The sequence below is a fragment of the Amphibalanus amphitrite genome, unplaced genomic scaffold (genome assembly GCF_019059575.1).
Source record: "Amphibalanus amphitrite isolate SeventyFive unplaced genomic scaffold, NRLGWU_Aamphi_draft 000271F_arrow, whole genome shotgun sequence".
Taxonomy (NCBI): Eukaryota; Metazoa; Arthropoda; class Thecostraca; order Balanomorpha; family Balanidae; genus Amphibalanus; species Amphibalanus amphitrite.
The window spans coordinates 133,763-422,120 of NW_024881766.1; the positions used below are offsets into that span (position 1 = coordinate 133,763).

The window sequence follows — 288,358 nt, forward strand, 5'->3', positions numbered from 1 at the left end:
AGCACCCCCAGGTCACGAAGTTGGTCGAAAGAGGTCATGTCGCATATCATTCGATTCGGCAGACCTTCCTGAGTCCATTGGTGCCTTTCCCGACTCGGTAGCACAATTTGATCAAGAGTTATTGACGAAAAACTAATTTGACCTTGATGACGTCATAAATGACGTCACGCAAGGTCAACATTGCAAAAGTGACGCATCTAACCTTGCAAGGAGTGCATCAAATCACGATTCTGTGTGCTTGAGATAGTTGGAGATCGTTCCCGGCGCCAGAATCGCAGTTTGAATTTTTCCCCATTGACTTATAATGGTGAGGTCACGAAAATGACCTGACCTCATATGACCTTTAGGAAAAATCCGAGATATACAAGTTGTGGGACTCATAATGGATACTAGATCCTGCAAGTTTCATTTCCCTGTGACATCTCCTCTGGCAGTGAGGGCGTTGCGAAGTTGCGACATCTGAAGACCGTGCAGAGGTTCACTTATGACGTCATAGGTCAGTGACCTGACCTGACCCAAAAATGCGGTTGGTGTCAAAAGATCCGGCTTGGATCAAAGGTCAGGTATGCCAAGTTTCAGCTCTCTATCGCCAGCGTGTTCGGAGCTATCGCGAAAAAACCCTATGGGGGGGGGCGGCACCCGCCCCCCCCCCTCGGCCGGCGAGGGCTAGCTCGATCAGGGGCGAAACGGCAAGGGGGTCCAACGGACCCCCCCCCCCCCCCCTCCCCCTATACGTTCGCGGCTGGAAAGACACCAATAGGGCGAGGGTTAAGATTAGTGTGTTACCCCCTCACATTGCCCCACCAGACATTGATCAACATACGTATACGTGTTGGGCGTTTGATTGAGTGGGGGGCGGGGGGGGAGGGTTAAACACGAGTTGGGTCACGGGCCAGCTGCCATTTGACAATTTGCTTCTTGGCGCTCTCAGCTGAGCCCTGAAATTCACAAAACTCTGGCTTTTTCCCGTAGCCATGAACAATTGTTGAACAAATTATTTAATGTTTCTCGTTAAATCCATGTAAGACTTCTAATGAAAACGTATTGCAGAGAAGGTAATTTTGTGAGTTCACGTTTTCACTGGGGGGGCAAATGTTGGCCACTGGGGGGGGGGGGGCAATCCGCTCGACTGGGGAGGCAATTGCCCCCCCCCCCCCCAGTTAACATGTTAGACGAGGCCCTGACTTCAAAAATGCCAGGACAGCTCTTGCTGAATAGAAAATATATGTAGCGTTTTTACAAAACTGCAATTTTCAAAAAAGGCCTTGCGTTTTTTTTAATCAGCTCACCGTCAGCATTCGAATGGTATATGTAATCGAATAATATATATATAATAATAATAATATGTATATCGAATGGTAATGGTATATTCGAACATATGTTACAGGGAGTATGCGATTTCAGTTAGTTTGCAACGACCCTAGGGTGGTTGTAACCTCCCTGAACGATCAGTTTGTTTGCAACGACCCTAGGGACGTTACAAAATTACTGCTCGTTCCGGGACGTTGTAACGAAACTAGGGTCGTTGCAACCTCCCTAGTTAGTATGCAACGAACCTAGGGTTGTTACAAAATAACTAGGGAGTTTAAGAAATCATCGAGTCTCGTTTCACAGGGGGCACATGGGGGGTGGTTGCCACTCCCCCAGGTAGTCTTTCTGCTCTGCACTCAACATTTTTAGAGCTAGAAGCCTGATTTTTGGTATAGCTGCTCCTCTATCCTTTCTTGATGTTCACTAAAAATTTCAAGTTTTTGTTATTTTTGGTTTCGGAGATATGACCTTGTTTTTCAGGTCAAGTCATGACCCAAATGGCCAATTCTCAACATCTTGCGTTGGCTATGGGCCTTGTGGGCTTTTGACACCCTGATTTCGGCCTTTTTTGCCAGTCTTACCTCCCACCTATCATGGAGCATGTTGTTGCTGAAAATGAAATAATAGCAGCTAGACACGTCAACAAAATAAGGGTGTTTGAATCGAAATGGGGGGCATTGAAAAACATTTTACAACACGAGTAGTCAGCTCGTGTAGTCACAAGCTTACCATCCAGTGCCAAGTTGTGCGTAAGGAGATGCGCAGCGCACGCAGCTGCCGGCGGGCCGGGGCCGGACGAAACGCGCCGCCAATTGCCCGATTTGTAGGTACAATGGCTCTTATCACGGTAATCAGTGCTCTGGCTGGCGGGGCGTGGCCCGTTGGCGACCCTGCCGGCGCGGGCGGGGACCGGCGGACCGGCGAGCTCGCGCGGTGGCGTGCGCGGGCGGTGCGGGCCTCTGCTGGCGCTGCCGGTGGCGGGGGCTGGTTCCGGCGGGGGGCGTGGCCGGCGGGCGACGTGGTGAGCGCCGTTTCCGCGCGTCGGGCTCCTCGGTCTTCGGTGTCTTACCTACCCTATACATAGGATACTCTATCGTTGCTGCCGTCGCGCCGCTGCCGCTGCCGCTGCTCGCTGTCGCCGTGGGCGCCGTTGTGACCGGCCTCACCGGTTTGAGCATCATGAAGTGCGCTTGCGTACGTGCTGCTGCTGCTGTTTGTTTGTGTGTCTGTTAATAAAAAAAATCAGCCACCGCTCCTAAGACCCATCCGGGCCAACCCGGGACCGGCCTCTTCGACTGGGGCCGGTCGGCCGGCCGGGCGTGCGGGGCGCCGGCCCTACAAGTCGACGGCTCGCACGCCCGGCCGGTGGATAGGGGGCGCCGCCCGCGATACCCCTTCGCCGGGCGGCGCGGGCGGTGGCTGACGGCCCGCCGCGTTTCTTAAGTCTATGAAAAGACACCGGGGCAGCTTGGCCAGGCGGGCCACACCACGAAGTCGGGAAAATCAGAAGTCGGGAAAATCGGGACCTGTTAACCCGCGCCCTGGTGGGGTCTGTTTATAACGCGACCTGGTGGGGGGGGGGCTATTTTTTGCCCCCCCTCGTATCTCCGAAACTACTGGACGGATCCGCAAAATTCAAACGGCGTTCGAAAGGCCTGTCAAATTTGTCGAAGGAAACCAAATTTCATTGACCTCGGGGTCACCGATGACGTCACAGGTCAGGTCAAAGATGAAATGTTTCACCGTTCACGGGTCATCTAGGGAATGCGCTATAACACCGAAGAAAACGCATTTTGTCGAGAATCAGCGATAGGGCGTCAGTTGCCTAGTACATATATTGCTATAAGAGGTCACTGACATTACCAGGTCAGGTCACAGGTCAGGTCACCAAGGGTCACAGGTCAGGTCACATGAACCTAACTTTAGGTACTAAGGTTGTGCGATGCATGTTTTATGGCCAATTTTTCATTTCCAACTCAATGGTGTTGGTTATAAGACTATCAGGTACGGCTTAGGTCACTTTCTGGTGGAGGTCAGGTCAAGGTCAGGTCAAAAAAGGTCAAATTTCAAGGTTGATATTTTTGCATAAAATGGGTATTGATTCGATGCAGCTCGTCACGGGGAGTCTAATGGTGGTCTTTGTTTTGCGCTACGAGGTCTAGAATTGCAAAAAATTGAGTTTGAAAATTTGACGTCATCAATTTTGAACAGTTTTTTCGCTGTAACTTGGCCAAAAAAAGAGGTATCGATCTCAAATTTGGTATGTAGATAGAAGGCGGTAAGGACTATCACATATATTCCGGTTTTTTCGAAATTCAAAAAACTTTTTGGATTTTTCGGCTATTATAATCAAAAAATCTATTTTTTGATTTTTGGGGGTCAAAATCAAAAAATTTTAAAAATATGAGATAGCAGTTTTGTAGCCCTGTCAATTCTACAGCTTTTATGTCCTTATCGTTTTTCTGTATTTGCAAAGCTATAGGCCTGACAGCTCTTCCCGCGAAACCCTTTTTTGGGTCGAAAACGGCAGAACATGACGTCACTCTGACGTCATTTCCGGCCAACCTATCATAGCCTTTGGAAAAATTTTTGGTCATAATGTGTAAAATTGATGTCCGGGAGGGTACTGAAAGTTTGGTGACGATCGGCGCAGCGGTTCTGGAGATATATCAAAAAGTCTGGAGGGGGGGCAAAAAATAGCCCCCCCCCCACCAGGGCGCGGGTTAAAACTTTGGAGAGTTAGCTTGTTACAAGGTTTTTCGGTGCGCTGATCACGAATTTCATGTAAGCTTTGATCACCGATGATCTCTTGATGTTTTTGGGTCAGGTCGGGTCAGGTCAGGTCAGGTCAACCAGTAGGCGTCTTGCTAGCTGTCCGTAGTAGGTGTCAACCACCACTGACAGCCTCGTGACATGGTACGAAGGCGCCAAAATTACGTCTTAAATGTTCAAATGGGTGCTAAATTCGAAATCAGCTCCAAAAACTAGCCTAAAGAATATATGAACCCAGAAGAAGTGAACTAAGGTCATCAAAGGTCAATGACCTTGACCTGACCTTCACGTGACCTTGACACCCATTATAATGCATGGGACCATTATCATTTCACATGTTTGAACGTTAAAGGGACCCTCCCACCTTCAAAAAAGTTAATGAATTGGCATGAAAGTGATGTCGCTCGGTTCAGGAAGAGCGAAAACGAATATCTACCAAATTTCATCGAAAAATATTCACCGGTTTTCAAGACATTAGACTTTTACTATTGTTTACTTTCTGGGATCTCCGCTGTTCCTAGCGACTTTATTTGAAAGTGCGGCATTTGTTGCGCGCAAAGCAGCATATACCACCGCGTGCTACCAAACGTTTTAGTAAAAGATTTAAAAATCGTTAGACCTCCGCTGACGTCACAAATTCTAAGGGGGCATACCAATGCATTAGCCCCTTAGAATCCGAAAACTGCAAGTTTGAAATTCCATATCTCCGAATTAAAGCATTTTTCGATGTTGTGAGTGCCCAAACCGGTATTTTCAGGCCATGGCCACCAATTTGGCTATCTCAACTCAAAACTAATGTTAAGGTGGGAGGGTCCCTTTAACAATCACAAAAAGACTGGAAACGAGCGGATAATAACCGTTTTTACGAAGGGCTTCCTGGCAAATGCCCATCTAAGAACAAATCTGCACCAAATGTGCACCTAATCTGCACAAAATGTGTACTAGATGGCCGTCGTGAAATACTCCTGAGCTGAATGTTCAAATTTTGTTCTTCTTTTCTTTTTAAATGAACTAGATTGAACAAGATTTTCAATGGACAAGATTGCTGACGGCCCTCATGTGAAACGAGACTCGATGAATTCTTAAACTCCCTAGTTATTTTGTAACAACCCTAGGTTCGTTGCATACTAACTAGGGAGGTTGCAACGACCCTAGTTTCGTTACAACGTCCCGGAACGAGCAGTAATTTTGTAACGTCCCTAGGGTCGTTGCAAACAAACTGATCGTTCAGGGAGGTTACAACCACCCTAGGGTCGTTGCAAACTAACTGAAATCGCATACTCACTGTAACATATATTTCGTTTCTTTTGAGCAAGAAATGACCTTCCGCCGAACCGTGTGAGAGCAGCGAGGTCTGAGGCTGTCACCTCGGCGCCGCGGGCAGCGTCGGCCGGCCGCCGCCTGCCCTGTCCTCTCCGGTGTGGACGGAGACGAACATCGGACATAGGAGCGTCCCCGGCGGCCGTTTGTCCCAGTTGTGGGGCCATGCCGGCGCGTCGGACGGCACGGAGGGGAGTCGGGTCGTAGTCATGTGACTGCACGGTGGTGTGTAAGGTCGATCGACGAATACAAGGTGCATTGGAGACTACAGTTCAGTTGACCACGTGACCTCGAGCGACCCTGCACAACGGACTGGGGAGAGGAGAAGGACAGGGTTGGGGGCTCAGCGGCCGCCGCAGAAACGGACACTCACATATAGGGTAGGGACAGTCGGCAGAGACAGTCCCACCGGTCCCACTCATGGGGTAGGGACAGTCGACAGAGACAGTCCCACCGGTCCCACTCCTGGGGTAGGGACAGTCGGCAGAGACAGTCCCACCGGTCCCACTCATTGGGTAGGGACAGTCGACAGAGACAGTCCCACCGGTCCCACTAATGGGTTGGGGACAGTCGGGAGAGACAGTCCCACCGGTCCCACTCAAGGGGTAGGGAGTCAGGGACAGTCGGCAGAAACAGTCCCACCGGTCCCACTCCTGGGGTAGGGACAGTCGGGAGAGACAGTCCCACCGGTCCCACTCATGGGGTAGGGACAGTCGGCAGAGACAGTCCCACCGGTCCCACTCCTGGGGTAGGGACAGTCGGCAGGGACAGTCCCATCGGTGCCGCCCTCAGAGGCTGATGGGCGACTCCCACCACGAGTTCCCGATTGGTGATGGGACCGGTGGACGACTCCCACCACGAGTCCCCGGTGGGTGATGGGACCGGTGGGCGACTACCACCACGAGTCCCCGGTGGGTGATGGGACCGGTGGGCGACTCCCACCACGAGTCCCCGGTGGGTGATGGGACCGGTGGGCGGCTCCCACCACGAGTCCCCGGTGGGTGATGGGACCGGTGGGCGACTCCCACCACGAGTCCCCGGTGGGTGATGGGACCGGTGGGCGACTCCCACCACCAGTCCCCGGTGGGTGATGGGACCGTCGGTGACCCGGCGGGCCGACGGTTGTTCCCGCTGCCCTCTGCTACCGCCGGCCGACAGCCAGCCGGCAGCTCTCTTGTGGCGGCCGTCGGCGCCGCTCAGTGACCCACGGGGCCGGCGCTGAGGTGCCGCGGCGCGCCGCCCCCCCAGCTACCCAGTGGCGGCCCGTGGACACGCGGCTGGTGCCGCACCGCCCCGCCGCGCCCCACCTGGGCCGTGACCTGGCCGGCGGCGGCGGTGGCGGCGGCGGCGGCGCGCCGGACGGTCACCAGTAGAGCTGCGACAGAGTCTCGGACCGACCGGACCGTGCAGCGAGCAGCGAGCCGTGCAGCCGCGCCGAGGGGCGGGCCGGGCGGCCGAGCCGGTCCGCACCTCTGACCAGTCGGAGGGGCCGGCGGTACGTCCGGTCCGCACCTCTGACCAGTCGGAGGGGCGGGCCGTACGTCCGGTCCGCACCTCTGCCCAGTCGGAGGGGCGGGCGGTACGTCCGGTCCGCACCTCTGACCAGTCGGAGGGGCGGGCCGTACGTCCGGTCCGCACCTCTGACCAGTCGGAGGGGCGGGCGGTACGTCCGGTCCGCACCTCTGACCAGTCGGAGGGCGGGCGGTACGTCCGGTCCGCACCTCTGTCCAGTCGGAGGGGCGGGCGGTACGTCCGGTCCGCACCTCTGCCCAGTCGGAGGGGCGGGCGGTACGTCCGGTCCGCACCTCTGCCCAGTCGGAGGGGCGGGCGGTACGTCCGGTCCGCACCTCTGCCCAGTCGGAGGGGCGGGCCGTACGTCCGGTCCGCACCTCTGCCCAGTCGGAGGGGCGGGCGGTACGTCCGGTCCGCACCTCTGCCCAGTCGGAGGGGCGGGCGGTACGTCCGGTCCGCACCTCTGCCCAGTCGGAGGGGCGGGCCGTACGTCCGGTCCGCACCTCTGCCCAGTCGGAGGGGCGGGCGGTACGTCCGGTCCGCACCTCTGCCCAGTCGGAGGGGCGGGCGGTACGTCCGGTCCGCACCTCTGCCCAGTGGCCACTGCAGTGGGTGCCGTGTATGGCCCCAGAACACGCCACGGTTGTCTCCCGAGCCGTGTGTGTCTCCGAGTCGGTAGTGTGTCCAGCCGGTGTTGGACAAGTGCCGCTGGCCGGCCGTGGCGGCTGGAATGGAGGGCCGGGCACGGGCCGGCCGGCTCATCCGCCGGCGGTGGGAGGCCCGGTGTCAGCTGTGGGTCACTGACCAGCACCGAACACTGCAGTTGTGAGGGGACGGGTGCAGGCCATACAACACACACAGAACTGCAACAGGGAACTACTCACATGACACCAGTCAGAGTGGCCAAAACACATGTGTAATGTGCAGCAATCTCAGAAAAGGTATATGTGTGGTCTGATACCACGTAGTTATCCTGATCTTGGATCCGATGGGATCCTAGATCCAGCCAAATGGCTCGAGACGGCAGCTGATTTACCCGAGGCGGCTCTCAGACCTGATCCCAAATGACGGCGGGTAAAACGGTGTGTCGTATACAGGTTATCGTCCGCCCGGCACCGGGGAAGGCGGTGAAATACGGCGAGTGGCGATCCAGCCAGTCAGTGTGTGGCCGCCGGTTAACGGTGAACTGCCACGCTGGGCCCGTATAGATATATACGACACCTGTTGATGGTGTGCACGGAACAGAAGGACCAGGCCTCGACGGCCGACGGTGTGCTCTGGAGCCGGGACCGCAGCTCGGCAGGTCACAGCAGCGGCGGCACAGCGGCGCAGAAACACCCCCCCCCCCTCTGGTGGAGCCAAACTGTACTCAGGTCATCAGGACAGTAGCACAGATGATGAGGTAAGCTCAGAAGGTAGCTGTTTTCCAGGACAAAGACTGGACATGTGTAAAATGTATTAGTCAAAGCGCAGCCGATTATCAGTAGCATGGCCAAGTGATACCTAAAATCTAAAAAACCGTTCCGGAGTCGGAGTCAAGGCAGCTTGATTGACACGGACTCCGACTCCGACTCCCAGTCGGTCGGTAGCCCAATTACCCCCCTGTACGAAGCAGAGGACACAAAACATGGCGGCGCGCTCCCGGGCCGTGACGGCGTGCTTCCGTGAACCGAGTCGGACAGACGCGAGGACACTCGTTATGACCGGTGCCGTAAGAGCTCTACACAATTCAGTAGCATCCAGCTGACTATATCCGACCGTTGGATAGCCGGCTATACCATACCCAGGTTTACATCATCCACAATCCCCGACCGGTAATTACCCACTACATCGCATCACTTCACCCAATTACCCACAATACTCGCCCGGTAACTAATTGCCCCAGGCTACAGATGGTACAGCTGAAGCGTCTCCTCTCGTGTATATAGTAGACATGTGTTTGACGTCTCGAGTCTCGGCGTGCGCCGCGCTCCGCCGGTGGAGAGCGGGGCGGCTGACGGACCAATCAGCTGACTGACCAATCAGCTGACGGACCAATCAGCTGACGGACCAATCAGCTGACTGACCAATGGTCAGCTGACTGACCAATGGTCAGCTGACTGACCAATCAGCTGACGGACCAATCAGCTGACGGACCAATCAGCTGACTGACCAATCAGCTGACGGACCAATCAGCTGACGGACCAATGGTCAGCTGACTGATCAATGGTCAGCTGACGGACCAATGGTCAGCTGACGGACCGGTCACCGCCCCGGGCCGGGTGACGGCCGCCGGCCGGGACCGGAGCGGGCGGGCGCGGCGCGGCCGGCCGCCATCTGAACTGGCACCGCGTGTATACTGCCAGCTCGGACGGCAGCTAGCCAGTAGTCGAGTAGAGCTGTCCGTGTGGGACGTGTCACAACACGCTCAGCACGGCGCTCAGCACCGCCGAGCCGAGGTGCAGCCAGACCCGGGGGGAGCGGTCACGTGACCGAGCCGTCCGACTCCACCGGGGGACGGTCACGTGACCGAGGCCGGCCGTGCCGCCGGGACCAGGCGCGGTGAACCGAGTCGGACGGTCAGAGACGTGTGTTCTACATACAGAAAAGCATAATGCTACGATCGGTAGTCTCTCCAGCACATCACTTTTCACTGTCCAATTACCCAAAACACCCACCCGGTAATTACCCACTACATCACATCTCCCGTCCAATTACCCACAATACCCGCCCGGTAATTACCCACTACATCACGTCCGTGTGCTACTACTACATCTACACTACTACTACACCTTTTTGCGTTGTTCGATGGCCAATCGTCATAACCGTTTCGGCATCAGTTTGAACAAGCGTCATTCAGCATAACCCATCGGCGACGTGCATCACTGTTTGACGGTCGGCAAAACAGGCTGGACTCCATTTAATTATTCTGCATAACTCTTTGTCATTGAGCACAATGTTCGTCATAGGCAAAACACTTTGTCAGATTGTCATAATGCTTCGACATTTCACAAAATGGTTAGTCGATGTGCAAAATTCATCGGTACTGTGCGTAAACAATGACTGTTTATTTAAAACTTTCGTCAATGATCAAAATGTCAATGATGTAGTGCTTATCTAGCCATATTCAATGTTTAACGTTAACCCGCGCCCTGATGGGGGGGGGCCATTTTGGCCCCCCCCCTGTGGTTTTTCTTAAATAGCGAGAAAACGGCGGCGCGCAGCGCCGCCAAATTTTGGGTACCTTACCGGACATCAATTTGACACCTTCACACAAAATTTCAAGTCACAGGTCACCTCAGGTCAGGAGTTATTGAGGTCAAACTGAGGTCATGTTCGAGTAAAAATGAGCAAAAAACATGACATCTTGAAACGCTCACCAATTCTACAGTTCACAAGCAATTTTAAAGTTCTTTATGTGGTTGTGTAGAGAAAAAACGGCGCTACAAAACTGCTATCTCGGATTTTTGAAATTTTTGGATTTTGACCCCCAAAAATCAAAAAAATTGATTTTTTTAGAAAAACTCAAAAAATTTCCAAAAATTTTTCGAATTTCGAAAAAACCGGAATATATGTGATAGTCCCTGCGCTCTTCGATATACATACCAAATTTTAGATCGATATATCTTTTTTTGGCCAAGTTATAGCGAAAAAACTGTTAAAAATTGATGACGTCAAATTTTTGAACTCAATTTTTAGCAATTCTAGACCTCGTAGCGCAAAACGGAGACCACCATTGAACTCCCCGTGACGAGCTGCATCGAATCGATACCCATTTTATGCAAAAATATCAACTTTGAAATTTGACCTAATTTGACCTGACCTTGACCTGACCTTGACCTGACCTTGACCAAAACATGACCTAAGCTGGCCCTAAAGTCTGTCTGACCCACATAATCGCATTTGTCATGTAAAATGGACCATAAAACATGTATCACACGACACTTTCATATTGTGACCCCCCAGTGACCTGACCTCTGTGACCTGACCTGGTATCAGTGACCTCAAATAGCAAAATATGTGTTTGAAGAACATTTCCCCATCGATGATTTTCAATGAAATGCATTTTACACGATTTTACAACGCATTTCTTGAAATGCCTGTAAACGGTGAAAATTCGACCTTTGACCTGACCTGTGACGTCATCGGTTTGACCGAGGTCAATGAAATTGGGTCACAAGGTAGTTCCTTGTTGGGGCTATCCAACACCGTTTACCGCTTGTCGCTATGTTGCGTGGTTCTCGAGATCTGAGGGGGGGGGGCAAAATGGCCCCCCCCCCATCAGACCGCGTTGCTCGGCAGACCCCATCTGGGCGCGGGTTAATCACGCATTCAGGGATGAGGCTTATGACAGTTCCAGCGCAATTTGCAACCATTGCAACCAACCATTGAATTCCGAAAAAGGCAGTTATGCCATAGCTACGAGGAGACTGCCGGCGCCATACCGAGTAGGCATGTAGGTTCTTGAGCGTCGGACTCCTAAACGCTTCGATACAAACCACGAAGTCGGCCGTCATCATCGCGTCACTGCCCGTGCGATGTCATGGGACAACGCTTCGGGCGGCCGCGCCGGTCGGACTCGCGAGGGAATGGCTGACAGATGGCAAGCCGGGCCCTGCCGGCCGGACACCTTAGTTTGAGGCGGGGCTGACTTATCCAGCCTGTTGCCTGTTCCTTGGTATTTGAGGCGGGGTTAACTTATCCAGCCTGTTGCTCTGTTGCCTGTCCATTTATCAATCAGCCGATAACATGTCAGCTATACGTCCATCTACATTGTACCTATGGCGCTCATGAACGCTACCGATTTTTATGTGGATCAATGGTCTACGAGTTTCGCCACCTATGCCTCGCACCAGGGGCGTCGACGCGTAAGGAAAACTGGTCCGACTTTTTCTCGGGGGGCCCCCACCCGTGGGGGCCCCCAGGGGGCCCCCGTGGCCACAGCAGGGGCCCCTGGCAGGGGCTCCCGTGGCCGCAGCAGGGCCCCCCGAGAGCCCCAACAGGGCCCCCCGCGGCCGCAGAAGGGGACCCCGCGGGCCGCAGCAGGGCCCCGCGGTGTCTAGCAGGGCCCCAGAGGCGCAGCAGGGCCCCCGCGGTCTCTAGCAGGGCCCCCGAGCCGCAGTAGGGCCCCCGCGGTCTGCAGCAGGGGCCCCCGCGAGCCACAGCAGGGCACCGCCTAGTCGAAAAAGTGGTCCGACTAGTCGGAAAAGTCGGACCGGTGTCGACGCCCCTGCCTCGCACTGCACTGTATAAACGCGGTCATGTTTATACTTCTCTGTAAAGGGGCGATCTGTTTTTAGTTTTGACGAAATGTTATGAGGAATGCCGAAATTAGCATGGGGATGTTTTGGTGAACGACGAAGAGATATTAACGAATGACGAAGCATTTATCCAAATCGTCAAAGGTTTTGCCGGAACTCAATCAGTTATGGCGAATAGCGAAGGTAATACCAACTGACGAACTGTGGAGTGGGATCAGCATTCCGTTTTGCCCATATGCCGAAGGTTTTGCCGGAATGCCTCTCACTGGCGCCACCTATGTGCTGATCGGACGAATGGCTTTTGCTGATTGGCCATCGAACAACGCAAAAAGGTGTACTACAACTAGATCACTACACTAGAGCGGACACCGGGGCCGTGTGCCGGCTGACCGGCGCCGCTCTCAGTGCCGGCTGGTGCAGCACACACGGCAGCAGTCAGCTGGCGGCCCCGGCCGACTGGCTCGGCCTCTCTGCAGTCAGCTCATCACTGCACGGTCGGTAGTGCAGCGCATCAATACTACCACTTCAACACTCTGACCCAACGGCCTTCCTGGCTCTTCAGCTGACGGTACAGCTCCTCTGTGGACAGAGCAGAGACACGTCTGAGGTGGACACGTGACACACAGACAGACACACAGACAGCGGTACAGCCATGTCCACACACCGCCGGACAGTGACGTCACACACACAGGACAGACGGCTGACGTGACGTCACCGTCGGCCGTGGTGGCCGTGACGCGTCACGTCACCGTCCGTGACGTGGCCTGCGGCGGTGGTCGAGTGTGTGTGTTTGAGAGGCCGGTGGCGCCGTGCAGCGTCTGTTGTGAGGGACTGACTGGTCAGAGGCGCGGCGCGCGGCGCCCTCTCACCTACCGGGGACACGGAGATTGATGGTACGGGGCTGGCCATCACTATCCCGGCCCAGGTCCGCCTCCTTCAGGGCGGTCAGCACGGCCCGGCCGGTCTCTGCCGTGCAGTGAAGGTACAGAACACCCAGCTGCCGACACGACTTCACCAGTCTGTAACAGAGCAGAGCAGCAGAGCCGTCACACACAAACACAGCGGCACCAGCCGGCCGGACGTACGAGTCAGTGTTAGTGTGTCAGTATTTCAGTGTCGGTGTGTTGGTGTCAGTGACAATGCGTTAGTGTCAGTGTGTCAGTGTCAGTGTGTCAGTGTCAGTGTGTCAGTGTCAGTGTGTCAGTGTCAGTGTGTCAGTGTCAGTGTGTCAGTGTCAGTGTGTCAGTGTCAGTGTGTCAGTGTTAGTGTGTCAGTGTCAGTGTGTCAGTTTCAGTGTGTCAGTGTCAGTGTGTCAGTGTCAGTGTGTTAGTGTCAGTGTGTCAATGTCAGTGTGTTAGTGTCAGTGTCAGTATGTCAGTGTGTCAGTGTCAGTGTGTCAGTGTCAGTGTGTCAGTGTCAGTGTGTCAGTGTCAGTGTGTCAGTGTCGGTGTGTCAGTGTCTGACAGGACAGCCCTCGCCAGTGTCTGCTGACTGACCTGGTGACCGCTGCTGCTGTGAAGGCCGTCTCTGCCGGCCGCTGGAGGTCCCCCAGTGTAAGGTACCACAGCCCGGGGCAGCCGCTGAGACTGTCCAGCACGGCGTCAGGGACGCCGCCGGACAGGGTGAGACTGAGCAGCCCACGGCACCTGGTGAGGGGCTCCAGGCTCACGGTGTCAGGGATGCCACCGGACAGGGTGAGATGCTCCAGCCAACGGCACCTGGTGAGGGGCTCCAGGCTGCCGGTCGTGAGATCAGGACAGTCTGAAAAACACACAGACACACATACAGACAGGATCAGTCGGCAGAAATATATGTAAATATACGGAAAAAACGAATCAGCTATGAATTCGCATGGTTTTATGGACACAGACGATGATATAACAATGGTAATATATGATATGCAATCAGTTCAACCAATGCATTGAGCTGCATTGAACATTGCATTACAATCATTATGTGTACGTTCAACTAAGTCTAAACGAATATGTCACCGATTCCCTTCCCTCACTGATTCACACCATGTTGGAGCTCAATTAGCTTCATTATTTCACAAATCACATTGGCTATGCATCCAGAGGCGGATCCAGCTCAGAGTTTTTTGGGGGGGGGGGGGGGCAAACCATAACAATTTATCGATTCTTTCCATGCATCGTCCTTAGGCGTAATGTTAAAAGTATGCCGTTGGGGGGGGGGGGGGCAAATGCCCATTTTGCCCCCCCCCCCTGGATCCGCCACTGTATGCATCACACCTGTCTCCATTAGGTGCGACACCGGCACACCGTTACTCGATGTCCGCCATTCGCTGATCTCGTATATCAGCGGCCTGTCCGTGCTGCCGCTGCTCACCGTATATCTCCAGTCGGTTGACCGTCCGTCCCAGTTCAGCCAGGTGACTGATGGTGTCGGCAGTCACCCCCTGGAGCGACACTGACAGACGACCCAACGGGTCCCGTCCCGGCCACCTCGGCTCCGTCACCTCCGGCCCTGTCGGACAGAGCTGTGTCAGCTGACTGCAGTCGGACAGAGCTGCCGCCAGCTCCCCGGTGCACCACTGACACCAGAGTGTCAGACACTGACACAGCCAGCACTGACACAGCCGAGCGGCCGCACAGCAATTGTTAGCAGCAGCAGTCATATGTAGAATGTGAATATGAACATAATAAATATATGCGATAAGTATAGCGTAATACAGTAGTCTATGCAACTACTTATACTACTCTCATTGGTTTGCACTATGTCTGTATAATCATCCCTCATTGTAAATACTTGCACACTTATTGAAACAATGCCTGCATTCCCGTGCTGGCCGCCTTCGATCGTGGCGCCACCTATACTCTGTATAACCGTGTATAACACGACTGACAGGCCGCCAGGGCCGCGGCCAGTCAGTCCCGTCAGTCTGCTCAGACTCGTCAGTCGTCGTCAGCGAGATATCTATGTAGTCAGTTAGTGTCAGTTGTCGATCAGGCGTGCGTTCGACATCCGGAAAATGAGGGATAATTATCCGGGATCACCGGTAATAATTTGGCATTGCAAGGACTATTGATGCAATAAGTCATATTTTTATATTGCTTTTGCTTCAGTCATGGCTCTTTTACTCATTGGCATGTCCGTTGTGCACGGTGTCAGCCTAAAACACCGAATGATCCCGTTGATCTCGGAAAATTATCCCTGATTTTCCGGATGCCGAATTCGCACTAATACTCAATACGTTTGTTCGGAAATTTGCTGCTTGTGACAATGCAACTATCGCTAGTACCTCAACTTTTAAATCACCCCGTGACGTTACACTAACCCGCGCCGTGCTGGGGGGGGCGTTTTTACGCCCCCCCCCTCAGGTTTTTCGCGAATATCTCAAAAACGGCGGCGCGCAGCGCCGCCGTTTTTGGTACACGTGTTCCTACATCATTTCCGCACATGTTGTGAAAATTTCAGACCTAGGCCGTTCAAGGTCAGGTCACCAGGTCACGTCAAGTGACCTTACCTCAGAAAAAGTTCAAAGGCTCGCTATAGCTACACCGACTGAACGATCACTTTGAAACTTTCAGCGATTGATATGAGTAACAGTATGTATAAAATGTATATCTCGGATTTTTGATATCTGTGACCTAAGGTCAGGTCAATTTTGCGACCTCTCCATTATAAGTCAATGGGAGAAAATTGAAATGCGCCTCTTTTGGACGAATATCGTTCAAAACGCTCTCAAACATCGGTTCATAGGTAAACATGACACACTGAATAGGAAAAATGCACCAGTGACCCCTCTGTGTGCCCCTGAGGTCATCTCAGGTCATGATTGGTCGCCAGCAGTTTTTTGGCTATAACTTTTGATAGAGACGTGCTAGAGCGGTGAAAACACGTCAGATGTGTTCAGCTCGACGATACGGATCGACTGATATGCAACATGACCCTTTTCGGTCAGGTCATGACCTTGACCTGAGGTCAAATTTTCAAAATGACCTTTCAAGGTCAACGAATAGTTCATTCGACGCGTCTCGACGAGAGGAACACGATGCTGGCAAAAGTAATGTCATGGCGCTTATGAGTCAAAAGTTATTGACGAAAAAACGTTTTTCGTAAAAACGGCTATTTTTGGAGTTTTTGCCCTCTGGAGGCTAAACCGTTGACCTGAGGTCAAATCTGAGAACATTACTCAGAAAGGTCTGTAAAAGGGCTATCGAATGCGCTTTTCCGCGGCGCTGTAGCTCTATCGGTTCCCGAGATAGCCGTTGGCAGTTTCCAAAATGTTGAAATAGTCAACATTTTACCTTTGGTGACCTCTGGTGACCTGACCTTTGACCTGACCCAAAAAATGACCGAAGTGTTTTCGTCCTTATTTTTGACGCTCTTTCGATTGCCGCTTACCGCGTGTCGCTACGTGGCCCAGGAGCCGAGTTAGACGGGGGGGCGTGAAAACGCCCCCCCCCAGCACTCGGCGGAAAGTTCAGGCCACCAGCACGGCGCGGGCTAATATTCCACACATATGCCACAAGCATGAACACTATCGAAGGGCGTGCATTGAACCCCTTCCCCCTCTCACCACAATACGAGACGAGTAATATACACGATTAACGATGAAACTTGCTAGTTGAGGCTGATTGGTTCGTCCATTTGCCGTCTCCCCTGTTCATTTGCATATACCAGCATTACATGTGTGATCTGCGGTATCTCACCTCTGACATTGAGACACCAGAGGCCCTCCGGCAGCTGCCCCCTCAGTAGCGGGAGGTCGGCGGCGGTGACTGATAGATCCTGCAGCCCACGGCACCTGGTGAGGGGCTCCAGGCTGCCGGCCGTGTGATCAGTACAATCTGGAAAACACACAGACACACATACAGACAGGATCAGTTAGCTGTAATACATGTCGATATATGACAAAACGAAAAAAAACACCTAATAATTCACATGGTTTTATGGACACAGTAGACAATGGTAAAACAGTGCTATTATATGATACATGCAATGTTAAAACCCGCGCCCCGTAGGGGGGGGCCGAAACGGCCCCCCCCTGTCCTTTTCGGTCGATATCTCCTAATCGGCTAGAGATATCGCCACCAAACTTTCAGCACCCCTCCGGGCATCAATTTTACACATTGTGACCAAGAATTTTTCCAGAGGCTATGATAGGTTGGCCACAAATGACGTCAGAATGACGTCATGTTCTGTCATTTTCGACCGAAAAGAGACCTTCGCGAGAAGACCCGTCAGGCCTACAGCTTTGACGATATAGAAAAATGATCAGGACATAAAAGGTGTAGAATTGACAGGGCTAAAAAACTGCTATCTCGGATTTTTGAATTTTTTGAGTTTTGACCCCCAAAAATCAAAAAAACTTTTTTTTTTGATATATTAGCCGAAAAATTCAAAAAGTTTTTTGAGTTTCGAAAAAACCAGAATATATGTGATAGTACCTCCCGTCTTCTATCTACATACCAAATTTCAGATCGATACCTCGATTTTTGGCCAAGTTATAGCGAAAAAACTGTTCAAAAATGATGACGTCAAATTTTCAAACTCAATTTTGGGCAATAGGGTTGGGACCTATCTGCATGCTCTGTATGTTTTGGTAAAATAAAAAAGCTCAGAATTTTTAATGATTTAATTTAAAATCACTTTGTTAAAAAAATGCCTAGTTAGTTCAGAAATTAATAATTTGTGGCTGAAAACAACTTGCTTCTGATTGGTCGGGCTAATCATGACGTCACATGTAGGTATATAACTGTCTGTATATTTGGCGCAGTTGAGACATACATTTTCTATGTATTTTCCTATGGTAAATCGGAGTGATTGGTCGTTTTTTTCAGTGTCTCTTTATTTTGCGCTGGTATTGCGTGGCTAAGAAGTTTTTATCAAGAATGGCATATACTAAAATGTTCCTTTAATAATGGAGCTTCAATATCTGTGAGTTTTATTGGCAAGCGAAAACTGATTTCGCTGTTATTTTATCTGGAAATTACTCATTTTTTTAGGTCAATATTCAAAATATTTTACGAGAACAAGTTGGCACTTTTCTTGATTTTTGCACTCAAATCGCGTGCGATTCAACTGTATTGGAACTTGCAAAGAAGCTTGGTGATTAATTAACTGAGTTGTTATGGCACTGTTTGCAAAGCATAGATAATGAAACTCTGCCAAAGACTTAGCTACATAGCAATGCCTCAAGTAATACGCAGGAGGGACAGAATTCAGAGTCCGATCGAGAAGAATCGGTGCAAATGCTACGAAGACCAGGCAGCTCTGATACAATAGCTAGTCGTCTCACTACTCTCACTCCATTAGAGCAGCTGATTCCTGACAGCACCGACTCGGATGCAAAGATGGAGCTCATCTTCCAAGCCAGAAACCAGTTCTTTGATGGAAGATGTGATGCTGCCTCTGTCTCTGCTTTGTTGGCCACTTTGGACGGGGCGGAGCTCCGCTCCTTGCGTGAGCGGTTATTCGCCTGTCATCCAGAAATAGTTCCTTCGTTTGCTGGCCGTTCCCTGATTAGGTGCAATACGGGGAGCTGTAATCAGGGAAGTAACTTTCCATATGAAAGGGGTGCAGGTGCACCCCCGTCCCCCATCCACTAGAAGTGCACCCCCATAGGCTAAGCGGCGCCCCACACGCCGCCCCACACGATTAGCTCTAGAGCAGATGGCGAGGGTGATTTCCCGGCTACATTCCATCTCGGCGTCGTGATGCTTGTGGGCTTGGAAAGCGTCCAGTCGTATGTAGGGTAGTGTAGGGGTAGGGTTGAGTTCAATAAGGTCCTTACATTTGAAAGGTTTGAACAACCCGCAATCAGCACAACATACCACAAGTTAAAAAACTACCAAACTCCGCCCAACTAATATTAACCCGCGCCCTGGTGGGGTCTGTTTATAACGCGACCTGGTGGGGGGGGGGGCTATTTTTTGCCCCCCCCCCCCTCGTATCTCCGAAACTACTGGACGGATCCGCAAAATTCAAACGGCGTTCGAAAGGCCTGTCAAATTTGTCTCAGGAAACCAAATTTCATTGACCTCGGGGTCACCGATGACGTCACAGGTCAGGTCAAAGATGAAATGTTTCTCCGGTCACGGGTGTTTTAGGGAATGCGCTATAACACCGAGGAAAACGCATTTTGTCGAGAATCAGCGGTAGGGCGTCAGTTGCCTAGTAGATATGTTGCTATTAGAGGTCACTGGCAATACCAGGTCAGGTCACAGGTCAGGTCACCAAGGGTCACAGGTCAGGTCACATGAGCCCAACTTTACTAAGGTTGTGTGATACATGTTTTATGGCCAATTTTTCATTTCCAACTCAATGGTATTGGTTATAAGACTATCAGGTACGGCTAAGGTCACTTTCTGGTGAAGTTCAGGTCAAGGTCAGGTCAAGGTCAGGCCAAAAAAGGTCAAATTTTACAGTTGATAGTTTTGCATAAAATGGGTAATGATTCGATGCAGCTCGTCACGGGGAGTCTAATGGTGGTCTTTGTTTTGCGCTACGGGGTCTAGAATTGCTAAAAATTGAGTTTGAAAATTTGACGTCATCAATTTTGAACAGTTTTTTCGCTATAACTTCGCCAAAAAAAGAGGTATCAATCTCAAATTTGGTATGTGGATGAAGGCGGTAAGGACTATCACATATATTCCGGTTTTTGCGAAATTCAAAAAACGTTTTTGGATTTTTCGGTAATTATATCCAAAAAATCTATTTTTTGATTTTTAGGGGTCAAAATCCAAAAATTTCAAAAATCCGAGATAGCAGTTTTGTAGCCCTGTCCAATCTACAGCTTTTATGTTATTATCATTTTTCTGTATTTGCAAAGCTATAGGCCTGACAGCTCTTCCCGCGAAACCCTTTTTTGGGTCGAAAACGGCAGAACATGACGTCACTCTGACGTCATTTCCGGCCAACCTATCATAGCCATTGGAAAAAATTTTGGTCACAATGTGTAAAATTGATGCCCGGGAGGGTACTGAAAGTTTGGTGACGATCGGCGCAGCGGTTCTGGAGATATATCGAAAAGTCTGGAGGGGGGGGGGGGCAAAAAATAGCCCCCCCCCACCAGGTCACGGGTTAATAAACATTACAGCCAAACTAATGGCCTAAATAAAAATATATATCAAATCCTAACAGTTATCGCGGGTGATGGCGCCATGAGTTGCTATTATCCAAAACAGATGCAAATAAACATGTTTGTATGTCCTATGTATGTTTGTTTTAAAAACGTTGCAGCGGCGCTGGGAACTGCAGTCTTAGATCTGGGTATGTTTGGCATCTGCAACTCTTCATATACACATTAACCCTATTTCGGACGGGGAGGTCTTTCAGGATTTTCTTGTACAATTGCCAAACGCCGCGAGACATTCAGCTCATATTTGGTGACTTTTCCTAAATGCTCATTGCGCACATCTCAGCAAAAAAAAAAAAAAAAAAATGCTTGGTCAGGTCAGGTCAGGTAACCAGAGCGGGTTTGTTGACCCCACCTCAGAAAAGTTTGCAAACACGTCAGAGCTTGAGTTTTTCACGAAGTTATTTCCTCTCATCAAGTCTTCAAAACAGTACCTGCAGTATGTGTCGTTTGTATATCTCAGAATTTTTGATCTGTGACCTGAGGTTAGGTCAGAGTCGTGACCTTTACATTGCAAGCCTATGGAAAAGTATTGAAATGCGACCAGCACCTCGAGTGAACGAGTCAAAACCACCCAATTCTTTAAGAATTATGACAAACTATCTTATCTGTAATGATCCAGGTGCCATTTACTGACAGGGACACCGGAGAGGGTTATCTGAGCCGAGATCATGTGAGGTGCTATCTACCATACATCAATGCTCACAATGCTTACAATATTGACAATGCTTTTGCTTACAACATTTACAATACTTACGATGAGACCAGCAAGCACTCTGCCGTTACAGTTCTAACTTCTGTTTCGAAAACCGACGTTACACACATTCGCTGCCAGCATAACATGTATTGTTTGACAGTAACAAAATACAATTGACATCTGAACCCCAAACGGACCGCCATCCACTCAAATTTTATAACCCTGACCGGTCACGGGGCGAATGGAGGTCATCTCCTGGGCATTACACTCAGCCCTTGCACAAAATATCTCACCTCACAGTGATCATTACAACAATAGCACCGACTTGATAGTGGATTTCAAAGTACTTGCATCAGCTCTTCCTGCTATTGCAGACGATCATCTCCTCAGGGTAATGTTGTTCGGGACATGAACGAAGATCGTTTTCGGAGTTTCATAAGTGCTACTGCAACAGCCTGGCACAAAACAGGACTTGTACGCTCTTCTCTGCACTTTGCCCTTCAGTATATCACAAAAGAATTGTTTAGAATCCATCTTACGCTTCTTTCACAGTCTCCCTTGCCACCGTAGGGCGTAGATAGATTGCTGTTGCTGGTAAGTTACGGCACGGTAGATAGAAATTACCTCGGTTCTCAACGCCTTAAGTTATTTTCATAAAAAAGAACAAATAAATTATCAATAAGATGACAGGAATGTAAACATTTTAATCGTAAAGTAGTCCAAATATTGGAATGAGCTTTTGCTTTTCAGCATCCTCCGATTCATCATCTTTATCATTTGAAAATTCGAGGTACATAAAATGTTTATCACGCGCTCAATGTTAAGTGGGAATATAGTACACGGCAGACACATCAATTTTTGACACTGAACATTTCATCCGTAAATGTTTTAGCATAATTTAGGGGAGAGTGGGGCAATGGCGGACGGTGGGTAATGCCGGCCACCCATCTCTAGTGAGTACTTTGTCCATCACTAATCAGCTGATGTTGTTTACATTTCAGTTGAGCGCCATTCTAGCACGTGGTGCAAGTTTGTCACGGTAGCTCCATTATTTTTATTTTTATAGCGTTAAATGTGTTTTTCGTATCTGATTTTTAATTTTTGTTGCATCTATTTGCTGACTGTGAAATGTGTTAACGCATTTTCAGAAGCGCTGCTTTGCAATGACCTTCAATTAAGCCTTTCTTAGGCGACTGCTGGATGTGAGGCGTTTGCGGCGCAATGCCTTTGACTGCTGCCTGCTTTCTTAAAATAAAGCTGACCTCGGGGTAATACCGGACACGTGTCCGGAATGACTCCACGCGATTTTGTTTGCGACTTCTGTCGTTAAAGCTCAACGTTTCGGATTGCTGTGTTTACGGCTGTATTAGTTTGCTTGCTGTGTTTACGGTTGTGTTAGCCCGCGCCGGGCCGGGGGGGGTGTTTGAACACCCCCCCCCTGCGGTTTTTCGCAGATATCTCAAAAACGGCGGCGCGGAGCGCCGCCGTTTTTGGCACACCTGTTCGTGCATCTTTTCCGCACATGTTGTGAAAATTTCAGACCCAGGTCACCTTAGGTCAGGTCACCAGGTCACGCCAAGTGACCTCACCTCAGAAAAAATAAGAATGCTCGTCATAGCTACACCGATTGATCGATTGCCTTGAAACTTTCAGCGATTGATTAGAGCAACAATATCTATAAAATGTATATCTCGGAATTTTGATATCGGTGACCTAAGGTCAGGTCAATTTTGCGACCTCTCCATTATAAGTCAATGGGAGAAAATTGAAAAGCGTCTGTTTTGCACGAACGTTATTCTAGACACTCTCAAACATCGAGATGTAGGTAAAATGGACACATTGAACCGGAAAATGGCAACTCTGACCCCTCGTTATGTCCCCGAGGTCATCTCAGGTCACGAACAGAATCTAACAGTTTTTCGCTAATAACTTCTGATAGAGACGTGCTAGAGCGCTGAAAACGCCTTAGATGTGTTCGGCTCGACGTTGCGGATCGACTGATATGCAACATGACCTTTTCCGGTCAGGTCATGACCTTGACCTGAGGTCAAATTTTCAAGTTGACCTTTCAAGGTCAAAATATAGTTCATTCGACGCGTCTCGACGAGAGAAACACGATGGTAATAAAAGTAATGTCATGACTCTTTTGAGTCAAAAGTTATTGTCGAAAAAACGTTTTTCGTAAAAACGGCTATTTTTGGAGTTTTTGCCCCCTGGAGGCTAAACCGTTGACCTGAGGTCAAATCTGAGAACATTACTCAGAAAGGTCTGTAAAAGGGCTATCGAATGCGCTTTACCTCGGCGCTGTAGCTCTATCGGTTCCCGAGATAGCCGTTGGCAGTTTCCAAAATGTTGAAATAGCGGACATTTGACCTTTGGTGACCTCTGGTGACCTGACCTTTGACCTGACCCAAAAAAATGACCGAAGTGTTTTCGTCCTTATTTTGGACGTTCTTTCGATTGCCGCTTACCGCGTGTCGCTACGTGGCCCAGGAGCCGAGTTAGAAGGGGGGGTGTTCAGACACACCCCCCCCCCCCCCGGCCCGGCGCGGAATCTCAGAGCACCGGCCCGGCGCGGGTTAGTTTGCTGTTCTGTTGGCGCCGCGCTGTTGTGTTGCAGCGAGTGCAGTTTTGCGTTGCAGTGCAGTGTACTGTTAACTGCTGAATACAGTTGTCGTTTCTTAATTCTCACTTAAATTTCCATCGAAAGAACGGTTGAAGGATGAATACCAGTGACGATATTTCGACTTTTGTGCTATTGCACTTAGTGGCCGGCATTACCCCTCGCTTTTTTGCACCTCCATTTTTCACCACATTTTTGCGTAGGCTCTGAATCTGTCATCAGTGATCTGAGATACTAAAACTGGGTGCTATCTGAAAGCCTATTCCTTTGGCTATAACCACAGTCAAAATCACCATAAAATAGCTTCAAATAGCTAAGCTATTGAGCAAAATGCTTATGGTGTCGCCATTGCCCCACTCTCCCCTAAAGTTAAAAACAGCGCAAATGGCAGAGTGAAACAAACAACATCTTTCACCCATTGATATAACATGTAATCTGTGGTGCGCCAGATGCGCCATTATTTGTCAACCGCAGAAGGTGACATGTGACGTAACAGCATCAAGAGCATCTTTCTTCAAGAACTTTTCAAAACAAGTTTCCTATCTTTCTTCCCCCATTTCTCTCAGCATATTGATTTTATGAGGCAATGGTATGCACCATAAATTCTGTGAAAATAGTTTGATCATTTTCATGCATTCTTAAAAAATCGAGTTCCCAACCCCATTGTAGACCTCGTAGAGCAAAACAAAGACCACCATTAGACTCCCCGTGACGAGCTGCATCGAATCAATACCCATTTTATGTACCCATTTATACCCATTTCAACTTTGAAATTTGACCTAATTTGACCTGACCTTGACCTGACCTTCACCAAAACGTGACCTGGGCTGGCCCCAAAGGCTGCCTAACCCACATAATCGCATTTGTCATGTAAAATGGACCATAAAACATGTATCATACGACACTTTCATATTGTGACCCCCGGTGACCTGACCTCACTGTGACCTGACCTGGTATCAGTAACCTCAGATAGCAAAGTATGTGTTTGACTAACAATGTACCATCGATGGTTTTCAATAAATTACCAATTTACTCGATTTCACAACACATTTCTTGCAATGCCTGTGAACGGTGAAAATCTGACCTTTGACCCGACCTGTGACGTCATCGGTTTGACCTAGGTCAATGAAATTTGGTCACAAGGTAGTTCCCGGGTAGGGCTATCGAACGCCGTTTGAATTTTGAAAATCGGCCGGTAACTTTCCGAGATCTTAGGGGGGGCCGAAACGCCCCCCCCCCCTTACGGGTGGTAGGGTCCGCCGGTAGCCCTACGGGGCGCGGGTTAAGCAAATGCATTGAGCTTCGTTGAACAGTGCAACACAATTGTTATGAGTATGATCAACTAACTCTGAACGAATATGTCACTGAGTGAACAGTCCTCCATTTTGGAGCTCAATTGGCTTCATTATTTCGCAAGGCACATTGGCTATGTATCACTTCTGTCTCCATAAGGTCCGACAATGGCACACCGTTACTCGGTGTCCGCCATTCGCTGAGCCCGTATATCAGCGGCCTGTCCGTGCTGCCGCTGCTCACCGTATATCTCCAGTCGTCTGACCGTCCGTCCCAGGTCAGCCAGGTGACTGATGGTGTCGGCAGCCACCCCCTGGAGCGACACTGACAGACCACCACGCCACGGGCACCGTCCCGGCCACCTCGGCCCCGTCACCTCCGGCCCTGTCGGACAGAGCTGTGTCAGCTGACTGCAGTCGGACAGAGCTGCCGCCAGCTCCTCGCTGCACCACTGACACCAGAGTGTCAGACACTGACACAGCCAGCACTGACACAGCTGAACGGCCGCACAGCAATTTTTAGCACCAGCAGTTATATATTATGTAGAATGTGAATATGAACATAATATGTACCGGGTGGCCCAGAAAAAACGTTCCCAACTTTAAATAAATATTTCTCAGAAAGTGATATTGATACAACATTGAAACTTCGAATAGTCATTGCGGCACACATTTTCAGTAAATGATGTGATTTTCATGGTGTCCGGTAAATTACTTTTTAAACGGTTCGTGTTTCAAGTATGCCATGTAAAAATTACTTTTTTGCTCCGATGTTTAAAAAATGTGAGTGAACGGGTCACTTTCACCCCGCGGCACCGCGGCCTAGAGCCATGCCCATGACTTCTACTGGCAGCTAGTCTCATTGATGGTTCGGGTCTCAAGATGCCACATTCCCTCAGGCAACCACGATGGCTCTGTGCCAGCGGCATCGGAAGAAGTTTCCAGTTTTCTAACCATCTTGTGGCTCAAATGCTTTCCTGGCTGACATTCCTGGGAGAAGGTAGCTTTTCAACCAGTTTTTTTTTTGTCATCTGTTGGCAATGATGTTTTTCATAAGCTTTTCTGTGGTCTTCTGTCACAGTTACCAGTCTGCTTTAGTTTGTTTTCCTTATCCGGTCGATTTACTGTTTGATCTACTGAAAGGAGGGTAATCAGCAGTAATCCATGCACCGTGCCACTCCTGCTCGAAACATGATTTGGTGTTGAAACGAATGGCATCCATGAGCACCATTTTGGCTCAGTATTTGAATATTTGGCACATAAGTGAGACAAAAATATTTAAAATAAGAACATACGTGTTAGTTTCATTCACGTGCTCTATTTTTTATTCTTTTTTATAACATGGAACGTCTAACCCAATCATCACTACCGTTTGACATCGGCAAAAAAAGCAAAAACGTCTTGTTTAATTCATCTCACGATTCCCAGCTTGAAAATGATGGTATAGTGTTATGATTTGGCATACCAATGCGCAAAGAAATGACGCAAACTTGATGAAAATTTAGGCTCGTTATTTGTACTCGAATTTGATATATAGGCCTCCAAAGTTTGGAAAGTTTTTTTCTGGGCCACCCGGTATATGCGATAAGTATATACATACATATTTGCGGGGCCGCGGTCGCACTCGTCTGTTGCTGCCGCCGCCGCCGCGGGGCCGCGACAGCGCTCGTCTCACGCTGCCGCTGCCACTGGGCCGCGGCCGCGCTCGTCTTCTGTCGCTGCCGCTGCCACTGGGCCGCGGCCGCGCTCGTCTTCTGTCGCTGCCGCTGCCACTGGGCCGCGGCCGCGTTCGTCTTCTGTCGCTGCCACGTTTGTCTGTGCTGCTGCTCCGAGCCGCGGCCGCGCTCGTCTGCGCCGCTGCTCTGAGCCGTTGCTGCGCCCGTCTGCGCTGCTGTGCTCGTCGCGCTGCTGCTCTGAGCCGCTGTGGCACTCGTCTGTGCTGCTGCTCCGAGCCGCTGCTGCGCTCGTCTGCGCTGCTGCTCCGAGCCGTTGCCGCGCTCGTCTGCGCCGCTGCTTTGAGCCGTTGCCGCGCTCGTCTGCGCCGCTGCTCTGAGCCGCTGTTGCGCTCGTCTGTTGCTGCCGCTGCCGCTGCGGGGCCGCGGTCGCACTCGTCTGTTGCTGCCGCCGCCGCCGCGGGGCCGCGACAGCGCTCGTCTCACGCTGCCGCTGCCACTGGGCCGCGGCCGCGCTCGTCTTCTGTCGCTGCCGCTGCCACTGGGCCGCGGCCGCGCTCGTCTTCTGTCGCTGCCGCTGCCACTGGGCCGCGGCCGCGTTCGTCTTCTGTCGCTGCCACGTTTGTCTGTGCTGCTGCTCCGAGCCGCGGCCGCGCTCGTCTGTGCTGCTGCTCCGAGCCGCTGCTGCGCTCGTCTGCGCTGCTGCTCCGAGCCGTTGCCGCGCTCGTCTGCGCCGCTGCTTTGAGCCGTTGCCGCGCTCGTCTGCGCCGCTGCTCTGAGCCGCTGTTGCGCTCGTCTGTTGCTGCCGCTGCCGCTGCGGGGCCGCGGTCGCACTCGTCTGTTGCTGCCGCCGCCGCCGCGGGGCCGCGACAGCGCTCGTCTCACGCTGCCGCTGCCACTGGGCCGCGGCCGCGCTCGTCTTCTGTCGCTGCCGCTGCCACTGGGCCGCGGCCGCGCTCGTCTTCTGTCGCTGCCGCTGCCACTGGGCCGCGGCCGCGTTCGTCTTCTGTCGCTGCCACGTTTGTCTGTGCTGCTGCTCCGAGCCGCGGCCGCGCTCGTCTGCGCCGCTGCTCTGAGCCGTTGCTGCGCCCGTCTGCGCTGCTGTGCTCGTCGCGCTGCTGCTCTGAGCCGCTGTGGCACTCGTCTGTGCTGCTGCTCCGAGCCGCTGCTGCGCTCGTCTGCGCTGCTGCTCCGAGCCGTTGCCGCGCTCGTCTGCGCCGCTGCTTTGAGCCGTTGCCGCGCTCGTCTGCGCCGCTGCTCTGAGCCGCTGTTGCGCTCGTCTGTTGCTGCCGCTGCCGCTGCGGGGCCGCGGTCGCACTCGTCTGTTGCTGCCGCCGCCGCCGCGGGGCCGCGACAGCGCTCGTCTCACGCTGCCGCTGCCACTGGGCCGCGGCCGCGCTCGTCTTCTGTCGCTGCCGCTGCCACTGGGCCGCGGCCGCGCTCGTCTTCTGTCGCTGCCGCTGCCACTGGGCCGCGGCCGCGTTCGTCTTCTGTCGCTGCCGCTGCCACTGGGCCGCGGCCGCGCTCGTCTTCTGCCGCTGCCGCTGCCACTGGGCCGCGGCCGCGCTCGTCTTCTGTCGCTGCCGCTGCCACTGGGCCGCGGCCGCGCTCGTCTTCTGCCGCTGCCGCTGCCACTGGGCCGCGGCCGCGCTATTCTGCGGTGCTGTCGTCCTAGACTGAGGCGTAAGGTCCTCTATCTTCTCATGGTAGGTGTGGGCCGGTTGGTACTGTGATTTGTTATGAAACCGGAGCAATCAGATATTTCTGAGTTGAAGTCACCTGTAGGTAGCGCGATGAACCCGCAATTTGCATCAATCAGTTTGCCCTCATTTGATGGACTAAGTAGTGTGTAGCGATTCCTCGACGACTTTGACCGTTTTAGCCGTCTTCAAGGGTGGGATGATGCCAAAAAACTGGATGTTTTCCCGCTATGTCTTAGGGGCATCGCACGGGACGCGTTTGATTCCCTGAGGGACGACCAGAGGGCCACTTTTGCTGAGGTCACTGCTGGTCTACGGGCCAGCTTTTCGAGTCGTAGCTCTGTTGATCACCATGTGGCCCTCCGATCTCTCCAGTTTGACCCGTCTGGATCGCTAGACGCGTTCGTGATAGAGTTTAAAAAGCTAGTTGCCCTCGCCTTTCCCGGTCAGCCGTCAGAGGGGCTGCTGTACAATCACTTTTTGTCTTCTCTCCCCGATGACCTGTGTGCCGCTATCATTGCCGATGGTATCTGCACATTTGATGGAGCGGTCACGAAGGTTAGGAATATGTGTAGCGCCGCGAAACGTACTAATGCAGGGGCTCGAACAGAACCGGTTCGCCAGCTGGCAGCCACTGCTGAGGATTCGTTAGTGGCCCGTCTCGAGCGAAGGATAGCTGAGCTTGAGGCGAAGGTCGAGGCGCGAGGAAGACCCTCCCGCCAGAGTTCAGGGTGTTTTGCTTGCGGAGATTCGGACCATTTTCGCGCACGTTGTGAACATAAAAATGCTGTTTGCTCAAAGTGTGGGAGACGTGGGCATTTAGCTTTGGTTTGTGGCAGATATCCGGGAAACTACCAAGGGTCTCCCCGGGGGGCAACGGGGGGACCGGGACAGACTCAGCGGCCCTGAAGGGTGGGGATAAGGGTGCACCAGACAAATGGGTCCCTTTGGAACCGGATATGACTTTTGAAGCCACATTGGCTGGCGTTCGATGCAAATGTTTGCTCGACACGGGAAGCAGTATAAGCATCATTAGTCAGTCCGTGCTCGATCTGTTGCCTCGTGCTCCTCGACTGCGTCGGACATCGGTTCGGGCAAAGACCGAGTCCAGAGAGGACCTGCCGCTGGTGGGTCAAGTCTCTTTATGTTTCCATATCGGTGGTAGGCCAGTTAATTTCAATGTTTTTGTGTCAAATCACATCGATGTGCCTTGTCTATTGGGTTTGGACTTTCTCCAGGTGTGCCCCTGCGTGGTTGATCTGAGAGGCAGCAGGCTCATCTTGGCGCCGGCTGAATCGGTCCGTTCCGTCTCAGCGGAGGCGGTGTCTGTGGGACGTTTGGTGATGTCGTCGAGCATCAGCGTCCCTCCGGGACGGGAGGCAGTATTTGCAGCCTGCATTCCCAACTGCGAGTACGTAGGACCCGCAATTGTTGAGCCGTCGCTCGAGATTTGTGGGTTGGAGATTGTGCCAGCTGTAGTTGAGGTAGAGGGGAGTTCTGTGCCGTTTGTTGTCCGCAATATAACTGCGGAACATATCAGCATTCCCAAGCGTGCAGAGATTGGACAGCTGGAGGTAGGTTTCGTGGAGCAGCGAGAGCCGGAACTTCTTGAGTCTGTCCAACAGCGTCAGAGATCGGGTCAGATGTTTACGTTTGCCGAGTCTCTCTCGGAGGAACAGCGAGCGAGGGCTCAGGCGGTGCTCGGTAATTACTCTTCCATGTTTGATGGGCACCTGGGTCACACCACGGTTGTGTCGCATTCTATCGACACTGGGAATCATCCCCCGGTGAGCCAGCCGGCTCGACGGTTGCCTCCTCATCTGCGTGATGAGGTCAGAGCCCAGATTGACGATTTGGTCCAGCAGGGCGTCCTCGAGGAGACAGACGGCGGAGGCTGGGCCTCGCCCATTTGTCTTGTGAGGAAAAAGTCAGGGAAATATAGGATGTGCGCCGATTTGCGACGACTGAACGCTGTTACCCGTCCGTCGTCATATCCAGTTCCGAGAGTCGATGATACACTCGATGTGCTTTCTGGGTCAAAGATGTGGTGTGTTCTTGATCTGAACAGCGCATATTTCCAAATCAGCATTGACGAACAGGACAGAGACAAAACGACGATAGTTACCCCGTTCGGTTCTCATAGATTTATTCGCATGCCGTTCGGCTGTCGGTCGGCGCCATCAACGTGTGCCAGATTGTTGGACGTTGTGTTGGGCGACCTGCGCCCGGCCACTTGTGTCAATTATTTTGATGACGTCATTGTGCACGGCTCCGATTTCGATGATGTGTTAAAAAAGCTTGATGCCGTGCTTGGTCGTCTCTACCAGGCTGGTCTCACACTGAATCCGGAGAAGTGTGAGCTCTTCCGGACTCGAGTATCGTTCCTCGGCCATGTGCTGACGCCTGAGGGGCTTTCGGCGGATCCAGCGAAGGTCCAGCAGGTGGCGCAGTGGCCTGTTCCAAGAACGCCAAAGGAGCTGAGCAGTTTCCTGGGCCTTGCGTCATTTTTCCGAAAATATGTCAGGTCGTTCGCAGAGATAGCGGCACCGCTATTCTCGCTGACTGCGAAGGATGTGCCTTTTCGCTGGTCGGACGAGGCCCAAACAGCATTCGACAGCTTGAAAGCGGCTGTTGTCAGTGCGCCCATTGTTGCACTACCCAGGTTTGGGTCGGGGGCCGGCATCTTCACTCTCGATTGTGATTGCTCTGACCATGGAGCAGGAGCCGTTCTACTCCAGGAGCAGGACGGGGTGGAGAGAGTCATTGCATTTGCGAGCCGAAAGCTTTCAAAATCTCAGCGCAATTACAGTACGACACGCAAAGAGCTCCTCGCGTGCGTATTGTTTGTGCAACATTTTCGGTATTATCTGCTCGGCAGGAAGTTCCGTTTGAGGACGGATCACGCCAGCCTGCAATGGATCATGAACTTCAAACAGCCTACAGGCATGATCGCCCGATGGCTGGAAATTCTTGCAGAATTTGACTTCGACATTATCTACCGTCCTGGGGCTCAGAACGCTGTGGCCGATTCCCTGAGCCGTCGGCCTTCAGACAGGATGGATGTGGCGACTCAGGTTCCTGAGAGTGCAGCCGATGTCGTCCACCGGGTCGGGACGAGTGTCTTTCCACCCGGTAGTAAGGATGCGGCCACCCAGACGGCAGGCGATGGAGCTGACGTTGCCGCCAGGATTGACCCACCCCGTGTTTCCTCTGATTTGTCTCGGCCTGATGTGCTGGTTGGTCCAACGGACGGATCCAGTGGTGGATCCAATCGTTCCTCTCAAGTGTCTCAGACTGACGTGCTGGTTGGTCCAGCTGACGGATCCCGTGGGGGGTCCAGACGCTCTTCTGTGCCTCAGACTGATGTGCTGGCTGGTCCGGCTGACTGGTCGAGTGGGGAGTCCAGTCGCTCCTCTAAAGTGGCTCAGACTGATGTGCCGGGCGGTCCAGCTGACGGGTCGGACTCGCTCTTGCTGTCTCCGCGGTCCGCTGGAACCGCTCAGGCTGGTGATATCCTGGTCAATCAGGTGACCGCCGAGTCCTGGTCTATTGGTTACCTCCGTCAGGAGCAGGACAGGGACTCTGGTATCAGGGAGGTCGCTCAACACCTGTCGCTAGGCAAGAAGCCTCGCAGAGCGGAGGTGTCTGAGCTGGCCCGGGGTCTGTATCAGCAGTGGTCCCGGCTGCAACTTATTGACGGTGTGTTGTACCGCATGTACAAGCAGCGTGCCGGAGAACGAGAGAGATTGCAGCTTGTTGTACCACAACAACTCATTCCGGGCGTGCTCATGTCGCTGCATTCCGGACCGGCCGGAGGACACTTTGGTCCTGAAAAGTTACTCGAGCAGGCTCGAGTTCGGTTCTGGTGGCCTCAAATGGCGACCGAGGTGGAAGTGTTCTGCAGAAAGTGCGGACGGTGTTGTTCGCACAGCGGACCTGCCCCGAAACCTCGCGCCCGAATGGGAGAGCTGTTCTCGGATGAGCCCTTTGACACAATATCCATAGACTTCTTGACGGGCCTCCCGGCCACCGAGCGTGAGAATAAACACTTACTTGTTGTTTGTGATCATTTTACCCGCTGGTGCGAGGTCTACCCACTTCCGAACATGAGGGCTTCTACAGTAGCGACTACTTTGGTAGACGAGTTTATTTCCCGATTTGGCTGCCCCAGGCGGCTGCATTCAGACTGTGCCGCAAACTTCGTGGGTTCCGTGCTCACGGAAACCTGCCGGCTTCTTGGTATAGAGAGATCGAAGATATCTCCTTACCATCCTGAGGGCAACGCAAAAGTGGAGAGATTGATGCGAACTATCATCTCCATGCTGGGGCGCTACTTGGATGAGAACCATGCAGAGTGGGACATCCATTTACCACTGCTCATGCTGGGATACCGATCTCAAATTCACACTTCACTCGGGTATTCGCCGTTTTTCCTTGTTTTCGGCCGGGAGCCACGCCTCCCCGCTGAGGTGAATGTAGAGCTCCCGCCCCATCGCAGAGCCGGGAATGTCGTTGAATACGTGGATTCACTGTGCGACAGTCTGCGTATTTCCCGGCAGTTTGGGATCGCGGCGTCCAACAGGCGTCATGAGCGGAACAAGAAGGCTTTCGAGAAAAAAATTAAGCGAGTTTAACTTCCAGCCGGGCGACGGAGTTTATGTTTACAAGAATATTGTGCCGAAGGGGCAATATTACAAATTTGTGCGCCCTTGGAAACCGGGCACAGTGCTGAAAAAGATCGGCGATGTCAATTACCGGGTTAAGGTTCGTGGGACAGGGAAGTCGATTTTGGTCCATCATAATCGGCTGAAACCCGATTCAGCGGCTTCATTCGGCGATTCAGGGAGCCCCCAGGTAGCTGACTATGCTGGACAGCAGAGGGGCTCCACTCGCGATGCTGTCCCGGAGGGCACCGTGCCGACTCCTCAGATGACTCTGGGCGACGCTGCCAGGACTGATGACGTGCCGTTGGTCGGTGGCGCATCGGCGGTGGCGCCTTCCCTGGTCCGTGACGCTGCCGTTTCTGGTCCGTCCAACTCTGTTGAGATGGGGTCTGACCTGGCTGCGTCGCCGGTTGACGTTTTCGGCGGGCCCAACAGAGCGTCCCAGGGGACCAGAGTCGGGCTTGAGTTGGCTGAATCCAGTGTTGGGCGTGCTGCGCCATCTGTGGTATCTGAGGACGGACCCAGAGAGCCCAGCGTGGGACCAGAGGATGATGACTCGGACGTGACCTCCGGGGTGGTTGCAGTGACTTCCCTAGGGGAGAGCGGTGAACCGGGTCCCGTGGAAGGTGCCAGGGAGCGCGGTGAACCGGGTAACGGGGAGAGTCCCGGGGAGAGTGGGGAATCGGGTACCAGGGAGGGTCCCAGGAGATCGGAGAGGAGACGAGCTCCCCCAGATTTCTTTGTTCCCGGTTAGTGATTTATCAGATTATTTAGGGTGTAGCGCGCATTTTGTGTCTGATTGTTATGTGCGAGGTTACACTTGATTTTTGTACAGCACCCATTGCGTGTGTTCGATGTGCTGCATTGGTATCATGTGGGTTTTGTTGTGATATGACTGTGACTGTGGCGTGTGGCTTGCCTTGTTTCACCGGTATATGCTGCCTTACTTTGCGGGGAGTGATGTAGTCGGAGACTGTTGTCGGCTCGCGGAACGGTCCTGCCGCGCCGTCGTGCTGCCGGCCGCGTGATCATCGGCGCGCAGAACGGGCCTTCACGGCGTGGGGTGACCGCTGTGTGTCTGGCGCGAGGTGATTGGTCGGCGTTGGGTCACGGGACCGATCTGACCTCGGTCCGACCCATCGATGACTCGGGATGCTTGGACTGACGTTTGCCTGGTGCGGAGCCAATACAACGACGAGCGAATCGCCATCTTTCTGAGAGAGAAGCACGACTACATATGCATAATACAGTAGTCTATGAAACTACTTATACTACTCTTATTGGTTGCACTACTCGTATGTCTATAATCATCCCTCATTGGAAATAACTGCTCAAGTGTTTACTAATTGTAGCAATGCCCATGCATTCCCTGCTGGCCGCCTTCGATCGTGGCGCCACCTATACTCTGTATAACCGCCGCTCCAGGGCCGCCGCCAGTCAGTCTCGCCAGTCTGCTCAGACTCGTCGTCAGTACGCTGTCTATGTAGTCTGTCAGTGTCAGTCGTCAACCCAGACTAATTACTTTTGTTCGGAAATTTGCTGCTTGTGACAATGCAACTATCGCTAGTACCTCAACTTTTAAATCACCCCGTGACGTTACACTAATATTCCAGGCATATGCCACAAGCATGGACACTATCGAAGGGTGTGCATTGAACCCCTTCCCCCCTCTCACCACATTACGAGACGAGTAATATACACGATTAACGATGAAACTTGCTAGTTGAGGCTGATCAGTTCGTCCATTTGCCGTATCCCCTGTTCATTTGCATATACCGGCATTACATGTGTGATCTGCGGTACCTCACCTCTGACATTGAGGCGACTGAGACCCTCCGGCAGCTGCCCCCTCAGTCGCGGGAGGTCGGCGGCGGTGACTGATAGATCCTGCAGCCCACGGCACCTGGTGAGGGGCTCCAGGCTGCCGGCCGTGTGATCAGTACAATCTGGAAAACACGCAGACACATACAGACAGGATCAGTTAGCTGTAATACATGTCGATATATGACAAAACGAAAAAACACCTAATAATTCACATGGTTTTATGGACACAGTAGACAATGGTAAAACAGTGCTATTATATGATATATGCAATGTTAAGCAAATGCATTGAACTTCACTGAACAGTGCAACACAATTGTTATGAGTATGATCAACTAACTCTGAACGAATATGTCACTGAGTGAACAGTCCTCCATTTTGGAGCTCAATTGACTTCATTATTTCTCAAAGCACATTGGCTATGTATCACACCTATCTCCATGAGGTCCGACACCGGCACACCGTTACTCGGTGTCCGCCATCCGCTGAGTTCGTATATCAGCGGCCTGTCCGTGCTGCCGCTGCTCACCGTATATATACAGTCGTGTGACCGTCCGTCCCAGGTCAGCCAGGTGACTGATGGTGACGGCAGTCACCCCCTGGAGCGACACTGACAGACCACGAGCCAACGGGTTCCATTCCGGCCACCTCGGCTCCGTCACCTCCGGCCCTGTCGGACAGAGCTGTGTCAGCTGACTGCAGTCGGACAGAGCTGCCGCCAGCTCCCCGCTGCACCACTGACACCAGAGTGTCAGACACTGACACAGCCAGCACTGACACAGCCGAGCGGCCGCACAGCAATTTTTTAGCACCAGCAGTCATATGTAGAATGTGAATATGAACATAATAAATATATGCGATAAGTATATGCATAATACAGTAGTCTATGAAACTACTTATGCTACTCTCATTGGTTGCACAATGTCTATAATCATCCCTCATTGGAAATAACTGCTCAAGTGCTTACTAATTGTAGCAATGCCCATGCATTCCCTGCTGGCCGCCTTCGATCGTGGCGCCACCTATACTCTGTATAACCGCCGCGCCAGGGCCGCGGCCAGTCAGTCCCGTCAGTCTGCTCAGACTCGTCGTCAGCGAGCTCTCTATTAGTCAGTCAGTGTCAGTTGTCGATCAGGCGTGCGTTCGACATCCGGAAAATGAGGGATAATTATCCGGGATCACCGGTAATAATTTGGTATTGAGAGGACTATCGATGCAATAAGTCATATTTTTATATTGCTTTTGCTTCAGTAATGGCTCTTTTACTCATTGGCATGTGCGTTGTGCACGGTGTCAGCCTAAAACACCGAATGATCCCGTTGATCCAGGAAAATTATCCCTGATTTTCCGGATGCCGAATTCGCACTAATACTCAATATGTTTGTTCGGAAATTTGCTGCTTGTAACAATGCAACTATCGCTAGTAGGTACCTCAACTTTTAAATCACCCCGTGACGTTACACTAATATTCCACGCATATGCCACAAGCATGGACACTATCGAAGGGCATCCATTGAACCCCTTCCCCCTCTCACCACAATACGAGACGAGTAATATACACGATTAACGATGAAACTTGCTAGTTGAGGCTGATCAGTTCGTCCATTTGCCGTCTCCCCTGTTCATTTGCATATACCGGCATTTTATGTGTGATTTGCGGTATCTCACCTCTGACATTTAGGCGCCAGAGGCCCTCCGGCAGCTGCCCAATCAGTCGCGGGAGGTCGGCAGCGGTGACTGATAGGTCCTGCAGCCCACGGCACCTGGTGAGGGGCTCCAGGCTGCCGGTCGTGTGATCAGTACAATCTGGAAAACACGCAGACACACATACAGACAGGATCAGTTGGCTGTAATACATGTCGATATATGACAAAACGAAACAACACCTAATAATTCACATGGTTTCATGGACACAGTAGACAATGGTAAAACAGTGCTATTATATGATATATGCAATGTTAAGCAAATGCATTGAACTTCATTGAACAGTGCAACACAATTGTTATGAGTATGATCAACTAACTCTGAACGAATATGTCACTGAGTGAACAGTCCTCCTCTATTTTGTTTGGAGCTCATTTAGCTTCATTTTATCGCAAAGCACATTGGCTATGTATCACACCTGTCTCCATGAGGTGCGACAACGGCACACCGTTACTCGGTGTCCGCCATTCGCTGATCTCGTATATCAGCGGCCTGTCCGTGCTGCCGCTGCTCACCGTATATCTCCAGTCGTGTGACCGTCCGTCCCAGGTCAGCCAGGTGACTGATGGTGTCGGCAGCCACCCCCTGGAGCGACACTGACAGACCACCCCTGCACGGGGACCGTACCGGCCACCTCGGCTTCGTCACCTCCGGCCCTGTCGGACAGAGCTGTGTCAGCTGACTGCAGTCGGACAGAGCGGCCGCCAGCTCCCCGCTGCACCACTGACACCAGAGTGTCAGACACTGACACAACCAGTACTGACACAGCCGAGCGGCTGCACAACGATATTTTTACCAACAGCATACATACGTAAATATTCAAATATGAGCAGCATAAGTATTATCTACGATTTTTGCAAGGCACATTGGCTTAGGCACTAGGCAGCCAGTCAAGGTATAGTAACGGATCAGGTTGGTAAACTACCTAAATATATGGTTCGCAGTGGTTGCAATCTAACTATTTCAAATTACAATAATTGCTACAATAATATTTCATGCATGCACTTGATGCTCACACTATATGCAAATGCATGCATTGCATCACTCTAACAATACTATATAACACAAACAAGGCTGTAAGATGTTGGCTGAATTTGATCGGTTCGTCCATTTGCCGTCTCCCTGTCCATTTGTTTATCTATATGCATTGTCCATTATACCGGCAATACATGCATGATCCGTGGTATCTCACCTCTGACATTGAGGCGCTCGAGGCCCTCCGGCAGCTGCTCCCTCAGTAGCGGGAGGTCGGCGGCGGAGACTGACAGCCGCTCCACAGTCTCCCGTGAGCTCCGCAGCTCCGTCAGCTCGCTGTCACCGACTCCGGCCGGAAGGATAATAGTGTTTGGGCCCACCCTGATGATGGCACCACGAAGTTGACTTGGAATAGTAGTAACTTGTGCTGGAAAGGTGATTGAACCAATGTCAGGCATTTGTCTAGGTCAAACATCGTACACTTACCTACAGGTGTAAAAAACACAAAGTGAAAACTGTTTGTGGCTACAATGCTGTGATAATTCCGTGTCTGAGTAAATATGTATGTACTTTATCAAAACGATGTGAATTTCATAAGTTACGGCGACTTTCCGTAACATAATATTCAACAAATAAAATGATAATGGGTCTTTGACATATAAAACAAAATCACCACTAATTAGTCCATTATATTCCGAACTAGGCATATTTTCATGATGTCAATTGATCAATATGACATCATGATGAGTTTTTGAAACCTTTTCACATAAGTATTTTGTTCAGCACTTATGTGTAGCTAATTATAACAATTTTGTATCGTTATAAAATTTGTAGCGTAAATATTACGTCCAATAGAGGCCCAAATCATTGACCATCACCATTCACCACACGGCACACGACTTGTCATCCTACAGCTTGCCATGGCTTATGGCTTCCGTCTTACCTTAGGATGAGGCAGCATTACCTGCAATACATGTAATATGTGTTGTATCCAGTTATTCTTGGTTTGATTTAGGCTTCAGATTTTCAGGGATAAACTGCTTCTCCACGTTATTTATGAACATTTGCTAGAAAAAAGCAGTTCCTTAGAGCAAAAATAACAAGCAAGGAGCGTTGCCGCCGGCCAGTTTTCCTGTTCTTCGTGTCCCTGTGTCGCCCCCTGACCCGTTCAGGAGCGCCCGGCAGCGCCACCTGCACCTGACTGACCAGTCCGGCAGCGTTTGGGGTCGCCGCGCAGTGCGCACCGCCGACAATCAGCTGACGCGGCCGGCAGCGCGTCTCAAGGTCACTGGAGGTCAGCCGGGCCGCGGCCCGCCGGGTGGCCGTGACGTCACAGCCAGCGAACGCTGAGCGCCGGAACAGCTACTGTTGTTTATCCCTTCCTAGCCATTCATATATGAGTAACTTCCACCGCTGCTCACCATCTGTGACTAGTAGGGTAATCCGTGACCCCAGCTCCGTGGCCAGGTGACTGATGGTGTCGGCAGCCACCCCTTGAAGAGATACCGACAGACCACTCCCGTACCATCCCGGCCACCTCGGCTTCGTCACCTCCGGCCCTGTCAGACAGAGCTGTGTCAGCTGACTGCAGTCGGACGGAGCTGCTGCCGGGTCGGGAGGCGGCTGACACTGTGGTGTCAAACCCTGACACAGACGACACTGACAAAGCCAGGTTCGAGCCTCACTGTTGGACAGTAATTGAACATAGTGCACAATGCATGCACTACGCTTATACATGCATCAGTTGATTAATACAGTTCACTACATACAGGTCATACAGGTTCAGTACATACAGGTCATATTCGTTTGCAAGAGTATAAAGTAGGTATCTACAATACAGTGGCTAATATTGGTGTAGCATGTAGGTAGCATGGCACACATATGTCCGCTGAACGTATATCACTGAAACTGTTACTTTATGTACCATGTAAGTACCTACCACCATTCACAAGTAATAGTACGCGTTTCCTAAACTATTTCTCACCGGCAACGTATAGCGTCCTCAGTGACGTCGGCAGCAGCCGCAGCCACCGCCCCGTTCCGAAGGACGGGACCCTGACGGTCAGCTCCTCCAAGCGAGGAAGACTCTGCAGGAGCGCCGTCAGCTGGTCCTCGCCAAGGGCTGACGGAGCGTCGAACGTCGTCACGGTCCTTAGCGCCTCTCTCAGCACTGTGGTATCACTGTCTGCCGATGACTGCGGCTCCGTCTGTACCGTGACGTCATGAAACGCTTTTGTAATTTTACTGGAAAGACAAGAAAAAGTACATATATCAAAATGCAAAAGAAGCTCACAACTTTAGTTGGCTCCTTTGATGATACGATATGCATTTACATATCGTCGTCAGCAAAAGTATGTTGCCAAATCTATTCGGTTGTATGTAATCGTTCAGAGTTGATTTGATACGACTCTGAACGATTTGATACGACCGATTAGATTTTGTGACACGATTGTTGATGAAGACATGTAAATACGTGCGGGATATGATGTCCCGAACTGGCCAACTTTATGCAGGACGGCTGTCGAAAACTGGAACAATACGATCGAGACTAAACGGCTGACTTGCAAAAAATGGTACGAATTCAAGGCATGTTTCTTTGATTGGGCGGAAATTACAATTACAAGCTACTCGACCTTCAAAGACCTACTGTGAACGCCAGACCCCTTGAGGCCCTAGTTTTTCGCGATTATGTTTAAATGCGTGGAAGAATTTCAACCAAGTTCAGGACATGGCCGTTTCAAGACCTGCCGAAACTTTTACAATTTAGATATTTTATCGCCATTTCAATATTTCAGGCACTTCTCATTGACTCGTAATGTTAAATTTCGAGCAATATTTTCACCCGGTGTGTAGAGGCTATCACCAGTCAGTCTGTGATACGTTATGACGTCACAGCTACGTAGCAGTCACAGCCTCTGTGGTCTTGGCCTGCGGCGGTTTCGGGCCGGCGCGCGGTCACTCTCGCTGTGGCGGGGAGCAGGGATGGTCGAGCGGTGGCGAAAGCCGGCGGAGTTGTGCGATAACGTCTTGGCTGACAGTGCCCAAAGAGCGACATGATGACTGAGGAGCCATAAATGCTCTATGCGCATTGCTTGTACAATAGTGATATGTTCGCTGATATTTGTTTTATTTTTTTTATAAGCTGCAAATGACGGGCAGATGGCATATACCTGACATAAGGTTAGGAAATATTCACCAGTGTATTTAAAGCCTATGGCGTTGCAGATAATGCGATAATGGGATGTCGGATGTCACCAAGTAGCTGCCGATTTGTACATCGCTATGCAGCCATCGAACAACGCAATAATAAGTTAATTGCCTTCGCTTCACATCATAAGGCTCGCTCGTATTTCAAACAGATATCCTACATCGAAAATCGTATTTGTTAGGAATCGTTAACGTTTGTTCGAAGCACGTGTGAGTAGTGGGTTGAGGAGTGATGGTCATCTTGGTCCTATATTACAAAAGTCAACAAGAGCCTAACATTTACTTGACCGTCTGCTGCAATTGATTCATAGCACGTGAAGCGTCAGCGAAATTCATAGTCCTTTACATATGGCAGCCCGGTGTCGTTTGTACAGAGGTCGCTGATGGGCACGGGTCAATGCCGCAATCGTGGGCGGAGCCTAATGTCATATGACGTATGAAAGCCTCTATCCAGGATGGAAAAACAGTTAACATTACGAGTCAATGACAAGTGCCACAAATATTTAAGTGACAACAAAATGTATTTGAAGAAAAAGTTTCGGCAGGTCTTGAAACAGCTCCTTCCTTAATATGGTTGAAATTATTCCACGCATTTAAAAAAATCGCGAAAATTAGGGTCTCAAGGGGTTAACAGTAACAGTAACGTTAACAGTAGTGGTGGTTTATTTCTTACACCTTCTACAAAGAACGTTTACTTTTCACCATGACAGCTCTCCGAAATCTCTCAGCCCCCACAGCCACCCCTGCTGCCTCCCAGTCTCACCCCTGGGGACGGCCGGATGGCGCCGCTCGCCGGCGGACCTCCTGCCGCAGATCCTCCACCACGGTCTGGCGAGTGGTCCGCTCTTCGATAACTGCCTGCTCCAGGCGGACCATCGCATCGTGAAGTGCGGCGTTCTCCCCCTTGAGCTTCTGCGTGTCCGAATGGTCCTTCGCCACTACCTCACTCAGAATGGTCACCTTTTCACGAAGGGGGGCCACCACTCCACGAAGGGCGGACATCTCTTCACGAAGGGCAGCCACCACTTCACGAAGGGCGGACACCTCCCGGCGAAGGGCGGCCAGGTCTTCACTCACAGCTGTCATCTCCATCTGGAACGCAGAATTACAGTTTTTTACGTTTCTACTCATCATAAATCAGTGGCCTAGTACGTAGCGTTACGTCGTACGCATTACGACATTTCGTGCAGCGTCGTGTCTAATCACGTCACAAAACGACATGTCATTACGTATTACGACATGTTTTGTAATGCAACCCGTATTGTTGCATATTAGGCAGGCAAGCTTGGCAGTCAGGCAGACAGGTCTTATGCAGGTAACCAATATAGAAATTGACTATCGTTACTAGTTTTTCGCAAAAAAAAAGAGATAATAAAAAAACGTTATCACTTCGAAAGTCTACCCCTGGCCAGGCCGTTTTCATAACGCGGACGGTGAGGGGCCGGTTCGACCTTTGGCGATTAGCTCCTGACCTAATGCACTTAGAAACACCAGATGTATAGGGTAAGTGAACTCATACATCTCGCCCCTGTTCAAATCTAGTGACTGACACAGTCACACAGACAGTTACACAGACAGTCACACAGACAGTCACACAGACAGTCACACAGACAGTCACACAGTCACACAGACAGTCACACAGATAGTCACACAGACAGTCACACAGACAGTAACACAGACAGTCACACAGACAGTCACACATACAGTCACACAGCAGGACCTCGGCTAAGGAATTTCGACTGGGCAGATGGGGACAAACCAGACTCCAGAATTTCAGATACCTACCACCTAATATACACCGTATAAGCGGACCTTTACACCACGCGTAACATACATATTATATATACTGTAGGAAAAGGTATACCAAAATCCTGCCTAATCAGTTAAGGCATCCGTAAACATGTCTACACAAACTTCTACCAAAGGTTTCGAGGCCAGCGTAGGGCGCTCATAAGACGAAGTCGAGCCCCCGGAGGCTAGCAATATGGCCCTTTAGAGTCCGCTTTGGGACCCTAAATGGCCAAATGTTGACGTGGGGCCCAAAGAAGCCAGTGCGTAGCTCTTTTAGACCAGCGTGGGGCAATATAAGGACAGTGTGGTCCCTGTGGGGTCCTCTAAGACCAGCGGCGTGGGGTCTTCTGAGGTCAAATTGGGGCCCTCTGAGAACAGCTTGGGGCTATCTGAGGACAATGCGGGCCTTCTTAGGCAACGTGGAGCCCTCTGTCTTCTGAATTCTAAGGCTGGCGCTGGGACATCAGAGGCCATCTCGATGGCCTCGATGGTCAGACTGTAGCCCTTATGCATGTTTAACCCTCGCCGGACCTATTGGTTTTCTACATACGCGCCGGCCGAGGGGGGGGGGGGGCGGGTACGACCCCCCTCGCCGTTTCGCCCTTGGTGGAGCTAGCGCGTCGCGGAAAAAACGAGCGTGTGCGCCGTTACAAGACGCAGAGATTAGTACCCAATTTTAAGGTCCTAGGTCAACCGGTGACCTCTGAGGTCAGGTCAAGTGCCCCAGGGTACGGTTCGGTTTTTGGTGAATAACTTCGCAAAAAACGGCCGCAGAGCCGCGATTTTGGCAGCATCGTGTTCGCCTCGCTCAGGCGCGTCGAATGGTATACTTTTTGTTCGGGTCAGGTCAACTTAGGGTGTTGACCTCAGGTCAAGGTCAGGTCAGCACCCCCAGGTCACGAAGTTGGTCGAAAGAGGTCATGTCGCATATCATTCGATTCGGCAGGTCTTCCTGAATCCATTGGTGGCTTTCTCGACTCGCTAGCTCAATTTGATCGGGAGTTATTGACGAAAAACTAATATGACCTTGATGACGTCATAAATGACGTCACGGAAGGTCAACATTGCAAAAGTGACGCATCTGACCTTGCAAAGAATGCATCAAATCACGATTCTGTGTGCTTGAGATAGTTGGAGATCGTTCCCGGCGCCAGAATAGCAGTTTTCATTTTTCCCCATTGACTTATAATGGTGAGGTCACGAAAATGACCTGACCTCATATGACCTTTAGGAAAAATCCGAGATATACAAGTTGTGAGACACATAATGGATACTAGATCCTGCAAGTTTCATTTCCCTGTGACATCTCCTCTGGCAGTGAGGGCGTTGCGAAGTTGCGACATCTGAAGACCGTGCAGAGGTTCACTTATGACGTCATAGGTCAGTGACCTGACCTGACCCAAAAATGCAGTTGGTGTCAAAAGATGCGGCTTGGATCAAAGGTCAGGTATGCCAAGTTTCAGCTCTCTATCGCCAGCGTGTTCGGAGCTATCGCGAAAAAACCCTACGGGGGGCGGCACCCCCCCTTGGCCGGCGAGGGTTAAGCCCTCTGAGGTCGAGACGGACCCCTAGATGCCGGCATGACCTCTCAGAGGCCGGTACAGGCTTACTAAAACCGGCATGGGCTCCTTGAGAGCGGAGGGGGCCTTTAGAGGCTTACTAAAGGGCTCTCATGAGCCATCGTGGGCTTTGTGAGGTCAGCATAGGCCTTCAGTGAGGCCATTGTGGGTGTAGAGTCCGTGCCCACCAGAGACCTGTGTTAGCTGCCTGCCAAGCACCAACTGACCCGTCCGGCCTGGGAACTGACCCGGCCAGCCAGGGAACTGACCCGGTCGGCAGTCACAACATCACGTGACCACAGTAGGGCGGGCTGCCACTGGCCGCAGTGCAGACAGCGCGGACGCCAGTTGATACAGCCCAGACACCAGTTTTGTCAGATATCGTCACCAATTTTTCAGGACACTTCCGGGTATTCATTTTACACATTGTGACCAAACAGTTCCTAAACGCTATGATAGGCTGGCCACAAATGACGTAAGAAAGACGTCATGTCCTGCCATTTTCGACAAAAAAAGGTTTCGCGGTAAGAGAATTCAATTTTCAGGCCTACAGTTTTGAAGACACAAAGAAAGTTTCTTTTTGTAAATAAAAGGTGCAAAATTAATAGAACTATAAACCTGTTATCTCATACTTTTGCAAAATTTGGATTTTGACCCCTTAGAATAAAGGATGGATAAAATAGCAAAAAAATATTCCACAGGGCTTTCAAAGTTCGAATAAAAAAGAAATAAATATTATAGTCCCTGTCGTCTTCTATCCACGTACCAAATTTGAGATATATACCTCTCTTTTTAGCTAAGTTATAGCGGAAAAACTGTTCTTAAATTATAATGATAATTTATAATTTAAACATGATTTCCAAAACACACTTTTAGCAATTCTGACCGCGTAGCGCAAAACAAAGACCACGATTAGACTTCCCGTGACGAGCTGCATCGAATCAATACTTATTTTATAAAACATCAACTTTAAAATTTGACCTAGTTTGACCTGAACTTGACCTGACCTTCACCAGAACGTACAGAACGTGGGCTAAAACTGGCCTCAAAGGTTGCGTAACCCACATAATCACATTTGTCAGGTAAAATGGACCATTAAACATTTATTACACGACACTTTCATATTGTGATCCTCAGTGACCTGACCTCTGTTACCTGACATGGTATCAGTGACCTCAAATAGCAAAATATGTGTTTCACGAGCAATTCGTGCGCGCCAACGGGGTGCGGGCTAACAAAAGGATCCGTTTTTTTTAATTCAGGGGTTTATTTCAAAAATCACTTTTTTATTTTGGGGTTCAAAATAAAAACAATTATATAAAAGAAAAGATAGCAGTTTTGCACCGCTGCTTGTTTTATATCTTTTTGTTTTTTAACTTGCGCCCCAGTGGCGGTGTCAGCCAATTTCGCCCTAGTGGGGGGGAGGGGGGCATATGTTACCACCCATCTCTAACTCAAAAACTAAGAGGGCTAGAAAGACGCGGCAAAAAGCAGTCGATAGCTCTCGATGCGTACGCTTGAAAGTATTTTTTGGTCATTTTTTCATCTTAAAGCAATATTGGGGTCACCAGAGGTCATCAAAGGTCAAAATTTGCGCATTGTCATTATATTTTTCAGAAAACATGTCATTATCTCAGGAACTATGATAGCTAGAAAAACGCTGGGAAAAACAACCGATAGCTTTTGAGCTCTTCTTTTGATAAGGTCTTCATCAAAAATGACATCAAGTCAACGGTTTAGCCTCCAGAGAGCAAAAACTCTAAAAATAGCTGTTTCTACGAAGTGTTTTTCGACAATCACTTTTGACTTAAAAAAGTTAGGACATTTCTATTGCCAGAATTGTGTTCTTCTCGCCGAGACGCGTCGAATGAACTATAATTTGACCTTGAAAGATCAACTTCAAAATTTGACCTCAGGTCCCCAGCCAGCAATTCGCTTGGGCTGAACTGTGGCAAGCGTCGGGCAGCTTGGGCTTAGCTTGGGTTTGCCCACTTTGATCAAAACCAATGTATTTTTTACTAGGGCTGAGCTGGGGCATGCATCAGCTATGCCCACGTGCGGATAGCAGTAGCTCAGCCCGACATCTGCCCGCGCATCCAAAACAGGCTTAACTTGGGCGGAGCGCGGGCTGATCAAGCTGGCTGTGTCCTTCGGCTAACTGGAGTAAAGCCGGAGCTTAGCCATACTTGTTCGGCTGTTCGCGCATGCGCAGTTCTGCGCCAATCATGTGCAGCGTTTGTGACAGTCTGTGCGCTGTGCGACGAAACGACACACCGGTGTTGGGGCATTTGGTGGTTGATGTTTGGGCGCGTGTGACAGCGCGAAGAAGGGATAGTGCTCACCGCTCTTATCAAGTGGACTGGCATGGAGTTTTACGGTAGGTAAGTGTATTGACAGGGTGCGCTTGATCGTATGTAAACGTCATGATTTTGACTGAGTTTGACGCCATCAAACATGAAGCTGAATAGCTGTTCAGCCTGGCGACTTATACCCTCGCTCAGAAAAGCTGCATTCCGTGCCTTTATATCTTTGTGAAATACCAGCACTTCTGACCCAGGAAAATGAAATACAAAACACAAATATTTATCTATTTTTCACCGAGCACGCTCATTCTCTGTCCGCATTTAAAATCAAATGAACATTTTATACGGATCAATGCAAAGTGTTTTACAGTGTTAATGCATCAATAAGTTATTTTCAAGCAAACATGCAATGTAAATTAAACCAATTAATCTCTTTTTCAGGTACGTACCATTAGAGCAAATGGTTCAAAAAAATGGAATAGTTATACAAACCAGGACCGGGTGGACGGGTGGACGCCGCAGTTGCCCTCGCCAAGTGGTTTAGCGGAAACTGCCTGCTTATAATTAAGTAGGTATACCTACATATACGGAAACTGCGCCGAAAGCTGGCCGACCACCTAGTGTAGATGTGTGTGTGTGTGTGTGTGTGTGTGGAGGAGCCAGACGCCTCCAAAGCTCCCATTCACCAGAGTGAAGTTCCTTATAAACGATTGTTTGCTTATTGCTTTATGTCTTATGAGCGATTACTTGCTGTCCTTACTTTATGCTTTCAGTTGAGTGTTTAACCAAGTATTATGAACGGGGAGGGAGGCTAGCGGGCCTTGTGATTGTTTTATAGTTTTGATGGCGTTTTTCATGACTCATGCCATATTACTGCTGCAGTTTGCAGTCCACTGTTTCATGTATTTGTGTTTCATTTGACGTGTCTGTAGTCGTTTGAAATATACATTAAATCAAAGTCAACCACTACTTTCCTTTTGCAATGCTCGAGCCTCGATGACCGGTTAACAGAGCATATGAGTGACCGTAACAATTTTAAATATGCATTGAAACCGCACAACCTGCTGAAAGTGCATTGGCTGCTCCTTGCTACTTGATCCAGTGTGAAGCAAAAGCAAGATGAAGTCAAGTCGAGACTTGAGAAAACAGGAGCCATCACTCCAGCCGAACCCGAGCAAAGCCACAGCAGTTTGCAATGTATAAACCCCATTCACTTCTATGGCTTAAGTCGGGATAGACAGGGCACACAGAGTGGGCTTGCCGGAGTTCAGCCCGCTCGGGCCCAGAGTAATCTCCATTATATAAATGGATTCACTGCTCGGGCTTAAATCGGGCTATCGCCAATCGTCGCTCAACTAGGGCTAAACTACGGCTGTCCGGAGCTCGCAGAGCGGGCATACCTCCGGCAGAGCATGGGCTTTAGTCGGCGTATTTGTGTCATACGCCGACTTTAGCCCAAGCCCTAGCCGACTTTAGCCCGACTAAAAATCTCGGGCAATCCGCACTTGAGCCTGCTTGGGCCCGGATCAAAATTGCTGGCTGGGTCAAGGTCATGACCTGACCGGAAAAGGTCATGTCGCACATCAGTCGATGCGTCTAAACAAGACAAGCACAATGAGACCAACCCCAGCATTCTATCTCTTTCCAATCGCGAGTTATTGACAAAAATTTGTTTGAAACCTCAAATGACCTCGGATGACCTTTCTAGAAGTTATCAGCAAAAAAGACACCTTGGTCGTCACGGGTGGGCCAAATCATTGTGATTCTGAAATATTTGGATTGTTCCTATGCGTACACACGGATCTAGAGGCATTTTCGTTTTTCTCCATTGACTTATAATGGCAAGGTCACGCCACTTACCTGACCACGCATATGAAAAATCCGAGATATACAAATTGTAGGCACCTATAACATCATGCAATCCACCAAGTTTAAAACCTCTCTGACAAACACTGCAGGCTGGACATGATTGCAAACTTTTTTTAGGCTTGGTCAGTTAACTTGACCTGGTGACCTGACCTGACATGACCTGGAGTCAAAAATTTTACACCTTGTCTTAAATTGATGTGCAAAAAGCTACCCCGAGCGGCGTGGCGCTACGCGCCGCGGTTTTTTATTCACACGCAAAAAACTCCCCCCCCCCCCCCACTGGGGCGAAGGTTTTTCTCTAGATAGATTTTTATCTCTCTTCAAAACGTTGGGTTTGACAGCTCTTCTCACCAAACCTCTTTTGGGTCGGAAATGCCTGAACATGACGTCACTCTGACGTCATTTACGGCTAACCTATCATAGGCTGTGGAAAAAAGGTCACAATGTGTAAAATCGATTTACAAGAGGGTACTGAAATTTTCGCGACGATCGGCGCATTAGTTTGAGAGATAATGCGAAACGACTGGAAGTGGGGGGGGGGGCAAAAATACCCCCCACCAGGGTGCGGGCTAAAAAGTTTCCACTGGGTACCCTAAAGTAAAGGTAACCTCAGGATTGTGGATACGCCGCTGGATGTTCTCTACGATATTAGACTAAGAGCAGTGTAAACACGGGCGACAAAATATGAAAAGGAATTAGGATCGATTGACTTTCACATCGGGTTTGACAGCTTGGATAATATTTATTTGAAGCGCATTATAGGTATTCACTCCAACAGGATGGGCAAAATCTCGTCACTGCAGGGGCAACTGGCAGCCACTGCGGGACATTTGCCCCTTCCCCAGTAGCGCGGAACAGCTTCAATTAAGGTGGGGGGGGGGCATTGCCGACTTTTGGTCCCATTCTGTCCATGCAACGCCCATAGGGCTTATGTTAAAATGCCGCAATCAAGTTGGCACGGTTCCCCGGTGCTCCCCTCCCCTCCCCGTTCCGCCACCTATGCCCTCTTCCCCGTTACTTCATCTAAGCACAGACATCCAAACACTCAGACGGGTACCTAGCACACAGAGAAAACACACAAAGACTCACAGAATCACATACACACCGTTACACAAACACATATAGTCTGACAATAGACAGAGACGCACAAAACACACTCAAACAACAGACACAGGGACACACAGATCCCCCCCCCCCCACACACACACACAGGTCGGCCCGGCTCACCTGATATTCGCCGCCTCCGCCGTGGTCGGCTCCGGTGGACAGAGCTCAGTACCGTCCACACACTGTTGGACCACCCGCTCTGTCCACTGACCCGGCCGGTGGACGCAGTGCAGCTCGTGCGGCTCCGGCTCCTCCGTCGGCCTTTGTTCCTGTCTGGAACTGCGTCGGACATCAACACCGCGAGTCGGTGTGTCGGCAGAATCGATCGTGTTCAGTGAGTCGGCGGCGCGGTGTCCTGGCCTGATGACGTCAGTGGGGGGTCACCAGGGTTACAGGGACAACACGGGCCGCCGGTCGATGTGCAGTCCCCCCACCCCTTCCCTTCCCTTCCTCAGTACCCGGGACAACTCTGCAACTCGGCAAAACACAACATAGTGACGACTGACGAGCAGGCATGAACGGTTGAAAAACAAAACCGATGATAGGCGTAAATGGGTAATGGTGAGCGGTGGCGCAAAAGGACCGCTCGATTTGCATAGGCCGCGAACAAAGGGTCGCCGCCGCCGCCGCCGCCGCCGCGGAGTCGCGGTGTCGCGGCCTGCAGCCGGCAGCGGCCCCTCCCCGTCGGAGCAGCGGAGGAGGGTGCGTGCCGCGGGGAGGGGAGCCGGCGGCGGGGGAGGGCGCCGGCACCTGCCGACCACCTGGTGACCCGCGGCGCCCCGGCGCCCTCCAGCCAGGCGTGACCGCGCCGCCGGCGCCCTCCCCGCCCTTGACCCGACATAGACCCACCGCCGCCAGCGCGAGCCGACGGTGACCATTGTGACGCACATTGGGCGGGGCGTGCGCCGCGCTCGCCCCCAGTGCGCCGCATTCGTGCTCAGCCGTCCGTGAAATCCCATTTGGCGCATTGTGCGAGCGGGAGACGCGTGCGGCGCCGGTGAGAACAGGTGGAAAGGTTTCCCGGCGGTTGGGTCACAGCGCGCCGGTCAGCGGGCGGCCGCGGGCCGGGACGACAACCGAGGTGCTTCGGCGGCCCGCCGACAACGTTGACAAATCGTGTTTTGTATTTTACACTCGCACAAGGTCACACGGGTCGCCTGTGCGACACTGTGCGAAATTTGCTCTCAACGAGAATAAAGTGAGTCGGTGACAAACAAAAATCGGCACGAAGCACCGTACCGGAACTTATGGCCATTTAGCACGGTATGTCAGTTGACCCGCGGACCATGTAAAAGGCACAGTGGGTGGCGACATTCCTTCTTCCACTGGTCGTTTGCCGCTGGCACTGTCAGGGAGCCGACCAAGGTAACTACCGCCCCCTCTCGATAAACTGCAGGAATTGAGCTGCTGCTCACACCTCGGTACAAACCGAGAGACAATGGCGCCGCGTCTTCCGTGGGTGAAAAACGACATTTTTCTGACTTTGAAAATTGCAGCCTGCATTTTGAAAAAAATGCATTTGCATTTGAGCCTGCAGTGAAGTATGCAAAAGTCAAATAAATATGTGACTCCTCAATCAAAAATGAATTTATCGGTGCTTTTGATAAAGCTTTTTTAGATTTACACCGAAAGAGTAGTACCTTGCTTAAAATACTCGTGCTTCTACCTCATGCTGCTTGTCACGGAAAATTTATTTTCTACCGTGGATCTGGTAAAGCACTAATGGCTCTGTCAACCACCACCACCGGTAAGCCAACAAGGCTTGTGGTAGGTTATCATCACTGTAAGACATCATTAGCCGCGTTTACATAGGGCTAGTTGCCAGATAGTGGAATTTCCACTAACAGAGGGTTCCCGAGAAATACGCCATGGCCAATATCCTGGACGCAATTCGGTGTGCAGACGAAAATATGCATGTGAGTGCTAGAAATTCGTAAATTACATTATTTCATTGACTTTTTTTGTTAAAATCACGTGATGACAAGCTCAGCAAATCTATTCATGGTGGCTTACGTGGCAAATTGGCTTTCCTTTGTGGGATAATGCCATTTTCATTAGCTCTACTTTGATTAGCGTATGACAGGTGTTCGTGTAAAATAAGCAATTTTACCTATTTCCTTCATCAGTTTGGTAGCTGAAACAGCTACCAATTTACTTCCACTATGACAGTTTCCAGTAACATATGCTACTGATTGGCTAATATTAGCCAATCAGATCTCTGGAGTTCCCCGCAGTGCGTTACAACTATGACGCGGCAAAGACATATTTGGACATATCATTTCTATATTGATATGCCTATCTACATTGCGTTGGCCTTGTGTGGATGTCGTCAAGAGAAATATTTTTGCCTAAGGTCTGTGAGACGCTAGTCGCTACTCTTCTATACGTTATAATACCCTTTTTCAATATGAATACGGTGCCGTGTTCTGACTGCAGACTCCTGGTAAGTTTGTGAAGGTCTCACGGAAGGGTCGAGAGCGCTCTTTCGCTTTTCGATCCAGCAGGCAACAGCAATGATTTTTGTAAGGGAGTATCAGTGGAAGTCACAAATTTATTTAAAAGTTGGTAAAGTTGTTTTGGTTTAAAAGTTGGTGCATTTGCCTTGTCAAGGGTATGGAACCTCAATATATTGCTTAGTCATATTTCCAGGATGTTGATAGGTATGCTTGGAAAAAGATGTTTTGATAATGTCGAGAAATGTAGCAAGGACCTTCCCATCTTCAAATCAGTTGCTCCCTACAGTTTCATGATTTTAAGGTGTGCATGAAATAATGAGAAAAGGTAAAAACAAAAATATGAACAAAATTTTTGTTAATTCATGATGCATGATAGAAAAATAATTTTCTGTCGTTGATTAAAGCAAGGCTTGCGACTGAACCATAATGATAATGTGCATTGACTGCTGCGCAGTGTCCCAAAATTTGTAGATGTGGGTGGGAAACGACATCGAAATGCAAAAAAGCATTTTCCACTCTCACATCCAGTTTTCAAGCCCAATTTTCCACTCCCAATTCCACCGAGAAGGAGCAATTGCGGGAATGGTTGTTTTACATCTGTCACAATTGTAGATAGATTAATGTTTTTGACCATTTTCCCACTATTTTTGGGCCTTACCTGACCGACAATTTTTCACTCATCGTTTTTTTTTTGTCAGCAATTTTCCCCTCTGACACCCAAGCAAAAATAGGATTTTGGTACATTGCCAATGTCCCAAAATTTGTCGATTTGGGTGGGAAACGACATCCAAATTAAATTCATTTTTCACTCTTACCACCAATATTTAAGAATAATTGTCCACTCCCAACCAAGAAAACTTAGGATTATTTACCAGGAGCAGTTGTGTGGATGCCAGGTTTAGCATCAAACATTCTACACCCTGGAATAAAATACATGTTTTTGTTGTTTCTCACTCCTTTTAGATCTCATCGAATCAGCAGTTTTCTACCTCCCCCCATTTTGGTGGGTATTTTTCCCCTCTGACACCCATGACAAAACTCAATTTTGGGACACTGCTACGCCGGACGCCGGTGAGACCATCTTGCGCCGAAATTCGGTGCAAGCGATTTTGCGCCGAAATTTCTGAGTGATTTGCGCCAAAAATTAGGTGCCCACTGCTATTGCTTAACGACGCTTGGCGACGTTCAACAAGGTTTTCCATGCCTATCTCTACGCCGAAGGGTGAGGTCTCACCTGGGCGGCCGTTCCTCCGCTGAGTAGACTCAGGGCGGCTCGCCAGTTCGAGCACGCAACGACCGGGGCGGGGACGTCTCGCCCCGCAACCTCTCCAGAGCTGCCCACGGGGCGAATCTGCTGCTAGATTGACCAGCGTACCACATAAATTCTCGGTGGTGAGCAGCCTTAACGCCTAAAGAGACCCTCCCACCTTCAAAAAAGCTAATGAATTGGCATAAAAGTGATGTCCAATGGATGAGAGTGAGCAAAAAGGAATATCTACTGGTGTACATCAGTTTCCATCGAAAAATATTCACTGTTTTTTATAGATATTACACTTATTATTTATTTCCCGGGGCCTACGCTGTTCATACGAAGTCTTTGGGAAACCGTTATTTGGTATTTTAAAAGTGCGACCGATGTTGCGCGCAAAGCAGCATATACCACCACTGCTTCTTGATGATGTTAGGATGTACAAAACTATGGTCCTTTTAAAGAAGATAATGTATTTTACTTGACGAGAATGCTGCAAAAATTCCTCTAATAATTATAACCAGTAATTACTTCTATGATATACGTATGAAGGTACCTATTTTGCAACTGTGTCAAAGCACAAAAGAACAGCATTCTGACAGCTCACTGTGTTATGTGTAAATGGCAAGTTTGGTTAAACTTGGTCAGTGCTGAACTTGGATTTTAATTGCTAATTGTTTTGTCATTTCAGAGTGTTAATGGAAACAGACGATACTGAGCTGGGGCTGGATGCAGGAGGCGACGGACGCTGTGGTGTGCTGGGCAAAATAGTCCAAGATGCTGGTAGCGGGTGAAATACGCAGCTGCTCGTCGTCTCCTAGAGCGCCGCGGACGCCGTGGACTGCGCCATCAAAGTCGACGGAAAGTCGGTTCCAGCAGCCGACCGTCTCAAACTACTCGGAGCCACCCCCTCAACCTGCTCCTTCACTTCGGGGCCCATTGCCGCAGTCTCCGCTCCCGAGTGCTCCCCGGATCCAGCAGCTTCGCAAGCTGACAGCGCGGGGCTGGGGACTAGAGGAACGACAGCTCTGCGCTGTAGCGTCTGGATACGTCCGTGGAGTGCTGGTGCACGCGGCCGCCACCTGGCTCCTGGTGACGCCACAATCCCACGTGGAACTCCTCCAGAGGGAGATGCGGGCGGTGACCTGTATATCACCGGCTGCCCCTTGTTTACCCCAGCCCACGCAGTGATGGCGGAGGCCGGACTGATTGATGCCGGTGCCCGCTGGCCGCCCGGCGAGACGTGCTGGTAGCGAAGCTCTTCGCCAAGGCGCACGCGCTCCCCGAGGGCAAGCCCTCAGGACTATCGCGGAAGATGGGCCGCCCAGCCGACTGAAGTCGGTGACGGGCTGGCGTGGGGAAGGGCACGAAACCTGGCGAGCGGCTGGGATAATCTCTGATTCATGCTCGTGTCGCCAGTCGCGAGTGACATCTGTGTGCTGCGCGCGCGTCCAAGATGGCGGGCGGCGATGAGGCGCAGTCGGCCGCCGCCGCCGAGAAGCCGTCTGAGATGGAGCTGCTTCGGGGCATGCTGCAGCAGCAATTGGAGCTGGCTGCAGCGGCAGCGCGACGTGAGGACCGGATGGCCGCGCTGATGGAGCGGGTGCTTCCCGGCCCGACGGCCGTGCAGGACGCCACGGCACCCGCCCAGGCAGCCGCGGGGCCCGATTCCGGCGCCCGGCCGCGTGCACGCATGCCCGCCGCCGGCACGCCCACGCCCCGGCTGGCGGCTACCGCTACCCTCAAGGAGTTTGAGGCCTGGAAAGAGAAGTTCTCCGGCTACTGCCTCCTCACCGGCGTCCACGATCTCACCGAGGCTGAGCAGCGGGCCGCCCTGCTCGCTGTTCTCGACGACGACTGGGCCCGCGTGGTCCGGTTTGGCCTGCCCATCCCGGCCGAGGCGTCCATGGCCGATGTAATCACCGCCATGCACGCCCACCTTCGGCGGCAGCGGAACGTGGTGATCGACCGCTGCGAGTTTAACATGCGGATGCTGGAGCCAGGCGAGTCAGTGGACGATTTTATCTGCGCCCTGAAGGAGATAGCGTCCTGCTGCGATTTTTGCCCGAACTGCACCGATGATAGGTTCCGAGACCATCTGGTGGTGGGCACCAGTGATGACGAGGCCAGACGCCGCATGCTGGAACTGCCCGATCTGACCTTCCAGATGGCCGCCGACCTGTGCCGGGCGTCCGAGAGCGCCCGTCTCAACAGCTCGGCGATCCGTGGCCCGGGCAAGCCGTCTCTGCGCCGGCTCTCCGAGTACCGGCGACAACGCGGTCGGCCGAGCGGCGCGGACTCGCGCCCGGCCGACCAGACCCGGCGGTGTGACCGCTGCGGTGCCGCGCAGCACACGGACGGTCGTGCCTGCCCCGCCCTGGTTCGCACCTGCCACCGATGCCACGAACGGGACCACTTTTCCTCGGTCTGCCGGCATGGCGCGGGCACTGAAGAGCGGCGCCGGCAGACGCCTAGTTCCGAGCGCAGCCACCAGGGACAGGACTGGCGCCACCGTAGCGCGAGCAGCAGCCGCCAGGGGAGGGGCCGGCGCCACCGTAGCGCAATCAGCCGCCGCCGTGTCAGCACGGCTGCCGACGCGTCGCACCGGCAGGTTTCGGTGCTGGCAGCGAGTGCAACCACGAGAGACACGGGGAACCGGCAGCAGTCAGCGCCGCCGGCAGCCCGGACGCCGGGCGCGCGCCTCAACAGTGTGACGGCCCACCGGTCGCCGCAGGTCTGGCTACAGCTGCACCTACCAAACGGAGTCAGGCGGTCGACCGTATGGACGCCCGACACCGGCGCCGGGATATCAGCCCTCTCACTGCAACAAGCCGAGTCCATGGGAGTGAGCAGAGCGGACCTCACGCCCTCCACGGCTGTGCTGTGGGCCGCCGACAGCCGCCGGCTGGACTGTGTGGGCACGTGCGCCCTCACCCTGCAGCTCGGTGACGTCATACAGACCGTGCAGGTGTCCGTTCTGCGAGCACTGCACTCACCACTGCTGTCGTGGCACGATTGTATCGGCCTGGGAATTCTACCGGCGAGCTTTCCCCGGCAGATTTGCCAGCGCGGCTCGGCAGCCGAGACTGGGACGGACGGTGGGGCACCGGAGCCGCCGCCGCCCGGCGAGCCGCCTGAGGCCCCCGCCGCCGGCAGACAGCCCGCACTACGGCGCTGCAGCGGCACGACGGCGGCACCTGAGGAGACCCGGGACCTAAGCCGCGTCTCTGCCGCCGACCGGCCGGCCGCCAGCTCGGCCGGCGCCGACCCGACCGGGCGGGCGCCGCCGCCCGGCCCTACGCGCGCGCCGCCGCCCGGCCGCGCGCACGGCCCGGCCGCCGGTGGCACCCCCTCCGCACGGCAGCGGCGGGCAGATTTCGACAAATTGAAAGCCGAGTTCCCGAGGGTCTTCGATACGAAGTCGACCCTGCGGAAGATGACGGGGGAGCCGATGAAGATCGAGCTGACGGACGACGCCGTCCCTCACGCTGTGACCACCGCCCGGAATATCCCGTTCTGTTGGCGAGAGGACGTGCGACTGCAACTCGACGAGCTGATGGAAAAGGACATCATCGAGCCGGTGGAGCACCCCACAGACTGGTGTCATCGATCGTTCCTGTGGCCAAGGGGTCGTCAGACGGCACAGTGTCCGGCTGTCGGCTGACCGTGGACTTCACGAAACTGAACCGGTTCGTGAAGCGACCGACGTACCCGGTCCGCTCGCCTCAAGACGCAGTCGCCTTCGTCTCACCCGGCGCTGCGTACTTCACCAAGCTGGACAGCAAGGCGGGGTACCACCAGGTCCCCATCCGGCCAGAAGACAGAGACCTGACGTGTTTTATCACGCCGTGGGGCCGCTACCGGTACCTGAGTGCTCCAATGGGAATCGTCAGCTCTGGCGACGTGTACAACCAGCGCGGTGACGCCGCGCTCGGCGACATCCCGCGCACGTGTAAGGTCGTGGACGACGTCCTGGCCTATGACGCTGACTACGCCGCCCACCTGCAGCACGTGCGGCAGATTCTGCTGAGGTGTGACCAGCACGGTATCACACTCAACCCGGACAAATGTCAGTTCGCGGAAGACGAGGTCGAATTCTGCGGCTTTCGCATCAATTCGGCTGGCTATACCGCCGACGGCAAGAAAGTCCGTGCCATCCAGGCCTTCCCCAGGCCGGGCAACATCACCGACCTACGGTCGTTCCTCGGCCTGGTGACCCAGCTCGGCGCCTTCTCCCCAGAGGTCGCCGCCGCCGCCTAGCCGCTGAGACAGCTGCTGCGGCCGCGGAACGCGTGGCTGTGGACGCCAGCGCACGAGCAGGCGTTCAGCGCGGTGAAGATGGCACTCACGTCGCCTCCCGTGCTCGACTTCTTCGACCCTCGCCGCCGCACAGTCCTGAGACTGACGCCGCTCGCTCCGGCGGCCTGGGCTACTGCCTGCTGCAGCAAGACGCCGCAGGCCGGTGGCGACTGATCCAGTGCGGCTCACGCTTCCTATCGGACGCCGAGTCGCGGTACGCCGTGATCGAGTTGGAGCTGCTGGCCCTGGCCTGGGCCTGCAAGAAATGCAGCATCTATCTCGGCGGGATGCAGCGGTTTGAAGTCCTGACCGATCACCGGCCGCTCATCCCGATCCTCAACAGTAAGAGCCTTGCGGAGATCGAAAATCCGCGGCTCCAGCGGCTACGAGAACGGCTGGCGCCGTTCAACCTGCTCGCCACCTGGCGGCAAGGCAAGCTGCACGCCATCCCGGACGCGCTGTCGCGCGCGCCGGTGGATGACCCGACGCCTGAGGACGAGGAAGCCGAGAGGGACGCCAGCCATCAGCTCGCCAGCGTGCTCTCACGGCTGGCCACCGACGGGGCGGACGACAGTCCCAGCCCGTTCAAAGACGCGGCGCTGACAGAGGTGCGCGCCGCCGCCGCCGCCGATCCGGAGCTCATCACACTCACTGACCTGATCCTGAACGGGTTTCCAGAGCACCGGTCACAGCTGGACCCGCGCCTCCGACCGTACTGGGGAGTTCGGGACCGGCTGGCCGTGGATGACGGCCTGGTGGTGTGCGGCCAGCGGCTCGTGATACCGCCCAGTCTGCGGCGCGCCACGCTCGAGCGCCTGCACGCCAGTCACCAGGGCGTCGAGCGCACCAAACGCCGCGCGCGGCAGGTAGTCTACTGGCCGTTCCTGGACAGTGACATTGCGAACCATGTCGGAGCGTGCCCGGCCTGCCAGCAGTACCTGCCCAGTCAGCAGAAGGAGCCGCTGATGCCGGAAAAGACGCCATCACGAGTGTTTGAGGCTGTCTCCGCTGACTTCTTCGCCTGGGCCGGCCGCACGTTCCTGGTATACGCGGACCGGCTGTCCGGGTGGCCGTTTGTGTCGCACGTGGCCGGCGAGGCGACTGCCAGAGACCTGGTCTGCAGCCTGCGCCAGATGTCCGCGGCCACCGGCGTGCCCACCACCCTCCGGACAGACGGTGGACCCCAGTTCACCGCCCGGCTCACCCGAGAGTTTCTGCGCCGCTGGGGAGTGGAGCACCAGATCTCCACACCGCACTACCCTCAGTCTAATGGGCACGCCGAGTCGGCGGTCAAGGCCCCCAAACGGCTCATCCAGAAGGCGACCAGCAGCGGTGAGCTCGACACGGACGCCTACGCTCAGGGGCTGCTGGAGCTGCGCAACACGCCGCGCGCCGACGGCCGCTCTCCGGCTCAGGTCCTATTCGGCCACCCGCTGAGATCGGCAGTGCCGGCGCACCACCGGTCCTTCGCCGACTGCTGGCAGCGGACGGCGGACGACTGTGACGCCAGGGCCGCCGCGCAGCAACAGGAAACAGCCGAGCGGTACGACACGACAGCCCGCCAGCACAGCGCGCTCACCATGGGTCAGCGTGTGCTCGTCCAAGACCCGCGGTCGGGGCTGTGGGACCGCGTCGGCGTCATCACGGCGGTCGGACAGCGGCGCGACTACCTGGTCCGACTGCCCAGTGGCCGAGTCTACTGGCGGAACCAGCGCCATCTGCGACCCCAGAGATCTCTCATCTCGGAGGGCGCCGCCACACCTGCACCCGGGCGCCGGCAGCAGCTCGCTCCGAGCTCGGCACCCGACGGCACGGAGGAGACCGCCGCCGCTGCGCCGGCGGGCGGACAGCCGGCACCACCGGTACTGCGGAACAGCGCCGACGACCCCAGCTCAGTGCGCCGTGGGACGCGCCGCCGTCGCCGTCCGGCCCGACTGACCGTGCGCTGGGCGGACCAGACGTACGACTGAGTTCGTGCGTCCACACTGTGTGTGGTGTACATTTTTGTTTATGTGTTAGGCCGTAGACGCAATGCGTATCTTGTACCGACGCATGCGTCTTGAGGGGGGGGGGGGTGTTGTGATGGGGCACGTTTTCCTTTCCCTTCATTTGGTCTCACCCCCCGGTCATATGGAAGCACATAAAAAATAAACAGTTCCATGGTCGCCGCCATCGTGTTTCGGTCGTCCTGTGTCGCTCCAGGGATATCGCCGTGTTAATCGCCACTACCGACCATAACAGAACTGACGCATCGGCGGAAGCGGGAGTCCGCAGCGGAGAAGCCTTCGTGGAGTGTACACGGGTGTGGGAAATGAATGCTAAGTGTATCCAAATTGAAGGCACTGCTCTCGAATGATATAAATACTGAACAGCTTTGGATTGTTTATATTCCAAATGTTTACTTTCAGGACAAGTACTCCTTGTCATTCGGTCGTCAACTCCTCTCTCCGACCCCGGCTTAGCGCAGGCACGTATAACCTAGAATTTGGCCGAGGGGGGGGGGGAGCGGAGGAATCCCGTAGAGAGAGCCTCCTACCTACAGAGGGCCCTCTACCCGAGGAGTCAGAGGGGTCCTAGTGGTCAGACACAGACACTAGCGGTTATTCACAGGAGGCCCCATGCAGTAAATTGAAGGACCCTAGGTGGCAGGTGAGTCGGAGAGCCTTGATTGTCCTGAGTCCTGACGTGATTTTTTGGGGGATTCCCATGAATTTCGTTCGTCTCCGACGTGATTTTGGCCAACGTGGGCCTTCTGCCAGCATGGGCCCTGAAAACCCCTAGGGGGAGGCGCACCCCGTCCGTCCCCCCTTGGGTACGTCCCCGGTCGGTCCAGCGACTCCACACGCGCCTACCGACACACAAGAAACTCTTGCCAGTATGTTTGCTTCTGACGCAATCATGACAGAATTACGCTCTATTGATATGCATGCTGCCATTGCTTTGGAGTCGGTGTTTTGAATTTCTGCGTTTTTTTTTTTTGATCGGCTCCACTCTCCAGACAGCTGGCTCAGCCTGATCGACCAGAGCAATGCGACACCTATACCAACTTGATACCAACCTACTTGGCGGGACGTGCATAAAGTTGCATTATATTCACATTCAGATTCGCGTGCACATTCGCGGACCCCTCAGATTTGGCTCAAAATTGCACAGCTTATAGATATTGAGCTCCTGATTGCGAAAATCATGTCTTTATTTCACGCCGTCAAGTGGTTCTCAAAATATTCACATTTGTATTACTGCTAACATATTCTGGACCGTAACCCTTATTGGAAAAATCGGACCCCTCCAAATATTTCAAAGACTCCTGAGTTGATGTAAACATAAGCGCTGATCCCGAAAAAATAATTTGCACTTAACGCCGTCCCATAGTTTTCTCAGGATGAGCATCTAAAGTTCAAGGTCGTTCAAGGTCATGTACCTTTTCTCACCTTTTGACGCTATTTGACACGTGACAGCTTTATATTTATGATGGACATTCGCACTTCCTCCTACAAAGACAATATACTGAAATCCAAGGGGCGTTGCTGTACCAAAATGTAAAAAAAGCGTCAAAACCTCTTTCATACAGGTAACAGTTAAATACAAGGGATATTCGAATTTGCCACACATAAAGCAAATTTGTCGGACATGGTCGGACCCCTCCGATATTGTTCAAAATCTCAGGAATGATGCTCCTTGACCTCCTGAACATGAAAATGGTACTCCCTTTGAACGCCGTCAAGAACTTTTCCAGATATACGCATCCATGCACATTCAAATTACATAGGTGTTGCAAATGGACGTTCGGCGGACCCCTCCGATTTCGTTCAAAATCTCAGGAATGATGCTCCTTGACCTCCTGAACATGAAAATGGCACTCCCTTTAAACGCCGTCAAGAACTTTTCCAGATATACGCATCCATGCACATTCAAATTGCATAGGTGTTGCATATGCACGTTCGGCGGACCCCTCCGATTCCGTTCAAAATCTCAGGAATGATGCTCCTTGACCTCCTGAACATGAAAATGGCACTCCCTTTGAACGCCGTCGAGAACTTTTCCAGATATACGCATCCATGCACATTCAAATTGCATAGGTGTTGCATATGCACGTTCGGCGGACCCCTCCGATTTCGTTCAAAATCTCAGGAATGATGCTCCTTGACCTCCTGAGCATGAAAATAGTACTCCCTTTGAACGCCGTCAAGAACTTTTCCAGATATACGCATCCATGCACATTCAAATTGCATAGGTGATGCATATGCACGTTCGGCGGACCCCTCCGATTTCGTTCAAAATCTCAGGAATGATGCTCCTTGATCTCCTGAACATGAAAATGGTACTCCCTTTGAACGCCGTCAAGAACTTTTCCAGATATGCGCATCAATGCACATTCAAATTGGATAGGTGTTGCATATGCACGTTCGGTGGAACCCTCCGATTTCGTTCAAAATCTCAGGAATGATGCTCCTTGACCTCCTGAACATGAAAATGGTACTCCCTTTGAACGCCGTCAAGAACTTTTCCAGATATACGCATCCATGCACATTCAAATTGCATAGGTGTTGCATATGCACGTTCGGCGGACCCCTCCGATTTCGTTCAAAATCTCAGGAATGATGCTCCTTGACCTCCTGAACATGAAAATGGCATTCCCTTTGAACGCCGTCAAGAACTTTTCCAGATATACGCATCCATGCACATTCAAATTGCATGGGTGTTGCATATGCACGTTCGGCGGACCCCTCCGATTCCGTTCAAAATCTCAGGAATGATGCTCCTTGACCTCCTGAACATGAAAATGGCACTCCTTTTGAACGCCGTCAAGAACTTTTCCAGATATACGCATCCATGCACATTCAAATTGCATAGGTGTTGCATATGCACGTTCGGCGGACCCCTCCGATTTCGTTCAAAATCTCAGGAATGATGCTCCTTGACCTCCTGAACATGAAAATAGTACTCCCTTTGAACGCCGTCAAGAACTTTTCGTGATATACGCATCCATGCACATTCAACTTGCATAGGTGTTGCATATGCACGTTCGGCGGACCCCTCCGATTTCGTTCAAAATTTCAAGAATGATGCTCCTTGACCTCCTGAACATGAAAATGGTACTCCCTTTGAACGCCGTCAAGAACTTTTCCAGATATGCGCATCAATGCACATTCAAATTGCATAGGTGTTGCATATGCACGTTCGGCGGACCCCTCCGATTTCGTTCAAAATTTCAGAAATGATGCTCCTTGACCTCCTGAACATGAAAATGGTACTCCCTTTGAACGCCGTTAAGAACTTTTCCAGATATCCGCATCCATGCACATTCAAATTGCATAGGTGTTGCATATGGACGTTCGGCGGACCCCTCCGATTTCGTTCAAAATTTCAGGAATGATGCTCCTTGACCTCCTGAACATAAAAATGGCACTCCCTTTGAACGCCGTCAAGAACTTTTCCAGATTTACGCATCCATGCACATTCAAATTGCATAGGTGATGCATATGCACGTTCGGCGGACCCCTCCGCTTTCGTTCAAAATCTCAGGAATGGTGCTCCTTGACTTCCTGAACATGAAAATAGTACTCCCTTTGAACGCCGTCAACAACTTTTCTAGGTATACGCATCCAAGCACATTCAAATTGCAATTTGAATGTGCATGAATGCGTATGTCTGGAAAAGTTCTTGACGGCGTTCAAAGGGAGTACCATTTTCATGTTCAGGAGGTCAAGGAGCATCATTCCTGAGATTTTGAACGAAATCGGGGGGGGGTCCACCGAACGTGCATATGCAACACCTATGCAATTTGAATGTGCATAGATGCGCATATATGGAAAAGTTCTTGACGGCGTTCAAAAGGAGTACCATTTTCATGTTCAGGAGGTCAAGGAGCATCATTACTGAGATTTTGAACGAAATCGGAGGGGTCCGCCGAGCGTGCATATGCAACACCTATGCAATTTGAATGTGCATGGATGCGCATATCTGGAAAAGTTCTTGACGGCGTTCAAAGGGAGTACCATTTTCATGTTCAGGAGATCAAGGAGCATCATTCCTGAGATTTTGAACGAAATCGGAGGGGTCCGCCGAACGTCCATATGCATCACCTATGCAATTTGAATGTGCATGGATGCGTATATCTGGAAAAGTTCTTGACGGCGTTCAAAGGGAGTACCATTTTCATGTTCAGGAGGTCAAAGAGCATCATTCCTGAGATTTTGAACGAAATCGGAGGGGTCCGCCTAACGTGCATATGCAACACCTATGCAATTTGAATGTGCATGGATGCGTATATCTGGAAAAGTTCTGGACGGCGTTCAAAGGGAGTGCCATTTTCATGTTCAGGAGGTCAAGGAGCATCATTCCTGAGATTTTGAACGAAATCGGAGGGGTCCGCCGAACGTCCATATGCAACACCTATGTAATTTGAATGTGCATGGATGCGTATATCTAGAAAAGTTCTTGACGGCGTTCAAAGGGAGTGCCATTTTCATGTTCAGGAGGTCAAGGAGCATCATTCCTGAGATTTTGAACGAAATCGGAGGGGTCCGCCGAACGTGCATATGCAACACCTATGCAATTTGAATGTGCATGGATGCGTATATCTGGAAAAGTTCTTGACGGCGTTCAAAGGGAGTACCATTTTCATGTTCAGGAGGTCAAGGAGCATCATTCCTGAGATTTTGAACGAAATTAGAGGGGTCCGCCGAACGTGCATATGCAACACCTATGCAATTTGAATGTGCATTGATGCGCATATCTCGAAAAGTTCTTGACGGCGTTCAAAGGGAGTACTATTTTCATGTTCAGGAGATCAAGGAGCATCATTCCTGAGATTTTGAACGAAATCGGAGGGGTCCGCCGAACGTGCATATGCATCACCTATGCAATTTGAATGTGCGTGGATGCGTATATCTGGAGAAGTTCTTGACGGCGTTCAAAGGGAGTACTATTTTCATGTTCAGGACGTCAAGGAGCATCATTCCTGAGATTTTGAACGAAATCGGAGGGGTCCGCCGAACGTGCATATGCAACACCTATGCAATTTGAATGTGCATGGATGCGTATATCTGGAAAAGTTCTTGACGGCGTTCAAAGGGAGTGCCATTTTCATGTTCAGGAGGTCAAGGAGCATCATTCCTGAGATTTTGAACGAAATCGGAGGGGTCCGCCGAACGTCCATATGCAACACCTATGTAATTTGAATGTGCATGGATGCGTATATCTAGAAAAGTTCTTGACGGCGTTCAAAGGGAGTGCCATTTTCATGTTCAGGAGGTCAAGGAGCATCATTCCTGAGATTTTGAACGAAATCGGAGGGGTCCGCCGAACGTGCATATGCAACACCTATGCAATTTGAATGTGCATGGATGCGTATATCTGGAAAAGTTCTTGACGGCGTTCAAAGGGAGTACCATTTTCATGTTCAGGAGGTCAAGGAGCATCATTCCTGAGATTTTGAACGAAATTAGAGGGGTCCGCCGAACGTGCATATGCAACACCTATGCAATTTGAATGTGCATTGATGCGCATATCTCGAAAAGTTCTTGACGGCGTTCAAAGGGAGTACTATTTTCATGTTCAGGAGATCAAGGAGCATCATTCCTGAGATTTTGAACGAAATCGGAGGGGTCCGCCGAACGTGCATATGCATCACCTATGCAATTTGAATGTGCGTGCCGATGCGTATATCTGGAGAAGTTCTTGACGGCGTTCAAAGGGAGTACTATTTTCATGTTCAGGACGTCAAGGAGCATCATTCCTGAGATTTTGAACGAAATCGGAGGGGTCCGCCGAACGTGCATATGCAACACCTATGCAATTTGAATGTGCATGGATGCGTATATCTGGAAAAGTTCTTGACGGCGTTCAAAGGGAGTGCCATTTTCATGTTCAGGAGGTCAAGGAGCATCATTCCTGAGATTTTGAACGGAATCGGAGGGGTCCGCCGAACGTGCATAGGCAACACCTATGCAATTTGAATGTGCATGGATGCGTATATCTGGAAAAGTTCTTGACGGCGTTCAAAGGGAGTGCCATTTTCATGTTCAGGAGGTCAAGGAGCATCATTCCTGAGATTTTGAACGAAATCGGAGGGGTCCGCCGCACGTCCATATGCAACACCTATGTAATTTGAATGTGCATGGATGCGTATATCTGGAGAAGTTCTTGACGGCGTTCAAAGGGAGTACTATTTTCATGTTCAGGACGTCAAGGAGCATCATTCCTGAGATTTTGAACGAAATCGGAGGGGTCCGCCGAACGTGCATATGCAACACCTATGCAATTTGAATGTGCATGGATGCGTATATCTGGAAAAGTTCTTGACGGCGTTCAAAGGGAGTGCCATTTTCATGTTCAGGAGGTCAAGGAGCATCATTCCTGAGATTTTGAACGGAATCGGAGGGGTCCGCCGAACGTGCATAGGCAACACTTATGCAATTTGAATGTGCATGGATGCGTATATCTGGAAAAGTTCTTGACGGCGTTCAAAGGGAGTGCCATTTTCATGTTCAGGAGGTCAAGGAGCATTATTCCTGAGATTTTGAACGAAATCGGAGGGGTCCGCCGCACGTCCATATGCAACACCTATGTAATTTGAATGTGCATGGATGCGTTTATCTGGAAAAGTTCTTGACGGCGTTCAAAGGGAGTACCATTTTCATGTTCAGGAGGTCAAGGAGCATCATTCCTGAGATTTTGAACGAAATCGGAGGGGTCCGACCATGTCCGAGAAATTTGCTTTATGTGTGGCAAATTCGAATATCCCTTGTATTTAACTGTTAGCTGTATGAAAGAGGTTTTGACGCTTTTTTTACATTTTGGTACAGCAACGCCCCTTTGATTTCAGTATATTGCTTTTGTAGGAGGTAGTGCGAATATCCATCATAAATATAAAGCTGTCACGTGTCAAATAGCGATAAAAGGTGAGAAAAGGTACATGACCTTGAACGACCTTGAACTTTAGATGCTCATCCTGAGAAAACTATGGGACGGCGTTAAGTACAAATTAGTTTTTTGGGATCAGCGCTTATGTTTACATCAACTCAGGAGTTTTTGAAAAATTTGGAGGGGTCCGATTTTTCCAATAAGGGTTACGGTCCAGAATATGTTAGCAGTAATACAAATGTGAATATTTTGAGAACCACTTGACGGCGTGAAATAAAAACATGATTTTCGCAATCAGGAGCTCAAAATCTATAAGCTGTGCAATTTTGAGCCAAATCTGAGGGGTCCGCGAATGTGCACGCGAATCTGAATGTGAATATAATGCAACTTTATGCACGTCTTGGCGGGGTGGTGAATTCATGAAGTGCGAATGCGAAACATGGCAATAGATGGCGGAACAAACAGCATGGGGAAGGCCGGGACACGCATTGAGGAATGAAATCCGTCACTTCCCAGATTTCGAACGCATCCTTAGAGTGCATTACTTTATGTGCTTGCGTTCGGTCTTGAGATTTCTCAGCAGATGTCGCCAACAGCAGAGAGATTAATCTAGAATGTCTCGTTATCGGAAAAATATGGTAGCTATACGCCAAATGGTTTTTGCGTATAGCTACCATATTACTTCCGATATGACTGTTGACATTACTGCGGATATGACCGAGCAGTGCATTGGCAATATGCCAAGGGCAGTAACATGCCGTCAGTCACGTCAGTCATCGGCCTTGGCTATCTGTAAGAATCTTGGCAGGAATCTTGGCCTTTTCTTGGACCCATAGCCTCGGCCTTCTACCAATCATATCGCCGAATTCGCAGGCAGTGAGAGACAAATACGGCGTGCCGAAGACATATTGGGTGTCTCAAAATCACTGAGAACTCTATAGCTCAAAATTTAAGCCCTGCACGTTTTTAGATCTACCCCGTTGAGTGGCATTCTTGTGAAAATTATGTAAATATGTTTATCAGAATAAGGGAGAAGTGTAGGGGGCGGCGGGTGAGGTGCAGAAGAAGAATAAGAAGAAGTTGTACCTATCCAGTAACTTTATCTTGATTTGTGGACTAGACGAAGACTAGATTTTGATGAAGAAATTGAAATCGATAAACTTGAACTGCAGTCTGCAGGTAAGGTGTTGGTTTGTCATGCCGATTGTCTTGAAACCCTTTCCTTTTAATCTTTCAATTAAAATCATCAACTCCTATTCAAACCACCAAAGAGCCGGCAGATCTCACTCAGTCTAAATTTTCGTTCAGAGGCCAGTTTTACTTTACCCGATTTACCAACAAAAATAGCTGCCTGGAATTTTTCTCCTTATATATCCATTCCACGTAGGTACCACATACAGAGAGTAAACGTGATTGGCATGTATGTAAGCAGGAAGGGCTTCACCATTTATGCTCCATATGTGAATTAGCCTTTAGGCAAAATAATCCGGCAGGTGGCTATTTTCTGTTTGTAAAACTGGCCTCAGATGGAGTGGTATCATTTGATTAACCATCACACGATCAGGCATCAACAAAGTTTGTGGTTTTAGAATCTTGAAAACTTTCTTGGGAGTGGCACTTAGTAGACATCCATTTGAGATTCTGCTAGAGCAATAGCATCGTGCTCAAGCCAGCCAAATTTTAGACTGCCAACACAAGAAAAAATGCTTGGTTAATCAGATTTCAGGCATCAAAATATTAGTGGTGGTAATAATCATGACCATATATTGGCATGACATCATTTTTTGATTTGTTGTGGTACACTTTGTTGTGTATTGAGGCTTGAAGATGCTCAACTAGATGATATTTTTGATGCGTGTGTTGATTAAGACTGAAGTCCAATGAAAATAAAAAGCAGAAATTATCCTGACCTTACCTTCCCTATTAACCTCCAACCTCCAACCTGTCAGCCTACAAACCACCTGTCAGCCTACAGACTTCATCTACACGCAGGTTTAACATTTTATGATAAAGTAAAAAATGCTCAGCTTGTAATCCAATACCTTTCAAAACCAATTGGCCTTTTTGGCCTTGCGAATGGTTAACGGAGAGAGAGAGAGAGTTTCCTAACTCTTATCATGTAAAAGCTGCTTTGAGAAAATAGCACTGTGTTTTATCCTGGCTTCATGACTCTCTAACGCTCTTTCAAACACATGCTTGTTTTCTGACAATTGGTGATACAGAGAGGGTCTGCATTAATGTCCAAATATGGTCATTTAGGATCAATTTTTGGTGCCCTCGTTTTATATTATTCCAGCAGCCTTAGTCTGCCCAACTGACATGCGCTGAATTTGTCGCATGTGACGTTACACCTGACGTGCGCCGAAATTTTAGGTGGAACCCTGCCACTACGCCAAACATAAGTTATGGAATGATCACTGCTCAGTTTCGCAGGTTCACCAGAACAGCGTCATGGGTGCACAATGACCACCGTAGTGCCCGTAAACCCTAATAAACAAACAAGCAAACATCAGTTGCGCACTTTATGCCAATTTTCACAATTTTGATTGTCTATTGATATTGTTTGGTCATTTCAGGACTCGTGGCGCTGCTCGCCTCCTCGCCAATGCGAACGCGTTCTCTGAGGACAACCCGCCCAAGGCTAGCATGACGAAGCCACGCCACCGCGCCGGCTATAGACTCACGGCCTGAAGCGAGTTTGGGCGCGACGGCTGGCGAGCCAAGGCGGCGGAAAGTCGTCTGGCGGAGCTCCCGTCTGAGGCGAGCTTGATCTGGTCAGACAGCTCCGCCACCGATGGTGTGCTAGATGGAGGAGGAGGGGCCACCCCCCCCCCCCCCCCTGAACCGCGACATCCGGGAGGTGCGTGTCGCGGCAGGCGCCCTCTGCTCTAGCACGCGCGGCGAGCTATTCGCCCTAAGAGCGGTGTTGGAGGAGCTGTTGACCAAGACTGGTCGCGACACCTCTCTTCCGATAATTATCGTCTGTACCGACTCGATGGCGGCGCTGGCCCTCCTGCGGAGCGGCGCGGCGGCCCAGAGAGCCCCTCTGGCCGCAGACATATGGGGGCTGCTGGCAGCGCTCACCGAGGGGCCAGCCAGTGATAATGCAGTGGGTTCCTGCACACTGCGGGCTTCCGGGCAACGAGCGGATGGACGCCCTCGCGCGTGAGGCTGGCGCCCTATCCCAACGGTAGCGCCGTCCGCCGATCGACTTGGGCAGCACTATCTGCAAGGCAGGCGCGCGCGACGCTGCGCGCGCCTGGCGGCGGAGCTGGCAGGACGGATGACCCTGGCTGCCGCCGTGAGAACCATCCAGAACCGTACGGCTATGCTGCGGCAGCGGCTGAAAGGAACGCAACAACAATAACTACAACAGCAGCTGCTAATGAAAGGGGAAATCATGGAGCCGGATGACCCGGCACATGGCGCTCAGCCAGCTGAGAATGAGAGCAGCTATCAAATCGCCAGCAGGGTGCTGCGGCTGGTAACTGACGACCTTGGTAGAGAGAGCGCCTCCGCTGATACGGATGAAACTACCCCCTCTCGGGTTTGTTTGACGCCGTCTCCGTCGACTCTTTCGCCTGGGCCGGCTGGCGACCGCGCTACATTTCTTGGGCAGTGACTCGTAACTGTGTTCACCAAACTTTTAAAACTCCCCACGTTAGCATCTTTAAAGAATGTTTTCCTTGTACACTGCTGCAATGTCTTATGTAGGCATGTTGTACAGTCTAAACGAGTGTGGAATGCTTTGTTGTGCTTGTTCTGTATTTCGTTTGCTATTTATCACGGTGACTATAATTTATTTTGACCAACCCTTGCCTTGTTACAATTGTAGTGGATGGTTTCTGAACTGCTGTTTGCATTATAGATGTTGCTAGTGCGTAGACGCCAAATATTACTTTATATCTATTGACGCGCCAGATAAAGGAGGTGAAGTATTCCTCTGATCTATACCTACGGAATTCCTTTATGTGTGTTTTGTAATCGATATTGGCGGTTTTCTTATGTGATGCGGTGTAGAGCGTGGCTGAGGAAGGCGATGTTTAAAGTTGCTAGTTATTTTTCAATACATCTTTGATCGGACTGTCGTGCTTGCTGTAGGTCGGACTTCCGTTCTTGACGGTGATTGGACGCACGTGCCGGTAGTTCACAACAATGCGGCTTTCGATTATACGAGTAGTAGGATAGATTTAGATGCATTTAAAGTGTTTGTATACGTAGTCCTGAGTTTCGAGATATTATCCTTGCGGGCTTCTTGCCAACAGATTGTCCACTTCTGTGTCCAGTAGGTACTCATCCCACTCACGAGGCTCAGTTGTGTTTGCCAGCCCCTATACGGAAACATTGGCCAGATAACTGACTACTACTGAAATTTTAAGAAGCGTGGGCAGTAGGGCATAACGAACGGTCCTCAGCTTCAGTAGCCGCGGAGGGGGGGGGGGGGGGGCACCGCCGACTTTTGGTCCCATTCTTTCCATGCGGGCCAAAATCAAAGGGGGGCACGGTGCCCCGGTGCCCTCCCCGTTCCGTCGCCTATCCTCAGGTTATTTCTGACCTGACAGGCTCAGGGAGGATTGCTCTTTGCTGTTTTTCTCCGATGAACCCTCTTGCTGCACACTGGCTGATCCAAAGGATGGAGGGGACGGGGGGGGGGGTGCAGACGCATGAAAAAAGAAGACAATGTTCTTTCCCTAGCGCACGAAATCAATTCTTAAATGAAAATTAAACGAATAAGCTTCCGTTAAGAAGCCCCCGTTCCGTATCTTCCGTTCCATTCCACGACTCGCACCCGGTGACTTGCTGCAGTAGCGTCATCTATACCTCGCCCTTACTGCCGGGAAGGCCGCGAGTTGCGACATCTATACTATGTATAGGCCTGAAGTATTCATCCGCCACGATGTATTTATTTTTGTCAATCGGTTTGGTCCTTCTGGCCGGATAGGTCGTCAGAATTATCTGAAGGTGCCTGAAATGTCTCGTTAGTGGAAAAAATGTCTCGTTAGTGGAATTCCACTATCTGGCAACTAGCCCTATGTAAACGCGGCTATTGACTGCCACCAATCAGGGTGCAGTCACATTGATCTGTAAAGAGCTGCTGACGGGCCCCGGTAGCTCTGTTTGCTATACACTTCGTCAGGCGTGTGACACATTCATGGCAGCTGGGACCTGACCGATAAACTGTGGCAAACGGTGGCGTGCAGATTTTTACCGTGAAACCCACCAAACCCACTCTTTCTCTGGATATGCAGACATTAACCCGCGCCGTGCTGGTGGCCTGAACTTTCCGCCGAGTGCTGGGGGGGGGCGTTTTCACGCCCCCCCGTCTAACTCGGCTCCTGGGCCACGTAGCGACACGCGGTAAGCGGCAATCGAAAGAGTGTCAAAAATAAGGACGAAAACACTTCGGTCATTTTTTGGGTCAGGTCAAAGGTCAGGTCACCAGAGGTCACCAAAGGTAAAATGTTGACTATTTCAACATTTTGGAAACTGCCAACGGCTATCTCGGGAACCGATAGAGCTACAGCGCCGCGGAAAAGCGCATTCGATAGCCCTTTTACAGACCTTTCTGAGTATTGTTCTCAGATTTGACCTCAGGTCAACGGTTTAGCCTCCAGAAGGCAAAAACTCCAAAAATAGCCGTTTTTACGAAAAACGTTTTTTCGTCAATAACTTTTGACTCATAAGCGCCATGACATTACTTTTGCCAGCATCGTGTTCCTCTCGTCGAGACGCGTCGAATGAACTATTTGTTGACCTTGAAAGGTCATTTTGAAAATTTGACCTCAGGTCAAGGTCATGACCTGACCGAAAAGGGTCATGTTGCATATCAGTCGATCCGTATCGTCGAGCTGAACACATCTGACGTGTTTTCACCGCTCTAGCACGTCTCTATCAAAAGTTATAGCCAAAAAACTGCTGGCGACCGTTCATGACCTGAGATGACCTCAGGGGCACACAGAGGGGTCACAGGTGCATTTTTCCTATTCAGTGTGTCATGTTTACCTATGAACCGATGTTTGAGAGCGTTTTGAACGATATTCGTCCAAAAGAGGCGCATTTCAATTTTCTCCCATTGACTTATAATGGAGAGGTCGCAAAATTGACCTGACCTTAGGTCACAGATATCAAAAATCCGAGATATACATTTTATACATACTGTTACTCATATCAATCGCTGAAAGTTCCAAAGTGATCGTTCAGTCGGTGTAGCTATAGCGAGCCTTTGAACTTTTTCTGAGGTAAGGTCACTTGCCGTGACCTGGTGACCTGACCTTGAACGGCCTAGGTCTGAAATTTTCACAACATGTGCGGAAATGATGTAGGAACACGTGTACCAAAAACGGCGGCGCTGCGCGCCGCCGTTTTTTAGATATTCGCGAAAAACCTGAGGGGGGGGGCGTAAAAACGCCCCCCCCCCCAGCACGGCGCGGGTTAAAAATCCGACAAATAGTTGCGAAAAGGAAATCGAAAGTCAGGTGCAATTCAGCGCATAACGCCTTAATTCCGCTGCATGTTGCTCCACTACCGTCCACCACACGGCAGTTTGTTGGTAGCTCTCAGTGCTCCGCCCGTCTGTGCCCACTGCACGTGTAGCTGACCACGTGTGCTGCGCCCCCACGGCCGGTGCGGCAGGCGGCCCCTTTGTGCGCCCGCCGGTGTGACGGCCTCCCTCCGGCCCGGAGCAGGCCGGTCAGCTCTGGCGTCACGGCCTGTGACGACCGTCACCGCGGCGGCAGGGGAGCGTCACGGCCCGGCGCCCGGGCCGGTGAATCGGGCCACCCGGCGCCGCCAGACGGGCGGGAGCGCGGGGCAATTACCCACTGCCCACCGCCGCGGGCCCACGATACAGGCCAGTGATAGAGTCGCTGCACCAGTCACACCGGGAGCCATCACTGCCATCAAAACCATCAACACCAGCTCCATGATCAACCCTGGCCGTCAGCCGGCAACAGCCCGACGTTGTTTGACGAAGACCGGCTCAATTCAGTGCCGTCAAACCCGGCGGGGTCAATTAGTCAGCGACAGCGCTGTCAGATTTCTGAATAAGATTTCAATACTCCGATCATCTCATGACTGATGACATGCTGTGAACCGAGACGCATGTAAGCCACCGCGAGGAAAAATAGGCCACACCACGGGAAGGAAACGCTCTAAGCACTGTATACCACACGCAACTCAAGTTGGGCGCCAGTAGTTCGGTCAGGTCTCTCTTACACCCCGAGGGCAGGACTGGGAACAGAGACGGGCGCGGGAGCCTCAGGGATCGCTCGGCCGGGGGCGTCGGGAGCGGCCAGCAGGACAGCCGGCCGGCCGGCGCCCCCCCCCCCCCCCCCCCACACAGCCCATGTCACACCGCTGATGGAGTGACTACCGACTCAGCCGCCGCCGCCGCCGCCCCGGGCGCGGCCAGTAGGACAGTCAGCCGGCCGGCCGGCGGCCCCCACACAGCCCATGTCACACCGCTGATGGAGTGACTACCGACTCAGCCGCCGCCGCCGCCGCCCCGGGCGCGGCCAGTAGGACAGTCAGCCGGCCGGCGCCCCCCACACAGCCCATGTCACACCGCTGATGGAGTGACTACCGACTCAGCCGCCGCCGCCGCCGCCCCGGGCGCGGCCAGTAGGACAGTCAGCCGGCCGGCCGGCGCCCCCCACACAGCCCATGTCACACCGCTGATGGAGTGACTACCGACTCAGCCGCCGCCGCCGCCGCCCCGGGCGCGCTCATTACTGTTCATTAATAAAGCCTAATTAACCCGCGCCCCACTGGGGGGGGGGGGCTATTTATAGCCCCCTCCCGTTTTTCTGCAATAACTTTCAAACCCCTTGACGTATCGACGCCAAACTTTCAGTACCTTCGGTTGCATCAATTTGACACCTTGTGTCAAAATTTAAACTTCGTAGCTACCATAGGTCGGCCGGAAATGACGTCAGAGTGACGTCATGTTCGGCCGATTTCGACGCAAAACATTAAACCACGGCAATCGTTCCCAAGGGCTCAGTTTTTAAGCTAGATCCAATTTCTTTGCATGAGAGGACTCAGAATGGACTGCGCTATCAAACTGCTATCTCGGATTTTCAAAATTTTGAAAATTTTGAAAACTTCATATAATGAAATTCAAAATTTACATTTTTACATTTTTTTCAAAAAGTTTTTGACTTTTCGAAAAAACCGGAATATATGTGATAGAACACGTTTTTTTTATTTTTTTTCCAAATCATATTTATTACATCATAAACGGATGACACAAACAGACAACACAAAGCAAGCAGGACACGTCAATCATGATATTAATGTCCGCGGTGTTATGTGCGGCCCGCCCGGCCAGGCCGGGACGGCGCCATTGGCTATGACCGTCCCGGCCCCGGGGAGATCTATTGGTTACCTCCCCGTCCGGGGAGAGCTGTGGGATACCTCCCCGGAGCTCCGGACGGGCCGCCGCCCCCGCCCGCGCCGCCCCGCGTCGCACGTGCAACGGGGCGGCGCCCCTGTCACCGGCCGGGCCTGCGACGCGCCAGCTCGTTTGAGCGGCGCGCCGCAGGCCCGGCCGGCCAACCGGCCCTGCGACACTGCTAGGGCCGGTCGACGGGTTGTCCCGGATGGGTTAGGGGCGGGGGCGCTCTCCCAGGGATCTAACTGCCGTCAGTACACACAACCCACCAACATGGTTAAATCCTGTCTTTGTGTACGATACTCAAGAGTATACTATACTCACTGGTGAAAAATTGCGTTTACAGCCGGGTTTCCGTCCTCATCAAGCACTCCTTCCCATTTCTTTCTAAAGTTTTCGGCTGTCAGCGTTGTATAGTATTTTGTGATATACTCCTCTTTCTTGAAGTACTGTAATATCTCATACTTCACCCCCTCTATGCTTAACCTCTTTCGTGGCTCTCTAAGTTTACGCGATATAATATGTTGTTTCACAAGCAAAACTAGTAGATTGGTCACTGGTGTCCCTTTTGGGTATCCAAATATCACAGTGTTGCACGTCACGAAATCGTCACTAAGGCCTAATATTTGTTTGAGGTTCGACAACACTACTGACCATATTGGGTGTACGTCTTGGCAATAAAACAGGAAATGTTGAAGTGTTTCTTGTATTTTACAAATCGGGCAGAGTGGGTTTTCGGTAGCTTGACGAGTGTATAGAAATTTTGACGTCGGAATGAATCTATGAACCACTCTAAATTGAAGTGACTGCAGTCGCGTCGATGATGTACATTTGTATGGCAGGTCATAAATTTTGCTCCAGTTGTCAAATCTATATCCCTCCCTTTCCCATCTTATTTCTGCGGCGGGTCTAGCCTTTTCAATAAAGCAACGATATATATCTCGGGCCTTGAGCAATCGTATGTATATTTCCTTCCCATTTATAATTGCTTGAGTACCATGGTCCCTTCTTGCATTGGGCCTCTCTTCAAGCCCCTCCTCATTCCTTATAAGTTGCTTCCACGCCCCTGGTATAGCAGCAAGGAGTCCTTGGTAAGTTAGGGGATTGACTTGTGCCTGAGGGTACTTCTCTCGCAATTCGTCATAGGACAAAAAACAACCATTCAGTTTTGTTATGTCTCCAATGCAGTTCACACCAGCTCTGTATAGAGACTTGTAGAATACTGGTACACTGTCAACAATTATATCATCATTATGCCATATGATAACCTTTCTAACGTCACTCCCTGTAGAATTTCTCATCTCATTTATCTTCTGAAAATCGATTATTGCGCTTTGGTAAAATAGTGGGATATTCCACCTTCGTAAAGCCCAGTTACTACTTCTTGTTTGGAATATATTATTGATATCAAACTCCCCTATCCTAGCTTGCAACAAACGTCTCCAAGTGCTACCATGTGATGTGAATATCCGTTTAACCCATGTTACGCGCAAGGCCCTTACTAGCGCCTCTACACAAGGAGCATTAAGACCGCCTAGACTTATTTCTTGCCACATCACTTTTTTTGCTACCTTTGGTGGCCTGCCTCTCCACAGGAAACGCATTATGTGTGATTGAATCGTGATCAAATCCTTTTTCTCTATCATGTAAGAACTGGCGACGTAAATAATCTGCGATATCAATAATGATTTAGCCACCGTAATGCGTCCTTTCAGGGTAATGTCTCGTTGATTCCAAGCATTAGTGATTTTCTCCATATTTCCTATAACCTTGTCTATGTTCATCCTGTAGCAATTATTTTGCGAGCTGAAATAAATGCCGAGCATTTTCACCTTATCGACTGCCTTTATTTGCTTGACTGACTCGTTTCTATGACTGAATGCTCCTATCCACATCAGTTTTGTCTTTTGTACGTTTATTTCTAATCCACTTGCATCTTTGAATTCCTGCAAAATTGTTAGACACTTCTCCAATGACCTTTCGTCTCTTAAAAATAAGGTCATATCATCCGCATACAGGCTTACCTTGACCTCAACTTTATTAATAAAGATTCCTTTTACCTCTTGACATCTTCTTATCTTGTTGGCCAACAATTCGATGGCCAAAAGAAATAACATTCCGCTGATTGGTGAACCCTGAAATGTCCCTCGCTCACATGGGAACCATTCAGATATATAGCCATCGTTCATCACGCTCATCTGGGAACCTTGGTACAAGGTTTTTATCCAATCGCAGAAATTCTCACCGAAGTTGAATGCTTTCAAGGCGTACAGGATAAACTCCCGTTCTACCGTATCAAACGTGTTGCGAAAGTCTACTGTAAGGCAGATACCTCCCTGTTTTTCTTCATTGCAGTGTGCAATGATGTCAGATACAAGTCTTAAGTTCTCCCCTATGAACCGACCCTTCACAAAACCTGTTTGGTCGGGATGAATGATTTTGCTTAAACGAACGCCCAATCTTAATGCCAGAACTTTGGCGACGATTTTGTACAAAACGTCGACCAAACAAATAGGTCTTTTGTTCCTTAGTTGTGTCTGATCGCCGTTTTTTGGAATCAAATGTATTATTCCTCTTACATGATTAACAAAAAACTCCTTCTTTTTATACACTTCTTCTACATAGTTGACTACCAATCCTCCTATGAGATCCCAAAAGCAAATATAAAATTCAGCGGTGAATCCGGTTACCCCTGGAGCTTTATTATTTGCCATTCCCTTTAAAGCGGTTAAGCATTCTTCCTCAGATATTGGAGTCTCACATAACATTTTTTCTTCTTCTGTAAGCCTCGGATCAATGTCTCCTAACTTAAAAACGTCCATTTTATCTGTCTGCACACCTCTTGTCTTATACATGTTTTTATAGAAATCGGCACAATAACTGAGAATTTCTTTCTTATCACTCAGTAGTCTCCCATCATCTGACTCGAGGACTACTATCGACTTCTGGCTCGATCTCCTCTTACTTAAATTCAAAAAATATGCTGACGGCTTTTCTCCCTGTTCTATCCATTTCGCACCCGACGCAATTATCGCTAGTTCGCCTTTTCTTTGCTTGATATGCTCTAATCTTTCCTTTGTTTCTTCATAGTTCTGCACTACGTTAGGGTCGTCTGTGCCTAAGTCTTGTTCTAAATTTCTAAGACTTTCTGTTAATTCTTTCTCTTCCGCATACTGTCGCCTTTTAATCGCTACATTCCTCTTTATGGCTATGATTCTACATTTGCTTAACAGGATTTCAAGTTTTGTACCTATATTAATCTCTCCATCATATGGACTACTCCGTCTAATGCATCTATCTATCTCCTCCCTTATCTCACACCTAAACTTCTCCTCGTCTAATAAGCTGTTCTTAAATCTCCAAATGCCGGGTCCTCTCACCGTCTTTCTGGTATCTATCTCCGCAAATACAAAGCTGTGGTCACTTAATATTCCAGGGTCTATTCGAACACTCGTTTGTTTACCATTAAACATGCTCTTACTCATAAATATGTAATCCAATCTGCATTGCTGCAATGGCGAACTTTTCCTCCAAGTGTATTTTCTTTTCGCAGGATATCGCTGCCGCCAAGCATCTATTAATTCGAATTCCTCAATAATAGCTCCTAGTTTGTTACTTGCGCGCGTAGGTTGGAAGGAGGAACTTGTGTCCCGAGCGTCTAATTTGATGTTCATATCCCCGCATATAACCAGGTGGTGATTTGGTATCATGCGCAGCTGACCTTCCAGCCTGTTCAGGAATCTGCATTTTTCCTCCATTCTGTTAGCGGACGGTGCATAAATCCCTACAAGCATGAACTCGCGTGTATCAGAATTGACCTCGAGGATAAGCAACCTCCCTTCTTCTCCACAATATAACATTTTAACATCAAAACAATGGTTTGGGGGGAAAAGAAAGGCCACGCCTCCTGCGCTTTCTCTGCCATGACTAAAGTAAACATCTCCGCCCCATTCTAGCGCCCAGGTTTTTTCATCTGACGTTGAGCTATGCGTTTCTTGTAATGATATAATACTCTTCGGATAGTTAATGTGCAAGTGCCGAAATATTGCACGACGTTTCTTCCTTGCCCTTATTCCTCTAGCATTGAACGTGACGATCGAATTCATCGATTAATATTACGGATAGGTATGGACGTATCATGATTTCGCGACTGTGCACACTGCTCATTTGGACACCCTTCTCTCGATATTGACAGCCTCTCTAAACGTGAATCCTGTGCATGTGAAGATGCGGCTACCCAGTACATTTTTTCCTGTATAGATATCACCTGCGTAGCAATTTTCTCTCGTTCTACAATATCATACATCACGAAAAAATAACAAAATAAATAAATAACTAAATAAACAAATAAAAGTAAAAAGCTTTATGAACGGACGCTTCAGCCGGATGCCGGCGGCAAAGCGAGTGGTGTTGAGACACGAGTGAAATAAAACTGGATTAAACAGTACACATGCCTACAAACCTAAACATTAAACAATAAACATGCAACAAACCGGCAATGACATCCCTCCATCTCAAGCAACATGTACGCACGTATGTCTTCTGGACTACATTACCGTGCTCCGCAGGAAGCCAGCCCGTACCTTATAACCCTCTGTTTAAGGTGACGGCGGACGTCATCACCCCAACGTAAGTTCGACATTCGCATCTCAAACGGCATCCCCACCGCACGCATCACAGCTGACGCGTCACGTCGCACATACTCCCCAACCCGCCGCCCTCTCCTCCCTCACCCCCCGGTGAGGGCGCGGGAATACACGTCCCAACAGCCAGTTGCCGGGTCAGCCGCCAACCTGTGAGCGATGGCAATATTTGCCCTCTCTCTGAGATTCGACGGGACTCATGTAGGACTCTTCTTGTCTGTCACTCGGGTCGGGTTACTGAACTACCGGGAGTCCCAGCTGCCCCATCTTGTCCAATGAGTCTTTTTTATTTATTTATTTATTTCACATTACAGACATGTCCGTGGAAACACGGCTATTCTATGTCCAAGTCGTTGTGCATATACAAATCGAATGGGATATGACAACAGTCACCGCAATCATTCACACATTCACCCTCATCACGTGTGCTAACTAGGACAGCTAAGTGGCTCGCTCGCGGTCAAACAAATGCTCCCTCAGTGCCGGCTTGAATCGAGCCTGACTGAGAGCGCGCAGGTCCGCCGGCAGCTCGTTGTACCCTGACACCGCAGAGTACAGAAAACGGCGACGTCCGGACTCTGACCTGACAGTGGGGGTCACAAGCATGTCATTGTACCTGGTATCCCGCCCGTGTACACTCTGCCGGGTGACTAGACAGGTGGCGAACTGCTGCGGCTCTGACGTGGCCAGCATTTTGTTCACCAGCACGATGGATTGGTACCTGAACAAGCTCTCGGTGTTAAGCCAGCCGAGTTCGTTGATAACATCGCTCACCCGATCATACTTCCTACGGCCTGAGACGACTCGTGCAGCAAACCTAACCAGCTTTTGAAGTCGTTTGCGCTGGGTTACATTGCTGGCACCGTAAACGGACAGACAGTACCTAATAATCGACAAGACGAGCCCCTGCACCAACGTTACCATGACTGTCGCTGGGAGACTGTGTCTACTGTGACTCAGGCCACACAAGGTACCGGTGCACCGCCGCACCACGTCACTGGTATGCGTCACAAACGACATGTCACTGTCAAACCATACTCCCAGGTTCTTGACAGTGTCAGAGCTGGTGATGGTGGAGCCGCAGAAGTTGATGGTAATGGGAGGCAGACGACGAGTCATCTCCGGCGTGCCGAGGACGATCAGCTGAGTTTTGGCAGCGTTTAACTTGAGGCCGTTCTTGCCATACCAGTTCGACAGAACTGATAGACTGCCTTCCAGTGACCGTTTCAGCTGAACGATGTCTCTCGGCTGTCCGGAAACGTACAGTTGGACGTCGTCCGCGTAGGCGATGATGCCGGTGGAGTTGTCGGTGTAGAGCGGCAGGTCATTAGCATACAGTCCACTTTTTCTGGGGCACCGAACTCACGCCACTTAAAGAACACCTGTCCCCCGTGATAGAACGCGTTATTATGACTAACTCTAGCAAGTTTTAGCTAAATATCTTCAAAAATGGCCAAATTATACGCATTATTGCAAAAAATTCACAATTATTAATTTTTCAAATCAATTTTTCAGCACGTATTTGACATCGTACGCCAATATAAATAGCACCATCGTGTTCCTGAGCTCAAAATGCATCCAATAGACACCTTTTTTGTTGAAAAATTTTAACTTCAAAATTTGACCTTTTTTGACCTGAAAGTGACCTGACCCTAAGCTAAATTCGACTCAAAATGACCTCGAATGACACAGACGACATCAAATCCGAAATCTTTGGCCTAAATGGACCATAAAACATGTGTCACGTGACCGAGGCATGATATAATATTTTCGTGACCTGTGATGACCTGACCTTGACCTGAAAATCAAAGTACAAGTTTGGTACCCTCAGGGTATCTAGAACATCTGTTCACGAGTGTGTGAACCAAAAATGAGCCTGATCGGACTTGTAAGACGGCGGCCAGAGCCCAAAACGTGAACAAGCCAAAATGCTAATAATTTTTACTTTGACCTGACCTGTGACGTCATCGGTGACCTCGAGGTCAAAGAAATTAGGTTTCGTTCGACAGTTTTTCCGGGGCTATCAGACGCCGTTTGAATTTTGACGATCGGCCCAGTAGTTTCGGAGTTAGGAGGGGGGGCTATGAATAGCCCCCCCCCCCCCAGTAGGGCGTGTTATACGCAGACCCCAGTGGGGCGCGGGTTAATGTCCTCCTCGTCTGCCTATTGGTGGGCAGCTGCGGAATTTAGTATCGGCCTTCTGTTCTCTGTAATTACGGTGACGATAAACAGCGAACGATGGAGAGAGAGCAGGGGCTCCGATGAACTCGTATATCGCCTCCGAGAGGGCCGTTCCATCCCGCCCGAGCCACGCCGGCCCTCACCCAGTCGACCGGTCGTAACCCACTCCAAAGCACCTTCCCAACTCCTTCAAACACCCTCTCCCCGTGCTGAAGGAGCCCCGTCGCTGAGCGGCAGGGGGACGCCGCTAAGGTCATCCATCAAGACGGCAGCCAGGTGGGTATATCGGCCGCGGGCCGGGACGAGGGGCCGACTGACGTCTTTTTGTTGGCGGGCGGGCCGGCGCGGTCGGCCCCAGTGAAAGCAGGGCCGGACGGGTCGGGGTGACTTGGTGCAGTTGACGTCATGTAGAGTGGTTCACCTCGTCAATCAGAGCCGCGAGTGGAGAAGCGCCGACTTGGAGTGCTCGGACACCGGCGGAGTTTGTGAGGGATTTTGGATCTGAATCTGAAGGAAGGAGAGTGAATGTCCGGTGCCTTATTGGTTGTGGAAGGTTCGGAGCATGCTACGGCATTTGTTGGAATGGAGTCAGGAATAAATAGCATTGTTAGCTAAAGTGTGAGTGCAAACAGAAGACCAAAAGAGACAAGACATGGCGACGTCATTTCGAAAATTTTCTTGACCTGAACTTCGAAACAGCAACAGCACAACACAAGCAACACCCACATTTGGCCATCGATTCTACTCACTCGTGGCAGGACGTTGAAGACGAAGCTTCTAGGGTACCCTCGTCTGAAAGGTAGTGGACGGCCCTCCTCGTTCAGCCGCCACCTCGGCCCAGAGACGGCGGTCTGAGGAAGCGTCCTCACCCGAGCGCCGTGACCACTGGAAGCGCTCGTCGCCGACGCCAGTCCCACTATCTCCTCCAGTTCCGGACCCTCGGACAGTAGAGGCGATGGCACAGCGCGTTAGGCGGCAAAATCGCCCCTAGGCGCAACTCCGCAACAAGAGGACACTGACGCACGTCGGTCGCTGCGCGGGGACCACATCCTGGGCCGCTATCTGCAGCGGAGGGGCTGAAAACATGTCAGCCCGGACGGACGGCGCCTCGGCCCCGCACCAGTGTCTCCCGGGCAGACACACTGAAAAACAATTTGAACACCGTTAACTGGGTAAGTGGTTATTCTGCATACCAGAGTTTTTATATACCCAATAATGGGTGTTCAGGGAGCGTTTGACACCTTTAACCGTGTATGACAGGCTTCATGACACTGTAATAAGTGTCACAGCACACATTTAAAAGTGTCTGACACTCATCATACACTGCAAAAACACCCCACCCCGTTTTTAAATTGTTTCAGTGCAATATACGATAATACTAAACAATGTTTCATGGCTGCGACAACTGAGTTACATGCAAAACAGCTATCGCAACGCGACCCAAATCGTAGCCACATGAGACTCAAGAAAGGCACGAAAACTCGCCAATTAGGACCTCAAATGCTTTCATTTTGACTGTCTATATCACAGAACGGATATTACACACAGGACGGCCGGAGCAGCCAAATGTGGTGAGGGAAACGACTAAGGAAACCGCCGTCTCCGGGATGCACTCAGATAGATCTCTAACGATTTGAATGAAATCGTTCCTTTCAAAGACTGAGTCAAGTTTTGAAGTTACACTGAAAAAATTCCTGTGGGGAATTTTTGGGGTATCGGACACCGTTATGACACCCGTGAGGGTGTACGTTCTGCTAACATATATCTCAAAGATCTTTATATAACTCCTAATAAACATTCTAAGGGTGTATTTGGAGTGTCAGATACCCCAAAAACACCAATGCAAAGTGTCAACTTCATTATAAAAGGGAGTTTGTGAGGTGTACAAAACTAAGCCAACACCTTTAAGAGTGTCAGTTTGATATTTGACACCTACATAATGCCAGCATTACTCCCCACAATAATTTTACAGGTATCTGGAAGGTGTAGAAAAATCCCATTTACATATTTCAACAGTGTTTTAGGGGTGATAAACACCGTTCATATTACCATCGTACTCCCTTGACGACTTTTTGAGGAATATCCCTCGCCCTGGCAGGGCATTTTTCATAACACGGCTTGGCAGGGGGGGGGGGGTCGATGCGACCCCCGTTCTGGCTCGCGATTGGCTCCTATGGCATCTAGAAACACCAAATTTGGTAGGTAGGTGGGCCCCCTAGAGTTCTCGCCCCTGTGCAAATTTGGTTGCTCTTGGTCAATATTTACGGGGTTTTGGGGGGTATAAATGTTAAAATTTCGCTAAAAACAGGTCAAAAGTTTTTCGCCTATAACTTTAGATTTAATTAAGATAGAGCAAAAAGAAAAGCACCAGTGAACTCAGCACGTCACGGCGCGTCAAATGATGTACTTTGAACCTTGCTTAATTGTACTTAAAGTTTTTCTTAGTTTTTAAGTAAACTTTAATTAATTAAGTTAAAGTTAACCAAATTGCATCATATCGCATATCATTCGATTTGGCTGATCAGCAGGAACACAATGACACCATTTTTTAAGCTCTAGCGTCATTATGTGCCAAGTAATTGGCAAAAACGTCATTTGACCTCAGTTGACCTCATTTGACCTGACCCATGGATAAGTAGAAGAGTATAAGAATTTTCTGTTCAACTTGGCGATGCTTCAATCAGACCGTCTTCAACGGTGAAAGTGCTGGGGATGGATGTAGACGCAGGGCTGACTTTTGAGAAGCATGTGTCTGGCACAGTCAGACGCTGCTATGCCACACTCGGAGGCCTATCAAAAATGGCTGGCAAATTGCCGGAGTCTGTAAAGAAAATGATTGTAGAAATGCTCATCTTTCCACATCTCGCCTACTGCTCTACTGTATGGGCTGGTTGCAACGCCACCCAGCGCCATCAGCTACAGAAAGTGGTAAACCACTGTGCGCAGGTGGTGAAGGGGGCGAGGAGACGCGACCATGTCACGCCGTTGTTAGCGAAACTGGAGTGGCCGTCACTCGACAACCTTGTGGCCGAGCGCGACGCATCGCAAATGCACTACTTGCTCAATAACGACCAAGCGCCAACCGGCCTCACGGCCCAAATCGCACACCGCAGTGACGTCTCCACCAGGGACACGAGGGGCTCTCTAGCCGGCTCGCTGCAGATCCCTCGAGTGCGCAGTGAACACGCACGGAAGTCGTTCTTTTGTCGTGCTGTCTCACTCTGGAACCGCGCTCCTGCGGAAGTGAGAGAGTCCCGCTCTGCCAGAGTCTGTCGGAGAAGGGCGAGAAAGTGGCTGACGACATCCACCTAAATAGGACACTGATACTTTTTTTAAATGGTGTTGATAACTTTTAGGCGTGTTTCATGTGTATTTTAATATTTTTAGTGTAGGGTGCAATCTTACTTTTATGCTGCATATTTTACTTTTAATAGGTACCTGATTTTATGTAAACCTGACACTTGTTCCGAAAAGCCATCGAATGTGGACGAACATAAGAATACATGATGATGATGATGAAGTACACCAAACAAAGAAGCACCAAGTGACCTGCTGTTAAGTACTGTGGTTTTAAAGCACAAAAGTGATAGAACGAAGCGGATATCTCCAGTATTTTCCGAATTTAGTATTATCCCTTAGGCTTAACATTACGACGTAATGACCTCTAACTGACCTCAGGTCAGTGACCTAAAAAAACCGAACCATATGTTATACAACTCGGTGAACTTAGCACATCCTGAAAGTTTGAAGGAAATCAGTCAAAAACTGTGAGTTGGACAGCTGCAAAAAGAAAATTGAAATTTGACCATAACCTTGTACCGCTTTTTCTGACCTGGTGACTTGACCCAAAGTCACCCGGACCTGAAATTTTCAGGTCATATGTAAAAAGGCTGGCCCATAGGCTGTGCCAAATTTGGCGGCGCTGCGCGCCGCCGTTTTTACGCGATCTTCGAAAAACCTTAGGGGGTCGCATCGACCCCCCTGCCAGGGCGAGGGATATGCTAGGTGTAAATCGCTTGATAAAACCCATGAAGGGTGTCAAAAGATAATGGTAAAACACTTGAACGAACATCTGCAGTGTCAGACACCCCTGAAACACCTCAAATAGTGTACGTTCTGCTGATACGGACACCTTAACCATCGCCGGCACAGGCCATTTTGCGTCATTCGACGGCACAAGGGGGGTTGGTACGACCCCCCCTCGCGTTTGGCCCCTGATCGAGCTAGAGCTTCGCGAAAAAAACGAGCGTGTTGCCGGTCACGAGACGAAGCCGATGATACCCAATTTGAAGGTCCTAGGTCATCGGGTGACCTTCCAGGTCAGGTCAATGACCCGAAAACCGGGAAAATCGGGACCTGTTAGAAAGTCGTAAATTGTGGCTGCTATGTGGTTTTCCGGGGTGCTGATCACGAATATTGTGTTAGTTTTGATCAGAGATGATGTCTTTAACCCTCGCCCGCACATGCCATTTTCCCATCCTAGAACGCACATGGGGGGGGGGGTGGTTGCCACCCCCCCTGCGCCATTTCGTTCCTGTTGGAGATAGAGCTTAGCAGTAAGACCAAAAAGATTCTTTGGGAAGAGACGAATCCAATGATACCCAGTTTTACCTTCTCAGGTCAGTCATTGACCTTCCAGGTCAGGTCAAACTAAAAAATGTTGCTGTTTTGGGTCACCGTTGGATATCAAGTGCGCTGCTTATCAAATACCGATGACGATGCTGTTTTCTGGTGCCAAGCCAGCTAGAACCTCTTTGTCACACTATCCGACCAGAATTTTGCTGCTGAGGTCATTTCAGGTCAAGTTAGGTCAAGGTCAATTATATGTGTTTGTATGTCTGTGTGTGTCTGTGTGTATACTGATGTGTGCACCGATTGTTTTTGGGTCCATATCACATGAAATCATGATCTGAGAAGCTTTTACCAAAAATGCAGTCAAAAAAACTTCACAAAAAGTAAATTCAGCTTGCCTAAAACGCAATTATCTTAGATGACCTAAGTGACCTTGACCCTGACCTTGACCCCTGTACGTCGTCGAACAACATGTTCCATGATAGGTGGGAGGTAAGACTGGCAAAAAAGGCCGAAATCAGAGTGTCAAAAGCTCACAAGGCCCATGGCAAACGCAAGATGTTGAGAATTGGCCATTTGGGTCATGACATGACCTGAAAAACAAGGTCATATCTCCGAAACCAAAAATCACAGCAACTTGAAATTTTCAGTGGACATCAAGAAAGGATAGACGAGCAGCTATACGAAAAATCAGCCTTCTAGCTCTCTAGCTCAAAAAATGTTGAGTGCAGAGCAGAAAGACTGCCTGGGGGGGTGGCAACCACCCCCCCCCCCCCATGTGCGGGCGAGGGTTAAGCATTTAGACCAGGTCGGGTCAGGTCAGGTCAGGTCAACCGGTAGGGGTTGTGACGGGTATTCGTAATACGTCTCAACCGCCTCTGACAGCTTCGTAACATGTTACGAAGGCACCAAAATTACTTCGTAAATGTTCAAATGGTTGCCAAATTTGAATTCAGCTCCAAAAACTAGCCTAGAAACATGCAAAACTCGAAAAAAGTGAGCCGAGGTCACCCGAGGTCACCAAAGGTCAATGACCTGACCTGGCCTTCAGGTGACCTTGACACCCACCCTAATGTATGGGAGCGACATCAAATCACATGTTTGAACGCTTGAAACCACAAAAAGCTTGCAAACGCGCGGCTAATGTTAGCCGACATACGCCGAATCGCGATTCCGGCCAAACATGGTCTCGGAAAAGAGGTCACAGGTCAAAGGTCATTATGGTCAGGGTCATGAAATTTTCAGGGTGGGTGTAAAATTAATCAATGCGAGGGTACTGAAAGTTTCGTTGCGATCGGCCGCTTTTTACGCGAGTTATTCGCGAAAAACCTCAGGGGGGTTGCATCAACCCCCCTACGGGGGGGTTGCATCAACCCCCCCCCCCTGTGCCGGCGAGGGTTAAGAGTTCCTTAGGATAATATATCGAGGATATTGGGGGTGTTAGACTCCCCATGGATATTCCGGCTCGATGAATGACACCTACAGGGTGAGCTATAAAGATTTACCCATCGAAAATTTCACTTTGTTTCAAGGCGCGCTGACATAGCTATGTCACCTTTTATATTCATATAACAACTTCATCTCCTGACTAATAAATATATTCTGTTTCTGTATGCTCGTATTCTTCTTGTTACGCGCCCGAGACGCGAGAGCACTATGGCACGCGGCCGCCGCACCGTCGTTTCAATTATTTTTCTCGATCAACCACGCTATAACAATGCTGCGCCGTATGTCATTTCCGGTGTTTCAGGGACTAGGTAGAGTAGGGTTTTCAGGATATTATAGTTTGCGAAGCCCGTGGGGCTGAAGTCGGGGATAAATTGTGCCCAGCATTCTTTAGAACAAGGAGTGTTCAGCAGCCAACACCCAGTGGTGATTCCTGAATTTCAGGAGCGGCGGATGTGCGTTAAGACGACCTCGCATTTCAGGAGCGTAGCAGAGACAGTGGACGAGCATATACAAAATGAGCTACACTGTCAGGATTGGAGACAAATTTGCGACATATATGCAAAAGATGGCATACTTACGCTAACCCGTTTGCAAATAAAGTGAAATTTTCGATGGGTAAATCTTTATGGCTCACCCTGTATGTAACTTGTCCGCAGTATCCACAAAATTTACGGGTATCTGGAAGGTGCATGGAAAGATTCCGAAACAAAATCTATTTTTTTATAGTGGCAGTGTCTCGGGGATGACTAACACCGTTCGTATTCTTTTGGTACTTCATGTAGTTATAAATGTTATTGTTTAGCTGGGACAGAGACATTCTAGCATAAAAATATTCAAAACACCAGCTTCGTTTATTAGTTACGGGAGCTTTCGAAAGACGTTCGTCTTTCTTCGTCAGCCTGTCTTAAAAGCATTTAACACGCGCACCGACGGGGGGGGCGGATATCCGCCCCCTTGAGGTTTTTTGCGAGTAGCGGGACCATCTCGTCCACGACATGTCATATCCCGGCCCCACCCCGTGCCGTGCTGCCACCACACCACCGAACGCCACTGACCAGCCCTAAGGTGTCGGTGGGTGTGCCTCTTTTCTACGGCCATTTTCCAGCGGCCGGCCGGAGCCAGTCGCGGGAGGCGCTGCTGATTGGTCCGTGCGTAACGCGAGAGCCGCAGAGGCGTCTGCTGATTGGTCTGTGCGTGGCGCGCGTGCCGCAGAGGCGTCTGCTGATTGGTCTGTGCGTGGCGCGCGTGCCGCAGAGGCGTCTGCTGATTGGTCTGTGCGTGGCGCGCGAGCCGCAGAGGCGTCTGCTGATTGGTCTGTGCGTGGCGCGAGAGCTGCAGTGGCGTCTGCTGGTTGGCTTCGGCTGCGCCGTCTTCTGGCCGCCTTCGCCGCGTCCCCCTCACCGCCCCCTCCGGCCGAGACGGGTCGGTCTGGCGAGAGGTTCGGAGCGGTGTGTCCATGTGGAGTGAATGCACTGCTAGCCACTGCAGCTGTTTGGTGTCCGGCTGCCGGAATAAAGTGTCGGAGCGGCGACAGAGGAGTGACGGCAGCTGTTTGTGGTGGATTCTGACGGAGCTGACCACCGGCACAATAAGACTGCAGCGGCACCAGCCACGGGGAGGGGGCTGCAGCTGGGAGTGTCACCGGACCGCTCTCCGTGCCGGCAGCTGACACTGACCGGGGGCCGGTCTGACACTGGCAGGGGCTGCGGTGTCAGTGTGTCAGTTCAGCTGACAGTCGGAGCACCAGCAGCTGGACACAGCTGACACTGTATATATATAGACCACTGTCACTCGGACACTGACACGGACTGGGACGGCACGACGGTGTGAGGCCACACTGGCCTCCAACACGGCCTCCAACAGCCACCCGGCTGTGGGCACGGACACACCGGCTGCAGCCAGTAACGCTCGCCGCTGTGCTGGAGCCGCCCGCTGGCCACAGCAGCGACGGGGGCTGACAATCGTCCCGCACTGCAACGGAAAGGCCACACGACGGCAACGGGGGTGACTGCTGTGGTGGGATTTTCCGATAAATACGGGAATGGTTGTGAGCTCGGTGTTATTTTGTGTGTATTTGACGAGAGGTGACCGGTTGATTTGGTGAGCGCGTTGATGGACAGGCGAGGGTGATTAGTTGATTTAGTGAGTGCGTTGATGGACAGGCGAGGGTGATAAGTTGATTTTGTGAGTGCGTTGATGGACAGGCGAGGGTGATTAGTTGACAGCGAGACAAGTCCGCTGCTGGATGTGCTGTGACAGTGTGTCGGTGCTTGTTGTCGGTGTCTGGTGGTGCAGCTGGCGGCGGCCCGCTGCCATACGGGAGCGGTCGGTGGGCAGGCCGCTCGGCGGCTCGTCCAGCCGGTAGTTGGTGTCAGTTCTCTGAGGCCGGTGGGTCAGAGCCGGTGAGCCCGGTCAGGGCACGGCCGGAGCACGGCCACGGCCCCGGCGGCGGCACGGCGTGCTTGTCAGTGGGCCGGCCGTGACCTGGCGGTGACCGGTCGGTCTGTCTGCCGACCGACCACCGGTCGAGCCCCGACCGACCACTGGGACGGCACCGGTGGATGATCAGGGGGCGGGCGGGACATTTGAGACCATTGAGCTATGGAAGACCATCGTTATTCGTTCGTGACTGCTGATTACATAGTTCAGAGCGTATGTTCTGTATGTTTCTCGATAAACAGGGGTGTGTGTTGTATGTGAGTGAGTGGTCAGTACGGGGAGGCCGGCTGGCCGGCGGCCGATGGCACGCCGCCGCCGGCCCGGCCTGACCAGTGTAGCGTACTGGGAGCAGCGAGGTCTGAGGCTGTCACCTCGGCGCCGCGGGCAGCGTCGGCCGCACTCAAAACTTTTTTACTATCTCCTGGAGGGTTCATTTTCATCAAACCAGCAAGATAAGAGTATATTGAAAGGGTAACTCTTTGCTACCATTATGTGCATAGTAACGGTACGTGGTTAATATGACCTTATGCGCCAGCGAAGAGTATTATTACCATGTAAATATCAATATTACTCTCGCGATCCAGAACGTCACGAAAACTCTTTCCTTCTGGGTATCGTGACTCGTGTACAGATAGTCGTTTCATGCGTGGATCTTGTTTACCCTCGTGAAGATGATATTTGAAATGGAATCACTCAGCCAATCAGAAACGAGATCGGCCGTTTGCGGTTTGAAGGCCGCGCGCATCTGTCAGTTTTCGGCCGTTGGTCTCCGAGAGAGGATGTGAGCAGTGTCGGTGCCGCGCGGCGTGGCCGTTGGTGATTGTGCTTGCGTGTTGTTCATCACCTATAGAGCCTCTGTGGACATTTTATTGTAAGTACCGATGTGCTAGAGCATTGCATGCCGTTGAGTGGTGCTAATTTGACCTGGTTAACAGGACCCCGTGCACGGCCACGTGGCCTAGGTTGTGAGTACGTACATTAATTTTGTTGTGATGCTACAAGTTTATGCATTTTGTTGGTGACTTTGAAAAAGCCTTGCACTGTAATGATCCAGTCTCATTATGTCACGCAGATGGGCGACCACCCAGGAACGCCGTCGCTCTCTTCAAATATTGTGCGCTGTGCCTTATCCAATATGAGGGCGCTGAATGTCTTGTATTCACATTCAAAGTGCATTCAAGTTGTATCGTGGTGTTTATTTATCGTTTGTGCATTGCTAAACGCTTCGTATAAATTCGTATGGATAAGTGAAGAGTCTCACAATGTTAATGGCTGGTGTTCCCCTCGTATTTTTTGTACGGAAGCCAAATATACATTGTTGCTCTTGAAGCATGTTTTTTTAGTTGGTGAGCTCCGGTTAACAGAAGCTTCGTGAAGCTTCTGAAGCAAGCGTCTGTGAGTCTGTTACCATCCTCTGGGGGGTTTACACTAAAGGAAAGAGTAAACATTACCATGTGACAAAGGGTAGGCCAGAAGAATGTACTCTCTGTAGGAGGGTAAAGCACAGAGTAGATGATGCGTTACTCCCTAGAAAAGGGTTCCGTTTAAGATTTACCCTTTCAAAGAGTGTAACCCAAAAAATGTTATACTCTAGACAAGAGTAAATCAAAAAAGTTTACCATTCAGGAGATGGTAAAAAACGTCTGTGTGTCATGTTACCCCTCCCTGGCGAGTTTACTCTTCATGAAAGAGTAAAATTTACCATCTGGAAGGTGGTAAAAAACGTCTGTGTGTCAAGCTACCATGCTATGGCGGGTTTACCCTTCAGGAAATGGTAAAAAAGTTTTCAGTGCGGCCGCCGCCTGCCCTCTCCTCTCCGGTGTGGACGGAGACGAACATCGGACATAGGAGCGTCCCCGGCGGCCGTTTGTCCCAGTTGTGGGGCCATGCCGGCGCGTCGGACGGCACGGAGGGGAGTCGAGTCGTAGTCATGTGACTGCACGGTGGTGTGTGTAAGGTCGATCGACGAATAAAAGGTGCATTGGAGAAGACACCCAGTTGACCACGTGACCTCGAGCGACCCTGCACAGCGGACTGGGGAGAGGAGAAGGACAGGGTTGGGGGCTCAGCGGCCGCCGCAGAAACGGACACTCACATATAGGGTAGGGACAGTCGGCAGAGACAGTCCCACCGGTCCCACTCATGGGGTTGGGACAGTCGGCAGAGACAGTCCCACCGGTCCCACTCATGGGGTTGGGACAGTCGGCAGAGACAGTCCCACCGGTCCCACTCATGGGGTAGGGACAGTCGGCAGAGACAGTCCCACCGGTCCCACTCATGGGGTAGGGACAGTCGGCAGAGACAGTCCCACCGTTCCCACTCATGGGGTGGGGACAGTCGGCAGAGACAGTCCCACCGGTCCCACTCATGGGGTAGGGACAGTCGGCAGAGACAGTCCCACCGGTCCCACTCATGGGGTAGGGACAGTCGGCAGAGACAGTCCCACCGGTCCCACTCATGGGGTAGGGACAGTCGGCAGAGACAGTCCCACCGGTCCCGCTCATGGGGTAGGGACAGTCGGCAGAGACAGTCCCACCGGTCCCACTCCATGGGGTAGGGACAGTCGGCAGAGACAGTCCCACCGGTCCCACTCATGGGGTAGGGACAGTCGGCAGAGACAGTCCCACCGTCCCACTCATGGGGTGGGGACAGTCGGCAGAGACAGTCCCACCGGTCCCACTCATGGGGTAGGGACAGTCGGCAGAGACAGTCCCACCGGTCCCACTCATGGGGTAGGGACAGTCGGCAGAGACAGTCCCACCGGTCCCACTCATGGGGTAGGGACAGTCGGCAGAGACAGTCCCACCGGTCCCGCTCATGGGGTAGGGACAGTCGGCAGAGACAGTCCCACCGGTCCCACTCCATGGGGTAGGGACAGTCGGCAGAGACAGTCCCACCGGTCCCACTCATGGGGTAGGGACAGTCGGCAGAGACAGTCCCACTCATGGGGTAGGGACAGTCGGCAGAGACAGTCCCACTCATGGGGTAGGGACAGTCGGCAGAGACAGTCCCACTCATGGGGTAGGGACAGTCGGCAGGGACAGTCCCACCGGTCCCACTCATGGGGTAGGGACAGTCGGCAGAGACAGTCCCACCGGTCCCACTCATGGGGTAGGGACAGTCGGCAGAGACAGTCCCACCGGTCCCACTCATGGGGTAGGGACAATCGGCAGAGACAGTCCCACCGGTCCCACTCATGAGGTAGGGACAGTCGACAGAGACAGTCCCACCGGTCCCACTCATGGGGTAGGGACAGTCGGCACAGACAGTCCCACCGGTCCCACTCATGGGGTAGGGACAGTCGGCACAGACAGTCCCACCGGTCCCACTCATGGGGTAGGGACAGTCGGCACAGACAGTCCCACCGATCCCACTCATGGGGTAGGGACAGTCGGCAGAGACAGTCCCACCGGTCCCACTCCTGGGGTAGGAACAGTCGGCAGAGACAGTCCCACCGGTCCCATTCATGGGGTAGGGACATTCGGCAAAGACAGTCCCACCGGTCCCACTCATGGGGTAGGGACAGTCGACAGAAACAGTCCCACCGGTCCCACTCCTGGGGTAGGGACAGTCGACAGAGACAGTCCCACCGTCCCACTCATGGGGTGGGTACAGTCGGCAGAGACTGTCCCACCGGTCCCACTCATGGGGTAGGGACAGTCGGCAGAGACAGTCCCACCGGTCCCACTCATGGGGTAGGGACAGTCGGCAGAGACAGTCCCACCGGTCCCACTCATGGGGTAGGAACAGTCGGCAGAGACAGTCCCACCGGTCCCATTCATGGGGTAGGGACATTCGGCAAAGACAGTCCCACCGGTCCCACTCATGGGTGGGGACAGTCGGCAGAGACAGTCCCACCGGTCCCACTCATGGGGTAGGGACAGTCGACAGAGACAGTCCCACCGTCCCACTCATGGGGTGGGTACAGTCGGCAGAGACTGTCCCACCGGTCCCACTCATGGGGTAGGGACAGTCGGCAGAGACAGTCCCACCGGTCCCACTCATGGGGTAGGGACAGTCGGCAGAGACAGTCCCACCGGTCCCACTCAAGGGGTAGGGACAGTCGGCAGAAACAGTCCCACCGGTCCCACTCATGGGGTAGGGACAGTCGGCAGAGACAGTTCCACCGGTCCCACTCATGGGGTAGGGACAGTCGGCAGAGACAGTCCCACCGGTGCGCGCCGCTCAGTGTCCCAGAGGGTGCGTCGCTGAGGTGCCGCGGCGCGCCGCAGCCCCGGCTCGGGCCGGCCAGCACCGCTCAGGTGACTGACGGCGGTCAGCCCAGCCGGCAGCGAGTCGCCGGGACCGGCAGCTCGGCCACCGGCTGCAGTCCGGGCCGCCGACAGACGAGCGGCCACGGCCGGCGGCACCGCACCAGTCGGCAGACAGCTCTGCAGCCGCGCCGCACCGCTGTATGGCCGGGACGGGGGGACTTGGTGCTGATTATAATACCAAATGAGTCGAGTAGTTCTGAGTTTCTGACCTTCACTCATCACCTGTTTCGCTGTAGCTCGAGTGGATATGGCCGGGCAGAAGCCGGGGACCGTGCATGTCCGTGTCGAGGTGTCTCCGCGTATGTCCGTGTCTCCGTGTCGAGGTGCCTCCGTGTCTGTCCGTGTCTCCGTGTATGTCCGTGTGTGTGTCACTGCATGAGTGTCACTGCAGCGTGTACGGCCGCTGTACGGTCCGTATATGACGGGTACGGAGACGGTGTACGGAGACTGCCGCTCCGCTCCGCCGGGGCGGACTGTCTGTGACCGCGCGGAGCGGGGCGGAAAATGACGGCTCACAGCGGAGCGGGGCGGAAAATGACGGTTCACAGCGGAGCGGGGCGGAAAATGACGGCTCACAGCGGAGCGGGGCGGAAAATGACGGTTCACAGCGGAGCGGGCGGAAATGACGGTTCACAGCGGAGCGGGGCGGAAAATGACGGTTCACAGCGGGGCGGAAAATGACGGTTCACAGCGGAGCGGGGCGGAAAATGACGGTTCACAGCGGAGCGGGGCGGAAAATGACGGTTCACAGCGGAGCGGGGCGGAAAATGACGGTTCAGAGCGGAGCGGGGCGGAAAATGACGGTTCACAGCGGGGCGGGGCGGAAAATGACGGCTCACAGCGGAGCGGGGCGGACGGTGCAGCCGGACAAACACTCGGCACACTGCTCATTGGTTTATTGAAGGCTACATATATGGTACAGCTCAAGCAACTCCTCCCGTGTATGTATAGAAGACAGAGAGTAGAACAGACACCCGCTTGCCGGAGCGGCCGGGCGGGCGCGGCTGTGAGCCGCCGTCTCAACTGACACCGCCTATACAGCTCGGACGGCCTATCCAGTAGTGTATTGATATATACCTGTCCGTGTGAGTGTCACAACACGCATCCAGTACACTCAACATGGCGCGCTGTGCACTAGAGATGTCAATCGGATACCAACGTTTTGGTATACCGATACCAAACCGATACCAACTTGGTACTTGGTATTTCAATCCTAATGTGTTTGGTATTTTGTTGGTATCATGAACCCTCACTAATGTATAAGAGGCTAATAAATCGGTAAAAAGTTAGTATTTCCCTCATTTTCCCAAGTTGGTTTGGTTTCGGCATTTTCCCGGGATTTTCGTTGGTATTTAGTTAGGTATCGGTATTCTGATTTTCTGTAATTGACATCACTATTGTGCACCTCGGTGCCGGTGAGACAGCGTCCCCGTCCGACTGACCGCCGAGCCGAGCCGACCCGGCACGGCGGTCACGTGACCGAGCCGACCGACCCGGCACGGCGGTCACGTGACCGAGCCGGCCGACCCGGCACGGCGGTCACGTGACCGAGCCGCCCGATTCCACCGGGGGACGGTCACGTGACCGAGGCCGGCCGTGCTGCCGGGACCAGGCACGGTGAACCGAGTCGGACCGTCAGAGACGTGTGTTCTACATACAGAATAGCGTAATGACATGATCGGTAGTCTCTCCAGCACATCACTTTTCACTATCCAATTACCCACAATACCCGCCCGGTAATTACCCACTACATCACATCTCCCGTCCAATTACCCATAACACCCACCCGGCAATTACCCACTACATCACTTTTCACTGTCCAATTACCCACAATACCCGCCCGGTAATTACCCACTAGGTCACATGATCACATCCCGTCCAATTACCCACAATACCCGCCCGGCAATTACCCACTACATCACATCTCCGGTTCAATTACCCACAATACCCACCCGGTAATTACCCACTAGATCACATCTTCCGTCCAATTACCCACAATACCCGCCCGGTAATTACCCACCACATCACATCCGTGTGCTACTACTACATCTACACTACTACTACTACAACTAGATCACTACACTAGAGCGGACACCGGGGCCGTGTGCCGGCTGACCGGCGCCGCTCTCAGTGCCGGCTGGTGCAGCACACACGGCAGCAGTCAGCTGGCGGCCCCGGCCGACTGGCTCGGCCTCTCTGCAGTCAGCTCATCACTGCACGGTCGGGAGTGCAGCGCATCAATCAGCACCACTCCCACACTCTGACCCCATCGCCTCCCTGGCTCCCCAGCTGACGGTACAGCTCCCCTGTGGACAGAGCAGAGACACGTCTGAGGTGGACACGTCACACACAGACAGACACACAGACAGCGGTACAGCCATGTCCACACACCGCCGGACAGTGACGTCACACACAGGACAGACGGCTGACGTGACGTCACCGTCGGCCGTGGTGGCCGTGACGCGACACGTCACCGTCCGTGACGTGGCCTGCGGCGGTGGTCGAGTGTGTGTGTGTCTGAGAGGCCGGTGGCGCCGTGCAGCGTCTGTTGTGAGGGACTGACTGGTCAGAGGCGCGGCGCGCGGCGCCCTCTCACCTACCGGGGACCCAGAGATAGATGGTACGGGGCTCGCCATCACTGTCCCGGCCCAGGTCCGCCTCCTTCAGGGCGGTCAGCACGGCCCGGCCGGTGTCCGCCGTGCAGTGAAGGTACAGCGACCACAGCTTCCGACACGACTTCACCAGTCTGTAACAGAGCAGAGCAGCAGAGCCGTCACACACAAACACAGCGGCACCAGCCGGCCGGACGTACGAGTCAGTGTCAGTGTCAGTATTTCAGTGTCGGTGTGTTGGTGTCAGTGACAATGCGTCAGTGTCAGTGTGTCAGTGTCAGTGTGTCCGTGTCAGTGTGTCAGTGTCAGTGTGTCAGTGTCAGTGTGTCAGTGTCAGTGTATCAGTGTCAGTGTGTCAGTGTCAGTGTGCCAGTGTGTCAGTGTCAGTATGTCAGTGTGGGTGTATCAGTGCCAGTGTGTCAATGTCAGTGTGTCAGTGTCAGTGTCAGTGTATGCGTGTCAGTGTCAGTGCAGTGTCAGTGCAGTGTCAGTGTGTCAATGTCAGTGTCTGACAGGACCCGCCTCGCCAGTGTCTGCTGACTGACCTGGTGTACGCTGCTGCTGTGAAGGCCGTCTCTGCCGGCCGCTGGAGGTCCCCCAGTGTGAGGGTCTGCAGCCCGGGGCAGCCGCTGAGACTGTCCAGCACGCCGTCAGGGACGCCGCCGGACAGGGTGAGACTGAGCAGCTTAGGGCACCTGGTGAGGGGCTCCAGACTCACGGCGTCAGGGACGCCGCCGGACAGGGTGAGAACCCACAGCCCAGGGTACCTGGTGAGGGGCTCCAGGCTCACGGCGTCAGTGACGCCGCCGGACAGGGTGAGACGCTCCAGCTTAGGGAACCTGGTGAGGGGCTCCAGACTGCCGGTCGTGAGATCAGGACAGTCTGGAAAACACACAGACACACATACAGACAGGATCAGTCGGTAGAAATACATGTCAATATAGAAAAGAACGAAACAGTTATGAATTCGCATGGTGTTATGGGCACAGTAGACGATGATATAACAGTGGTACTAAATGATATGCAATCAGTTCAGCCAATGCACTGAACTGCATTGAACATTGAATTACAATCATTATGTGTATGTTCAAATAACTATGAACGGATATGTCACTGACTGAAGTTGAACAGTCATCCTCCATTTTGGAGCTCAATTGACTTCATTATTTCTCAAAGCACATTGGCTATGTATCACACCTGTCTCCATGAGGTGCGACAACGGCACACCGTTACTCGGTGTCCGCCATTTGCTGAGCCCGTATATCAGCGGCCTGTCCGTGCTGCCGCTGCTCACCGTATATCTCCAGTTGTGTGACCGTCCGTCCCAGGTCAGTGAGGTGCCTGATGGTGTCGGCAGCCACCCCCTGGAGCGACACTGACAGATCACTCCCGTACCATTCCGGCCACCTCCGCTCCGTCACCTCCGGCCCTGTCGGACAGAGCTGTGCAGTGGCGTATCCAAGGGGGGGGGTCCTGGGGGTCCTAGGACCCCCCCCTGGAGCCTAGACAAAAAGTTTTTTATTATAACACGGAAAAAATGAAATGACTTCAAGGGCCCTTTTGACCACTTCCCAATTAATTCGCAGAAAAGTATTGTAGAACTCTTTTAGGGACCCTTTGAGGACTAACATTATTAGAGGACACCTTTAGGCCAATGAGGGACCTTGTGAAGTAAACAGAGGGCCCTTTCAGGTACACAGAGAGCCCTCTCAGGCACACAGAGGGCCCTCTCAGGCTCACAAAGGGCCCTCAGGCAAACAGATTGCCCTCTCAAACACACATAGGGCCCACTCAGGTACACAGAGGGCCCTCTCAGGCAAACAGAGGGCCCTCTCAGGCTCACAAAGCGCCCTCTCAGGCACACAGAAGGCCCTCTCAGGCTCACAAAGGGCCCTCTCAGGCAAACAGAGGTCCCTCTCAAACACACATAGGGCCCTCTCAGGCACACGGAGGGCCCTCTCAGGCAAACAGAGGGCCCTCTCAGGTACACAGAGGGCCCTCTCAGGCACAAAGAGGGTCCTCTCAGGTACACAGAGGGCCCTCTCACCCTAGTGAAAAAATCCTTAAGGACAGTCCTATGCATTTCTTAAGGACGATCCTTAACAAAATCCTTGTACGAAATTGATACACAATCCTTAAGGATTTTGTTAGAAATTCCTTAAGGATTCTGCGGAAAATCCGTAAGGATTTTTAGCTAAATCCTTAAGGATCTCTAGCAATGTCTTTAAGGACATTGGTAATAATCTTTAAGGACTTTGTGGCTTTTCCTTAAAGATTTGTAGCAAAATCTTTAAGGATCTTGGCGACAATCCTCAAGGATTTTGAGGCTCTTCCTTAATGAGCGATATATAAATCCGTAAGGATCAAACCCTAGCAAACACATTTGTACGGTCTCTGGTGGTATATTTTTTACTTAAAACAAGCACATTTAGCCATTTTTCATTGCCAGGAATGGAGCAGCCGCCAACCACAGGCGGCCGGGTATACATATATGGAGCTCTAGGCATTCGCAGGTTGCAGCTGAGGCTCCGAGAAATATAAACCGAGGACTTCCGAAAAACATATTTACATGAAGATAAGTCTACACTTTTTCGAGTCAGCCACGCTTCAGATATTATCACGTCACACGTCCTCGGCCGCCGCTCCTCCGCCATCCACATACTACACATCTTGAGCGGTTGAGTCGCCCGTCGCCTGTCCAGTCTTGCATCCTGCGTTCCTGTAACAAGGCGGATATTCCTATGTAATAACAGTAATATACTGATCAACAATACCTACTCAAAGGCTCACGAATTCTACTCTTAGGCTTAGACTGCAGTCCCAGCCAAAGAATATTGGTGAGCCTTTGAGTAAATTCAGTTCAGTCATTTCCAGCTTAGATGCCTGTGTATGTTCATTTAGCAATGCAATATGCACCTACGTCCTACTACCCTGAATCCATTCTATTATACATATTTACCTGGGCCTCGTTCCAAGGCATGACGCTAAAAGACGCTACCGGTAGTACTTTCATTTGCCGCAGCCAAATGAATGACGACGACGATCGCCATTAATTGAAGTGAACGTTTCAGCGCCGGTTTTTGTATCTATCAATGCAATAACTAGGATCAATTATCTCATTGATACACAGCATGGCAGAGACTTACATGGCCCGAAGAGGAGACGGCAGACGGCACAACACACTCAACAGACTCGTCCGCATCCCGCGAGCGGCAGCGGCACAATGCGACAGGGGGACGCGCGGTCTCCCCTCTTGCCGGAGGCGAGGATCAGACCGCCCGCTGCCGCCCGTACAGTCTTTGAAACGGTCAGCGGTCGCTAAATTCCAGTCGGTACGGTCTCTGAAAGAGCACAGCGCAAACACTGTGGCACCGGTGGCACTAAGGCCACACGATACATGCATACTGTGGCACTTGGTTGAGATACCAATAGGTACTTTTTATCAGAACTATTCGTCTATCCGATTTGGAGTCTGGGTGAACCCAGCGTGGACATTTAGGTGACCATCCCAGCTGAATATTAATTCTGAGTTAAGATAGCCAAATTGTTATCCCTGGCTCACAATCACCGGTTTTGGCACTCGCAATATCGAGAAATGCCATAAATCGAAAATATTTAATTTCAAAGTTCAGCACAAAAGTGGGGGCAAGCTGCTCCCACTGCCCCCCTCGCCTCCCGGTTCCCGCGCCTATGATGATAGCGAACGCTGCTTTGGTCCGTCACAAAGTTTTTACATGCCGTATATGTCATATGGCTAATAAATTATCGGATACGGAGCACGGAATAATAGTAGGGATGATTCAATCACTCCATAATGATTGACGTACTGGCTGCATCGGCTATCCTGAAGGATTAAGCGACACTAGCAAGTAGCAATTTCCTTACGGAATACTGAGCGATCCTTAAGGATACCAAACATCGCCCTAAAATCCTTACGGATCGGCGAATGCGTCCTTAAGGATTCAAGAGGGTCCGTAGAGTCCTTAAGGATTTCATATCTGATCCTTATGGGTCCTTATGGATCCTTAAGGATTGTGGGGATTTTGGCGAAATCCTTAAGGACTTTTTCACTAGGGCAGGCAAACAGAGGGCCCTCTCAAACACACATAGGGCCCACTCAGGTACACAGAGGGCCCTCTCAGGCAAACAGAAGGACCTCTCAGGTACACAGAGGGCCCTGTCAGGCACACAGAGGGCCCTCTCAGGCACACAGAGGGCGCTCTCAGGCAAACAGAGGGCCCTTTCAGGTACACAGAGAGCCCTTGCAGGCAAACAGAGGGCCCTCTCAGGTACACAGAGAGCCCTCCCAGGTACAAAAAGGGCCCTCTCAGGCACACAGAGGGCCCTCTCAGGCTCACAAAGCGCCCTCTCAGGCACACATAGGGCTCTCAGGCACACGGAGGGCCCTCTCAGGCAAACAGAGGGCCCTCTCAGGTATGGCCCTCCAGCAAAAGAGTGGTTACTGGTTGGTTAGCCTATGTGCTTTTGGTGTAATAACTTTGAATGACAGTGATGCTCCTGTAAAATGACTCAATAGAAATGAGAGGAGGGTTCGTGCACACACTTCGGCAATGGTTTTCAACAGCCATTAGACGTATTCATTAATGCAGATCGCTTATTGTGATGTTGGCAACCAACCACTAAATACCTGGAGGATCGTACACAGAGGGCCCTCTCAGGCACAAAGAAGGTCCTCTCAGGGACAAAGAAGGTCCTCTCAGGCACAGAGGGCCCTCTCAGGCACACAGAGGGCCCTCTCAGGGTCACAAAGCGCCCTCTCAGGCACACATAGGGCCCTCTCAGGCACACGGAGGGCCCTCTGTGGTACGAGGGTCAATTTCAGGTCACAAGGTATCCTATGAGGCCACCAGACGGCCCTCTTAGATCAAAGATGGTCCCTGGATGTCACCAGAGGGCCCTCTGAGGTGAACAAAGGGCCCTCTCAGCCATCTCAGAGGGCCCTCTGAGATCGAAGAGATCAAAGAGATCAAAGAGGGCCCTCTAAGGCGAATGGAGGGCCTTCAAAGGCCACAAAGTGCCCTCTGAGGCACTGGGGGGCCTTCTGAGGTGATATGAGGCTATGTCAGACCACCATGAGCCCTATGAGGTCATCAGGGCCTCTGAGATCAAAGAGGGTCCTTGGAAGTCATCGGAGGACCCCTTGAGGCCTCTTGAGGCGAACAAAGGCCAGAGGGCCCATTAGACACCACAAAAAGTAAAAAAGATCCCTCTGAGGTCAAAGACAGCTCTCTGAGATGTAATAGGGCCATTTAAGGCCTCCGAAGGCTCTCTGATGCCACAGAGAGGCGCCCTCTGATGCCAAAATAGGGTCATCTGAAGTCTGAAGCCACCAGAGGGTCCTCTGAGGCGAACAGAGGGCCCTCACATCCACCTCAAAGAGGGCACTCTGAAAATCAACTGGCCCTCGGAGTCAGTGACCCAAAATTGTATTTTGGCTTGGGTGTCAGAGGGGGAAATAGGTAACTCAAAAGGGGGATAAGAGTGGACAAATGTCAGTCACAGGGCAGTCGGAGCCCTCTGAGAAGGCCACTTGAGCCTTACAACAGAGGGCCCTCTGAGGTGATATGAAGGCTATGTCAGGCCTGAGGCCACTATGGGCTCTATGAGGTCATCAGGCACTATGAGGAAAAAGCTGGCCCTCTGAGGCGAACAGAGGGCCCTTGGACAATTAGAGGACTTTTTAGGCCAACTAGGGGCCTTATGAGGCCAACAAAGGGCCCTTTGGGACACAAACAGGGCCTCTCAGGCACCCGGAGTTACCTGTTTTCTAAGGCCAACAGGGGGTCACCTTAGATTATATGACTTATGAGGGCTATTTTAGGCCACCATGGGCCTCCTGTATTAGACCAACATACGGCCACCTGAAGTAAAAGAGGACCTTTTGAGGTAAAAAACGGCCCCTGGAGAGAAAACAGAGGGCCCTTTCATGTACCCAGAAGGCCCATGGGGGCCATTAGAGGGCCCTTTGAGGCCAGTGATGGTCTTTGTTCTGGTTTGGGCCTCGCCTGCCGGGCCGCCCCGTACCGGTTCGTACCGGCTCGATGTGACCGGGTGCTGGGTCACCCCACCCTGGTACGATGTGGGCGCCTGTCATTGGTCGGTGGCTGGGTGGCGTGATCAGGCCACACCACCCGAGTTATGTGTCAGTGTGTGATGGGTCGGCCGATATGTAGCGAGGTGATGTGTGTGCTGGATCGGAGAGAGAGGGCAGTCTGGTTTTGGTCAGTGATAGTGCAATACACCTCCACAGCTCAGCCGGCTTGTGAACTCTACATGGCGCAGCCGACATCTACGGACCTGCTGCAAGTAAGCTGAGGTGTTGCCACCGGTGCCTATCCAGCTGGCCGGCGACGCATGCCGTACAACTTACGCTCCAAGTGCAAGATGGACGGCTCTGACGACCAAGACAGCAGTTCGGCACCACCGTGGCTGGCTCAGCTCCAGCAGCAGCTACAACAGCAGCTTCAACAACAGCACGAACAACATCAGCAAGACATCGAGCTTCTCCGCAAGGAACTACAAGAACACCGTCTGACGGCAACAACGGCACCTGACAAGAAGCCAATAGCTGCAGCGGTAGATCCTGCGGCTCTCGCTGGACCGACAACGGACGGCGCTGTGGAATCGGCGAATCCTGTTACTTCACCACAGGCGGCTGGAGAGCTGGCAACGACACGACCGTCTACTGCAACCGGTGCTGTAGCATCTCCTGCTTCAGCTTCTGCGCCGTTTCATACAGACAGCGGGGCCAGGCGGCCACCGGTATCTCCTCCAGTGAAGCTGTCGTCGTCTGCCACTCTCCGTGAGTTTCGCCTCTGGAGGTCATCCTGGAATGACTACTACCGCTTGGGGAGCATCTTTACTCTTAGTCAAGAGGACCAGCTCGCCTACCTGCGAGCGTGCTTCACTGAAGACATGCGTGCCGCCAGTCTGCACGCCGTCGGGATCTGCCCGCACTCGGACAACGTGAGCTCATCGCTGGACAAGATCGAGCAGTATCTGCGGCTTCAGCACAACGTCGCCATCGACCGGGTAAAGTTTGAAGAACGACACCAAGAAGAGGGAGAGTCATTCGACTCGTTCCTGATCGCGATCAAGGAGCTAGCAGCCGACGCCGAGCTGTGCTCCTCCTGCATGGACGACCGCATCACAACGCGCATCATGTCCGGGATACGCGACAAGGATACACGTCGAAAGCTGCTGTCACTCCGGCCATTCCCGTCGCTGCTGTGCGCAATCGACATCTGTCGATCGGAGGAGGCCTCTCAAGCCAACAACCAGCTTCTGCAGGACATCACTCAAGGCCATCAGTCGCATCAGAGCGTCTTCCGGGTGTCATCACGCCAGAATCAGCGGAGCCCATCACGAGAACGGCCATGTGAGGGCTGCGGCGGCACTGGCCATCCCAGGAGGTCATGTCCTGCTGCAAATCTCACCTGCTACTCCTGCGGCACCAAGGGCCATCTGGCGGCGGTATGCCGCAAACGGCAGCAGGCTCACCAGCCACCAGAGGCACAGCGATCTCGGAGCAGAAACCGGCACTCGAACCAAGTCTCCATTCCACAAGTCGTGGTCGGCAGTCTGCACAAGACTCAGCAGGCACCGAAGATTGCTGTTCAGCTTCGGCGTGCTGACGGCACCCTCCTTGGTACTGTCGATGCCACGCCTGACTCAGGCGCAGAGATCTCTGTGATGAGTGCTGAGCTGGCGCGCCAGCTCGGTGTGCGGCAGGAAGATCTGTCGCCACCGCCGAGTATCCAGATCTCCGCTGCCAACCTGCAACCCATGCGCTGCACTGGCACCTTCGAGGTCTTCATCAGCCTTCAAGACAGGCTGATCCGAGACACTGTGTACGTCTTCACGGAATCTCGCGGCATGCTGTTGGCCTGGTACACCGCCAAGTCTCTGGCCATCCTACCAGACCACTACCCCCAGCCTGGAAGTCAGCGACCTGCTATTGACAGCATCGTCACGACCGGTTCAGATGGAGAAGGGAGGACGTCGCCAACGGATCCGAAGTCTGCTGTTCGGCAGCATGGCAAGCTGCGACAAGAGCTTGTCAAGGAATACCGTGATGTCTTCACGGCGGACGGCAAGAACTCACTCCAACCGATGTCCGGTGAATCAATGGTCATCCACGTCACTGAGGAAGTCACGCCGTTTGCGGTCCGCACGGCTCGGCAGGTTCCCTTCGCCTGGGGGGACGAGGTCAAAACGCAGCTGGACCAGATGGTTCTGCAAGGCATCATAGCACCACTCGGCGCAGAACCTACAGATTGGTGTCATCCTCTCGTGCTGGTTGCCAAGGACACTGGTGTACGCATCTGCATAGACCTCACCAAGCTGAACAAGTTTGTCAAGCGGCCTCTACATCCCCTCATCACGCCTCGTGAAGCCATCTCACAGGTACCCACGGATGCGAGGTTCTTCTCAACACTGGACGCGAAGTCTGGATACTGGCAGCTGCCTCTGCATCCTGAGAGCCAGCATCTGACGACCTTCATAACTCCCTGGGGCCGCTACAAGTTTCTCAGAGCTCCGATGGGCCTGATCTCGACTGGTGATGAGTATTGCCGACGGGGTGACATCGCTCTTCAGGGACTCAACAACTTCGTCAAAGTCGTCGACGACATCCTGGTGTATAGCAAGACCCTGGAAGAGCACGAGCGTCATATCCGAGCTCTTCTTGACCGCTGTCGGGAGCACAGCATCACCCTCAATGAGAAGAAGTTCTTCTGCGCCGTGGAAGAGGTGTCTTTCTGCGGCTTCACGCTGTCACTTGCTGGGAAGCAAGTCCAGCCAGGCAAGGTCTCTGCCATCACCGAGTTCCCGCCGCCTACCAACATCACGGAGCTGCGATCCTTCATGGGCCTCGTCCAGCAGCTCGGCGACTTCTCCAAAGAGATCTCCTCGACAGCCGAGCCTCTGCGTGGTCTACTGAAGCCAAGCAACAGTTTCATCTGGACTCCAGACCATCAGGCCGCATTCGACGCGATGAAAGCGGCTCTGGCAGCGCCACCTGTGCTGGCGCACTTCGACCCATCTCTGCCTACGATGCTGCAGACAGATGCGGCAAGACGGAAAGGCCTCGGATACGCCCTGCTTCAGCGCCACGGTAACCACTGGCGTCTGGTGCAATGCGGATCTCGTTTCCTTTCGGACACGGAAACCCGATACGCCATGGTGGAGCTGGAGCTGCTGGCGATCGTCTGGGCGCTGAAGAAGTGTCACATCTTCTTACGCGGCCTCCCACACTTCGAAGTCCTCGTGGATCATCGGCCACTCCTGCCGATACTGAACGATTTCACTCTCGACACCATTGAGAACTCCCGCCTACAGAGACTGAAGGAGAAGACGTCGCTCTTCAACTTCACCGCCAAGTGGATCCGTGGGAAGGAGCACGTCATCCCAGACGCGCTCTCTCGCGCTCCTGTCGATGAGCCCACCGCTGACGACGATCAACTGGTCCAGGAGGTGGAATATCATGTCCGCCGGGTATCAGTCAGCACCATTCAAGAGATCACTGTTCTGCAAGGTGAAACTCATCTGCCTGACCCGCGTCTGGAGAAGCTCACTGAAGTCGCCAGTTCTGACAGCGAGTACCAACTCCTTCTGCGCGCTGTCACGGATGGCTTCCCTGTCTCCAAGGAGCAGCTTCCTCAGCCTCTCCGTCCTTTCTTGAGTGTCCGTCATGAGTTATCCACACACAGTGGCCTTATCCTCAAGGGATGTTGCATCGTCATCCCTGCGGCTTCACGGAAGGCCACCCTGGAGGCTCTTCACGCTTCCCACCAAGGCGTCGATAGAACCAAACGCAGAGCTCGTCAAACCGTTTGGTGGCCAGGCATCAACAGCGACATCACCAACACGGTTGGAGCGTGCGACGCCTGCCAGGAGCGCCGACCGAGTCTACCTCCGGAACCGATAGTGCTGGAACCACCACCATCAAGAATCTTCGAGGATCTGTCGTCCGACATCTTCACACTCTCTGGAAGAGACTTCCTGGTCTGTGTGGACAGACTCTCCAACTGGCCAGTGATCTTCCAGTTCCCACGAGGAGACACAACCAGTCGGCAGGTCATCCAAGCTCTGCGAGAGGTGTTCGTCACACTCGGCGTACCAGTACGGCTTCGCACAGACGGTGGCCCTCAATTCAAGAGCAGAGAAATCGCCGCCTTCCTCAAGCGGTGGGGCGTGGTCCACGTCTTCTCCACGCCATACTACGCCCAGTCTAACGGGCATGCTGAAGCTGCGGTGAAGACCATCAAGCACCTCATCGCCAAAACGACGACCAACGGCTCCGTCGACGATGAGCGGCTGCATCAGGGACTGTTGGAGCTGCGGAACACCCCTGGCGCCAGTGGCCGCTCTCCAGCACAGATCGTCTTTGGCCATCCAATCCGCTCCTGGGTTCCAGCTCATCGCAGTGCGTTCGCCCCGGAGTGGCAACTGCGCGCCGACGACTGCGATGCCAGGGCTGCGCGGGATCGTCTTCAACGCGAGCAGCACTACAACTCCTCGGCTCGCAGCCTTCCACCCCTCAAGATCGGAGCCGATGTCCGACTTCAGGATCCCATCAGCAAGCGATGGGATAAAGTTGGTGTCATCATCGGCGTGGGCTACAAGCGAGACTACCACGTCAAGCTTCCCAGCGGAAGAGTACTATGGAGGAACAGGCGTTTCCTCCGCTCTGCAGACAGGCCGTCTGCAACTGACAAGTCGTCACCCGAATCTACGGACCCTGACCCATCTGACGTTCCTGAACGTCGGGTCCGGTTCCAGCTGCCCCCTGCAAGGCTGAGGCGCAGCTCACGTCAACGACATCGTCCGGACAGGCTCGGCTACAGCGACTAGAACTTCTTGCAAGAAGTTCTTCAGGGGGAGGGAGATGTTCTGGTTTGGGCCTCGCCTGCCGGGCCGCCCCGTACCGGTCCGTACCGGCTCGATGTGACCGGGTGCTGGGTCACCCCACCCTGGTACGATGTGGGCGCCTGTCATTGGTCGGTGGCTGGGTGGCGTGATCAGGCCACACCACCCGAGTTATGTGTCAGTGTGTGATGGGTCGGCCGATATGTAGCGAGGTGATGTGTGTGCTGGATCGGAGAGAGAGGGCAGTCTGGTTTTGGTCAGTGATAGTGCAATACACCTCCACAGCTCAGCCGGCTTGTGAACTCTACAGTCTTCAGAGGGCAGAGGCCATTAGAAGGTCCCTCTGAGGGTAACAGAGGGTCCTTAAGACGACCAGAGGCCCCCCGTGAAAATGCAGGTGTCACAAGGCCCGGTTTGCATCAAAGGTCAGGTAGCTATGCCCAGTTTTGGCTCTCTGTTGCCGACGTGTTCCTAGCTGTCGCAAAAAAACGATGTGGTGGCACCCACGCCCCCCTCGGCCGGTCAGGGTCCTTCTAACTAGGGATGCGGAGCCGTGGAAATTTCAGACGGCTCCGGCTACGGCTCCGGAGAAAATAAATTCGGATCCGGCTCCGGCTCCGGGTGAAATGTCACGGCGGCTCCGGCTCCGGCTCCGAGTAAAATGGTCCGGCTCCGGTGGCTCCGGCTCCAGTACTCAGTACATCCTTTATACAATTAAATACGGGTGGAAGAGAAAAGATGAAGCAATTCACGTTGCTTCTGTATTTGCATAACAAGGCTATTTTGAATACCACATGTTTTACTGCCTACTGTCAAACCGAACTAGGTCAATATTTTTCCTCTTCAAAAAAAGCAGCCGGAGTCGCCGCCTTTTTGACGGCTCCGGCTCCGGCTCCGGGCTATATTGTTTCACGGCTCGGGCAAAATATGCCGGCTCCGGCGGCTCCGGCTCCATCTCCGACTCCGCACCCCTGCTTCTAACTTGGCTTCTGAACCACGTACCAATACGCCAAAGGCAGCGTTTGAAGAGACGCAAACAATAATGAAGAAATTACAATGGTCATTTTAGATCAGGTCAAAGGTTAGTTCACATAGGTCATCCAATGATTGAATGGTGTGAAACGTTTTTTTGAGCATGATTATGATTATAATGGAAATCAGATGGAATAGGAACCTTTTGCTCATAACTAATGTAAGCTGAACATTCCACTGAAGAAGGTCCAGCACCGAAAATATATTTTGGATTTGTTTTTGGCTTACATTAGTTATGAGCAAAAGGTTACTATTCCATCTGATTTCCATTAGGTCATCCAAGGTCAAATTTCACCAATTTTCAGGTCCAATTTCGACAATTTTCAACAAACCACCGCATGACTCGGAAATGAATAGAGCTACAGTGCCGGGGAAAAGCGCAGTTAATAGATCTTTTAACACCCCTTTCGCCGTTTCCATCCTCAGGACATTCAAATCCTTCTCCTCCATGCCGCAACCCCTGATCCGGGCTGGACCTGGACGGGCAACTTTATTCCATGCGGGTGGCTCCCATTGGAGCGCACTGCGGCTCCTAAGGAAGCACACTCGTAACCGGTTGCAGTGAGCACTTGGGGGGGGGGGGGGCGGTCGGCCTGTCCTGTTGGACAGGCTCAGCCCCGGTGACTCACCAAGGTGCCCGCCCAGACTAATGTCTCCCTCATTTCCTATCATCCTTCCGGCGCTGAAATGGTCTCGTCAGACCGAAAGGGCCTGGGCCCTACCCAACAAAAGAAACAAAGCTCTTTTAACGCTCTTTCTGTAAACTGTGCTCATATTTGACCTAGGCCTGTTAATTCTACACTTTTTATGTCGGAACATTTTTATGTTTCTACAGCTCTGTAGGCCTGACACCTCTTCCCGCGAAACCTTTTTTGGGTCAAAAATGGCAGAACATGACGTCATTCTGACGTCATTTGCGGCCAACCTATCATAGCCTCTGGAAAAAAAATGGTCTCAATATGTAAAATGGATGCCCGGAGAGGTCCTGAAAGTTTGGTGGCGATATCTGCAGTCATTTAGAGATAGCTACCTACGGAAGAGGACAGGGTGCCGTTTCGCCCCCCCCCCCTACGGGGCGCGGGTTAACGCCCTTTCAACTCAGGCTACAAGGGCCCTTTTGCCACTTAACCCGCGTCCCACTAGGGTCTGCGTATAACACGCGCTACTGGGGGGGGGGGGCTCTTCATAGCCCCTCTCCTAACTCCGAAACTACTGGGCTGATCGTCAAAATTCAAACGGCGTCTGATAGCCCCGGAGTAACTGTCGAGCGAAACCTAATTTCATTGACCTCGAGGTCACCGATGACGTCACAGGTCAGGTCAAAGTAAAAATTATTAGCATTTTGGCTTGTTCACGTTTTGGGCTCTGGCTGCCGACTTACAAGTCAGATCAGGCTCATTTTTGGTTCACACACTCGTGAACAGATGCTCTAGATACCCTGAGGGTACCAAACTTGTACATTGATTTTCAGGTCAAGGTCAGGTCATCACAGGTCACAAACATATTAGGATATCATGCGTCGGTCACGTGACACATGTTTTATGGTTCATTTAGGCCAAAGATTTCGAATTTAATGTCGTCTGTCATTCTAGGTCATTTTGAGTCTTAGATCAGGTCACTTTCAGGTCAAAAAAGGTCAAATTTTGAAGTTAAAATTTTTTTTAACAAAAAAGGTCTTTATTGGATGCAGTTTGAGCTCAGGAACACGACGGTGCTATTTATATTGGCGTACGATGTCAAATACTTGCTGAAAAAATTGATTTGAAAAATTAATAATTATGAATTTTTTGCAATAATGCGTATCACTGGGCCATTTTTGAAGATATTTAGCTAAAACTTGCTAGAGTTAGTCATAATAATGCGTTCTATCACATGTATTCCGTTTTTTTTCGAAAAGTCAAAAACTTTTTGAAAAAAATGTAAAAATATAAAATTTGAATCTAATTATATAAAATTGTCAAAATTTTGAAAATTTCGAAAATCCGAGATAGCAGTTTGATAGCGCAGTCTATTCTGAGTCCTCTCATGCAAAGAAATTGGATCTAGCTTAAAAACGTAGCTCTTGGGAGCGATTGCCGTGGTTCAATGTTTTGCGTCGAAATCGGCCGAACATGACGTCACTCTGACGTCATTTCCGGCCGACCTGTGGTAGCTACGAAATTCAAATTTTGGTACAAGGTGTCAAATTGATGCAGCCAAAGGTATTGAAAGTTTGGCGTTGATACGTCAAGCGGTTTGGAAGTTATTGCAGAAAAACGGGAGGGGGCTATGAATAGCCCCCCCCCCCGTGGGGCGCGGGTTAAAGGGACCTCCCACCTTAAAAAAAAGTTTATGAATTGGCATGAAAGTGATGTCGCTCGGTTCAGAAAGAGCGAAAACGAATATCTACCAAATTTCACCGAAAAATATTCACCGGTTTTCAAGATATTAGACTTTTACTTTTGTTTACTTTTTGGGATCTCCGCTGTTCCTAGCGACTTTATTTAAAAGTGCGGCATTTGTTGCGCGCAACGCAGCATATACCACCGCGTGCTACAAAACGTTTTAGTCAAACATTTAACGGACGTTCGAAAGCCTGATGACGTCATCAGATTCCCGTAATGGTTAAGAGATAGGGACCACGCTGGTCCCACCCTGCAAGTAAAGGGAAGAAATTTCTTGAACACCATAAAGCTGCGGGGGTTGCGACCAGGATAAATGGTGGTTTCTGAGCCTGGCCGCAAACTTGGCTATCTCAACTCAAAACTAATGTTAACCCTATTAGTGGCAGGCTCCTGGTATACCCCTATTAGTGGCAGGGGGGGGGGGGCTGTTTACGACCCCCCCTTGATATCTCGAGATCTAACGGGCCGATTTTCAAAACTCAAACGGCATTCGATTTCGCTCAACGTGATCTACATTTCTAAAAAATAAAAATTAAAATATGTCAACAGGGGGGGTAGAGGGGGGTAAAAACGGGCAAATTGCAGATACATTTTAGACTGTTTATCACGGCCAGGTTTCTGAACCAATCCTAACGCAACTTTTGCCGATCGATAGAGAATGAACCAGGAATTCACATGGATCCTAAAAATATGCATTTTCAAAAATCATAGGCGGATACAGATCATTGAGATTGGGGGTACACAAAAAGTATAGTAAATAAGGTTTTTGTTGGTACTGTTTCTAAAAAGGGTGGTAATGGTCTTGTTATGTTACAATTTTCTTATGAGAGAACGACTACAATTGTATTGGTCATGCATAGGCGGTGTCAGGGCTCCTATGTTGGGAGGTAAAACATAACCCCCCTTTTTGGACGCCTGGATCCGCCTATTATAGCAAAAACGTGTCAAAAGAGGATGCACAATAACTGTATATGTTACCACATGTATACCTTTCATTCACTGTTCGTAAAACTGGTGCAGCATCGTGATCTTCGCCCAAATGACTCGCTTCACGAATAGGACCCCCAATTCCCAGTGCTCTGGAGCCGCCCCTGGTAAAGTTATGAACTTGAAATTTTCAGGGAATAAGCCCAATTTAGTTTTAGGAAAAGTCAGAAAATTTCAGCATCGTAGCTTCAGCGGTTTCGGAGATATTCCCGAAAAACCTGAGGGGTGGATAAAAACAACCCCCCCTGCCACTAATAGGGTTAAGGTGGGAGGGTCCCTTTAAGGGCCCTTTCAACCCAGTCAGTCAAGGGCCCTTTTGACTGCGGACCCCCCCCCCCCTGAGAGAAATCCTAGATACGCTACTGGAGCTGTGTCAGCTGACTGCAGTCGGACAGAGCAGCTGCCAGTTCCCCGCTGCACTACTGACACCGGAGTGTGCACTGACACAGCCGAGCGGCCGCACAACACTTTTTTAGCATCAGCAGTTGCAGTCATATGTAGAATGTAAATATGAACATTATAAGTATATGCGATAAGTATATGCGTGATACAGTAGTCTATGAAACTACTTTATACATGCAACTTCCAGTGGTTGCGCTGTAATCATTCCTCATTGGAACAACTGCTAACTAATTGTAACAATGCCTGCATTCCCGTGCTGGCCGACTTTGATCGTGGCGCCACCTATACTCTGTATAACCGCCGCGCCAGAGCCGCGGCCAGTCAGTCCCGTCAGTCTGCTCAGACTCGTCGTCAGCGAGCTATCTATATAGTCAGTCAGTGTCAGTCGTCGATTAATGCTCAATGCGTTTGTTCGGAAATTTGCTGCTTGTGACAATGCAACTATCGCTAGTACCTCAACTTTTAAATCACCCCGTGACGTTACACTTATATTCCACGCATATGCCACAAGCATGAACACTATCGAAGGGCATGCATTGAACCCCTTCCCCCTCTCACCACAATACGAGACGAGTAATATACACGATTAACGATGAAACTTGCTAGTTGAGGCTGATTGGTTCGTCCATTTATCTGGACCTGCTGACATCTGACTGGTCCGACATGCTCAACGCCGAGGACGTCAACACCGCCTACGATGCCTTCCTGCGAACGCTAAACGCTGCTGTCGACAACCACTGCCCCCTGAAGCGCGTCCGTTTCAGACACCGTGAGTGTCCCTGGCTCACCCTCAGCGAGGACCTGCTGGAGCTGCAGCAGCAGAGGGACGCGGCTCGTAGAGAGTGGGACGCCCAGCGGACCGCTGACGCGCGGAAGCGGTACATCTCGCTCCGCAGGAGGTTCAGGGCGGGCCTGGCGAGGGCGCGATCAGAGTTCTTCGCGGCCAGGAGGCCTGCCAAGGACATGTGGAAGGACCTGAGGTCGTACGCCATCAGCAGCACTAAGACCAGCACAAGTGACATCAACCTGGACGCAGCGTCAGCAGACCAATTCAACAAGTACTTTGAGGGAGTCGGCCGCGGTTCGCGGAGGAGCTGGCCGCGCTGCCGGGCGACCCTGCGCCGCCGCGGCCACCGGCTGTCGTCAGCGCTGGATTCCGCGTGCGGCCGGTCACGCTGCCGGAGCTCGGCCTCGCCCTGCGCCGGATGTCGAACTCTGCAGCTGTGGGATGTGACGGCATCTCTCTTAACATCATCCGGCGATGTTTTGCCATTTTAGCACCTCACATTTTACATGTTGTGAACATGTCCATCGTGACAGGGCTGGTCCCGGCGGACTGGAAGCGCGCGAATGTAGTACCCATTTACAAATCTGGAGACGCAGCACAGCCTAGTAATTTTAGACCAATAAGCGTCCTAAGTGTGGTAGGAAAACTGGCCGAAAAAGTTGTGAGTTTACAGCTATTGGACTACCTGAGTGTCACCCATGCGATGTCGCCCAACCAGTATGCCTACCGCCCGGGCCACTCAACAGAGGACGCTGTCGTGGACGTTGTCAGCGCCATCTCAGACAACCGAGACAGAGGGCACGTGACTGTCATCACCTCATGCGACATGTCCAAGGCATTTGACTGTGTGGACCGTCAGGCGCTTCTCAGGAAGCTGGAATGGTATGGGGTGTCGTCACACTGGTTCATCGACTATTTTAGCGGTAGGATGCAATGTGTCAGAGGCAGCTCGATGGAGCATGTAGATTTCGGCGTGATCCAGGGTAGCATTTTAGGACCGATCATGTTCAACGTGCTAACAAATGATCTGTATGCTCACCTCTCTGACCAGTGCAAGGCGGTGTCGTATGCTGACGACACCGTCATCCTGCACAGTGCGCCTCCATCAGATGAGGGACTGACAGCGCTCAAAGCCAGTGTGGAAGGCGATTTGGCCAGCCTCGCCACCTGGTTCAAAAACAACGAGCTCAAATTCAACCCGAGCAAAACTGAAATGTCATTATTTGGAACCCTTCCGGTCACCAAAAAAGCTTCAAATTTCAGTGTGAACTTCGGAAACGTCTCTTTGACACCAGCAGGACAGATTCGATTTTTGGGAGTCCTGCTTGATCAAAATCTGACCATGGAGAAGCATGTAGCTGCGGTCGTGCGGCGCTGCTTCGGCATATTGGTCACCTTGAAAAAGCTGAGTCAAACTCTGCCAAAAGCAACCCTCAAAACACTCGTACAGGCGCTCGTCTTCCCTCATCTGGTGTATTGCTTACCGGCCTGGGCTCCCCCCCACGGTAGCGATGCGCCAACGTATCGACAGGGTCATAAGCTTCGCCGCCCGGGTTGTGTCGGGAAAACGCAAACACGACCACATCTCGGAAACGCGCCGGCAGCTCGGCTGGCTGTCATTTGAGCAGGTAGTTCGAGAGAGGGATTGTCTCCTCGTTCACCGACTGCTGAACAGTGAACAGGCCCCCGCAACCCTCAAATCACTGGTCCAGCATCGGGCTGACGTCTCAGAGCGAGAGACCCGCGCGTCAGGCAGCGCAGTCCTCCACACTCGCCGCTGTAGGCTGGAAGCAACTCGCCGTTCCGTGCCGGTCCGGCCGATCCGGGAGTGGAACGAGCTCCCTGCTGAGCTGCGCCGTGTGACGGGCAGGAGGGCGTTCACGAGCGGTGTCACGGCCTTCCTCGTCTCTCCGCCGTAGACGGCGAGCTGCCACTCGTGCCAACACTTATATTTTTATCTGTCTAGCGCTGAGCGATGCCTTTAATCTTTATAGCTTTTACCTGGAGCCCGAGGTATTTTAACACTAGTGTTTTTGACAGTGTGCACTCATTTGCTTTTCTCGTGACCATTGACCATGTCTGTGGATGATTGTGACAATGTATGACTCTGTGGGAGTAAGAGCCAACTGCATGTTGGAACCCACAACGATCCGCAATACATACATACATACATACATACATACATTTGCCGTCTTCCCTGTTCATTTGCATATACCGGCATTGGTAACCGGACAAAAGATCGTAAAGCAGCAGATCGTATGGCAGAAGATCGTAGGAAGTTGATCGTATGCAAAAGATCGTGATGGATAAAGATCGTACGGTATAAAGCTCGTATGGACAAAAGATCGTATCCGCTAAAGATCGTCAAGGCAAATGATCGTATGCCAAAAATCGTATGGGATAAAGACCGTACGGCATAATGATCGTATGGACAAAAGATCGTATGCGCAAAAGATCGTCAGCGAAAAAGATCGCATACCAAAAGATCGTATGGGATAAAGATCGTACAGTATAATGCTCGTATGGATAAAAGATCGTATTAGCAAAAGATCGTCAAGGAAAATGATCGTACGAGATAAAGATGGCACAGTAAAGATATGTTATTCGCATGGTGCACCCCAACTCCAGCGCATACAAAGCTTATGAATTTCTGTGTTCGCGACGTAAGTGGCCGTCTTAACCCGCGCCCTGGTGGGGCGCGGGTTAACCCGCGCCGTGCTGGTGGTTTGAGTTTTCCGTCGAGTGCTGGGGGGGGGGGGGGGGCGTGCTAACTAGGTTCCTGGGCCAAGTAGAGACACGCGGTAAGCGGCACTCGCAGAAAGAAAACCTTGGTCATTTTTAGGTCAGGTCAAGGGTCAGGTCACCAGAGGTCATCAAAGGTCAAATTTTACCCATTTCAACAATTTTCAAAACACCCGACGGCTAACTCGAGAACCAATAGAGCTACAGGGCCGCAGAAAAGCGCATTCGATGGCTCTTTTAACCCGCGCACCGACGGGGGTCCGCGCCAACTTCGTACCGACGGGGGGGGGGGGGGGGGCGGATGACCGCCCCCACCTGAGATCTCGAGATCGAAGCAAGATAGCGACAAGCGGTAAACGGCATCGGATACGCACGGTCATGTTCTACAATTTTTACAAAGGTCATTTTCAGGTCAGGTCAAAGATGACGTCACAGGGGTAAAAAAGTCAAAATGGCGGCGCTAGATATAGAGTTTTTCTCAAATAACTTTCGAATTATTCAAGCATAGGTGTCGATTTGTATACTTTTGGGGGTGCCCGGGCACCCCCAATGCTGAGTTGGGCACCCCCCAAGGGGCTCTGGGCACCCCCAACCAAAGTTGGTACTGGCATCACTGTTACGATTCTTTGAACGCATTGTTTTCTCTAATTCATAGGCGCGGGAACGGGGGGGGGGGCAGTGGGAAGTTGGGGACAGTTTACCCCCTCCCCCAACTCTAGGGCCCTGGGTGCGGTGCCCCCACAGATTTCAGACGGAATATATCGCACTTTTTTTGCCAATGTTTTCTTTTTTGATGAAAACGCCAAGGGATGAAAAAAGTGGCCTAAAACCGGTGAGAAAACTAGATTTGGGTATACCCTAGGTTGATTTCAATTATAGTGTGCCCCCCCCCCTTCTCCAGTCTGAAAGTAGTTCCCGCGCCCCTGCTCTGATAACAGTACATCAGAATGCGTTGTAAAAAATGAAAACAATTTTTCGCTTTATTTATACCAGACAGCAGCATTTGGTAGCCAGCGACGCATTCGTGCCGCGTCAATGGGTTTTCGGTTCCGGACGTCCTGAGACCTGAAGTTTTGCTTTGAGTGGCGAGATATTCTTTTGGTCCGAAATATCATGGTTTAACCTGCGCACCAACGGGGATCCGCGTTCCGCGCCAACTTCACACCGACGGGGGGAGGATACCTGCTCCCCGTGATATCAAGCGAACCAAGCAAGATAGAAACAAGCGGTAAATGGCATGGGATACAAACGGACAAAGTCTACAATTTTTACTGAGGTCATTTTCAGGTCAGGTAATAAATGACGTCACCGGGGTAAGCAAGTCAAAATAGCGGCGCTTAAGGTACACAGTTTTTTCACGAATAACGATTGAAGTACCAATGTCTGTCATACCCACACCCAGTGGCTGATTGCTTTGAAAATTTCACCGATTGATAAGGCCAACAGTTTGTACAAAATGTATATCTCGAAACTTCGATACCGGTGACCTAAGGTCAGGTCAATTTTGCCACATCCCCATTACCTATAGGCTATAAGTCCATGGGATAATTCTTCGGAATGCTTGAGACGACGCATTAACCCTATTCCTGGCGGGGGGGGGGGTCTCAGGAGCCCCCCTGAGGTTTTTTGGTTATTTCTCCCAAACGCGTTGAGCTAGGAAGCTCAAATTTTCTGACTTTTCCTAAAAGGCTTCTACGCAACATGTCTGAAAATTTTGAGTTGATCTGACCTCAGGTCAGGTCACCAGAGGCGGTTTGGTGACCCTACCTCAGAAAAGTTTGCAATCACGCCAGAGCTAGAGTTTTTGACCGATCAATTTCTTCTCTTCAGGGTTTAGTTAGGGTACCAGTATGTGCAATTTGTATATCTCGGAATTTTGATATCGGTGACCTAAGGTCAGGTCTATTTCGCGACCTCCCCATTATAAGTCAATGGGGGAAAAATCAACTCCCTGTTTTTACCACTAAAACGGGTCGGAATGGCCCCATATACCATACATGACTTCATATACGATCAACCTTCACTACCTTGAGGTCTGTTTTGCTGTTGGGCAGCTGTGAGGTCATGTGACGTCATCAAAGGTCACCAAAGGTTTTTGGCCAATAACTCCGTACAGGAACAAGATACAGACGCGTGGATGGTCTCATTGTGTTCAGCTCGTCAAGACGCATCGAATGACATACATGATGACCTCGAGGTCACGTGACCTGAGGTCAACCTTTGACCTTGACCTTTCGAGGTCAACATATATATCATTCGATGCGGATTGACGAGTGGATCACGATGATGCCCTTAGTTTGTTCCTATCTTGACTTATTCGAAAGTTATTCGAGAAAAACTCTCTCCATATCTAGCGCCGCCATTTTGACTTTTTCGACCCCTGTGACGTCATCTTTGACCTGACCTGAAAATGACCTTTGTAAAAATTGTAGATCTTGGCCGTGTGTATCCGATGCCGTTTACCGCTTGTCGCTATCTTGCTTCGTTCTCGAGATCTCAGGGGGGGGCCGAATCGGCCCCCCCCCCGCCAGTTTCTTGTCCCGGCGGAGCCCGCCAGGAATAGGGCTAAATCGCCACGCCATATGTGGAAGGCTTTTGGTGTCAATACATACATACATACATACATACATACATACATACATACATACATACATACATACATACATACATTAGTATCACGGATGTTAGTTGTCGGACTTTCGTTCCCGTCTTGAGTTGAGATGTTAGTCTCAAAACATTTCGGCCAGTTACTTCTCCGGCCGTCGTCAGTTGTTCTTTGGTCCATAGAAAGACCTTGGGTGTTGGTGGCGTTGCGCCGTACGCGTCATACCTTATCGAAAGCTCCTGTGGTCAGCGGGAAATGATCTAGGGTTGCCCCGGTGATAGGCGGCAGTTGTAACCAATACTCCACCGCTCGAGGCAGACATAGCGGCCAGACAAACGAACATCTCACCTCAAGACGGGTACGAAAGTCCGATATCTATCATCAGTGTCAATGGAAGGAAATTAAAATGCGTTTTTTTCTGGACGGACGACATTCTGAACACTTCCAAACACCTATTAACAGTTCAACATGACACACTGAACTGGAAAATGACACCCGACGTGAAAATGACGTGACCCTTCCTTATATCCCTGAGGTCATCTCAGTTCACAAAAGGGAGCCAACAGTTTTTCGTTAATAACTTCTGGTAGGCGCATGCTAGAGCGATGATCGACTGAACGGATCGACTGACATGCAACATAACCTTTTCCGGTCAGGTCTTGACCTTGACCCGGGGTTAAATTTCAAAATGAAATTTCAAGGTCAAACTATAGTTTATTCGACGCGTCTTGATAAGAAGAACATGATGGCTGGCAAAATAAATGTCATGACTTTCTCGAGTAAAAAGCTATGGCAGAAAAAAAAACTTTTTCATAAGTGGCTATAACTGGAGTTTTTGCCCTCTGGAGAGTTTATGCTAAGCCGATGACCTGAGGTCAAATCTGAGGACTACTTTGGCGAAAGAGTGTTGAAAGAGCTATCGAATGCTATCGAAGCCATCGAAAATTGATCAACACGAGGGCACTACTGAAAGTTTCGTCGTGATCGGGCGCTTTCTACGCGAGTTATTCGCGAAAAACCGGGGGGGGGTCCGTTCGACCCCCCCCCCCCCCCAATGTATACGGGTGAGGGTTAAAGCTCTGGGCACCCCCAACCATTTTCACAAATCGACACCCCTGTATTCAAGATAGGAACAAACAAAGGGCATCATCGTGATCCTCTCGTCAATCCGCCTCGAATGATATTTATGTTGACCTCGAAAGGTCGAGGTCAAAGGTTGACCTCAGGTCACGTGACCTCGAGGTCATCATGTATACCATTCGATGCGTCTTGACGAGCTGAACACAATGAGACCATCCGCGCGGCTGTATCTTGTTCCTGTACGGAGTTATTGGCCAAAACCCTTTGGTGACCTTTGATGACGTCACATGACCTTACAGCTGCCCAACAGCAAAACAGACCTCAAGGTAGTGAAGGTTGATCGTATATGAAGTCATGTATGGCATATGGGGCCATTCCGAGCAATTTTAGTGGTAAAAACAGGGAGTTGATTTTTCCCCCATTGACTTATAATGGGGAGGTCGCGAAATTGACCTGACCTTAGGTCACCGATATCAAAATTCCGAGATATACAAATTGTAGCTATTAAAGGGACAGTATCATCGAAAAAAAAAATCCATGTATGGAGCTGATTTTTTTTACTATCATTTCTTATTTTTCTGAATCAGAAAAAAAAACATAGTTTGAGGACCGAACTCGGTGAAAAATATTGCAACCACATTTCATTTTCATGATTCATTTTCATGAGCGAACCACCACTATACAAGCATGGCCGCCAGTTTGGAAGCATGCAAAATTACTACAGAACTGGCGCAGATAATACATTATTGACGCTACGCTTACGCGGTCGTTCTTCTGATTGAGTTGTCCTTAGGGAGAGGTAGCCTTAGGTATTGCCTATAAAAATATCGCGTGACAATTGGAGGGAGTGACAATTGGACGTGACAGTTGACAATGGGAGAAAATATCACGTGACAATCACGTGATAAACGTCATACATTGCAGGGAGATTGTGATTCAAGCTGGAGGAATTCCTTTGTTGAGCCGCTAGAATCCGAAGGAAACAGCGGAAATTGCCTACGACTATTTAATGAATTTAACGGTGATGAATAAGTGCGAAAAACGTTTTGGCTTTATAAAATTTGATGAAATGACCAGGGTAAAAGTTTTATTACTGGCGGTCAATTCAAAACGGCGCAAACATTTAAACAGTGAAGATAGTGAAGAACGATTCAAAGTGTGGTACACCTTTCGTACTCAAGCGGCGATAGCGGGATAACGGTGTGGAGCTTCGAGGATCGGTCTTCAGTCCCCGGACCAGAAAGGTGGGGCCTATGCAATGTCAAATTTCATCAAAATGGTGATACTGTCCCTTTAACCCGCGCCCTGCTGGGGGGGGGGGGTGTTTGAACACCCCCCCCCCCCTTGTGGTTTTTCGCAAATATCTCAAAAACGGCGGCGCGGAGCGCCGCCGTTTTTGGTACACCTTATCATACATCAATTCTACACATGTTGTCAAAATTTCAGACCAAGGTCATTCAAGGTCAGGTCACCAGGTCACTTGAAGCGACCTCACCTCATAAAAAGTTTCAATGTCTGTCATAGCTACACCGAGTGACCGATCGCTTTGAAACTTTCAGCGATTGCTAAGGGCAATAGCATGTACAAAATGTATATCTCAGAATTTTGATATCGATGACCTAAGGTCAGGTCAATTTTGCGACCTCCCCATTATAAGTCAATGGGAGAAAATTGAAATGCGCCTCTTTTGGACGAAAGACATTATAAACACTTCCAAACACTGAATTGCAAGTGGTTTAGACACACTGTACATGAAAATGGTGTCCGTGACCCCTGTTTATGCCCTGAGGTCATCTTAGGTCACGAATGGTATCTAACAGTTTTTCGCAAATAACTTTTGATAGAGGCATGCTAGAGCGATGAAAACGCCTTAGATGTGTTCAGCTCAACGATACGGATCGACTGATATGCAACATGACCCTTTCCGGTCAGGCCATGACCTTGACCTGAGGTCAAATTTTCAAGTTGACCTTTCAAAGTCAAGTTATAGTTCATTCGATGCGTCTTGACGAGAGGAACACGATGCCGGTAAAAGTAAGCTCGTACAAGGCTTGGGTCAAAAGTTATTGCAGAAAAACTGTTTCCGAAAAAATCGGCTATTTTTGCAGTTTTTGCCCCCTGCAGGCAAAACCGTTGACGTTAGGTCAAATCTGAGAACATTACTCAGAAAGGGCGTTAATAGGGCTATCGAATGCGCTTTTCCGCGGCGCTGTAGCTCTATTGGTTCCCGAGTTATGCGTTGGCTTCTTGGAAATTGTCGACATTCGACCTGGAAATCGGCGAAATTTTGCCTTCAATGACCTCTGGTGACCTGACCTTTGACCTGACCAAAAAATTGACCGAAGTGATTTCCTCATTATTTTTGGCGCTCTTTCAAACGCCGCCTTCTGCGTATCGCTACGTGGCCCAGGAGCCGAGTTAGAAGGGGGGGGGGTGTTCAAACACCCCCCCCCCCCCCAGCAGGGCGTGGAAATCCAGGACCCCCAGCAGGGCGCGGGTTAATGACCTTATAACCTCCTGCGACTTTCAAAGGCCTCCGACATCTACTGTAGCTCTGGCACGGTGACCAAGTTGCAAAAAAGTGACTTGAGGTTGGGTCATTCAAGGTGACCTGGTGACCTGACCTTAACCCTCGCCGGCACAGGCCATTTTGAGTCCTTCGACGGCACAAGGGGGGGGGTTGGTACGACCCCCCCCCCTCGCGTTTGGCCCCTGATTGAGCTAGAGCTTCGCGGAAAAAACGAGCGTGTTGCCCGTCACGAGAGGAAGCCGATGGTACCCAATTTTAAGGTCCTAGGTCATCGGGTGACCTTCCAGGTCAGGTCAATGACCCGAAAACCGGGAAAATCGGGACCTGTTAGAAAGTCGTAACGTGTGGCTGCTATGTGGTTTTCCGGGGTGCTGATCACGAATATCGTGTTAGTTTTCATCAGAGATGATGTCTTTAAGCATTTAGACCAGGTCAGGTCAGGTCAGGTCAGGTCAACCGGTAGGGGTTGTGACGGGTATTCGTAATACGTGTCAACCGCCTCGGATAGCTTCGTAACATGTTACGAAGGCACCAAAACTACTTCGTAAATGTTCAAATGGTTGCTAAATTCGAATTCAGCTCCAAAAACTAGCCTAGAAACATGTAAAACTCGAAAAAGTGAACCGAGGTCACCCGAGGTCACCAAAGGTCAATGACCTGACCTGACCTTCAGGTGACCTTGACACCCACCCTAATGCATGGGAGCAACATCAAATCACATGTTTGAACGTTTGAAACCACGAAAAGCTTGCAAACGCGCGGCTAATGCGAGCCGACATGCGCCGAACCACGATTTCGGCCAAACATGGTCACAGAAAAGAGGTCACAGGTCAAAGGTCATTGGGGTCAGGGTCATTAAATTTTCAGGGTAGGTGTAAAATTGATCAATGCGAGGGTACAGAAAGTTTCGTCGCGATCGGCCGATTTTTACGCGAGTTATTCGCGAAAAACCTTAGGGGGGTTGCATCAACCCCCCCCCCCCTGTGCCGGCGAGGGTTAAAAGTTAGGAGGTTCAAACTTGCACACCATGTGTAAAATTAATGAGGGAATAGTCGTACCAAATTTCACGGCGCTACGCGCCGCGGTTTTCCCGCTATTTGCGAAAAACCTCAGGGAGGGGGGGCGGATATCCGCCCCCCCCCGTCGGTGCGCGTGTTAACCCTCGCCCGTAAACGGTGTTTTGCCACCTTCGCCCATGCAGGGGGGGGGGTGGGGTGCTGCAACCCCCCCTGGCGTTTGAAAACGGAGCGTCGTAGAGCTTAGCGGAAAAGACCAACAGATTGCTCTCAACGAGATCTCGCGATTGGTTGTATATTTTTTGGTCCTAGGTCAACATTTGAACTACTTATGACCAGTCAAAGGTCAAATTTTCGGAAAAATCTAACGTTTTCAGAGTTCCGCGCCGATTGCGGCAAAACGGTAAGAGATATCGACTTGAAACCTTCACTGTCGTGATCCCTGATCAATTCTCCATCGTTTGGTGTGTATTGCGATGTCATAGCTCTAAAAATGATGCGTTGGGAGCATCGGAAGTCTGCAAGGTCATTTGTGCATTGGGTCACGTCAGGCGTGTGACGTCACTGACCTGACCCTGACCCAAAATGAACTACAAGAAACAACCGACGATGCCTGAAATGGATAGCAAATTCGAATTCAGGGTGTCGTGATTTGTGCCTAGCGCCGTTTAGTTTGTTACGCGCTCAGCGGTAGCGGTCAGCCGACCGGCGAGCGGCCGGCGCGGTGGGTGCACGCGTACGGGTCGTGGGCCGTGTGCTGTGTCTATGGCCCGGGGCGGTGACCCGAGCTTATGTCAGGGCCGGCCAGGTAGCGCCGGCCAGTTGATCTCTGGACCTCCTCGCGAGCGGGTACGGTACTGATACCTCCCCGGTCTGTGAGGCAAGGGCCGGTTGTATCAACTCGGGCTCCGGGCGGAATCGGTTTAGCTACCGGTCCACTGCACCCCGGTGTCGGTGAAATTAAACACTGGCAAATAACTTAACCCTCGCGGGCCCGGGGGGGGCGTTTTTTCGCCCCCCCCCCTGGCGAATATTTGCGATAACTCCCGAACGCTTAGGGATAAGAAGGCGAAACTTTCAGTACCTTTTCTCCCATCAATTTGACATCTTCTGAAGTAAAAAATTTGGACCTACCCCCTTGATGACGTCACAAGGTCCATTTTTCTAGACCCCTGAACGGCAAAAATCGGCGTCACAGACGCAAACTTCAAATAGCTGCTAAAAATAGAGTTTTAGAGATAAAGACAAATTACGAGCACGGCTGTGTAGCGTTTGACCTAAAGAAAAATCGAAAAATAGTTTTGGTGACCTGAGGTCAGAGGTCAGGTCAACGACCCCGAAATGTGGTTTTAGTTTTTCGCAAATAACTTCGACAAAAATGGTCCTAGAGCTACGGCAGTGGTACCATCGCATTCGCCTTGTCAAGCCGCGTCGAATGATATATATTTTGTTCGGAAAAGGTCAAGTTTCATGTTGACCTCATGTGACCTCGAATGACCTCTGGTTGACCTTGACACATGAAAGGTTGTTTATGATGGATTTGTACCCGCTGATCACGAATCTGGCATCTATTTTCCTCTAAGCCTTCATTTAGACCTCCCGGATGGCAAAATTGTCTTATTTATTATTACTAACTTGAATCAGTGAAATAGCCTCTAGCAGGGATACTCTTCTGTGACCTTGACCTTTGAGCAGCCTTGTATCGTAAGATGAACCACAAATAGGGAACTGATAAGCCTCAAAACATTTCAAAACATCTTGGAAGTTAGCACGCAAGATGTGCGAAAAAGTGCCAAGTTTGAGGTCAATTTTGAGCGTGACCTTGACCTTGACCTTTGATTTGGAGCACATTTTCAGAATCCTCAGATTCTCTTCTTTCGTTTGACACCCAATTTTGCCGGTTTGATGCAGCCTGACGTCCTCTAGAAGGCTTACTTTGAGATCATTACACATGTGCCGGTTTTGGCCTTTGACCTTGACCTCTGACCTTGAAAATTGACCTGAGGTCAAAAATTTTAGGTGCATTAGAATCGTCTCGTAAGGACCTTTCGTTTGGTATCGCTTTTGTTTCCGTAGCTCCCTTATTTACGGAGTTAGACAGGGGGGGGGGCGAAAAACGCCCCCCCCCCCGGGCTGCGGTGGTTGGGATTACCCAGAGGTCAAAAAAACTTCCTACTCGCTTACATTGTAGGCGACAGAAGCTGACAGGCACCAGAGACATTTGGTGACAAAGTCACGAAAATGGTGAACACACTGCATCGCATTTGTTGACGGCGTTTTCGCACACTGCTAGCGAACAGACTAACCAGCCAATCCGCGGCGAGAATAACCCTGAGCGAACCAATCGGATGCTGGTGACACGAGGGGACAACGCTGAGCTGACGCCCCAGCCGCCAGGGAGCCTTCACTGTGGATTTTGTAGGCCCCAGGAGCCAACGCATCAAAGATTTTGAGCGGGCCTTTTCGGCGCACATCTATGAGAGGTATGCTGTGATCATGAACACGTAGCAAAACAGGAGTGGACTCTCGCGAGTAGCGCGTGCTTGTCCAATTTTCAACAAGTTTGAATGCTTTCAAAAAAGGGACTGGCGCCGTGATGAAAGCTGAGTTGTTGTATTGTGGTTATGAAGGGCAGGACATAACACTGGAGGTAAGGAATCTTGGGGTGTCTAATTTTGCTGGTTTAGGTCAAGGTACTTGTAAGCTGGATCAACAACGCTAGCCCGGTGGGGATCAAAAGCAAGGCTGTGTGGATTTGTTGCCTGATTTTGAAACACTTGCCAAAGTTGTCAATGAATAGATGTTTTTACTGTTAATGTTGATACAAATTTCATTTTATTTTAATCTTTTCAGCCCTAGAAGAGCAGGAATTTCAATTTTCATTAGCTGGTAAAAGTAGGTATACCAGTCCAAGGACTCCGAAAAAAATGTTGTAGGTTGGTATGTAGGTTGTAAGCTGGGAGGTTGTAGGCTGGTAGGTTTTCTGTTTTGTGTTGGTATGTTGTAGGTAGGTTGTAGGTTAGTAGTTATGTAAGTTTGGTTCAGGCTTAATTGTTTTTCCTTCATTCTGACTTCTACTCTTTTACTCTTGCATAAAGTGTTTAAGAACTCTGAATGAAAGAAAAACATTATCATTACCTAACCTGATCTTACTTTCTACCCTACCACCATACCACTTATTACCTACCAGCCTACAGCCTATCTACCTTCTACCTACCTGTACCTACAAGCTACAACTTCCCTACCTTAAACCTGCCAACCGACCAGCTCCGAAGCATACAACCCACCTACCTAGCACCTACACGGTCCTACACCTATTTTATTTTGACTTATTGTATACTATTAACAAAAATCTAATGATTAGAATTTTGGTTCAACAATATTAGTGGCCTTGATGTGGAAAAGGAACGTTTTGCAACATGTTGCATAGGTAGGTATATTGTATTAGGGGAAGGTGGGGTAAGACGGACCAGCTAAGGTTTGAGGCCGCATATCTTGCTACACTGCTCTCGTAATTCATATTATTTATAGTCTTCGGAATGCTCGATCCTTCCTCTGTTGATATGTGTAAAGACTAAATTTCAAATTAAAGACATCTAGGTGGTGGATGCTCTTAAAGAGGGACATGTCAAAAACTCAGACAAGAAAAAACGTGGGGTAAGACGGACCACCCAGCAGTGCCTGCTATCCGTTCATGTGTGTTACACTTCTGCTCTGTACTCTTGTAAGAAAAAGTAACCAGAATGGTAAAATAACAAAATGAGCCTTTATTCTTTACTCATGTGTGATGGAAGTGCAGCTAAAAGCTGGGAACATGTGTGTTGATTGTCGTTTGGCATGAATGCATGCTAACTGAGCACTTGCATGCATGGCTCACATGCAACAAAGACTCCTTCCTGAAAAATTAGCTTACTTAAACTTGTGTCAATGTTTTGGAAAAGAACTTTCCATATGCGGGGTACAATGGACCACCACAGGGTAAGATGGACCACAGTGGTCCGTCTTGCCCCAAATCTAAATTCTGTCATTATCGTGACGTATATGTCAAATAGCCCAACATTGCAAAACCTTGCCTTTCCTAAAGTGTGACTATAACTAAGTTCATAACTTTGTTCTTCACAGATAAGTGCAAAATAGAAACTAATCATGCAAGAAAGGCGCCGTAATTGAATCACCCGTAGACCTCTTATATTAGATCGGTTTGACGAAAAACAACATTTTTCTCAATAACTCAAAAGCTATGCATCCTAGCAGCATGAGCTCAAGGTGGCCATTGTTACGAAGGAAAACAAACATAGTGAGTGCATAAAGCAGTAGATACCAGCAGCGGTTCAGCCGGGAGGGCTGGTGGTCCGTCTTGCCCCGCTGGGCCGTCTTACCCCACCTTCCCCTATACATAGGCACGGCACCTATTATTTGTTATGTCATAACAGGTGTGAAATCTCACCATATAGAACACAAATCTAAATGTATTATGGAAAAATGTAAAATAGAATGTAAGCAATTCTTAAATGCATCTGCACAAGATTAGTTACACATGTATTCAGTGTCCCAAAGTTGAGTTTTGGCTGGGGTGTCAGAGGGGCATATTATCCACCAAAAAGGGGTAGAAGGTGGAAACTGCTGGTTAGAATAGATACAAAAAGAGTGAGAAAAGATCAATAGCCTTTATTTTTATCCATGAGTATCTATTATGATCATAAACCAACTCCAAGTATCCACACAACTCAGTCCACCATACCTGTCCACCTGTTTAAGTCCACCACACCTGAACTGCCTTTTGAGGTAACAAGGTGTTCTTGGCTGAGAGTGGTTAATTGCTCTTAGAAATTGGTGGTGAGAGTGGCAAATGAATCTCAGTATTTCCCACCCAAATCAACAAATTTTGGGACACTGTAATAATACATTATCCAGGTTTTAACATTGGCGACACTAACATTAACACTGGCCTGATAAAGCCTAGATTTTTTTCCCAATTTTATCACCCTAGTGCAACACTTATCCGGCCTCTGGGGGCAGGGGACACAAAGGGGGTTGAAAAAATTTTGTAGGTGACACAAATTAAGTTTTTTTGACCTCTGGGATTACCCCCCGGGCCCGGCCGGGTTAAACTATCAATGTCCCCACTTGAATATTACGTTGTATTGATCTCGATGTAAGGTCCGCTGGTTTAGTTTGCCTCGTTTGGGTCGCTTCAATTAGGCATAGTGTGAGCCTCGTCATATCTGTTTGCTCAGTTGTATGCAATACAGATCCACTTGAGTTAATTTCTTGCTATTTGAAAATCAAGGTAAATCGTTCGGTTGGTGTCGTCACCATCGTTCTGATCGAAAGACGTAAATGTAACAAATACAGTCCACTTTTATCAGTAATCACAACACAGGGCATCAAAATACCCCAAAAAGGCATACAAGTCCAAGAAGTCATTACAGGTCAACCGAGGTCACTGACCTTACCTTGACCTTTAATAACCTTCAAAAGGTCAACGGACATTGTGCCAATGTCAAATCAGCCAGTTGTGATTCTGAAACAATCCATCAGTGTGTCAGGTCAGTCGGCATTTATACCAATGTGAAGCAATCTCCAATTTAGCGTAAATCTGGCCGGAGGTTGTTCCCTTTATGACGTCATAACTCCGTGACCTGACATGACCTTGACAAAAAAAAATACCAAAAGTTGCGCAAAGGATGCCCCAGGGGGTACTGAAAATTTGAGCAGGCTATCTGAAACGGTTCGGCGTGTAGCTAAGAAAAACCCCTGGTTTGCACCAACCCCCCCCCCCCCCTACATGGGCGAGGGTTAAGGCCCTTTCTGAATATTGTCTTCAGATTGGACCTCAATTCAACGGTTTAGCCTCCAGAGGGCAAACACTAAGAAAAACTTGTTTACGATTTTTTTCTGTAATACGTTTTGACTCGAGAGAGTTGCGTCATTTTGCCAGCATCGTGTTTCTCTTCTCGAGACGCGTTGAATAAACTATTATTTGACCTTGAAAGGTCATTTTGAAAATTTGACATCTGGGCCTCGTTTCATAAAAGGAATTACTTACGGCGTTCCGTCAATTATGCCAGATTTGGCGTATTTGATGCCAATTCGGTTTCATAAAGTCGGAGACCGGAGTAATTCACGCCATCGAAAGTACGGAGCTTCATTTACGGCAAATGCTCGATTCCGGACCAATTGATGCCATTTGGGTTTCATAAAACGACGTAATTAACGCCAAATATTTTATCAAGCTCTTGATATCAGTGGTGTAAACTACGCACAAAAATGTTGCGTGATTTTGAATTAATGTGAAGATTCGAAGCTAATTTTTAATATATTTTATAATGTTGATCCCGATGAGGAAGAAAGAACAGCCAGAATGAGAAAAAGAAACTGCAAATCTTCTTTACCAGTCGCTTTTTGTGGCCACTATCGGAATTTTGTTTATTCGCCGCGCCGCGCCACTTTCGTAGTTAGGCACTTCTGCTTAGCTGGCTTTCTGCTGTTTTTGATATATTGTTTTAATAAAGGATGGTCATCAATATCAATTTTGTTTATTCATACATAATTTTTAAGATTTAAATTCAACATAATTGTTTTATAAATTATCGTAAAAAATAAGTGTTGACATGAAATTGTAATTTGTAGGACGCTTGATAAATTACGGTTACTACGCAAATGTGCTTAGTTACGGAGGTGTAAACAATTCCAGTTGTGGCTTTGTGAAACGGATTTATTTGCGCTCCGTAGTTTGAAAGGGTGTGAATTACGGAAAGGTGTAGGTTACGGCAGAGTTTTATGAAACGAGGCCCTGGTCAAGGTCATGACCTGACCGGAAAGGGTTATATGTTGCATATCAATCAATCCGTATCGTCGAGCTTAACACATCTGATGCGATTCGACCGCCCTAGTACGTCTCTCAAAAGTTATAGCTACAAAACTGCTGGGGGCCTTTGATGACCTGAGATGACTTCAGAGGCAAAAAGATGGGTCATGGGTGCAATTTTCCGATTCAGTGTGTTAGGTGCAGAAAAGATGTATCAAAAGGTGTGCCAACCACGTTTTTGAGATATTCGCGAAAATCCTGAGGAGGGGACGTAAAATGCCTCCCCCCCCCTAAGTACGGCGCGGGCTAAGCTCGACCATACATTGATCTTGTGTTAGAGCTTAAATGGCTCAACGACACCTAACTGTTAAATATTCAGCAACTGTGTGCTGTGAAAAAGAATAGATTCAGACCAGCCTGAAGAAATGTCCACAATCGCAATGTTTACTCGCGCAGTTCACAGACCACCAAAAGACTAAATCAGATAAGACTAATTGAAATTCAAAGTCAAACCTGCTTCCATCCCTTTAGGCTCCTGGAATTCCACGCCCTGCTGAGGGGGGGGGGGGGTGTTTAAACACCCACCCTCTAAATCGGCTCCAGGGTTTTCCGGAGTTTTTGTTAGTTCGATAACTTCTTTAATGCGCTGTAGCTCGTGGACCAGCACACAAAGGGGCCCATGAGGCGATCCTAAGAGCCCTGCGGAACCCTTCTGAGTCGAAATATGTTCAGTGTGGACCCTGACGGCCAACTGGAGCCACAGATCCCCTCGGGCTCGTGTTAGGGACATTCGAGACCGGTGTGGGCCCTCAGAGGCGCCGGTGAGAGCCCTCACGGTCGCCGTTATGGGGGCTCTCGGAGAAATTGGCGTGGGACCATTACAGGCGGGTGTGGGGCCCCTAGCCCTATTCCTGGCGGGCTCCGCCGGAACAAGAAACTGGCGGGGGGGGGGGGGCGATTCGGCCCCCCTTCAGATCACAAAAACTACACATCGCAGCGACAAACGGCGAACGGCGTTTGATAGGTCGTTTAAAGATCTACAACTTTTACATAAAACATTTTCAGGTCAGGTCAATATTGAGGTCACCAGAGGTCATCAACGATAAAATGTTTTGGAATTAATTACCTATATAACTTTTAAACTAAGAAACATAGAGACATAAAACCAATACATTTTTTGTTGCTCTCTTCAAGGCGATGCGAAATAAGTATGTGATGACCTTCACAGGTCAATTTGAAATTTGACCTGACGTCAAGGTCAGGTCATTCATCAATGAGGTTGTGGGGTATGGTCATGCTGCATACCAAACGACGCGCCTTGACCAGGCGAGCAGTTTGGTACCACTTGCAAGTCTTTAGCACCATCATGTCGTGATTTATTGACAGTAAAATGATTTATGACGTCATAGGATCTCAGATGACCTTTGCCGGTGCCCCTGTCAATTAGCGGCACCAGGATCATCACCGATGAGATAATCTTCCATAATACTGAAAGAATTGGGTGGTTTTGACTCGTTTACACGAAGCAGGAGGCGTTTCAATATTTTCCCATAGGCTTGCAATGTAAAGGTCACGAGTCTGACACCTGACCTCAGGTCACAGATATGAAAATTCTGAGATATACAAATTGCACATACTGGTACCCTAACTAAAGCCTGAAGAGAAGAAATTGATCGGTCAAAAACTCTAGCTCTGGCGTGATTGCAAACTTTTCTGAGGTAGGGTCACCAAACCGCCTCTGGTGACCTGACCTGAGGTCAGATCAACTCAAAATTTTCAGACATGTTGCGAAGAAGCCTTTTAGGAAAAGTCAGAAAATTTGAGCTTCCTAGCTCACCGCGTTTGGGAGAAATAACCAAAAAACCTCAGGGGGGCTCCTGAGCCCCCCCCCCCGCCAGGAATAGGGCTAGGGCCTAGAGCCTGTCCCTGGTAGGCTGGTAAGGGCCCTTAGAGGCCAGTTCAGTAATGGATGCTCGTCTCTTTAGTCGGTCCCACAATTTTCGTAGTTCTAAATTTGTTAACGAAAAACCTTTTTTGTCAATAACGGTCATATTTCCATTACTTGACCCTCCTCTGGACATCGGGAGCCTAAGCCATTGACCAGAGGTGAATTCTAATGAACATTATCAAAAGAACAGTTCAAAAGCTGCCGGTTGCGTTCTTGCGCGGCTTCCTACATATTATATTTTCTGAGATAACAACACGTTATACGAGCAGCCTAATGGTTACATAATATTTTAACTTAGTGAAGTGTGGCAGGAACCGAAGCCGGAGCCGCCGTGAAATTTTGCACAGAGTCGAAATCGGAACCGAAGCTTCCAAAACTTTTGATCAAATGCTTTACGATCTTTTGCTTTCGATTGTTTTTTTCGTATTTTTTTTTGCGACTTACGCTCTTTATCCTACAATCATTTACCTACAAGATTATTCTATACGAGTATTTACTTTACTAACTTTTGTCGCACGATACTTTACCTACACCATACAATCTTTATCTTACGATTATTTTTCTAGGATCTTTTTAAATACGATCATTTGCTTTACGATCTTTTGCTTACGATCTTTAGTCGTACGATCTTTTTCAACATACGATTTTTATCTTACGATCATTTTTCTACGATCTTTTTCATACGATCATTTGCTTTACGATCTTTTCCGACGATCATTCGTCGTAAGATCTTTTCCGACATACGATCTTTATCTTACGATCATTTTCCTACGATCTTTTTCCATACGATCAATTGCTTTACGATCTTTTGTTTACGATCTTAAGTCGTACGATCTTTTGCGACATACGATTTTTATCATACGATCATCTTCCTACGATCTTTTTCCATACGATCTTTTGTCTTACGATCTTTTGTCACGTAATCACCGGCATTACGTGTGTAATCTGCGGTATTTTACCTCTGACATTGAGGAAGCTCAGACCCTCCGGCAGCTGTCCCCTCAGTAGTGGGAGGTCGGCGGCGGTGACTGACAGCCGCTGCAGCCCACGGCACCTGGTGAGGGGCTCCAGGCTGCCGGCCGTGAGATCAGGACAGTCTGGAAAAGACACAGACACACATACAGATAGGATCAGTTGGCTGTAATACATGTGGATACCTATATGACAAAACGAAACAACACCTAATAATTCACATGGTTTTATGGACACAGTCGACAATGGTAAAACAGTGTTATTATATGATATATGCTGGCAATCAGTTAACCCGGCCGGGCCCGGGGGGTAATCCCAACCACCGCAGCCCGGGGGAGGCGTTTTTCGCCCCCCCCCCTGTCTTACTCTGTAAATAAGGGAGCTACGGAAACAAAAGCGATACCAAACGAAAGGTTCTTACGAGACGATTCTAAAGCACCTAAAATTTTTGACCTCAGGTCAATTTTCAAGGTCAGAGGTCAAGGTCAAAGGCAAAAACCGGCACATGTGTAGTGATCTCAAAGTAAGCCTTCTAGAGGATGGCAGGATGCATCAAACCGGCAACATTGGGTATCAAACGAAAGAAGAGAATCTGAGGATTCCGAATATGTGCTCAAAATCAAAGGTCAAGGTCAAGGTCACGCTCACAATTGACCTCAAACTTTGCACTTTTTCGTACATCTGGCGTGCTAACTTCCAAGACGTTTTGAAATGTTTGGAGGCTTATCAGTTCCCTATTTGTGGTTCATCTTACGATACAAGGCTGCTCAAAGGTCAAGGTCACAGAAGAGTATCCTTGCTAGAGGCTATTTCAGTAATTCAAGTTAGTAATAATAAATAAGACAATTTTGCCATCCGGAAGCTCTAAATGAAGGCTTAGAGGAAAATGGATGCCAGATTCGTGATCAGCGGGTACAAATCCCTCATAAACGACCTTTCATGTGTCAAGGTCAACCAAAGGTCATTCGAGGTCACATGAGGTCAACATAAAATTTGACCTTTTCCAAACAAAATATACATCATTCGACGCGGCTTGACGCGGCGAATGCGATGGTACCACTGCCGTAGCTCTAGGAACATTTTTGTCGAAGTTATTTGCGAAAAACTAAAACCACATTTCGGGGTCGTTGACCTGACCTCTGACCTCAGGTCACCAAAACTATTTTTCTATTTTTCTCTAGGTCAAACGCTACACAACCGTGCTCGTAATTTGTCTTTATCTCTAAAACTCTATTCTTAGCAGCTATTTGAAGTTCGCGTCTGTGACGCCGAAGTTTGCATTGCAGGGGTCTAGAAAAATCGACCTTGTGACGTCATCAAGGGGACTAGGTCAAAAATTTTTACTTCAGAAGATGTCAAATTGATGGGAGAAAAGGTACTGAAAGTTTCGCTTGCCTATCCCTAAGCGTTCGGGAGCTATCGCAAATATTCGCCAGGGGGGGGGGGCGAAAAACGCCCCCCCCCCCCGGGCGCGTATTCGCCAATAGTATTACACGAATCGGCGCACCAACTAGCGACATCTCTAGTGCGACGTCATAGCCATCCGACGTGACAATCATGCATTGAGGCCAGATTTGAGTTGAGACTTTTTTAATTGTATATGGCAATTCAATTGACGGTGTGTCGTCGTAGCCGAGTGGTTAGAGTCTCGGTGTGATGAGCGAAAGGGCGATGGATCGATTCCTGCTTTAGCGGTTTTTTTTTCTAAGAAGTCGGTTTTAGACACGCATTTTTGGCCCCTAGGCCTTAAGTTCGCACGCCAATATCGTACGCCCAATAAATCTATGACAAGTATTCATCTGATTAAGGAATAAGTTGCAAAAGAACTGCAGTTGCAGTCTGTACCTGAAATACCAATTGTGTTACGGTACTGTCGATACTGTCGATCCCCTGGTGGCAGAAATGTTAAAGTTATAGTTAAGGCATAGCTCCTATAGATGACGCCTTTGACGGCTGGAAACTGATAATCTCGTCCCCTGATTACGCTAACAGCTATGCCCAACTTTTTTGTGCATGGTGATTCTTACATGAAAACTATCTAATTGCATGCTAACCAGCGTGCGATTTTTTGCTTAGTTTTCGCTACTTTTAGGTACTTTACCTTGCCAAGTGCCACCTACTTTCAAAAGGTCAGCGCCACCCCTGTCATATCCAGCAGGAGCTGCGTGCTCGGTGCTATCACCCATTGGCAGTGAGAAATATTGATCAATGGTCATCGCCCAGCACCATTTGTCTTTCCATTGGCTACGTTCGCATAGTATGCACTATGCATCAGTGATGTCAATTGTCAATCACAGAAAATCAGAACACCGATACCAAACCAAATTCAAACAAAAACCATTGGAAAATACCGAAACCGAACCAATCGGTTTGACTGCAAATATTTCTCTTAGGTATGCAACATATTCATTTGAAGAATGCTTACCTCTGATTTCTTAGGTGCACGCCGTTGCAAATGTATCCAAAAAAACGCACAAAGACAGATAACACGAAAATTGATGTCGCCGAGTGGATTCGAACCATCTACCTACATATCACGATTCCGATACTCTAACCACTGCGCCACGGCGGCGACACGTACGACGGAGTTTAAATGTCGTTAATTTAAAACTTAGCTTCAATAGACTCCACCAAGGGCGAGGACCGAACGGATGACGCCACGCTGACGTCACTCAAGAGGCACGCTATTGGTCGGGCCGATTCGTGTAATACTATTGGCGAATACGCCCCCCGGGCCCGCAAGGGTTAAGCAAATGCATTAAACTTCATTTAACAGTGCAACACAATTGTTATGAGTATGATCAACTAACTCTGAAGGAATATGTCACTGATTGAACAGTCCTCCTCCATTTTTGAGCTCAGTCTGCTTCATTATTTCACAAAGCACATTGGCTATGTACCAGTAAAACGCCTTTTGGGCGAAGAACGAGCGAGCAAGATAGTGAGCCCTGCACGTGCGGAAGGGCGAGAGGGTGCTTCCAACGGGCTTGCGCAAAGCACCCTTCTAACTGGTCGCTAGCGGTGTGCCAACTTTGAACGCAATCGGCCCAGCCGTTCCTGAGATCTGGAAGCGGCATTCTGCACGTGCGCACGTGCAAACGGGGTCCAAAATGACTTTTGCACGGCACCCTACTAACTGGTCCCCAACCGTGTACCAAATTTGAGCGCAATCGGCCCAGCCGTTCTCGAGATCTGGAAACGCCCCCTGCACGTGCGCACGTGCAGTAGCACCCTAACCGCAGCACATGGGAATGCATTGCCTGGTGGGTGCCTACCTGTATGCCAAGTTTCAGCGTAATCGCCCCAGTAAATACCGAGTTACTGATATGGGAACAAATTTGGCACCTCTTATTGTTGTATTTTGCACGTGCACTGGGGGTGACCCACATGCATCGAGAGTATCCTATTTTGGGTAGATGGGATGCTGCTACCCTACAAAAATTACCGCAAGTCAATCGCCCAAGCGGCTGCTGAGATATGAGCCTCTCAAAATCACTACTTTTGCAAAACAGCTTGAACACCCTTGACTTTTCACGTGGCACGTGCCACGACGGTCACTGAGATGTATCAAAAGTAGTCAATTACGGGGTAGAAGGGATGGGCTACCCAACAAAAAAGACCGCAGTTCAATCGGTCCAGCGGTTGCTGAGATATAGGCCTCTCAAAAGCGTTACAGGCCGGGCCGGGCCTGGCCGCTCATGCTGAGATTTTTCCGTTATATTGAAAAGACTCACTTCGCTCGCTGCGCTCGCTCGCTCGTAATCACACCTGTCTCCATGAGGTGCGACAACGGCACACCGTTACTCGGTGTCCGCCATTCGCTGAGCTGGTATATCAGCGGCCTGTCCGTGCTGCCGCTGCTCACCGTATATCTCCAGTACTGTGACCGTCCGTCCCAGGTCAGCCAGGTGACTGATGGTGTCGGCAGCCACCCCCAGGAGCGACACTGACAGAACACCATCCTCGTCCCATCCCGGCCAGCTCGGCTCCGTCACCTCCGGCCCTGTCGTACAGAGCTGTGTCAGCTGACTGGAGTCGGACAGAGCTGCCGCCAGCTCCCTGCTGCACCACTGACACCAGAATGTCAGACACTGACACAGCCAGCACAGACACAGCGAGAGGCTTGAGAGCGATATTTAGCACCACCTATCATTATGCAAATGTGTGAATATTAACCCGCGCGGGGCTGGGGTCTCCAGCCGAACGCGCGGGGCTGGGGGGGGGTAAATTTTACCCCCCCTGTTATCTCCCGAACTAATGGTCCGATTTGGAAAATTCAAACGCCAATCGAAAGCTCTCATCACGAACTACTAAAAACATGTACTTAATTTAAAGTTTGAGGTCAAGGTCAAGGTCAGGTCAAGGGTACAAATTGCAAGTTTCTACAGTATCGGCCTTGCACCGTAGTTGCCGAAGAATGGAGTCATGGACTGAGACTGATCGCCCAAAACGTGTTCTTAGGCTACCAAGACAATATTAGTTGCATACAATATCATTCAGAGGTCAAGGTCAAGGTCAGGTCAGGTCAGGTCAGGTCACCAAAAAACAAAATATAGAAAAGGGCATGTGCGACACATGTTTTATGGGTCATTTTACTCATAGAATTCAATAGGCACACTCAATAAGTGATATGGACCACCTCTGGATAAATTTCAGGTCGAGGTCAGGTCAAGGTCAGGTCAAGTGAGGTCAAATTTTGAAGTTGGTTGTTGAGGCCTAAAAAGGTGTCTATCTGATGCAGTTTTTCACGGCGAATCGAATGGTGCTATTTTTGTTTCCGTACGAGGTCTAGAACTTCCAAAAAAGTCATTTTTCAAAAATTTTGTGTGTCGTGACGTCATAAAATTTTGAATAACTCCCACATTTTTGAACCGATTCTTCTAAAATTTGGTATGTAGGTGCACATAGACCACTTCTCTGACATATATTCCGGTTTTTTCGATAGACTCAAAATTTTGGATTTTATAATGATTTTCCCAAAAAAATCAGTTTTTTGAAAAAATTTAGGCCAAAATCCAAAATTTTTAAAAAAACCGAGATAGCCATTTGATAGACAAAGTAAAATTACGTATAACCTTTTTTGTTACGTCTTGATTCCTTTAAAAATGAAGATGTTAGCGGCGTTTGAACTTTTGCCGTTTTTGAGGCGAAAATGGCGAACATGACGTCACTAAAACGTCAATTTCTCAAACATTTTCCGACGGATTTCGCTCAAATTTTCAGGGAAGGTGTCAAATTGATGTAAGAAAAGGTACTGAAAGTTTGGCGGCGCTGCGCGCCGCCGTTTTTGAGATATCGCAAAAATTCGCGAGGGGGGGTAAAATTTACCCCCCCCCCCAGCCCCGCGCGGGTTAACAACATAAGTAACTGCGACATTCCCTCAGCTCAGCACATGCGTTATAAACAGTAAAGGTATAAGGGTAAAATCAAATGGGCAGTTTAACGAATTACACTACTCGAAGCAGTTGCAAGGTAAAATTAGCCCTCATCTATATGATTGTTAACCCGCGAGTTGCTGGGGGGGGGCGTTAAACGCTCCCACTTTTTTCGCCGGGACATAGCATAAAAACGGCGCGCCGCAGGCGCGCCAAATTTTGGGTACCTGTAGAGAATCGATTGAAGATTATTGTGAAAAAGTTTAAAAAAAATCGGTCGGAAAATTTTTGAGATATGGAGGTTTTAGTAATGTCATAATTTCTGAGTTTTCGACCAAAAACGGCACATGTTCAAAAAATCATATAAAATCACAGAATAGACATACAGACATACCGTAAACCTTATTAGACTGCCAATGCCATGAGCAATCAAATGGCTATCTTCGATTATTGATAACAGTTCCGAATTTTACAAAATCTTGAACTGAATCTCGGCAATTTCTCGTGACTACTTCACGACCATGATACATGCATTTCTTGAATTGATTTTTTTTAGCCAAACACGTACACATATGATAAAATAAATGTCACCATCGTGTTCTACGCCCCGAAGTACCCATAAAACATGTGTCACAGGCTGCGAATATCAGTTTTGATTTTCGGGGATATGTGCCTACCCGGTTGACCTGACCTTGACCCTGACCTATGCTTGACTGACCCCTACATGGAGCTGACACTCTTGTAGGCCTTATATGATGGATTGTGCACCGTTTTGACAGAGTTTATAACGAGAGGCGCCCATTGCGAAGTCCCGAAGTCCATGCTACTGAAAGCCCGATTTCAGGTGTTTGACCTGACCTTGACCCGACCTGTGACCTCAAAATTTAACTTTAAAGTACTCATCTGAAGCGTCTCGTCGCGTTCTTTCGTTTGCCGCCTCGTGCGTTTCGCTGTGCCTATTGGTTCTCGAGTTATCGGCTGGGGGCGTTTAACGCCCCCCCCCCCCCCACAGCAAACGGTGGGTGGCGAAATACCCCAGCAACTGCCGGGTTAATATACCTATTAGGCGAAAGTGGGGTAAGACGGTCAGGGTAGGTAAGACGGGCACCCCTTCTGCACACCAAACCAATAGCGCTACGAGCGAGAAAAATTAGCCCACGCCCTGGTGGGGTCTGTTTAAAACGCGACCTGGTGGGAGGGGCTATTTTTTGCCCCCCCCCCCCCTCGTATCTCCGAAACTACTGGACGGATCGGCAAAATTAACCCGGCCGGGCCCGGGGGGTAATCCCAACCACCGCAGCCCGGGGGGGGCGTTTTTCGCCCCCCCCTGTCTAACTCCGTAAATAAGGGAGCTACGGAAACAAAAGCGATACCAAACGAAAGGTCCTTACGAGACGATTCTGAAGCACCTAAAATTTTTGACCTCAGGTCAATTTTCAAGGTCAGAGGTCAAGGTCAAAGGCAAAAACCGGCACATGTGTAGTGATCTCAAAGTAAGCCTTCTAGAAGACGGCATCAAACCGGCAAAATTGGGTGTCAAACGAAAGAAGAGAATCTGAGTATTCTGAAAATGTGCTCAAAGTGACGTTACGGTCCAAGGCGGACATGAGGACAGGTGGCGCCGCCGCCACTCGCATAGCGGCGGGAATGTGAACTAACCTGTTTACCATAAGGCCGCTGTGCTAACGGCCGCTGCGGGCGCCGTTTCGGGCTAGTTTTGACTTTGTACCGCAATTAATGGTTTATTTATAATAAAAAATGTACTAGCGAGAGTCGTGCCGGAATCAGAATTCAATGTTCTACAAAACTAAGCCATTTTCATTGTGATCACGTCATCGACTTCACCGCCCAACCCAATAAAGCAGAAATATGTCGTGTCACCGGTGATTACATGCAAAAATTCTTTGGCATGTAGCATAAAAACCAGAACACCTTTGACTGCAGCGACTATGCGGTACTACAGAAAATTGTATGGCCTACCTAATGGTGCCCATTACTTAATAATTAAGCTGAGTATTTCGTCGCCTAACTCTTGTAAAACCGTATGTCCGCTTGTCTATGGAGTTTGGACCGTAACGAAAGGTCAAGGTCAAGGTCACGCTAAAAATTGACCTCAAACTTGGCACTTTTTCGCACATCTTGCGTGCTAACTTCCAAGATGTTTTGAAATGTTTTGAGGCTTATCAGTTCCCTATTTGTGGTTCATCTTACGATACAAGGCTGCTCAGAGGTCAAGGTCACTGAAGAGTATCCCTGCTAGAGGCTATTTCACTAATTCAAGTTAGTAATAATAAATAAGACAATTTTGCCATCCGGAGGCTCTAAATGAAGGCTTAGAGGAAAATAGATGCCAGATTAGTGATCAGCGGGTACAAATCCATCATAAACGACCTTTCATGTGTCAAGGTCAACCAGAGGTCATTCGAGGTCACATGAGGTCAACATAAAACTTGACCTTTTCCGAACAAAATATATATCATTCGACGCGGCTTGACAAGGCGAATGCGATGGTACCACTGCCGTAGCTCTAGGACCACTTTTGTCGAAGTTATTTGCGAAAAACTAAAACCACATTTCGGGGTCGTTGACCTGACCTCTGACCTCAGGTCACCAAAACTATTTTTCTATTTTTCTCTAGGTCAAACGCTGCACAACCGTGCTCGTAAGTTGTCTTTATCTCTAAAACTCTATTTTTAGCAGCTATTTGAAGTTTGCGTCTGTGACGCCGAAGTTTGCCGTGCAGGGGTCTAGAAAAATGGGCCTTGTGACGTCATCAAGGGGGCTAGGTCCAAATTTTTTACTTCAGAAGATGTCAAATTTATGGGAGAAAAGGTACTGAAAGTTTCGCTTTCCTATCCCTAAGCGTTCGGGAGCTATCGCAAATATTCGCCAGGGGGGGGGGGAAACGCCCCCCCCCCGGGCCCGCGAGGGTTAAAAACGGCGTTCGAAAGGCCTGTCAAATTTGTCGAGGGAAAATAAATTTCATTGATCTCGGGGTCACTGATGACGTCAGAGGTAAGGTCAAAGATGAAATCACCGTTCACGGGTCTTCTAGGGAATGCGCTATAACACCGAGGAAAACGCATTTTGTCGAGAATCACCGATAGGGCGTCCGTTGCGTAGTACACATAATGCTATTAGAGGTCACTGACCAAACCAGGTCAGGTCACAGGTCAGGTCACCAAAGGTCACAGGTCAGGTCACATGAACCAATTTTAGGTACTAAGGTTGTGCGATGCATGTTTTATGGCCAATTTTTCATTTCCAACTCAATGGTGTTGGTTATAAGACTATCAGGTACGGCTTAGGTCACTTTGTGGTGAAGATCAGGTCAAGGTCAGGTCAAGGTAAGGTCAAAAAAGGTCAAATTTTGAAGTTGACAGTTTTTCAAAAAGGGGTATTGATTCGATGCAGCTCGTCGCGGGGAGTCTAATGGTGGTCTTTGTTTTGCGCTACGGGGTCTAGAATTGCTGAAAATTGAGTTTGAAAATTTGACGTCAACAATTTTGAACAGTTTTTCCGCTATAACTTCGCCAAAAAAGAGGTATCAATCTCAAGTTTAGGTTGTGGGTAGAAGGTGATAAGTACTATCACATATATTCCGGTTTTTGCGAAATCTAAAAAACTTTTTTGATTTTTCGGCTATTCTATTCAAAAATATATGCTTTGATTTTTAGGGATCAATATCAAAAAATTTCAAAAATCCGAGATGACAGTTTTGTAGCCCTGTCAATTCTAAAGCTTTTATGTCTTTATCATTTTTCCTGTGTTTGCAAAGCTATAGGCCTGACAGCTCTTCCCGCGAAACCCTTTTTTTGGGTCGAAAACGGCATAACATGACGTCACTCTGACGTCATTTGCGGCCTACCTATCATAGCCTTTGGAAAATGTTTAGTCACAATGTGTAAAATTGATGTCCGGGAGGGTACTGAAAGTGTGGTGACGATCGGCGCAGCGGTTCTGGAGATATATCGAAAAGTCTGGAGGGGGGGGGGGGCAAAAAATACCCCCCCCCCCACCAGGTCGCGGGCTAGGACCAGAATTGCCTTTCCCACTACACACCACCATTGAAGTCTGGTGAATTTGTGTTCAGTCGATAATCTTTTATTTTGTTTAATGTTAGGCATGACACGACATTCATGTATTAAATTCAGACCGGTTTTGAATCACAAGATTCATCTTCAGTGACAAAACTCTTTTCAAATTGATACAGGACACATATTCAAACACACTTTTGATCATAAAATATATCGCACACACACATGCAATAGTTCGAGTTCAGCTTCGAATTAGAAAACTGCCTAATGCAATCAAAAGTACAATGACGTACACAACGAAACAGCTACATAAAAGTACACAGTTAAGCAGTGATACGTAGTGGATACGCCGAGGACATGTCGTTGATTTGCGGCCTCAGACGATGAATATACAACGATTCCAGAATTCTTAAATCAGGGAATGTACTGCTTCTACTCAAAATTTGAAAGTCGTCTATCCCTAGTGATGATTGACATGACAAGGCATGGTCTCTGATGGATGATGCTGAGGGAGATGACAGTAGTTGACCTGTACGATGTGACTTGCCTAAGTGCTGAGCTACTCTGGTGTACAAGCGTTGGTAAGTGGAGCCAACGTATGACGCCTGGCATGAGGCGCAACTATATTTGTAAACCACACCAGAGATGCTCGACTTGGGCAATCTATCCTTGTAGCGAAACATAGATCCTATGGTTAATCTGTTACGTAATACTATTTTTGGGTTCAAATATGGGTAAAACTTGCTGAGAACTTCTAGAACTTCTTTTTGCATTTTAATGGACTGTTCCCCAAAGTATGGGAGCACTAAGTATTTCTCGAGTTTGTTGACACTGACAGAGCTTTTTATTTCCTCAAAGCGCTTCTTCAGGAAGTCGCCGACAGTTCGTTTTACAAGTTGTTTTGGAAAACCATTGTTGCAGAAAAAGGACGTTAAAAACTTTACTTCACTGTCGAAGAGTAGGTAGTTTGAACTTATTTTGAAGGCACGGTAAATCGCTGAATTCACTATGGCTCTCTTCACAATCATGGGGATGAAGCTAAAGAAACTGGTCCCGAGGCCAGTGAAAGACTGCTTTCTGTACACTGATGTCTCAAATCTGGACCCTACGCGTTTCACTTGAACGTCTAAGAACGATAAACTGTTATTAACTTCCGTTTCTTTTGTGAACCTCATATTTGGGTGCTGAAGATTCAGGTAAGTGAGAAACTTGTCGGCATGGGAGGGATGCTGAAAAATAGCGAAGCAGTCATCTACATATCTCTTAAAATATACTGGACGAAAATCAGATGGGCAGTTTTATATCCAGTTCTTTTCATGATGACAAAGAAATGCATTTGCAAAGGTAGGACCTAACGGCAGGCCCATGCCAACGCCGTCTATCTGTTTGTACAATTTCCGGTCGAAAATGAAGTAAGAATTCAGAACCGATACTTCAAGCATAGAACGGAAACAGTCTTTTGCAATACCCGCAATGGATGTGGCATTCTGAAACAATGAGCTGATACAAATGTCGATAGTCTCCTTGACGGGGATGTTCGTAAACAGGTTCTCAACATCAAAACTAGCCATGTACATGTTGTCTTTGGCCTTAAGTTGGCGTACGGTTCTCCAGGGTATTAGTCGTTGGTCGCTCGGCGGGCGGGAGGGCAACCAGTTCCGCCCCTGTATCGCGTGACCCCTTGCTCCGCCCAGTTACGCACGAGCGTACTCCACGCCGCGTAGTAGCGTGGGGAGGGGAGGGTTAGAATGGTGGCATGTGTAGAGGCTAGAACCGGTTTCCACCGCCATGCCACCGCCCAGCGACTTAGAGCGGGGTCAGTGACCAGGGCGCAAGGAAAGGTCAGAGGTCGGCTATAACGTAGAGCTTTGTGTCTCCCTCCCCTCCGCGTGTAACGACCGCACGACAGCGGCCGGCCGCCGATCAGGCTTGACATGTCAAGGTCACCCGCAGTCAACGGGCTCAGAGGGTTGGTCGAGTGCGCGTCCGTGGCTGACGACAGTCTCGACCATGTGCTATGGTGCCGATAGACTAGCGTGCGTAAGAAGTTTTTGTTCAGTGCATATGGCTGCTGGGGTGTGTCATCTTGATATGATGCTTTGTAACGTCTATGATACCCACGCTTAAAACCTCGCTGGCAGTGGCCGAGAGGGGGGAGGCGGATGCCGCCTCCACATATTTATTTTTGTTGATAGCTGCGAGAGCTGAAATTTAGCAAGCCTTTGATTCAAGCTGAAACCTTTGATTCAAGCTGAATTGTTATGACAGCAGCTGTATTTTCACCCTCGCCCATATTGGTGTTTTGCCAGCGTCTATCGTTAAGGGGGGAGGAGGGTCCGTTGGACCCCTTTGCCGTTCAACCCCTGATCGAGCTAGAGCTTCGCGGAAAAAGTGCGTGTTGCCCGTGACGAGAGGAGGCCGATGATACCCAATTTTAATGTCGTAGGTCATTGGTTGACAGGTCAAAAGTCTAAGTTGACAAAGTTGTCAAAGTTGACAGTTCAACAACTCAAAAGTCGGGGAATCGGGACCTGTCAGAGCTTCGTAAAGTGAAGCTGTTATAGGGTTTTGCGGGGTGCTGATCACGAATTTCAAGTTAGTTTTGATCACAGATGATGTTTTCGTGCATTTAGGCAAGGTCAGGTCAGGTCAGGTCACATGTTACGAGGGAACCAAAACTACTTCTTAACCCTATTCCTGGCGGGGGGGGCCTCAGGAGCCCCCCCCCCCTGAGGTTTTTTGGTTATATCTCCCAAACGCGTTGAGCTAGGAAGCTCAAATTTTCTGACTTTTCCTAGAAGGCTTCTACGCAATATGTCTGAAAATTTTGAGTTGATCTGACCTCAGGTCAGGTCACCAGAGGCGGTTTGGTGACGCTACCTCAGAAAAGTTTGCAATCACGCCAGAGCTAGAGTTTTTGACCGATCAATTTCTTCTCTTCAGGGTTTAGTTAGGGTACCAGTATGTGCAATTTGTATATCTCGGAATTTTGATATCGGTGACCTAAGGTCAGGTCAATTTCGCGACCTCCCCATTATAAGTCAATGGGGGAAAAATCAACTCCCTGTTTTTACCACTAAAACGGGTCGGAATGGCCCCATATACCATACATGACTTCATATACGATCAACCTTCACAACCTTGAGGTCTGTTTTGCTGTTGGGCAGCTGTGAGGTCATGTGACGTCATCAAAGGTCACCAAAGGTTTTTGGCCAATAACTCCGTACAGGAACAAGATACAGACGCGTGGATGTTCTCATTGTGTTCAGCTCGTCAAGACGCATCGAATGATATACATGATGACCTCGAGGTCACGTGACCTGAGGTCAACCTTTGACCTTGACCTTTCGAGGTCAACATATATATCATTCGATGCGGATTGACGAGAGGATCACGATGATGCCCTTAGTTTGTTCCTATCTTGACTAATTCGAAAGTTATTCGAGAAAAACTCTCTCCATATCTAGTGCCGCCATTTTGACTTTTTCGACCCCTGTGACGTCATCTTTGACCTGACCTGAAAATGACCTTAGTAAAAATTGTAGATCTTGGCCGTGCGTATCCGATGCCGTTTACCGCTTGTCGCTATCTTGCTTTGTTCTCGAGATCTCAGGGGGGGCCGAATCGGCCCCCCCCGCCAGTTTCTTGTCCCGGCGGAGCCCGCCAGGAATAGGGTTAACCCGCGCCGGGCCGGTGCTCTGAGATTCCGCGCCGGGCCGGGGGTGTCTGAACACCCCCCCCCCTTCTAACTCGGCTCCTGGGCCACGTAGCGATACGCGGTAAGCGGCAATCGAAAGAACGTCCAAAATAAGGACGAAAACACTTCAGTCATTTTTTGGGTCAGGTCAAAGGTCAGGTCACCAGAGGTCACCAAAGGTAAAATGTTGAATATTTCAAAATTTTGGAAAGTGCCAGCGGCTATCTCGGGAACCGATAGAGCTACAGCGCCGCGGAAAAGCGCATTCGATAGCCCTTTTACCGACCTTTCTGAGAAATGTTCTCAGATTTGACCTCAGGTCAACGGTTTAGCCTCCAGAGGGCAAAAACTCCAAAAATAACCGTTTTTACGAAAAACGTTTTTCGGCAATAACTTTTGACTCAAAAGAGCCACGACATTACTTTTGCCACCATCGTGTTCCTCTCGTCAAGGCGCGTCGAATGAACTATAATTTGACCTTGAAAGGTCAACTTGAAAAGTTGACCTCAGGTCAAGGTCATGACCTGACCGGAAAAGGTCATGTTGCATATCAGTCGATCCGCAACGTCGAGCCGAACACATCTAAGGCGTTTTCAGCGCTCTAGCACGTCTCTATCAGAAGTTGTTAGCGAAAAACTGTTAGATTCTGTTCGTGACCTGAGATGACCTCGGGGACATAACGAGGGGTCACAGTTACCATTTTCCGGTTCAGTGTGTCCATTCTACCTACATTTCGATGTTTGAGAGTGTCTAGAATAGAGTTCGTGCAAAACAGACGCTTTTCAATTTTCTCCCATTGACTTATAATGGAGAGGTCGCAAAATTGACCTGACCTTAGGTCACCGATATCAAAATTCCGAGATATACATTTTATAGATAATGTTGCTCTAATCAATCGCTGAAAGTTTCAAGGCAATCGATCAATCGGTGTAGCTATGACGAGCATTCTTATTTTTTCTGAGGTGAGGTCACTTGGCGTGACCTGGTGACCTGACCTAAGGTGACCTGGGTCTGAAATTTTCACAACATGTGCGGAAAAGATGCACGAACAGGTGTGCCGAAAGCCTGTTTTTGAGATATCTGCGAAAAACCGCAGGGGGGGGGTGTTGAAACACCCCCCGGCCCGGCGCGGGTTAAATGTTCAAACGGTTTCTAAATGCGAAATCAACTCCAAAATCTACCCCAGAAACATGTAGAACTCGAAAGAGTGAACAAAGGTCATCAAAGGTCAGTGACCTGACTGACCTTCACGTGACCTTGATACCCACTAGAATCCATGGGATCAACATCCTTTCACATGTTTGATCGCTTAAAGCCACAAAAAGACAATAAAACGCGCTCTACTCGAAATACGCCAAAACGCGATTCCGGCCAAACATGGTCTCGGAAAACAGGTCACAAGTCAAATGTCTTTCGAGCCAGGGTCATACAAATTATAGGGTAGGCGTAATATTGATTAACTCGAGGGTACTGAAATTTTCGCCGTAATCAGCCGCTTTTTGCGCGAGTTATTTGCGAAAAACTGAGGGTAGGAGGTCTGTTCGACACCCTCCTACAAGTGCGAAGGATAAAGGGACTATCCCACCTTCTAAAATGTTGTTAAAACCAGTTAAATTGTGCCCGACTTTATAGATTGGATGACCAGGAGCACGGTTCTGGCATTTATTTTTCATTAAACATCTTAGGCTTCCCATATTCCAAACACAAATTTTCAAATATGTGACGTCACAGCCCAAAATTACCTCCTTCCCCAGGCCACATTACTGTCATGAAGCTGATTCTTTTTACTCTGTAGGCACCACAACAAAGTTCAGACCAAGTTTTAAGCGATTTTCAATGAACAAACCCATTTAAATCGGAATGACTAAACGAGGTGACGTCACACTAACGGTCGCTCCATGTTGAAGATAGGGCCTTGTACAAGGCCCATTTTCAAATGAAGGGAACGAATTTCTTCAACACCAAGAGGCCGCGGGGGTTGCAACCTAGATAGATAGTGGTTTCTGAACCTCGCCGCAAACTTGGCTATCTCAACTCAAACCCCATGTTAAAGGTGGGATAGTCCCTTTAAGGTCAGGCCGTTGACCAATGACGTCAAAAGTGAACCTCTGTAAGGTCCCAAAATGTCGCGACGTCGCAGCACCCTTCATGCCAGGGGACTTTTCAACGGGGAATGAAGCTTATATGATCTAATACTATCTTCCAGAGGCCTCACAACTTGTATGTAGCTATCTCGTATTTTTCTTAAGAGTCACCTGAAGTCCTGAAGTCAGGTCGGTCACGCAATCTCACGATTATTAGTCAATTGGGAAATATGAAAGCTGTTATTTTGGCGCCGGGAGCCATCTAAAGCTGTCGCAAGCGCATCAATTCGCGATTTTATACAATCTTAGCAAGCCCCAGCATTCACTTTTCCATTCTTAAAGGTAGACTGCCACCTTTTTTCCACAAAACGGTTTTCACTAGAGCTGAGCCACCTATGTCCCAGACTGAAGTCGGTTTTCCGAAATTCGAACCCGTTTGCGAGAAATCGGAAACCAAAGTTCAGTTTGATGCCATTTTTTTAGTCCAGGAAAACCGACATCTCTACTGTTTATCGATAACTTTGAAACATTAATTTTCTTATCTTTTGGTAAATATATGTCAAAACTTTGATTGTTTCGAGATCAGAGAAGAATTTTGGAGTGTCAAAATAAAAGTTAAACTTATATATTCAGTAGTTCATTTTTTCCAAAAAAGTGTGGGAAATGGGGTTTAACATGGGCCATTCCCATTCCAAATGAGCCATGATTTTTAAATGTTTTACGAACTTAAATGCAAAATAAATTAAACATGGCCAATTTCTTATGAAATCATATATTAGTAAATCATAAAATACCTTACTTTTTCAAATAAAATGTAATAATCTTATGACCTTGAAGTCTAGTGATGTGTAAACATTGTCGCTAGACATTAACCGATCGATAATTGTATGATAATCGACAATTTTTTTCGCGATTCACGTGATGATACTTTGTCAGGTGAATTATAAAATTTTGTTTTGTCCAGGGAATAAATCATAGGCCGATCTGAGAAAACTTTTTGAAGGTGGCAGTCTTCCTTTAAAGTTAGGCGACTTCATTTATGACGTCACTAAGGTCACAGGAGTTTTCACCAAAAAGTATCGATCAAATTGAGCCAGCGAGTCGTGAAGCCACCAGTGGACTTGTGAGGACCTACCGAATCGAAGAAGCGATATGACCTCCTTGAACCAGCCTCGTGGCCTGAGTGGCTCTGCCCTGACATGACCTGAGGTGAACACCTTAAATTGACCTCATCAAAAACAAAGCGTATACTATTCGACGCGCTTGAGCATGCAAAACTCGATGGTGCCATTGTCTTGGCTCTGTAACCACTTACGGTAAAGTTGTTTACCAAAAACCGATCCCGCGACTTGGCCAGCACTTATACTGACCTCAGAGTTAATCGGTTGACCTGAGACATTCAACTCGGATACCAGTTGCTGCATCTCATGCGACGCACCCGCTCAGTTTCATCCGCAAGGCGCTAGCTCAATTAGGGGCAAAAAGACGGCGAGGGGTCGTAATCGCCCCCCCCCCCCTCGGCCGGGGTATATGCAGAAAACCCAAAATTCCGTTGAGGATTAAGCACTGAAGTGATATATTATGATGCGAGAAGGTATAGTTCAAAACAAGTATGCACACAAGGGGATGTGAATAAAACTGTGTTTGAGGTAGGGGAAGGTGGGGTAAGACGGACCAGCTAAGGTTTGAGGCCGCATATCTTGCTACACTGCTCTCGTAATTCATATTATTTATAGTCTTCGGAATGCTCAATCCTTCCTCTGTTGATATGTGTAAAGACTAAATTTCAAATTAAAGACATCTAGGTGGTGGATGCTCTTAAAGAGGGAAATGTCAAAAACTCAGACAAGAAAAAACGTGGGGTAAGACGGACCACCCAGCAGTGCCTGCTATCCGTTCATGTGTGTTACACTTCTGCTCTGTACTCTTGTAAGAAAAAGTAACCAGAATGGTAAAATAACAAAATGAGCCTTTATTCTTTACTCATGTGTGATGGAAGTGCTGGGAACATGTGTGTTGATTGTCGTTTGGCATGAATGCATGCTAACTGAGCACTTGCATGCATGGCTCACATGCAACAAAGACTCCTTCCTGAAAAATTAGCTTACTTAAACTTGTGTCAATGTTTTGGAAAAGAACTTTCCATATGCAGGGTACAATGGACCACCACAGGGGGCATTCCACGATAGATCGACCAAAATTTTATCAGATTTACACCCGACCATTTTTGATTTTGATGAAATCTTGTCTACAAGGTTCTCTTATGCCCTGAAGTCAATGGTGACAACGCCAGACCCCTACGGTCAGCGGTTTAGGAGATATAGCCCCGGGCATTTTGACGAGGTCACTCTGCAGAGTGATTTTTGAAGTGCTATATCTCCTAAAGGAATGAAGGAAATGCATTAAACCTTTGCATCGTTCTGATCGTGGTGAAATGGGCAATTAATTGGCCATCTCGGATTTTCAAAAAAATGATTTTGATTTTTAGCTGTGACGTCATCAATTTTTAAACTTTCTGGCTACCCCCCTAGTACATTAAAATTTGCCATTACTTTTGCTCAGAAATAAAGTTCCGTCAATTTCCTTTCTACTGGGAAAAAACAAAAATGGTAATCTTTCTACAAATATTTTATTTTATTTTTTGAAAATCGCACTACAAACTCTGATTTACAGAATCGGGTTATTAAGCAATATAAGACACATCTGCGAGGACCAGTTACTTCCAAAAAGAGGTTATCTGGGTTTCGGCATATAATATTCTTCTCTTTAACTTCACTTTTGATAACAAAAAAAGAACTTTAACCCTCGCCGGCCGAGGGGGGGCGGGTGCCGCCCCCCCCCCATAGGGTTTTTTCGCGATAGCTCCGAACACGCTGGCGATAGAGAGCTGAAACTTGGCATACCTGACCTTTGATCCAAGCCGGATCTTTTGACACCAACCGCATTTTCGGCTCAGGTCAGGTCACTGACCTATGACGTCATAAGTGAACCTCTGCACGGTCTTCAGATGTCGCAACTTCGCAACGCCCTCACTGCCAGAGGAGATGTCACAGGGAAATGAAACTTGCAGGATCTAGTATCCATTATGAGTCCCACAACTTGTATATCTCGGATTTTTCCTAAAGGTCATATGAGGTCAGGTCATTTTCGTGACCTCACCATTATAAGTCAATGGGGAAAAATGAAAACTGCTATTCTGGCGCCGGGAACGATCTCCAACTATCTCAAGCACACAGAATCGTGATTTGATGCACTCCTTGCAAGGTTAGTTGCGTCACTTTTGCAATGTTGACCTTGCGTGACGTCATTTATGACGTCATCAAGGTCAAATTAGTTTTTCGTCAATAACTCTTGATCACATTGAGCTAGCGAGTCGGGAAAGGCACCAATGGACTCAGGAAGGCCTGCCGAATCGAATGATATGCGACATGACCTCTTTCGACCAACTTCGTGACCTGGGGGTGCTGACCTGACCTTGACCTGAGGTCAACACCCCAAGTTGACCTGACCCGGACAAAAAGTATATCATTCGACGCGCCTGAGCGAGGCGAACACGATGCTGCCAAAATCGGCGCTCTGCGGCCGTTTTTTGCGAAGTTATTCACCAAAAACTGAACCGTACCCTGGGGCACTTGACCTGACCTCAGAGGTCACCGGTTGACCTAGGACCTTAAAATCGGGTACCAATCTCTGCGTCTCGTAACGGCGCACACGCTCGTTTTTTTCCGCGACGCGCTAGCTCCACCAGGGGCGAAACGGCGAGGGGGGGGGGGTCGTACCCGCCCCCCCCCCCCTCGGCCGGCGCGTATGTAGAAAACCAATAGGTCCGGCGAGGGTTAACATTACTTGCACAGGAGTCAATATAATGGCAAAATTATACATACTTTTGAGCTGCCACAGCTGCCTTGTTTATCAACGTAGCTCAAATGACCAACCGACAGTCGATTTGCAAAGCATATTTACGAACCGACTAATTATAAACGAACAAATAATTGGTAGTTTCAGGAAGGCAAAAGGTGGTGTAATGTGACTAGGTATTTCATCAGCGAATCATCATTTTCAACGCTGGATGCAATAAAAGCCATAAACAACGGAGTGCATTTCTATTGCAGTTGCAATAACAGACGGCAAAGCACCAAGACAGGAACGAGATCACGGCCACACAAACACACTTTTTACTTGGAACGTTTCGTCCGAGCATGCATGCTCACGACACGACCCTCATCCGTTGAGAGTTCGTGAACTCTAAGAGATGATACAGTCACAGGTGTAAATCTATGGTAGCGCTGCGTTCCTCTGATTGCAACAGCTTTAGCGAAGCGGGCCTTGAGCATCTGCCTCTTTTCCGCCACTCGGACACTAGGAACGAAAATGAATCGGATAGCTGACCGAAATTGACCAACCAGGTAGCTGTGCAGTGCTTCCACATCCAAAATTTGGTCACTGTAAGGCCGCCTGAGGCTCTCCTGGTACGCTGCTCGCTTAACAGTACCGCCAATGCCATCGCAAGCACCCTTCCCGTGCGAGGTCGCAAAAAAATTCCATTCACACTTCACACCAATGCTTTGCAAATCGACTGTCGGTTGGTCATTTGAGCTACGTTGATAAACAAGGCAGCTGTGGCAGCTCAAAAGTATGTATAATTTTGTCATTATATTGACTCCTGTGCAAGTAATATTAAAGTTCTTTTTTTGTTATCAAAAGTGAAGTTAAAGAGAAGAATATTATATGCCGAAACCCAGATAACCTCTTTTTGGAAGTAACTGGTCCTCGCAGATGTGTCTTATATTGCTTAATAACCCGATTCTGTAAATCAGAGTTTGTAGTGCGATTTTCAAAAAATAAAATAAAATATTTGTAGAAAGATTACCATTTTTGTTTTTTCCCAGTAGAAAGGACATTGACGGAACTTTATTTCTGAGCAAAAATAATGGCAAATTTTAATGTACTAGGGGGGTAGCCAGAAAGTTTAAAAATTGATGACGTCACAGCTAAAAATCAAAATCATTTTTTTGAAAATCCGAGATGGCCAATTAATTGCCCATTTCACCACGATCACAACGATGCAAAGGTTTAATGCATTTCCTTCATTCCTTTAGGAGATATAGCACTTCAAAAATCACTCTGCAGAGTGACCTCGTCAAAATGCCCGGGGCTATATCTCCTAAACCGCTGACCGTAGGGGTCTGGCGTTGTCACCATTGACTTCAGGGCATAAGAGAACCCTGTAGACAAGATTTCATCAAAATCAAAAATGGTCGGGTGTTAGGCCTTGGTCGATCTATCGTGGAATGCCCCACAGGGTAAGATGGACCACAGTGGTCCGTCTTGCCCCAAATCTAAATTCTGTCATTATCATGACGTATATGTCAAATAGCCCAACATTGCAAAACCTTGCCTTTCCTAAAGTGTGACTATAACTAAGTTCATAACTTTGTTCTTCACAGATAAGTGCAAAATAGAAACTAATCATGCAAGAAAGGCGCCGTAATTGAATCACCCGTAGACCTCTTATATTAGATCGGTTTGACGAAAAACAACATTTTTCTCAATAACTCAAAAGCTATGCATCCTAGCAGCATGAGCTCAAGGTGGCCATTGTTACGAAGGAAAACAAACATAGTGAGTGCATAAAGCAGTAGATACCAGCAGCGGTTCAGCCGGGAGGGCTGGTGGTCCGTCTTGCCCCGCTGGGCCGTCTTACCCCACCTTCCCCTATGCCTTTTTTCTTATACATTCGATTTGCTTTAGTTATTGGTAAGAACAGATACAACCAAGAAGAGCGCCCCTGAAGAAAAAGTGGCGCACCGGCCGGGTGCGATTTTAAGGTCAGGTCAGTCGGGGACCTCTAAGTTCGGATCAAGCGCTGCATGTTAGGGGTAAAAAAAAATGGGGGCAAAAAAGCATCCCGATTTTGGCAGCATCGTCATGCTTTGTCACGGCACTAATCCACCCCTCGGCCGAAATGCTATTTCCTTTTGTATGAGTTCTGGCATAATCCCGCACATTATGCTGCATGTTGTTTGCGATGAAAAATGCATGTTTAGCTACGTTCTACGCAGTACGCACTAACCTAACCCACCATCCCATCATCCACCACTAGCCACCATCCCGTTCTGTGCTCCCTTCACCCCACACGAATCAGCCGAGACACTAGTCAGTCGGGCTAGCGCTATCCTATGTTCCCTTCCTGACTGCACAGCGCTAAAACCCAGAGTCGAGACTTCCCGAGCGCGACCTCTGACCCCACGCGGTCCGAAGGGTCGGCCGATGCCTGAGGGCGCGCCGCGCGCCGGCCACCCGGATAGCCTCTGCCGAGTCTCCCTTTCATACACCGTTTACTACGCACTCGATTCATTCATGATTCTGTGTTTCTGCGTTCCTCTCGTTAGATGGCTCTACTGATGTCATAGGCGACCCCAGGAAGATTGCGGCCAGAATACCCCAAACGGCAGAAAATGAGGTTTTTGGTAAATATCTCGGAAAGTATTTGGCATACAACGATGCAATTTCACAGTCTCGTGGTAAATGTGCATACACATAATTCGGGTTGATACTTATGCATTTGAACATTATATAGGACCAGATATGTTCGAAAAAGCAAAACCAACAAGACTTTTACTGGAGAACCGTACATCGTTGGCAAACTCATAGCTGTTCTTTATGGTAAAGTCATTTACTGTCAGTGGTGAGAGAATGGGAACTAGGTACTTGGCCAGCTTAAAAGTAGGTGTACCACAGGCAGAAAAAATAGGACGTAATGGAACAAGAAGCTTGTGCACCTTTGGGAGACCATACAAAATGCCCGGGACGGAGCCCGATGCAAAAAGACTGGAGTATACTTCTTTTGAAATCATTCCTAACTTTTTCATTCTATCTAGTAGTCTGTTAACCTTATCCTCAACCTGCAACATGACTTTGTGGAGAGAGTTAGGCTGCAGTGCTGGACATTCTGTCGAATCATTCACAAGTCTGTGCGATATATTTTATGATCAAAAGTGTGTTTGAATATGTGTCCTGTATCAATTTGAAAAGAGTTTTGTCACTGAAGATGAATCTTGTGATTCGAAACCGGTCTGAATTTAACCCGGCAGGCGGTGGGCCTACCAGCCACCTTCCACGCGGTGGGGGGGGCACTTTTTGCCCCCCCCCGTATCTCCGAAACTACTGGACGGATCCGGAAAATTCAAACGGCGTTCGATAGCCCTGTCAAATTTGTCGAAGGAAACCAAATTTCATTGACCTCGGGGTCACCGATGACGTCACAGGTCAGGTCAAAGATAAAATGTTTCACCGTTCACAGGGCTTCTAGGGAAAGCGCTATCCCAGCCAGCAATTCGCTTGGGCTGAACTGTGGCAAGCGTCGGGCAGCTTGGGCTTAGCTTGGGTTTGCCCACTTTGATCAAAACCAATGTATTTTTTACTAGGGCTGAGCTGGGGCATGCCGCAGCTATGCCCACGTGCGGATAGCAGTAGCTCAGCCCGACATCTGCCCGCGCATCCAAAACAGGCTTAACTTGGGCGGAGCGCGGGCTGATCAAGCTGGCCGTGTCCTTCGGCTAACTGGAGTAAAGCCGGAGCTTAGCCATACTTGTTCGGCTGTTCGCGCATACGCAGTTCTGCGCCAATCATGTGCAGCGTTTGTGACAGTCTGTGCGCTGTGCGACGAGACGACACACCGGTGTTGGGGCATTGGTGGTTGATGTTTGGGCGCGTGTGACAGCGCGAAGAAGGGATAGTGCTCACTGCTCTTATCAAGTGGACTGGCATGGAGTTTTACAGTAGGTAAGTGTATTGAATGGTGCGCTTGATCGTATGTAAACGTCATGATTTTGACTGAGTTTGACGCCATCAAACATGAAGCTGAATAGCTGTTCAGCCTGGCGACTTATACCCTCGCTCAGAAAAGCTGCATTCCGTGCCTTTATATCTTTTTGAAATACCAGCACTTCTGACCCAGGAAAATGAAATATAAAACACAAATATTTATCTACTTATCACCGAGCACGCTCATTCTCTGTCCGCATTTAAAATCAAATGAACATTTTATACGGATCAATGAGAAGTGTTTTTACAGTATTAATGCATCAATAAGTTATTTTTCAAGCAAACATGCAATGTAAATTAAACCAATTAATCTCTTTTTCAGGTACGTACCATTAGAGCAAATGGTTCCAAAAATGGAATAGTTATACAAACCAGGACCGGGTGGACGCCGCAGTCGCCCTCGCCAAGTGGTTTAGCGGAAACTGCCTGCTTATAATTAAGTAGGTATACCTACATATACGGAAACTGCGCCGAAAGCTGGCCGACCACCTACTGCAGATGTGTGTGCATGTGGAGGAGCCAGACGCCTCCAAAGCTCCCATTCACCAGAGTGAAGTTCCTTATAAACGATTGTTTGCTTATTGCTTTATGTCTTATGAGCGATTACTTGCTGTCCTTACTTTATGCTTTCAGTTGAGTGTTTAACCAAGTATTATGAACGGGGAGGGAGGCTAGCGGGCCTTGTGATTGTTTTATAGTTTTGATGGCGTTTTTTCATGACTCATGCCATGTTACTGCTGCAGTTTGCAGTCCACTGTTTCATGTATTTGTGTTTCATTTGACTTGTCTGTAGTCGTTTGAAATATACATTCAGTCAAAGTCAACCACTACTTTCCTTTTGCAATGCTCGAGCCTCGATGACCGGTTAACAGAGCATATGAGTGACCGTAACAATTTTAAATATGCATTGAAACCGCACAACCTGCGGAAAGTGCATTGGCTGCTCCTTGCTACTTGATCCAGTGTGAAGCAAAAGCAAGATGAAGTCAAGTCGAGACTTGAGAAAACAGGAGCCATCACTCGAGCCGAACCCGAGCAAAGCCACAGCAGTTTGCAATGTATAAACTCCATTCACTTCTATGGCTTAAGTCGGGATAGACAGGGCACACAGAGTGGGCTTGCCGGAGTTCAGCCCGCTCGGGCCCAGAGTAATCTCCATTATATAAATGGATTCACTGCTCGGGCTTAAATCGGGCTAACGCCAATTGTCGCTCAACTAGGGCTAAACTACGGCTGTCCGGAGGTCGCAGAGCGGGCATACCTCCGGCAGAGCATGGGCTTTAGTCGGCGTATTTGTGTCATACGCCGACTTTAGCCCAAGCCCTAGCCGTTTTTAGCCCGACTAAAAATCTCGGGCAATCCGCACTTGAGCCTGCTTGGGCCCGGAGCAAAATTGCTGGCTGGGATAACACCGAGTACCTAAAACGCATTTTGTCGAAAATCAGCGATAAGCGTCAGTTGTCTAGTACATATGTTGCTATTAGAGGTCACTGGTCATATCAGGTCAGGTCACAAGTCAGGTCACCAAAGGTCACCAAGGGTCACCACATGAGCCCAACTTTACTAAGGTTATGTGATGCATGTTTTATGGCCAGTTTTTCATTTCCAACTCAATGGTGTTGGTTATAAGACCATCAGGTACGGTTTAGGTCACTTTCTGGTGGAGGTCAGGTCAAGGTCAGGTCAAAAAAGGTCAAATTTCAAAGTTGATATTTTTGCATAAAATGGGTATCGATTCGATGCAGCTCGTCACGGGGAGTCTAATGGTGGTCTTTGTTTTGCGCTACCCCAGCCAGCAATTCGCTTGGGCTGAACTGTGGCAAACGTCGGGCAGCTTGGGCTTAGCTTGGGTTTGCCCACTTTGATCAAAACCAATGCATTTTTTACTAGGGCTGAGCTGGGGCATGCCGCAGCTATGCCCACGTGCGGATAGCAGTAGCTCAGCCCGACATCTGCCCGCGCATCCAAAACAGGCTTAACTTGGGCGGAGCGCGGGCTGATCAAGCTGGCTGTGTCCTTCGGCTAACTGGAGTAAAGCCGGAGCTTAGCCATACTTGTTCGGCCGTTCGCGCATGCGCAGTTCTGCGCCAATCATGTGCAGCGTTTGTGACAGTCTGTGCGCTGTGCGACGAAACGACACACCGGTGTTGAGGCATTTGGTGGTTGATGTTTGGGCGCGTGTGACAGCGCGAAGAAGGGATAGTGCTCACTGCTCTTATCAAGTGGTCTGGCGTGGAGTTTTACGGTAGGTAAGTGTATTGAATGGTGCGCTTGATCGTATGTAAGCGTCATGATTTTGACTGAGTTTCACGCCATCAAACATGAATCTGAATAGCTGTTCAGCCTGGCGACTTATACCCTCGCTCAGAAAAGCCGCATTCCGTGCCTTTATATCTTTGTGAAATACCAGCACTTCTGAACCAGGAAAATGAAATACAAACACAAATATTTATCTACTTATCACCGAGCACGCTCATTCTCTGTCCGCGTTGAAAATCGAATGACCATTTTATACGGATCAATGAGAAGTGCTTTTACAGTATTGATGCAACAATAAGTTATTTTTCAAGCAAACATGCAATGTAAATTAAACCAATTAATCTCTTTTTCAGGTACGTACCATTAGAGTAAATGGCTCCAAAAAATGGAATAGTTATACAAACCAGGACCGGGTGGACGCCGCAGTCGCCCTCGCCAAGTGGTTTAGCGGAAACTGCCTGCTTATAATTAAGTAGGTATATCTACGGAAATACGGTATACCTACAGAGATACGGCAACTGCGCCGAAAGTTGGCCGACCACCTACTGCAGATGTGTGTGTGTGTGTGTGTGTGGAGGAGCCAGACGCCTCCAAAGCTCCCATTCACCAGAGTAAAGTTCCTTATAAACGATTGTTTGCTAATTGCTTTATGTCTTATGAGCGATTACTTGCTGTCCTTACTTTGTGCTTTCGGTTGAGTGTTCAACCAAGTATTATGAACGGGGAGGGAGGCTAGCGGGCCTTTGATTGTTTTATAGTTTTGATGGCGCTTTTCATGACTCATGCCATATTATTGCTGCAGTTTGCAGTCCACTGTTTCATGTATTTGTGTTTCATTTGAGTGTCTGTAGTCGTTTGAAATATACATTCAATCAGTCAACCACTACTTTCCTTTCGCAATGCTCGATGACCGGTTAACAGAGCATATATGTAAGTGACCGTAACAATTTCAAATATGCATTGAAACCGCACAACCTGCTGAAAAGCGCATTGGCTGCTCCTTGCTACTTGATCCAGTGTGAAGCAAAAGCAAGATGAAGTCAAGTCGAGACTTGAGAAAACAGGAGCCGTCACTCGAGCCGAACCCGAGCAAAGCCACAGCAGTTTACAATGTATAAACCCCATTCACTTCTATGGCTTAAGTCGGGATAGACAGGGGCACACAGAGTGGGCTTGCCGGAGTTCAGCCCGCTCGGGCCCAGAGTAATCTCCATTATATAAATGGATTCACTGCTCGGGCTTAAATCGGGCTAATGCCAATCGTCGCTCAACTAGGGCTAAACTACGGCTGTCCGGAGCTCGCAGGGCGGGCATACCTCCGGCAGAGCATGGGCTTAAGTCGGCGTTTTTGTGTCATACGCCGACTTTAGCCCAAGCCCTAGCCGACTTTAGCCCGACTAAAAATCTCGGGCAATCCGCACTTGAGCCTGCTTGGGCCCGGAGCAAAATTGCTGGCTGGGACGAGGTCTAGAATTGCTAAAAATTGAGTTTGAAAATTTGACGTCATCAATTTTGAACAGTTTTTTCGCTATAACTTGGCCAAAAAACGAGGTATCGATCTTAAATTTGGTATGTAGATAGAAGGCGGTAGGTACTATCACATATATTCCGTTTTTTCGAAATTCAAAAAACTTTTTGGATTTTTTAGCTATTATATTCAAAAAATATATTTTTGATTTTTGGGGGTCAAAATCAAAAAAATTCGAAAAACCGAAATAGCAGTTTTGTAGCCCTTTTAATTCCACACCTTTTATGTAAAAACATTTTTCTGTATCTCTAAAGCTGTAGGCCTGACAGCTCTTCCCGCGAAACCTTTTTTTTGGTCGAAAATGACAAAAATGACGTCACTCTGACGTCATTAGCGGCCAACCTATCATAGCCTTTGGGAAAATTTTTGGTCACCATGTGCGCTAGCTGCTCCCGGGAGGGTACTGAAAGTTTGGTTGTCGATCGGCGCAGCGGTTCTCGAGATATATTGAAAAAAGTAAAGGGGGGCAAAAAAATGCCCCCCCCCCCCCCACCGCCTGGAAGGTTAATACATGAATGTCGTGTCATGCCTAACATTAAACTTTATATTACTTTTGATTCCATCAAAAGAAAGACTTTATGATATCTTTTATTTTGATTACGGAGCGAGCGAAGCGAGCGGAGTCTTACGTAGAATAACGGAAATTTCTGAGTATGAGCGGCCGGCGTGGTCACGATTCTGCGACGCTTATATCTCAGCAGCCACTTGACCGATTTACACGTCGTAATTTTTGTAGGGTAGCTTCATTCCTTCTACCAAGTATTGGACTATTCCCGATGCATGTGGGTGACCCCTTATGCACGTGCCACGTGCAAAACGAAGAAGTGTCACTTTTGTAATTGTTGCAATATCTCGGTAACTACTTGGCCGATTGCGCTGAAAGTTGGTATGTAGGTAGGCACCCACTAGGCACTGCATATCCATGTACCAGAGTTGGGGTGCTGCTGCACGTGCGCACGTGCACGGGGGTCGTTTCCAGATCTCGAGAACGGCTGGACCGATGGCGCTCAAATTTGGTACACAGTTAGGGACCAGTTAGTAGGGTGCCGTGCACAAGTCAGTTTGGACCCATTTTGCACGTGCGCACGTGCAGGGTGCCGCTTCCAGATCTCGAGAACGGCTGGGCCGATTGTGCTCAAATTTGGCACATCGCTAGAGACCGGTTAGTAGGGTGCCGTGCACAAGTCAGCTGGAAGTACCCCCTCGAAATTTCGCACGTGCAAGGGCTCTCGCTCGCTCCGTTAGTCGCCCCAAAAGGCGTTATACTGGTTTCTTTAAAACACTCATTTCATTGAAAACATCCAAAATGTATTGTGCACGGATTTGTGTGCAGCACTTTAGAGTTAAAAACTCGCAATCACTTGTCGTACACTCATATGCCACCAGTGTTCATTTACCGCGGATTTGCTTTGTCTGCATCAAATTGTCGACAGAGAAAATCGTGCTGAACTTCTGACATTTAGTTTGTGGTAAGACGGGCAACTATGAATCCAATGGGTCTGTAATGGTGAAAATATTTTTGTTGCTGTAGGAAAAAAGAAGCATTTCTAATAAGAATATGTGCGATTCCGATACGCACAGACATGTTAGCAATATTCCTTCGGCACAGTTTATTCTCGAATAATGAATGTGAAAAACGGTTCTACATGGCTTCTGAACTAGGGCCTATATAGCACGAATCTCGCATACGAGGGCAGCGCTTTTCGAGGAGCGCTGTGGCCCGAAGGTTTGGACTTTGAATTGTGAAAAACGCCCGCCCGCCGCAAAACGCAAACACCGCAAAACGCGCAAAACGCACGCCCGAAACGCCAACGCAAAGGTCGCAAAAAAATAAACAAACGCCCGCATGCCGCAAACCGCAAATAAAAAAAAACGCCGCAAAACAATAAAACCGCCCGCATCGCACGCCCGCTAACCGCCAACCGAAAACGCCTAAAAATCGCCCGCCCGCCGCCAAAAGCAAACACCGCAAAAAACGAAAAAGCGGCCGCCAACCGCAAACAAATTTAACACCGCAAGCGACGCAAAAAAAAAGAAAACCGCCCGCATCAACCGCCCGCCCACCCGCCGCCAAAGACAAACACCGCAAAAAACGCCCGCCCGCCGCAAAACGTAAACACCGCAAAACGTGCAAAACGCACGCCCGAAACGCCAACGCAAACGGCGAAACAAATCGCCCGACCGCCGCAAACCACACAAATAAAACGCCGAAACGCCGAAAAAATAAAACCGCCCGCACCGCACCGACGCTAACTGCTAATCGAAAACGACTAAAGTCGCCCGCCAGCCGCCAAACGCAAACACCGCAAATAAGCGCCCGGCCGCAGCAACATAATAATTTATCAACGGCTGGCATACCGTTAGGTTGGTCATTTTCGCAAATCAAAAAGATATCTGCAAAAATCTCCTAGATGACAGCGCCCGAGTAAAAAACGGATGGCACGTGCGTGTTCCTCGCCCCCAACTTCCTTCAGGTCAATCGTCATTTGGGTCACCTAACGCATTAACGACCGGCTGGGTGGAATGAACATTGCGCCAAGAAACGTAAGTATATTGTCAACAAGAATCCCCAGAATGGTGGATCCCAAAAGTTTGAAACTACCACTTTGACCCACTGGACGACACCTTAAACAGTTGCCGACCGGATGACACCGATTTTTTTGGTCACCCACGCCATAGTATGCATCATGGGTGCGCCGAAATGACCCAAAGTCCAAATTTCCGGTGTGTAGGGTCATTTTCAACGGCACGTGGCACGTGGTTCTGGACTTTTCCGGTCACTTTGCGACATACCCATGGGTAGTACACCGAATGGTGGTTGATCCGCATGGAAGAAAATGGGGGGTCGTTTGGATCGTTTTCGAGCAATCTGCCGTGGAACGCATTTTTTCATTTTGCCCATTGGCTTAACCCGCGCCCTGGTGGGGTCTGTTTATAACGCGACCTGGTGGGGGGGGGGGCTATTTTTTGCCCCCCCTCGTACCAGCATCTGCGATGCTGGGCTCCGCATCGCGGGACCGCAGGTTGTTTGAGCAAGCACCTCTGTAACGCCGCAAAAACGCCACCCGCCAAACGAGAGGATGAGCCTTGCACGTGCAGACCGGAGTGGGCGTGCTAAAACTGACGTGCACGGCACACTATTCGCCCGTCTAGAGCGGTGTGCAAAATTTGGGTGCAATCGGCCCGGCCGTTTTCGAGATCTTGAAGCGGCACCCTGCACGTGCGCACGTGCAAGCTGGGTCCCAACTGACTTGTGCACGGCACTCTATTCGCCGGTCTCTAGCGGTGTACCAAATTTAATCGCATTCGGCCCAGCTGTTTCCAAGATCTGGAAACGACCCCTACACGTGCGCACGTGCAGTTGTACCCCAACCGTGGCACATGAAAATACATACTTACTGACTTGTGCACGGCACCCTACTAACCAGTCTCTACATAGTGGTATGCCAAATTTGAGCACAGTCGGTCCAGCCGTTCTTGAGATATGGAAGCGTCAGCCTGCACGTGCGCACGTGCAAACTGGGCCCCATCTGACTTGTGCACGGCACCCTACTCGCCGATCCCTAACGGTGTGCCAAGTTTGATCACAATCGGCCCAGCCGTTCTCGAGATCTGGAAGCGTCACCCTGCCCGTGCGCACGTGCAGCGGCACCCCAACCGTGACACATGGAAATGCATTGCACGGCGGGTGCCTACATCCATGCCAAGTATCAGTGCAATCGGCAAACTAACTACAGAGTTATTAGACTTGTTACCGAACTGACACCTCTTCGTTTTGCACGTGGCACGTGCATTAGGGGTCACCCATACGTATCGAGGGTAGCACACTACGTGTGAGAAAGGAAGAAGCTATCCCACGCAAAAGACCGCAAGTGAATCGGTCAAGCGGTTGTGGAGATATAAGCTTTGCAAAGGCGCCCCCAGGGCGGCCGACTGCCAATAATTAGCAATAATCAGCGTCGCGTCCGCACATGGGAGGTGTCCCCTTCACCTGTTCGTATACTCTAATGTGGTTGGGTTCAAGTCACAGTCGAGCCCTGATTTTTTACAGCTTTTCTTAAAAACGGCACATCGTGCAGTGACGTCCTATGCATCAGTGGAAAGAGCATCAAAAGTTGTATATTATATTAACTTTTCACCTATATATCTTACTAAAGATAAAAGTTATAGAGGAATAAAGACGCTCCCATTGACTTTCCATGTTAAAAATTTTCATTTTCCAACGAACTTTATTAGAAAAAACGATTTCTGCCAGCTTAACGAAGCATACCAGCATGTACTACGCTCTTTCCTGTACAAGCTATAAGAGTTTGGGCAAATTCTATCTCTAAAATTTTGTACAATGAACGAATGAAAATGTCTCTGCAAAGTCTCGGCATCGCCGTCCATTGACTTAACATGGGACACAGCAAAATTCCAACTTTGATCTCGTGCAAAGACACGTTCCGAGATTCTGAGGGGTATACAGCGCACACTGGCGTGTACCCAAACGTGTTTGCCATAAAATGCTGGGAGAACTGACACCTCTTCGTTTTGCACGTGGCACGTGCATTAGGGGTCACCCATACGCATCGAGAATAGCACACTACGTGTAAGAAAGGAAGAAGCTATCCCACACAAAAGACCGCAAGTGAATCGGTCAAGCGGTTGTGGAGATATAAGCTTTGCAAAGGCGCCCCCAGGGCGACCGACTGCCAATAATTAGCAATAATCAGCGTCGCGTCCGCACATGGGAGGTGTCCCCTTCACCTGTTCGTATACTCTAATGTGGTTGGGTTCAAGTCACAGTCGAGCCCTGATTTTTTACAGCTTTTCTTAAAAACGGCACACCGTGCAGTGACGTTCTATACATCAGTGGAAAGAGCATCAAAAGTTGTATATTATATTAACTTTTCACCTATATATATATTACTAACGATAAAAGTTATAGAGGAATAAAGACGCACCCATTGACTTTCCATGTTAAAAATTTTCATTTTCAAACGAACTTTATTAGAAAAAACGATTTCTGCCAGCTTAACGAAGCATACCAGCATGTACTATGCTCCTTTCTCTACAAGATATAAGAGTTTGGGCGAAATCTATCTCTAAAATTTTGTAAAAAGATCGAATGAAAATGTCTCTGCAAAGTCTCGACATCGCCGTCCATTGACTTAACATGGGACACAGCAAAATTCCAACTTTGACCTCGTGCAAAGACACGTTCCGAGATTCTGAGGGGTATACAGCGCACACTGACGTGTACCCAAACGTGTTTGCTATAAAATGCTGGGAAGAAAACCACCTCTTCCTTGGCTCGTTTTTCCGCTATTGGCGATCGCGCAAAAAGTGTCCAAAACCCCGTTCACTTAACATGGGGAAAATGGAATCGCACGTGCCACGCGCAAACGAATTCTTAGCGAGTAGTGACCGGTGCCATCAGGTAGATCGCCTCCGGGAGCCCATACCCTGAAATTTTTACGAAGATTGAGCGATTCGTTTAGGCCAGACTCAAGATGTCTCGATTCGCTGCCAGACTTGCAAAACATAGCCCGGAGAACGACCGCTCCGGTTGTTTTTCAATAGAAAAACACAATTCTAACGAATAGTGTTTGTCTTTTCAAACAACCTGCGGTTATCTCCGAAATTACTGGACGGATCCGCAAAATTCAAACGGCGTTCGAAAGGCCTGTCAAATTTGTCGAGGGAAACCAAATTTTATTGACCTTGGGGTCACTGATGACGTCACAGGTCAGGTCAAAGATGAAATGTTTCACCGTTCACGGGTCTTCTAGGGAATGCGCTATAACACCGAGGAAAACGCATTTTGTCGGGAATCAGCGATAGGGCGTCAGTTGCCTAGTAGATATGTTGCTGTTAGAGGTCACTGGTCATACCAGGTCAGGTCACAGGTCAGGTCACCAAAGGTCACCAAGGGTCACCACATGAACCCAACTTTACTAAGGTTATGCGATGCATGTTTTATGGCCAGTTTTTCATTTCCAACTCAATGGTGTTGGTTATAAGACCAACAGGTACGGTTTAGGTCACTTTCTGGTGGAGGTCAGGTCAAGGTCAGGTCAAAAAAGGTCAAATTTCAAAGTTGATATTTTTGCATAACATGGGTATTGATTCGATGCAGCTCGTCACGGGGAGTCTAATGGTGGTCTTTGTTTTGCGCTACGAGGTCTAGAATTGCTGAAAATTGAGTTTGAAATTTGACGTCATCAATTTTGAACAGTTTTTTCGCTATAACTTGGCCAAAAAAAGAGGTATCGATCTCAAATTTGGTATGTAGATAGAAGGCGGTAAGGACTATCACATATATTCCGGTTTTTTCGAAATTCAAAAAACTTTTTGGATTTTTTTGGATATTATATTCAAAAAATCTATTTTTTGATTTTTGGGGGTCAAAATCCAAACATTTCAAAAATCCGAGATGGCAGTTTTGTAGCCCTGTCTATTCTACAGCTTTTATGTCTGTATCATTTTTCTGTATTTGCAAAGCTATAGGCCTGACAGCTCTTCCCGCGAAACCCTTTTTTGGGTCGAAAACGGCAGAACATGACGTCACTCTGACGTCATTTCCGGCCAACCTATCATAGCCTTTGGAAAAATTTTTGGTCACAATGTGTAAAATTGATGTCCGGGAGGGTACTAAAAGTTTGGTGACGATCGGCGCAGTGGTTCTGGAGATATATCGAAAAGTCTGGAGGGGGGGCAAAAAATAGCCCCCCCCCACCAGGTCGCGGGTTAACACGGGAATTTTCAAAGTCACGTGGCACGTGCACCAGATGGTCCGCGGAGGGGAGACCCATACCAGAACGTAGATCACCTGGCCCACTAGAAATCCTGAAAAAATCAGAATTTTTGGAGCAGCCGTTTTCAAGAGCATCAAGTTGTACTGATCTCAGGCAGCTTTTGCCAAATTGTCAGGGAACTCAGATTTGTTTTTCAATAGAAAAACACAATTCTAAAGAATAGTGTTTTAACTATTGACAACAAACCTTCGGTTACTGCCATTTCCGAAGCACTTCAGACCAACGAGCGACTGTATCAATGCGGCTAATCTCGGGCATTTGTTGCGAGCTGTGCTGGTCAGTGAAAGAAGCTGGCCGTCTTGCCCTACCCATGTGACCGTCTTACCCCATGGGGTGGGGTAAGACGGGTTTTTGCAAGGTTTTGCAAAAATAGCTGCAGTTTATTTGTTGAATCAGGTCTAAATCTCATCTTCTGGCAAATGGAAGTAAAATGTCTAAAAAGGTTTTCGCTCAGTTTTCCCGTTTCTATGATGTTTCTAACCGGCCGAAAAATTGCTTCAAAGTTAACCCGCGCCCCGCTGGGCTATTCAGACATACGCGTTTTGCTGGGGGAGGGGGGGGGCAGATTCTGCCCCCCCCCCTGTCTAACTTCCGAACCGATGGTCGTAGAAGGACGGGGGAAAACGGCAATCGAAAGCTCTCAACAAGGCGGATCTAAAGAGCCCAATTTTTTTGACTAAGTAGGTCAGAGGTCAGGTCAAGGTCAGGTCAAGTGTACAAGATGCAAGTTTCTACAGTATCGGCCTTGCACCGTAGTTACCGAAGAATGGACTGAGTCTGATTGCCCAAAACGTGTTCTTAGACTACCAAGACAATATTCGTTGCATACAATGTCATTCAAAGGTCAAGGTCAAGGTCAGGTCAGGTCAGGTCAGGTCACCAAAAACAAATATAGAAAAAGGCATGTGCGACACATGTTTTATGGGTCATTTTACTCATAGAATTCAATAGGCGCACTCAATAAGTGATATGGACCACCTATGGATGAACTTGGGGTCGAGGTCAGGTCAAGGTCAAGTCAAGTGAGGTCAAATTTTGAAGTTGGCTGTTAAGGCCTAAAAAGGTGTCTATCTGATGCAGTTTTTCACGGCGAATCGAATGGTGCTATTTTTGTTTCCGTACGAGGTCTAGAACTTCCAAGAAAATCATTTTCAAAAAATTTTGTGTGTCGTGACGTCATAAAATTTTGAATAACTCCCACATTTTGAACCGATTCTTCTCAAAATTGGTATGTATGTGCACATACACCACTTCTCTGATATATATTCCGTTTTTTCGATACACTTAAAATTTTGGATTTTATAATTATTTTCCCAAAAAAGTCAGTTTTTAGAAAGAAAAAAATCGGGGGAAAATCCAAAAATTTTAAAAAACCGAGATAGCCCTTTGATAGACAAAGTAGAATCACGTATAACCTTTTTTGTTACGTCTTGATTCCTTTAAAAATGAAGATGTTAGCGGCGTTTGAAATTTTGCCGTTTTTGAGGCAAAAATGGCGAACATGACGTCACTAAAACGTCAATTTCTCAAAAAGTTTCCGACGCATTTCGCTCAACTTTGCAGGGAACGTGCAAATTGATGTATAATAAGGTATTGAAAGTTTGACGTCGCTGGCGTAACGCGTTTAGAAGTTATTTGCGAAAAACGGGAGGGGGGCAGATTCTGCCCCCCAGCGGGGCGCGGGTTAAGGTGCCCGTCGTACCCCACTTTCCCCTAGGTACATATATACTCGAAGATACCACGTATGTATATTGGTATAAATTTATATGTTTATGTATTACAGACATGTACATTGTACTTCATACAACTGTAAGCATTGCAAGTTGCAACCCATCCCCTAATATCATACACATGCAACGTTGTGTTTTGTTGACCAAATCTGATCGGCTCGTCCATTTGCCGTCTTCGCTGACCATTTGCATATACCGGCATTACATGTGTGATCTGTGGTATCTCACCTCTGACATTGAGGCGCCTGAGACCCTTTGGCAGCTGCCCCCTCAGTCGCGGGAGGTCGGCGGCGGTGACTGACAGCCGCTTCACAGTCTTCCGTGAGCTCTGCAGCTCCGTCAGCTCGCTCTCACCGACTCCGGCCGGAAGGATGACAGTGTTTGGGTCCACCCTGATGATGGCACCACGAAGTTGACTTGGGATAGTAGTTATTTGTGCTGGAAAGGTGATCGAGCCAATGTCAGGCATTGGTCTAGCTCAAACATAAGTGTTCACTTACCTACAGGCTACAGGTATAGCAAACACAGAATGAAAACAGTTTGTGGCTACAATGCTGTGATAATTCCGTGTCTCAATGAATATGTTCTTTATCAAAACGATGTGGATTTCATAAATTACGGTGACTTTCCGTAACAGAATAGTCAACGAATAAAATGACAATGGGTCTTTGACATATAGGTAAAACAAAAATCACAATTAAATTAGTACATTATAATTCGAACTAGGCATATTCTCATAATGTCAATTAATCAATCTGACAGCTTTTGTAACCTTTTCACATAGGTATTTTGTTCAGCTCTTAGGTGTAGGTACCTGTTTCAACTTTGTATCGTTATAAATTTCGTAGCGTAAATATTACGACCAATACAGGCCCAAATCATTGACCAGCACCATTCACCACACGACTTGTCATCCTACGGCTTACCATGGCTTATGGCTTCCGTCTTACCTTAGGATGAGGCAGCATTACCTACAGTACATGTAATATGTGTTGTATCCATAACAGTGTTCTAAAATTGAATTTTGGTTGGGTGTGCTGATGAAGAAAAAAATCCTAGGATGAGAAAAAAGAAAGTAAATAACTGAAGTATTTTTTGCAAAAAGGTGTAATGCTAATTTTTATCCCAACTGATAAACCAGGATTTCATGTCGGGATCTTGACAGGGTGTGAAACAAAAGGATGTGGATGCTTCAACTGTCAAGTGACATGTAAACTGGCTGTTCGATTGCATGGAACCTTTTTCAGAGATGAAGTAAAGTCAGTCATTCATATTTTAGGGATGAAAATATTTTCCCCATCAGGTGTGATTTGCCACCAAAAAGTCTAAAAAATGGAACATTGATCCATAATCCCGTTATTCTTGGTTTGATTTAGGCTTCAGAGTGTCGAGGATAAACTGCTTCTCCACGTTATTTATGAACATTTGCTAGAAAAAAAATAGGCAGTTCCTTAGAGCAAAAATCACAAATAAGGAGCAGTATTGCCGGCCTGTTTCTCCGTTCTTCGTGTCCCCGTGTCGCCCCTGCCGCGTTCAGGAGCGCCCGGCAGCGCCATCTCCACCTGACCAGTCCGACAGCGTTTGGGTTCGCCGCGCACCGCCGACAATCAGCTGACGCGGCCGGCAGCGTGTCTCAAGGTCAATGGAGGTCAGCCGGGCCGCGGCCCGCCGGGTTGGCCGTGACGTCACAGCCAGCGAGCGCCGAGCGCCGAAACACCCACTGTAGTTAATCACCTCCTAACCATGAATGTATAAATAACTTCCACCGCTGCTCACCATCTGTGTCTAGTAGCGTAATCCGAGACCCCAGCTCCGTGGCCAAGTGGCTGATGGTGTCGGCAGCCACCCCCTGGAGAGATACCGACAGACCACTCCCGTACCGTCCCGGCCACCTCGGCTTCGTCACCTCCGGCCCTGTCGGACAGAGCTGTGTCAGCTGACAGCAGTCGGACGGAGCCGCTGCCGGGTCGGGAGGCGGCTGACACTGTAGTGTCAAACCCTGACACAGACGACACTGACAAAGCCCGGGTCGATCGGCACTGTTGGACAGTAATTGAACATTGTGCACAATGCATGCACTACGCTTATACATGCGTCAGTTAATTAATACAGTTCAGTACATACAGGTCGTACAGGTTCAGTACATACAGGTCATATTCGTTTGCAAGAGTATAAAGTAGGTATGTACAATACAGTGGCTAATGTTTGTGTAGCAGGTAGGTAGCATGGCACACATATGTCTGCTGAACTTTTATCACTGAAACTGTTACTTTATGTGAGCTATGTAAGTACCACCATTCAGAAATAATAGTACGCGTTTCCTCAACTATTTCTCACCGGCAACGTATAGCGTCCTCAGTGACGTCGGCAGCAGCCGCAGCCACCGCCCCGTTCCGAAGGACGGGACCCTGACGGTCAGCTCCTCCAAGCGGGGAAGACTCTGCAGGAGCGCCGTCAGCTGATCCTCTCCAAGGGCTGACGGAGCGTCGAACGTCGTCACGGTCCTTAGCGCCTCTCTCAGCACTGTGGCATCACTGTGTGCCGATGGCTGGGGCTCCGTCTGTACCGTGACGTCACTGTCTGCCAATGGCCGGGGCTCCATCTGCACCGTGAGGTCATGAAACGCTTTTGTTATTTTACTGAAAAGACAAGAAAAAGTACATACATCAAAATGCAAAAGAAGTTTACAACTTAAGTTGGCTCCTTTGATGATCCGATATGCATTTACATATTGTCGTCAGCAATAGTAGGTATGTTATCAAATCTATTCGGTTGTACATATAAAATCGTTCAGAGTTGATTTCATACGAATCTGAAGGATTTGATACGACCGACTAGATTTTGTGACACGAATTCTGATGAAGACATGTAAATACCAGCGGGATATGATGCCCCGAACTGGCCAACTGTATACACTGGCTGTCGAAAACTGGAACAAAACGATCGAGACTAAACGGCTAACTTGCAGAAGATGGTACGAATTTAAGGCATGCGCCAGCCCGCGCCCGCTGTGCGCTGGTCTAGCCACCTGGTGGTAACATGTGTCACTAGTGTTAGGGTGACCTGCCGAGAGCGTGAGCGCCTCGAGTGACCGCCGGCTGAGCCGGCATTGTGTGTGTTGGCGCCGTGCTGTGCGCATCCGTCTGCTCGTCCGGCCGCAATAGAGTGTCTCGCTGAAGCTCGGGTGTCTGCTACTGGCGTGGTGGCAGCGCCTTTGCCCACCTCTCCTAGTGCCACGCAAGACATTGCTTCTCCTCTGCAAGGATCAGCGAGCTTTGCTCAATCTGCATCGCCAGCGCTCTACGCACAGGACTTGGAGCCAAGATGGCGGGCGTTCGTGCCCCAAAGCAGTGGTCACTGACAAAGGACGAGTGTATTACGTCATTCGAGAGTTGGCGCCAAAACCTGCTCTATACCCTGTCGCTCGATAATATTTTCGCAAAGTTTCTCGAGCAGGGAGTCGTGTGGCAAAAGAAGACGGCTGACTGTCCGACACGTGGCTTCTCCGACGACAGCTCGAACGTCCCCGCATCCAGCCGTCTCACCGCCGCTCAGAAGACAGTCCAGTTGTTGTTGTTGTTGTTGTTGTTGTTGTTGTTGTTGTTTGTTCCCTCCAGGTCGACCTCAGTCGACTGTAGCCTGACGGCTCTGCAGGGCCCTGCGCACTGCGGGCAGTGTCGCGACGGGTTCCGGCCGATTCGGTGGAGGTACTGGGCGGAGCCTGACCAGTGCCCCGCTCGCAACTGGTGCACATCCACCGCCTCTGCTCGACCCAGGTGTCTGACTGGTCCCGGCAGCTTCGCTCCCATGAGGCTGCGGTACCATCCGCGCGGCCAGTCGCTGACCCACTGGTCCCGCGCCGTCCTTGCCACCGCGCGGTACACCGTCATGGCGTCGACGGGGACTTCCTCTTGGTCCAGTGCTGAAGCTTGCTTCGCCAGCTCGTCCGCTCTCTCGTTCCCGGGCAGGCCGCAGTGGGAAGGTACCCGGTAGGTACACCTGCCGCGGGCCGACAGCTGTTGAAGCGCCGCCCAGATTTCTCCTCCTATGAGCGTTGTTTGGGTAGAGGGGCCACCCCGGAGTGCCGCCAGAGCTGACTGGGAGTCCGTGCATATCACGATCGGCTCAGGAGGGAGGGTTTGTCGGTCCAGCAGGAACTTCAGCGCTTCTCTGAGGGCTACCATTTCAGCACGGTAGCTGGAGCAGACGTTCCCCGCCGGCACCGTGAGTAGGTGCTGCTGGCCGTCCGGGTCCTCGATGAAAACGCCAGCGCCGCCGTTTGTGATGCCTCCCTCCACCGAGCCGTCGGACCAAACCCAAGTCGCGCACTGTGGCAGACTACCTAGGTGACAGGTCGTCTAGGTCGTTAGCCTCCTGGAGGAGCCGGCCATCAGACGCCTGGCGTCACGGTGGGAGGTGGGGGCCGTCAGGCCCGCCGCGCCCGGCCTGCAGCCGGAACACGGTCACCAAACGGGCTCCAACCGTGCCCTCTCCGAGAGGGACCTGGCAGCGGCCTCCCGCCGCGCCACCTGCCGCTTCGCACCTCTTCCAGACAGTCCAGCTCGAGCTCATGTTAGGGCAGATTGCCAATTTTTGCCCGATCATCGCTCGCAACTCCATTGTGAAAAACTCCACGTTACTGCAGCAGATCTGGTAGTAAATCCGGCTTCACTTTGGATTCCAGTCATCAGGCTCTCATTTGCTTGATTTCACTGCAATTCAGCTGCAACCTGACGAACGACCGGAGGATCTGTTCCAGCGTCTTATGGCGTTCGCCGAGGATAATTTGCTGAAGTCCGACCATGACGTCACTCATCACGGCCTCCTACCGTCGTCGGATGAGGACATGTCGCCATCTCTGGAGAACTTCATCGTCCTACATTGGCTCTCGCTACTGCATCCGCGCCTTCCGGCCCTCGTCAAGCATTGTTACGGCCTGGAGCTGCGAACCCGTACCCTGGCATCTCTGAAGCCGGAAATCAGGCAGTCTATCGACTCTCTTCTCGCTGAGCTGCAGTCTGGAGAACACGCGCAAGTTTTGCGTTCTGCAATCGCCAGGTTCCAGCAAGTTCGCCCCCGCAGTCAGCTGGCTGGATCCGCCTCTGCGGGCCGGCCAACGGCCGTGCCCGCCGGCGGTCGGCCTGCGCCCGCTGCCGGCCGCTCCGCCCCTGCGCTCGGCGGCGGCCGGTCCGGTCCGACTGACCTGTCTGGGAGTGAGCGCCGCGGCGGCCGCGGCCACCGTTCCGTGCGTACATGTGCACTCTGCGTGGCGGCCGGTCGTCCAGGTGCCGACTCGCACTTTTTGAGTCGCTGCCGCTTCTTGCCCATCGAGGATCGTCGCTTCATGGCTGGCGTACGTCTCATCGCCGGATGCGACGACCTCTGTGAGGACTTGGACTCTGAGGGTGCATCTCGCCTCTCACAGACGGACTTTGATAACCAGGTATGTGTTGTCTCTAGTGATGAGGTAGATGCGTGCTCAGAGCTGATATGGGCAGTTGCACTAAACCCGAGTCTTCATCTACTGGTGTGATTGACTACGGTCATGATTCAGCTGTCAATGAGGTCAATTAGTGTGTTCGTGACAATATCAATGATTCGTCCGATGTTCCCGCGCGTCGCATCCAGCCCGAGCCTTCGCCGTTTTTACCCGTGCACTGTGGGTCGGTCCCTCTCCGCCTGACTCTCGACTCGGGCGCGGAGATTAACTTGATTCGTGACACAGTAGCCGTTTTAGTCGGAGCCCCTATCTCAAAGACGACTCAGAATGCCTTTCAGGCTGATGGTCACTCTAAGCTCAACGTAATTGGAGAAACTACTCTGATATTGCATCGTGGCTCCCTTGAGATGACCCTTCAGGCTCAGGTGGTTCAGGACCTTGACGTCGAGGTCCTTGCCGGCACTCCCTTTATGTCCCGAAACGATGTGTCTGTGCGGCCCGCGGATGGCTCAGTATCCATCGGAGGTGACGTCATCTTCCGCTACCGTGCCCGTTCTCATGTCTCCAAACAGCCCTCTCCACGTCCTGCGAGCTGTTTGATCCGCTCTCCATCTAGGTCAGTAACTCTGTGGCCCGGTGACTTCATCGAGCTGGAGGCTGCTGACATAGACCGTGACGTCGCCGTGTCCGTCGAGCCGTGGGCCTCCTCTCCCGTCCAGGATCCTGGGTCCGGTCCATGGCCTAGTCCAGCTGTTACCGCTGTGGTTGACGGCAAAATTCGTGTGCCAAACAACACCGGCTCACCTCTTAGGCTGCAGAAAAACTCTCATTTCTGCAAAATATTTTCCGTATCGTCCCCACCCGTGATCTCTCCGGCGCCAGCTTGCTCTCCGGCACCTCCACAGTCTCCGCCGGGCTCCTCAGCCACGCTGGTGTCCATTGATCCTCCTGGACTGCTTTCGGACTCTGTAAGGGCCGCGTTTGCTGCTACTATCGCGCAGTATGACTCGGTGTTTGAACCTGTTTTCCCTGGCTACAACGGCGCTGTTGGAGACATTCACGGAACTGTGAACATCGGCGCGGTTCAGCCTCCTCAGCGCATAGGTCATTTGCCTCAGTATAACCGTCAGCGGCTGTCTGAACTTCAGTCGAAGTTCGACGAACTGGAGGCCCTCGGTGTCGTCAGAAAGCCTGAGGATGTTGGCGTGGCGGTGGAATATGTCCACCCCTCCTTTCTGGTAAAAAAAGCCTAGCGGCGGAAGTCGCCTCGTCACAGATTTCACCACTGTCGGTCGCTTTTGTAAGCCTCAGCCCTCGCTGCTCCCGGACGTTGAGTCCACCCTACGCATTATTGGTAGCTGGAAGTACATCATCGTGACCGACTTGACGAAGGCATACTTCCAGGTGCCCTTGGCACGCTCGAGTCTGAAGTACTGCGGGGTGGTTACACCATTCAAAGAGGTTCGTGTATACAGCCGCTGTGCCATGGGATTGCCTGGTTCGGAATCGGCTCTGGAGGAACTCATGAGCCGTATTCTCGGTGACCTGATCCAAGATGGCAAGGTCGCCAAAATCGCTGACGACCTCTTTTGTGGCGGTGCCACACCTGGGGAGGCGCTCGAGATGTGGCACCTGGTTCTACAGGCACTCGACCACTGTGACCTCCGTCTTTCTCCCTCAAAGACGGTCATCTGCCCTCGCTCCGTCACCATTCTCGGCTGGGTCTGGTCTGACGGTCAGCTTTCTGCCAGTCCGCACCGTGTTTCGACACTGACCTCCGCGGAACCCCCTCGCACGGTAAAGAACCTTCGTAGCTTTATCGGTGCTTACAAGGTTCTCAGCAGAGTCGTGAAGGGGACGGCACACTACATGTCTCCGCTGGACGCAGTTTGTGCCGGCCGCGAGTCATCTGAGGTGATCGTGTGGACAGACGAGCTGTTATCCACTTTCCAGCGGGCTCAGTCGGCCCTGCAGCATCACCGTGCCGTCGTTATACCGCGCCCTTCGGACGATCTCTGGATTGCCACTGACGGGTCCAGCAAACTTCACGGTATCGGTGCGACGCTGTATGTGACGCGGCAGGGGCGTATAACCATGCTAGCTGGCTTTTTCAGCGCACAGCTACGCAAACACCAGATCATCTGGCTTCCATGTGAAATCGAGGCTCTCGCTATCGCCACGGCGGTAAAGCACTTTGCACCTTTTATTAGCCAGGCCTCGTCTCACGTCTGTGTGCTAACCCCTGTCTTCATTGAATTTCTCACACTATGTTCAAAATACCCAACGCTAAAAAAAATTGCCATTTTTAAAAACAGGGTTCAAAAGCAAATTTCTTGGATTGAAAGCACTGATTAGGTCATTGTACACTGTTAAGTGGCTGCCAAGGGGTTTTTCGGGGTGCTGATCACGAATATTGTGTTAGTTTTGATCACAGATGATGTCTTTAATCCTCGCCCGCACATGGGGGGTGGTTGCCACCCCCCCCCCCCCAGGCAGTCTTTCTGCTCTGCACTCAACATTTTTAGAGCTAGAAGGCTGATTTTTCGTATAGCTGCTCGTCCATCCTTTCTTGATGTCCGCTAAAAATTTCAAGTTTCTGTGATTTTTGGTTTCGGAGATATGACCTTGTTTTTCAGGTCATGTCATGACCCAAATGGCCAATTCTCAACATCTTGCGTTTGCCATGGGCCTTGTGAGCTTTTGACACCCTGATTTCGGCCTTTTTTGCCAGTCTTACCTCCCACCTATCAAGGAACATGTTGTTCGACGATGTACAGGGGTCAAGGTCAGGGTCAAGGTCAACCTAGGTCATCTAAGATAATTGCATTTTAGGCAAGCTGAATTTACTTTTTGTGAAGTTTTTTGACTGCATTTTTGGTAAAAGCTTCTCAGATCATGATTTCATGTGATATGGACCCAAAAACAATCGGTGCACACATCAGTATACACACAGACACACACAGACATACAAACACATATAATTGACCTTGACCTAACTTGACCTGAAATGACCTCAGCAGCAAAATTCTGGTCGGATAGTGTGACAAAGAGGTTCTAGCTGGCTTGGCACCAGAAAACAGCATCGCCATCGGTATTTGATAAGCAGCGCACTTGATATCCAACGGTGACCTAAAACAGCAACATTTTTTAGTTTGACCTGGCCTGGAAGGTCAATGACTGACCTGAGAAGGTAAAACTGGGTATCATTGGATTCGTCTCTTCCCAAAGAATCTTTTTGGTCTTTACTGCTAAGCTCTATCTCCAACAGGAACGAAATGGCGCGGGGGTGGTGGCAACCCCCCCCCCCCCATGTGCGTTCTAGGATGGGAAAATGGCATGTGCGGGCGAGGGTTAAGCATTTAGACCAGATCCGGTCGGGTCAGGTCAGGCCAACCAGTAGGCGTCGTGACGGGTATTCGTAGTACGTGTCAACCGCCTCTGATAGCTTCGTAACATGTTACGAAGTCACCAAAACTACTTCGTTAATGTTCAAATGGTTGCTAAATTCGAATTCAGTTCCAAAAACTATTTAGCCTAGAAACATGTAAAACTCGAAAAAGTTAACCGAGGTCACCCGAGGTCACCAAAGGTCAATAACCTGACCTGACCTTCAGGTGACCTTGACACCCACCCTAATGTATGGGAGTTACATCAAATCACATGTTTGAACGTTTGAAACCACGAAAAGCTTGCAAACGCGCGGCTAATGCGAGCCGACATACGCGAAATCGCGATTCCGGCCAAACATGGTCTCGGAAAAGAGGTCACAGGTCAAAGGTCATTTGGGTCAGGGTCATGAAATTGTCAGGGTAGGTGTACAATTGATCAATGCGAGGGTACTGAAAGTTTTGTCGCGATCGGCCGCTTTTTACGTGAGGTATTTGCGAAAAACCATGGGGGGACCTCCGACCCCCCTACACATGCGAAGGTTAATTAAATAGCCAAATGTGGACATGGGGCCCAAAGAAGCCAGTGCCGTAGCCCTTTTAGACCAGCGTGGGGCAATATAAGGGCAGCGTGGGTTCCTCTAAGACCAGCGGCGTGGGGTCCTCTGAGGCCAGATTGGGGCCCATTTGGAACAGCTCAGCTTGGGGCTATCTAAGGACAATGTAGGCTCTCTTAGGCCAACGTGGTGCCCTCTGTCCTCTGAAGTAAAAGGTTGGCGCTGGGCCCTCAGAGGCTGGCGTTGGGCCATCAGAGGCCACCTCGAGGGCCTCGACGGTCAGACTGTAGCCCTTATGCATGTTTAACCCGGCAGTTGCTGGGGTATTTCGCCACCCAACGTTTGCTGGGGGGGGGGGGGGGGGGTAAACGCCCCAGCCGATAACTCGAGAAGCAACAATAGGCGCAGCGAAACGCACGAGGCGGCAAACGAAAGAAAGCGACGAGACGCTTCAGATGAGTACTTGAAAGTTGAATTTTGAGGTCACGGGTTGGGTCAAGGTCAAGTCAAACACCTGAAATCGGGCTTTCAGTAGCATAGCCTTCAGAACCTCACAATGGGCGCCTCTCGTCATAAACTCTGTCAAAACGGTGCACAATCCTTCATAAAAGGCCTAAAAGAGTGTCATATCCATGTAGGGGTCAGTCAAGCATAGGTCAGGGTCAACGTCAGGTCAACCAGGTAGGCACGTATCCCCGAAAATCAAAACTGATATTAGCAGCCTGTGACACATGTTTTATGCGTAATTTTGGGCGTAGAACACGATGGTGATATTCATTTTATCATAGGTGTACGGGTTTGGTTCAGAAAGTTCAATTTAAGAAATGCAGGTAGGTATCATGGTCGCAAAGTAGTCACGAGAAATTGCCAAGATTAAGTTAAAGATTTTGGAATGCGAACGATAATCAAAAATCAAAGATAGCTTTTTGATTGTTAATGGTATTGGAAGTCTCATGGCGTTTAACCCGGAAAGCGGTGGGCCTACCAGCCACCTTCCGCGCGGTGGGGGGGGGGGCATTTTTTTGCCCCCCGTATCTCCGAAACTACTGGACGGATCCATAAAATCCATACGGCGTTCGATAGCCCTGTCAAATTTGTCTAGGGTAACCAAATTTCATTGACCTCGGGGTCACCGATGACGTTACAGGTCAGGTCAAAGATGAAATGTTTCACCGTTCACGGGGCTTCTAGGGAAAGCGCTATTAACACCGAGTAAAACGCATTTTGTCGAAAATCAGCGATAAGGCGTCAGTTGTCTAGTACATATGTTGCTATTAGAGGTCACTGGTCATACCAGGTCAGGTCACAGGTCAGGTCACCAAAGGTCACCAAGGGTCACCACATGAGCCCAACTTTACTAAGTTTATGCGATGCATGTTTTATGGCCAGTTTTTCATTTCCAACTCAATGGTGTTGGTTATAAGACCATCAGGTACGGTTCAGGTCACTTTCTGGTGGAGGTCAGGTCAAGGTCAGGTCAAAAAAGGTCAAATTTCAAAGTTGATATTTTTTACATCAAATGGGTATCGATTCGATGCAGCTCGTCACGGGGAGTCTAATGGTGGTCTTTGTTTTGCGCTATGAGGTCTAGAATTGCTAAAAATTGAGTTTGAAAATTTGACGTCATCAATTTTTAACAATTTTTTCGCTATAACTTGGCCAAAAAAAAGAGGTATCGATCTCAAGTTTGGTATGTAGATAGGAGGCGGTAGGTGCTATCATATATATTCCGGTTTTGCGAAATTCAAAAAACTTTTTGGATTTTTTGGCTATTATACTAAAAAAATCTATCTTTTGATTTTTGTGGGTCAAAATAAAAAAATTCAAAAAACCGAAATGGCAGGTCTGTAGCCCTTTTGATTCCACACCTATTATAAACATTTGCTGTATCTATAAAGCTGTAGGCCTGACAGCTCTTCCAGCGAAACCTTTTTTTGGGTCGAAAATGGCCAAAAATGACGTCACTCTGACGTTCTTAGCGGCCAACCTATCATAGCCTTTGGAAAAAAATTTTTGGTCACCATGTGCGCTAGCTCCCGGGAGGGTACTGAAAGTTTGGTGACGATCGGCGCAGCGGTTCTCGAGATGTATTGAAAAAACTAAAGGGGGGCAAAAAATGCATCCCCCCACCGCCTGGAAGGTTAAGGCTTGTCTGTATGTCTATTCTGTGATTTTATATGATTTTTTCAACATATGCCGTTTTGGTCGAAAACTCAAATAATGATGTCACTAAAACCTCGATATCTCAAAAATGTTCTGACCGATTTTTTTTTTTAACCCGCGCATGACTGGGGTATTTTCCAAAACGCGAGTGACTGGGGCGGAGGGGGCTCTCCAGAGCCCCCCTCCTATCTCCGAAATAACTGGGCCGATCATCAAAATTCAAACGGCGTCTGATAGCCCTGGAAAAACTGTCGAGCGAAACCAATTTTCATTGACCTCGAGGTCTCCGATGACGTCACAGGTCAGGTCAAAGTAAAAATTATCGACATTTTTGTTAGTTCACAATTTAGGCTCTGACCGCCGGACCGCCAGTCCAATCAGGCTCATTTTTGGTTTACGCACTCCTTGACGGATTCCTTAGATACCCTGAGGGTACCAAACTTTTACTTCGAATTTTTAAGGTCAAGGCCAGGTCATCCTAGGTCACGAAAATTGTATATCATGTATCGGTCACGTAACGCATGTTTTATGGTCCATTTTACTCGTAGATTTCGAAAATAGTGTCGTCTGTGTCATTTGAGGTCATTGTCAGCTGAATTTACCGGAGGTCAGGTCACTTTCAGGTCAGAAAAGGTCCAATTTTTAAAATGAATTTTTTCAACAAAAAGGTGCCTATCAGATGCAGTTTGAGCTCAGGAACACGATGGTGCCATTTGTATTGCTGTACGACGTCAAAAACGCACTGAAAAATTGATTTGAAAAAAAAAACAACATAAAATTGTAAAATTTTGACAATAATGCAAATAACATGGTGTGTCAAAAGTGTAAATAGCCGGTGCGCCGTCTGGCAACCCGGCAGCCTGCCGCCATAGGGAAATTCATGCTTTTTGTCGGTTTTTCGCTCCCTATGAGTCACTTGATCTAATTAGAGCTTAACTAGGAACGAGGCGGGTCACTTGAACGTATTCGGGAGCAGAATACGGTGTTTTGGAGCCAATACCTGGGAAACCCTACCCACCCAATGCGAGTTTTTAAGAGTCTGCATGCCCAAATTAACGTTGAGCGCGGCCTTTTTCGGTCGGTTTTCCCCGACCTTGTGGCGAAATCGGCTTATTTATTCAACCAGGGTGGGCTAATTCGCTTAACTAGGAATGAGGCGTTGAAGAGAATTATTCAAGGAATAGAGCTGTGCAAAAATATTTTTTGTATTGTTAAAACTGTGTCCGCCCTCGAACGATAAATTTTGTTGACCCATCAGAAACACATCACCTGGAATGCGTTTGGACTTGGCTGGATCTAATATTAGCGAGTATCTGCTAATGCAGTTTCTTGGCTTACATAGTACGCATACAAGCATACATACTTCCTGCCCTTGGTTATTCCTCACTTGAATGAAAATTTTGCTATGATAACTATTCCAAGCAGTTAACCCGCGCCGTGCTGGAGGGGGGGCGTTTTTACGCCCCCCCCTCAGGTTTTTCGCGAATATCTCAAAAACGGCGGCGCGCAGCGCCGCCGTTTTTGGTACACGTGTTCCTACATCATTTCCGCACATGTTGTGAAAATTTCAGACCTAGGCCGTTCAAGGTCAGGTCACCAGGTCACGTCAAGTGACCTTACCTCAGAAAAAGTTCAAAGGCTCGCTATAGCTACACCGACTGAACGATCACTTTGAAACTTTCAGCGATTGATATGAGTAACAGTATGTATAAAATGTATATCTCGGATTTTTGATATCTGTGACCTAAGGTCAGGTCAATTTTGCGACCTCTCCATTATAAGTCAATGGGAGAAAATTGAAATGCGCCTCTTTTGGACGAATATCGTTCAAAACGCTCTCAAACATCGGTTCATAGGTAAACATGACACACTGAATAGGAAAAATGCACCTGTGACCCCTCTGTGTGCCCCTGAGGTCATCTCAGGTCATGAACGGTCGCCAGCAGTTTTTTGGCTATAACTTTTGATAGAGACGTGCTAGAGCGGTGAAAACACGTCAGATGTGTTCAGCTCGACGATACGGATCGACTGATATGCAACATGACCCTTTTCGGTCAGGTCATGACCTTGACCTGAGGTCAAATTTTCAAAATGACCTTTCAAGGTCAACGAATAGTTCATTCGACGCGTCTCGACAAGAGGAACACGATGCTGGCAAAAGTAATGTCATGGCGCTTATGAGTCAAAAGTTATTGACGAAAAAACGTTTTTCGTAAAAACGGCTATTTTTGGAGTTTTTGCCCTCTGGAGGCTAAACCGTTGACCTGAGGTCAAATCTGAGAACATTACTCAGAAAGGTCTGTAAAAGGGCTATCGAATGCGCTTTTCCGCGGCGCTGTAGCTCTATCGGTTCCCGAGATAGCCGTTGGCAGTTTCCAAAATGTTGAAATAGTCAACATTTTACCTTTGGTGACCTCTGGTGACCTGACCTTTGACCTGACCCAAAAAATGACCGAAGTGTTTTCGTCCTTATTTTTGACGCTCTTTCGATTGCCGCTTACCGCGTGTCGTTACGTGGCCCAGGAGCCGAGTTAGACGGGGGGGCGTGAAAACGCCCCCCCCCCCCCCAGCACTCGGCGGAAAGTTCAGGCCACCAGCACGGCGCGGGTTAACAGGTTTTAGTGCAGTGCCAATTCTGAACCGTTCAGCGCCGCCAGTCTCCCAGGCGGCGCGTAACGGCTGCCGCTGGCCGCCGCGCCGCCGCTCTGGCAGGGTGTTTGACTTCATATCTCTGTTGCTAGAAAAGTTGTGGACCGATTTACTTGATTCTTGCATGAAAAGATCCGCCATTCAATTCTTAGCAGATAACGAAAATTTGACGTCAATTGCACGATCCGCTGCCCATATTGTGGTACTGCCATCTATTGACAAGGCTGGCGAACTAAAGCCGGGCGGCTATTTCCACTTTTGACACACCATGAACTTGGCTATTTTTGAAGATATTGGGCTAAACTTGCAAATGTAGTTCATCATTGTGGGTTCTATCACATATATTCCGGTGTTTGAGTAAAGTCAAAAACTTTTGAAAAAAAAAATCGAAAAATATATTTTTGTAATTGTAAATAAATATTTTTCAAAAAAAATTAAAATTCCGAAAATTCGAGATAGCAGTTCAATAGCTACGTGTATTTGTAGTCCACTCCTTCAAAGAAAATGGATCTAGCTTTAAAACTGAGCTCTTGAGAGCGTTTGCTGTATTTCAGTATTTAGCATGAAAATCGGCCGACACGACGTCACACTGCAACTGACGTGATTTTCGGCTAAACTATGGTAGCTAGAAAGTTGAAAGTTTAACACAAGGTGTCAAATTGATGCTTCTGAGGGTACCGCAAGTTTCGTGTTGTTCCGTCAAACGGTTTAGAAGATATTGCTGAAAAACATGAGGGGGGCTCTGTAGAGCCCCCCCCCCCCCCCAGTCATGCGCGGGCCAACCTATCATAGGCTGTGGAAAAAGATCACTAGGTGTAAAATCGATTTACAAGAGGTACTGAAATTTTCGCGGCGATCGGCGCATTAGTTTGAGAGATAATGCGAAACGACTGGAACGGGGGGGAATACCCCCCCCCCCAGGGCGCGGGCTAAAAAGTTTCCACTGGGTACCCTAAGGTAAAGGTAATCTCAAGATTGTGGATACGCCGCTGGATGTTCTCTACGATATTAGACTAAGAACAGTGTAAACACGGGCGATGCAACATTTTGTAAAAAATTCGATGCCCTATATTTAGAAGACCTGTGGTCAGAATGTGCAAAAAATATCAATGTAATGTTCGGGGCGACACAGGAACTCGCTCACAAATTTATAATGAAATTGCTGATGGTAAGGTGCAAAACAGCCGATTTTTGTTCGATTTGACGTGGAATGCCCCAGGGGCAACTGGCAGCCACTGCGGGACATTTGCCCCCTCCCCAGTAGCGCGGAACACCTTCAATTAAGGTGGGGGGGGGGTGCATTGCCGACTTTTTGTCCCATTCTTTCCATGCAACGCCCATAGGGCTTATGTTAACCCGCGCCCCACTGGGGTCTGCGTATAACACGCCCTACTGGGGGGGGGGCTATGAATAGCCCCCCTCCTTACTCCGAAACTACTGGGCCGATCGTCAAAATTCAAACAGCGTCTGATAGCCCCGGAAAAACTGTCGAGCGAAACCTAATTTCATTGACCTCAAGGTCACCGATGACGTCACAGGTCAGGTCAAAGTAAAAATTATTAGCATTTTGGCTTCTTCACGTTTTGGGCTCTGGCCGCCGACTTACAAGTCAGATCAGGCTCATTTTTGGTTCACACACTCGTGAACAGATGCTCTAGATACTCTGAGGGTACCAAACCTGTAATTTGATTTTCAGGTCAAGGTCAGGTCATCACAGGTCACGAAAATATTATATCATCCGTCGGTCACGTGACGCATGTTTTATGGTCCATTTAGGCCAAACATTTCGAATTTGATGTCGTCTGTGTCATTCGAGGTCATTTTGAGCTAAATTTAGCTTAGGTCAGGTCACTTTCAGGTCAAAAAAGGTCAAATTTTTAAATTAAAATTTTTCAACAAAAAGGTGGATATTGGATGCAGTTTGAGCTCAGGAACACGAGGGTGCCATTTATATTGGCGTACGATGTCAAATTCGTGCTGAAAAATTGATTTGAAAAATTAATAATTGTTAATTTTTTGCAATAATGCGTATAACTTGGCCATTTTTGAAGGTATTTAGCTAAAACTTGCTAGAGTTGCTCACAATAATGCGTTCTATCACATATATTCCGGTTTTTTCGAAAAGTAAAAAAAAAAATTGAAAAAATGTAAAAATATAAATTTTGAAATTTATTATATACAATTTTCGAAATTTTCAAAATGTCGAAAATCCGAGATAGCAGTTTGATAGCACAGTCAATTCTGAGTCCTCTCATGCAAAGAAATTGGATCTAGCTTAACCCTCGCCGGCACAGGGGGGGTTGATGCAACCCCCCCTAATATTTTTCGCGAATATCTCACGTAAAAAGCGGCCGATCGCGACGAAACTTTTAGTTCCCTCGCATTGATCAATTTTACACCTACCCTGAAAATTTCATGACCCTGACCCTAATGACCTTTGACCTGTGACCTCTTTTCTGTGACCATGTTTGGCCGAAATCGCGGTTCGGCGCATGTCGGCTCGCATTAGCCGCGCGTTTGCAAGCTTTTCGTGGTTTCACACGTTCAAACATGTGATTTGACGTTGCTCCCATGCATTAGGGTGGGTGTCAAGGTCACCTGAAGGTCAGGTCAGGTCATTGACCTTTGTTGATCTCGGGTGACCTCGGTTCACTTTTTCGAGTTTTACATGTGTTTAGGCTAGTTTTTGGAGCTGAATTCGAATTTAGCAACCATTTGAACATTTACGAAGTAAATTAGTTGAAAAAAAAAGTTTTGGTGCCTTCGTAACATGTTACGAAGCTGTCCGAGGCGGTTGACACCTATTACGAATACCCGTCACAACCTCAACCGGTTGACCTGACCTGACCCGACCTGGTCTAAGTGCTTAAGGACATCATCTCTGATCAAAACTAACACGACATTCGTGATCAGCACCCCGGAAAACCACATAGCAGCCACACTTTACGACTTTCTAACAGGTCCCGATTTTCCCGGTTTTCGGGTCATTGACCTGACCTGGTAGGTCACCCGATGACCTAAAACCTAAAAATTGGGTATCATCGGCTTCGTCTCGTGACGGGCAGCACGTTCGTTTTTTTCCGCGAAGCTCTAGCTCGATCAGGGGCCAAACGCGAGGGGGGGTCGTTCCACCCCCCCCCCCCATGTGCGTTCTAGGATGGGAAAATGGCATGTGCGGGCGAGGGTTAACCCGCGCCCCGTAGGGCTATCGGCGGACCCTACCACCTGTTGTGGGGGGTTCCGTTTCGGCCCCCCTAAGATCTCGGAAATTTACCGGCCGATTTTCAAAATCAAATGGCGTTCGATAGCTCCATCGGGGAACTACCTTGTGACCAAATTTCATTGACCTAGGTCAAACCGATGACGTCACAGGTCAGGTCAAAGGTTAGATTTTCACCGTTCACAGGCATTTCAAGAAATGTGTTGTGAAATCGAGTAAATTGGTAAGTTAGTGAGAACCATCGATGTTACGTTGTTCGTCAAACACATACTTCGCTATCTGAGGTCACTGATACCAGGTCAGGTCACAGAGGTCAGGTCACTGGGGGTCACAATATGAAAGTGTCGTGCGATACATGTTTTATGGTCCATTTTACATGACAAATGCGATTATGTGGGTCAGGCAGCCTTTGGGGTCAGTTTAGACTATGCTCCGGTGAAGGCCAGGTCAAGGTCGTGTCAAGGTCAGGTCAAATTAGGTCAAATTTCAAAAATGATATTTTTGCATAAAATGGGTATCCATTCAATGCAGCTCGTCACGGGGAGTTCAATGATGGTCTTTGTTTTGCCCTACGTGGTCCAGAATTGCCAAAAAATTGAGTTTGAGAATTTGACGTCATCATTTTTGAATAGTTTTTTCGCTATAACTTCGCCAAAAAAGGAGATATCGATCTGAAATTTGGTAGGGTAGGGTGGGGTAATTTGAACATGTGGGGCAATTTGAACATAGCATGAATAACACAAAATTATGGAAAATCCATAAGTGACGCGACAATAAGACCAATTAGGGAAATTATCGTAACTAAAAGGGCTATAATATGAACGGGGTTTAAACTTTCAGGGAATTAAGATGTTGACTCACAATGTAAAAAATCAATTTCGCAAGTAAAAACGCCCAACAACACGTCATTGCAACTTTACTGCAGCGCAAAATATTACATTGCTAGCACTTTATACGCAACGGCTTTTGTTGTACAATGAACTATAAAGTGTTTTCAACCCAAAAAATTGGCTTTTGAAACCTGTGTTAACCCTCGCCCGCACATGCCATTTTCCCATCCTAGAACGCACATGGGGGGGGGGTGGTTGCCACCCCCCCCCGCGCCATTTCGTTCCTGTTGGAGATAGAGCTTAGCAGTAAAGACCAAAAAGATTCTTTGGGAAGAGACGATTCCAATGATACCCAGTTTTACCTTCTCAGGTCAGTCATTGACCTTCCAGGTCAGGTCAAACTAAAAAATGTTGCTGTTTTTAGTCACCGTTGGATATCAAGTGCGCTGATTATCAAATACCGATGACGATGCTGTTTTCTGGTGCCAAGCCAGCTAGAACCTCTTTGTCACACTATCCGACCAGAATTTTGCTGCTGAGGTCATTTCAGGTCAAGTTAGGTCAAGGTCAATTATATGTGTTTGTATGTCTGTGTGTGTCTGTGTGTATACTGATGTGTGCACCGATTGTTTTTGGGTCCATATCTCATGAAATCAAAATCTGAGAAGCTTTTACCAAAAATGCAGTCAAAAAATTTCACAAAAAGTAAATTCAGCTTGCCTAAAACGCAATTATCTTAGATGACCTAGGTTGACCTTGACCCTGACCTTGACCCCTGTACATCGTCAAACAACATGTTCCATGATAGGTGGGAGGTAAGACTGGCAAAAAAGGCCGAAATCAGGGTGTCAAAAGCTCACAAGGCCCATGGCAAACGCAAGATGTTGAGAATTGGCCATTTGGGTCATGACATGACCTGAAAAACAAGGTCATATCTCCGAAACCAAAAATCACAGAAACTTGAAATTTTCAGTGGACATCAAGAAAGGATAGATGAGCAGCTATACGAAAAATCAGCCTTCTAGCTCTAAAAATGTTGAGTGCAGAGCAGAAAGACTGCCTGGGGGGGTGGCAACCACCCCCCCCCCCCATGTGCGGGCGAGGGTTAAAATATGGCAAAATAACTTTTAGCGTGGGGTAATTTGAACATAGTGTAAGGATTTCAATAAAGACAGATATAACTCCGAAAAAAAAAACAACGTTCCTAGTTTTTTGCCAATATCTTCGACACAAAGCAGCAGCAGCTATGTGATGCCAGTCTCAGAAAATTTGTGTCTAATTTCCGTCTTATGTCCGGCATTTACGTTGAATTTCCGTCCAAAAAAATTAAGTCAGCCATGTGTCCAAATATGTCCGAAAATTACGTATTGATCAGCATCCAAAGCTGTCATTTAAATTGTTTATATTGTAGTTTTACCAGCTGAAAAGTGTTCATTATATTGAGAGCTTAACTAAGCTTTCCATTCGCCGACCAATGCTTGCACGATTACTTCATAAAGATGCTGAAGTGTAGTAAGCCATCGTCCAATGTTGTCCAGTCCAACCTTTGTCCAACCAATTCAAATTGGACATTGGACAAAATCAGAACTCCTAATGTCCAGGTTCCGATTGGCACCACTATAACAGATGAAGCAAGGTTGGGAGTTTTTATTGAACGGAAATGACAGACGTTCTGTTAACTGGAGAGAGGCGACTTCTGTCAACTGACCGGTGTGCAGCATGCAGATATTGATACTCTGCAAGTGTTATGCTTGTTGTTTTGTTGATTTTTCAAATGAAAGTATGTTTAGAATTGTTCTGCCAATTTATTTATGCATCAAACAACATCGGTGTTGGCGAGATTATCGTTTTTATGGCACGTAAAGGCAGTATGTTCAAATTACCCCACGGTGGGGCAATCTGAACACACCGTGATTTGGTGGAGAAGTGAGGCTATGCTACCCAAGGTATGCTCGGCTCGTCCAAAAATGAGGTTTGCATGGTGAAAGGAAGTGACATTTGCGCTACTGAAACAGTTTTTCTTCATCCAGGGTGGAGCTGGAATTTGGTACGACGGAGAAGACGTAAAAATATGTTCAAATTACCCCACCCTACCCTATGTAGATAGAAGACGGTAGGTACTATCACATATATTCCGTTTTATCGAAAATCAAAAAGTCTTTTGGATTTTTTTGCTAAAATATCCAAAAAATTGCATTTTCAATTTTTGGGGGTCAAAACTCAAAAATTTAAAAATCCGAGATAGCAGTTTTGTAGTTCTGTCCATTCTACACCTTTTATATTTTGATCATTTTTCTGCATCTTCAAAGCTGTAGGCCTGACAGCTCTTCTCACGAAGGTCTTTTTTCGGTCGAAAATGGCAGAACATGACGTCATTCTGACGTCATTTGTGGTCAACCTATCATAGCCTCTGGAAAAAAATGGTCACAATGTATAACATTGATGCCCGGAGGGGTCCTGAAAGTTTAATGGCGATATCTCCAGGCGTTTAGGAGATATCGACGGAAAAGGACAGGGGGGCCGTTTCGGCCCCCCTTGCGGGGCGCGGGTTAATGCATGTTGAAATTGATATAAGCACAGACATCCAAACACTCAGACGGGTACCTAGCACACAGAGAAGACACACAAAGAATCACAGAATCACATACAAACCGTTACAAAAACACATATTGTCTGACTATAGACACAGACGCACAAAACACACTCAGACAACAGACACAGGGACACACAGATCCCCCCCCCCCCACACACACACAGGTCGGTCCTGCTCACCTGATATTCACCGCCTCCGCCGTGGTCGGCTCCGGTGGACAGAGCTCAGTACCGTCCACACACTGTTGGACCACCCGCTTTGTCGACTGACCCGGCCGGTGGACGCAGTGCAGCTCCCGCTCCTCCGTCGGCCTTTGTCCCGGTCTGGACCGCTGCAACTGCGCAGTATGTAATTACCCCGGGGCGGGGCGCCGCTGAGTCATGGTACCGATTACCGCCGACTTCGGGCCACTGGGCGACTGCAGCGCCCCTACCGGTCACCGGCGTCGTACTGTAACTAATGGGGAGCCCGGGGGCGTTCATGGAGCACTGTTGATGTAAGTGCACAGTTGCCTCGTAAAGGCTAATCAGCAACAACAACAAAATACAATGGGAGCTCTCTACATTCGTCAAGGACTTGATGTCCGGGTTCCAATGGGCCTTGTCCCGTAGCGAGGAGACTCTAGCGTGTTCAGTGAGTCGGCGGCGCGGCGTTCCAGACTGATGACGTCTGTGGGGAGTCACCAGGGTTACAGGGACAACACGGACCGCCGGTCGATGTGCAGCAGCACCCTCCACCCCTCCCCTTCCCTTTCCCAGTACCCTGGACAACTCATGCAACTCGTCAAAACAAAACATAGTGACGAGCAGACATGTGCACTGTGCAGGGATGGAAGAGGCGGGTCTATGATCTCAGTGGATATCTCGACAAAATGGAGGGTTCGGACCTACATCTCATCCCTCGCCCGGTCAGGGGTTGGGGAGGGGGAGATTGATCAACCCTCGCCCGCACATGGGGGGTGGTAACCACCCTCAACCCCCCCCCCCCCCCCAGGTAGTCTTTCTGCTCTGCACTCAACATTGTTAGAGCTAGAAGTCTGATTTTTCGTATAGCTGCTCCTCTATCCTTTCTTGAAGTTTCTGTGGTTTTTGGCTCGGAGATATGGCCTTGTTTTTCAGGTCATGTCATGACCCAAATGACCAATTCTCAACATCTTGCGTTGGCTATGGGCCTTGTGAGCTTTTGACACCTTGCTTTCGGCCTTTTTTTGCCAGTCTTACCTCCCACCTATCATGGATGATGGAACATGTTGTTCGACGATGTACAGATGTCAAGGTCAGGGTCAAGGTCAGCCTAGGCCATCTAAAATAATTGCGTTTTAGGCAGGCTGAATTCACTTTTCGTGAAGTTTTTTGACTGCATTTTTGGTAAAAGCTTCTCAGATCATGATTTCATGTAATATGGACACATAAACAATCGGTGCACATATCAGTATACACACAGACACACACAGACATACAAACACATATCATTGACCTTGACCTAACTTGACCTGAAATGACCTCAGCAGCAAAAATATGGTCGGGTAGTGTGACAAAGAGGTTCTAGCTGGATTAGCACCAGAAAACGGCATCGTCATCGGTATATGATTAGCAGCGCACATGATATCCAACGGTGACCCAACGGTGACCAGCGGTGACAACGATGACGAGGGTTAACCCTCGCCGGACCTATTGGTTTTCTACATACGCGCCGGCCGAGGGGGGGGGGCGGGTACGACCCCCCCCCCTCGCCGTTTCGCCCCTGGTGGAGCTAGCGCGTCGCGGAAAAAACGAGCGTGTGCGCCGTTACGAGACGCAGAGATTGGTACCCGATTTTAAGGTCCTAGGTCAACCGGTGACCTCTGAGGTCAGGTCAAGTGCCCCAAGGTACGGTTCAGTTTTTGGTGAATAACTTCGCAAAAAACGGCCGCAGAGCGCCGATTTTGGCAGCATCGTGTTCACCTCGCTCAGGCGCGTCGAATGATATACTTTTTGTCCGGGTCAAAACTTTGTTGCTGGCCAAAATTGCCAGATGTAATGACCCCCGGCTCCAGACTGGCTTTAGGCTGGCGGAGCAAAAAAAAAGGTCAACTTGGGGTGTTGACCTCAGGTCAAGGTCAGGTCAGCACCCCCAGGTCACGAAGTTGGTCGAAAGAGGTCATGTCGCATATCATTCGATTCGGCAGGCCTTCCTGAGTCCATTGGTGCCTTCCCCGACTCGCTAGCTCAATTTGATCAAGAGTTATTGACGAAAAACTAATTTGACCTTGATGACGTCATAAATGACGTCACGCAAGGTCAACATTGCAAAAGTGACGCATCTAACCTTGCAAGGAGTGCATAAAATCACGATTCTGTGTGCTTGAGATAGTTGGAGATCGTTCCCGGCGCCAGAATAGCAGTTTTCATTTTTCCCCATTGACTTATAATGGTGAGGTCACGAAAATGACCTGACCTCATATGACCTTTAGGAAAAATCCGAGATATACAAGTTGTGGGACTCATAATGGATACTAGATCCTGCAAGTTTCATTTCCCTGTGACATCTCCTCTGGCAGTGAGGGCGTTGCGAAGTTGCGACATCTGAAGACCGTGCAGAGGTTCACTTATGACGTCATAGGTCAGTGACCTGACCTGACCCAAAAATGCGGTTGGTGTCAAAAGATGCGGCTTGGATCAAAGGTCAGGTATGCCAAGTTTCAGCTCTCTATCGCCAGCGTGTTCGGAGCTATCGCGAAAAAACCCTATGGGGGGGGGGCGGCATCCGCCCCCCCCCCCCTCGGCCGGCGAGGGTTAAGAATGCTTTGGGAAGGTCTCGTAGATACCTTTCGAACGCCGCCTCGCGGGGCTCGATGCGACCATTGGTTCTCGAGATAACAGGGGGGGGGGGGTCGGATCCGACCCCTTCCCCCGGCTGTCGTGGGTACGGAATTAGCCCAGGCGGTGCAGGGTTAAGCGGGAGGTGGGGGGAAAGAAAAGCTTTTATACATAAATAAGTAAAAGTCTATTCTTGAATGAAATGGAAACGGTTAACCCGCGCCCTGCTGGGGGGGGGGGGGGGTTAACACCCCCTCCCCCTGTGGTTTTTGGCACACTTAATCATGCATCAATTCTACACATGTTGTAAAAATTTCAGACCAAGGTCATTCAAGGTCAGGTCACCAGGTCACTTGATGTGACCCCACCTCATAAAAAGTTTTAATGTCTGCCATAGCTACACCGAGTGACCAATCGCTTTGAAACTTTCAGCGATTGCTAAGAACTATAGTATGTACAAAATGTATTTCTCATAATTTTGATATCGATGACCTAAGGTCAGGTCAATTTTGCGACCTCCCCATTATAAGTGAATGGGAGAAAATTGAAAGGCGCTTTTTTGGACGAAAGCCATTATAAACACTCCCAAACACTGAATAACAAGTAACTAAGACACACTGAAGATGACAATAGTATCCGTGACCCCTGTTTATGCCCTTGAGGTCATTTCAGGTCACGGATGGTATCTAACAGTTTTTCACGAAAAACTTTTGATAGAGGCGTGCTTAAGCGATGAAAACGTCTTAGATGTGTTCAGCTCGACGATACGGATCGACTGATATGCAACATGACCCTTTCCGGTCAGGTCATGACTTGACCTGAGGTCAAATTTTCAAGTTTACCTTTCAAGGTCAAGTTACAGTTCATTCGATGCGTCCTGACGAGAGGAACACGATGCCGGTAAAAGTAAGCTCATGCAAGGCTTGGGTCAAAAGTTATTGCAGAAAAACTGTTTTCGAAAAAATCGGCTATTTTGGCAGTATTTGCCCCCTGCAGGCAAAACCGTTGAAGATAGGTCAAGTCTGAGAGAACTATCCAGAAAGGGCGTTAATAGGGCTATCGAATGCGCTTTTCCGCGGCTCTGTAGCTCTATTGGTTCCCGATTTATGCGTTGGCTTCTTGGAAATTGTCGACATTCGACCTGGAAATCGGCGAAATTTTGCCTTCAGTGACCTCTGGTGACCTGACCTTTGACCTGACCAAAAAGTGACCGAGTGATTTCGTCATTATTTTTGGCGCTCTTTCGAACACCGCCTTCTGCGTATCGCTACGTGGCCCAGGAGCCGAGTTAAAAGGGGGGGGTGTTCAAACACCCCCCCCCCCCCCCCTCAGCAGGGCGTGGAAATCCAGGACCCCCAGCCGGGAGCGGGTTAAAATGCACAAAATACGGGGGTCACAAATGCGGTTCACTGAATCGTTCTCGTAGGGCCACGTGGGCCACGTCGTACGTAAGGCCACGTCGGCCACGTCGTGCACCGGGCCGTCGCGCACCGGTGGATCCCGTCGAAGACTGTCGGGCCCCCGTCCCGTCTCAGCCCTCGTCGTAGCACAACACGTGGGCCTGAGAACCAGGACAGGGGCCAGATGACACATATGTGCCCGGCGCGGCGCGGCGGACCGACCGCCGCGCTCCGAGCGCCGGCCGTCTTTGCGAAAATACCTAAAAATACCAACGTATTTGCTCGCTAACACCAAGGTTTACCAATGTTGTACTGGAGGGACATTTTTATTGGTCCACCTAGTTCCTACTACCTACCCTTTAAATATCGTGTTTCTAGATGCCATATAAGTCAATCGCCAGGGGGTCATACAACCGCCTCCTGGCCGCTCGCGTTAGGAAAAACGCTCTGGCATACTGTGTATTGCAGGGACCGTGACATTTTACACCGAGTCATGTCATCTTGCATATCCAAACAATGTATTTCCAAACGAACAAAAAAGTAAATGTTCAAACTACCTATGTATCAATGGGGAACGTACCGGCTGGGGACGTACCGGCTGGGGACGGCTGGGGACGTACTGGCTGGGGACGTACCGGCTGGGGACGTACCGGCTGGGGACGGCTGGGGACGTACCGGCTGGGGACGGCTGGAACGTCAGATTTCCCGGGTGTTTCGGAGACCATATCGTCCACGACATGTCATCCCGGCCCCACCCCGTGCCGTGCGGCCACCACACCACCGAACGCCACTGACCAGCCCTAAGCTGTCGGCGGGTGTGCCTCTTTTCTACGGCCATTTTCCAGCGGCCGGCCGGAGCCAGTCGCGGGAGGCGCTGCTGATTGGTCTGTGCGTAACGCGCGAGCCACAGAGGCGTCTACTGATTGGTCCGTACGTAACGCGCGAGCCGCAGTGGCGTCTGCTGATTGGTCTGTGCGTGGTGCGCTTGCCGCGGAGTCTTCTGCTGATTGGTCTGTGCGTAACGCGCGAGCCGCAGAGGCGTCTGCTGATTGGTCTGTGCGTGGTGCGCGTGCCGCGAAGTCTTCTGCTGATTGGCCAGCTGCCTGGGCCGCGCCGTCTTCTGGCCGCCTTGGCCGGGACGCTCCACCTCCTGGTCAGTGGACGCGGCGCCGGCCGAGCGTAGCCGCAGGACCAGTGGCGGCTTCTGGTCCTATCTGTCCGTATAGTTTTGAGACTCCAATCCGTGATTTTGTTAGAAAATCACACTTCTTTGTTTGTAAGAAGTACTTTTTACTTCAACAATAAATAGTAATTTTCGCATCATTCATTTTCGCTGATACCAGGTAGTCGGGGAGAAAAGTCCATGAATTTAGGTATTACTTTTTATTTATATTCTCATTGCTGAGGACGCTAAGAAGAATACCTAACTAATAAATTGGCGTTCATGAAATGCATACGGCTGTTCAGTATTGAGATAGCACCAATAAAAATATTTGCACCATCTAGGTGGATAATTGTTATAATACCCAGGGGGTGCTTTTCCAGCACCTGGCGAGTGGCAGAGTCAAATCATTGCGCAGTAAAGCACATATAAGCACGCTTTTCGACAGCATCACTATCCTCGCGACTTACGCAATGCTGTTTGTGTCTCAGATGAAATGCAAGCACCCATTGGAGCATTATTACATGGTAACCTTTTGATTTCAGGGGTGTGCTCGAGCACCCCCAAAACCCCTAATTCTTCACCCTAATATGCACAGATATGCCATTTATTCATATGACTCTTTTAACCCGCGCCCAGATGGGGTCTGCCGAGCAACGCGGTCTGATGGGGGGGGGGCCATTTTGGCCCCCCCCCTCAGATCTCGAGAACCACGCAACATAACGACAAGCGGTAAACGGTGTTGGATAGCCCCAACGGGGAACTACCTTGTGACCCAATTTCATTGACCTCGGTCAAACCGATGACGTCACAGGTCAGGTCAAAGGTCGAATTTTCACCGTTTACAGGCATTTCAAGAAATGCGTTGTAAAATCGAGTAAAATGCATTTCATTGAAAATCATCGATGGGGAAATGTTCTTCAAACACATATTTTGCTATTTGAGGTCACTGATACCAGGTCAGGTCACAGAGGTCAGGTCACTGGGGGGTCACAATATGAAAGTGTCGTGTGATACATGTTTTATGGTCCATTTTACATGACAAATGCGATTATGTGGGTCAGACAGACTTTTAGGGCCAGCTTAGGTCACGTTTTGGTCAAGGTCAGGTCAAGGTCAGGTCAAGGTCAGGTCAAATTAGGTCAAATTTCAAAGTTGATATTTTTGCATAAAATGGGTATCGATTCGATGCAGCTCGTCACGGGGAGTTCAATGGTGGTCTCCGTTTTGCGCTACGAGGTCTAGAATTGCTAAAAAATGAGTTCAAAAATTTGACGTCATCAATTTTTAACAGTTTTTTTGCTATAACTTGGCCAAAAAAAGAGGTATCGATCTAAAATTTGGTATGTATATCGAAGAGCGCAGGGACTATCACATATATTCCGGTTTTTTCGAAATTCGAAAATTTTTTGGAAATTTTTTGAGTTTTTCTAAAAAAATCAATTTTTTTGATTTTTGCGGGTCAAAATCCCAAAATTTTGAAAATCCGAGATAGCAGTTTTGTAGCACCGTCTTTTCTCTATACAACCACATAAAGAACTTTAAAATTGCTTGTTAACTGTAGAATTTGTGAGCGTTTAAAGATTTCATGTTTTTTGCTCATTTTTACTCGAACATGACCTCAGTTTGACCTCAATAACTCCTGACCTGAGGTGACCTGTGACTTGAAATTTTGTGTGAAGGTGTCAAATTGATGCCCGGTAAGGTACCCAAAATTTGGCGGCGCTGCGCGCCGCCGTTTTTTCGCTATTTAAGAAAAACCACAGGGGGGGGCCAAAATGGCCCCCCCCCCATCAGGGCGCGGGTTAAGGAAAGACCTATCTTTAGAGACTGCATTTCATTGTTTTTGGGACCCATCCATATTACAAAAAAACGAGCATTGCATAATCATAGACGTCCTTCAAATTGCAGTCTCATTTCACAACTGCGATGTGTATCGTTATGCCACAGGCAATGCAGTGGTCATGTCAACTGCGATCAGACGTAGCCCGGTGAGTCCATCTACCGCTCGCTAAGCCTGCTGTATGTGAGTGAGTGGTCAGCACGGGGAGGCCGATGGCACGCCGCCGCCGGCCCGGCCTGACCAGTGGAGCGTCTGGCTATCGTCCAGCCGTGCACGGTGTGTTCCGTTTCCGGCGGGCTGAGTCCCTCGGCCGGGCCGGGCCGGCCGTGGCGCGTCTCGCCGCGGCCGTCTGTCCGATCGGCCGCGTCCCTCTCACCGACCCCTCCGGCCGAGACGGGTCCGTCTGGCGAGACGTTCCGAGCGGTGTGTCCATGTGGAGTGAATGCACTGCTAGCCACTGCAGCTGTTTGGTGCCCGGCTGCCGGAATAGAGTGTCGGAGCGACGCCAGAGGAGTGACGGCAGCTGTTTGTGGTGGATTCTGCCGGAGCTGACCACCGGCACAATAAGACTGCAGCGGCACCAGCCACGGGGAGGGGCTGCAGCTGGGAGTGTCACCGGACCGCTCTCCGTGCCGGCAGCTGACACTGACCGGTGGCCGGTCTGACACTGTCAGGGGCCGCAGTGTCAGTGTGTCAGTTCAGCTGACAGTCGGAGCACCAGCAGCTGGACACAGCAGTATACAGTATATATATATGTATATATATATATATATATATGTATATATATATATATATATATATATATATATATATATATATATATATATATATATATATATATATATATATATATATATATATATATATATATATATATATATGTTACAGGCCGTATGAAAAGTCAGGCCGTTTGAATACGGGCTGAAATTCCAGGCCATGTATGCAAACCGCCTGAAATTTCAGGCCGTTTGCAAACCGTCTAGGCCGTATGACAACTTTCCAGACACCAGGCCGTTTGCAAACGGTCTAGGCATTTTGAAAACAATCTGGTCTGCATAAAGTTACAGCTGGACAATGTTGAGTTGGTTGAAGCACGACCGTTTCATGACATTTTATGGCACCATGAAATCCTGAGGTGCATTCGGTATCCGGAAAAATATTGTCACTCGGATATTCTCCGTCGGAAAATTATTGTTGAGCGCCTATCTTCAGCATGTCTCGTTATCGCGATACCGTTCGTGATCCCCGATGATTCTCGCTAGTTCTGGAAAATTCTCCCTGATTTTCCGGATGACGAATGCAGGCTTGGTCAGAAAGAGATTAGCAGAACTGAGACCCGGCCCGTATAGCGCCCGGTCGACCTGGGCTTCCCCCGGACTTCAAAGTTTCGCCTTCCACCGCAATGGTCAAGTATTGCCGGCGTACGCCACCGGCCAGCCGCCGGCGGTCGACCGGGCGCGGTGAGGACCCTAATGTGAACCAGTGTGGCGCGGGAACTTCTTCCAGACTGGGGGGGGGGGGGGGCTGAACCATAATAGAGATCAACCTAGGGTACCCCCAAATCTAGTTTTCTCACCGGTTTTAGGCCACTTATTTTTCAGACCTTGGCCTTTTCAAAAAAAAAAACGAAAATATTTGCAAAAAAGTCAGGAATTCCGTCTCAACTGAGTGAAGAAACTACCGTTTTGGCAACCTGGAATAAAGCTTTTAATCTGCCAAATGAGTTGCCGAGCCAGTGAAAGAGGTGGATTTTTCACTTAAATGCTTTCTTCCTTTTAAGACCAACAACCCCTAATTTGGGGAGGACAAGCTGCCCCAACGGTTCCTGACCTTATGAAAAGTTGTGGGGCACCACCTCCACGGCCCCAGAGCTGTGGGAGCAAGCTTCCCTCACTGCCCCCTCCCCCGGTACCCGCGCCTATGTATGAATCTATGAAATTATGTTGGTAGATTTCCGATTTCGATTCCTCCAGCTGGGGGGGGGGGGGCTCAAATGCATTACGAGCCCCCCCAGCCGAAAAGTTGGGCTCAGCCCCCGCTAGCCCCCCCCCCCTCCTCCCTCGGTTCCCGCGCCACTGATGTGAACTCTGATGTCCATTGCGCGCTTCGGCGTTTTACGCCGCAAAATAATCGGTGAGTCTTGTATAGTGATACGTTTCACCAGACCTCACCAGTAGTGGCTTCACCAGGCTCCATCAACTGGATGGCCGTACACAGGCGGACCGTAAACTTGTATAATTAGTAATATTGTCGAAAAACGGCCGGGCCAAGCATCAGCACAGTAAGAAACTATATATATATATATATATATATATATATATTTATATATATATATATATATATATATATATATATATATATATATATATATATATATATATATATATATATATATATATATATATATATATATATATATATATATATATATATATATATATATATATATATATATATATATATATATATATATATATATATATATATATATATATATATATATATATATATATATATATATATATATATAATATATATATATATATATATATATATATATATATATATATATATATATATATATATATATATATATATATATATATATATATATATATATATATATATATATATATATATATATATATATATATATTGTCTCCGTGTCTCCGTGTCTCCGTGTCGAGGTGTCTCCGTATCTCCGTGTCGAGTTATCTCCGTGTCTGCCCGTGTGTGTGTCACTGCAGTGTCACTGCAGTGTGTACGGCTGCTGTACGGTCCGTATATGACGGGTACGGAGACGGTGTACGGAGACTGCCGCTCCGCTCCGCCGGGGCGGACCGTCTGTGACCGCGCGGAGCGGGGCGGAAAATGACGGTTCACAGCGGGGCGGGGCGGACGGTGCAGCCGGACAAACACTCGGCACACTGCTCATTGGTTTATTGAAGGCGACATATATGATACAGCTCAAACAACTCCTCTCGTGTATGTATAGTAGACAGAGAGTAGAACAGACACCCGCTTGCCGGAGCGGCCGGGCGGGCGCGGCTGTGAGCCGCCGTCTCAGCTGACACCGCCTATACAGCTCGGACGGCCTATCCAGTAGTGTATTGATATACCTGGCCGTGTGAGTGTCACAACACGCATCCAGAGCGCTCAACATGGCGCGCTGTGCACTAGAGATGTCAATCGGATACCAACGTTTTGGTAGGTATACCGATACCAAACCGCTACCAACTTTGAATTTGGTATTTCAATCGTAATGTGTTTGGTATTTTGTTGGTATCATAAACCCTCGCTAATGTATAAGAGGCTAATAAATCGGTAAAAAGTTGGTATTTCCCTCATTTTCCCAAGTTGGTTTGGTTTCGGTATTTTCCCGGGATTTTCATTGGTATTTGGTTAGGTATCGGTATTCTGATTTTCTGTAATTGACATCACTAGTGTGCACCTCGGTGCCCGGTGAGACAGCGTCCCCGTCCGACCGCCCGCCGAGCCGAGCCGGCACGGCGGTCACGTGACCGAGCCGTCCGACCCGGCACGGCGGTCACGTGACTGAGCCGTCCGACTCCACCGGGGGACGGTCACGTGACCGAGGCCGCGCCGGGTGGACCAGGCGCGGTGAACCGAGTCGGACGGTCCGGGAGGGCCCCCATTTATACAGCTAAGCTAAGATGCGGGTTCTATATACAAATATCGCAATGTCGCGATCAGTTACTACACTCAATCACATCACTTTTCACTGTCCAATTACCCACAATACCCGCCCGGTAATTACCCACTAGGTCACATCTCCCGTCCAATTCCCCACAGTACATGCCCGGTAATTACCCACTAGATCATATCCGTCCAGTCAATTACCCGCAATACCCGCCCAGTAATTACCCACTACATCACACCCGTGTGCTACTACTACATCTACACTACTACTACTACAACTAGATCACTACACTAGAGCGGACACCGGGGCCGTGTGCCGGCTGACCGGCGCCGCTCTCAGTGCCGGCTGGTGCAGCACACACGGCAGCAGTCAGCTGGCGGCCCCGGCCGACTGGCTCGGCCTCTCTGCAGTCAGCTCATCACTGCACGGTCGGTAGTGCAGCGCATCAATCCTTCCACTCCTGCAATCCGACCCCATCGCCTTCCTGGCTCTTCAGCTGATCGTACAGCTCCTCTGTGGACAGAGCAGAGACACGTCTGAGGTGGACACTTCACACACAGACAGACACACAGACAGCGGTACAGCCATGTCCACACACCGCCGGCCAGTGACGTCACACACAGGACAGACGGCTGACGTGACGTCACCGTCGGCCGTAGTGGCCGTGACGCGTCACGTCACCGTCCGTGACGTGGCCTGCGGCGGTGGTCGAGTGTGTGTGTCTGAGAGGCCGGTGGCGCCGTGCAGCGTCTGTTGTGAGGGACTGACTGGTCAGAGGCGCGGCGCGCGGCGCCCTCTCACCTACCGGGGACAATGAGACCGATGGTACGGGGCCGGCCATCACTGTCCCGGCCCAGGTCCGCCTCCTTCAGGGCGGTCAGCACGGCCCGGGTGGTGTCTGCCGTGCAGTGAAGGCGCAGCCACTCCAGCTCCCGACACGACTTCACCAGTCTGTAACAGAGCAGAGCAGCAGAGTCGTCACACACAAACACAGCGGCACCAGCCGGCCGGACGTACGAGTCAGTGTCAGTGTCAGTATTTCAGTGTCGGTATGTTGGTGTCAGTGACAATGCGTCAGTGTCAATGTGCTAGTGTCAATGTGTCAGTGCCAGTGTGTCAGTGTCAGTGTGTCAGTGTCAGTGTGTCAGTGTCAGTGTGTCAGTGTCAGTGTGTCAGTGTCAGTGTGTCAGTGTCAGTGTCAGTGTCAACGTGTCAGTGTCAGTGTGTCAGTGTCAGTGTGTCAGTGTCAGTGTGTCAGTGTCAGTGTGTCAGTGTCAGTGTGTCAGTGTGTCAGTGTCAGTGTCAGTGTGTCAGTGTCAGTGTCTGACAGGACACCCCTCGCCAGTGTCTGCTGACTGACCTGGTGACCGCTGCTGCTGTGAAGGCCGTCTCTGCCGGCCGCTGGCGGTCCCCCAGTGTAAGGTTCCACAGCCCGGGGCAGCCGCTGAGACTGTCCAGCACGGCGTCAGGGACGCCGCCGGACAGGGTGAGACGCCCCAGCTTAGGGCACCTGGTGAGGGGCTCCAGGCTCACGGTGTCAGGGACGCCGCCGGACAGGGTGAGACGCCCCAGCAGAGGGCACCTGGTGAGGGGCTCCAGGCTCACGGTGTCAGGGACGCCGCCGGACAGGGTGAGAGCCCGCAGCTCAGAGCACCTGGTGAGGGGCTCCAGACTGCCGGCCGTGAGATCAGGACAGTCTGGAAAACACACAGACACACATACAGACAGGATCAGTCGGCAAGAATATATGTAAATATACGGAAAAAAACGAAACAGCTATGAATTCGCATGGTTTTATGGACACAGACGATGATATAACAATGGTAATATATGATATGCAATCAGTTCAACCATAGACCTCTGTACACCATACACCTCTGTACATGGTTCAACCAATGCATTGATCTGCAATGAACATTGCATTACAATCATTATGTGTACGTTCAACTAAGTCTAAACGAATATGTCACCGATTCCCTTCCCTCAATGATTCACACCAGGTTGGAGCTCAATTAGCTTCATTATTTCACAAATCACATTGGTTATGCATCCAGAGGCGGATCCAGCTCAGAGTTTGGGGGGGGGGGGGGCAAACCATAACAATTTATCGATTCTTTCCATGCATCGTCCATAGGCGTAATGTTAAAATTATGCCGTTTGGGGGGGGGGGCAAATGCCCATTTTGCCCCCTCCCCCCTGGATCCGCCACTGTATGCATCACACCTGTTTCAATGAGTTGCGACAACGGCACACCGTTACTCGGTGTCCGCCATTCCCTGAGCTCGTATATCAGCAGCCTGTCCGTGCTGCCGCTGCTCACCGTATATCTCCAGCACTCTGACCGTCCGTCCCTGGTCAGCCAGGTGACTGATGGTGTCGGCAGTCACCCCCTGGAGCGACACTGACAGACCATCCCAGTACCATCCCGGCCACCTCGGCTCCGTCACCTCCGGCCCTGTCGGACAGAGCTGTGTCAGCTGACTGCAGTCGGACAGAGCTGCCGCCAGCTCCCCGCTGCACCACTGACACCAGAGTGTCACACACTGACACAGCCAGCACTGACATAGCCGAGCGGCTGCACAACGATATTTTGGCAGCAGCAGTCATATGTAGAATGTGAATATGAACATAATACGTATATGCGATAAGATAAGTATATGCGTAATACAGTAGTCTCTGAAGCTACTTATGCTACTCTCATTGGTTGCACAATATCTATAATCATTCCTCATTGGAATAACTGCTCACTAATTGCAGCAATGCCTGCATTCCCGTGCTGGCCGCCTTCGATCGTGGCGCCACCTATACTCTGTATAACCGCCGCGCCAGGGCCGCGGCCAGTCAGTCTCGTCAGTCTGCTCAGACTCGTCGTCAGTACGCTCTCTATGTAGTCAGTCAGTGTCAGTTGTCGATTAATGCTCAATGCGTATGTTCGGAAATTTGCTGCTTGTGACAATGCAACTATCGCTAGTACCTCAACTTAAAAATCACCCCGTGACGTTACACTAATATTCCACGCATATGCCACAAGCATGAACACTATCGAAGGCATGCATTGAACCCCTTCCCCCTCTCACCACAATACGAGTAATATACACGATTAACGATGAAACTTGCTAGTTGAGGCTGATCAGTTCGTCCATTTGTCGTCCCCGCTGTCCATTTTATATACCGGCATTACCAACATGTGTGACCTGCGTTATACCTCACCTCTGACATTGAGGAAGCTGAGACCCTCCGGCAGCTGTCCCCTCAGTCGCGGGAGGTCGGCGGCGGTGACTGATAGGCATCGCAGCTCAGGGCACCTGGTGAGGGGCTCCAGGCTGCCGGCCGTGAGATCAGGACAGTCTGGAAAACACGCAGACACACATACAGACAGGATCAGTCACCTGGGGTAATGTTGCCGACGCAAATGCTCATGCATGATAAAAACGGAATAATAACACTCACGCATTCATCGGGTCTAAAGATAAGGGCACAAAACTGCTCTTATGACCTGTATGTGCAATCCGTTCAGCTAATAGCAAAAATTTTGTCGCAAATGGTAACAACATCGACATCAGTAATGTGAATGTGCACCTGAGTCACTGAGCTATAAATGTATCGTGAGCTTGATAAATATGACTTCCTCGACTTACACAAATTGTATTAAATCACTATTCCCAAAAACATTTGATATGTTAGGTACAATGTTTTGCTGCATTACATAGATCACCACTTTCACGTGCGGTCATAGCAGCACACCTTAATTCGGTGTCCGCAATTCCCTGAGCTCGTATATCAGCGGCCTGTCCGTGCTGCCGCTTCTCACCGTATATCTCCAGTAGTGTGACCGTCCGTCCCAGGTCAGCCAGGTGACTGATGGTGTCGGCAGCCACCCCCTGGAGCGACACTGACAGATCATCCTCGTCCCATTCCGGCCACCTCGGCTCCGTCACCTTCGGCCCTGTCGGACAGAGCTGTGTCAGCTGACAGCAGTCGGACAGAGCTGCCGCCAGCTCCCCGCTGCAACACTGACACCAGAGTGTCAGACACTGACACAGCCAGCACTGACACAGCCGAGCGGCTGGACAACGATATTTGGCACCACCTATCATATGCAAATGTATGAATATCAATAACATAAGTAACTGCGACATTTCCTCAGCCCAGCACTTGCGTTATAAACAGTAAAGGTATAAAGGTAACATCAAATTGGCAGTTTAACGAATTACACTACTCGAAGCGGTTGCAATGTAATCTGCCCTCATCTATATGACTTTTCACCATATATTATATGCATATATACTTAACATATGTATTTGTATGTATTTGTATGTTTATGTATTATATGCAATGCATACACTGCATACAACTGTACCTATGCATTGCAAGTTGCAACCCATCCCCCAATACCATGCACATGCAACGCTGTGTGTTGTTGGCTGAATTTGATCGGTTCGTCCATTTGCCGTCTCCCTGTCCATTTGTATATCTATATGCATTGTCCATTATACCGGCATTGCATGTAAGTATGATCCGATCCGTGGTAGCTCACCTCTGACATTGAGGCGCCTGAGGCCCTCCGGCAGCTGCTCCCTAAGTCGCGGGAGGTCGGCGGTGGTGACTGACAGCCGCTCCACAGTCTCCCGTGAGATCTGCAGCTCCGTCAGCTCGCTGTCACCGACTCCGGCCGGAAGGATGATAGTGTTTGGGCCCACCCTGATGATGGCACCACGAAGTTGACTTGGAATAGTAGTAACTTGTGCTGGAAAGGTGACTGAACCAATGTCAGGCATTTGTCTAGGTCAAACATTGTACACTTACCTACAGGTGTAGAAAACACAAAGTGAAAACTGTTTGTGGCTACAATGCTGTGATTATTCCGTGTCTGAGTAAAATCTGTATGTATTTGTTGAATATTATGTTACGGAAAGTCGCCGTAACTTATGAAATTCACATCGTTTTGATAAAGTACAGCCCTCGGCAGACTGCGTGGTAGGCATTCTTTTTCCGACAAAACTGATAATAATTCAAAAGCCATATTATCAGTCGGTCAAAACTCACTGCAAATAGATGCGTCATGCTCCACTCCTTCGATTGGGCCTATCACTAAACAAAGTATACGCTTTGTGTGGCAACAAAATGTAAAAGTTCGTTTTAGGGGCAAATATAAACTTTTGGGTTTTGTTGCCAAACTGGATGAAAAATGCATACGGTGATGATGCCAATCTAAGCTGCGGAGTATCGCGTTTCTTGCTGTTACGATTTCCGAGTGGCCGATAGCATAGTATTCGCGTTATTCTCGGTTTTGTCGAAAAAAGAATACCTACCACGCAGTCTGCAGAGGGCTGTACAATGATAATGGGTCTTTGACATATAAAACAAAATCACCACTAATTAGTCCATTATATTCCGAACTAGGCATATTTTCATGATGTCAATTGATCAATATGACAGTTTTTGAAACCTTTTCACCTAAGTATTTTGTTCAGCACTTTGTGTAGCTAATTATAACAATTTTGTATCGTTATAAAATTTGTAGCGTAAATATTACGTCCAATAGAGGCCCAAATCATTGACCATCACCATTCACCACACGGCACACGACTTGTCATCCTACAGCTTGCCATGGCTTATGACTTCCGTCTTACCTTAGTATGAGGCAGCATTACCTGCAATACATGTAATATGTGTTGTATCCAGTTATTCTTGGTTTGATTTAGGCTTCAGATTTTCAGGGATAAACTGCTTCTCCACGTTATTTATGAACATATGCTAGAAAAAAGCAGTTCCTTAGAGCAAAAATAACAAGCAAGGAGCGGTGCCGCCGGCCTTTTTTTCCGTTCTTCGTGTCCCCGTGTCGCCCCCTGCCCCGTTCAGGAGCGTCCGGCAGCGCCACCTGCACCTGACCAGTCCGGCAGCGTTTAGGGTCGCCGCGCACCGCCGACAATCAGCTGACGCGGCTGGTGGCGCGTCTCAAGGTCACTGGAGGTCAGCCGGGGCCCTGTTTCACCGGTGATAGCAGCACGCCGATTTTACGACTTGTCAAATTGGGTTTCCATGGAGACATCAACAGGCCCATTGCTCCAACACTACCACAAGTGTGACGTCAGCTCGCGCAATTTGATAGCAGCGTGGTAGCAGCAGCCCGTGAAACACCGCCCGGGCCGCGCGGCCCGCCGGGGTGGCCGTAACGTCACAGCCAGCGAATGCTGAGCGCCGGAACAGCTACTGTTGTTTATCCCTTCCTAGCCATTCATATATGAGTAACTTCAACCGCTGCTCACCATCTGTGACTAGTAGGGTAATCCGTGACCCCAGCTCCGTGGCCAGGTGACTGATGGTGTCGGCAGCCACCCCCTGGAGAGATACCGACAGACCACTCCCGTACCGTCCCGGCCACCTCGGCTTCGTCACCTCCGGCCCTGTCGGACAGAGCTGTGTCAGCTGACAGCAGTCGGACGGAGCCGCTGCCGGGTCGGGAGGCGGCTGACACTGTAGTGTCAAACCCTGACACAGACGACACTGACAAAGCCAGGGTCGATCGGCACTGTTGGACAGTAATTGAACATTGTGCACAATGCATGCACTACGCTTATACATGCGTCAGTTAATTAATACAGTTCAGTACATACAGGTCGTACAGGTTCAGTACATACAGGTCATATTCGTTTACAAGAGTATAAAGTAGGTATGTACAATACAGTGGCTAATGTTTGTGTAGCAGGTAGGTAGCATGGCACACATATGTCTGCTGAACGTTTATCACTGAAACTGTTACTTTATGTGAGCTATGTAAGTACCACCATTCAGAAGTAATAGTACGCGTTTCCTCAACTATTTCTCACCGGCAACGTATAGCGTCCTCAGTGACGTCGGCAGCAGCCGCAGCCACCGCCCCGTTCCGAAGGACGGGACCCTGACGGTCAGCTCCTCCAAGCGGGGAAGACTCTGCAGGAGCGCCGTCAGCTGATCCTCGCCAAGGGCTGACGGAGCGTCGAACGTCGTCACGGTCCTTAGCGCCTCTCTCAGCACTGTGGCATCACTGTGTGCCGATGGCTGGGGCTCCGTCTGTACCGTGACGTCACTGTCTGCCAATGGCCGGGGCTCCATCTGCACCGTGAGGTCATGAAACGCTTTTGTAATTTTAATGAAAAGACAAGAAAAAGTACATAAATCAAAATGCAAAGAAGTTTACAACTTTAGTTGGCTCCTTTGATGATCCGATATGCCTTTACATATTGTCGTCAGCAATAGTAGGTATGTTATCAAATCTATTCGGTTGTATAAAATCGTTCAGAGTTGATTTCATGCGAATCTGAAGGATTTGATACGACCGACTAGATTTTGTGACACGAATTCTGATGAAGACATGTAAATACCAGCGGGATATGATGCCCCGAACTGGCCAACTGTATACACTGGCTGTCGAAAACTGGAACAAAACGATCGAGACTAAACGGCTAACTTGCAGAAGATGGTACGAATTTAAGGCATGCGCCAGCCCGCGCCCGCTGTGCGCTGGTCTAGCCACCTGGTGGTAACATGTGTCACTAGTGTTAGGGTGACCTGCCGAGAGCGTGAGCGCCTCGAGTGACCGCCGGCTGAGCCGGCATTGTGTGTGTTGGCGCCGTGCTGTGCGCATCCGTCTGCTCGTCCGGCCGCAATAGAGTGTCTCGCTGAAGCTCGGGTGTCTACTACTGGCGTGGTGGCAGCGCCTTTGCCCACCTCTCCTAGTGCCACGCAAGACATTGCTTCTCCTCTGCAAGGATCAGCGAGCTTTGCTCAATCTGCATCGCCAGCGCTCTACGCACCGGACTTGGAGCCAAGATGGCGGGCGTTCGTGCCCCGAAGCAGTGGTCACTGACAAAGGACGAGTCAATTACGTCATTCGAGAGTTGGCGCCAAAACCTGCTCTATACCCTGTCGCTCGATAATATTTTCGCAAAGTTTCTCGAGCAGGGAGTCGTGGCAAAAGAAGACGGCTGACTGTCCGACACGTGGCTTCTCCGACGACAGCTCGTCAATTTTGAGTCAACACATTTGACTCAACAAAAAATTTTGAGTCAAGTTTGAGTCAACTCATATTTTCATTGAGCCGCTTGAGACATGAGTCGAGTCAAGGGAAAAAATCAGCTCCTTGTTTGAGTCAGAGTTGAGTCAGGGCATTCTGAAGTTGAATGATGAGTCGAGTCGGCAAATTTTTTTTAGTCGAGCACAACCCTGCTCCGCGGAGTCCCTAGGATCAACCAGTAACTTTGCGAACTCACGGATTTCGCGGACACACTGTAACATATGCATTCCTACTCGCTGGAATCAATGCAGTAATTAAACTTTTGTTACCTATCTTTATTGCCGCAGCCACTAAAACGGTCACTCTTAACCCTCGCCCTGGCAGGGGGGTCGATGCGACCCCCCCCCTAAGGTTTTTCGAAGATAGCGTAAAAACGGCGGCGCGCAGCGCCGCCAAATTTTGCACAGCCTATGGGGCAACCTTTTTACATATGACCTGGAAATTCCAGGTCCGGGTGACCTTGGGTCAGGTCACCAGGTCAGAAAAACCGGTACAAGGTCATGGTCAAATTTCAAGTTTCTTTTTGCACCTGTCCAACTCACAGTTTTGGACTGATTTCCTTCAAACTTTCAGGATATGCTAAGTTCACTGAGTTGTATAACATTTATTCCGGGTTTTTTGAGGTCACTGACCTGAGGTCAGTTAGAGGTCATTACGTCGTACTGGGAAAATAATAAATTCGGAAAATACTGGAGATATCCGCTTCGTTCTATCACTTTTGTGCTTTGAAACCACAGTACTTAACAGCAGGTCACTTGGTGCTTCTTTGTTTGGTGTACTTATCCATGGGTCAGGTCAAATGAGGTCAACTGAGGTCAAATGACGTTTTTGCCAATAACTAGGCACATAATGACGCTAGAGCTTAAAAAATGGTGTCATTGTGTTCCTGGTGATCAGCCGAATCGAATGATATGCGACATGATGCAATTTGGTTAACTTGAACTTAATTAATTAATTTAAGTTTACTTAAAAATTAAGAAAAAACTTTAAGTACACTTAAGCAAGGTAAGAAGTATATCATTCGACGCGCCTTGACGTGCTGAGTTCACTGGTGCTTTTCCTTTTGCTCTATCTTTATTAGATCAAAAGTTATAAGCGAAAAACTTTTGACCTGTTTTTAGCGAAATTTTTACATTCATACCCCCCAAAACCCCCCTAAATATTGACCTAGAGCAACCAAATTTGCACAGGGGAGAGAACTCCAAGGGGCCCACCTACCTACCAAATTTGGTGTTTCTAGGTGCCATAGGAGCCAATCGCGAGGGGGGGTCGCATCGACCCCCCCCCCCCTGCCAGGCCGTGTTATGAAAAATGCCCTGCCAGGGCGAGGGTTAACAGAGTCGAGGCGCCCCGCTGTGGTCGTGCAAATGCCCCCTGGTCTACCAGAAACAGTGATGCTCTTCGTGGTTTCCCCAACTGCTCGGCGTCCCCCCAAGTGTCATCCACCTTGTTGGCCAATCCCGTGAATCTGCTGAGGGGTTGCGCGCCTGATGCACTAAGTTGATTAACCCGCGCCCTGGTGTGGGTCTGAGCCACCTTCGCCCTGGTGGGGGGGGGGCCAAAATGACCCCCCCCCCCGTCTAACTCGAAAACGAAGAGGGCTAGGAAGACGCGGAAAAAAGCAAACGAAAGCCCATAACAAGTACGTTCGAAAGTATTTCGGTCATTTTTTCGCTAAGGTCAATATTGAGGTCGCTAGAGGTCATCATAGGTCAAATTTCAGTGTTTTCGGTGTTGCCGGACATATTCCGCTGTAGCTCGGAAACTAGAAGAGCTAGAGAGCCGCGGAAAAAAGCAATCGATAGCTCTTTTCAAGCTCTTTCGCCAAGGTTCGTCAGATTTGACCTCAGCTCAACGGTTTGGCCTACAGAGGTCATGCAAGGTCAACTTGGCAAATTTTGTTGAAAATGTTTTTAACTATAGCATGCATTCACGAGAAAATAGAGAAACGATTCATGCACCATCGTGCTTGGCTCGTCGAGACGCGTCGAATGATATATAGCTTGACCTCGAAAGGTCATTTTGAAAATTTGACCTCAGGTCAAGGTCATGACCTTACCGAAATAGGTCATGCTGCATATCATTCGATCCGCATTGACGAGACAAACACGATAAACGTCGAACGGAGTCTCTATCTCTATTCAATAACAAGTAAGTGCAGAAAAACCGCTGGTGACCTCTGGTGACCAGGGAGATGACCTAGCGTGACCTCAGCGAGGTCACAAGCAAATGGTTTCACATGGGCTGTGATTTGCTGACCCAAGACACTTCAATAACGAAATATAGGATCAATCACGCCCGATTTAGCTGAAAAACAACTACTTTTCGATTCTCCCATTGACTTATAATGGGGAGCAGCGATGACCTGACCTGACCTTAGGTCACATTTATAAAAAATCCGAGATAGCCATTTTGTAGAGCTGGGTGACATCTTCAAGTACTGTAAATTTTACATCGATCGGATAAAAGCTGTGCCTTTGAGAGAGCTTTGAACTTTTTTAGAGGTGGTGTCAGTTTTGGTGACCTTGTGACCTGACCTGACCTGACCCGAACCCCCCAAAACAGGACATGATGTAAAAATGTTGAATAAACAGCTATACAAAGTTTCAGGGCGCTAACTCAAGTGGTTTCTGAGTTATCGCTGAAAAACCACAGGGGGGGGGCCAAAATGGCCCCCCCCCACCAGGGCGAAGGTTAATGCAACACAACCACGCACTCGGAAAACTGCGTACTCTTGACCGCCACGGCAATGCGTACTCATGGCCGACACATACGGTAGACACAAAGCGGGCTGAGAGCTGGCGCCACAGTCGTCGCGTAAACAATTGGGACTTGACACACACACCAGATTCCCCGTGGTATCTTGATAGGAAAAAAATGAAAATTCTATTGCCGCTCCCTGAGGAAGGTCACACCTTTTCCTGCACCCCAAAAAGTCTAAAAGCGATGTGAAAAACACGTCTAAAGGCCTGGCTACACTATGCGTTTTCTGCGTGCGTTTTTGCAGGTTTGCGTGTTTTGCGTAATATCGTTCTAGGAAAAAAGTTATAAACAATATAATTTTTACTTTGGTTATATACAAAAGCTAATATAACTCTTATGTAACTAGAGTTTAGGGTGAAAAACATCACAAAAACGTAATATCGTTCTTTTTTCTAGAACGATATCACGCAAAACACGCAAACACGCAAAAAACGCACGAAGAAAACGCATAGTGTAGCCAGGCCCTAACCCTCGCCGGCCGAGAGGGGGGCGGGTGCCGCCCCCCCCCCATAGGGTTTTTTTTCGCGATAGCTCCCAGCACGCTGGCGATAGAGAGCTGAAACTTGACATACCTGACCTTTGATCCAAGCCGCATCTTTTGACACCAACCGCATTTTTGGGTCAGGTCAGGTCACTGACCTATGACGTCATAAGTGAACCTCTGCACGGTCTTCAGATGTCGCAATTCGCAACGCCCTCACTGCCAGAGGAGATGTCACAGGGAAATGAAACTTGCAGGATCTAGTATCCATTATGAGTCTCGCAACTTGTATATCTCGGATTTTTCCTAAAGGTCATATGAGGTCAGGTCATTTTCGTGACCTCACCATTATAAGTCAATGGGGAAAAATGAAAACTGCTATTCTGGCGCCGGGAACGATCTCCAACTATATCAAGCACACAGAATTGTGATTTGATGCACTCCTTGCAAGGTTAGATGCGTCACTTTTGCAATGTTGACCTTCCGTGACGTCATTTATGACGTCATCAAGGTCATATTAGTTTTTCGTCAATAACTCCCGATCAAATTGAGCTAGCGAGTCGGGAAAGCCACCAATGGACTCAGGAAGACCTGCCGAATCGAATGATATGCGACATGACCTCTTTCGACCAACTTCGTGACCTGGGGGTGCTGACCTGACCTTGACCTGAGGTCAACACCCTAAGTTGACCTGACCCGAACAAAAAGTATATCATTCGACGCGCCTGAGCAAGGCAAACACGATGCTGCCAAAATCGCGGCTCTGCGACCGTTTTTGCGAAGTTATTCACCAAAAACTGAACCGTACCCTGGGGCACTTGACCTGACCTCAGAGGTCACCGGTTGACTTAGGACCTTAAAATCGGGTACCAATCTCTGCGTCTCGTAACGGCGCACACGCTCGTTTTTTCCGCGACGCGCTAGCTCCACCAGGGGCGAAACGGCGAGGGGGGGGGGTCGTACCCGCCCCCCCCCCCCTCGGCTGGCGCGTATGTAGAAAACCAATAGGTCCGGCGAGGGTTAAGCCTCTAAAAAAGACAAGTGAACCCGAAGCGCGCCCACCTTCAACCATCGAAGCCACGTGAGAGACAGCTTCCTTAGGACTCGAGATGACGCTGATGAGACGTTGCTAAGCAACCGACACAGCTGCTGCGTACTCTTGTCGCCTGCGTCCTCTTACCCGCCCTTACCCTACATACCTCTCTTTTAGCTAAGTTATAGCGGAGAAAACTGTTCTTAAATGATTACGCATGATTTCCAAAACACATTTTTAGCAATTCTGACCGCGTCGCGCAAAACAAAGACCACGATTAGACTTCCCGTGACGAGCTGCATCGAATCAATACTTATTTTATGAAATATCAACCTTAAAATTTGACCTAGTTTGACCTGAACTTGACCTGACCTTCACCAGAACGTAGCCTAAAACTGGCCTCAAAGGTTGCATTACCCACATAATCACATTTTTCACGTAAAATGGACCATTAAAACATTCGCCTCAGTGGGGGGGGGGGGAAATGTTACCACCCTGTGGCGTTTTTTGTGTGTAAATAAAAAACCGCGGCGCGTAGCGCCGCGCCGCTTAGGGTTCGAATAAAACGAAATAATTATTATAGCCCTTATCGTCCACGTACCAAATTTGAGGATGTTTGGGAGGATTTTATATCAATGAGGCTCGAGCGTGAGCTGCTCGAGAAATGAAAAAAAGATTTTTACTAAAAATACAGGAGTCAACATGAAGTGTTAAGAGTGTTTAAACCGTTATTAAGTACTTAGCAATTTAAGCTGGTTTATTTATTAAGTATCACATTTATTTAAGATTTAAGATTACAAAACACAACGCGAGGATAGCAAAACTATAATAACATCTGGTGCATGTGACTCCGGATATGGGAAAATCGCGCAAAGCCGGCAATTCAAGCGCTGGCGTAGCCGTTGAAGAAATCATGGAGAGCCAGATTGTGGAAAGTAAAATGAAGAAGAAGCAAAGAATACTGAAGGAGATTCGAATGAATGAATCCAAGTAAAGTTCGCTGATTTGCGACCAAGAATCCTCACTCTCAGAGCTCCAAAAGATAACAGGTGAGCTAGGAGAGCAGGCGAGTGAGCTATTAGATGTAGTAGAGGCCATCTGGGAAGAGAAGAACAGCGGTGAAGTAGAATCAGGACCACTATGGGACATGTTTCATGGAGTAGAAGCCAGCATTCAAGATTCCGTCAGCATGGCAAACAAGTATATCCGCAAGAAACTGTCAGGAAACCTGTATTGTGAGGAAACAAGTGCGAGCAGTGAAGCGAGTGAACAGCCGAGCACGCAAAAAGAAAATGAAGCAAAGGACAAGGAAAACACGAACCGATCAAAAGATGCGACGGATTCGTCCATCAAGGGTATTAAGCCGCCAGAACTGCCTATATTCGATGGCAGAAAGGGTTACAGTGACTGGAGGGCGGTATTCGATGCTTTCGTCGGCAACTCGAACGCGTCGGCTGAGCTCAAGATGGTCTACCTCAAGAACAGTTTGACCGGCGAGCCCCTACAAATGGTAGAACGATATGGGTTGTCGAAAGCTGGTTATGAGAAAGCTAGAGAAGAGTTGGAAAGAAAGTATGGTGGTCATGCCAGGCGAGTGCGAGCAGAGATAGCCAGCATTCGCAGCTTCCCCAAGATAGGTGAAAACGATACAAAGAAGCTTGAAGAGTACTCAGATAAGGTGACAAGTCTCGTCACCAGTCTGAAGGAAAATGGATCAGACGGAGATCTTTCGGAAGTATCAGCATTTTATATGCTTGTGTCTGAAAAAGTTCACCACTCCTACATCAAGAACTATCAAAGGTGGCTAAGCACGACGAGTCAACAAGACAGCTTCGAAACATTTTCAAAGTGGCTAGCTGAAGAAGTCATGCTGGAAAAAAGAGCCAAGGAAGCAACAGCAGTCAGTAGCGAGCAAGATGAGCCAAGACCTAGAATGCATAGCCGCGGAACAAAGAAGACGTACGCTGCCACAAGGCAGGCCAGCCGGCATGTCTTCAGTCGGCTGAAATGTGCAGTGTGTCACGCAGAACACGCGACTGAAGATTGCGCTGAACTACAGAACTGGGATGTCGCTAGAAGATATGCATTCTGCAAAACCGAAGGATTGTGCTTTAGATGTCTGCGTGGCAAGCACAGGGGAACTAACTGCCGCAGGTTTCCCGGCTGTGCTGTTGAGGGCTGTGGTGGCACTCATCATAGCCTCCTGCATGCCAGTGGAGGTGGAAAGTCTCGGAACTCAGCTGAAGTAGCCCGACCGTCTTACAGCACTCCGACACTCAGCAGCCAGGCCAAGGAATTCATTCCGAGAACGGCCCAGGGCCGCGTTTGTGCTAAAGAAGATAGTGCTCCAACAAGCAGTGCACAGGTGTCCACGGCTCCCGGTGCAAGTTTTAATACCGCTGCCCAGAGACAAGAGAAGCGAAGTGGAAAAGTCGCGTTTCAGACGGCCCCGGTATTAGTGCACTGTCAGGATCGATTTCTGAAGCTGAACGCACTTTTAGATCCTTGCTCTGACGCCAGTTACATAAGTAAAGCTGCTGCAGACGAGCTCGGACTACAAGGAGAAGAAGTCAAATTTGAGCTTGGGACGGTCAATGGCAAGACGGATGTGAAAATGACGTCAGGAGCTGTCCGGATAGCCTCTACCCAGAGTAGGTTTGAAACGTCCTTAGATGTTCACGTCATTCCCAGTCTGGAAGGAGCCTCCGTATGTACGAGCTGGCAGGACGTGAAGCAGCGTTGGCCACACATGGTAGACATCCCCTTTCCAAAGATGGCTGGAAGGGAAGTGGACCTACTGATCGGTCTTAGCCCTGAGACAATGCCCATCTTTGTGCCTCTGAAGACTGTCTCCGGCGAGAGTTCGAGTCCAGTCGCTGTCCTAACGCCACTTGGATGGACAACATTCGGCTGCGTTCAAGACAATGAAGATCCTTCTAACCTACAAAAGCTGAAGAGCATGACAAACGTCGCAAGAACCTTGAGAACTTGCCTGACAGATAAGTCACTAAACGAAGAAATTCAAGCAATGAGAGCGATGACAGATCTGGAGGTGCTGGACGTCAAGACCACCGAGACCAATCTTCTGTCAGCTGAAGAAAAAGTGGCTATGAAGAAAGCTGCAAGTTCATTGAAGAAACAAGGAAGTAGATATCAAGTTGCAGTACCATGGCGAGAAAACGAACCGCAGCTGAAAAGCAACTACGAATCTGCGCTGATTCGCCTAGTGAAGCTGGAGAATTCTCTTCATCGTCGGGGAGCTCATCTTGCTGCAAAGTATAACGACATTCTTGAAGAGTACGTGAAGAAAGGTTATATGACCAAAACTCCCACGGCGCAGAGATCAAACAGTGGAGAGGATGAGTGGTTCCTTCCACACTTTCCCGTCATTCGAGAGGACAAGGCGTCATCCAAGATCCGAATCGTGTACGACGCAGCGGCCAAAAGTGAGGGAATCAGTCTCAACTCACAGCTCCTTCCGGGACCATCGCTTTACAGCGACCTGATCGAAACGCTAGTCGGATTCAGACAACATCCTATCGCCTTAGTCGGAGATGTAAAGGAGATGTTCCTTCAAGTCGAGCTGGCGCCAAAAGATCAGAAGTTCCACCGCGTTCTATGGCGCAACATGAAGCAAGATGAAGAACCAACAGTTTTTGAAGCCAAGAGATGGATCTTCGGAAACGCTGCAGCACCGTTCGTCGCGCAGTTTGTTCTAAAGGAGCATGCGCGACTCAACGCAGAGAAGTACCCTGTTGCTTCTGAAGTAATCAGCAAGCACGTTTACATGGACGACGAGATCGCATCATTTAAGGATGCGGAATCCGCCATCGGAGCAAGGAGGCAAGTTAGTGAGCTGCTGGAAGATGCTGGCATGAAGATGACGAAGTGGAAATCAAACAGTCAAGAAGTGATGGAAACAGTACCAGAAGAAGACAGAGCCGTCACCTCAAAACACTTCATTGAAGACAAAGGATCAGAATCAACCAAAGCTCTCGGCGTGGTGTGGTCGACAGAAGACGACATTCTATCACTGGATGTGTCCAAGCGACCGCCGGTGACAGAAAGATGGACCAAGAGAGCTGTCCTGAAGGAGATGGCTGCCATCTTCGACCCGTTGTGCCTATTCGCACCATTCACACTCCGTGCCAAGATGTTATTTCAGCAAACCTGGGACTGCACGATCAACTGGGACGACATCCTACCTGAGGATCAGCAGAAACAGTGGAACGCGTGGTTCTCCGAACTCGCAGAACTGGAGACCATAGCTGTGCCAAGATGTATTCACCGCTTCAAGGTTGAACCTGACCAAGAGTTCCATGTCTTCAGTGATGCCTCTGAGCAGGCATATGCCGCTGCTGTATATGTCGTATCCGAAAGCATGGGTGAGAGGTGCTCCAATCTCGTCCTGGCACGTGCCAGAGTGGCACCGAAAGCAAAGAAGAAGACGATCGCCAGACTGGAGCTCATGGGGGCGCTCTTGGGACTGCGTTTAGTCAAGAAAGTGTGCAGCGCTCTTGGGAAGGAGCTATGTGAGGTCCATTTCTGGTCAGACTCAATGGATGTCCTCTGCTGGATCAGAAACGAAGTTTCTAGGTTTCAAGCATTTGTGGCTCACCGAGTGTCAGAAATCCGTGAGTGTACGGTGCCGGAGCAATGGCAGCACGTACCAGGCAAGGAAAACCCAGCCGACGCGCCGACAAGAGGACTGAGTCTCGAGGCGCTTCGAGGTCACAGGCTGTGGTGGCATGGGCCGGAGTTCCTGGTGGATGAAGACCGTACATGGCCGACAGAAAGACACTTCAGTGATGAAGATTTTGACAGAACCAAACTGGCCAGACGAGAGCAAAGAAACACGTTCGCCATAAGAGCTCCAGCCTCAAGCGCGGAGTTACGACTCCTCCCGGAAAAGTTCTCTAGCTGGACTAGGTTCATTCGAATCACAGCCTGGGTGATGCGATTCATCAAAGCACTGAAAGAAAAACTGAGAAAACGCCCAGCCAGATGTACTGAACCAGAGGGGCTAGGTCCAACTGAAGTCGATGAAGCGGAACAGTTCTGGATTAAACGAGCTCAGGAAGAGTCATTTTCTGAAGAAATGAAGCAGCTGAAGACAAGTGAAGGATCCGGTGTCAAAAGATGTCGTCAAAGCTCAGTGAAGAAGCTGTGTCCATTCATGGACGAGGACGGCATACTCAGAGTTGGAGGCAGGCTACAGCGCTCCGACTTGAGCTACAGCGCCAAGCATCCTGTTCTGCTTCCAAAGGAACACCCAATCAGCAGACTGATAATTCGTCAGCTGCACGAGGACACTGAACATGGCTTAGGTGTAGAGCACACCTTGGCCAGCTTACGAACGCGCTTCTGGGTGCCTGCTGCGCGGGAGATGATCAAGAAATGCATTCACCAGTGCGTAAAGTGTCAGAAGCTCCGAAAGTCAGCCGAGACACAAGTGATGGCGCCCAAGCAAAGCAACCAAGTGAGAACGCGCTTCCGCGCCTTTGATAAGACGGCAGTTGACTTTGCAGGACCATTCCTGACAAAACAAGGTCGTGGAAAGGTCAGGCAAAAACGGTACCTATGTATCTTCACCTGCCTCCAGGTCAGAGCCGTTCATCTAGAGATGACGTACGGGCTAGATACATCCAGTTTCATTCGGGCTCTGATGAGATTCATTTCCAGAAAAGGCGAGCCCTCAGAGATCATATCTGACAATGGAAGAAACTTCACACGGGCTTCAAAGGAACTGCAGCAGTCCTTTCACGGATTGGACAACAGTCAGATCCAGCGTGAACTTCTGAAGTCACGCACGAAGTGGACGTTCATTCCTCCTGGTGCTCCACACTTCAATGGAGCGTGTGAAGCAATGGTAAAGATCGCGAAGAGAGCGTTGATGAAGACTCTCGAGCATGCTGACCTCTCTGATGAAGAGCTGCAGACAGCGTTCTGTAAAGTAGAGGCGCTGATGAACACAAGGCCACTGACGGTGTTATCCAACGACCCAACTGATGACCAGCCGCTCACGCCAGCCAACTTCCTCGTGGGTCACACAGCAATCGAGATGACAGTATCATCAGATTCCAATGAGGCGGGGGTAAGGCAGCGCTGGAAACGTATACAACAGCTGTCAACAGAGTACTGGAGGCGATGGCTCAGAGAATATCTACCGTCGCTACAGCGGAGACAGAAGTGGCTTGATCCGAAACCCGACATAGCACCTGGTGACGTGGTGTTGGTGGTCGACCCGTCTTCTCCACGAGGAAAGTGGCCGATGGGACGCATAGACCAAGTGATGAGAGGTGACGATGGTCACGTCAGAGTGGCGTCTGTGAGGATGCGAGACAAGATCGTCACAAGACCAGTCACAAAGATGGTCCGACTGGATGTCAGCGGCCTGCTGGTGTAGTTGTTGGATTGGGAACAATCCAAAGTGAGGGGAAGATGTTTGGGAGGATTTTATATCAATGAGGCTCGAGCGTGAGCTGCTCGAGAAATGAAAAAAAGATTTTTACTAAAAATACAGGAGTCAACATGAAGTGTTAAGAGTGTTTAAACCGTTATTAAGTACTTAGCAATTTAAGCTGGTTTATTTATTAAGTATCACATTTATTTAAGATTTAAGATTACAAAACACAACGCGAGGATAGCAAAACTATAATAACAGAGATACATATTATATACCTCTCTTTTAGCTAAGTTATAGCGGAGAAAACTGTTCTTAAATGATGACGCATGATTTCCAAAACACATTTTTAGCAATTCTGACCGCGTCGCGCAAAACAAAGGCCACGATGATTAGACTTCCCGTGACGAGCTGCATCGAGTCAATACTTATTTCATAAAATATCAACTCAAAATTTGACCTAGTTTGACCTGAACTTGACCTGACCTTCACCAGAACGTAGCCTAAAAGTGGCCTCAAAGGTTGCATAACCCACATAATCACATTTGTCATGTAAAATGGACCATTCACATTCGCCCCAGTGGGCGGGGGGAATGTTACCACCCTGTCGCGTTTTTTGTGTGTAAAAAAAAAACCGCGGCGCGTAGCGCCGCGCCGCTTGGGGTAGCTTTTTTACACCAATTTTGGACAATGTGTGAAATTTTTGACCCCAGGTCATGTTAGGTCAGGTCACCAGGTCAAGTTAACCCGCGCCCCACTGGGGTCTGCGTATAACACACCCTACTGGGGGGGGGGGGGGGGGCTCTTCATAGCTCCCCTCCTATCTCCGAAACTACTGGGCTGATCGTCAAAATTCAAACGGCGTCTGATAGCCCCGGAAAAACTGTCGAACGAAACCTAATTACATTGACCTCGAGGTCACCGATGACGTCACAGGTCAGGTCAAAGTAAAAATTATAAGCGTTTTGGCTTGTTCACATTTTGGGCTCTGGCCGCCGTCTTACAAGTCAGATCAGGCTACTTTTTGATGAACTCATGAACAGATGTTCCAGATACCCTGAGGGTACCAAACTTGTACTTTGATTTTCAGGTAAGGGTCAGGTCATTACAGGTCACGGAAATATTATATCATGCGTCGGTCACGTGACAAATGATTTATGGTCCATTTAGGCCATATATTTCGAATTTGATGTCGTCTGTGTCATTTGAAGTCATTTTGAGTCGAATTTAGCTTAGGTCAGGTCACTTTCAGGTAAAAAAGTCAAATTTTTGAAATTAAAATTTTTCAACAAAAAAGGTGTCAAGTGGATGCAGTTTGAGCTCAGGAACACGATGGTGCTATTTATATTGGTGTAAGATGTCAAATACGCACTGAAACGTGATTTGAAAAATTATTTATTGTAATTTTTTGCAATAATGCGTATAACTTTGCCATTTTTGAAGACATTTAGCTAAAACTTGCTGAAATTAGTCATAAGCATGCGTTCTATCGCATTTCTTCCGGTTTTGTTCGAAAATTCATTTTTTTTTGGAAAAAAAATAATAATATAAATTTAGAATTTTATTAAATGAAATTTTCAAAATTTTCAAAACCTTGAAAATTCGAAATAGCAGTTTGATAGTGCAGTCTATTCTGAGTCCTTTCATGCAAAGAAATTGGATCTAGGTTAAAAACTGAGCTCTTGGGAGCGATTGCCGTGGTTGATTGTTTTGCGTCGAAATCGGCCGAACATGACGTCACTCTGACGGCATTTCCGGCCGACCAATGGTAGCTACTAGTGGTGTCAATCGGAACTTGAATCTTCGGAATTCCGATTTAGTCCAATGTCCAATTCGGAATTCGATTGGACAATGGCCGCAGGCTTTGGACAACTTTGGACAATCGCTTGCTACACCTCAACATTTTTAAAAAGTAGTCGTGTTTAACATTGATTGGCTATTAGAAAGCTCAGCTTTCGATATGATTAACCCGCGCCCTGGTGTGGGTCTGAGCCACCTTCGCCCTGGTGGGGGGGGGGGGGGGGGCCAAAATGACCCCCCCGTCTAACTCGAAAACGAAGAGGGCTAGGAAGACGCGGAAAAAAGCAAACGAAAGCCCATAACAAGTACGTTCGAAAGCATTTCGGTCATTTTTTCGCTAAGGTCAATATTGAGGTCGCTAGAGGTCATCATAGGTCAAATTTCAGTGTTTTCGGTGTTGCCGGACATATTCCGCTGTAGCTCGGAAACTAGAAGAGCTAGAGAGCCGCGGAAAAAAGCAATCGATAGCTCTTTTCAAGCTCTTTCGCCAAGGTTCGTCAGATTTGACCTCAGCTCAACGGTTTGGCCTACAGAGGTCATGCAAGGTCAACTTGGCAAATTTCTTTGAAAATGTTTTTAACTATAGCATGCATTCACGAGAAAATAGAGAAACGATTCATGCACCATCGTGCTTGGCTCGTCGAGACGCGTCGAATGATATATAGTTTGACCTCGAAAGGTCATTTTGAAAATTTGACCTCAGGTCAAGGTCATGACCTTACCGAAATAGGTCATGCTGCATATCATTCGATCCGCATTGACGAGACAAACACGATAAACGTCGAACGGAGTCTCTATCTCTATTCAATAACAAGTAAGTGCAGAAAAACCGCTGGTGACCTCTGGTGACCAGGGAGATGACCTAGCGTGACCTCAGCGAGGTCACAAGCAAATGGTTTCACATGGGCTGTGATTTGCTGACCCAAGACACTTCAATAACGAAATATAGGAACAATCACGCCCGATTTAGCTGAAAAACAACTACTTTTCGATTCTCCCATTGACTTATAATGGGGAGCAGCGATGACCTGACCTGACCTTAGGTCACATTTATAAAAAATCCGAGATAGCCATTTTGTAGAGCTGGGTGACATCTTCAAGTACTGTAAATTTTACATCGATCGGATAAAAGCTGTGCCTTTGAGAGAGCTTTGAACTTTTTTAGAGGTGGTGTCAGTTTTGGTGACCTTGTGACCTGACCTGACCTGACCCGAACCCCCCAAAAAAGGACATGATGTAAAAATGTTGAATAAACAGCTATACAAAGTTTCAGGGCGCTAACTCAAGTGGTTTCTGAGTTATCGCTGAAAAACCACAGGGGGGGGCCAAAATGGCCCCCCCCCCCACCAGGGCGAAGGTTAACACTTTTGAGCTTGTAACGGTTAATGAAAAGCAAATTAAATAACAGTGTTGAGTGTAAACTATTGCGTAGGTGTCGGACATCTTTGGACAAATGGCTGGCTTGGATATTTTTGGACGGACAATCGACGTAAGCATTGGACATTGGACGGACTTTGGACATACTTTTTCTGAAATTGACACCACTAGTAGCTACGAAGTTCATATTTTAACGCAAGGTGTCAAATTGATGCAGCCGAAGGTATTGAAAGTTTGGCGTTGACACGTCAAGCAGTTTGGAAGTTATTGCAGAAAAACGGGAGGGGGCTATGAATAGCCCCCGCAATGGGGCGCGGTTAGCTGACCAAGACTAAAAAAGTTTGCAATCATGTCCAGCCTGCAGTGTTTGTCAGAGAGGTTTTAAACTTGGTGGATTGCATAATGTTATGGGCGCCTACAATTTGTATATCTCGGATTTTTTATATCCGTGACCTAAGGTCAGGTCAGTGACGTGACCTTTCCATTACAAGTCAATGGAGAAAAATGAAAATGCCTCTAGATCCGTGTGTACGCATAGGAACAGTCCAAATTTTTCAGAATCACAATGATTGGGACCACCCGTGACGATCAAGGTTTCTTTTTTTGATGATAGCTCCTAGAAAGGTCATCCGCGGTCATTTGAGGCTACAAACAGCTTTTTGCCAATAACTCGTGATTGGAAAGAGATAGAACGCTTGGGATGGTCTCATTGTGTTTGTCTTGCCGAGACGCATCGACTGATATGCAACATGACCTTTTCCAGTCAGGTCATGACCTTGACCTGAGGTCAAATTTTCAAGTTGACCTTTCAAGGTCAAATTATAGTTATTTCGATGCGTCTCGGCAAGAGGAAAACGATTCTGGCAATAGAAATGTCGTGGCTTTTTTTAGTCAAAAGTTATTGTCGAAAAACACTTTTCGTACGTAAAAACAGCTATTTTTGGAGTTTTTGCCCTCTGGAGGCGAAACCGTTGACCTGAGGTCAATTTTGATAATAACCTTATCAAAAGAATAGTTTAAGAACTATCGATTGCTTTTCCACGCATTTTTCTAGCTATCATATTTCCTGAGATAAATGCATGTTTTCTGACAAATATAATAATGACGTTTGGCAAATTTTGACCTTTGATTACCTCCAGTGATCCTAATATTGCTCTAAGATGAAAATTGACCGAAATACTTTCAAACTTACGCATTGAGAGCTATCGACTGCTTTTTACAGCGTCTTTCTAGCCCTCTTAGTTTTTGAGTTAGAGGTGGGTGGTAACATATGCCCCCCCCCCCCACTAGGGCGAAGTTGGCTGAGACCGCCACTGGGGCGCTGGTTAAACATGTATTACACGACACTTTCATATTGTGATCCTCAGTGACCTGACCTCTGTTACCTGACCTGGTATCAGTGACCTCAAATAGCAAACTATGTGTTTCACGAGTAATTCGTGCGAGGCAACGGGGCGCGGGCTAACAAAAAGATCCGTTTTTTATTTCAGTTTATTTCAAAAATCACTTTTATATTTTGGGGTTCTAAATAAAAACAAATATGTAACAAAAATAAGACAGTAGTTTTGTAGCGCTGCTTGTTTTATATCTTTTTGTTTTTCAACATTTTTCTCTATCTTCAAAACTTTGGACTTGACAGCTCTGCCCACCAAACCTCTTTTGGATCGGAAATGCCTGAACATGACGTCAATCTGACGTCATTTACGGCCAACCTATCATACATATGCTGTGGAAAAAGGTCACAAGGTGTAAAATCGATTTACAAGAGGGTACTGAAATTTTCGCGACGATCGGCGCATAAGTTTGAGAGATAATGCGAAACGACTGGAAGGGGGGGGGCAAAAATACCCCCCACCATGGCGCGGGCTAAAAAGTTTCCACTGGGTACCCTAAGGTAAAGGTAATCTCAAGATTGTGGATACGCCGCTGGATGTTCTCTACGACATTAGACTAAGAACAGTGTAAACACTGGCGACAAAATATGAAAATAAAACAGGAAATTGATTGACTTTTACATCGGGTTTGACAGCTTGGAGAATATTTCAAGTGCCTTATATTTACTCCTACAGGGTGGGCAAAATCTCGTCACTGCCGGGGCAACTGGCAGCCACTGCGGGACATTTGCCCCCTCCCCAGTAGCGCGGAACACCTTCAATTAAAGGGGCATTTCTGACTTTTAGCTCCATTCTTTCCATGCAAAGCCCATAGGGCGTATGTTAAAATGCCGAAATCAAGGGGACACGGTTCCCCGGTGCCCCCCCCCGTTCCGCCCATTATGCCCTCCCCCCCCCCCCCCAGTTAATGCATGTTAGCCGAGGCCAGACACGCCAACATACAGTCTACAGGCAAATGAAGCACAGACATCCAAACACTCAGACGGGTACCTAGCGCACAGAGAAGTCACACAAAGAATCACAGAATCAATTACACACTGTTACATAAACACATGTAGTCTGACTATAGACACAGACGCACAAAACACACTCAGACAACAGACACAGGGACACACAGACACCCCCCCCCCCCACACACACACACAGGTCGGCCCTGCTTACCTGATATTCGCCGCCTCCGCCGTGGTCGGCTCCGGTGGACAGAGCTCAGTACCGTCCACACACTGTTGGACCACCCGCTCTGTCCACTGACCCGGCCGGTGGACGCAGTGCAGCTCGTGCGGCTCCGGCTCCTCCGTCGGCCTTTGTTCCCGTCTGGAACTGCGTCGAATATCAATACCGCGAGTCGGTGTGTCGGCAGAATCGATCGTGTTTAGTGAGTCGGCGGCGCGGTGTCCTGGCCTGATGACGTCAGTGGGGGTCACCAGGGTCACAGGGACAACACGGGCCGCCGGTCGATGTGCAGTCCCCTCCACCCCTCCCCTCCCCTTCCCTTCCCCAGTCCCCGGGACAACTCTGCAACTCGGCAAAACAAAACATAGTGACGAGCAGACATGTGCAGGGATGGAAGAGGCGGGTCTATGATCTCAGTGGATATCTCGACAAGTTGGAGGGTTCGGACCTACATCTCATCCCTCGCCCGGTCAGGGGTTGGGGCGGGGGAGATTGATTAACCCTCGCCCGCACATGGGGGGGGGGGGTGGTAACCACCTTAGGTAGGTTAAAACGGTTGGAAACGGTTAAAATGCACAAAATACGGGGGTCACAAATGCGGTTCACTGAATCGTTCTCGTAGGGCCACGTCGGCCGCGTCGTATGTAAGGCCACGTCGGCCACGTCGTGCACCGGGCCGTCGCGCACCGGTGGAGTCCCGTCGAAGACTGTCGGGCCCCCGTCCCGTCTCAGCCCTCGTGGTAGCACAACACGTGGGCCTGAGAACCAGGACAGGGGCCAGATGACACATATGTGCCCGGCGCGGCGCGGCGGACCGACCGCCGCGCTCCGAGCGCCGGCCATCTTTGCGAAAATGCCTAAAAATACCAACGTTTTTGCTCGCTAACACCTAGGTTTACCAATGTTGTACAGGAGGGACATTTTTATTGGTCCACCTAGTACCTACCCTTTAAATATCGTGTTTCTGTTAGGGCCAAGTAAAGCTGCATATACCATGACACGGTGTATTGTGCCTCCAGCGACCGAAGACGAAGCACGGACACGGCGACCCGCCGACTGACCCCGCCCGGTCAAGGTCGCGCCCTTATATAACCACGGCACAGAGCGCATGCGCGGTGACCGCGCGGCGGTCAGGCGGCTCGCCGGCCGGACGGCCGGGCCGCCGACCCATCCTGTTCCACGGCCCCACACGGCCGGTCCGCGGTCACAATATCCCAACACTCCTCCCCCCATAAAAGAAGCGTTTCCACTTGGTCAAGTAACAAAGAAACGCGACACACTACGCGACCGGAACGCGACCGGAAATACAAACTGATTCAGACACTGGTGATGCACATCGAGAGCATCCGAGGCCTAGGATTGAAAACGATCTGGGGGGAGCGACACTCTGCCAGACCTGGTCACATACGCGCCCCGCACAGATGTACCCCCATTCCCCACCTGATCTCGGGCCCGCCGGCCGAGGTAGTACAACGCCAGTGGATCCGGTCCAGTCTCCTCGGACCCCGTCTGCTTCCTGGGACGCGTTTCTGTGGCTGTGTCCGATGCGTCGTCCCTCCGGGTGCTTCCAGACGTTTCCTGTTTGTGAGACTCCCGTTCCACAGCAGGCTTTAGCTGGTTGAAGTGCAGAGCCTTTTCCTTGCCCTTGTCGTCACGGACGAGGTACGTTACTCCTCTCTCTCCTCCGAGGCGGCCGATGATGGTGCCCGGGCCTTTGTAGTACAGTCCCAGCTTCGGCTTCCCGCCGACCGAGACCCTATTATCCCGAATCCATACCCGGTCACCAGCCTCGAACCCTTTTCCGCTCGCGCTCTGGTTGAATCGGGTTGCAGCCTCCGTAGCACTGGCCCGGGTTTTCCTGACAGTCGTCTGATAAGCCTCTGAAATGGCCTTTAGACGCTCTTCAAGGTAGCACCGGATATTTACCGCCCGATCCGGAGGGTTGATGACCGCATCGAGTGGCGTTTTCGGGTGGAATCTGTGCAGCAGAAAGAACGAGGAATATCCGGTGACGCTGTGCACAGAGGTGTTGTAAGCCATGCAGTACGCCTTGATGTCAGCGTCCCAGTTCGCTCCTTGAGGGTCAACGTATTTGGCGACCATGTCCTTGAGTGTTCTCATAAAACGCTCTACCATACCATCACTCTCAGGGTGATAGGGCGTTGTACGCGTTTTCTGGATGCCCAGTCGCTTGCACATGCACTGGAACAATGCAGACTCAAATTGGCCTCCTTGGTCCGAGTGAATCCTGTCTGGCACCCCCATGTCGTAAACCCAATCCAACAGCACCGTGGTTACGGTTTCGGCATCCTGCCGTCTGACTGGGTACACTCGGACGTATTTAGAAAAATAGTCCATGATGACTACTGCATATCGGTTGCCATTCTTCGACACCGGCATCTCAGTGATGTCAATCGCAATTCTGCGGAATGGTTGACTCGTGACCTCCGTCACCAGAGGAGCCCGTTTCTTCGGTGCAGGGCGATGGCGCCGTTGGCAAAGGTCACACGTGCTGCAGTACCGACGTATGTCCGCGAACATGCCGGGCCAGAGGAAGCGCTGTCGCACTCTTTCCGTTGTTCGACTCCGTCCCAAGTGTGCGGACGTCGGATGGTCATGGGCGAGCGTCATGATTCTTGATCGCATCGAATCGGGGACCAGGGTCCGGAAGCCCCACTTCGTCCTCATGCCGAGAACGCCCTCCCGCACTTCGAGCTGCGTCCAGCTCCCACGCAGTAGCTCCCACTCGGCGAGAGGGTGATCGGGCGGTGGTTCCCGACTGCCCAGACAGGCGTTCCGCATGACACTGAGGACCTCGTCCTCTTGTTGCGCCGTCTGCAACTCCGATTGTCCTGGTGCTTCAGTGATTAGGCGTCCCGCCTGGTCACCCTTCGCACTAGGTGGCGCAGTAGGCAGTGCGCAGACTTGGTCAAGTTCTGCTGCGCTTCGAGTCTTCCCCACACATTCCTCCTCTTCACCAGAAGCAGGTTTTTGGGCTCTTGTAGCTGCGGTATGCACGGGTGCTTGACCGGCTTCGGCGGGACAAGACTTGCTGCGCTTGCCCGTCCAGATATTGCCGTTGACTGGTCGCTGCCGGGACATCGCATCGGCATTACCGTGATCACGGCCCGGCCGGACAACCACCCGGAACTGGTAAGAGCTCAGCTCGATGGCCCACCGGCCACGTCTTCCCGTCCCGTCACGTTCCACATTGATGGACTCCGGTACACCCGTGAGTGGTTTGTGATCGGTCACGACTTCGAATTCTGCTCCAACTGTGTACTGGTTGAATCGCCGGATGGCGTGAACGATGGCCCAGAGTTCTTTATCATATGTTGGCCATCTGCGCTGTTGCTTTGTCAGCACCTTGCTGTCGTAGGCGATGACTCTCTCCGTGTCACCCACCCGCTCCGCGAGCACTGAACCGACTGCAGAGTCGGATGCATCCGTGTACAAGACGAATGTACCACGGAACGTAGGGAGGGCTAACACTGGAGGTGCAGTCAGCGCCTGCTTCAGACTCTCAAAAGCTGCTTCAGCTTCCGGCGTCCACGTCAGGTGGTCACCCACCACCTTGGCTTCCCTCAGCGGCTTCGTGAGATCCATGTATTGTGGGACAAAACGGCTGTAATATTCGCACAATCCGAGGAAGCTCTTCATGCCATCTTCCGTCTTCGGTGGAGCCCAGTCGAGTATCTTCTGGATGTTATGTGGGTCCGGTAGGAGTCCCTCCTTTGCGACCCGGTGACCGAGGAACGTAACTTCGCGCTTTGCGAGGCGGCACTTTTCTGGTTTGAGCTTCAGCTTCGCCGACCTCACTCGCTTGAAGACATCACGGAGCGTTGCGATGTGCTCGTCCTCGGATCTGCTTGATATGATGATGTCATCAAGGTAGACTAAATAGCGTTTCGAGTCCAGACCCGCAAGCACCAGTTCCATGAGTCGCTGGAATGTGGCTCCAGCATTTTTGAGACCCATGGCCATCATCCTGAACTGATGGAGTCCTTTGCCCGTGGTGGAGAACGCCGTTTTTTCTCGGTCCTCTGTGGCCAGCGGGACCTGCCAGTAACCGGTCGCCATGTCGAGCGTCGTGTACCACGTTACCCCCGCTAGGGTATCCAACGCCTCGTCGACCCTCGGCAGAGGATGCGCACATCCGCGAGTTCGGCTGTTGATCGCGCGGAGATCGACGCAGAAGCGGAAACTTCCATCTTTCTTTCTGGCCAGGACGACTGGGGAACACCACGGACTTGTACTCTCTTCAATTATTCCATCTTTTATCATCTGCGTCTTCTGCATCTCGACTTGCTCGCGGAGTATAACTGGTACCCGCCGTGGTCTCTGCTTCACGGGAGCCTCCTCCCCAGGGTTGTATACCAATCAAGTCGATTGAATTGATTGATTTGATTCAACGCGTATTTTGAGTTGATTGGATTGAGTCGATTGACTTTTCGAGATGACTGGTTGACTGACTCGTTTGACTTTAGCGACTGGTTGACTGATTTGATTCCCGAAAATTAGAGTGACTCGTATGATTGAGTCGATTGAATGGAAAGTTCAAATAAGTTTTAGTTGACGAAAAATAATGACACCAATTGATGACATCAAAGATCACAAAACTACACTGAAAACTGCTTGTCATCACAACTGCAATATGGGGTAGATGGCCAAATAAAGAAGAGGGCCTAAACATGAACAGCCAACTTTGACTTTCAACTGCAATAACTGCTCCAATCCTGGTGATCATGATAGAACCTGGCGATGCACCTACCTATTTTTCTGCACTCAGCAGGAAACGTTTTTTTTTAATCCAGATGATAAAGTGCAAGGCCCTATATACTAATAAAGTGTGATTAATTAATAATTCACATCTCCACATCTCCTCACAAACAACCCACTGAACTCTATAAATATCTGAAACCCCTACAAAAATAACTGAAACAAAAGCGCCGTTTTCGTCTCGCTAAATTTGCTGCATTGTTAAATTTGCAGCAGAACGTTTGTTGATCCTTTCCTCCTGAGAGCCTTAGCATAACATATTTAATATATTTCATTTTCCTTAAAATATTTTACCGAATATTATAAAGTGGTTTTATTTCAAATTAAATAAAAATTTAAACGAAATTGGTGTTGTACAACCGATTTATTTTATGATAATCTACCATACTACATGATTATCAATGACGTCATCTTACCAAAAAATCAAAGACGTAGAATAAGCATTTATAAAAGCTTAGCATACTTGTTGGCAAAACGTTTTCTATCCCCCAGTCCTAACAGTTTCAAATTGTATTGCAATAAAATGTTTTGAATTCTTCACATATAACCTATCTACCTTCGTTGGTACTGTTGGTAGCCAGTGACACATCTAGGCGGGTAAGTAGGTACCTACCTGCTTTCCTGCTGTCTTCATAAAGCATACATAATGAAGTTGTCAAATTTGTAGCACATTTTCAACACTTTCATATGGTGTCAGTGTGGCATGAAACCTAGCTAGGTTCATTATGTTTAGGGTTCATTTCAGAAGAGCTCCGCATAACTCACATAAGAGACAGACAGGGGCTTTGGGGTAGATGGCCTGATGACTTAGCTGGAATATGGCCAAAATTAAATTGACAACTTTTAGGTGAAAGGTGGTGATTTGGGTTAAGGGGCGAGTCAACTACTGGGTTATTTTGCACCCATTAAATGAAACTTCTGCTCCAATTCTACCCATTGAACCTCAATATCATGATCCACCTGTCCATCACCAGGTATCCTTCCTTATTACATAGAATCTTTGAATGGCATGGCAGTTTATAATTTTAAATGACAATATTTTTATGTTTCTTCTGTAGGTAGGTAGGTAGGTAGGTAGGTAGGTAGGTAGGTACACCAGACTGCTATGGACACTTTTCCAAGTTGGTGGGGCAAAAAACCTAATGTATGTCTTGGTTTGAGTCGTTTGATTGAGTTGATTGATTCCTTTCATTGTCGCGTTTGAGTCGATTGAATCAATTCCCGAAAACTGCTCTGACTTGATTGATTTGATTGGTTTCCCAAATTTGTCGTGATTGAATTGATTGCTATTGATTGAGTCGTATACAACCCTGCTCCTCCCCTGTGTCGATGTGGTGTTCGAGCAAATCTGTCTTGCCGATATCACCCGCATACTGACTGAAGATGTCTGCATATTCGCTGAGAATGGTTCTGAGCTTCTCCTTTCCTTCCGCTGAGAAGTCAGATCCGTCCACATCAAGTACTTCTGTCACCGTCGTATTCTGACGCCTTTCTGTTCTGCAGCTCACATCATCAACGTCATCATCATCACTGTCCCCAACGCCTCCGTCTGCAGCCAGACACAACTTGTACTCGCAGTCCTTCTCGTTTGTGGCATCATAAAATGTCCCTAGGTCACTGCCTCTGAGAACACGGACTTCTTCAGACCCAACATTTGTCAAAATGATCGAGACGCACCCGTCGTCGTCTGCAACGACCAGAGCCCTTGGAGTCAGGAGTCCCTCCCGCCCCGCTACGGTTGATGGCTCGAATATCCCGGCTGCACCCATTTCATCACTCTGCACGCCGTCCACTCTCTCCAGCTTACCAGCTACCACGCTCTCTGACCGTGCTGGAATGACGACGTTCGACAGTAATCGCACTCGCGCACGTCTTGGTCGAACCTGCTCGCGGCTCGGCAGGGGAACGCGCATGGTTCCAATCTTGAATGAGCCAGCGTCGTCGTCAATGACCGTGCGATGCATGCACGTGAAGTCGCGACCTAGTATCACGTCGTACACGAGGTCGTCTGCCACGGTCACTACCGGGCATCGGAAGCTGACTCCATCAATGCATAATGAGAGGTTTTCCAACTCACCAACTATCTGGAGGGAGGTACCTCCCGCTCCGATAGCATTGCGCGTGCTCGGGCTGAGCCGGATTGTTCTTAGTGCTGGGTTCCCCTCATAAAATCCTCTTCGCATCATGGTGAAGTCGGCACCAGTGTCCACCAGCGCCCATGTCGGAGCGCCGTGAATGACGACCCGAACGGCCGACGCCGTGAGCGGGGACGCTTTAGAGAGGACTGGGGCCTGTCCCACGGCTCCAGTCCGGTTCAGTTTTCCTGATGCACACCGGCGCCCCGCCGGGGATCAGCAGCTCTTGTCTCGGAGTGGCCTCCGCCAGTACTGCCACCCTGGAGGTATTGGCACCCCGCCATCCAGTGGCCCGGCTGCCCACAACATAAGCAGAGCGGCAGCGCGCGCCCATCCCTTGTCGACGGCAATGAAATGGGGCAGTGTCGCTTGAGGTGACCCAATTCTCCACACCCGAAGCATCTGACGCTAGGTGAACCACGGCTACGCTCGGGGCAGTCTCGCTGAAAATGACCCGGCTGCTCGCAGCGGTAGCACCGGGGAAGTCGGCGAGACTTACTCGCATCAGTTGTCGTCTTCGGCGCCATTGTGATGGCCGATATCGACTCGTGTAGCCCGCGAATATGATCTTCGATGGCTGTGAGCCGGTTGTTGTCCGTCACAGTCTTTTCTGCTTGCCCCACGGTTGCTTCACCCCCGACCGGGCGGACCGCCCCGATGACGTCGATCTCATGATTTCGCACTGCCTTGATCGTCTTCCTCGTCTCCTCGAATTCTTTACTAACGCGTACCGCGTCAGTCAGTGTGGATACGTTTTGGCTGATTAACCTCTCTTGCAATTGCGTGTCACGGAGGCCACAGATGAATCGGCCGCACTGGAATCCCTCCATAGCGCTGTGGTCGCTGGGCAGAGCCGGCTGAGCTAGTCCACTCAGCTCTCTGATCCTGGCTGAGAAGTCTTCAACAGACTCCGAAGGTGACTGGCAAACTCGGTTGAGTTCGGCATGAGCCTGCAACGTGCTTATTTGCCGACCAAACCGACTTTCCAGTGCTTCAACCACCCTGCCGTAGTCCTTCCGTGACTCTTCGGTGAGTGACGCGAATGTGTCCAGTGCGACTCCGTCCAAAAGACCCACCATAGCCGCCAGCCGGTCCCCGGCTTTCATGCTCGCCGTCTGAGCTTCGAATCGGCGGAACCATTTCTGCCACACTTCCCCCGACTCTCCACTAAATTTCGAGGCTCTTGAAAGGAAAATGGTTAGATAAATCCATAGTTTGTTATACTGAACTCTACTGGAGAGAGCCTCTCATCACCCAAAGTCTCTACTCACCGGCTCCGTCCACCTTTTCCACCGCGAGCTTGCGTAGGCCGTCACAGAACTCTCACAGCAATCTTCTTAAAAACTCATATGCAGCCCATTTACGTTATTGGTCCTACCGACCGCGCCAAAATATGTTAAGGCCAAGTAAAGCTGCATATACCATGACACGGTGTATTGTGCCTCCAGCGACCGAAGACCAAGCACGGACACGGCGACCCGCCGACTGACCCCGCGCGGTTTGTTTGTTTTGTTGGGTTAGGCCCTTTCGGTCCAATTAGACCATTTCAGAGCCGGAAGGATGATAGGAATTAGGGGGAGACATTGGTCTGGGCAGGCACCCTAGTGAGTCACCGGGGCTGAGCCCATCCCGAAGGACAGGCCGACCAGCCCCAAGGTACTCACTGCACCCGGCTACGGGGTGCGCTCCCTCGGGAGCAGCGGTGCCGCTCCAAGGGAGCAGCCCGCATGAGATAAAGTTGCCTGTCCAGCCCGGAGGGGGGTTGCGGCGTGGAGGAGAAGGATTTCAGTATCCTGAGGATAGAAGCACGGAACGGTGACCCCGCCCGGTCAAGGTCGCGCCCTTATATAACCACGGCACAGAGCGCATGCGCGGTGACCGCGCGGCGGTCAGGCGGCTCGCCGGCCGGACTTCCGGGCCGCCGACCCATCCTGTTCCACGGCCCCACACGGCCGGTCCGCGGTCACAATATCCCAACATTTCTAGATGCCATATAAGTCAATCGCCAGGGGGTCATACCCCTGCCCCGTTGCCGCTCGCGTTAGGAAAAACGCTCTGGCATTGAGAAGAATCTGACACACCTACAGCGTTATGTCAGACAGCGAAGTGATACTGTGTATTGCAGGGACCGTGACATTTTACACCGAATCATTCATGTCATCTTGCATATCAAAACCAACGGAGCAAAAAAGTAGCTGTTCAAACTACCTATGTATCAATGGGGGACGTACCGGCTGGGGACGTACTGGCTGGGGACGCTGGGGACGTACCGGCTGGGGACGTACCGGCTGGGGACGGCTGGGGACGGCTGGGGACGTACCGACTGGGGACGTGCCGGCTGGGGACGGCTGGGTCGTCAGATTTCCCGGGTGTTTCGGAGACCATCTCGTCTACGACATGTCATCCCGGCCCCACCCCGTGCCGTGCGGCCACCACACCACCGACCGCCACTGACCAGCCCTAAGGTGTCGGCGGTGTGCCTCTTTTCTACGGCCATTTTCCAGCGGCCGGCCGGAGCCAGTCGCGGGAGGCGCTGCTGATTGGTCCGTGCGTAACGCGAGAGCCGCAGAGGCGTCTGCTGATTGGTCTGTGCGTGGCGCGCGTGCCGCAGAGGCGTCTGCTGATTGGTCTGTGCGTGGCGCGTGTGCCACAGAAGCGTCTGCTGATTGGCTTCGGCTGCGCCGTTTTCTGGCCGCCTTCGCCCCCCCCCTCACCCCCCCTCACCGCCCCCCTCACCGCCCCCTCCGGCCGAGACGGGTCCGTCTGGCGAGAGGTTCGGAGAGGTGTGTCCATGTGGAGTGAATGCACTGCTAGCCACTGCAGCTATTTGGTGCCCGGCTGCCGGAATAGAGTGTCGGAGCGACGGCAGAGGAGTGACGGCAGCTGTTTGTGGTGGATTCTGACGGAGCTGACCACCGGCACAATAAGGATGCAGCGGCACCAGCCACGGGGAGGGGCTGCAGCTGGGAGTGTCACCGGACCGCTCTCCGTGCCGGCAGCTGACACTGACCGGTGGCCGGTCTGACACTGTCAGGGGCTGCAGTGTCAGTGTGTCAGTTCAGCTGACAGTCGGAGCACCAGCAGCTGGACACAGCTGACACTGTATATATATAGACCACTGTCACTCGGACACTGACACGGACTGGGACGGCACGACGGTGTGACGTCACACAGGCCTCCAACACGGCCTCCAACAGCTGCACCCGGCTGTGGGCACGGACACACCGGCTGCAGCCAGTAACGCTCGCCGCTGTGCTGGAGCCGCCCGCTGGCCACAGCAGGGACGGGGGCTGACAATCGTCCCGCACGGCAACGGAAAGGCCACACGACGGCAACGGGGGTGACTGCTGTGGTGGGATTTTCCGATAAATACGGGAATGGTTGTGAGCTCGGTATTATTTTGTGTGTATTTGACGAGAGGTGACCGGTTGATTTTGTGAGTGCGTTGATGGACAGACGAGGGTCATTAGTTGATTTTGTGAGTGCGTTGATGGACAGGCGAGGGTGATTAGTTGATTTTGTGAGTGCGTTGATGGTCAGGTGAGGGTGATTAGTTGATTTTGTGAGTGCGTTGATGGACAGGCGAGGGCACGTGGTTGACAGCGAGACAAGCCGGCTGCTGGATGTGCTGTGACAGTGTGTCGGTGCTTGTTGTCGGTGTCTGGTGGTGCAGCTGGCGGCGGCCCGCTGCCATACGGGAGCGGTCGGTCGACAGGCCGCTCGGCGGCTCGTCCAGCCGGTAGTTGGTGTCAGATCTCTGAGGGCGGTGGGTCAGAGCCGGTGAGCCCGGTCAGGGCACGGCCGGAGCACGGCCACGGCCCCTGCGGCGGCACGGCGTGCTTGTCAGTGGGCCGGCCGTGACCTGGCGGTGACCGGTCGGTCTGTCTGCCGACCGACCACCGGTCGAGCCCCGACCGACCACTGGGACGGCACCGGGGGATGATCAGGGGGGGGGCGGGCGGGACATTTGAGACAGTTGAGTTATGGAAGACCATCGTTATTCGTTGGTGACTGCTGATTACATAGTTCAGAGCGTATGTTGTGTATGTTTCTCGATAAACAGGGTGTGTGTTGTATGTGAGTGAGTGGTCAGTACGGGGAGGCCGGCTGGCCGGCGGCCGATGGCACGCCGCCGCCGGACCGGCCTGACCAGTGTAGCCTACTGGGAGCAGTGAGGTCTGAGGCTGTCACCTCGGCGCCGCGGGCAGCGTCGGCCGGCCGCCGCCTGTCCTGTCCTCTCCGGTGTGGACGGAGACGAACATCGGACATAGGAGTGTCCCCGGCGGCCGTTTGTCCCAGTTGTGGGGCCATGCCGGCGCGTCGGACTGCACGGAGAGGAGTCGGGTCGTAGCCATGTGACTGCACGGTGGTGTGTAAGGTCGATCGACGAATACAAGGTGCATTGGAGAAGACACCCAGTTGACCACGTGACCTGGAGCGACCCTGCACAGCGGACTGGGGAGAGGAGAAGGACAGGGTTGGGGGCTCAGCGGCCGCCGCAGAAACGGACACTCACATATAGGATAGGGACAGTCGGCAGAGACAGTCCCACCGGTCCCACTCCTGGGGTAGGGACAGTCTATTTATTTATTATTTATTTCACATCATAGACCCATTCCACACAAGCGTGGCTATTCTAGCCCTCGCCGGCACAGGGGGAGGGGGGTTGATACAACCCCCCTAAGGTTTTTCGCGAATAACTCGCGTAAAAAGCGGCCGATTGCAACGAAACTTTAAGTACCCTCGCACTGATCAATTTTACACGTTCCCTGAAAATTTCATGACCCTGACCCCAATGACCTTTGACCTGTGACCTCTTTTCCGTGACCATGTTTGGCCGAAATCACGATTCGGCGCATGTCGGCTCGCATTAGCCGCGCGTTTGCAAGCTTTTCGTGGTTTCAAACGTTCTATCATGTGATTTGATGTTGCTCCCATACATTAGGGTGGGTGTCAAGGTCACCTGAAGGTCAGGTCAGTTCATTGACCTTTGGTGACCTCGGGTGACCTCGGTTCACTTTTTGAGTTTTACATGTTTCTAGGCTAGTTTTTGGAGCTGAATTCGAATTTAACAACCATTTGAACATTTACGAAGTAGTTTTGGTGCCTTCGTAACATGTTACGAAGCTGTCAGAGGTGGTTAACACGTATTACGAATACCCGTCACAACCCTTACCGGTTGACCTGACCTGACCTGACCTGGCCCGACCTGGTCTAAATGCTTAAAAACATCATCTCTGATCAAAACTAACACGATATTCGTGATCAGCACCCCGGAAAACCACATAACAGCCACACTTTACGACTTTCTAACAGGTCCCGATTTTCCCGGTTTTTGGGTCATTGACCTGACCTGGAAGGTCACCCGATGATCTAGGACCTTAAAATTGGGTATCATCGGCTTCGTCTCGTGACGGGCAACACGCTCGTTTTTTTCCGCGAAGCTCTAGCTCGATCAGGGGCCAAACGCGAGGGGGGTCGTACCATTCCCCCCCCCCTTGTGCCGTCGAAGGACTCAAAATGGCCTGTGCCGGCGAGGGCTAGGATCAGGGTCACAATTAAAAAATAAGGATAGTTAGTCACACACATCGTACACGAATTCATTCTCACAAACGCACACCCAATCACACTTCCCGCGAGCGGGTCGTCACTAGCCGGCATCGGTCTGTTGCTGGAGCAAATACCTCCGCAGCTCTCTTTTAACCCGCGCCCCGTAGGGCTACCGGCGGACCCTACCACCCGTAGGGGGGGGGGGCCGTTTCGGCCCCCCCCTAAGATCTCGGAAAGTTACCGGCCGATTTTCAAAATTCAAACGGCGTTCGATAGCCCCACCCGGGAACTACCTTGTGACCAAATTTCATTGACCTAGGTCAAACCGATGACGTCACAGGTCAGGTCAAAGGTCAGATTTTCACCGTTCACAGGCAATTCAAGAAATGTGCTGTGAAAGCGAGTAAATTGGTAATTTATTGAAAACCATCGATGGTACATTGTTCGTCAAACACATACTTTGCTATCTGAGGTCACTGATACCAGGTCAGGTCACAGCGAGGTCAGGTCACCGGGGGTCACAATATGAATGTGTCGTGTGATACATGTTTTATGGTCCATTTTACATGACAAATGCGATTATGTGGGTTAGGCAGCCTTTGGGGCCAGCCTAGGTCACGTTTTGGTGAAGGTCAGGTCAAGGTCAGGTCAAATTAGGTCAAATTTCAAAGTTGATATTTTTGCATAAAATGGGTATCGATTCGATGCAGCTCGTCACGGGGAGTCTAATGGTGGTCTTCGTTTTGCTCTACAAGTTCTAGAATTGCCAGAAATTGAGTTTGAAAATTTGACGTCATCATTTTTGAACAGTTTTTTCGCTATAACTTGGCCAAAAAACGAGGTATCGATCTGAAATTTGGTATGTAGATAGAAGACGGTAGGCACTATCACATATATTCCGGTTTTTTCGAAACTCAAAAAACTTTTTGGATTTTTTGGCGAATATATCCAAAAAAATGCTTTTTTGATTTTTGGGGGTCTAAACTCAAAAATTTCAAAAATTCGAGACAGCAGTTTTGTAGCCCTGTCAATTCTACACCTTTTATGTCTTGATCATTTTTCTGTATCTTCAAAGCTGTAGTCCTGACAGGTCTTCTCGCGAAGGTCTTTTTTCGGTCGAAAATGACAGAACATGACGTCACTCTGACGTCATTTGTGGCCAACCTATCATAGCCTCCAGAAAAATGTTTGGTCACAATGTGTAAAATTGATGCCCGGAGGGGTCCTGAAAGTTTGGTGGCGATATCTCCAGCCGTTTAGGAGATATCGACCAAAAAGGACAGGGGGGGGCGTTTCGGCCCCCCCCCTACGGGGCGCGGGTTAAATGCAGTGGCGCAGCCAGGGGGGGTGAAAGGGGTGAGATCTCACCCCCGTCTCTTATCCTAGGGGCCCACCGTCGATTCGAACTGTAACTTTATGCAGCCTGACAATTTTTTATCACTAATGTCAAGGTCCGTCATAGGACTGAAAAACAGTTTTCAGGCCCGATAGCCCCCCTGTAGGATTTATAGTCCCATTTTATGATTAAGGGGGTGCATCTAAGGCCTAGGAGGGCCCGTTCCATGGCATGAGAGGGCCATTTTAGGCCTGAGAGGGCCCATTTCAGGTCTGTGAGGGCCCATTTCAGGCCTGAAGGGGCCAGTTGAAGCTTGAGAGGGCCCATTTCAGGCCCTAGAGGGGCTGTTCGAGGCTTGAGAGGGGCCCATTTCAGGCCTGAGAGGGCCCATTTGATGCCTGTGAGGGCCCATTTCAGGCCTGAAGGGGTCCATTTCAGGCCCTAGAGGGCATGTTTGAGGCCTGATAGGGCCCATTTCAGGCCTGAGAGGGGCCCATTTCAGGCCTGAGAGGGGCCCATTTCAGGCCTGAGGGGCCCATTTCAGGCTTGAGAGGGCCTGTTTGAGGCCAGAGAGGGCCCGTTTGAGGCCAGAGAGGGCCAGTTTGAGGCCAGAGAGGGCCCGTTTGAGGCCAGAGAGGGCCCGTTTGAGGCCTGAGAGGGCCCGTTTGAGGCCTGAGAGGGGCCCGTTTGAGGCCTGAGAGGGCCCGTTTGAGGCCTGAGAGGGGCCCATTTCAGGCATAAGAGGCACCATTTCAGACCTGAGATGGCCCAGTTACGGTATGAGGGGCCCTTTTTCGACATGATAGGGACCATTTCCGGGCTGAGGGGGCCCATTTCAGGTCTGAGAGGGCCCATTTCAGGTCTGAGAGGGCTAATGTCAGGCCTGAGAGGGCCCATTTCAGGCCCTTGAGGTCCTGTTTGAGGCCTGAGAGGGGCCCATTTCAGGTCTGAGAGGGCTAATGTCAGGCCTGAGAGGGCCATTTCAGGCCTGAGAGGGGCCCATTTCAGGTCTGAGAGGGCCCAGTTCAGGCCTGAGAAGACTCATCCCAGGAATGAAATGATCATCCGATGTGTGGGAGGGTCCGTACTCCTTGCCTGGTCTGGGTCTGAGAGGGCATATCCCAATCCTGATTGAGCCGATAGCATGTTTGATATAGGTCAACTCACCACATGTATATTGATGGCCCAGTTCATGTCTAATGGGCCCATCTCAAGACTCAGAGATTTTATGCTTCAGGAACTAGGAAGCAAGCATACCCCAAGCGTGAGGGGGCCCATAGAGGTTTTTGAGGCTCATGGAGGTCCCGCAGCACGATTGTCAGCCTCTGAGAAGGCCATGCAGGGCCCTTAAGATGCCAAGCCGACATCTGAAAATTCCTCTTCTCTTCAGGCCTGTGCCTGCCTCACCGCCCGGCCCCTCCCTGACGTCTAGGGGTTTGACGCCTAGGTATTCATCAGGACTCCACACCGGTCCATGATGGCTCCAAACTGACACCTGAGGCTCCTGCACCGGCTTTTGAGGGGCCCACCGACCTCTGATAGCCACCACGCAGGTCTCAAAAGACCATGTCGATTGTTGATAGCTAACCCCCCAAGTCTTGGAAGGCCTGTGCTCTATGCAGATTCTTGAGGGCTTTACGTGGGCTTGTAAACATCCCGAGCTGGCTCTAGCCTAGCTCGACCGTGCCCCGCAGAGCAGGGCCCCAGGCTTTCCAGTTTTACGCCCCTGAGGGGTGTTTGAATATTCCCTTCTAACCTGACTCCAGGGTCACGTAGCGACAAGTGCGGCGGTAGGCGGCTTTCTAAAGAGCGTCGAAAATCATGGACAAATTACTTCAGTCATGTTGCAGTTCAGACCAAAGCCCACGTCATCATGTTCATCGAAGGAGAAGTTTCGCCTATTTCGACACTCGAGGACATATAAAGCTATAGCGCGCTGCAAGTGGGTTCGATAGCTCTCTAACGCGTGCAATCAGCCATGGACGGGGAGGGGGGCGTATCGGCCAAACCCGTCGACCCGAGCATAATTTAAGAAGGCTAGAAAGACGGAAAAAGCAACAGATAGCTGTAGGATGCTTCAGAATCGTAGAGGTCATTTTTCGATTAGGTCATCGCTGAGGTCATCGAAGATGAAATTATGATAAAATAATGATAAATACAAAGACAAGATTACGACGAATAAATTCTAGTTTTTATATTTTCACAAATAACCGTATAACTCGTGAACCAAAGAGCTAGAGCTTCGCCGAACAACTCATTCGATAGGCCTTTCAAAACGCTGTCGCCTTTAAGATTTGACCTCAATGCCTCATATCAATGGTTTGGCTACAGAGCAGAGGGCAAAACCATCTAAATAGTCGCATTTTACCAAAATCGTTTTGCTAAAAACTTTTGCAAGAACTTTGGTGAGAAAAATTATGAGACATTTACTTTGTCATCATTCTCTCGTTAACATGCATCGAATGTTAACACCTATAATTGCACATAAAAAGTTCAACTTCAAAATGTGACCGCAGATCAAGGTCATGCCCCCACCTACTTGAGAAGTTCATGATGGTCATCAACTCATCCGTATGTATGATCTAACACCTTCAAGACAATTTCATTACTCTACCTCGTCTCCTATATCAAAAGTAATAGTCGAAAAACTGATGTTGAGCTTTTTAAAAGCTTTTTGACCTAGCCCGAACATTTGAGTGGCCGCTGGCCATCAATTGCACGCTGTCCGTCAAATATGGGCAGAATGGTCGTGTTTCTGTAAATATGCTGTTGTTTTTTACGTGCCTCTTCAGATCAAGAGATATTTGTCCTTTTCCCCGATTTGGCTGGTAATGATCAGGACAATGATCTGAATTTTCGTTGTTGGTAAGGGGCCCCCATTAGGTTGAGGGGGGGCCCACTTTGCTGGGGGGCCCATCGCGAACGTCTCTCACCCCCGTCGCCAGAGTTCTGGCTGCGCCACTGGTTAAATGGGCTCAGGCCTAGGTCGCGAATCGTTTGTGGTAAGTCATTAAAAGCGGTCACGGCTGAGTATAAAAAGCGTCTCCTACCGGATTCTGATCTAATGGTAGGCACATTCAGCAGCTCGTTCTGTCGCGTGTCGCGCTGATGAACATGTCGTCGAAGCGTGAGGCTGGCGGATAACGTCTCGGGCTGAGAGGTAGACAGAATGCGCTTTAACAATGTCAGCGTGTGAAAAACATGTAAATTGCGCGCCGAAAGACACTGCAGTTCGTGAAGGACGTCATTCACATGATCAAATTTTCGACGCCCGGAGATGACGCGTGCTGCGAAATTCAACACTTTCTGTAGCCGACCAGTTTGTGTGGCGTTACAGGTTCCGTAGACACTAAGACAGTAGCGAATAAGTGATACGGCTAGAGATTGGACTAGAGTTGTGAGCGTCGCAGAAGGCAAACCATGACGGCAGTGAGTCAAACCGATTAAAATGCCTGTGCAGCGCCGAACCACATCGTCAATGTGCGCGGTAAAAGTCATAAATTGGTCGAATACGACACCCAGGTTCCGCACCATGAGAGAACCGGAGACAGTCGTGCCCATGAACTTGATAGAAATGGTTGGTACCTGTCGAAGATTTTGTCGAGTGCCGAGAGCTATGAGCTGTGTTTTTTTAGCGTTGATTTTCATGCCATTTTTGCCAAACCAGTGAGCAAGTTGCGAAAGATTACGTTCCATGGAGCTAACAAGGTAGAGGTCTGCACCGGCCGGCTGCAGCCGCGGCTGGCTGCAGCCCCACGGCTGTGGGCCGGGGCGGCTGCAAATATCTCCAAGAACACGGCTACGGCTGTGGCCACGGCTGTGAGATTTCAAGCTCAATCTTAAGTACTCAAATATAAAACTTTAAATCCTTAATCTTACATTCTGATAAGCAGTCTAGCCTGTAAAAATCATGAAAAGGATGCCCAGCAGCATTAAAAGTGGTGAAGCCTTTGAAAACCTGTAATGTTTTTACCATTTGCTCTAGGGGAGTTTGCACTTTGGTATAGAATAGTAATTATAGGTACCAATTGTTCCTTCATCATCAAGAACTTGACAGTTTCAGAAAATACAATATATTACATTGTCACAGCCCTCTCAAATCAATCCCACCTCATCACCTGGTCATTAGGAGAGCACCTTACAGCTATTGAAGACTTGCGTTCAATAATTCTTTCAGGTAATAGAAAAAGAAATCACGCCTAGGTAAAGGCAGGTAAAAGCTTCATAAAATATTATCTAAAATAACTCTTAGATGTATTTCTGGATTTTCGGCAAGTCCAATTACATAATATAAAACTTGCGCTTTATGTTCTAACTGGTGTGTGAGTGATCGCTAACAGAAAATGCTGATCAACGAAGCCAATGGAATTAGATTATAAGTGAGCATGAACCTTACTTACGGTTAATTCACATGATGGTGAATACCCTGAACACGTAATTCACATGACGGTGAAAACCATGAACACAATATTTCTTACGCAAGCTGTTGACTTTACTAATAAAATGACGTCTTCTTCTGAAAATGTAAAAGTTTGATACCTAATCTTTGTTTTAGAGCAAGTTTTTAACTGTATAGTATTACTATTCAATAATTATAATTTTTTATGGCTGTTTTTAGTGACACAAAACAATTTATTGCCACTTCCTTGCTATTGACGTCATTAAAAACTCAAGTAAAACTTTTGATTGAAAGAGGCAATTGTGGCTTGCACGGCCTTGGGGATTTGAGCGAAGATCATTATTTGGAAAAATCAAAATAGATAAATGTTTTTCTTTCTTGGATGCTCAATAGTGTTTTGATGCCTTGCATATCAAATTAGTTTGAGACTTGCTCAGAAGGCTGCTTCAAGCCTGGCATATCACACCCCAGAAAATATGCAAGGTAAGAAAGAAGCAGGAATTTTGATTAGACAATCACTGTTTGACAGGCCATCAACTTCAGTTTCATTTTCCATACCTAACATTGATAATGAAAAGCATCAGGGTCTGTTGCTCTGTCCCACAACTATGCTTCAGGATTTGGCATTAGATGTCTACATTGCTAGTGCTTCTATTCTGGTTCGTTGTTTATGTTTTCTGTTGATGTACATAAGTACCTACCTACCCATCTTTTTAACCCCTTGCAAGGGCTTGTGTAGGCATGTGTTGCGCATCAGGCTTCAGGCCTTCGGCCTAAAGCCAGATACACAAGCACTTAACCTATGATGCTTCATGAGCTTGAGAATCTATAGATCATTGCAATGTGCCTTTGGCTATATCTTTCAACTAAAAACAACTTATATACTATTTGGTTGCATTTCATTGAAAGTATCCACGGCCGGCTGACGGCTGGCTGCCCACAGTTTGCCACGGCTGTGGGCGGCTGTGGCTGTGGAGCCACGGCTGTGGGGCGGCTAGGCTGTGGAAAATTGCAGCCGTGCAGAACTCTATAACAAGGGCACCAATGTCTCCGGGCCTGCCACTCACGAGAACCTGAGTGTCGTCCGCGTACTGCATGCACTATGCACGCGTCATCAGCATACAGCGGTAAGATGTGACATATTATAGTGCATGTATGGCCTAAACTTTTGAATTCTTTTTAAAAGGGGAAAAACGCAAGAAATTACCCAACGTTTCGCATTTATTGCTTAGTCATATGACTTTGAAAGTCATATGACTTAGTCATATGACTTTATTGCTTAGTCATATGACTAAGCAATAAATGCGAAACGTTGGGTAATTTCTTGCGTTTTTCCCCTTTTAAAAAGAATTCAAAAGTTTAGGCCATACATGCACTATAATATGTCACACCTGTCTATTGATAATCCTCATACAGCGGTAAGTCGTTGTCGGCAGTGACAGTCCCACCGGTCCCACTCATGGGGTAGGGACAGTCGGCAGAGACAGTCCCACCGGTCCCACTCATGGGGTAGGGACAGTCGGCAGAGACAGTCCCACCGGTCCCACTCATGGGGTAGGGACAGTCGGCAGAGACAGTCCCACCGGTCCCACTCATGGGGTAGGGACAGTCGACAGAGACAGTCCCACCCGTCCCACTCATGGGGTAGGGACAGTCGGCAGAGACAGTCCCACCGGTCCCACTCATGGGGTAGGGACAGTCGACAGAGACAGTCCCACCGGTCCCACTCATGGGGTAGGGGCAGTCGGCAGAAACAGTCCCACCGGTCCCACTCATGGGGTAGGGACAGTGGACAGAGACAGTCCCACCGGTCCCACTCCTGGGGTAGGGACAGTCGGCAGAGACCGTCCCACCGGTGCGCGCCGCTCAGTGTCCCAGAGGGTGCGTCGCTGAGGTGCCGCGGCGCGCCGCAGCCCCGGCTCGGGCCGGCCAGCACCGCTCAGGTGACTGACGGCGGTCAGCCCAGCCGGCAGCGAGTCGCCGGGACCGGCAGCTCGGCCACCGACTGCAGTCCGGGCCGCCGACAGACGAGTGGCCACGGCCGGCGGCACCGCACCAGTCGGCAGACAGCTCTGCAGCCGCGCCGCACCGCTGTATGGCCGGGACGGGGGGACTTGGTGCTGATTATAATACCACATCAGTCGAGTAGTTCTTACCTTCACTCATCACATGTTTCGCTGTAGCTCGAGTGGATATGGCCGGACAGAAGCCGGGGACCGTGTATGTCCGTGTCGGTGTCTCTCCGTGTCTGTCAGTGTGTGTCACTGCAGTGTCACTGCAGTGTGTACGGCCGCTGTACGGTCCGTATATGACGGGTACGGAGACGGTGTACGGAGACTGCCGCTCCGCTCCGCCGGGGCGGACTGTCTGTGACCGCGCGGGGCGGGGCGGAAAATGACGGTTCACAGCGGAGCGGGGCGGAAAATGACGGTTCACAGCGGGGCGGGGCGGAAAATGACGGTTCACAGCGGAGCGGGGCGGAAAATGACGGTTCACAGCGGAGCGGGGCGGAAAATGACGGTTCACAGCGGAGCGGGGCGGAAAATGACGGTTCACAGCGGAGCGGGGCGGAAAATGACGGTTCACAGCGGAGCGGGGCGGAAAATGACGGTTCACAGCGGAGCGGGGCGGAAAATGACGGTTCACAGCGGAGCGGGGCGGAAAATGACGGTTCACAGCGGAGCGGGGCGGAAAATGACGGTTCACAGCGGGGCGGGGCGGAAAATGACGGTTCACAGCGGAGCGGGGCGGAAAATGACGGTTCACAGCGGAGCGGGGCGGAAAATGACGGTTCACAGCGGAGCGGGGCGGAAAATGACGGTTCACAGCGGAGCGGGGCGGAAAATGACGGTTCACAGCGGAGCGGGGCGGAAAATGACGGTTCACAGCGGAGCGGGGCGGAAAATGACGGCTCACAGCGGGGCGGGGCGGACGGTGCAGCCGGACAAACACTCGGCACACTGCTCATTGGTTTATTGAAGGCTACATATATGATACAGCTCAAGCGTCTCCTCCCGTGTATGTATAGAAGACAGAGAGTAGAATAGACACCCGCTTGCCGGAGCGGCCGGGCGGGCGCGGCTGTGAGCCGCCGTCTCAACTGACACCGCCTATACAGCTCGGACGGCCTATCCAGTAGTGTATTGATATATACCTGTCCGTGTGAGTGTCACAACACGCATCCCAGGGCCTCGGCTAACATGTTAACTGGTGGGTCAAATGGCCCACCAGTGACCCGAAATGGCCCACCAGCCTCAAAAATTTGGCCCACCAGTGATTTTCCGAAAAATCGAAGTTTTCACATTTTTCACTTTTCAAATTGAAACAGCAGATCTTATCGTCCATTTTCAGGCTGTAAAGTACCCATCGGTGAAACATATTCTTGTGAAAAACTTCAACCTATTGTTTGCAATATCCTCTTGGGTGGACTATAGTACCCACAACTTAAAAAAAAATCCACCACCTACGTCTTTGCTGTATGATTTTTACTTCGATTTTCATGTGACGTCACAGTACTTCCATGTCCAGTGGTGTCCGGTGTGCTCAACCGGACACCACCAGATATGGAACGGATATTAACGGATGACAAACGGACGTCCAACGGAAACAAACGGACATCACCGGACGCTGACAGTTCTCGTCCGTTTCTCGTCCGTTGGTCCAATCCGGTGAAGTGTGAACGAGGCTTTAAATTTTATGCAATAATCGTGAAAGACGTCTGCCTCTGTCAATTACAGATAGTGTCGGCGGCTTCCAGCCGATCGAAGTCTGCGAAAGATCTTGCAAGCTTTCCGATCGATCGAGTGGTTGCAGTCACATAAGCATCTGCCGCAGACCAGTCGGTTACAAGAAAAACTACGAATAAAGAACAGACCAGTTTAGACGGTCGGGTATAAGCCTGCGAGCGATCTCACACGGCTCGTCGATATACACGATATAAGCCAGAGTCAAACTAGAGGTAGTGTCGGCGACTTCCAGCCGATTGAAGTCTGCAAGCGATATTATGCGTCTTCACGACCGGTATGATGCTTGCAGTCACACATCTGACCAGTTGGACGAATTTCGAACCGTTCACAGTCCGCGTTCCAAAAAAATTCTCATTTGGGCTAAAGATGACACTCAAGAATAAGAATGGATAATTTTCCACTCTCACATTTTGGATGGCTAGAATTTTCCACTCAGACACCAAAGAGAAATCTGAGGTTTGGGATACTGTTCACCAAAAGCGTACATAACTTAGTTTTTTTTTTTTTAGAAAAATATTAGGGTTGCACAGTGCGCTTGGACTTTTGAGTCAATTCTTTTCCATGCGACACCGATATGCTTCATGATCATTTTCAGAGATGTTGCGGCTGCTGCTCCCTCTTGGGGTTCCTGCTACAACCCACTTTACTTAACCCGCGCCCTGCTGGGGGTCCTGGATTTCCACACCCTGCTGGGGGGGGGGGGGGTGTTTGAACACCCCCCCTTCTAACTCGGCTCCTGGGCCACGTAGCGATACGCGGAAGGCGGCGTTCGAAAGAGCGCCAAAAATAATGAGGAAATCACTTCTGTCAATTTTTTGGTCCGGTCAAAGGTCAGGTCACCAGAGGTCATTGAAGGCAAAATTTCGCCGATTTCCAGGTCGAATGTCGACAATTTCCAAGAAGCCAACGCATAACTCGGGAACCAATAGAGCTACAGCGCCGCGGAAAAGCGCATTCGATAGCCCTATTAACGCCCTTTCTGAGTAATGTTCTCAGATTTGACCTAACGTCAACGGTGTTGCCTGCAGGGGGCAAAAACTGCAAAAATAGCCGATTTTTTCGGAAACAGTTTTTCTGCAATAACTTTTGACCCAAGCCTTGTACGAGCTTACTTTTACCGGCATCGTGTTCCTCTCGTCAAGACGCATCGAATGAACTATAACTTGACCTTGAAAGGTCAACTTGAAAATTTGACCTCAGGTCAAGGTCATGACCTGACCGGAAAGGGTCATGTTGCATATCAGTCGATCAGTATCGTTTAGCTGAACACATCTAAGGCGTTTTCATCGCTCTAGCATGCCTCTATCAAAAGTTATTTGCGAAAAACGGTTAGATACCATTCGTGACCTAAGATGACCTCAGGGCATAAACAGGGGTCACGGACACCATTTTCATGTACAGTGTGTCTAAACCACTTGTAATTCAGTGTTTGGGAGTGTTTATAATGTCTTTCGTCCAAAAGAGGCGCATTTCAATTTTCTCCCATTGACTTATAATGGGGAGGTCGCAAAATTGACCTGACCTTAGGTCATCGATATCAAAATTCTGAGATATACATTTTGTACATGCTATTGCCCTTAGCAATCGCTGAAAGTTTCAAAGCGATCGGTCACTCGGTGTAGCTATAACAGACATTGAAACTTTTTATGAGGTGAGGTCACTTCAAGTGACCTGGTGACCTGACCTTGAATGACCTTGGTCTGAAATTTTCACAACATGTGTAGAATTGATGTATGATAAGGTGTACCAAAAACGGCGGCGCTCCGCGCCGCCGTTTTTGAGATATTCGCGAAAAACCACAAGGGGGGGTGTTCAAACACCCCCCCCAGCAGGGCGCGGGTTAAGTTGCACTCGTGCTGTTCACAATTCCTCCCGATCCACCCGACAACGCCCGATCCCGTCCGACCGCTTCCAAATCTCCGACTAGTCGGCGAGCGATCCACTCAGGGCTCGCTGATTTTTAACATCCGACCGGCCGTAAGTTATCGTCCAAAGTTTTATCTGCGTCAATATTTTGTGCATACTTGTGCGATTTTATATGCACCGCCGGAGTATCACCACTGAGAGGGTTGTGGGTCCCTACTCTCTACTCTCTCCTCTCTCTGAAGAGTCGGGGGGGGGAGGGGTCGAGGTCCGTTTTTTACATTTTTTTAATGCCATCCTGACGTTTTTTTTTGCAGAATAAAGTGGCCGAAATCTGGGGAGAAACCGAAAATTGGGGGGGGGGGCTGTGGCTACGAAGGTCAGTCCATGTCGCTGCCAAAGTGGCCCACCAGTCAAAATTCCTTAGCCGAGGCCCTGACGCATCCAGAGCACGCAACATGGCGAGCTGTGCACTAGAGATGTCAATCGGATACCAACGTTTTGGTATACCGATACCAAACCGATACCAACTTGGTACTTGGTATTTCAATCGTACCTAATGTGTTTGGTATTTTGTTGGTATCATGAACCCTCACTAATGTATAAGAGGCTAAGAAATCGGTAAAAAGTTGGTATTTCCCTCATTTTCCCAAGTTGGTTTGGTTTCGGTATTTTCCCGGGATTTTCGGTTGGTATTTGGTTAGGTATCGGTATTCTGATTTTCTGTAATTGACATCACTACTGTGCACCTCGGTGCCCGTGAGACAGCGTCCCCGTCCGACTGACCGCCGAGCCGACCCGGCACGGCGGTCACGTGACCGAGCCGCCCGACCCGGCACGGCGGTCACGTGACCGAGCCGTCCGACTCCACCGGGGGACGGTCACGTGACCGAGGCCGCGCCGCGTGGACCAGGCGCGGTGAACCGAGTCGGACGGTCCGGGAGGGCCCCCATTTATACAGCTAAGCTAAAATGTGGGTTCTATATACAAAATATCGCAATGTCACGATCAGTTTCTACACTCAGTCACATCACTTTCACTGTCCAATTATCCACAATAGCCACCCGGTAATTACCCACTGCATCACATACCACAGTCCAATTACCCACAATATCCGCCCGGTAATTACCCACTACATCACATCTCTTGTCCAATTACCCACAATACCCACCCGGTAATTACCCACTACATCACATCTCTCGTCCAATTACCCACAATACCCGCCCGGTAATTACCCACTAGATCATATCCGTCCAGTCAATTACCCACAATACCCGCCGGGTAGTTACCCACTACATCACATCCGTGTGATACTACTACATCTACACTACTACTACTACAACTAGATCACTACACTAGAGCGGACACCGGGGCCGTGTGCCGGCTGACCGGCGCCGCTCTCAGTGCCGGCTGGTGCAGCACACACGGCAGCAGTCAGCTGGCGGCCCCGGCCGACTGGCTCGGCCTCTCTGCAGTCAGCTCATCACTGCACGGTCGGTAGTGCAGCGCATCAATCCTCCCACTTCCTCACTTCGACCCGACCGCCTTCCCGTCTCTTCAGCTGACGGTACAGCTCCCCTGTGGACAGAGCAGAGACACGTCTGAGGTGGACACGTCACACACAGACAGACACACAGACAGCGGTACAGCCATGTCCACACACCGCCGGCCAGTGACGTCACACACAGGACAGACGGCTGACGTGACGTCACCGTCGGCCCTGGTGGCCGTGACGCGTGACGTCACCGTCCGTGACGTGGCCGGCGGCGGTGGTCGAGTGTGTGTGTCTGAGAGGCCGGTGGCGCCGTGCAGCGTCTGTTGTGAGGGACTGACTGGTCAGAGGCGCGGCGCGCGGCGCCCTCTCACCTACCGGGGACATCGAGACAGATGGTACGGGGCCAGCCATCACTGTCCCGGCCCAGGTCCGCCTCCTTCAGGGCGGTCAGCACGGCCCGGCCGGTGTCTGCCGTGCAGTGAAGGTACAGACGGTCCAGCTTCCGACACGACTTCACCAGTCTGTAACAGAGCAGAGCAGCAGAGCCGTCACACACAAACACAGCGGCACCAGTCGGCCGGACGTACGAGTCAGTGTCAGTGTCAGTAGTTCAGTGTCGGTGTGTTGGTGTCAGTGACAATGCGTCAGTGTCAATGTGTCGGTGTCAGTGTGTCAGTGTCAATGTGTCAGTGTCAGTGTCCCTGTGTCAGTATCAGTGTGTCAGTGTATGTGTGTCAGTGTATGTGTGTCAGTGTCAGTGTACCAGTGTCAGTGTGTCAGTGTCAGTGTGTCAGTGTCAGTGTGTCAGTGTCAGTGTGTCAGTGTCAGTGTGTCAGTGTCAGTGTGTCAGTGTCAGTGTGTCAGTGTCAGTGTGTCAGTGTGTCACTATCAGTGTGTCAGTGTCACTGTGTCAGTGTGTCACTGTGTTAGTGTCAGTGTGTCAGTGTGTCAGTGTATCAAGTGTCACTGTGTCAGTGTCAGTGTCTGACAGGACGCCCCCTCGCCAGTGTCTGCTGACTGACCTGGTATACGCTGCTGCTGTGAAGGCCGTCTCTGCCGGCCGCTGGAGTTCCCCCAGTGTAAGGTCCTGCAGCCCGGGGCAGCCGCTGAGACTGTCCAGCACGGCGTCAGGGACGCCGCCGGACAGGGTGAGATATTGCAGCTCAGGGCACCTGGTGAGGGGCTCCAGGCTCACGGTGTCAGGGACGCCGCCGGACAGGGTGAGAATCCGCAGCTCAGGGCACCTGGTGAGGGGCTCCAGGCTGCCGGCCGTGAGATCAGGACAGTCTGGAATACACAGACACACATACAGACAGGATCAGCCGACTGGGATACATGTCGATATATGGAAACACGAAACAGCTATGAATTCGCATGTTTTTACGGACACCGTAAGCCATGGTATAACTATATGATATGCCATTTAAACATGAATGATTAATGAATATGATAACATGAATGAATGAACATGACAACATGAATGTTCTGGTTATCTAATCGCATATCCATGTTATGGATATGCGATCAGTTCAGCCAATGCATTGAAGTGCATTGAACATTGCATTACAATCGCAATATGTAGTTCAACTAACTATGAGCGAATATGTCACTGATTGTACAGTCCTCCTCCATTTTTGAGCTCAGTTTGCTTCATTATTTCGCAGAGCACATTGGCTATGTATCACACCTGTCTCCATAAGGTCTGACAACGGCACACCGTTACTCGGTGTCCGCCATTCACTGAGCTGGTATATCAGCGGCCTGTCCGTGCTGCCGCTGCTCACCGTATATATACAGTACTGTGACCGTCCGTCCCAGGTCAGCCAGGTGACTGATGGTGTCGGCAGCCACCCCCTGGAGCGACACTGACAGATCATCACACAACCAGTACCGTTCCGGCCACCTCGGCTCCGTCACCTCCGGCCCTGTCGGACAGAGCTGTGTCAGCTGACTGCAGTCGGACAGAGTTGCCGCCAGCTCCCCGCTGCACTACTGACACCAGAGTGTCATACACTGGCACAGCCAGCACTGACATAGCCGAGCGGCCGCACAACGATATTTAGCACCAGCACTCAGCAGTCATAGGTAGGTATGTAGAAGAATGTGAATACTATGAACATAATAAGTACCTATATGCGATAAGTATATGCGTAGTACAATAGTCTATGAAACTACTTATACTACTCTCATTGGTTGCACTATGTCTATAATCATTCCCCATTGAAATACTTGCTCTCTTGTAACAATGCCTGCATTCCCGTGCTGGCCGCCTTCGATCGTGGCGCCACCTATACTATGTATAACCGCCGCGCCAGTGCTGCGGCCAGTCAGTCTCGTCAGTCTGCTCAGACTCGTCGTCAGCGAGCTATCTATGTAGTCAGTCAGTGTCAGTCGTCGATTAATACTCATTACGTTTGTTCGGAAATTTGCTGCTTGTGACAATGCAACTATCGCTAGTACCTAAACTTCTAAATCACCCCGTGACGTTACACTAATATTCCATGCATGCGCAACAAGCATGAACATTATCGAAGGGCATGCATTGAACCCCTTCCCCCTCTCACCACAATACGAGTAATATACACGATTACCGGTGAAACTTGCTAGTTGAGGCTGATTCGTTCGTCCATTTGCCGTCTCCCCTGTTCATTTGCATATACCGGCATTACATGTGTGATCTGAGGTATATCACCTATGACATTGAGGAGTCTGAGGCCCTCCGGCAGCTGCCCCCTCAGTCGCGGGAGGTCGGCGGCGGTGACTGACAGCCGCTGCAGCTCAGGGCACCTGGTGAGGGGCTCCAGGCTCACGGTGTCAGGGAAGCCGCCGGACAGGGTGAGATACCGCAGCCCAGGGCACCTGGTGAGGGGCTCCAGGCTGCCGGCCGTGTGATCAGTACAATCTGGAAAACACACAGACACACATACAGACAGGATCAGTTGGCTGTAATACATGTCGATACCTATATGACAAAACGAAACAACACCTAATAATTCACATGGTTTTATTGACACAGTAGGCAATGGTAAAACAGTGCTTGAACAGTGCTATGATATATGTAGGTAATCAGTTAAGCAAATGCATTGAACTTCATTGAACAGTGCAACACAATTGTTATGAGTACCTATGATCCACTAACTCTGAACGAATATGTCACTGAGTGAACAGTCCTCCTCCATTTTGGAGCTCAGTTAGCTTAATTATATCGCAAAGCACATTGGCTATGTATCGCACCTGTCTCCATGAGGTGCGACACCGGCACACCTCAACTCGGTGTCCGCCATTCGCTGATCTCGTATATCAGCGGCCTGTCTGTGCTGCCGCTGCTCACCGTATATCTCCAGTAGTGTGACCGTCCGTCCCAGGTCAGCCAGGTGACTGATGGTGTCGGCAGCCACCCCCTGGAGCGATACTGACAGACCACTCCCATACCATCCCGGCCACCTCGGCTCCGTCACCTCCGGCCCTGTCGGACAGAGCTGTGTCAGCTGACTGCAGTCGGACAGAGCTGCCGCCAGCTCCCCGCTGCACCACTGACACCAGAGTGTCACACACTGACACAGCCAGCACGGACACAGCCGAGCGGCTGCACAGCGATATTTTTACCAACAGCATACATAGGGGAAGGTGGGGTAAGACGGACCAGCTAAGGTTTGAGGCAGCGGCGCCGCCACGCTTTTATGAGCACTACGTACACCCGCATGCAGGTTAGTGGTAGGTTCAGGCACGACACCCAGGGTGGGATGAAAATTTTCCCAAGTTCCAAGGGGATCAGCCCGGGTGACCTACGCCCGAATCGCCTATTCCATCGAATGTCTACGCCCGGGTGACCTACGCCCGGCTGACCTACGCCCGAATCGCCTACTCCATCGAATGTCTACGCCCGGCTGACCTACGCCCGGCTGACCTACGCCCGAATAGCCTACTCCATCGAATGTCTACGCCCGGCTGACCTACGCCCGGCTAACCTACGCCCGAATCGCCTACTCCATCGAATGTCTACGCCCGGCTGACCTACGCCCGGCTGACCTACGCCCGAATCGCCTACTCCATCGAATGTCTACGCCCGGGTGACCTACGCCCGGCTGACCTACGCCCGAATCGCCTACTCCATCGAATGTCTACGCCCGGGTGACCTACGCCCGGCTGACCTACGCCCGAATCGCCTATTCCATCGAATGTCTACTGCCGTACGGCCTGCCCGTGTTCGTGGAGCAGTCCCTGCTGTGTTATCGAGTAAGGATTTACCCATTCACTACGCCGGCTGACTGGCGGCCCTATCCTTTGTTTGCGCTATTGTCGTCCGTCGCCCGCCGCGGCGGTGCCCAGGCCCAGGGGTCGCCTGTCGCAGCGGGGGGTAGCGTCCCGCCCCGCGGCCCCTGGCGCGGCGAGAGGTAACATGCCGCGGTGCACGGCACGGCGGGCCGCCGCCGCCGCCGCCGAGGGAGTGGACGCTGACAAGGATGAGGGCCGTGGGCCCGTGGCATCACCTGGGTTTGTATGGATTTTTGTTCATTTGGCCGGCTGGCTTAAGTCACCGATTACATTAAAAGGACAAGTGAAAATGAGCCCCTGCACGAATTAGTGTCTTTGCCAACGGCTAACTTCAATTGCAGGAGGGTGAGGAGGGGTCGAAAGAACCACCCAGTGATTCATCCCTTGATTGAGCTATAGGAAAAGCGGGTTTGGCGAGTGGAAGCCAATGAAATAAATTTTTATTGTCCTAAGAGCAACTTGACAAGAGTCATTGCCATAGAGTGCATCAAGTTTCAAGTTGAACATATTTTTTGAAAAATGTGAAGTAAAGCCTTGCTTCTCCGTCAAGTGACGGTGTATTCAAATAACCCGACCGTTGGGTAACTTGAACAGTCTTTCTTTGCACGCCATGAAATAGTTATCTGGCTATCACCGATGTTGTTTGGTGTATAAACAAATAGGCACAACAGCTCTAACATAGGTACCTTATTGAATAAAGATTAACCCGCGCCCCACTGGGGTCTGTGTATAACACGCCCTACTGGGGGGGGGCTATTCATAGCCCCCCCTCCTAACTCCGAAACTACTGGGCCGATCGTCAAAATTCAAACGGCGTCTGATAGCCCCGGAAAAACTGTCGAGCGAAACCTAATTTCATTGACCTCGAGGTCACCGATGACGTCACAGGTCAGGTCAAAGTAAAAATTATTAGCACTTTGGCTTGTTCACATTTTGGACTCTGGCCGCCGTCTTACAAGTCAGATCAGGCTCATTTTTGGTTTCCACACTCGTGAACAGATGCTCTAGATACCTTGAGGGTACCAAACTTGTACTTTGATTTTCAGGTCAGGGTCAGGTCATCACAGGTCACGAAAATATTATATCATGCGTCGGTCACGTGACACATGTTTTATGGTCCATTTAGGCCATAGATTTCGAATTTGATGTCGTCTGTGTCATTCAAGGTCATTTTGAGTCGAATTTAGCTTAGGTCAGGTCACTTTCAGGTCAAAAAAGGTCAAATTTTGAAGTTAAAATTTTTCAACAAAAAAGGTGTCTATTGGATGCAGTTTGAGCTCAGGAACACGATGGTGCCATTTATATTGGTGTACGATGTCAAATACGTACTGAAAAATTGATTTGAAAAATTAATAATTGTGAATTTTTTGCAATAATGCGTATAACTTGGTCATTTTTGAAGATATTTAGCTAAAACTTGCTAGAGTTAGTCATATTCATGCGTTCTGTCACATATATTCCGGTTTTTTCGAAAAGTCAAAAACTTTTTGAAAAAAATATAAAAATATAAATTTTGAATATTATTATATAAAATTTTCGAAATTTTCAAAATTTTGAAAATCCGAGATAGCAGTTTGATAGCGCGGTCAATTCTGAGTCCTTTCATGCAAAGAAATTGGATCTAGCTTAAAAACTGAGCTCTTGGGAGCGATTGCCGTGGTTCAATGTTTTGCGTCGAAATCGGACGAACATGACGTCACTCTGACGTCATTTCCGGCCGACCTATGGCAGCTACGAAGTTCAAATTTTGACACAAGGTGTCAAATTGATGCAGCCGAAGGTACTGAAAGTTTGGCATCGATACGTCAAGCGGTTTGGAAGTTATTGCAGAAAAACGGGAGGGGGGGCTATAAATAGCCCCCCCCCCAGTGGGGCGCGGGTTAAAACAACAACAAAAATAACCGTTGCAGAATATCAATATCTGCTTGCTGCACACCAGCCAGTTGACAGAGGTTGGCTTCTCTTGTCAGTTGTGCAGATCGTCTATATCTCCGTTCGGTAAAACCTATCACAACCTTACCACATCTGTTAGAGTGGTGCCAATTGGATTTTGTACCTTCAGAATTCCGATTTTGTCCTATGCCCAAATCGGAATTTGGTCGGACAAAGGCAGCATGCTTTGGACAATATTTGTCAATCACTTGCAACACTTCAGCATTTTTATAAAGTAATCGTGCACACCAGTAAAACGCCTTTTGGGGCGACCAACGGAGTGAGCGGGAGGGTGGGCCTTGCACGTGCGAAATTGCGAGGGGGTACCACCAAATAACTTGTGCACTGCACCCCAAGACCTACTAACCGGTCCCTAGTGATGTGCCAAATTTGAGCGCAATCGGCCCAGCCGTTCTCGAGATCTGGAAGCGGCACCCTGCATGTGCGTACGTGCCAACTGGGTCCCAACTGACTTTTGCACGGCACCCTACCAACTGCTCCCTAACCGTGTACCAAATTTGAGCGCAATCGGTCCAGCCGTCTTCGAGATCTGGAATCGACCCCTGCACGTGCGCACGTGCAACAGCACCCCAAATCTGGCACATGGATATGCATGGCTTAGTGGGTGCCTACCTACTTGCTAACTTTCAGCTCAATCTTTCGGTAAAAAATATTTTCGGGTCATGTCAGGTCACCGAGCTATAACCTCACAATAGGTAAAACCTCCGACTCTTTTTGACAAAATCGTACATCTGGCGTAACTGGACGCGATCCCATCGACAAGAACGAAATTATTCTGTGTGACTTATGTCAGATTTTGACAGGACATGAAACATTACATTGTATATTGACCTTTCTAAGGTCAACAAAGGTCATTGACCTCGCATGTCTGTGTTTAGTGGGGTTTCTTGAGGTCCTGAATCCGAATCTGTGGTTCAATCTTCATCTAAATGCTTTCAAAATTGTTCCTCGATCTGTACAAGGTCACCTCAGGTCAATTAGGACCGTCCTCGCCAGCGGCGGGTGTGACTCTCGTGTTCCCGGGGACTATGTCACGCCAGTAATGACTGAACTGCAGTGAACTATGCATCATACTGTTGCTAATTCATTGGGAAACACGGTCGTGAAAGTTTCATGTTGATATCTTTCATAGATTTGCCATTATTGGCTAAATAGCTTGGAAAATTTTAGCTTTTCCCCGTAATTTGATCGTTGACTAGCCAAAACGGTGTCAAATATTGACCTAGGATAAAGATATAGGTATCACCAGTCGCGAATACTCGTAAAGAGCAATCGACTTGTCTTTGTTGGGAAGCGCTACGACGTTTAGTTTCGAAACGCCAGGAGGTCGGATCACCCCCCCCCCCCCAGGCCGCGTTACGAAAAATGCCCTGCCAGGGCGAGGGTTATAATAGCACGATCTAGGCGTCCAAAAAAGGGGTATGATATTGAATTTGATATGCAACGTAGCATTTGATGAGCGGCTTGGTAATAGTTAGATTGTCCTGGAGTGACTCAATTCAGTTAACCCGCGCCCCGCTGGGCTATTCAGCCATACGCGCCCTGCTGGGGGGGGGGGGGCAGATTCTGCCCCCCCCTGCCTAACTTCCGAACCGATGGTCGTAGAAAGACGGGGAAAACGGCAATCGAAAGCTCTTAACAAGGCGGATCTTAAGAGCCGAAATTTTTTTGCTTAAGTAGGTCAGAGGTCAGGTCAAGGTCAGGTCAAGGGTACAAAATGCAAGTTTCTACAGTATCGGCCTTGCACCGTAGTTGCCGAAGAATGGACTGAGACTGATTGCACAAAACGTGTTCTTAGACTACCAAGACAATATTCGTTGCATACAATGTCATTCAAAGGTCAAGGTCAAGGTCAGGTCAGGTCAGGTCAGGTCACCAAAAACAAAATATAATAAAGGGCATGTGCGACACATGTTTTATGGGTCATTTTACTCATAGAATTCAAAAGGCACACTCAATAAGTGATATGAACCACGTCTGGATGAATTTCAGGTCGAGGTCAGGTCAAGGTCAGGTCAAGTGAGGTCAAATTTTGAAGTTGGGTTTTAAGGCCTAAAAAGGTGTCTATCTGATGCAGTTTTTCACGGCGAATCGAATGGTGCTATTTTTGTTTCCGTACGAGGTCTAGAACTTCCAAAAAAATCATTTTTCAAAATTTTTGTGTGTCGTGACGTCATAAAATTTTGAATAACTCCCACATTGTTGAACCGATTCTTCTCAAAATTGGTATGTAGGTGCACATAGACCACTTCTCTGACATATATTCCGGTTTTTTCGATACACTCAAAATTTTAGATTTTATAATTATTTTCCCAAAAAAAGTCAGTTTTTTGAAAAAAAAAATTGGGCCAAAATCCAAAATTTTCAAAAAACCGAGAAAGCCATTTGATAGACAAAGTGGAATCACGCATAACCTTTTTTGTTACGTCTTGATTCCTTTAAAAATGAAGATGTTAGCGGCGTTTGAAATTTTGCCGTTTTTGAGGCGAAAATGGCGAACATGACGTCACTAAAACGTCAATTTCTCGAAAATTTTCCGACGGATTTCGCTCAAATTTTCAGGGAACGTGTCACATTGATGTATGATAAGGTACCGAAAGTTTGACGTCGCTGGCGTAACGCGTTTAGAAGTTATTGGCGAAAAACGGGAGGGGGGCAGATTCTGCCCCCCCCCCCAGCGGGGCGCGGGTTAAGTTCTGGAACACTTGCAAGCTATACATTAAAAAAATATCTAGGCGCGTCCAGTGAATGTTGGAAGGTATTGGAAAGTAATTACACACAGCGAACATTTTCTACTCAGATCATGACGTTAAGTGTGTAAAATAACAAATGCAATAGCGATTGAAATGAACATTTTTTGTAGGTTCACAAGTAAACAAGAGGTGCCAGGTGGATCATAGGTGGACCCCGGAAAAGAAAGGGAGATCGATTTCACCTGCCAACTTCGGTACCCTGACGCCATCTATGAATTTTCAAATTAATTTGAGTAATTTTATCACGCATTTTTGTAACAAAATTAGACTTTTGCCAACACGTTTTCGTGATATCACCAACGAAGAAACCGATTTATGTTGCATTTTGTGTGCTTACTCATACTTGCTTAGTCATAGTCATACATTTATTCAGTTCACGTCCCAATTAGATCCGTTCCACTCAAATGTGGCTATTCCAGAGTCAGGCTCAATATATCAAAGTAGAAACAGCTCAGGTTGGTCACTTATGCTATAGTTCAGGCACACGCACCAATTCACGCCCATTCCCACTCGGCCATAGACGTGTCATCGAGAGCCGGCGCTGCACAGCCAGCCCAGCTGCGACTGGCGCACGCTGCTTGCTTGTTTTTGTTTTGTTGGGTTAGGCCCCTTGGGTCTGACAAGACCATTTCAGAGCCGGAAGAATGATAGGAATTAGGGGGAGACATTTGTCTGGGCAGACACCCTAGGGCCTAGAGTCGCTGGGGCTTAGCCCGTCCGAATGGACAGGCCGACCAGGACCCCCCCCCCCCCCCCAGCACCAGGGACGGCGCCGCGGATTTCGCCTTGCGGGGGCAGGTTTTCAGAAAAAGGGCCCAAACAAGATGGGGGCCCAAACTTTCCGAAATATCGTCAATACCGTCAATACTATGCAAGCCTTTATTTGTACAGGTCTCGCGAGATTAAGCGGTAGGTTTGGCACTTTTACATTTCCGGTCATATCTCAGAAACTAATCGATCTACAATGAAGTAATTTTACACGATCGTGGCCGGCTTGTTACCCAACAAGTCGATCGCATCTTCAACACTTAAAAGCTTAAGACGACGAAGATATAGCCTGAAGTACACTAAATTTTCTAGGTGCAAAACCTACCGCTAAAACCCGCGAGACCTGTAACGACCTACCATTCCCACAACCGTTACCTTCTACACTTGTATTTATTTTGTTTTTATTGCATACCATCAACAGGTTCAGAAACCCAATAATACACAATAACACAAATACACAATAGCTTTTGTGTTAACCCGCGCCCTGATGGGGTCTGCCTAGCAACACGTTCTGATGGGGGGGGGCATTTTGGCCCCCCTAAGATCTCGAAAACCACGCAACATAGCGACAAGCGGTAAACGGCGTTGGATAGCCCCAACGGGGAACTACCTTGTGACCTAATTTCATTGACCTCGGTCAAACCGATGACGTCACAGGTCAGGTCAAAGGTCGAATTTTCACCGTTTACAGGCATTTCAAGAAATGCGTTGTAAAATCGAGTAAAATGCATTTCATTGACAATCATCGATGGAGAAATGTTCTTCAAACACATATTTTGCTATTTGAGGTCACTGATACCAGGTCAGGTCACAGAGGTCAGGTCACTGGGGGTCACAATATGAAAGTGTCGTGTGATACATGTTGCATGGTCCATTTTACATGACAAATGCGATTATGTGGATCAGGCAGACTTTAAGGCTAGCTTAGGTCACGTTTTGGTCAAGGTCAAGTCAAGGTCAGATCAAGGTCAGGTCAAATTAGGTCAAATTTCAAAGTTGATATTTTTGCATAAAATGGGTACCGATTCGATGCAACTCGTCACGGGGAGTTCAATGGTGGTCTCCTTTTTGCGCTACAAGGTCTAGAATTGCTAAAAATTGAGTTCAAAAATTTGACGTCATCAATTTTTAACAGTTTTTTCGCTATAACTTGGCCAAAAAAAGAGGTATCGATCTTAAATTTGGTATGTATATCGAAGAGCGCAGGGACTATCACATATATTCCGTTTTTTTCGAAATTCGAAAATGTTTTGGAAATTTTTTGAGTTTTTCTAAAAAAATCATTTTTTTTTATTTTTGGGGGTCAAAATCGCAAAATTTTGAAAATCCGCGATAGCAGTTTTGTAGCGCCGTCTTTTCTCTACACTACCACATAAATAACTTTAAAATTGCTTATTAACTGTAGAATTGGTGAGCGTTTCAAGATGTCATGTTTTTTGCTCATTTTTACTCGAACATGACCTCAGTTTGACCTCAATAACTCCTGACCTGAGGTGACCTGTGACTTGAAATTTTGTGTGAAGGTGTCGAATTGATGCCCGGTAAGGTACCCAAAATTTGGCGGCGCTGCGCGCCGCCATTTTCTCGCTATTTAAGAAAAACCACAGGGTGGGGGCCAAAATGGCCCCCATCAGGGCGCGGGTTATTAAAGGACACACTCTTAACCCTCGCCCGTATTGGTGTTTTTCCAGCCACGAACGTATAGGGGGCAGGAGTCTGTTGCCCCCCCCCCTTGCCGTTTCGCCCCTTATCAAGCTAGACCTTCGCAGAAAAAAACGAGCGTGCTGCCCGTGACGAGAGAAAGCCGATGATACACAATTTTAAGGTCCTTGGTCATCGGCTAACCTTCCAGGTCAGGTCAATGGCCAAAAGTCGGGAAAAGCGGGACATGTTAGAACGTCGTAAAGGTGGCTGCTATAGGTTTCTTTTTTCGGGGTGATGATCACGAATATCATGTTAATAATGATCATAGATAATGTCTTCATGCATTTAGGCCAGGTCGGGTCAGGTCAGGTCAGGTCAGGTCAACCAGTAGGGGTTTTGCCGGGTATTCGTAGTAGGTGGCAACCGCCTCTGACAGCTTCGTAACATGTTACGAATGCACCAAAATTACTTCGTAAATGTTCAAATGGTTGCTAAATTCGAATTCAGATCCAAAACTAGCCTAGAGACATGCAAAACTCCAAAAAAGAAAACCGAGGTCATCAAAGGTCAATGACCTGACCTGACCTCCCGGTGATCTTGACACCCACCCTAATGCATGGGAGCAACATCATATCCCATGTTTGAACGCTTGAAACCACGAAAAGACTGCAAACGCGCGGCTGATGCGAGCCGACATGCGCTGAATCGCGATTCCGGCCAAACATGGTCTCGAAAAGTAGTAGGTCACAGGTCAAAGGCCATTAGGGTCAGGGTCATGAAATTTTAAGGATAGGTGTAAAATTAGCGCCCCCAGGTCACGAAGTTGGTCGAAAGAGGTCATGTCGCATATCATTCGATTCGGCAGGTCTTCCTGAGTTCATTGGTAGCTTTCCTGGCTCGCTAGCTCAATTTGATCGGGAGTGATTGACGAAAAACTAAAATGACCTTGATGACGTTGTAAATGACGTCACGCAAGGTCAACATTGCAAAAGTGACGCATGTAACCTTGCAAGGAGTACATCCAATCACGATTCTGTGTGCTTGAGATAGTTGGAGATCGTTCCCGGCGCCAGAATAGCAGTTTTCATTTTTCCCCATTGACTTTTAATGGTGAGGTCACGAAAATGACCTGACCTCATATGACCTTTAGGAAAAATCCGAGATATACAAGTTGTGAGACTCGTTATGGATACTTGATCCTGCAAGTTTCATTTCCCTGTGAGTTTCCTCTGGGAGGGCGTTGTGAAGTTGCGACATCTGAAGACCGTGCAGAGGTTCACTTATAACGTCATAGGTCAGTGACCTGACCTGACTCGAAAATGCCGTTGGTGTCAAAAGGTCCGGCTTGAATCAAAGGTTAGGTATGCCAAGTTTCAGCTTTCTATCGCCAGTGTGTTAGGAGCTATCGCGGAAAAAACCCTAGGGGGGGGGGGGCGGGTGCCGCCCCCCCCATAGGGTTTTTTCGCGATAGCTCCGAACACGCTGGCGATAGAGAGCTGAAACTTGGCATACCTGACCTTTGATCCAAGCCGCATCTTTTGACACCAACCGCATTTTTGGGTCAGGTCAGGTCACTGACCTATGACGTCATAAGTGAACCTCTGCACGGTCTTCAGATGTCGCAACTTCGCAACGCCCTCACTGCCAGAGGAGATGTCACAGGGAAATGAAACTTGCAGGATCTAGTATCCATTATGAGTCCCACAACTTGTATATCTCGGATTTTTCCTAAAGGTCATATGAGGTCAGGTCATTTTCGTGACCTCACCATTATAAGTCAATGGGGAAAAATGAAAACTGCTATTCTGGCGCCGGGAACGATCTCCAACTATCTCAAGCACACAGAATCGTGATTTGATGCACTCCTTGCAAGGTTAGATGCGTCACTTTTGCAATGTTGACCTTGCGTGACGTCATTTATGACGTCATCAAGGTCAAATTAGTTTTTCGTCAATAACTCTTGATCAAATTGAGCTAGCGAGTCGGGGAAGGCACCAATGGACTCAGGAAGGCCTGCCGAATCGAATGATATGCGACATGACCTCTTTCGACCAACTTCGTGACCTGGGGGTGCTGACCTGACCTTGACCTGAGGTCAACACCCCAAGTTGACCTGACTCGGACAAAAAGTATATCATTCGACGCGCCTGAGCGAGGTGAACACGATGCTGCCAAAATCGGCGCTCTGCGGCCGTTTTTTGCGAAGTTATTCACCAAAAACTGAACCGTACCTTGGGGCACTTGACCTGACCTCAGAGGTCACCGGTTGACCTAGGACCTTAAAATCGGGTACCAATCTCTGCGTCTCGTAACGGCGCACACGCTCGTTTTTTCCGCGACGCGCTAGCTCCACCAGGGGCGAAACGGCGAGGGGGGGTCGTACCCGCCCCCCCCCCTCGGCCGGCGCGTATGTAGAAAACCAATAGGTCCGGCGAGGGTTAATTGAGTACCTTATTGCTTCGTTTGTGATATGTGTATGTAGAACATTTACCTCTTGAATGGTGCGCCATAAACTGCGTTTGAATTTCAGTTATTTTTGGGTAGGTATATAATTTATGCTAGCGGCCGCAAAACGCCACAGTAGGTGCACTGGCGGTCGCAGCCGCTAGCAAAAGGGAAGTTAGGTTAGGTTAGGTTAGGTTAGGTTCACACTCGCGGGACATAACATTTATCCGTCACCGGAGGGGGGGGGGGGGTGATCGGCTAATTTTTACGTCCACGAGGCGCCGCGCAGTTGGCACTAATTATGCTTCATCCATGTCATTCTTGCGTGGAATCTTTAAGCACAATTTAAGGCAAAATCACCAGTTCCATTTCCCGCCCCACGGTGTTTCCACCGGTCGGGCCACTGCACCATGGCGACGGATCGGTGTAGCATATGCTGGAAGGTCGGGCACGCGGATTTATGACCTTACCACTATAAAACAGTTCGGAAAAGTACAGATACCTACTTCTTGCTATGAACAAGCATGTGAAACCCAGAGAGCATTTTCAGACTATGACATTTACCCATATAGTTGTGTGGCGGCGGGAGAGAGTAGGTACACCGACCTCTGGAGACCAAAGGTTCCTGGCTTTCAAAATTGGCATCTGAGGGCCGCGCGCGACTCCTGCGGGCTTCGTAACGGCTCTATTGGGGCTCACTCAACCTGCCTAGTCCTCATGCTGAAAAGACTGGCCCTGAGCCCTGAGGATTTCATCAGGCTAGAAAAATCAAGGTTTTAATGCCAAGATAGTTTAATTTTCTGGCTCTGCTTTGAAAGCCCTTCAAATCTGATATTTTTCATTGGTATGGATATTAAAATAATTGGGCAATAACAATAGGATCCATGACGTGTAAAGCTTGTGTAATCCTAACTTTCCAATTTATTCGAGGGAAATAATGTATGATATTTGCCAATACCTAGAAACTCAGAGCATGCTGTTTCCGATCTTTATCTCACTCAGAGGAACAAAACAAATCAATTACCCTTACAGAGACCATTCCAGCCCATCAAGAACATGGGGTTACCATATGTTCTCATCACAGCATTATAACACTTGGCACGATAAAAGCATGATGAGAAATACAGCTAAGCTTACCTTTAAATCCAAAGTAAGTTCCAATTATCCGTCACTGTATAGGTCAGGTCCGTCTAAGTCAACACGCTCTTCACTAACACCTCGCCCGCCGCCCCGCACAACGTGCTGTGTACTACGCGCAAAAGATGGCGGCCACCGGCAGCCTCGCGACGTATGCTAAAACCCCTTCGTAACTCCCTTTTTACTCCTGTCGGAACGTTCGGCAAAGGTTTTTCATGGGAGCATTTTCAAGAGTTTTGACCCATATGGAGTCAATTTTTTTTCTCAGTGATCGCGCTACAAACAATCACTGTATATAATTCACAAAACGCCCTGACACCTGGCTCCGAAGACACCCATATGCCTATCATTTTACATGCTAAAATGCTTTACAATCCAGAAGTGGCTATATTGCGATGCATTGTTGCTAATTGGGGCAAATAGATGAGGAAAATGTTTAAAACATTCCTTTTGCAGTGGGGCTATATATTGCGCTAGGCAACCTTGCTTGCAAACGCTTAAGTATTGTTTGTTTTTGAAACGGTTCTTCGTCTAAATCTATTATCCGAAGGCCACGTTACTGACACTCATACGAAAACGGAACATTAAATGCATTTTCTATGCAAACGAAACTCATAATCAGGTGACAACCAAAGTATAGCGTCTTACCATACCCGTAATACTACATGCTATCGCATGCTTTTGATCCTCCAATTCTGGATAAAACACCCCGTTTTGAAATGCCTTGGAAAAGCTCAATCACGCTGGAATGCAGCATACCAGTGCTTTATGCATTATTTTGTTGAATGGTTGAAAGATAAGGTCTTTAAAATACTATATGGCATAGTGCGTTATATAGGCTGTGAGTTTTGCACCGATGAACTTGTGACCATGGTTTGTACCTATGTATGTATGCATAACACTCCAATGTATGTACAGTCTGCTTTTCTTTTTGCTCTATCTTTGATCAAAAGTTATAAGCGAAAAACATTTGACCTATTTTAGCGAAATTTTTACATTTATATCCCCAAAAAACTCCCTAAATATTGACCTAGAGCAGCCAAATTTGCACAGGGGTGAGAAATCCAGGGGGCCTACCTACCTACCAAATTTGGTGTTTCTAGGTGCCATAGGAGCCAATCGCGAGGGGGGTCGCATCGACCCCCCCCCCCCGCCCTGCCAGGCCGTGTTATGAAAAATGCCCTGCCAGGGCGAGGGTTAAAAGTACCGCGCAAAAAGACGGTGGATCCATCAACCCTGACCGAGGAAGGGCCTGCTATAATTTGAAAGTCACCGAACCAATTGACCTGGGGATTGGGGAATGGACGAGGATATCCATTGTTTCGGTGACTAGCAGTCCTTCCTCGGTCAGGCTTGATGGATCCACTGTTACTTTACGCGGTACTTTTAAGACATACTGTGCAATGACGTAAGCTTTAAAACCTACCACGTGGAGGCTTGAGATCGTAAATAAATAAATATAGATAAATACCTAATAGTATATGGTCAAATAACTAGTCTAGCGGTGACACACTTCCCCTCGCCAGTATTGGTGTTTTGACAGCCGCAAACGTATAAGGGCGGGGGAAGTCCGTTGGACCCCCCTTGCCGTCTCACCCCTGATCGAGCTAGAGCTTCGCGAAAAAACGAGCGTGTTTCCCGTGACAAGAGGAAGCCGATGATACCCAATTTTAAGGTCCTAGGTCATTGGTTGACCTTTCAAGCCAGGTCATTGGCCCAAAAGTCGGGAAAATCGAGACCAGTTGGGTCGTAAAGTGTGGCTGCTACGAGGTTATTCGGGGTTCTGATCACGAATATCATGTTAGTTTTTATCACAGATGATGTCTTCATGCTTTTAGGCCAGGTCGGGTCAGGTCAGTTCAGGTCAACCAGTAGTGGTTTTGCCGGGTATTCGTAGTAGGTGTCAACCGCCTCTGACAGCTTCGTAACATGTTACGATGGCACCAAAACTACTTCGTAAATGCTCATATGGTTGCTAAATTCGAATTAAGCTAAAAAAACTAGCCTAGAAACATGTAAAAGTTAACCGAGCTTATTTAAGGTCAGTGACCTGTCCTGAGCTTCAAGTGAACTTGACACCCACCCTAACGCATAGGAGCAATATCATATCACATGTTTGAACGCTTGAAACCACGAAAAGAGTGCAAACGCGCGGCTAAAGGCCGCCCCACACTGGACCTCGCATGCGGGTTGCGAGTTTTTGGTTTTTCGGGTTTCTTCAAAAGCAAATAATGCAATCTAAGCTGAGTGACCCACACTACCATGTAACAAGCGAGTCTGCATGTTTTTAGCTTGCGAGCCACCTTACATCGCATTCCAAAAGCTCGTTTTAAGTCAACTTTCGATTTTCCTCGCTGCGAGGTCTGCGAGTTCTGCGAGGCTTGCGGGTTTTTCGTTGGAGTCGAATTTTGGTTCGTTGCGCTGGTATTGTGACTATATGTAATTTTCTGAAGGTGCACCGGCTTCACTGTATTCATAATAAGGGAACGATCTAATCACTCTATGAATTAGTATTATGTCCGCAAACTCAAAACCCGCAAACCCGCAACCCGCATGCGAGTTTCAGTGTGGGGCGGCCTTTAGAGGAGACGACATATACGCCGAATCGCGATTCCGGCCAAACATGGTCTCGAAAAGTAGGTCACAGGTCAAAGGTCATTTGCGTCAGGGTCATGAAATTGTTAGGGTAGGTGTAAAATTGATGAACGCGATGGTAATGAAAGTTCCGTCGCGATCAGCGAGTTTTTACACGAGTTATTATCGAAAACCGAGAGGGGGCTGTTCGACCCCCCCCCCTTATACCGGCGAGGGCTAAGGGGGAGGGGCGTTTCTCACGGTTCTTCCTACCTAAGATCATTGTTAAGATCTGAAATGAGAAATCATAAAACATGGCTCACAGCAGGGCTGAAGCGTGAAATACGTAAGCATGGCTACTCAAGCTTGATCAGCTCAACGATAAAAAAAAAGCAGTTCAGGCTCTCCGCCGATGATGACAGCCTGGTCGGGTAGTTCGCTCCGCGACAGGGTCCGTCTGCTTTGTGCGGCGCGGCACGGCGCGGCGGGGGGGGGGGAGGCGGCGATGCGTCTGAAAGGCGACGCTCGGACGTCCCGGGAATCACCTGTCACCATGCGGCGCGGCGGTCGGTCCCTCCGACCCTTCCCATTGTTACCTGACTTGCGGGTGCCGGTTCCCCCGGAAGGGTCACTTTGGTATGCGAAATCTTCACTCTTTAATCGGACAGGAGGGGAGCAGTAGACATTCGATGGAGTAGGTCAGCCGGGCGTAGGTCAGCCGGGCGTAGACATTCGATGGAGTAGGCGATTCGGGCGTAGGTTAGCCGGGCGTAGGTCAGCCGGGCGTAGACATTCGATGGAGTAGGCTATTCGGGCGTAGGTCAGCCGGGCGTAGGTCAGCCGGGCGTAGACATTCGATGGAGTAGGCGATTCGGGCGTAGGTCAGCCGGGCGTAGGTCAGCCGGGCGTAGACATTCGATGGAGTAGGCGATTCGGGCGTAGGTTAGCCGGGCGTAGGTCACCCGGGCGTAGACATTCGATGGAGTAGGCGATTCGGGCGTAGGTCAGCCGGGCGTAGGTCACCCGGGCGTAGACATTCGATGAAGTAGGCGATTCGGGCGTAGGTCAGCCGGGCGTAGGTCACCCGGGCGTAGACATTCGATGGAGTAGGCAATTCGGGCGTAGGTCAGCCGGGCGTAGGCCACCCGGACGTAGGTCACCCGGGCCTGAGCCGTTCCAAGGTGCCTATTTATAACATCACCAAAACCTGAAAACTCTCCGGATTCGTCCCACTGATTGTCGAGAAGTCAACATTTTCATTAAAAATAATACAAAATGAGTAAAACGAATGATCTAATAAACACCCAGCTGACCAAGGGAAAGACGGCTGTCCCTGCCGTCCCTCCCTTGGTTTCGAACCGATTGCAGTCTGCAGAATGATGTATGTAGTTACAGTTGCACTTACACTATGGGGGCCTGGGGCAGAAGCATGCCTTTCCAGCCGGCGAGTTTGTGATGGTGAAAATTTTATTGGGGACTACCTTCATAAATAGCAATTTCGACTGTTATTTGAAAACATTTGTACAGCTATTCTGTAGTCAGGTTAATCCGAAGTCCTACTTAATCCTTTTGTCTGTTTAGTCGAAATGGCTTGAATACAATAAACAAAACAAAGCAACTCAGACTCAGACTCTGTATTTTCATGTTACCTATACACTGCCTTTCTGAAGTTGTAAGACTCCTAATGGATACTAGGTCCTGCAAGGTTCATTTCCCTGTGAAAGCTCCTCTGGGAGTGAGGGCGTTGCGAAGTTGCGACATCTGAAGACCGTGCAGAGGTTCACTTTTGACTTCATAGGTCAGTGACCTGATCTGACCCGAAAATGCGGTTGATGTCAACAGATCCGGCTTGATTCAAAGGTCAGGTATGCCTAGCTTCAGTTCTCTATCACCGGCGTGTTCGGAGCTATCGCGAAAAAAAACTATGGAGGGGCGGCACCCGCCTCCCCCCCCCCTCGGCCGGCGAGGGTTAAGGCTCTCAGAGACCAGTACAGGGCCTGCAAAGGGCAGTTTGAGACGTTTAGATGCCGACTTGGGCCATCAGAGGCTAATGTGGGTCCTTACAGGCCATCATGGGCCCTCAGAGGTCAGTGTGGGACCCTAAAATACCTGCATGGGCTTACCGGCATGGGAAAATACCGGCACGGGATCTGAGGGCCCGCAGTGCGGGGCCCTCAGATCCCATGCCTCAGATCCCATGCTCAGAGGCACCTAAAGGTTAGTCTTGGGACCCCAGAGACAGAAATGATGTCACCAGAGGCCGGAGTGAGGCCCTCAGACGCCGGCTGGGCCCTTGAGGCCGGTTTAGGGGCCCTCAAATGCCAGTGGAGGGCCCTCAGAGGTCAATGTGGGTTCTCATCCCTCAATGTGGGCGCTTGACCGCCACTGAAGGGCCCTCCGAGATCAGTGTAGGACCCTCAAAGACTGGTATGGGAGCTGTTAATAGCTGGCGTGGGTTTCTTGAGCCTCGTGACAATCGAATAAGGGCCAGAGCCCCATACACCCATGGGGACCCTGCCCATTGGTTGTTTGGGGGGGGGGGGCAAATGATATGATGGCCCCCTGATTAGCCTTTGGAGGGGGAAGGGCATGGTCCTGATCCCCCCTCTGCGGCCGCCACTGCACTGAAAGTGCGAAGGGGGAGGGGCAGATACCCACAGACATTGCTGGCCCCCAGCCTGTTTGAACCGAGGCAGGGGGCACGGTCACCCTGGCCCCCAGCTACTACGCCTTTGACGAACTATGCCGACTCCAAGCAGATCCGGTCAAGCGTTGGTCGTTTGTATACGCATTCTCCTGCACCTTATTAGTATTGTCTTATTCCTTTTCAGTGCCCGCTCATGTCCCGCGTCTCGTATTCAACAAAATGCTGCCACCAGGACTCACAGTTTTGTCTCTGATATGGTTTCCTTCTTTGAGTGAAGGAAATTGCGGTCAATAACGCTGTAGAAACAAAAGGGAGTCTTCATTAAAGGGCAGGTTGAATAGTCGTCAAGTTCTGGTGTTTAGGGTACCGGGTGGTAGGTACTTACAGACAGACACTAAAGTCAGCAAAAAGTGGGGGGCCAGTTAAAATTGCTGCCCCCCCCACCTCCGAAAGTGGGGGGCCATGGCCCCCCGCCCCCCCTGTTCCTACGCCTATGGTCAACGGACGCGTCGAAATAAACAACTTCTAGCACTCCACTCTTCTACTCTGCAGATCTGAGATCACTACCACCTTGCTGACTTTGCTACCACCCAAGCCCTATATCATTATGAGCAACCAATCACTCACAAAAGGCCTCTACACCAAGGCCCTAAAACTCCACACCACGCTCGGCGCTTGCTCGGCGCGGTTCATTCCCATGGTTGAGCCCAAGTTGAGCCCTAGACTCTTTAGTGCCCTGGTTGAGCGAGCCAAGCCGCCAAGCTTCCTAGTTGTTATGGCAACAAGAGCGTACCTTATTTTTTTAGCAGTTCAAAATGACAAATGTAATTTGGTATGTCAAAACTGGTCAAAACAAACTGAAGTTTGGTGACTTTTTTCAATTAAAAAACTTTTCAGAAAAAAACGTAATTAACAACTTTTTTAAAATAAATTAACTATTTTTCACATTTTGAGCAGTACGTACTGTACGTAGTGGATTTCCAAGTCAAAAATTGCACTACGTACAGTGTACGTACTGTACGTAGTGGTGGCGGCGCCCCTGGTTTGAGGCCACATATCTTGCTACACTGCTCTCGTAATTCATATTATTTATAGTCTTCGGAATGCTCAATCCTTCCTCTGTTGATATGTGTAAAGACTAAATTTCAAATTAAAGACATCTAGGTGGTGGATGCTTTTAAAGAGGGACATGTCAAAAACTCAGACAAGAAAAAACGTGGGGTAAGACGGACCACCCAGCAGTGCCTGCTATCCGTTCATGTGTGTTACACTTCTGCTCTGTACTCTTGTAAGAAAAAGTAACCAGAATGGTAAAATAACAAAATGAGCCTTTATTCTTTACTCATGTGTGATGGAAGTGCAGCTAAAAGCTGGGAACATGTGTGTTGATTGTCGTTTGGCATGAATGCATGCATGCTAACTGAGCACTTTCATGCATGGCTCACATGCAACAAAGACTCCTTCCTGAAAAATTAGCTTACTTAAACTTGTGTCAATGTTTTGGAAAAAAAAAACTTTCCATATGCAGGGTACAATGGACCACCACAGGGTAAGATGGATCACAGTGGTCCGTCTTGCCCCAAATCTAAATTCTGTCATTATCATGACGTATATGTCAAATAGCCCAGCATTGCAAAACCTTGCCTTTCCTAAAGTGTGATTATAACTATGTTTATAACTTTGTTCTTCACAGTGAAGTGCAAAATAGAAACTAATCATGCAAGAAAGGCGCCGTAATTGAATCACCCGTAGACCTCTTATATTAGATCGGTTTGACGAAAAACAACATTTTTCTCAATAACTCAAAAGCTATGCGTCCTAGCAGCATGAGCTCAAGGTAGCCATTGTTACGAAGGAAAACAAACATAGTGAGTGCATAAAGCAGTAGATACCAGCAGCGGTTCAGCCGGGAGGGCTGGTGGTCCGTCTTGCCCCGCTGGGCCGTCTTACCCCACCTTCCCCTACGTAAATATTCAAATATGAGCAACATAAGTATTACGATTTTTGCAAGGCACATTCGTTTCCAATGCTCCTACGCGCTAGCAAAGACGGTGCGAAAGTGATTCGGGGCTATATTCTCACGAAAACAGCGTCTTTGGGTGAGGTTGACAGCCCGATGAGGTATAACACGCGAATAACATGACATGGCGGCGGCGGGGAGGCGGACGGCAACGCGTGTGTCGCCAGACAGACCAGGCAGAAATGGGACACAACGTTATCGCGGGCGCGCGTCCCCTAGCCTAAGTCACGTGACCGCGACGGACGTCTTGGCTGCGCAGCGGCCGCGCGCTGGTTCATTGCCCCTAGAGGGCCAGAGAAGTCATGGTACCACAAAATTTTACGCTCGTATACGATTGGAAAAAGCTCCTAGCTGCGCTAAACGCCGATTTTTACCAACAGCATACATACGTAAATATTCAAATATGACTTATGAGCAACATAAGTATTACGATTTTTGCAAGGCACATTGGCTTAGGCACTGGGCAGCCAGTCATGGTATAGTAACGGATCAGGTTGGTAGACTACATAAATATATGGTTCGCAGTGGTTGCAATGAAACCATTTCAAATTACAATAATTGCTACAATAATATTTCATACATGCACTTGATGCTCACACTATATGCAAATGCATGCATTGCAATTTGCATCACTCTAACAATACCATATATATCCCTCGCCCGTAAACGGCGATCTGCCACCTTCGCCCATGCAGGGGGGGGGGTGCGACCCCCCCCCCCTTGGCGTTTGAAAACGGAGCGAGCGTCGTAGAGCTTAGCGGAAAAGACCAACGGATTGCTCTCGCCGAGATCTCGCGAGTGGTGGTATATTTTTTGATCCTAGGTCAACATTTGACCTACTTTTGACCGGTCAAAGGTCAAATTTTCGGAAAAATAGACTTTTTTCAACTTTCCGCGGCGATTGCGGCAAAACGGTGGGAGTTATCGACTTGAAACCTTCACTATCGTGTTCCTTGAACAATTCTCTATCGTTTGGTATGTATTTCGTTTCCCTAGCTCTAAAAATAGCGCGTTGGGAGCGCCGGAAGTCGGCAAGGTCGCAGTCGGCGGCAGAAATTCGAAAAATCAAAATTTAAATTTTTGAAATCAGATTGTATTTTTGGATTTCGGAGGTCCATTTGCTCCCTAAAGAAGCTAATATTGCTGCATATTCCCATTGAGGTGACAAGAATTAGCAAAATAGTGGTTCGGGCGCTTTTCAAAAATAGTACCGGACGCTGTTCCTCTTGTGACGTCATAGCTCCGTGACCTGACCTGACCCGGTCAAGTTTCTTATACCATATGATAGCCAATACTTGCCCCAACATGCATGGGAAGTTTCATCACGATCCATCAACCGATGTCCGTACCACCGGCAGGAAACCTCGGGCGTTGGCACTCAGTTTGTGAAAATCCGGCCGGAGGCTGTTCCCTTTGTGACGTCATAACTCCGTGACCTGACATGACCCGGTCAATTTTTTTTTATCAAAAGATGCGCAAGGCTTGCCCCATCAGGTACCCAAAATTTGGCGCTATTTCCGAAAAACCTCAGGGGGGGTTGCACCAGGCATCGGTAGGATTGTGATTGCAGGATTGCAAAATCCTGATTGCATTCCTTTTTGGTGGATTGCACCTGGATTTGAAATCCATTCCAAAAAAAACAGGATTTGATTGCGGATTGGATTGCATCATACTTCCAATTTTTTTGCAATCCAATCCGGATTGTGTTTGATTAGTGCTTTGAAATCGGCGTCGAGTCGGCGTCGAGATCGCGTGGAGTGCGGACGTGCCGAGTGGAGGCGATCTTGGCGCACTAGAATCAGGGAGTAACACTGAGAGATAGGGATCAACCAACACAATTATAGGGAGATAGTAGGTAATCTTCTATAGATTATATCAAAACCAGGCTAGCTTCTTAGATATTGCATAGCATACAGGCTGACACTAGATACTGTATTGAATAGAAGTCTAGGTTAAGCTAAAATTTGATCAGGGGGCAAGTCAAGGTAAAATGGACGATATTGACAAAATAAATGAGATCGTAGCCAAGGCAGTCAGGAAAGAAACTGAAATTCTTAGAAAAGAAGTGGATCAACTAAAAAAGGAGAACACAGAACTGAAGGAAAGAGTAAATCAACTTGATCTCAAGGTAGATGAAAATGAACAGTACTCAAGGAAATCCTCTCTTATACTGTCTGGAGGAGGCATTCAAAGTCCACCCAATGATAGAGAGGAAACTTCCTCTGATCTCCAAAAAGCTACAACAGCTGCTATAGAAAAGCAACTCAAAGTCAAGCTCCAAGGCAAGCTAGCTGCATGCCATCGTCTGCGAAACAGAAACAGGGTGCTAGTAAAATTTCAGGATCTAGCAGATCGAGAGGCTGTCTATCAGGCTAGATTTGGACAAAATTTGGAGAACAAAGAAACTAACATGGTAGTCCATGAAAACCTGACTTCAAAAAGAGCAGCTCAGATCAGGGTGCTGGGAAAACTCCGCAGTGACCAACTGATTGCGAACTACCACACGCGCAACGGAAACATCTATGCTAGAATCTCGCATGATAGAAAATACACTAAAGTAGAACCAACACAAACTCAGGAAGAGATCATGCAGGCACTATCCAATGCAGACAAAGTGCACCCCAGGCAGGACTATGTAAACACGTCACGCACAAACCAAGAAATGCAAAGACATGGACAAACAAACAAACACAACAAAACAGACAGAAACAGTCACAACCTGCAAGACTATGTGGTAGACAATCCACGACAGACAAGGAAACAGGCCAAAGCAGCAGAGCGTAAAACCTCAGAGGTTACTGAGTGATTATCCCTGATCCACTTTCTGAAAGATATACCCACAGGCTACTGAGATCAGCAATGGCAACTGGAAATATCCAGATTCAACATAGACAGCACACTCTGACATCTTGACCTGGATAAAATTCACACACCTGGAAGAGAGCAGTTGGCAGTAAGTCCTCCCATTGGACATACACCAGTGCCGCCCAGGCACTCATCTGTCAGCTCTGCTCTTTAGCTATTGGAGCTGCATGGATGAGGGTAGAATGAATGTGTGTGTGACTGGAAAGAGTGAAGTACTTGCACAAGTACCTGGCCTGGCAAAAAGGCTGTTATAACAATGGAGACTGGGCGGCAAAACACAATACAAATGAAATGAAAACTAACAGTTCTTACAATGACAAAGAACTTAAGTGCAGCAGCTCTACAATTGAAAATGCTGCTAAAACCCCTTCCAGGTTCAAAGGTGTGCAATTGGTCCGAGATGGAGTCTGAGGAGATGCGACCTATGACTGCCAGATATTGCTGATGAATCCCTCATGGTATCCCCGAAACAATCCAATAATCCTACCCACCCAGCAATTAAGTAGACTAGACAGAGATGTCATAAAGTACCTATTACTGCAGCTTGCAGCTCGGACCTCCTACCTACCTTTAAATCACTCAAAGCTCATTGCTGGGATGAATAGCACATATTCATTCAGAGGCCACTGACTGAAACTGACTGAAACCTATATAAGCTTACTCACGACTGACAATCATATCATCAAGGGACCACACATCAATGAAAGACATCACGTTTTCAACTGAGTACAAAACATGAATAATCATGAGTAATACACGAATATGACAACACATCACATCGACATAGTACCCAAGGCCATCTATAGATAGTACCTGAACCAGTACCCACGTGCCACCATTGATACATTTGTGAATGAACGTATAGTTACGTAACTGGTTACGTAAGACGTAACTCATGATTACTATAGTGGTGTTGAGACGGCGTGAGTGTGTGGTTGCAGCCAGGGGTCACTGCGGAGGTATTGAAAATTGGATAAAATTCCGAATACGTTTTATTTTCTTTTGCAATGAAATAGTATATACAACTTTATTCAACAGTTTTGTCAAATGTAAATACTATGGGCATGATCTTGACTCCCCCACCGGTATCACCTCTTTCTTTCTTCTTTTAGTTGTATACTCACCCAGCTTTATCCAAAGCCACTGTGCTGGATTTGTTGCTGGATGAGCTATACTAGCCACTGTAAGTTCAATCCTCTCAATAGAGAGCTTGCTGAAAATGGAGTTGACTTTGAGAGGTATGTTTCACTTGAGCAATGTTCATACCATACCTTGCAATCTGTAAATCAAGCTAAAAAGTCTGAGTCATACCATTCGAAAGCTTTTCTTGACCTTCTACATGTTAACGCATGTAGCCTAACCAGGAACATTGATGCTATTTTAAGCCTCTTAAATGGTCTTGAAAATAAAGTGACTTGTATTCTTGTATCAGAAACATGGTTGAATGACAGCAGGGCTGCTCCTGCTATAGCAGAATATACATTTGTGGGAACAAATAGAGAAGGCAGAACTGGGGGAGGAACTGGATTATATGTGCTAACAGAAATCCCGTACAGACTCAGGAATGATCTCTGTATGAGTGGTAAACTGGAAGCAACTTTCATTGAAATAATATCACTAGAAAAGAATATTCTAGTAGGGTCAGCCTATAGAGCACCAAATGTAAGCTCTCAAGAATTTGTTGATGCCCTGGAGCAATTGTTAGAAAAAATTACAGCAGAAAACAAGACAATTTTTCTAGGTGGGGACTTCAATGAAAATCTATTAACCTTCGCCCTGGTGGGGGGGGGGCCATTTTGGCCCCCCCCTGTGGTTTTTCAGCGATAACTCAGAAACCACTTGAGTTAGCGCCCTGAAACTTTGTATAGCTGTTTATTCAACATTTTTACATCATGTCCTTTTTTGGGGGGTTCGGGTCAGGTCAGGTCAGGTCACAAGGTCACCAAAACTGACACCACCTCTAAAAAAGTTCAAAGCTCTCTCAAAGGCACAGCTTTTATCCGATCGATGTAAAATTTACAGTACTTGAAGATGTCGCCCAGCTCTACAAAATGGCTATCTCGGATTGTTTATAAATGTGACCTAAGGTCAGGTCAGGTCATCGCTGCTCCCCATTATAAGTCAATGGGAGAATCGAAAAGTAGTTGTTTTTCAGCTAAATCGGGCGTGATTGTTCCTATATTTCGTTATTGAAGTGTCTTGGGTCAGCAAATCACAGCCCATGTGAAACCATTTGCTTGTGACCTCGCTGAGGTCACGCTAGGTCATCTCCCTGGTCACCAGAGGTCACCAGCGGTTTTTCTGCACTTACTTGTTATTGAATAGAGATAGAGACTCCGTTCGACGTTTATCGTGTTTGTCTCGTCAATGCGGATCGAATGATATGCAGCATGACCTATTTCGGTAAGGTCATGACCTTGACCTGAGGTCAAATTTTCAAAATGACCTTTCGAGGTCAAACTATATATCATTCGACGCGTCTCGACGAGCCAAGCACGATGGTGCATGAATCGTTTCTCTATTTTCTCGTGAATGCATGCTATAGTTAAAAACATTTTCAACGAAATTTGCCAAGTTGACCTTGCATGACCTCTGTAGGCCAAACCGTTGAGCTGAGGTCAAATCTGACGAACCTTGGCGAAAGAGCTTGAAAAGAGCTATCGATTGCTTTTTTCCGCGGCTCTCTAGCTCTTCTAGTTTCCGAGCTACAGCGGAATATGTCCGGCAACACCGAAAACACTGAAATTTGACCTATGATGACCTCTAGCGACCTCAATATTGACCTTAGCGAAAAAATGACCGAAATACTTTCGAACGTACTTGTTATGGGCTTTCGTTTGCTTTTTTCAGCGTCTTCCTAGCCCTCTTCGTTTTCGAGTTAGACGGGGGGGGGTCATTTTGGCCCCCCCCCCCACCAGGGCGAAGGTGGCTCAGACCCACACCAGGGCGCGGGTTAAACTTTAATAAAGCTAGCCAGGTCAATCAATTTATAGATAAACTTATCTCAAACAAGTTGATCCCAACTATCAGTAAGCCTACTAGAATCACTACTGAGACAGAGTCACTCCTGGATAACATCTACACCAGCTCAGACTGTGATGTTTTCTCAGGAGTCCTAACTAATAATGATATTAGTGATCATTTTCCAATCATTAACTTAACAACCATTAATATTACTCAAAGTAATTCCAAACCCAAAGGTACAAAAATGCCATGGATCACAACTGTCAGGGCTGTCAGATTTGTGTCATTCCTAGAACGCAAATTAGAAGGGTTTGAGGAGCAACAGGATGTGGATGAAGCTTGTGCTGAGCTCATAACCAATGTTCAAAATAACATAAAAGAGTACTTTCCTCCAAAGCCCTACAACAGGAAAACGATTAAGAAACAACCATGGATGACATCAGCATTGCTAACATCTGTAAATAGAAAGGACATGCTGTACAAATGTTACCTGAAAAATAGGAGCAAAGAAAACTTTGCAAAATACAAGGAATGTAAAAATTTGCTTACTAAGATCATTAGGAAGGCAAAAAGGTCTTATTATCAAAATGAGCTAGACAAATATAAAAGAGATGGGAAAAAGACATGGGACATCATCAAGGAAATACTAGGTACAAAGTCTGTGTCCTCTCCTCCAACCAACCTGGTTGGTGAAAGGGGTATTGTGAGCGACCAAAAGGAAATATGTGACCTGCTCAACAATTTCTTTGTAAATGTAGGCCCCAAGATAAATTCTAGTGTCAATGCCACAAATTGTGACCCATTATCATTCATTAAGAATCAGAATACTGAAACTATGTTTATGATACCAACTGACATTGAAGAAATCAACTCAATTGTGAGAGAGCTGAAAGATGGCTCTCCAGGTGATGATGGCATCAGTGTCAAAATCATCAAAGCATTGCAACCTGCCCTTATAAGACCATTGGTACATATAACAAATCTGAGCATGAGTCAAGGCAAATTTCCAGACCTTCTCAAAACAGCTCTTGTCATCCCAGTTTTCAAGAGTGGAGACAGGTCATTAGCCCAGAATTACAGACCAATCTCACTAATCTCAAATGTCTCCAAAATCATTGAGAAGGTTATTCATAAAAGATTATACGGCTTCCTTGAAACTCACAGTATTATATCTGCCACCCAATTTGGATTCAGGCAGAAACATTCTACTGAACATGCATTAATTTACTTCTTAGACTTTATCACTGAAGCCCTAGAAAGTGGAAAACATGCCATTGGAGTATATCTAGATGTCAAGAAAGCAAGCATTTGATAGTGTCAATCATGAAGTACTCATTAAAAAGCTTAATAAATATGGTATAAGAGGAAAGCCCTTGGATCTAATTGCAAATTACCTGAAAAATAGAACTCAAAGAGTAAAAATAGGAGAGCAGTTATCTTCACCAAGAAGCATAACTTGTGGCATACCCCAAGGTTCTGTTTTAGGCCCTTTGTTATTCATTATTTACTTGAATGACCTAAGCACCATATCAAACCAATTGAATATCATAACCTTTGCAGATGACACTAATATCTTCCTCAGTGACAGCATGTATGACAAACTAGAAGGCAAGATGAATAGGGAGCTACAACTTATCAACACTTGGTTTGAATGCAACAAGCTTAAACTGAATCTTGAAAAAACGTGCTATCAAGTGTATACAAAAAGAAAAGAACAAAATCAACTTAATATAAATATTGAAGGCAATAACATCAGGCACGCTCCATGTGTTAAGTTCTTAGGTGTTTATGTAGACTCACAGCTATCTTTTAAAGAGCATATAAAAAAGCTTTCTACTAAGCTAAGTCAAATTGCAGGTATAATCAGTCGGGCTAGATGGTGCCTAAGTGAGCACCACAGCCTATTACTGTACAACGCCCTTGTCTTGCCTCATATAAGCTATTGCTGCTTGGTATGGGGCATAAACTATGAAACAAACTTAAAAGGCATCTTGACAGTGCAAAAACGCATAGCCAGAATAATTATGGGTTTACCATACAGAGAATCCGTGACACGCCGATTGAAAGAAATTGGTATGCTCACTATTCGAGACATTGTATCGTACAAAGCTACTATTTTTGCATATAAATACTTAAATGGTCTTCAACCAGCAATACTAAGAAAATCGTTCAAATTTAAACCCCCAAGTGTGACCAGAAACAAAGACACATTCCAGGTACCCTCCACCAGAAACAATTATCGAAAACACACTGTAAAATTTTACGTCCCAGAAGTATGGAACAAACTGAGCATACTCTGTGACTTATCAAAATATGACAGAATAGGGATAATCAAAACTAAAGTGAAGAACCATCTACTAAGATGAAAAGCACCAACACCGGTATAAAATGAACATGCAATGCTGTTACTCTCATCGAGTACAAGTCCTGACTACCGGCGCACGGTTAACTAGCTATAAGAACACATATCATAGATTTTAAAGAAAACGAAAAAAAAGAAAAGAAAACTCATTTTATGCTTCATCAAATCCATACCGTTTTTAACTAAAATACTACGTTAAGAGATTGGTACATTGACTGATACGTTGCCCCCACCCCACCCACCGGGCTAACCCGAGACCGGCCCAGTTTAACTGCGGGGCCGGTCGGCTGGCCGGCCGGGCGGGGGGCCGGCCCATACGATGGGCTGACCTCCCGCTCGGCTGGCCGGCCGCGGGGCGCCGTCCACGCGTGATGAACCCGGTACGCGGGGCGGCGCGGGTGGGGGCGGGCCGCCCGCCTGGAACGCCGGGGAGGTGCCCCACAGATCTCCCCGGCTGGGGAGGCAACGTTGAGTTCCCCCCGGGGCCGGGGCGGACCATTCCTCACGCATTGGTGAATGATACCGCCCTGGCCTGGCCAGGCGGGCCGCAGGAGTGTGAGACTGGGAGAGTGTTGGCATGGAAATGTTTGCTCGCATATAATCACCATATCAGGCCCCATCTCTCCCGATGACTCTCTTGCAACAAGCTCGGCTTAGCTGGAGGGCATCGGGAGGGATGGCAAGACAACATGCATGAATTAGACCAGACCTGATTTACCCCACTAATGTCCCCTTCCAAGTGAGTGAGTGCGTGTTCCTCACTAACAATGTACGATTGAACCCTTAGCGGACAGTTGATGCTAGATTTGGCATTAACTACTATGGCTCTCTGTATCTACTAACCAAGTTAAATAATATCATACGTAGTCAATTCCGCTTCTTTTATGTTTTTTCCTCTTCTTAGCAGGGAGTGCCGCGACTTTTCAACTTTGATTTTTATTTTGGTGTTAAAGGAAATAGTTCACTTTTTAACATGGGTTTTGAACTGGAATAGCAGTTCCGTAGCCTGGGCTGAGACGAGCATAAATCAGGAGCTTTTACTGCCCAACGATCACCCTAGGCAAAGATATTCTATTTCTCGTCCCGAAAAAGGTGTCTTGCGTTGAGGATGTGTGCCTTGCATATATTCGCATCCAGTATGAAAAGAGCATGGGTACCGAAAATTCTTCAGAAACTAGAAAAATTATCTACGAGAACTCTAGAGAAATTCTCGTACTGATCAATAAGGACATTCAGCAGCAGCAGATCACCCAAATGCCGGTGGCCGCGATCATTTCTCTAGTTTCTGAAGAATTTTCGGGACCCATGCTCTTTTCATACTGGATCGCCTGTGCCTTACAGAAACTGAAAAGTCCTTCCTATATCAAAATATAGAAAATAATCTTTTGTTATAAATAGGTTTTATTTTCTTTGCTGATCATTTTGAACATAAAAAATCATAAATCCATTGCAAAAAAAATAATTTCGTGAAAGTGAACTATTTCCTTTAACGTAAGGGTTCTGTGCGTCGCTGGGACTGAGGGTGGGGGCACTCCTGGTTGCCTGATCATGGGTAACGGACTATTAGTAGAAAAAAAAAATGGTTTGTTGCGATTGAAAATTATGAGATCGGCTTCATCGGCTTAATGTACTTTGCTATCAAGGGCTTTACATCGAAACTTGAAATAATTTAAACGCTTTTAATTTAAACGCTCAAAATAATATACGCTGATGAACTACATAGAAAGGGCAAAATTACGTATTTGAGGGCGAGTTTTAAAAACATAAAACACTGGTTGGGTAGAGGTTTAAATGTGGGGGTGTCTGAGGCAAAAAATATTTCCCATAAAATACCTGTGCCTTAGATAGGAATTACTCGCAAGACTAGGTACTAGAAATGAGTGATTTGGGGATGGAGGCACGGCCCTATGCCCCCTCCCTCCCCCAGATCCACTATTATAGTGCACATAATAATACAACAGGATTGCAAAAAAAGATTGCGGATTTGATCACAATCCAAGTGAAAAAGGGGATTGCGGGTATAGGAATGCAATCCACTTCGGCACTAGGAATGTGGATTGGGAATGCAATCCTTTCAAAAAGGATTTTACCGATGCCTGGGTTGCACCCCCCCCCCCTACATGGGCGAGGGATATAACACAAACAAGGCTGTAAGATGTTGGCTGAATTCAAACGGTTCGTCCATTTGCCGTCTCCCTGTCCATTTGTTTATCTATATACATTGTCCATTATACCGGCATTGCATGTATTATCCGTGGTATCTCACCTCTGACATTGAGGCGCTTGAGACCCTCCGGCAGCTGCTCCCTCAGTCGCAGGAGGTCGGCGGCGGTGACTGATAGGCATCGCAGCTCAGGGCACCTGGTGAGGGCCGGCTTTAGACTCACGGCGTCAGGGACGCCGCCGGACAGGGTGAGATACTGCAGCTTAGGGCACCTGGTGAGGGGCTCCAGGCTCACGGAGTCAGGGACGCCGCCGGACAGGGTGAGTTCCCGCAGCCCAGGGCACCTGGTGAGGGGCTCCAGGCAGCCGGCCGTGAGATCAGGACAGTCTAGAAAACACGCAGACACCATACAGACAGGATCAGCCGACTTCAATACATGTCAATATATGGAAAAAAAAAACGAAACAGCTATGAATTCGCATGGTCTTATGGACACCGTAGACAATGGTTATACAGTGGTAACATATATATATATATATATATATATATATATATATATATATATATATATATATATATATATATATATATATATATATATATATATATATATGTTACAGGGAGTATGCGATTTCAGTTAGTTTGCAACGACCCTAGGGTGGTTGTAACCTCCCTGAACGATCAGTTTGTTTGCAACGACCCTAGGGACGTTACAAAATAACTGCTCGTTCCGGGACGTTGTAACGAAACTAGGGTCGTTGCAACCTCCCTAGTTAGTATGCAACGAACCTAGGGTTGTTACAAAATAACTAGGGAGTTTAAGAAATCATCGAGTCTCGTTTCACAGGGGGCACATGGGGGGTGGTTGCCACTCCCCCAGGTAGTCTTTCTGCTCTGCACTCAACATTTTTAGAGCTAGAAGCCTGATTTTTGGTATAGCTGCTCCTCTATCCTTTCTAGATGTTCACTAAAAAATTCAAGTTTTTGTGGTTTTTGGTTTCGGAGATATGACCTTGTTTTTCAGGTCGTCATGACCCAAATGGCCAATTCTCAACATCTTGCGTTGCACTGTAGGCCGGCAGCCTGAAAAAGCGCTAGAAATTCCCCCAAACTGACTGTCCGCAATATGAACAAAATAGGAATCATTTAATCCCAAATTGATTGAAGAATACGATTCCGATGCTAGTTTTGCCCTAAGGTCAAAATTGAGGTCGTCAGTTGCCATCAAACACAAGACAATTTAGACTCTCTATAGGCCACCACATTTACCGATTTTAATGATGAACTTTAGTGGTAATTTATTAGTTGACCAATCGTCGTTTTGAACGAAATTTCCTGTAAGACTAGTTCAGGGCACTGTTGTACACTGTGCCAACATCATTCTGACATATTGCATCGCATTTCTGCAAGATAAACTAGCTGTTTGCAAGCAGCTGCAAGACGTAATTTAAAATCATATCCAATTTTTTAATTATACTTTTATAAAAACGTTATTTCGAGCGGCTAAAATTGAACATTTTATACTAGCCTCTGATTACTCATCTTTTGTTCCATATAGGTGCTTTGCTGCTTTTCCCTGCTACTTTTCGAGATATGCGCCAGTAAACCACATGATGTAGGGGCAATTGTCACCTCGCCGCTCTACTGAAGGCCCGGCGCTCTTTAAAACGCTGGAAGTTGTGAAAAACAAACGCTTATAATCTAAATAAAGTATATGTCCCTGAGCTCAAAATTGATCAACGCACACAATGCTGTCAACATTTCTGGGCCAAACTAAAAAATTCAGTCATTATTAACCCCTAAACACAAGTCAGTGATAATCAACAACAACTTGCTCTTTAGTTAGACTTTTTGAGAAATGTTATTTCGAGCCGCTAAAAATGGCCATGCCATACAAACCACCAATCATCTTTCTGTCATGCCCTACTCTCAATTTTTGCTAATGCCTGCTACTCTTCGAGGTCACGTGACCTCACCATTAAAAGTGAATGGGGAAATAAGGAAACTGTTGTTTTTGCGCATGGAATGATTTCAAACTATCTCAAGCACACGAAATCGTGATTTCGTGCACTCCTTGCAAGATCCGATGCTTTACTTTTGCATTTTTGACCTTCCGTGACGTCATTTATGACGTCACACCGGTCATAGGAGTTTCTCGTCAATAACTCATGATCAAATTGAGCCAGCGACTCGGGAAAGCCACCAATGGACTCGGAAAGACCTCCCGAATCGAATGATATGCGATACGACCTCCTTCGATTAAGTTCGTGGCCTGATGGGCTCTGAACTGACCTTGACTCGAGGTCAATACCTTAAGTTGACCTCTGCCGAACAAAAAGTATACCATTCGACGCGCCTGAGCCAGGCGAACACGATGGTGCCAAAATCGCTGCTCTGCGGCCATTTTTTTGCGAAATTATTTGCCAAAAACCAAACCCTACCTTGGGCTTTTTGACTTCACCTCAGAGGTTACCGGTTGACCTGGGACCTTAAAATCGGGTATCAATCGTTCCGCCTTGAAACGGCGCACACGCTTGTTTTTTCCGCGAGGCTCTAGCTCCATGAGGGGCGAAACGGCAAAAAGGGGTCGTACCAACCCTCCCCCCTCGGCTGGCCGAGGGGGTGGGGGGTCCGACAATAGGTCCGGCGAGGGTTAAGCAGCCCCACTTCGTTTTTAGCATGTTTGCTTGTCACTGAGATCAACAACTCAATCACAAATAATTTCTAGCACTTTTCCGGACCCCCGGCCCAGTGTGCGTTGGCTATGGGCCTTGTGAGCTTTTGACACCTTGATTTTGGACTTTTTTGCCAGTCTTACCTCCCACCTATCATGGAACATGTTGTTCGACGATGTACAGATGTCAAGGTCAGGGTTAAGGTCAACCTAGGTCATCTAAAATAATTGCGTTTTAGGCAAGCTGAATTTACTTTTCGTGAAGTTTTTTGACTGCATTATTGGTGAAAGCTTCTCAGATCATGATTTCATGTAATAGGAACACAAACAATCGGTGCACACATCATTATACACACAGACACACACAGACATACAAACACATATCATTGACCTCGACCTAACTTGACCTGAAATGACCTCAGCAACAAAAATCTGGTCGGGTAGTGTGACAAAGAGGTTCTAGCTAGCTGGGCACCAGAAAACGGCATCGTCATCGCTATATGATAAGCAGCGCACTTGATATCCAACGGTGACCCAAAACAGCAACATTTTTTAGTTTGACCTGACCTGGAAGGTCAATGACTGACCTGAGAAGGTAAAACTGGGTATCATTGGATTCGTTTCTTCCCAAAGAATCTTTTTGGTCTTTACCGCGAAGCTCTATCTCCAACAGGAACGAAATGGCGCGGGGGGTGGTGGCAACCCCCCCCCCCCATGTGCGTTCTAGGATGGGAAAATGGCATGTGCGGGCGAGGGTTAACTCTCGCCCTTATTGCTGTTTTGTTAGCTGCAAACGCACAAGGCGGAGCTAGGTTATTGGTTGACTTTCCAGGTCAGGTCAGTGACTCAGAAGTCGGGAAAATCGGGACCTGTTAAAACTTTGGAGAGTTAGCTTGTTACGAGGTTTTTCGGTGCGCTGATCACGAATTTCATGTTAGCTTTGATCACCGATGATGTCTTGATGTTTTTGGGTCAGGTCGGGTCAGGTCAGGTCAGGTCAACCAGTAGGCGTCTTGCTAGCTATCCATAGTAGGTGTCAACCACCACTGACAGCCTCGTGACATGGTACGATGGCGCCAAAATTGCTTCTTAAATGTTCAAATGGGTACTAAATTCGAAATCAGCTCCAAAAACTAGCCTAAAGAATATATGAACCCAGAAGAAGTGAACTAAGTCATCAAAGGTCAATGACCTTGACCTGACCTTCACGTGACCTTGACACCCACTATAATGCATGGGACCATCATCATTTCACATGTTTGAACGTTAACAATCAGAAAAAGACTGGAAACGAGCGGATAATAACCGTTTTTACGAAGGGCTTCCTGGCAAATGCCCATCTAATTTGAACAAATCTGCACCAAATGTGCACCTAATCTGCACAAAATGTGTACTAGATGGCCGTTCTGAAATACTCCTGAGCTGAATGTTCAAATTTTGTTCTTCTTTTCTTTTTAAATGAACTAGATTGAACAAGATTTTCAATGGACAAGATTGCTGACGGCCCTCATGTGAAATGAGACTCGATGAATTCTTAAACTGCCTAGTTATTTTGTAACAACCCTAGGTTCGTTGCATACTAACTAGGGAGGTTGCAACGACCCTAGTTTCGTTACAACGTCCCGGAACGAGCAGTTATTTTGTAACGTCCCTAGGGTCGTTGCAAACAAACTGATCGTTCAGGGAGGTTACAACCACCCTAGGGTCGTTGCAAACTAACTGAAATCGCATACTCCCTGTAACATATATATGATATATGCAATCAGACAAGCAAATGCATTTAACTTCATTGGACAGTGCAACACAATTGTTATGAGTATGATCAACTAACTCTGAACGAATATGTAACTGAGTGAACAGTCCTCAGGTCCATTTTGGAGCTCAGTTAGCTTCATTATTTCGCAAATCACATTGGCTATGTATCGCACCCCTCTCCAGGTGCGACAAAGGCACACCTCAACTCGGTGTCCACCATTCGCTGATCTCGTATATCAGCGGCCTGTCCGTGCTGCCAGGCCGGACCCAGGTAAGCCCCAGGTAAGGGTGCATATAGGTACGGTCTCCTCATGAATTGCAGCAAAGAAAGAAAACAGGTCAGTCACCAAATGATCTTTCTGAAAAGTGGTCTAAACGCAAAGCCTCCCAACGAGAAATAAACATCCAGAATCCGAAGCGTTTCGAACCGGGCCTCTCACTACCGGTCAGTTTGACAGTCGAGCACTCCTACGCTGAGCTACACCGGATGGTGGCTATGGTCGGGGCAAAGTCTGGCCGGGCGGGCGGCGGGGCCGGGAGGTCGGCGGCAAAGTCAATTAATGTTTTTGTGGGTTCGGGTGCCGGTCACTCTAGCTTGGTGGAATGATGATGGATCATAGGCAAAGTTTACAGCGTGGAGTCCCGGTTCGAGCCTCATCAGGGCTCCGGCTGCTTTTCCGAGTTAGGATGGTTTGATTGCTATTAGTGGTTACGTTTTTATACATGTCGATTGATTGTTTCATTGATTGATTGATTCATTCATTCATTTAATACGTGCCGACATTTAGCATACGAATTGACATCCAGTATCAATCTACCGTTTTCATAAACGTATTGCCTAAATAGGCATAGGCACAAGACCTATGGTTGCCTCGATACCGTGCCAAATCACGTTTTGCACAATGCACAAGTAAAGTAAATTATATTCGCTGGGTCTTTCGTGCATTGTGCTTATCAAAAACAGGAATGCAATTGTTAAGCGACGCAAAATGTGCAATGCAGGTCCAGGAAGTGACCGCACACACCCGACCAGCCCCCATTGTCCATCAACACGCCCCACACCACTCGCCAGCCCACGCCAACCACTGAGACGAGCCCCTCCCCCCCGCGCTGGTCTGACGCAACATATGGTCTACAAAGCGCTCCACCCGGCGACCCGAGCCGATGTCAAACGGCGTGGGTAGACTGTGCCGCCTAACTTTCGGGTCATGCGGCACAGCCTACCGGTACCAGGCGGCTGCTGCCAATGCTGAGCCATAGGAACCCGGTGAATTAAGAGTAGAGGACCATCAACCTGTACACGACTGTACCTTGACTTTTAAATTACCCAGTGGCGTTGCACTAATATTCTATGCATGCGCCACAAGCATGTGCACCCTATGCAAGTGCATGCATTGCCCGGTCCCCCCCCCCCTCCCACTATACAATAATGTTCACGATCAATGGTTGAAATTGCTAGTTGAGGCTAATCGGTTCATCCATTTGCCATCAACGCTGTCTATTTGCATATACCGGCATTGCATGTGTGAACTGCGGTATCTCACCTCTGACATTGAGGCACCTGAGACCCTCCGGCAGCTGCCCCCTCAGTAGCGGGAGGTCGGCGGCGGAGACTGATAGGCATCGCAGCTCAGGGCACCTGGTGAGGGGCTCCAGGCTCACGGTGTCAGGGACG

The 288,358-nt window shown here is 49.2% G+C and overlaps 4 protein-coding genes and 3 long non-coding RNA genes across 7 annotated transcripts; 2 read left to right on the top strand and 5 right to left on the bottom strand.

Moving 5' to 3' along the window:
* Window positions 1-12,530: 12,530 nt before the first annotated feature.
* LOC122387041 lies at window positions 12,531-13,829 on the bottom strand. Its single transcript, XR_006257487.1, has 3 exons — window positions 13,652-13,829; window positions 13,029-13,174; window positions 12,531-12,734 (listed from the first exon to the last, which is right to left on the bottom strand). It is a non-coding gene; the product is annotated as an uncharacterized LOC122387041 (long non-coding RNA).
* Window positions 13,830-30,529: 16,700 nt separating this feature from the next.
* Window positions 30,530-41,698, bottom strand: LOC122387024. Its single transcript, XM_043376831.1, has 8 exons — window positions 41,376-41,698; window positions 39,390-39,649; window positions 38,827-38,964; window positions 37,623-37,832; window positions 36,946-37,086; window positions 36,395-36,532; window positions 35,342-35,396; window positions 30,530-30,695 (listed from the first exon to the last, which is right to left on the bottom strand). The coding sequence occupies exons 1-8, from the start codon at window positions 41,696-41,698 to the stop codon at window positions 30,530-30,532; spliced, it is 1,431 nt and encodes a 476-aa protein (XP_043232766.1).
* Window positions 41,699-51,572: 9,874 nt separating this feature from the next.
* LOC122387025 lies at window positions 51,573-59,215 on the top strand. The gene is made up of 5 exons (XM_043376832.1): window positions 51,573-51,684; window positions 53,638-56,193; window positions 56,574-57,142; window positions 57,340-58,918; window positions 59,204-59,215. The coding sequence occupies exons 2-5, from the start codon at window positions 54,403-54,405 to the stop codon at window positions 59,213-59,215; spliced, it is 3,951 nt and encodes a 1,316-aa protein (XP_043232767.1). The 5' UTR covers window positions 51,573-51,684; window positions 53,638-54,402.
* A 36,949-nt stretch (window positions 59,216-96,164) lies between these two features.
* On the bottom strand, window positions 96,165-224,536 carry LOC122387032. The gene is made up of 11 exons (XM_043376838.1): window positions 224,369-224,536; window positions 189,216-189,373; window positions 170,536-170,837; window positions 169,975-170,112; window positions 168,427-168,636; window positions 136,727-136,864; window positions 132,849-132,986; window positions 97,970-98,104; window positions 97,221-97,557; window positions 96,664-96,809; window positions 96,165-96,369 (listed from the first exon to the last, which is right to left on the bottom strand). The coding sequence occupies exons 3-11, from the start codon at window positions 170,798-170,800 to the stop codon at window positions 96,305-96,307; spliced, it is 1,572 nt and encodes a 523-aa protein (XP_043232773.1). The 5' UTR covers window positions 170,801-170,837; window positions 189,216-189,373; window positions 224,369-224,536; the 3' UTR covers window positions 96,165-96,304.
* Window positions 215,271-218,639, top strand: LOC122387026. Its single transcript, XM_043376833.1, has 2 exons — window positions 215,271-216,765; window positions 218,263-218,639. The coding sequence occupies exons 1-2, from the start codon at window positions 215,271-215,273 to the stop codon at window positions 218,637-218,639; spliced, it is 1,872 nt and encodes a 623-aa protein (XP_043232768.1).
* A 25,026-nt stretch (window positions 224,537-249,562) lies between the features above and the next one.
* On the bottom strand, window positions 249,563-250,970 carry LOC122387036. The gene is made up of 3 exons (XR_006257484.1): window positions 250,706-250,970; window positions 250,059-250,204; window positions 249,563-249,766 (listed from the first exon to the last, which is right to left on the bottom strand). It is a non-coding gene; the product is annotated as an uncharacterized LOC122387036 (long non-coding RNA).
* Window positions 250,971-252,533: 1,563 nt separating this feature from the next.
* LOC122387035 lies at window positions 252,534-282,481 on the bottom strand. The gene is made up of 3 exons (XR_006257483.1): window positions 282,357-282,481; window positions 253,015-253,149; window positions 252,534-252,585 (listed from the first exon to the last, which is right to left on the bottom strand). It is a non-coding gene; the product is annotated as an uncharacterized LOC122387035 (long non-coding RNA).
* Window positions 282,482-288,358: the final 5,877 nt, after the last annotated feature.

Coding starts and splice junctions, on each gene's coding strand:
- LOC122387032 (XM_043376838.1), bottom strand. CDS start 170,800: ATGGAGCCCCGGCCATTGGCAGACAGTGACGTCACGGTACAGACGGAG. Junction 136,865..168,426: donor CAGGCGCCTCAATGTCAGAG/GTGAGATACCAC, acceptor TCTGTACGACAG/GGCCGGAGGTGACGGAGCCG. Junction 132,987..136,726: donor CACAGTACTGGAGATATACG/GTGAGCAGCGGC, acceptor TGTCTTTTCCAG/ACTGTCCTGATCTCACGGCC.
- LOC122387025 (XM_043376832.1), top strand. CDS start 54,403: ATGGCGGGCGGCGATGAGGCGCAGTCGGCCGCCGCCGCCGAGAAGCCG. Junction 56,194..56,573: donor CTGCCGCCGACCGGCCGGCC/GCCAGCTCGGCC, acceptor CCTGTGGCCAAG/GGGTCGTCAGACGGCACAGT. Junction 57,143..57,339: donor GGCAACATCACCGACCTACG/GTCGTTCCTCGG, acceptor GCCGCCGCACAG/TCCTGAGACTGACGCCGCTC.
- LOC122387024 (XM_043376831.1), bottom strand. CDS start 41,698: ATGACAGCTGTGAGTGAAGACCTGGCCGCCCTTCGCCGGGAGGTGTCC. Junction 39,650..41,375: donor CCATCCGGCCGTCCCCAGGG/GTGAGACTGGGA, acceptor TTGTCTTTCCAG/TAAAATTACAAAAGCGTTTC. Junction 35,397..36,394: donor CTGGCGCCTAAATGTCAGAG/GTGAGATACCGC, acceptor TCTGTCCGACAG/GGCCGGAGGTGACGGAGCCG.
- LOC122387026 (XM_043376833.1), top strand. CDS start 215,271: ATGACAGATCTGGAGGTGCTGGACGTCAAGACCACCGAGACCAATCTT. Junction 216,766..218,262: donor CGCTCTTGGGAAGGAGCTAT/GTGAGGTCCATT, acceptor CGCTCACGCCAG/CCAACTTCCTCGTGGGTCAC.